The 288,358-nt window shown below is 43.3% G+C and overlaps 3 protein-coding genes across 6 annotated transcripts; all 3 read left to right on the top strand.

Annotated features, from left to right (window-relative positions):
* The first annotated feature begins 31,714 nt into the window (after positions 1-31,714).
* Atp8b1 (ATPase phospholipid transporting 8B1) lies at positions 31,715-164,950 on the top strand. Of its 2 annotated transcripts, XM_034518588.2 has the most exons (28): positions 31,715-31,929; positions 86,046-86,248; positions 108,980-109,077; positions 112,071-112,184; positions 113,696-113,794; positions 113,910-113,971; positions 117,865-117,937; positions 118,114-118,184; positions 119,462-119,544; positions 119,658-119,816; positions 120,227-120,315; positions 123,936-124,126; positions 127,654-127,862; positions 130,221-130,264; positions 131,280-131,436; positions 136,924-137,112; positions 139,087-139,199; positions 140,915-141,079; positions 142,105-142,216; positions 143,439-143,514; positions 147,373-147,505; positions 147,904-148,192; positions 152,308-152,531; positions 153,644-153,727; positions 154,755-155,000; positions 155,326-155,464; positions 160,144-160,274; positions 162,354-164,950. In XM_034518588.2, the coding sequence occupies exons 2-28, from the start codon at positions 86,068-86,070 to the stop codon at positions 162,576-162,578; spliced, it is 3,756 nt and encodes a 1,251-aa protein (XP_034374479.1). In that variant the 5' UTR covers positions 31,715-31,929; positions 86,046-86,067; the 3' UTR covers positions 162,579-164,950. The 2 variants fall into 2 exon arrangements, with proteins under 2 accessions (XP_034374479.1, XP_076768671.1); XM_076912556.1 differs by lacking the exons at positions 31,715-31,929; positions 108,980-109,077 and having other exon boundaries at positions 86,121-86,248.
* A 10,662-nt stretch (positions 164,951-175,612) lies between these two features.
* Positions 175,613-191,647, top strand: Nars1 (asparaginyl-tRNA synthetase 1). Of its 3 annotated transcripts, none has more exons than XM_034518117.2 (15): positions 175,613-175,827; positions 176,818-176,900; positions 179,889-179,954; positions 180,059-180,151; positions 180,236-180,325; positions 181,626-181,704; positions 182,842-182,912; positions 184,100-184,186; positions 186,429-186,650; positions 186,751-186,950; positions 187,490-187,625; positions 188,387-188,500; positions 190,085-190,216; positions 190,521-190,652; positions 191,198-191,647. In XM_034518117.2, exons 1-15 carry the CDS (start codon positions 175,785-175,787, stop codon positions 191,327-191,329), a joined length of 1,680 nt encoding a protein of 559 aa, XP_034374008.1. In that variant the 5' UTR covers positions 175,613-175,784; the 3' UTR covers positions 191,330-191,647. The 3 variants fall into 3 exon arrangements, with proteins under 3 accessions (XP_034374008.1, XP_034374007.1, XP_076768672.1); XM_034518116.2 differs by having other exon boundaries at positions 175,679-175,827; positions 176,821-176,900; XM_076912557.1 differs by lacking the exon at positions 175,613-175,827 and adding an exon at positions 177,391-177,441 and having other exon boundaries at positions 176,821-176,900.
* A 14,862-nt stretch (positions 191,648-206,509) lies between these two features.
* Fech (ferrochelatase) lies at positions 206,510-238,606 on the top strand. Its single transcript, XM_034518364.2, has 11 exons — positions 206,510-206,708; positions 212,038-212,161; positions 217,111-217,230; positions 220,134-220,282; positions 224,868-225,002; positions 227,977-228,083; positions 231,637-231,735; positions 233,595-233,702; positions 234,147-234,311; positions 237,106-237,165; positions 237,620-238,606. The coding sequence occupies exons 1-11, from the start codon at positions 206,642-206,644 to the stop codon at positions 237,752-237,754; spliced, it is 1,269 nt and encodes a 422-aa protein (XP_034374255.1). The 5' UTR covers positions 206,510-206,641; the 3' UTR covers positions 237,755-238,606.
* Positions 238,607-288,358: the final 49,752 nt, after the last annotated feature.

Below are 288,358 nucleotides of genomic sequence, written 5' to 3' on the forward strand. Positions count from 1 at the left end.
AAAACTAAGGACACACAGATGAGAGAAAGAAAAAAAGGGTCCCTGCGGGGCTCCTCCAGTGCGGGTAATAGTTTATCATAGAAGATGGTAGTGTGAGTGTGGGTATTTGAACGAGTGCCCATCTGCACCCCTCTCCAAATGTCTTTTGTTCTGATGCTGCAGATGGAATCCCAAGCTTACTGCCTGTCAGGCAAGGACTCCACAACTGAGCTACATCCTGAGGCTTATGCAATCTTAAGTACAATATCCTGTACCCCACCCAAAAAAAAAAAAAAAAATATATATATATATATATATATATATATATATATATATATATATCCCAAAGAATGTGAAAAATCACACCTTAAGTGGTATTACTGTTACAAGTGATCTTTTGGAATTGCTGACTGCGAAGGTTACCATTATTTGTATACTTGACGATATCTAGAATCACTGTGGGGGAGTTTGGTGGGGGGTGCAGGCCTCCGGTGGGTGTGCCTATGGGAATGGTGGGAAGACCAGCTGCTGTGGGTAACATTGGCCTCTGGCTGGGATCCTGGACTATAAACTCAGCTGGGCTTCAGCATCTCTCTCTGCTTCCTGATCGTGGACGGCAGGCTGCTTCAAGCGCCCCTCCTTCAGTCTTGATTTTTCCAGCATGGTGAACCATATATACCCTTGAACTCTGGGCTAGTCTTTGAACTATAAGCTAGTCCTTCCTCCCTCAAGTTACCTTTTGCCAGCCTATGTTACCACAGCAACAAGGAAGGAGGTTAAAATACTTACAAAGTTCATTTGACTAAGTACATCAGAAAAAAACACTTGCGGAGATGAAGGGATTAGGGGGAGGGGCATCTCAAAGTAGATGATTTTATGGCTCCCAGAGTTCAAGGGCTGCCATCAGACCTGCTGGGAAGGGCCTGGTGATTCTGTTTTTCTTCTGAGAGGTTGGCTAAGGAACATACAAAGTCAGTAGGTACCGTTTTCCTTCATCTCAAAGTCAGGTCAAGCAATCATTCTCAAGCTCTTTCTATAAGAATAGTAATTCCACCCCAAAGACAGAGCCTTCATGGGCCAACCATTCTCTAAAGGCTCCACCTCCTAACATGGTTGCAGCGAGGAGTGTGTTTCAGTGTGAATTCCAGGCTAGTCTGTGCTCTGCGATGACAAGATGCCTCAAAGACATCATTCAACACCCCCTGTCCTAAATGTGGAAGCTTGGTTGCTCAGCTCTTGCTGTCCATGTCAGAGCCCTGCCACGTGGAACACAAATCCCAACCCTGATAAAGTCTCAGGCAGGTCACATTTATTTGTAACTCAGCCCCGAAGAGAAAGATGAGGGTTGATTCATAAAGGCTGTACAACAAGGCTTACGTGCTCTGTACGGTGATTACAGACAGTTATGAAGAATCTACTCCCCAGTCATAATTCGGTAACCTGCCCTGGAGCCTGTGACGTTTACTGGCTGGGAATCCCTTAGTTGAGACTAAAGGTTACGGTTGCCACAGTCTAACCTGACAACTGGTGCCAGTGTTATAAGATGTCTATCACGTCACCTATCTGAATCTTGTTCCAGACAGTCACAAGAGACAAGAGGAAAGTGAAAGCACTGTGACTTGAAAAATGTATTTATTTATTTTTAAACTGTATACATTGTGGGTTACTAATGCCTGGTTTTGCTCATTCAAAGTTGTGTCTGTTAATCCCAGCACTTGGGAGGCAGAGGCAGGCAGACTTCTGAGTTCGAGGCCAGCCTGGTCTACAGAGTGAGTTCCAGGACAGCCAGGGCTACACAGAGAAACCCTGTCTCAAAAAACCAAAAAAAAAAAAACAAAAACAAAAACAAAAACAAAAACAAAAACAACAACAACAACAACAAAAAAAAAACAACAAAAAAAAGCAAAGTTGTGTCTGAGTGAAGCTCTGAGGGGCAAATTTGGCCTTTGTCCCTTTATTACCTTCTTTAATATTTTTTCCTCTGGGTGGAATAGTATGAATACTAGGTTTGCTGCTATGACAGAGAGAACCAATAATGCATTGGCTTTTGTAATATTGAAGCATATTTCTCTGATAGATAAAAATCCAAGCTAGTATGGCAACAGGAGACACATCAGGATAGTTTTAAGGCCTGTAGTTCTAATCTAGTCATTCTGCTTCTCCAATAGGTGTGAGATTTTCATCTTATAGTGACCCAACACTGCTGCTCATGGTCCTGACAGCTCATCTGTATCCCATCCTGCATAAAGAATTACTGGGATGCCAGGCAGTGGTGGCTCACGCCTTTAATCCCAGTACTTGGGAGGCAGAGGCAGGTGGATTTCTGAGTTTGAGGCCAGCTTGGTCTACAGAATGAGTTCCAGGACACCCAGGGCTACACAGAGAAACCCTGTCTCAACCCCCACCCCCACTCCCACCCCCCCAAAAAGAATTACTGGGACAAGAAGAGTTGTCAGCAAAATGCATCCACCACTCATGCCAGAATGCTATCATCAGCTCTACACAAAGCCATAAAGAAGGGCTGACTTAAATCGGAGAGCAGAGTTCAGCTCCAACAGAAGAGATGGAGTAATATGAAGAAAATCGTATCCACTCACTAGATTCATGCAAGGCTGTGCTGCACAGGGAATCCAGAGGACCTTCGTGAAGCAGGAAGCAGGAAGCAGGAAGCAGGAAGCAGGAAGCAGGAAGCAGGAAGCAGGAAGCAGGAAGTCACTGGCTGAGTCAGGAAGCAGTCCTCTGACTTAAACAAGACAAAGTCATAAGTGAAAGAATTAAGGAATGTCCAGGAATATTCTCTGTTCTACTGACTCCAGACTTTCCAGGCCTACCCCATGTAGCGTGTAGTTTTTGCTACCCTACTTTAAGCTCTGGGAATGGCCATACTACCAGCCCCCACCCAGATTCCCTTGGATCCATGGATGAAACACACACACACACACACACACACACACACACACACACACACACATTAATGTAATTTTCAACCTGCCTTGTGGCTCAATTGCTGGGCACCTCTAATCTTCTGAATGGCCTATGTCTGCTCAGCCTGAGATCTCACCTTTTCTGGTCACCTTTTCTCCCTCCGAAGCATGGTCAAAATCCTCTTTCTCCCCTTCGTCTGCCAGCTTGCCTCTGGGACCCAGAAGTTCCACCTCTTCCACCCAGCTCATTGGCCACTAGTATCTGAGCCAATTGGGGAACAGGATCTTAGCATTAGACTCACCCCCTACAATCCCCCCAATACAATCTTTGTATTCAAGCGAGTCTGGGAAGCCTCGGAAGTTTCCTTACCATTGAGTTCAATCATGTCATGCAGCGACTCAGGCCCCACTTGCTGAACAAAATCCAAACTTCCCATGTTGGTTGCTGAGCCAGAATCAGCTACTCTGCCCGGGCCTCTGTGTCCTATCTCTTCTGGCCCTATTCCTTCTTCACTCTCACCGAGTGGCAGCTCCAAGGATTCTAAACACAGCTACATGTTTCTGCTGAAGACTTGTACTTGCTGGGGCCCTCTGTTGAGGATGTTCTGTCTAGATTGATGCAATCTGGCTGCCTTCTTCCTTCAAGTCTCTACTTAAAGTAGTTTCAACTTCTTTCAAGAGCCAAATCCTGAACCATCCAGACACACTGGTGCTACCTAGAATGCAGACTATAGAACCTGATGTCACCACATCTGCTTTAGAGTTTCTATTGCTGTGATCAAATACCATGACCCCCCCCCCCAAAAAAAAAAACAACTTAGGGGAGCAAAGGGTTTATTTCAGTGTACAGTTCCACATCACAGTCCATCCCTGAGGGAATTCAGGGTAGGAACTCAAGGGAAGTCTAGAGAGAGAAACAGATGCAGAGGCCAGGGGAGTGCTGCTTTCTGGCTTGCTCCTCATGGCTTGTTCAGCCTGATCTCTTATATACTCCAGGACCTACCTACCCATGATCGACACCATCCACAGTGAGCCCTCCCATATCAACCACCAATTAAGGAAATGCTCGCACAGGTTTGCCTGCAGGCTAATCTGGTGGGGACATTTCTCAGTTGATGTTCTTTTTCCCCACATGACGCTAGTGCATGTTGAGTAGACATAAAAACTAGCCAATTCAGCACCCAAGGGTGCAGGCAAGTTCCATGTTGTTGATTTTCAGGTGATGAATCATGTGGCCTGTATCCTAGTCACGCATCCATGGGAGGGCCACTACTGCACTTCTATAACTTGTTACATCACCATAGCCATCATAATGTAATCTCTCAACCAAGCCTGTGACCTTGCACACAATAGGAGCAAGCAAGGGTTCCACTTCTGAGCTACAACTCGAGTACAAACTCCTTTTTAATTTCCCATGCCTGAGTGGCCCAGTGTCCGAGACCCTGGAACTGGAGTTACAGACAGTTGTGAGCTGCCATGAGGGTGCTGAGAGCCAAAGCCAGGTCTTCTGTGAGAGCAGTCAGTGCTCTAACCATTAGGCCAACCCTCTGCCCACTTTAGCTGTATTCTCTATGGCGATTAAACAAACATGACAAGTTTAATGACAAGTTTACCACTCGAATCATCCTTCGGTTCTGATCCATTGGCATCACCCGCATTCACGGGGTGTAGAGCCATCACCCCCATCCATCCCAGAGTCTTTTCCTCTTCCCTAATGAAACTCTGACCCTTAAGCCACCATTCCCAATTAATTACCCCTTCACCCAAACCTGGCAGCCACTCACTTTTGGCCTGATATTCTAGATATCTCTTAGAGGTGGAGTCACGAAGGATGTGTCATTCTGGTTTGTCTTACTCACTTAGCATAAAAGTCTCCAGGGTTCATCCATATGTCAGAATTCCTTTGTGTGTATGTGTGTGTGTGTGTGTGTGTGTTCATGCACATGTGGTGGCCAGAGGTCAACCTTGGGTGTCATTCCTCAGGAACCAGCCACCTTGTTATTTATTTATTTTTGTCCATAATTAAAACTTTGAAAATATTGACAACAAAATAGGAGGTTATTGTTATGCCAAACAAATTAAGGTAGAGGGATTTAGGCTGTTGTTGTTTTCTGAGTTTCCCTTCGCTCTGTGTGTCTGCTGCCTGTGTGTTTTTTCACCCCCAATAAATGTCTTTCTTCGTAGTATGACCTAATGTCATTAGGAGTCATTTTACTGCTGTGTCCCTTTAGGAGAATAGTACACATCGATGTCTCCATATTCAATAAGTTATGTAGGTGTTGTCTTCAGCAATAAGTATTTAGTAGCATTTGGTTTCACCCTAGGTACATGGCCTATCTAGTCTCAGGTTCTTGGCTACCTGGGCAGGGTCTGGCCTGGGGCCTGGGCTCCTTCTCCTGGAGCAGGCCTTAAGTCTCATCAGGTAGTGGCCGGTTACTCCATAACCCTCTTGTGCCAACACTGCACCAGCATATCTTGCAGGCAGGTCACCATTGTAGATACAAGGTTCTGTAGCTGGGTTGGTGTTTAGCTTTCTGCTCTGGTAGTGTGCAGAGTACATTTCAGTACCAGGAACACTAGTTGATAAGGGTGAAAGCTCTAGATAGGCACCATATCAACTTCTCCATAGTCAGTAAGTTATGTAGACGTTGTCTTCAGCAATAAGGCCTTAATCGTCAGTTTGTGTAGAGCAGCCAATAGCCCTGGCAATAGTGTGGGTTGTTTGGGAATTTCTATGGACCCATTTGGCCACTGACTTGATTAGTTATAGCCCATTCTTGAACCGGAGATTTCATTTGGTGAGGAGAGATGTGTAGTTGGGGCCTGTTGTTTGGTAATCTCATTTAGATTTCTCTTACATATGCATTTGTTTTGGGAAGCTCCTATTGTATTAGTTTTTCATCTGACACCTGAAATGCCCCTGATTTTATATGTCCATTTCCGTATTCCCTCCTTTACCCCCCTTTTCACTCCTCTCCCAGGTTAATTTTTTTCCATTCCAGCCGCCCCCCCCCCATTCATTTCATTCATAACCATCTATTCTATTTTTCCTTCCTTAGAAGATTTTTCCCTTCATCCTAATCCCTCACTATATATTTAACCTCTGTGGTTATACAGATTGTAGCTTGCATATCAAAAGTTTAACAGCTAACCTCCACACATAAACAAATGCATACCACATTTGCCTTTTGAGTCTGGGTTACCTCACTCAGGATGACTTTCTAGCTCCATCCTCCTGTGAATTAATTTCCTTTCTTTCTTTCTTTCTTTCTTTCTTTCTTTCTTTCTTTCTTTCTCTCTTTCTTAAAAAAAATAGTTGAGTAAATTGTGCCACATTTTCTTATCTAGTCTAATGTTGAGGGACATCTAGGCTGTTTCCAATATTACAACCAGAGCAGCAGTGAACATTGTTGGGCAAGTGTCTTTGTAGTGGGATGAAGCATCCTTTGGGTATGTGCCCAAGAATAGTACAGCTGGGTCTTGAGGACGATCTATTTTTAGCTTCCTGAACTGCCACGCTGATTTCCACAGTGGCTGTTCAAGTTAGCAGTCCCACCAACAGTGAAGGAATGCTCCCCTTATCCCACATCCTTGCCGGCGTGAGTTCTCACTTGTTTTATTGATCTTGGCCATTCTGACTGGCGTAAGAGTAAATCTCAGTGTAGATGTTATTTGCATTTCCCTGATAACTAAGAATGCTGAACATTTATCTCTCAGCCATTTGTGTTTCCCTGATTGAAAACTCTCTGTTTAGATCTGTACCCCATTGTTTTCTTTTTTAAATTTCTTCTTCTCTCATATATTACATCCTGGCCTCAGTTTCCTCTTCCTCCTGTCTTCCCAGTCCTTCCCCATGAGCTTCCCCTCTCCCCCAAATCCACTCCTCCTTCCTTCCCTTCAAAAAAGGGCAGCCCTCCCAGGTTTATCACCCAAACATGCCTTATCAAGTTATAGTAAGAGTATGCATAAACCCTCATATTAAGGCTGGATGAGACAATCCAGTAGAAGGGAAAAGGTCCCAGAAGCAGGCAGAAAGAGTCAGAGACAGCCCTGCTTCTACTGTTGGGGGTCTCACAAGAATACCAGTTTACCCAACCATAACATACATGCAGAGGACATAGGTTAGCCCTATTTAGGCTCCCTGATTGTCAATTCAGTCTCTATGAGCCCCAAGAAAGCCCTGGTTAGTTGGTTTTGTGGCCCCAGCTCCATCTAATGTTTGGCTACCTGTCTCTGCATCTGCTTCTATCGATTGCTAGATGAAGAAGCCTCTCTGCTTTTTTATTTTTTGCCTGCCATATATGGTTTTATCCTAGATCTCTAGGCTGTTCCTGGCCCTCCATGCAGTGTCTGGAGCTCCCACTTATGCCATGGGTCTCCAGTTGGACCAGTCATTGGTTGGCCACTCCCACAAGTTCTGCACCACCTTTACCCCAGCACATCTTGCAGACAGGATAAATTGTAGGTCAAAGTTTTTGTGACAGTGTTGGTGTCCCAGTCCCTCCACTGGAAGCCTTGACTGTCTACTCTATTTTTAATGGGTTATTTTTCTTGGTGTACAGTTTTTTGAGTTATTTGTATATTTTAGATATTAGCCTTCTATTGAATGTATAGTTGATTAAAAAAAAAAACCTTTTCCCATTCTGTAGCTTGCCACTTTGTCTGAGTAATGGCATCCTTTGCCAAACAGAAGCTCCTCTATCAGATTCAGTGTCTCTGGCTTTTTGTTGAGGTCTTTGATCCACTTGGAGTTGAGTTTTGTGCATGGTTATAAGTATGGATCTATTTGCATTCTTCTACATGCTAACATCCAGCTTGACCAGCACCCTTTGTTGAAGATGCTGTCTTTCATTGTGCATCTCTGGGAGAGGAGCCCCTTGGTCCTGTGGAGGCTCAATGACCCAGAGTAGGGGAATGCTAGGGCACTGAGGCAGGAGTGGGTGGGCAGGTGGGAGAGCACCCTCATAGAGGTAGGGGAAGGGGATAGGGGGTTTGTGGAGGGGAAACTAGGAAGGGGGATAATAATTTGAAATGTAAATAAATAGGATAACCAATAAAAATGGAAAAAAGTTAAAAAAAAAAAAAGATGCTGTCTTCCAGTGTGAATTTCTGGCATATGTATTCATACATATATATGTGTGTGTGTGTGTGCATATATATATCCTCACATATACATATGAATATGTATGTGTGCATGTATATGTATATATATGTACATAGATGTGTGCTTGTGTGTGTGCATACACTCATATATACATAGAAGTGTGTGTGTATGTGTGTGTGTGTGTGTGTGTGTGTGATCAGATATCTATCGATATGTGAACTTATATCTGGATCTTCAATTCCATTGTTCAACTTGTCTGTTTTATGCAACACTGTGCTGGATTCATTACTATAGCTCTGTAGGACAACCTGAAATTGGAGATGGTAAGACCTCCGGCAGTTCTTTGATTATTCAGAATTGTTTTAGCTATCTTGGATTTTTATTTGTTTGTTTCTATACAAACCTGAAAATTGTCCTTTTAAGTTTATTTCACTTGCTTGCTCAGAATTACCCCAAGATTATATTTTGGAGGCCATGGTGAAAGATACTGTTCCCCACCTTATTTTTTGAGACAGACTATCTCATTGGCCTAGAGATCACTGAATAAGCTAGTCTGGGTGGACACCAAGCCTTAGGATCTGCTTGTCTCTGTCTCATTAAAACTAGCATTACAAATGCAAATGCATGCTACCATGTCTAATGTTATTAGTTTTCAAGGATTGTGAATATGAAACTCACTGGGCTATTTCCTCAGCTTAGAATTTTTATCCTTTCTAAGATTTGTTTAAAAGCATTTTTAACACACACACACACACACACACACACACACACACACATGCACGTGCTCCCCTTTGGAGACCAAAGGGTGTCCATTCCCCTAGATCTGGATTTACAGGCAGTTGGGGGTAACCCACCCAACCTAGATGCTGAGAGCTGAATTCAGGCTCTCTATCCAAGCCACGTGCACTCTTAACCACTGAGCCACCTCCAAGCCCTGAATTCTCTCTTTTTTAAAAAAAAAGCTTGAATAGCTTTTTTTTTTTTTTTTTAAATGTGTGTGTGTACACCTAGGCAATCTGTTGTGCTAAGATGAAACTGAATACCTCCTTCCCGGCCTCTGGCTGTCAGAAGCTCATTGACGTGGATGACGAATGTGCATCTATGCATTCTGTGAGAAGCACGTGGCCATATAATTAGCTGCCGGTGCTTTGCAGCACCGGTTCAAATCAGTGATGAGAATGACAAATGAGGTTTTCCCACGAGGCAACACATCTTCACCCATGGCAGAGTGTGCCTGCTGTTGAGTAACAGACAAGGAGAACAGGAGAGATGGAGGGTCGGTCTGTTCACAGATGCATTGTGCATGCCAGACTGAGTGTTCTCAATGTGGTTATTTCAAGAAAGAGAGAAAGAAAAAAAAAAGACAGACAGAAGGAAGGAAGGAGGGAGGGAAGGAGGGTGGGAAGGAGGAAGGGAAGGGAAGAAGGGAAGGGAAGGGAAGAAGGGAAGGGAAGAAGGGAAGGGAAGGGAAGAAGGGAAGGGAAGGGAAGGGAAGAAGGGAAGGGAAGAAGGGAAGGGAAGGGAAGAAGGGAAGGGAAGGGAAGAAGGGAAGGGAAGGGAAGAAGGGAAGGGAAGGGAAGGGAAGAAGGGAAGGGAAGAAGGGAAGGGAAGAAGGGAAGGGAAGGGAAGAAGGGAAGGGAAGAAGGGAAGGGAAGAAGGGAAGGGAAGAAGGGAAGGGAAGAAGGGAAGGGAAGAAGGGAAGGGAAGAAGGGAAGGGAAGAAGGGAAGGGAAGGGAAGGGAAGAAGGGAAGGGAAAGGAAGGGAAGGGAAGAAGGGAAGGGAAGAAGGGAAGGGAAGGGAAGAAGGGAAGGGAAGGGAAGAAGGGAAGGGAAGAAGGGAAGGGAAGAAGGGAAGGGAAGAAGGGAAGGGAAGAAGGGAAGGGAAGGGAAGAAGGGAAGGGAAAGGAAGGGAAGGGAAGAAGGGAAGGGAAGGGAAGAAGGGAAGGGAAGAAGGGAAGGGAAAGGAAGGGAAGGGAAGGGAAGGGAAGGGAAGGGAAGGGAAGGGAAGGGAAGGGAAGGGAAGGGAAGGGAAGGGAAGGGAAGGGAAAGAAGGATTGTCAGATACTGCTGTGACTTCAGTCGGGACCTAGAATTGCTAGCAGGAGCAGAGATCTTTTCAGTCTCTCTAAAGAAGATGATGTCCACCAAGATTTTGTCAGAAAGCCCTTAAACTAAGAAAGTAAGAAGCCCAGGACCAAAGCGCCCAATATTCAATGTCTTGTCATTCCAATTGTCCTGGAACACAAACGCCAATATGTTGCTCTGAAGAAACAACACAGGAAGGAAACAAAGAAGAGGCAGCAGAATGCGATAACATTTGGCCCAGAGAGCAAAGGAAGCCGAAGAGAAATTGCCAAGAGACATCGGCTGCCTTCCTGGGAGCTACTTAAGTGTGAGTCCAGTCGAAAAATAAGACCCTAAGAGTAACAAATAATCAGACCTTGAAAACAAATAAAGGCTAGATAATATTCCATTGTGTATATAGTTTATTTCTTAATAGTAAATAGTCTCTGTAAGAAAGCAAATTTGGAGCATCTGTTTTGATTACAAGGACATATCCGACTCCATATCGAAAGGAATCTATCAAGTAGGACAAAGGTCACTCCTGGAAAGATCTGTTCTTTGTCATACCATACACAGGTGACCTACAGCCAGGGCCTATAACTAGCCATTCTTTTCCAATTTGACATTAGCTGGGAATTTCCTGGTTTGTATAATAATTATCAATGTCTTAGCTCCTTTAGCCAGTAGCCAGTCACATATTCAGTGGTGAAACTCAAAGCTGCTGGACCAGATCCGGAGGGATGAGGTCACAGATGACTGTGGCTCACGTGCTCTGGTGAACTCAAACTGACAGAAGCTTTATATGGAAACGCCTTGGTGACAGCTATGCAAAGATAGCTGGCCCTCTGGGGACAGCTCTGTGACCAGTTTTTCCTGATAGAGGTGCTGCCTTAAAAAGAAAAGGGGGGAAAAATCCCCAAAGGAAATGACCAGTAACTTGTTTGCTAGACAAAAATAGAAAGGTTGACACCCAATATAAAAACAATGTGAGAAAATTTCCAAGGAAGTCCTCTGTTCTACTTGGCAACTAGGGCGTGGCTGAAAGCAAGCCAATCAGAGCACAGCAATGACCAGGGGTTGTCCTTATGAGTTTCAATCAGAAAGACCCTCCCACCCAAGGGCACAGACTCATACACCTAAGCCATCAAGGGATGCTCTCCCAGGAGCAGACTGTTGCTTGCTTCCGGTACTCAGTGCTCAGTGCTGCTACTTGCTTCCAGAATCAGTGAATCCATAAATCCCTGTGAGAGACTATCTTGATCATGTTAACTGATATGGGAAAGGCCATGAGAAAGTGGGTAGCCCTGTTTCCTGGGCTGGACCCCAAACTGAATGACCAAGAGAGAACAAACTGACTACTGGCATTGCATACATTAAGTAATAGCTCGCTTCCATGCTCTCCCCCCACCCCCGTGTGTGGGAGTGGGGTGGGGTGGGGGTCTGTGTGTTCCTTTCTCCTTGGAGCTAAAATGTATGTGTTCCTTTCTCCTTGGAGCTGAAGTGTGTGTGTGTGTGTGTGTGTGTGTGTGTGTGTGTGTGTGTTCCTTTCTCCTTGGAGCTACAATGTGTGTGTTCCTTTCTCCTTGGAGCTAAAGTCTGTGTGTGTTCCTTTCTCCTAGGAGCTAAAGTGTGTGTGTGTGTGTGTGTGTGTGTGTGTGTGTTATGTGTGTATGAGTGTGTGTAGTTTTTGTGTGTTGTGTGCTGTGTGTGTATGTGTGTATGTGTGTGTACTGTGTGTTGTATGATTGTGTATGTGTACCGTATAGTATGTGAGTGTATGAATGTGAGTGTGTGTGTGTGTAAAATGCTATGCATCACTAAAATAGCTCAGTGGGCGTGGTTATCAAGGTGCCAAGATAGACATCTCCAGACCCAGGCTCCTCAGGGAAGGAAAGCAACACTAATCCTGATCTCTGACCCCGTCCAGAGCCCATGAGATGCCAGTGCAAGGAGAATTCCAGGAATGGAAGAGAGTGGGGCACTGATTTTTCTAACATCTGGTTGACACTTCCTTGCTCTGTGAATCTGGAATGAAGATCTGCCTTGTGGCATCAGCCACCAGGGCAACAACTGAAGGCAGAACAGAAACTCTTCCTCATCCTCCTCCATGGCTCTACTTAGATGTCACCTTCTCAAAGAAACTTTTAGAAACTTCTGGGAGGAGTGAGTCAGGCTCTACTCCCCTGTCTCCTCAAAGGCCTGCCCGGCAGCCGCTCCAGTCGGGCAGTACCTCCAGGATCCTCCATCTTGCTCCCTCTGCACTGTAACTCCTTCCAAGTGAACTCAGAAGCTGGTTCCTCTTTTGTGTCCCACCTAGCTCTGCCACAGGAGTGCAGAATGCAGAACCACAGTGGCTGGCGGGAGGGAGGTGTTATCGAGCCAGTGGCTGCCGGGGAACAGAGAACAGGAATCAGGAATCTGTGTGTGGCCGCAGCTGTGTGCCCACGGAGGCAGCAGGGTGCCCGAGGCTGACGTCATGCTTCCTTGGTGCAGGCATTGCTCAACCTTTGGGCACCTTCCTTCCTTTCTTCCAAAATGAACAGTGCACAGGGGTCACTTCCTGACCAGCCAACTCTGCAGCTTCTACTTGTGTGAGAGGAACAACAGTGCACAGGTTCTTTTTCTTTCTTGTTTTCAAACTAGAGCCATAGGTTGGTTGATGCTGGCAGCTTGAAAGATTCTAGAATCACCTAGGAGACAGACTTCTGGGCATATTTGTGGGAGAGTTTCTAGATTATCTTAACTAGGTGGGAAGATGTACCTAAATGTGAGCAGCACATTCCATGTGCTGGGGTCCTGGACTAAGTAAGAGAAAGTGAGCCTAGCACCCCGGCATTCAATCGTCTTTCTGACAATGCACTGGGACTGGTTCAACCTCACACTCCTGATGCCTTGGTACCTTCCCCGCCATGGTACCCTTACTCTCAAACTATGAGCTAAAGCAAATCCTGCTTTCCCTAAATTTTTTGTTTGGTTGATTTTTCATTTTTGTTTTTGTTTTTCAATACAGGGTTTCTCTGTGTAGCCCTGGCTGTCCTGGAATTCTCTGTAGACCAGGCTGGCCTCAACTCAGAAATCTGCCTGCCTTTGCCTCCCAAGTGCTGGGATTGAAGGCATTCGCCACCACTGCCCAGCCCCTAAATTGTTCTTGACAGGTATTTTTGTCATGGGAATGAGACAAGTGACTAATAATACAGAACATAAATTTTTAAGCGCCACCAAGAGATAACTGAGCTTCTGGAACATCCTAAACTATGTATATGTTGATATTTCTCTGCTTTTGTATGGTAACATTTAATCCATAAATTGGGCACTGTAAGAGATTAACAACAGCTAATAATAAAATAGAGTTATGTTAGTAATATACTATAATAAAAGTTATGCAAATGTGGTCTCTGTCTCTCCTGCTCTCCAAATATAATTTCTCATTGTACTGTGAGAATATACTAGGCTGCTATTGATGGGAGACAACTGACCATGGAGAGTGGAACAGTGAGTGGAGAGGACACTGTGCCTTTCTGGAAAGCAGAGCTTACAGGAATGTTTTCTTGAGTAGATTCTAATAAAATATATATTTATAGTGTGTGTGTATGTGTCTGTGTATATGTTTGTATGTATGTGCATATATGTGTATATGTATGTGTGTATATATGTATGTATGTGTGTATACATGTATATCTGTGTGTATGTGTATATATCTGTATGTATATGTATGTGTTTATGTGTGTATGTGTGATTTATATGTATGTGTATATCTGTGTGTATATGTGTATGTGTACATACATGTGTATGTATGTGTGTATCTGTGTCTGTGTGTATACCTATATGTGTATACATGTGTGTATGTGTGTACATGTGTATCTCTGTATGTGTATGTATCTGTGTATGTGTTGCGGGAGATATTTTAAAACAGCGGCACTCAATCTGTCTTGCAAATCGGGCCATCATGTTCCCAACTAGGCAAGGCCTGTGGCCACAAGCAGCTGCAGTGGCGGTGGCAGCGGCAGCAGCAGCAGCAGCAGCAGCAGTGGCGCTGGCTCAGGTGGCCAGAGACACCAGCCCTGCCACCCACAAGACGCCAGTGTGGGAGATGGCTCTGCCAATCTTCCACTCTGTCTTCACAAAGCTGGGCTGTGCCCAGACCATCCCGCCATCCACGAGGGCCCAGGAGGAAATGAGACTCTAATGCTTAAATATTAATCAAAGTCTTTATATGTTTGGTAATGCTCAATAACAGTATGCCCATACAATTAGAGGTGTTTCCCAATTAGCTAACCTAAATATAAGTTGGTACCCAGGACTGCTCTCCATACCTGCGTGGCTCTTCACCTTTCTACCTCTCTGCTCTCTTTCTCACCTCACTCCTCCTCTTCCTTTTTCTCTTCCTCTCCTTACTCCTCCCACCTTAGCTCCTCCTACATGTATGTGTATGTATGTGTATATTATGTATGCATGTATGTAAAATGCTACATCGTTCTATTTGGGAACAAGGGTGTTGTTCTGGCCTCATCTGGTTTGCTTCAAGCTTCAACTGTCCTAAACGCCCACCAGCTGTTACAGAGTTGTTTGGTGTCTTCTGTTGCTAAGCATTTACACTCGCTGGTGTTTTAAAGGGTAAAGCGCCTGTACCAAGACCACAGAAACCACCTGTTTTGCTTCACTCTGCCGATCCTTCCCCCTGCCCTCAGCATCCTGCCATGTAAACTGAATGGGTGTTGAGAGGGTAAAGGTTGTTTCCACCTCTCATAGGCCTTCATCTATGTTTATTTGCTGGCTTCTTTCTCTAAGATGTAGAAAGCTGACGGTCGCCATCTTATTAATGAAGACTCACAACCATGACAGTGAGCTGATAGTGACTTAAACACATGATTTTTTTTTCACAGAAAATAAGCAAAGCAGAAGACAGTCTGGGCTGATGGAGGGACCATGATATCTTCAGGTGTACTTGCTTATCTCTCTGGTCCACGCTCCATAGTCATTTGTTCAATGTTTAAAGTCCCTAAGATCCAAGCTCAGCAGGTGCCATGCTCACATTGCTGACATGAGAGAAGAAGGAAGAGGATGTCTTTCTTACTTTTAAAGTACTTTTGAAGTAAGTCTTCTGGAACATTCTGCCTCTACCTACTTCATTGACCAGAACTTGGTCATGTGATCCTACCCAACTAACCAGGGATTTGGATGTGGGATCCTTTAGGTAAGCATAATCCTGCTTCTGACAACACTGGAGCCCTTGACTAGGGAAGAAGTGTGGAACAGATGCCAGGGCAGACTAGGACAGTTCCACTGTGCCATTATTCCCATTGGACAGCTGTGTGGCACTGAAGGCATTTAAGTGAGTAAGGCTCCCTGTGCCCACGTTGATAGGCATGGGGGATGGAGGGAGGTGGTATCTCTTGCTTCAGAACAATAGACAGTGGCTGTTGGTGCCTCAAGGAACTCAGAAAGGACTCCAGCTTTAGGACCTGGCAGGGGCCTCCACTCTGCTCTGCTCTGCTCTGCTCTGCTCTGCTGCCTGGAGATTCATCTAAGAGTGTCGCTATCAGGTAAAACAGTAGTTTCTACTTATAACTGCAACTGCAGAAGGGGTACCACATAGGACTATAACCTGCCATTGCTTTTATCCAGTGGGAGAAGAGACAGGGCAGCATGGTGGTGGAGCACAGGAAGAACAAAATCAGGGCCCATCTCAGCCCCTGAAGTCCTCTGTGGGAACCATGGCTCCAGCAAAGCCTGAGCAGGAGACAAGATACCAGGATTCTGGGGAGAAGCGGAAGTCCACAAGTTGATGATTGTCAACTGTTGCAGGAGTGTATAGGATGGGCTGTGTGTGTGTGTGTGTGTGTGTGTGTGTGTGTGTGTGTAGGACCAAGAATTGGTTTAGACAGGGACCTTGATGTGAAGCAAATGGCTACCACATCCCAGCAGCCAGTGGAAGGTCCACATCTCAGACCTATTCTGAGCTGACTTTCAGAATCCTGTCCATATTTGTCCCACAGAGGTCAAGGGTGCCTGAAAGAAGAACAGGAGGCTCTGCAGCAAGCATGGAAATGACTTTCATGGAGCCCACGGATTACAGAAATGGGAGAGAGGGAACTCTTTCAGAAAAAGATTAATTTACAAACTTAAGAATATAAAACTAGAGGCAGGTGGATCCCTGAGTTCGAGGCCAGCCCCATCTACAAAGCAAGTTCCAGGACAGCCAGGGTGAAACAGAGAAACCCTGTCTCAAAAAAAACAAAATAGAAGACTATAAAACTAGGCTCAGGCCTTAGAAGGACTTTAAAGTTTAAGTGTCATTATGTTTATGATAAACTTACCATGGGGACCCCATTGCTGTAAACATACACATTTCTCCAACGTCTGTTTTACATGTCTCTTCTGTTGTTTTAGGCATTGAAGATTTTAAATCATCCACAAAGTTTGGATATAAGGGTGTTCTGAAAGCCAATGGTACATGCCAATGATTTCAGCACTCCAGAGACAGGAAGAATCTTAAGTTCAAAACCAGCCTGGACTAAATATGAAAAGAGAAAGAAAGGAGGGAAGGAATGAGAGAAGGAAGGAGAGAAGGAAGGAAGGAAGGAAGGAAGGAAGGAAGGAAGGAAGGAAAGAAGGGAGGGAGGGAGGGAGGGAGGGAAGAAGGAAGGAAGGAAGGAAGGAAGGAAGGAAGGAAGGAAGGAAGGAAGGAAGGGGAGGCATGCAAGCCACTGCTCCCAGGTGGCTGTTATCTGCCAACATTTGATTAACCACAGGTTTCAGAAATTAATCGATTTCAAGTCAGCCATGGGGAATAGGTCACCCCAGGACATAAGTGCTGGGCCCTGGGGAGCATGGTAAGCTGTGACTCAGAGGATAAAATCCGAGTACCTCTTGGTCAGGTGTTTCATAGGTGTGATGACTATTCCTTGTTGTCAACTTGACTCCATCTGGAATGAACTACCATCTAGAAACAGGGCACACCTGTGATCCAGATCGTGAGGCTGGAAGACACAGGCTTCTGACCTGGATCTTGACATGGGGTGACACATGCTTTTGAACCAGCTCTTGAGGGGTAGTGGTCACGAAAAGCTTAGGCCCAGGCAAGGTAGTACACACCTTTAATCCCAGGAGGCTGAGGCAAACAGATCTCTTGAGTTCAAGGCCAGACTGGGAGAGAGCAAGTTCCACATCCAGTAGGGAGGTACTCACCTTTATCTGGGACATACCTTCTGCTGGAGTCCTACATAAGAACAAAGGAAAAAGAAAAGCCTCTTCTTCCTCCTCCTCCTCTTCCTTCTTTCTTCTTCGCCTGCTTGCACTTGCTTGCCAGCACATCTGTTGGAAGCTACTTCTTCAGGATTCCAGCTTATACAGAAGATTGGCTGAAACACCCACCCTCGTGGGACTGAGAAACTACTAGATTCTTGGACTTCCCATTCACAGCTGCCCATAGTTGGGTTAGATGGATTGCAGACTGTGGGTCATTCCAATAATTTCTTCTAATGTATAGAGACATTTCATAAGTTCTGTGACTCTAGAGAACCCTGTCTAATACAATAGGTAAGTGTCATAGATTGTTTAGATTTAAATATAAGTAGATTTTAAAGTAGATTTCTAATGAAGCACGCTTTGAAGAGGAGAGAGAGAGAGAGAGAGAGAGAGAGAGAGAGAGAGAGAGAGAGAGCTGAGCTGTGGTGCTGAGACAAAGGCTGCTATGCTACCTGGATCATGCCTGAGCATGCATACATGCATTTTAAATGGTAGAACTTAAATTTTGTTCTTTTAATGGATGGGTGAAGGAATCTTAGAAAGAATATTCAATACGTGAAAATATTTAGAATATCTTGGAAATGTCTTCATCCTAGAGAAAGAAGATTAAAGCAACGATTTTGATGTCTGAGAAAATTCTTACTTAGCCAGAAGTTAAATTTATTCTAGATGCAGTATAGATCTTATTCATTAGATATCTTTTGTCTGTGTATTGTTCTTGGATTCTGAGAATGCTGTCCTGAGATTTGGATGTGACTTTTCTCTGCCAAACTTCATATTGGTTTGGGGAAGGGCGCTTGAACTTGAGAGCTTCATGCCCTCTAGAGTTCTGAGATTAAGGTCTGCACCCCCATGCCCAGCTTCATATTGAAATTTGTCAGTGCAATGCTATAAAGAGATGGTGGGGTCCTTGGGAGTGTTTGGATTGGGGAGCCTTCATCCTCATGAAATCATTAATGTGGTTTACTCAAGATGCTTGGTTACCTCCAGTATGGTTGTTATAACACCAGGCCTATTGTCCCCTCCTCTTTGACTTACGACTGCTTTGCTGATCTTACGAAGAACTGAAGAAGCACCAGTCTCTCACTATATGTCCTCTCCCAACCCAACCTCTTCAGCCTCCAGAAGAAACATGAGCCTCAATAACTTTCTGCTCCTTATAAATGGCTCAGAGGCAGATGTTCTTTAAGAGTAACAGTAAACTCTCAAGGTCAGCTGTAAGATACATAGCCCACAGGCCAGGCTCTGGGCCCTATTGGCAGATTATATAATAGAAGACAGCTTTGAGGCATTTCTTCCAAAATAATGTGTTCTTGACCTCTTGCAGACACAGGATGGATTTCTCCACTTTGAAGCTCCAGAGGGCTTGGGACAGCAGTGTCTGTCCCAAAAGTATGGAAGCTGATACAAAGCACCACATTTAGGGTCAGTTGCTGCAGAAAGAGTAAAGAAACTGGCTCCTATTGTGTGCCAGACCTGTTTGTGCTCATGAGGTGGCCTCTGGGGACTGTTTTCCCTGAGGTAGACTTGGAAGCTCTCTGAGCTATGAGCTGAGGAGCCACGGAAGCATAGGAGAGATGGTTGCCCCACAATGTAGATTCCAAGCCTGCAGTACTAGATAAGTCCTGTACCCAAAGGCAAAGACAAAGGAACATTTGAGGGTGTGGCCACTTGTGGGGTTCCCGTGTGTCTGTGAAGACCCCACTCACACTGAAGCACACGTGGGTAACAGCAACTGGACTTAGTGATTATAAAAAGAAAAATGCAAAGATACGACAAGATTGAGAGGACTGTGCACTGAGGGCACCAGAGAAGAGCTGGAAGGCCAAATGGGGGCAGCTATGGCCACACTCTGTCATATACATGAATGAAAGAAAAACGTAACCAGAAAGAAAAAGCAAATATCTCTAAGAACGTGACAGTCACGTGCTAGTCAAGAGAAAGAGCAGGGCCAAGCACTTCTTAAGAAGCAATTCCTGGTAATCAGGGTGAGCTGGGGACTGTCAAGCTGTATGACAAGCCGGATTAATCACAACACAAATACGTGTTAAACATACACCAAATTAGCTGCTGGCAGTATTTCCACAACTAAGAAAAAGAAGGTGAGTTTTTTATACGAGTCTTTTCCCCAGTGTTTCAACCAACTCTAACTGGTATTAAAGAGAAGGGTCATAAATGGACTAGGACCAGAGGGCTGAGTGGTTTAAAAAAAACAAACAAACCAAGTAGATGGAATCATCATGTACTCTCTTGTAATTCCTCTCTTGGAAGAGGTGAGTAAGTGTCCACCTGTGTGGGTGAAGGAACGCTCCTGAGGGGTTGTGGGTTGTCATTATCAGCTGCTAATTCATTCGACTAGCTGCCTGGCGTCAGAGGTAAGCAATGTCTGGTTTAACACACACACACACACACACACACACACACACACACACACACACACACACACAAACTGTGGAGGAGACAGGTTGGGGTCAGGTGCCCAGTGGGTAGGCTGTTAAGTCTAAAACTCCAGAGAACTTAGAGAATTCCAAAGGGAGGCATCCCAGAAGAGGTGTTTCTCTGCTGTCAAGGTGGCCTTGGGCTTGCTGCAATTGGACAGAAATAAATGGACCTGAGAAACACACACTTGAGAACTTTGGTATTCTTAAAAAATATTCAGTGTAAAAATAAATTGACTTTTTCATTTGAAATTTTAATACATACTTACCCCAAGGCCTATTTTAGTAAAACTTTAGAATCAAAGGAACGAACGCTTCCAGGCAGTAGAAAGATGGTCACTGAATTAGTTGCTTTTCTATTTGCTGTGAGCCGATCCCAGCGCAGCTAAGGGAGGAAGGGTATGATTCGGCTCATGGTCTGAGGAGAGACAGTCTGTTGTGGTGCAGAAGGCATCAAGGTGGGAGTATGGGGCAGCTAGTCACATTGCTTCTGCTGTCAGGAAGCAGATAGAGGTGGACTCTGTTGTCCACTGGTTCTCTCTTTTCTGTTCAGTCTAGGACCCCAGGGAATGGTGCTGCTTGTGCTTAGGATTTTGTTTCCTAGGGGATTCTAGATCCTGTCAAGTTGGCAACCACTATTAACCATCACAGCCTCATGGAAGGGGTCTAGAGTCAGAGTAGCATCAAGCATCCGTTGTAACTTCGGAATCTATCACACAGTGGAATTTTTGTCTCCAGAATTCCAAGGACAAAACACTTTCTGGTCTAGATTTCTAGATACCCAGTCAAATTTTAAAGGTAAAATGAAGACATTTGCAGCTGTGCACAGTGCACGAGCCCTCTAGGCTGCCAGTCCACCAGCCTTTTTCTTGCATGTTGACAGAGATCAGTTCCCCAGTAGATACTGAGAAGGTTTTGTGCTTGCTCTCCCAGCCTTCCAAGCTAGATGCTGCAGGCACCTGGCATGGAAAGGGGACATCGCTGTCATCATCACAAAAGTAGAGCATAGCTGTGCCCACATCAACAGCATACATTCACTCCAGACTTCCTTCTCTCAGGACTCCCTCCACTCCCCATGGGAGATGGAGGAAGAGCATGTGCACATGGTTGTCCTGAATGGGTGACATCACTCAGTTCTATAATAGAAAACCCATAGCTATCTAAGATGAAAGGAATAACATCCAAAAAGAGGCAAAATAGGCATATATTAGTGTGTGAAAATAAACGTAAGAGCCAACAGGGCTAAAAAATGATTTCCTCTGGCGAATACCATTGACCATGAGGCTTTGTGCTGAGAGGACTGTTGTTTCCCATCAGAAACCCTGTAGTACACTGTGAGTATATATACATTATATTGCCAAAATAAATAATTAAAAGATTTTTACGGCGGCATAATAAGAAAAGGTTTTTTGTTTGGTTGGTTTTTTTGAGACAGGGTTTCTCTGTGTAGCCCTGGCTGTCCTCGAACTCACTCTGTAGACCAGGCTGGCCTCGAACTCAGAAATCCACCTGCCTCTGCCTCCCAAGTGCTGGGATTAAAGGCGTGTGCCACCACTGCCCGGCTAAGAAAAGGTTTTTACCTGAACAAAGATATACATGAAAAATTAGTTTCCTTCATAAAGGTGAGTACCACCATCAACTTCCTACTTATTTTTCCAATCTCTCTCTTCATTCAGACACATACATTTAGCATTCCATATGATGTTTTGATTTGTTTAAGACAACAGTTTTAGATTTATTCTGGTATCTTAAATAATAAGTTAAATTTAATGTTTACATATTAAATATCTAAATAAAATTTTTATTTTATTATTTTCTGTATGTGAATGTTTTATCTGAGGGGCACAGGGGTACCACGTGTATGCCTAGTTCCAACAGAGGGCAGTAGATTCCCAGAATGGAGTTATAGATAGTTGTGAGCCACTGTGTGGGCGCTGAGGATCAAACCCAGGTCATCTGCAAGAACTCAAGTGCTCTTCACCACTGAGTCAGCTCTCCACCCCAAGATGACACTTTAATATATGTTACATAATACACACATTTATTTATATGAACAAAAATAACATAAACACTTAACAAATTCATTTAAATACTCTGCTGTACTTGGCATTATCTTATAACAATATATCTTAGAAATGGTACAAATATCAGTATCATTAGATCTTCCTAACAAAATGGTGATCGGCATCTCATTATATAGATGGAACCTGTGTTCAATGGGTATTGATGTCTCTGACAATGAGAAAACAACATGACCCAGCAAACACATGTCCGTTCACCTTTGCACGTGTATTCAGCTAATCCTCAGGATTCATTCTTGGAACATACATACGAATGAAATTTTGATATTTGTTTTTCTTATCTTTCTTCCAAAGAAGTTGTATAATTTGGATGCCTGTTGTGATGATGAGATTTTTGTCCACTTGACACAAATGTAGAGATATCTGGGAAGAGTGAACCTCAGTTGAGGAATTGTCTGTATCTGATTGGTCTGTGGCCATGGCTGTGGGGGCATTGTCTAATTGTTGACTGATGCAGACAGCCCGGCTAAGTGTGGGTGGTCCCACCTCTGGGAAGGTATGTCGTATAGTATTTTTCTCTTAGTTAGAGTCTTCCTTTTTGGAGAGAAGCTTGTAAAGACAAAAAAATCTTTTAAAAAGAGGTAAAACACAGAATATCTAAGGGGAGGTGAAATGTTTCATCCTTCAGGAAAGCTCATTAAACCCAGGAACTAAACAACTCAAAATAACTTCAGAAAGTCCCTGAAACTGAGCAGACTTACTAGGCCCCTCCATGCCCAAGCATATATAAATAGTAAGTATCACTGAGACAAGACTCTTGAGACAAGACAAGCTGCCTAGAAGACTCTTAAAAAAAGACAAGCTCTCTGGAATCGGTTCAATCCAACTGAGCCTCCTGGAAAAGATGCTCTATAACCTGATGAGTTACCTGCAGGTTGTGCAGTATGTTCTAGCTTTCCAGCTTTTGTCATCTGTCACCAATGCTGATGTTGGCTTTGGTGATGCAGCTTACTTATATCTGCTCCTGCATGTAACCTCTCACCCATATCCCTGTATGTAACCCCAATAAAGCTCATTGGTTCCTTAATTAGAATCAGATAGTCTCCTTAGTTTGTAACGTCATTTGTTCTCTGTCTGGGGTGAGTAGATGTTTGTTCATGTCTTCCCATGAACAGGCATGTTATGTAGTCATGGGAAGTATAAGGCACATAGCTGAATGTGAGCCTAGAGGCAAGCACTAAGTATTTCCCCCATGGTTCCTGCCTCTTCTCTTGCTTGGTTTCCTGCCTTGACCTGCCTCAATGATTGACTGTAATTAGACTGTATGAGAAGAAAGCTGCTCTCCCTTGCTGTTCCTGATTGCTGTCATTGCAGTTTGACAAGAAAGAAGTTGGAGATATCCTGAGGACAAGATTGAACTGGCGCCAAGAAACATAACATCCCTAATCAGCAGGAAGTAGTCTAAAAAGGTCTACGCCATCTTTCCCCTCTAACCTTCTTTCTCTCCTACCTAGTGTCTTGGGGGAGGGGGGATTTAGAAGGGAGATAAAAGTACAAGAATACAATAAAATAGCACAAAGAAATAGGCCTACATTGTATTTCTATATAAAATCCTATATATACATTATATATATGTATATATGATTTATGGATATTAATTTTGTTGTCACTCATGGTTTCTGGCTCTTAATTTTTTCCCCAAAGTAAACCATTAAAATTACAATTTCACTTCACCAAGTTAGGTCATAGAAACTATTTTTTTTTTTTGGTCATGTAGTTGGCTCTAAATATTTGCCTGGGGAGGCAGTAGAACGTGAAACCCCTTCCCCCACATCCCTGATGCAAACAAGAACTTGGGTCCATACCTGGGAGGAAGACATACATCACAGAGATGCCAAGAAGACTCTGGACAGGGGGGGTCTGGCTGGGCTTCCCCATCTGTGTCAGCATCAGTACCCTTTGTCTAATCACCGATCTATACAGCTGTTCAATTCTGCCTACACAGAAGTCTCCATAAGAACCCAAAGAGACCAGGAAGTGGTGGCACACACGTTTAGTAGACAGATCTCTGTGAGTTCAAATCCAGCCCTATCCACAGAGTAAGTTCTAGACAGCCAGGGCTATACAGAGAAACCTTGTGTTGAAAAACAAACAAACAAACAAACAAACAAACAAACAAACAGATGAATATAGTATTTATAGAATTTCTGTATAACAGACCCCATAGGCTCCTGGAGAGTGAGTGTCCTCAATGCTCCCCCTGAACACCTTGCCATATGTATCTCTTTCTTTACATCATTTTTATTTAAATAATATCCTTTATACCAAACTGGTAAATTTAAGTTTTTCTGCAATCTGATCAATGAAATCAATGGAGCTTGAAGAAGAAGCTGTGAGCCCCCTGATTTACTGGTGCTTGGTGAAAACACAGGTAGAACTAGAGCATGTGGAGTCATCGCAGGGACTGAACCCCCACCTGTGGTGTCCAGTGCTACCTCCAGGCACATAGTGTCAGACCGAACTGAATTAGGGGACACCTGACTAATACCTGCTAGAGAACTGATAGCTTCTTTGATATTGGGAGGAAACCCACACAGCTAGTGTCAGGTATGAGCTGGGCTAAGAAAACAAGAGGAGAAACTGAGTTCAAGTTCGCATTAGTTGTTCCTTGGCTGTCTTCAGTTTTTACTTACTTGCTACTATATTTTTTGAGGTAGGGTCTCACTGTGTAGCTCTGCCTGGCCTAGAACCTGCTGTTTACGTAAGGCTGACCTCGAATTTGCCATCCAACCAAATGCCAATGTGACAGTCGAAAGGTTGCTGCCTATTTTTTTCTAAGAGTTATTTATTTTTATGTGTATGCGTGTCTTGCCTGCATCTATGTGTGTATATCGTGTGAGTACCTAGGATGCACAGAGGCCAGAAGAAGGTGAGGGAGAGAAATCTCCTGGAACTGGAGTTACAGGTGTGAGCTACCCCATGGGTGTTAGGAACTGAACTGGAGCTCTCATCAAGAGCAGCAGTAAATACTCTTAAGTACCGAGACATCTCTCCAGCTCCCTATTCTTTTACCTTACACTTAATTTGGTTCTCTTTAGCTGGGAAAGAGAATCAGTCAACAGGCTGAGGTTAGGAATGTAAAGATGGTTGTATCCTTACACATGGCTTCTTTCAGAAGCTTTTAGATACCTTTCTCTGTAGTGTTCCAACGACAGCAGCAAGTCCTACTGGTATTCAAGTTCTAACCAAACAAAGCCAAACTGGGATAAAATTGACATTCTATTCTAGAATGAAGCAAAGAGGGGCAAACCAGTAATGAAATCACAGCAACGAAAAAGAAATAGGACCTTTAAAGTCCTTTAATAGTGGTGGGTGGAGATTAATTCCAGGGGGCAAGTGGTAAATGAATAAATATCCCAAACCAACCGACGACTAAAGAAACCTTCAGCAAGATAAAATGTTATACAACACCAACCATTCCTCCATTGGTGGAGAAACAATAATTCTATGACCACACAGAATGCCACACTGATGCTTTAGACAAGAAGAAGATCCATCTTGGAGCTCAAGGGGCCCACAAGGCAGTGGGGAGTGAGAAGGGAGGAAAAGTGTAAAGTGCCTTTGGAATGTTCCTTTAGGGGACACTTAGAGGAAGCCATCTTAGGCCTGAGCAATGAGGGATGATGGGATGTCTTTTCCAGCAGAAGGGATCATAGCACGTGCTATTCAGAGTCCAGCAATTTGGAATGGGGAGCACTGCAGTTTCAGGTTAGGCAAAATGAAGGATGAAGTTGGAAAGGTCAAGGTGTTTCCAAGTCAGTGGGAGGTGATGAAGATGGAGCAGAAAATGACACACAGTTCTCAAAATTACATGAGAGCGTGGCCACAGGGCAGGCAAGATGGCTCAGCAGGTTAAAGGTGCTTGCCACCAAGCCTGAGTTCAATCCCTAGGATCCACATAACAGAAAGGAAGAATGAACTTCTCAAAGATTGTCATCTGACCTCCTCATGCATGCCATGGCCCAAGCACAACACACACATACACACACACACACACATACACACAGACACACACACACAGACACATATACACACACACACATACACACACACACACACATACACACACACACATACACACACACACACATACACACACACACACCCCACCACCACCACCACCACCACCACCATGATTGCTACCACACAAATTAACAAATATAAGAGAACATGACAACATGTGCTAACCATGATCATAAGACAACTTGGGATGTTGCGTTTTGTTTTGTGTTAGATGTCGTCCAGAGCCTTCCATATGTTAGGCAAGTGCTCTATCACTGAGCCACACCCACCGGCTCTGAAAACTGCTACTTGGCTATGTAAGTTAATTATACTAATTAAGTTTAACTGGTGTACTGTTATCAACACTAGGCCAGTGTTATAACGTTCGTTGAGTGCCTATATAAATAGTCACTCATGATTCTTTAAAATCTCTTCCTTGTAGAAAAGAGGTCTAGCGGAATACTACCCACACCATCATGAACATGAAAGAAATGGAAGTTGGTTTTAGCTACTAATTGGTATTTTGATTTTAATTTTTAATTTAAATATAATTGGATTAACTTCTCCTTTGCCTTTCCTGTCTCCAACTCCTCCCATGTCAGCCACGCTGGCACTTCCTCTCAAACTGATGGCTTCTTTTTCTTCTGTTACTATTGTTATATATGTGTATGTGTATATACATGCACATATATACATTGGCAGCTTTCATAGCACCTTCTGGTACTATAAAATATATAACTACAACCTGATGGGTCTGTTTAGCGTTGTGTGTATCTTATGTCAGGGCTGACCACTTTGCATCAGATAGCCAATTAAGGAGTTCATCTCTGGGGCACTGGATAACCAGTTAGGGGACGCACCCTTGGAAGAGACCAGTTTTCCTTCTCTTAGCAGACATCGGTTGTTTGTGGTTGTTGGCCTACAGGTAGAATCTTGACAGATTCCCCACTCTGTATTAGCCTGCCTATTTGTCCTGTTGTTACTTATGTCTTGTTCAGGCAGCCATATTTATTTTTATGTGTCTTGTATGTAGCTTCTCTGTCATTCTGGTACTTAATTTCTTACAGTCTTTCTACCTCCTCTTCTGCAATGTTCCCTGAGCCCTAGGGGTGTACATTACATTGTAGATCCATTCATTGGGACTGAGTTCCCAGGACTCAGTTGATCTCTGCATTATGAACAATTGTGTTTTTCTGTGATGGTCTATCTGCTGCAAAGAGAGGCTTTTTGGATGAGGGGTGAGAGCTGCATGTGTCTGTGGGTATAAGGATGAGTGTAGTTGGGCACTATGCTGGACTAGTACTGTGTCCGCAGTAGGCTCTCCTCCAAGATCCATGACCCCATTAGCCCCGGGGAAGTCGGCTAGTTTCTAGAAACAGGTTTGATGTCCTTCCTATCGAGCAGGATTTATGCCCCACTAGACAGCTGTTGGTTTGCCACGAAGATATAGAAATGCTACTACTTCACCTTTGGGGATAGCTTGCTGGTTAGTGTGGTTCACGGCCACCACAGCTGAATAGGACTGTTGGATGTGTCCCTCCATTGGCAGCTTCCATAGCACCTTCTGGTACTGGGAAAGCTAGATCACAGGGAGCTTTTCAGAGGCAGATTTGAGCAGAAACTGGAAAGCCTTACTGTTGCATCTACATGGTCCCCTGGCAGCATGCACAGTGAAGGAGCTGGTTGTGGGCTGAGAGTTCTAAATGGCAGAGCACGGATGTTCAATGTTAGCAGAGCCCGAGGGGAGCTGGAAAGATAGGAGAAAGTTTTAAGTAAGTGGGAAGGGAAACGACTCCTCACTTTAGCATCTAGCTGAAGAGCCTCTTCAGAGGCTGAAATGCAAGGATCCCAGCAACCATCCCATTCAAGGCTTTCCTGCTATGAACATACAAGCTCCTAGGAAGCTCACACCAAAAAAAGTAATAATAATAATAATAATAATAATAATAATAATAAACAAAAAGCACCCTTTATGATAAAAAGAACATGTTCTACATCCTTGTTCAAACCAGTTGCTCCTGGTTTTACTTCATTAGATAATAATTCCATCATTCAAGGCACCTCCAGAGGCAGCCTATACTCTCACTTACTAAAAAGGGAGGGAAAAGTGTATTTGTGGGGGATTCATGGCAATCCTTTGAGAATTAGCTTGGCAGCCACCAAAATGGCATATGTAACCACTGCTGAGACACTTACTTGTAACTCTCACTGAGAAGCTCTACATTCCCACACTGTTAGGCATATTAGGGCATATTCCTTTTGGAGTCTCTCTCCCTTCACCCTCCTGTCCTCCCTTTCTCTCTCTCTCTCTCTCTCTCTCTCTCTCTCTCTCTCTCTCTCTCTTTCTCTCTACTCTTATGTTTAAAATTGTTAAAATATTTTTTAATTAACTGCAGTTTACTAAGAAGCCCACAGCCACATTTGATTGTGTTTATTACTTCCTCGAGTATTTTTTTTAATTCATTAAAAAAATATATTAACCTTTCTTTTATGTGTTTGGATGTCTTTCTTGGCCTGCCTATCTATGCATTATGTATGTACAGTTCCTTTAGAGGCCAGAAGAGGGCATCAGGTTCCCAAGAAGCTGTGTTATTGGACAGTTGGGAGCTACCATGTAGGTCCTGGGAATCTAACCAGGGTCCTCTGGGAAAGGTGCCAGTGCTCTTAACCACAGAGCCATCTCTCCAGCCCCTCTTTCTATTTTTAGTAAAGTTGAAGCACTTCATATTGACTCATTCTGAATTTATCTTCTGTGTTGAAGCCAAAGATGTACTTTCTTTTAAGTCAAAGTCTTTAAGAGATTAAGGGAACCCTTCAGGCTGTTGTGGGAAATAGAGTGGCGCTAGGCAGATTTCAAAATTAATCCTTATCACATGCATGAGACACTTGCAGTGATTGGCCAAATGCACTGAAATTTTTATAGCCTATCAGAGAGGATGAGGGCCAGGATTTCTAGGTGAGGACTCCTTCATCAGCAAAGTCAACTCTTTTAGATTCAGAGTCAGCTTTCTTGCAAGTCTTTTTTTCAGTTAGAATCCTTCAAAAAAGCTTATGGGTCAGTGGCGATAGAGAAGCTCAGCACTGCCACCAGTACCCTGGGAAGTTCCTCTTTAAGTGACCTTCATTCAGCTCAAATTAGGACCCTCCAAGGTCACCAAAAGCACATCTTGCTTTTGTGTTATTTGTTTTAAATTTTCTACAAGCTGATGTTAAAGGTCAGTCTACGACAGATCGCCATTGGCATCCAGTCACTTCCAGCTCATTTGCCAGGGTCAAATGGAGAGACCCTCTAATTAATACTTAGAATGGTCCTGACCCTGTTTTAATTTGGGGTCATGGCTCGGTTTATACTTTTTCCAAAAAAGAAAATGGAACCCGATGGCTGCCTGAAAGATTGGTTCATCAAATGGACTCAGATCTTGAACCTAATAATTATGATTCTGATGATGAAGATAGCTCAAAATCCTTATCAGCCAGCTGATTTAACCTGGCATGTAGTCTCCATCAGTACTTAAAGCCACCCACTATATACCTGGTGGCTAGACTTTGTGTCTGATCCCTATCAACCAACAGTTGGATTAGATACTGAAACATTTCTACTTTCAACCATATTTCCCACACTGCTTAGATAATCATGTTGTGGTTAACTTTTGAACCTGTGTCTCAAGCAGATAAGTTGCCTTCACACAAGATCACTCTCAACAAGCCCAGCCATTCATCATGGCAGTTATTCATCGTTATGAAAAATTACATTGAGTACATGTTCACGGGTCCTTTGGTCTGAATGTGGCTTTGGTCTATATGAGAAAGAGTGTGCCAATGGTGGCCGGTTAGTCAAAGACGGGTAAGAGTGTTCTTGAGCTCCTATAAACCTAAGGCAGAGACATACATCAGTATGCTATATATGTTTTTCTCGAGGACAGGTAATATAGGAGCAATATAGATGCCAACCTAAGCCTGGCACGGTCGCCCGGCCACTCTCTACCCTAGATGGGATGAAATCATGTACCCCATCCAGCTGCTGGCACTGCTCATCTTCATAAACTAAAGGGTGAACTGTGCCCTTCCCCCAGCCTTGAGCAGGCCTGAGAGACCTTGTTTACCACAACAGACCAAGTGATAGGATCTAGGTGGAGTTACCCACCTTAGCTACACGGAACTTAAAAGAACTGCCCCTGGGCTTGCCAAGAACAGATTATAGATTATCCCACCCATTTCCGGCTGATAAAAAAAAAAGTTTGGGTTGGGTCTTCCCCTTTGAGAGCTGAACATTAAAGCTTTGAGCCTTGATCAGAGAACTTTGTCTTGGCTTCATCTCTTCTCGCCTTCTCTCCCCTTTCATTCCCAGCTTTCAGGTGAACCCAGTTGATTCCACAGACGGCTACACTCTTTAAGCGACCTTCATTCAGCTCAAGCTGGGTCCTTGACAATGAGGGCATGACTCCAGCAAAGTTAGTGAGCTTAGCTTTAAGAGCTAGGATGCTGGCGCTCGCCTTTAATCCCAGCACTTGGGAGGCAGAGGCAGGCGGATTTCTGAGTTTGAGGCTAGCCTGGTCTACAGAGTGAGTTCCAGGACAGCCAGGGCTACACAGAGAAACCCTGTCTCGAAAAAGAAAAAGAAAAAGAAAAAAAAAAAAAAAAAAGAGCTAGGACGCTTGAGACAAAGGAGAAGGAAAGCAGAGAGACACGGTTGCCTTCCCTATGCTTTGTGCACGTGATTCTATGGTTGTTTTATGTTTTATTTTGTTTATCACATTGCCCAAAGGCTGTAATATACAACGAGCCTTAAAGATTTGGAGTTTTAAATTAAATAAAAACACAAGGTAGTTTATTGTTCTTACCTTACAGAATATTTTGCAAAAATAATTGTAAAGATGGTTTTATGAGGTGCATTGTTTGGATTTAAAGATGAGAGAGGAGTGCTGCGTGACTAACAGTTAAACTCAAGCAAGTGGTCTATCTTCAGCTACCTTCTAGATACTCCTACAGACCTTGGCTTGGCCCTCTTCTGACCTCAGAGTTGTTGGTAGTGTAAGCTCGGAGAGTCGAAGGGATGCAGGTGTAGGAGCAGCAGCTCACATACTGCCCCGGGAAGACACGCGATTCACACTCCAGCCACCAGCCCCGCAGCAAGCAGGTCTGAATGTGGCCACCACACCACAGTTCGCCTGCTATACACAAGCTCCTTCTGGTCCCAAGGTCCTAAAAACATGGGCGACTTTGATCTCTTCAGAAAGTGAGGTTGCTGCAATCAAGAGTTTCTCGGAGTCTTAGCGCCGGTTGTTTCTACGCCTTTGGTGACTGATCCCAAAACGTGACTTGGCCGGGAGCAAGCGCGGCTCTTCTTACCGAAGCAGTTCAGGTCCCCGGCTCTCACTAAACCCCGCCAGTTTTCCGGGCTGGCTGGCGCGGTCACCGACCCCGGCCTGCCGCCAAGCCGACAACAGTGGGTGGGAAAGTGACGCGAAGCTCGTGGGGTGGCGACTGTGAAGCGGGGAGCAGGAGCGCCCCGGGAGCCGCGTACTACCAAAAAGGCAGGGTCACCGAGTAGACAAAGATCGGTCACGGTCAGGGGTGGCCACCTGCTTCTGGGGCCCTAGATCGTAGCACTAGAGCAGGACGACGTACAACAGCCTCAGGCCTGGCGGCCCAGCCTCTTTCCACCCGGGGGAGGGATCGAGGGAGGGCGGACGGCGGGACCGCCCCCGGCCCCAGCTCCAGCCTGGTCCCCAAGCCGCGCGCGGCCACGGCCGCTGCCAGGGGGAGGCGAGAGGCTCCTCCCTGGAGCAGAGAAACCAGTTTGTCCGGTCGGGCAGAGCGGAGGGAAAAGGGCTGCCGCCTAGGAAGGGCGCACGGACGCGGGGCGGGGGGAAGGCGGGGAGACCTTGGCGAGCCACGAGAGCCGGAGGAGTCGCGGCCAACTGGACAGGCTTCCCGGGGCCCCTGGCCAGCCCCTGAGTGCCATGCAGCGCTAGCGCAGCCGCAGCGCCGGGGCCGGGCGGGAGGTGGCCAGGTGCGCACCAGCGTCGGACGAGCCTCGGAGCACCGCGCACCCCACGGATGCCCAAGCCGGGGCCCAGTGAGCACTAGGTAAGAGGGGCAAGGCACTGGTGTTCCCCGACCTCCGGGACCCAAACAGCCAGCCAGGAAGGAGTCCCTGGCTCCCTTGGGTGATCCACGGGCTAGTGGATTTCACGCATCTGCGGTGCGGTGGCAGCAGCTGTCCGCGCCCTCGGGCTCCTGAACCTGGACAGGTGGTATCCGTGGTGCCGGAAGCCTCTGCCCCCGCCATGGTCCATGGTTGGCAAAGGACAAGCTGAGCGATTCCCAGTTCTTTAGGGTTTTCACCTGTTCTAGGGAGGGATCTCCCGGGAGCTGTTTGGGTTTTTTTGTTTGTTTGTTTGTTTGTTTGTTTTGGTTTTTTGGTTCTTTTTTTTCTTCACCCTGTTGGTTTGTGACACACACGTCCAGAGTTAAGATTCCAGAGTTAAGCCAAGAACGGATTGGGGAATTTTTGAAGAGTGTTTCTGGCTGTCATGCGAGGACCACCTAGGAATCTTCCACTGACAAGTTGGGGAGAAGGCGATTCAGAGCTCCCTAAAAATGACCTTAAGGAGGAGAGTTTCTGGCCGCGGCGCACCTGCTGAGAAGGATGGAGGGGTTGAGACCCTCTGCCTCCCCCCAAGCTCCTTCGGTGCGCATCTGTGAAGGCGCGGGAGCGTAATAGGAACAAACAAACAGTTTTCCGGGTGACTGTGGGGTCGTGTTCACAAACTCAGTCGCACCGCCGCCGGCTGGCTGTCCTTAATCCCCAGTTTGATACCTGTAGCTGTCACTTGTTGAAAGAAAACGCGGCAGGCGGCGGGAGATGTGGCATGGAACAGGGCCAGTGCTTTAACCCCAATCTTGGCCAACTCTGTCAGCCTAAAGTGAAAGAAATGTCTGGCTAGCTTCTCCGAGATGTATGTCTGTACCCTTGGAGGCTCAGAATACAGATTTCTAGGCTGCTTTGTCAAGAGCACCAGGGTTCCAAGAGGATTGGGGGGGGGGGGGTGTCGAGGAATCATCACAGGGAAATGAAAAAGGCTCCCACAACTTCACTGGACCCTTTGGGCTGCAGGCACTGCCTTAGGCCATTCCCCCATCCTCCCCAAATTGCCTGCCCTTTTGGAGTGAAGAAAAGATTTACTCTCATCTTTCTAGTTTGTTGCTTTCAAAAAATTTTCTACCCCCACCCCCGCCCCAGAGAAAATCAAATCAGATAATACCAATGAAACTACTTGAAGACTCTTGGCCACCGAGGAAAGGCTAACAGCCTCGAGGAAGAAATGCTACAAAGGATGTGTGTTTCAAGGTCTCAATGGTTGGTAAACAGAGGTCCATATCAAAAAAGAGAAAGCCATGCAACAGATAAAGCCCAAGCTCTGGTTTTCATCGTCTAAGCAGCGCCTCTGTGTTAGGCCCAAAGTGCCATTCATTACACTGCCTATTGTTAAGACCTTATTAAACCCCATTATAAATGCATATACAGTGCAAAGGATGATGAGTGGTTATTAGCTGATTAATTTCTGGGGAGCAGTCACACCTGCCTACAATTACTGCTCTGAAGCGGCTAATGATTTTCTTTATGTAGACACTTCCTTGTACTTGCTATGAGAGGATCCGTAACCGCTGTGTTCATTTATCGTCTTCTAATGGTTTTACTTTGGTGATTTTCACCGGTTTTTTGTGTAAGGCTCAAGGAGGTGGGAAAGGACCTGTGTGGCTGACTTAATACTGACAGTACCTCGGACACGGGTGTCCGCTCCGGGTCCGCCACCATCCCACTCTACTGATTTTTATTTTAAGGAGGATACATACCCAAGTTTACTTGTTATTACCTAGTGCTGGGACTAGGAGGATTTTCTTTCTCTGTTTAAGACGGTGATTTAAAACAATGATTTCTTGGAGCAAGTCGTTTAGATAAAAAAAAAAAAAAGTCCTCGGATGTAAGCGACGACGTGTAAGTGGCTAGCTCTGTGTTCAGCCTCATTTCCGGTTTGGGGATCTTGATGCTGAGGGAACCCAGCTGTGGAGTGCTTCTCTCTTTCCCTTCAGTTTTAAAGTAAGGAGTAGTAAAAATACCTGGTTTTAGAGTCCAACAGGTTTCTGTTATCTTGCTAAATTGCATCAGCAGTTTACTCATCTGTTAAGGAGAAAGATACTAATGGTTTTTTATCTTTTCTTTTTCTTTTTCCTACCCACCCCCATGTCGGAGCCATCTGGAAGAGAAGGGAGAGAATGTGTGTGTCCTTTACAAATAGTAGATGTTTGAATGTTGCTTTATTTTCTTTATTAGAAAAATGTTGGCTTTATTTTTATTATCGACCGGGGTATTTACAGACAAGGTCCCCTTTGGCTATGTTGGCCTCAAGTTTGCTGTGTAACTGACAGTGACCTTGAACTCCTGATGCTCCTTCGCTTCCCAGGTGCTGAGACTATAGGTGCGTACCACCATACCTGTCTAGTTTTATTATGTAATTCTTTATTTTTGCAGAGCTGGAGGTAAGCTCCCCCTCTGCCCCCCCCCCCCCCAGCTTTTCTCCCAGCCTGTTGACATGGCTTTAAAAGGCCAGCACCAGGCACAAGCATTTGATGTTCATACCACATTATTACTTGATACTGGAGTCTGGCCATGTACACAGGAACATTGATATATTAATATTTTATTATCACTTTAATTTAGATTCTATGTTAGTTTTTCAGAAGCAATATGGACCACAGGTGATCTCTATAACTCCAGAGAGCTTTTAATTCTACCGTTGGCCTTGCTCTTCCATTCTAGCTTGTAAAAGAAACCTTTGAACTTTTGGATACAGGGGAAGTGGCTCTTTGGGGGCAAGTACAAGTTGGGCTGAGTCCATTCCGGGTTCTAACCTGGGCTCCGACCAAGACAATCTTTAAGGCTTCTTAAAAACTTGCTTTTGGAATTTTTGTCTCTGTATCTGTTCCTAGATTTATCTCCCTGGAAGGTTTGGTTTTTTTTTTTTTTTTTTTTTTGTGGGGCATCTTTCTGTTATATTTTTGTTTTTTCATTTTTCTGTTATTCCATTACATCCAGTGTTTGTTGATAGGTCTTTTTTTTTTAAAAATGCAACAATTAAGTTGCTTCTTAAAGAGACTGAATTATAACACACACACAAGTGGCCGACCTTTTCCATCCTACGGCCTGTATTATTTGAACTCCATACTGGTACCCACCTAAAAGCAATGCCAAATATAAGATCTTCTGAAGCTCTCTATGTCAGTGAGGCCCTAGTTTTATGGAGTAAGGTTATAGAAAAAAATGCATGTGTGTGTGTGTGTGTGTGTGTGTGTGTGTGTGTGTGTGTGTGTGGGTGTATAAGTGTATACGTGATTGTGGTATATATGCCTCCTTTCTCATTTTTATTCTTAGAAGCCAGGGAGCTGACCAGCTCACATTTGGATGCAGATTCGTAGCCTCCTGATACTTTTGAGCAAATTGAACTTTTAATAAAATTATCACCCGATCTACCCACAATGGGGACTATTTTGATAACAGGTCCCAGTGAACAGAGTCCGGAGCAAATGGTAAAGCAGAAACGCTGACCTCTGACCTGGGTTAGCATCTGGGCTTCACTGTTCCCCAACTGCATAACCTAGGGAAGTTTCTGCAGCGTTTTCACCTGTAGATGGTGTGAGGTGATGAGTTTCAAATGAAGCACTTGGGAAAGGAGGGTGCTTGGAGTTGCATACAAGGTGGTCGGTCATTGGCAGAGCTGCATTGCTGTTGGTGTTCTGGGTGTAGTACTTCTGCCCCGCCCATGCCGCCGCGCCACGGCCATTCTTCTGCTCTGTGGAGGATGCAAGATTCATTTTCCATGTTAGCATTTATTTGCACCAAGAAATAGAAAGAACGGTGCTCAGATTTGGAGCAAGTTTCTAATGCTTCAAATCCTTGTCATTGTTCTGGGATGCTTGGATGGCTGACCAGGAAGCTGACTGACTTCTAACCTTAAAGGGAGGATAAGTTCAGTCAGTCACAGTCGCAAGGGACTCTGGATGCTCTCAACTGGGTGCTACCACCTCCTGCCCTGCAGAGGGTCTTGGAGCATTTAGAGTGCCCATAGTGCCTTCTGTGCTCCGGTGTTTTTGTTTGCCATTCTTTTGTGTCCTCTTCTTTACTCCCAGTTTAATTCTCAGTCACACTTGAATCTCATTGTTTGTGAAGCCTGAGTATGTGCTGCTAGTGAAACTTGATGTATTCTCCCTCCCTCCTTCTCTCCCTCTTTCCCTCCCTCTCTCCCTTTCTTCCTTCACTTACATTCCATTAATTATGCCAATGGATTCCCTTCCTATTTGAGGGAAGATTGTCAGATTTCTTAAGGGTTTGGTTTTCTTCTCTGACAAGAAATCTGGTCAAGGGACTGGAGAGATGGCTTGTCAGCTAGGAGCTCTTGTTGCACTTGCAGAGGACCCAAATTTGGTTCACAGCACTGCCCTGGTGGTTCACAGGCATCTGTAACACCACTCAGATGATCTGATGCCCATTTTTGGCCACTAAGGATGCTGTATGCATGTTGTGCACAAACAGGCAAGCATGCACGCACATATACACTAACAATAAATAAATCTGAAAAAAAAAATTGTTGAACAGGTTCTTTCTCCTGCTCTGGACACTCTCTACACAGAAAGAGGATGGTCTTAGGTTCTGCTCTCTGGGCCTGGTTAATCATCAGTCTCAAGTCTAGCCTTTAAGGTGTGAGAGATGTGCTTGGACAAGATAGCAAAGGTGTCATCCTAGACCAAGGACTAGACTCCTGGGGTGAAAATTGCCCTAAGTACCTTTCAATGGTGATGGCTATTCTCTCCCTCCTACCATCGTTGACAAGCTAGCTTCTGTACTGAGTAAAGTGGAGGATGACCTTTGCCTGGTAGCCTGGCTCTTTATTTACAGGACTGTTGTTTTATGGCTTCGTTTCTTTGCTGAGTGGCTTTTGTTCCACTAGAGTTGAGGTTTGTTTGATTTAGGGTAGGCTGTGTTTGAAATCAGTTTTCTTATCTTCACCCTGACTGAGTTGAGCCAGAAAATCCCAAGCAGTGCTTCTTAGACACCAAATATTGTCCCCCACATGCTGCCTGGTGGTCTATCTTGCTCCTAGGGAGGTGTGCCCGTGCATTGGATACGTGATTTATTGCATAAAATATAGTGTGGTATATACACAATCTTGCTTTGCCCTCTTGAGACCCTGTGAGCTGAGATCCTGATGCTTCATCTACATTCTCCATGAGAAAGTAGGTATTAAGACTGCTTTCGTGACTGGAGCGCTTTAAATATTCACTCCTGAGAAGGAACTGGTACTCTCTGCCGCCTGTTGGGAAGCACTGGCCTTGTCCTTGCATTAGAGAGGGAGCTTGTGGGTCTTCTGAAGACTGAACCACTGGCAGACAATAAGCTTCTAGAACTTGACTCTACATGGAAATCACATTCGTGGCGTGCAGCTGTGCTCATCGGGCCACAGAGATTGGGGATCAGGTGAAATTCTTCGTGCTACCTTCGTCAGGTAGCAGGGTGACTTTGGGATGGCAAAGGACCTTTGTGATAATCTTCTGATGCAAGAACCGACTTCACGGACATTTTAGAAAACAGTTAAATGTACAGAGAACATTAAATCCTGCCATGCTCACCATGTTCAGTGTACGGTTTGGTTGCATCCGATACATCCTTATTATTGAGAAGCAAACACCAACGTTAGTCCAAGTCAGTTGGTGTCTCACAGAAGCCCTAGCCATGTCTCCCTATCTCTGAGCCCCTGTCTATTCCACTATCTGTCAGCATGAACCTGACTATTCTAAGGTACCTGCTGTTGAGTTTAATCATACTTACCCCTTTGCCACGGCTTATTTCTCTCAGCCTGGTGACTTTGGGGCTCATCCATGGCACGTCATGCCTCTGAAGTTTCTTCTGTATGAGGGGGAATAATATTCCATTGTCCGTGTCCACATTGTGTTTACCCACCTAGACACTGGACAAATTGGGTTTGGATGGCGGCCACCTCTCGCTCGTGAATAATACTTGTTTGCATACGTTCTTGTTTGTTCATGTGGGGTTTTGAGTGCTCACTTGGTAAAAATTTCTCTTCATAAGGCTGGAGACACAGAGTATTTAGTGACATGTCTTCCTCCAGAGCCACTGTTGGGAAAATTCTGGGGTGCAGGGGTTACAGTGGTATCAAACATGTAAGATAACAGCCACTTCCTTCTCCTTGAAACCTGCACCTGCTCATTCTGAGTGAAGGTCATTTGCTATTGTCACCTTGCTAGCCTGCTTGGAGCTGTGGTTGACTGCACTCTATGCCGTCCTGGGTGTCCAAGTTCTGTGGCTGTATGACAAGGTAGTCTCTACAGAACACAGGTGCCTGTTGGAGATGACATTCTGAATGGAGAAAAGAATCCATGCTACCTTCACCAATGATTCAATTTAAAAAAAAAAAAAAAACTTTTAATTGAGTATTTAAGTATCAGGTTGTTTTCCAGTTTGGGGTAAAATGGACAGCCTTCAACAAAAGCTCAAAGGGTCATTTGTATACTAAGCATGGCAGGGTTACCAACTGTTGTTTCCCCCTAAGGAGATGTTTAGATGGGTCAGGCAGGTCTAGAGTACCTAATCCTGACACTCAAGAGGCAGCAAGAGGAGAGTTACAAGTTTGAGGCCAGCCCAAGCTACATGGCAAGAGCCTTTCTAAGAAACAAGCAAACAAACAAAAAACCAACAACTGGGGTGTAGGTTGGTGGAAGAGTGCTTGCCTTGCACACACAACGCCCTGGGGCTCAATCCTTAGCATAAGGTGGGAGTGGGGTGGAAAGTGTATTTACTGGGGTGTGGTGCTACATGCCTGTAATCCTACTACTTGGGAGGTAGAGGCAGGAAGATTAAGTTCAAGGCTAGCTTCCACTGCATAGCCCAGGCTATATCCCAGTCTATCTCAAGAAAACCAAACCCAACTAATAAACACACAGAAAGAACACACTTCTCTGTGTGGCCACATAAAAGCTGAGTACCTTAAAAAAAAAAAGAAAGAAAGAAAGAAAAGAAAGTACCTTAGGGAAATAGTAGATGTCAGTCTGTCACACTAGAACATCTGGATTCTTTTAGAGAACAGTAATGTCTCCATATGAGCTTGTAGCCTTCTTTTTCCTCCCTGAAAATTGTCTAAACGGAAATTTTAACATTTTAAAAGTAGAATTTTATTTTAAAGTAAATGAAACAAAATAAAACAACAATGAAACTTCGACCACAAATACCACCTGAGAAGACTCCCTCTTTCCTACCTCATTGTTAATCATAGCCACAGAAAGAAAAAAGGGAGGAGAGGTGTTTAGGTCAACTTGATTCCGACCATTTATATGATTACCAGTCTTATGCTCCCTCTACTTTAGATGGAGGTGTGGGAGGCCTAGGAGGCAATGTGGGGCTCCTGGACCACTCTACAGTGATCTGTGTAGTGTCTAGCATGTCTTGGGTCTTTTAGATCATTAAGACCAAGGCCATTAAGACAGGCGACATATGGCCAGGCCTCTGAAACGTTAGAGAAAAATTAGTCCCATTTCTTGAGTTGTGGCTTTAATGGCTGATGTTCTCCTGTGATTGGGGCTTCCTGTCTCCTATGTCATCCCCTAGAGAGACTTTTGTAAAAAATTTCAAGCACCTATTGATGCCTCACCGAATCAGTGGGCAAGTCCAACACGCTGAAAGTCTGTCTGCCCAGCCTTGGCCTGTGTCAGTGAACTAACAGAGAAACGTGTCCTTTAGGAGCTCAAATCCAAGAGGCAGCAGACAGTAGGTGCTGAAGTATACATAACAAACAGGGTGATTATATATTGTACACCAAGATATGTGCTCTGAGATAATAGGAGAATGGGCCAGCAAGGACATGACTTTGCATTGAAAGTGGAATTTCCTGGAGCCTTGAGAAGGTGACCCATGAGCAAAGACTTGAGAGGAGAGGGGAGAGGAGGACCTGTAGAGTACTTGAGTCAGGGGTGAGGATATCATGCAGGGCAGAGGTCTTAAAGGGGGAATGTCTGGTTTGTCTGATAAAGAAGAAGACAGTACTGTAAGAGTGAATGAGTGAATGAGTGAGTGAGTGAGAGAGAGAGAGAGAGAGAGAGAGAGAGAGAGAAAGAGAGAAGAAAGTAGCAAACTAGATGGAGCTGTATCCACCTGTGACTTCCCATTTGGCCATATGTCTGCATTTGACTGAGGCAGGGGGACTTTGAAGCTTGTCTGCACTGTATAGCAGGAGCCTGTCTCAATAAACAAAAGTGAGAAAACAACCCAGAAGTGTGAAGATGAGGAGAGGAAGTGTGAGGAAAGGGCTAGGGGAAGACCTGCCAGGCTTTGTAAGGACTTTGGCTTTGACTTTGTATGAGATACAATGCCGGATGTCACTCATTGAAGGGGTGTGATCTGACCTGGGTCACTCTGGTTGCTATTTATAGACTAAATCGGTATAGAAGATCCTAAACCAAGAGACCAGACAAGAGGCTGTGTCTGCAAGTTATGATAAAGCCATCAGATCAGATGTCATTGAGAGATCGAGACAGTATTTATACAGATATGTGAACATGGACGTAAGTTTTCACTTGATAAACTAAAAATCAACAGGATTTCTGGGCAGGTCAGAGAGAGAGAAGGAGAGGGAGAGAGGGGAGAGAGAGAGAGAGAGAGAGAGAGAGAGAGAGAGAGAGAGAGAGAGAGAGAGAACTTCCTTGGCTGAGCCTGAGTGGCAGACTTCTGAGTTTCTAAGGCCTCCATACTCAATAAGCTCTGTTGAGGTGACTGGTTATACTCCTCCACAATATAAAATATATACATCTGGTCTTGTTCAGAAAACCTGAGCTATTTATCACCAGTGTGTGATCCCAGCTTGCTAGGGTGAGAGAGGAGTGTGTTCAGAAAAGGGACTGGGTCACAGGAAGCACAGGTAAGGAGTTGATCCACGGAGAATATACAGAGTGCTACTAGAGGAGCCATTTCTTCTAACAATCCACACTCACCCCATCCTTCCAGCCCTGTGTCAGCTACATGAACAAAGCGAGCAGGATGTTCCTTGCTGTGGAGCTCACAGGACTGTTGGGGTTGGGGACAAAACAGAATAAATGTAAACAAAATACTGAGGTGATACATACTTGTAATCCCAGCACTCTGGAGGCAGAGGCAGGCAAATTTCCCCAAGTGGAAGGTTACTCTGGCTTTCAGAGTGAGACTTTATTTCAAAACAAATTTTTGAGCAAAGGAGGTATGAAATAAGTTGATATTAGAGCTATAATCTGTAGTAACAATGACCCTTGCCTCAGGAGAAAGAAATTCTGTGTAGAAGGAAAAGCCGTTCAGATGAGAACTATACTGAGACACTTGTGCACTTTCTTGTTCAGACATTTAGATGTATATTTTACAAATATAAGTCTATAATCCAAGGCTTATGTCAATGTCAGTCAGCACCATAATATCAAGGAGTGCTACTTCCATGGGCTCTCGTGATGTGTCCTTAGAGAATCTCAAACTCGGCTGGTTTGATGCTTCCCAAAGATGTATCTCCAGCCTCAGCTTGTGACTCCACTTCAAGTGTGACCTTGGCTATGCTCTTGTGTCCCAGGAGTGCAAACTGAACTGGCCCAAAGTGAGGTTCCCAATCTCCTAAAACCCCTTGTATGCCTAAGAAACATTTGAACCATTTGAGTCAGAAGTCAGAGTCAAACAAAGTTAGAAACATCTCTTATGCCAGGCGGTGGTGGTGCACGCCTTTAATCCCAGTACTTGGGAGGCAGAGGCAGGCGGATTTCTGAGTTTGAGGCCAGCCTGGTGTACAGAGTGAGTTCCAAGACAGCCAGGACTACACAGAGAAACCCTGTCTCAAAAAACCAAAATAAAAAAAAAAAAGAAAAGAAAAAGGAAAAAAAAAAAAAAAAAGAAAAAGAAAAAGGAAACATCTCTTAGGTCCTCAAATCGACCAAAAGTCTATTTAGAAGAGACAGTTCCAAATCAAAAATCAAAAAGAAATAAAGAAATAAAGAAATAAAGAAATAAATAAATAGACAGTCCCTACCCTCTGTCTTTCACCCTACCCTGTTTCCTGGGTCCAAGCCCTTGGGAGCTCTGTCACTGACCCTGCAGGAGAATCTTCATGACCCTCTCTGTTTCCAGTCTTGTTTCATTCATTTGGTTTACTAGCCAAAGACAGAAATCAAGTGGAGTACCTCTACTTAAAAATTTGTTAATGATTCCTGTCAGGTCCTTTACAACTTGTCTTGGCCTGCTCTATCTTACATTTTTAGTTGTGAGGCTTGCCTTTAACAGCTGAGCCATCTCTCTAGCCCAGCCTGCTCTATCTATCCTTCCCAGATCTAGGCCCCCTTATCATCCACTCTTCTTGCTCTCCACAGATCCCAAACATAGCACTAAGTTCCTACCCAGCCAGGGTCTTGGCACATGCCGTTCTTGCTGACTGGAACACTCTTTCCCCTGGCCTTCACATCCTTTACATCCTTCAAGGACAGCCTCCTCCAGAAGACCCTCTTGGGCCTGCTCTCTGTGCCTTTTTTACATTGTGGTGAGAGACAGACCATAAAACTGGTTGTGCTACGTGCTTATAGTTCCAGCTGAGTATGTGGTACGTGCTTATAGTTTCAGAGGCTGAGATAAGAAGATTGCAGTGAGACTGGGCTGGCTGTGCTTAGTAAGTACTCAATTAGCTGGGGCTACATAATGAAACACAAAAGCGACCAAACAGCACTGGCAAAAACCGGTAAAAAAAAAAAAAAAAAAAAAAAAAAAAAGTGTCAGAGTTAAGACTTTGAGTGAATAGTTCAAAGGTATTGGGCTGCTCATAGAAACACATTGTCACATTTTTCCTGCTACCCATCTGCTCCAGGTAACAGAAGTAACAGAAGTAGAGGGTTTTAACAAATGTGGTCTTGCCATGTCTGGATGTAATCTCAGAGTTTCACTCAAAAAAAACAAAACCTTCCAGATGGTGGTTGTAGCATAACTGACATGAAGCAGCAAAAGATTTGCTTATTAAAATGTTTTAGTAGGGGATGGAAACATAGGTCAGTGGTTAGTGTGCTGCTCTTCCAGAGAATTCAGAGAACCCAAGTCTGATCTCTGGTACCTACTCTGTCCAGCCCAAAACAGCCTGTAACTCCAATTGCTGTGCTTTGTAAATGCCACAACATGGCTGCTTCTTCCTTCCTTTTCTCTGTTTTCAAAGTGAGTACCTATTCTAAAAAATTGGATTCTTTTGACAACTTGCTCTAGGTTATGTGTTCTCTCTAGAAATAGCACTTGGAAATTCTTAGGTCATTCTGTAATTCTGAACTATAAAACATTTGCAAGCAAGGGTAAAAACAGCTTTATTCTCTCACTGTTATGAGCGTGTTACTTTCAGAAGACACGGACAAAGATTTTTAAGATCATACAGTTATCTTGGGACTAGTTGAACACTAATGGAATGGGGCAAAGGAAAAAGTTCAGTACTTGTTCTGATTTGAGTCAACCAATTTAATGTGCTTGTCCACAAAACCAAAACATGAGAACATTGGAGTAATTTATATAACTCTTATTTTGCTGTAAATTTTTTTTTTTTTTTTTTTTTAGATTGAGGACAGGTGCTGGCTTATCAAAGATTTTTGTTATCATGTCTCCATGTCTCCAACCTAATTTGTGTCAATTTTAGCCTCAAGAAATACTGCAGGATGTTACAACTCAGGGGATGTGACTAGTCTCTCCAGAGTACTGGTAAAACATTCTGTAGTGTATGGACACTCTGTGTCCCCAACAGTGAAGTATCCTGTTCAAAATGACCAAAATGACAGTGGTGTTGGGTTGAGAATTCTTATGCTGGCCCGCATGTAGGAACTCTGTTATAGTATTGTGGTTCCTAGGACACATCACACAGTGGACCATCCTTTCTCAGTGATACCTTTCTGGAAACACCATAACATCTGTGCCCAGAGGTGTGTCTCCATGCTGCTTCTATGTCTCATCAAGGTGATAACGGTGATGAGCCATCCTACCCTACAGAGAATTGTGACAATTTTGGAAGAGAATAACTCTCTAGCTGATGTGTATGCCAGAAACCTGGACTTAGATTTTGACTTAAATTATTCTAAACTATGTCCTAATTCCCTTTGCAGCCCAATGTCCTTTGCAGCTTCTATGTATGTCCAAATGGTCCAGAGACCAGTCGATTACTTCTTTGTCTGTTGTCACCTGCTCAGTTCAAGTCAGCCTCCTTCTTCTCTGGAGTTATTCCAATAGCATCCTACTAACTGCACACACATCTCACCCCGCTCCCTCCAACTAGACTAGTCAGATCGTGGACTGTTGTATACCCAGAGGAAAACTTTTTAGCATTGTAGGACAGGGATGGCCTCCTCCTCTCCTGTGCTTGCTCAGCCTTCTCCTATCCCTTCCCTCTTCCCAGTTAGACAGCTTCAGTCTGAATCATGACAGATCACTTCCTGTACCAGGACTTTCACACTGTTGCTTTATCCCCTGAAACCCTCTTCCTCAGCATTGGCGCCTTCTCACAGACTTGTGGCCCAAGGGTCATTTCCCTATATTTTTCACTGAGTGCTCCAGTGAAAGGCATCCCCTCCTATGCTGTGCTCCACTGAAAGGAGTCCCCACCCAAACTGTGCTCCAGTGAAAGGAGTCCCCTTGCCGGGCCGTGGTGGCCCACGCACGCCTTTAATCCCAGCACTTGGGAGGCAGAGGCAGGCGGATTTCTGAGTTCGAGGCCAGCCTGGTCTACAAAGTGAGTTCCAGGACAGCCAGGGCTACACAGAGAAACCCTGTCTCAAAAAACCAAAAAAAAAAAAAAAAAAAGAGTTTCCTCCCAAGCTGTACTCTTTCCTCTTTTTCTCTGCCACTGCCACTGTCTGATGATTTTAACTACTTTGTAGTAAAGACCAAACTGACCAAAATTCTCCACGTGGACCCAGGCCAGGTAGAGGAGTCAACACACAGTTGCTCATGTATTGGCGAGACCAAAATTCACATCCTACCTCAACTAAGGAAGCCAGGAGCCCAGTCTAGCCCATTGTCCCTTGAAGTCACCTAAGAGCTTTTACAATGGAAGAGATTGGGGGCTAGTCAAATGACTGACTCAGTGGTGAAATGTTTGCTGAAGACCTGAGTTTAATCCCCAGGATACCCATGGCAGAAGAAGACATGTATCCAGGGCACAGGTACTACCCCCCCCCACACACAGAGTAAATAAATAAAAAATAATTTTAAAAGTATGTAAAATAAAATTGAAGTCACTGGGCATGATCATGTCTCATTGCTATAATCTGAGTACTTGGACGTTAGACAGAGGCAGGAGATTAAGGAATTCAAATCCAACCACATAGTTTGAAGCCAGCTACATGAAATTCTGTCTCACAAAACCAAGCTGATAGATAGATAGAAGATAGAAGATAGATAGATAGATAGGTAGATTACATGCATATATATACATATGTAGATAGCTAGATACATACATAACATAAAAATAGATACATACATGTAGATAGATACATGCACACATACATAAGTAAATAAATAAGTAAATAAATATATAAATAAGGAAGTGGGAGTTCCTATGCCCCGTGTCTTCTCTTTGTGAGGTTTCCCAGGTGACTTCAAGTAGGTGGCTGTATTCAGAAGACCTGCTTTCTGATGTTCTTGGAGATTATTCACATCTAAGTATCTGTGGTTGTGCGAATAGTCTTCAGCCCCGTCTTTTAGTCTGTAAAGAGCTGGCTGACCCCAAATCATCTTCTGGGCAGCCAGCATTGGCCAGGCCACACCCTGCAAGTGAGAAGCATTGTTAAGAGAAGGAAATTGTCATCTGTACAAATCAGGGAAGATCAGGGGTGTGACTGTTGAGACTGGACCCTTGACTAGCTGGATGTCATTTCCTAATCACTTGGGGTGAGAAGGAGCCTGGGCAGGCTGAGAAATGAAATACAGAGAGAAATCTAGAGCCAAATCTTTCCTCTGTGTGAATCCATCCATAAGATCAACAAAACTTCTCCATATTATGCACAATATTACTTCTACCAGATAATTCCTTCTGGCTAAAGCCAAGTAAGAGATTCTGAGAGCTGTGAACAGTAAATATGGAGCAATTCTCTTTCTTGGAGTGGAGACTGAATTCCCTGCAGCCGCAAGTAGAACTGGCAAACTCCAGAACCCCCCTTTGCCAAGTCATTGTGACCTCCCCTCCCTACATCTTCCCAGAAGCCAAAGTTTTTCTTCTCCCACAGGCTCTGAAGCGGAAGCCAGCCCATCACAGCTTTGATTGTTAAATTCCCGAAGCATGAATATATGTAAACACACAACAGGATATTCTTCACAGCTGTGCAGAGAGACCTGGGAGCCAGCCATACCATCTCTTTGTCCGACCCAGCCAGTCCTATAAAACCTTTGGCTGTATTTGCAGTCACTGTAAAGATACATATTTTCTGAGGACTTTTATAAAAGAACTTCAACAAGTTGAATGCATTTTAACCTTTTCAAGGACTTATACAAGATTTAAAATTATATTTACTCTGGTCTTTCCAACTCAGCTTTACAAAAATTTCTCTAGGCTCACTGATATCTACCAAAACACAGCTATTTTTACAGACAAACGTGTAAAAAGTTTTCGTTGTATTTACCTATTTGGTGTGTATGCATGGAGGCTGGGGGCTGGGGGCTGGGGTGGAGTGTAAGCATTGCACATATGCCTGAGGAAGCCAGAAGACAGCTTGCAGGAAACTTCTTTCATATGGGTCCCAGGAATGGAACTCAGGTTTGTCAGGTTTGGTGGCAAGTGCTTTAACAATTTAACATTGAGCCATCTCTCCGACACCAAACTTCACTGTGTTATAGGAATCATAAGCTCGAGGTTTAGTTAGCTCACTTATTTAGCGTCTGTTGTCAATATTTATAATAGATTTGGCTCCGGGCGGTGGTGGCACACGCCTTTAATCCCAGCACTTGGGAGGCAAAGGCAGGCGGATTTCTGAGTTAGAGGCCAGCCTGGTCTACAGAGTGAGTTCCAGGACAGCCAGGGCTACACAGAGAAACCCTGTCTCGAAAAACCAAAAAAAAAAAAAAAAAAAAAAAAAAAAAGATTTGGCTGAAAAAGAAGTTTAACATTTTACTCAAATTTTTCCTTTTATTATGCAAATTGAGGTTTATTATTAATTAGCACAACATGAAATATTAATGCCACGTCCAACATTGCTAAGATTTAAAAAGTGAACACCAGGCCCTAGCTGTCTCTAACTCAGTCTTAGCCTACCAGGCCTGTCCGTGAGTCTCTGCATCTCCAGAAACCAATTTGGGTGAAGTGATTTTTCTGTGGTTTTCTTTCTTTCTTTTTTTTTTTTTTTTTTCTGCTAGACTTCTTAGAATTGTTCCAGAAAAGCCTTCTCAGACTGCTTTTGACCATATTTGGGCCCCACTAAAGCTTCTGAGGATCCTTATGTAATTTCTCTGGGTTTTGTTTTACTACCAGACCTCTCAGGCTGCTTCCCTGAAAGCCTACTTGACCAAATTTGGATTCTGAGGAAGAGTCTGCTGGCTCATGCTTCTGTGACTTCTTGTGTTTCTGGGTAACCTTGAAATGGGTGGAGGTTAGACCTAGGTAGCCAGTCTTGTGAGGAGACTCTGGCCAGAATGGAGGGGTCACACTGTAATCTAACGTGGTCCATTTGTAGCTGGGTATATCCGAAGTCACAATTAGCACAGCTATGACATCAAAGAGTAGAGAAATATCTATTGTCTGCAACAGGCAAGAGAGAACACAGGCATTTCCAAGAAATGCTCTTTCCCAATAAAGGAAGAAAGGGATTTTACTCAGGGAGCCTATACACATCCATATAAGAGTCAGCCCATTCCCGAGATGCCCAGTTAAGGAGTATGATATGGGGCATGATCAGTTTAAGGTTCTACCTGAGAAAGATAGTAGACACATTTTGGGGCATGCTTAGCTCAAGTTCATGGAGCACAGGTATCGGGCATGCTCAGCTTGCATAATAGCCTTTTAGACAAAAATCAAAGAAGTGACATTGACATAGGAGTTCTCTCCTGACGTGTCTCTCTTATGAGTTAGTAGTTCCTCTGAAGCTACATTATGCAAAGAAACCCATTCCTCATCTCAAATCCCCCGGCATTTTCTGTCCAAGAGAAGCCAGCTGCCATATTGGATCTGCCATAGGGGGGAAGCAATGTGGTAAAGACCTGGAGTGGCCTCCAGCCAGGTGTTCATGAGGAACTGAATCCTGACAACAACCCTGAGAGTAAGTTTGTAACTGGATCCTCCCTGACTGAACCTTCACAAGACTGCAACCCAGTCAGCATCTTGACTGCAGCCTGGGCTATGCCCAGCTTCCTGCATCCCTGAAGCTGACATATGAATTTCTCCTTTAGGGGGATTTTGTTGGGTAGCAATCGATGACTAACATCAGGTCAAAGATTGACAGTAAAACTGAAGGGTCCCCTTCCTTTGGAGAGTTCACTCTGTAGCTCTAAGCTCTTCGTGTGCCAGTTAGAACTCTCAGTAAAGATGTAAAAATGTGACCCTTGTCATTCCTGAGGAAGGGTTCTAACAAAAGCAGTTTCTGACCTTCAGTTTATAATTTCATGTTGTTTTTGGTTGCTTAAATTTTACTACCATTGACCTGTCTGTTATCTATCTATCTATCTATCTATCTATCTTTATATTTATCTATGTATCTGTATATTTATCATCTATATTTATCTACCTTTATCACCTATCTATGTACCTATCCATCTATCCATCCATCCATTTATCTATCCATCTATGCTTCTGTCTGTCTGTCTGTCTGCCTGCCTGCCTGCCTGCCTGCCTGTCTGTCTGCCTGCCTGCCTGCCTGTCTTCCTGCCTGCCTGTCTGTCTATGTCTTGCTATTCAGCCAAGGCTAGCCTCAATTTGCCTTCCTGCTTCAGCCTTCTGAATGCTACAATCATAGTTACCTCATTTATTCTAACATTTAGTTTAAGCAATGCATTCAGTGGTATACCCTTCAAAGGCACAAGCTTTGTGGTGGTATCTTTATGGATATCATTATCATTGTATGTGGTATGCCACACAAGTCACCCTGGAGGAAAGAATACCTGGGTGGCCCTTGTTTTCCCAGTGTGCAAAATCATCTCTCAACTGAATTGAACCTGGAAGTCGACTTACCTGGTTTAAAATGCCAGAAAGTAAGCTCTGCCAAGCCCTTTGATTTATTGTTCAGAAAACTCTGGAAGAAAACAGCCCTGCATATAATAATAATAACTGCTGATTTTCAGTGACTCATGCTCTTTTTGATGGCATTCCAGTGCCATGTCTGTTCCTTATCCTGGCACGATTGCTAGATAGTCCCTTTGATTCAGTTACAGCAACATAGGAGTGGACAGGTCTGAAATGATTGCCTAATAATCTCTCAGCACCCAACAGACTCTCTTACTATAGATAGAACCAGTTAATGGTGTGTATTTGTTTCTATTTGTGGAGCACTCAGTTATGATCTTGTTACTATAGCACAAGAATTCCTCCTTCCCTTCCTCTTCTTCCTTTCCTCCCTCTTCCTCTTCCTCCTCCCCTTCCTTTGTACTCCCTCCCTTCCCCTTACCCCTGTACTCCTTTTCTTCCTTTCCACTCCCTTTTCAAATATTTGAGTACCCACCCTTGCTAGTCATTCCTAGGTATTCTGGGTACCGCAGCTAACATTCAGCTTCATATGGACAGATAGCAAAAACCCACTTTAGGATGTGAGCCTTAGTGGTAGTGGTAACACACACAGGGCCCTGGGTTCAATCCCCAATAAGAGGTGAGTTAAATTACCCAACTGTTCAATGAGAGACGCCATGGGGAAGTGGTGTGAAGGGTAGAAAAGAGGCGAGGACTGGTGACTTTATGCTGACTGGTAAGAGAGGCCTGGTTAATAAGGTGACCTTTCAGCTGTTGGGCAAATATTCCGATGTTTGCTGTGATTGCGTCTCCTCTTGGCCTGGGTATGTGTATGATGGACAGAGAGAAGCAAAGTCTTTCCCTCCAGAAATAGACATTCTGGTGGGTAGAGACACACCATGTAGGCACTTTCATTTCAGTAGAGGATGGGAAGTGATCGTGGAGGGAGATTTCCGGTCAGTAAATCTGAGGGGGATCTGGGTCATTAACCCCCTGTAATCCCAGTGTTAAGGAGGCAGACTCAGGAAGATCCCTGAGACTTGCCCAATCAGCGTGGCTGAATCAGTGAGCCCCAGCTTCAGTGAGAAGCCTTGCCTCATAAAATATCTTGGGAAACTATTAAGCCCCTCTTAGTTGACCTCTGACCTCTACAGCCACACATACCCCTCCCCCACCCCCACACACATACAACATACATGGGAACAGGGCGGGAGAGAATAACTTTTTTTTAAAAAAGTGGAATGTACAGAAGGAATAAGCAAGATAGGGCTACACACTTTAAAGTAATAATTAGGCAGACGTTCTTAAAAAGCATTATTTATAACCAGGCAATGGTGCCTCATGCCTTTGATCCCAGCTTTTGGGAGGCATAGGCAAGAGGATCTCTGTGAGTTCGAGGCCAGCCTGGTCTACAGAGCAAGTTTCAGGACAGCTAAGACTGTGCAGAGAAACTCTGTCTCAAAAAACCAAGAAAACAAAACAAGAGCATTATTTATAGTAATGGGATATTATTTATAGTAAAGGGATGGTGAAGGGTTGAATCTCCTTGGGGGTCACTGTGGAAAGTGGGTTTAGTGACTGGTGTTGCCCAGCCCCAAGACACCAATATGCCAGAGGCTTTTTCAACCAAGCAGGGACTTGGTGGTGGAATCTTAGGGGATATGGGTGGATGAAATGAATGAGAAAGAGCAGGTAGATTTGAGGCTGTCGTTGGGAGAAATGGAACTATGGCAGCTTTGGGCAGGGCCATATCCCATCCAGATTACCTCCTGGAAGAATCCCCTGCCTTCTGTGTTGTAGTTGGACTGCAGATGATGACAGAAGGAAGTGAGGAAAGGGCCAATGCCCGGTGAGAGAAACCTGAGCTTTACCTATGTGCAGAGCAAGATGGCGTTAGACTTAAAGTCTGGAAACACTGGAAGGCAGGGCCAATAGCTTGCTAGTGGGTAGGAGCATGGCAGGAGGGAGTTGAGTACACAGGTTACCAAGTGTTTGTCTTGAGTGTGTGGAAGGCTGGTGTTACCTCTACTAAATGGGGGAAGTGATTTTAAAGCTAGCTTCCTTTGGTAATGTGGATATAACAAGAACCCCCCTCCTCTAACAAAATGCCCTGTGTGCACAGCATGGGGACACCAAGGGCTAGCTCAGGAATGGGTAAAATCTCAGACATCACCATGGTCAGCTGGAGAGTCCTCCCTTAACATTAAAAGCAGGAATCTTCATGACTTAACTCCTGTCCTGTGGAATAATCCAAGAAAGGTGTCAGCTTGTGGAAGGTCTGCCTGCCATGTCTTGTAGGCCTCCTTCCATATCCTCCTTTCAGAGGCGAGAAGAGCTTTCTCCAGTCTTGTTTTAGCACAGATTAACACTGTCTTGTATGGAGTGGCTGGTTATGGCAATCATTTCCAAAGCACATATCTGATTAGGACCGTGCTGGTTTTGATGGTCTTGGGCTCTTTACAGAGAGAATTCCTAGCCATTCGTGTGTTCCACCTCCCTTACCTCTATGGCAGCTTTAGACCTCCACACGTGACTCACTTGTACCAGGGAATCTTCTAATATTCCCTTCCCCATGCTTCATGCCCTCCTCTTCCTGTTACTGCTCCTTCGAAGTGTAAATAAATATTTCCTTGGGGTTAGAAACAGGGCTCAGTGGTTAAGAGCTGTATACCGCTCTTGCAAGGACCTGGGTCCATTTTTGTTTCCTAGAACCTACAACCTAGTTGTGAGTTGGAAGCTCACAACTGCCTGTAACTCCAGCTCTAGGGGTATCCTACACCTTCATCTGAACTCTGAGGACACATAGGGTACATGCTTACACACACACACACACACACACACACACACATACACACACACTCATGTGTGCATGCACACTCAATGCATGCACATGTACACACAGATGCACTAAAAACATGTACATATACACATAATAAAATAGCCAGCCAGGAAGTGATGGTGCATGCCTGTAATCCTAGCACTTGGGAATCAGAGGCAGGCAGATCTCTGAGTTCGAGGCCAGCCTAATCTACAGAGTGAATTCGAGGGCAGCTAGAACTACAGAGAAAACCCTGTTTCAAAAAAAAAATTTTTTTTTTTAATGTCTTTGAGCTAGATACTGGTCTCCCTCAGTCTTAAGGATTTAGGATTTATAAAGGTAAAAGCCATGCTGCTTGCCAGAAGTTAGTACCATTGTCTAAAATGCAGGAAATGCTTGACCCAATCACAGGCAGCCTCTCATGGCTTCAAATTGCTTCAATATCCAAGTCACAAGTGCCTCCAGTTTGTAACACCTTCCTAGCCTTGGCCGGTCACTTTCCAGGCTCTTCTTCCCGCCAGCATCATTTTTATCCAACAGTTATCTACACTTCAGCCACTCTGAGGACAAATCCGTGCTCCCCAGCCTTCGCTCTCAGTGTGTCTGCTGAAACTCTCCTCTGCATTCTCTCTAGACACAGTGTGTGTTCACCACTCTTCCCACAAATACTCAAGGTTTAAGAGGGTAGGGCTCACATTCCATTTGTCTTTATATACTTATCTATAAAGACTTGTAAAATTATAAGTATGGCTACCTTAGATGTATAATTTATATATTTATGTATTTATCTTTGTGTAATTTGTTTCATACACATATCTTTATATACATATATATTATAGACTACTTATAGCTTGTCCTTCTTAGATTTCTCTTTATGTAATTATCTCTAGCCACTTTATATATTTTTATATGTTGCATAGTCTTCATGTCTTTCTATGTCTCTATTCACTTTACACATGATGCTCTGCTGATCACATCGATTTGAGGGTAGTAGAGGAACACTGGAGTTCACACCTGAGAAGCTTGTTCCTTAGAGTTCCCTTGTCAAGCATTGGCATAAGGAGATTGAGCTCTGTTTGGGAAGCTTGGCTCTGTCCTTGGATATATTTTTGGTTTTAGCATCACTTTAGGAGAGCTTAAGTACCCAGTAGGTAGGTTCTGGTAAATCAGTGTCACACTCTGTGTCGCCAAATGTCCCCTTGCTGATAATTGGATTTTTATTTATCTTTTGAGACAGGATTTCCCCACACAGCCTAGGCTGACCTCTACCTTGTGATCCTCCTGCCTCAGTGCCTTACATGCTAGAATGATAGGCATGTGCCAGAGCGCTTTGCTCCCTTGCAGTAAGAACTGGCTGAAAGCTGCCTTGCCTTGGGGATGGGCTACAACTCTCAGGCTTCCTCCTAGAGATTTCTCCTGAAGTTCTTTGCTTCAGGCTGTGCCGCCTTCCCTTACAGGTATGGGTGCTGTTGGTTTGTATTTGTCGTTCCAGCCTTACCGCCCAGCTTGTCCTTTAACAAGGAACTCGTGTATCTTGTTTACTAATATTCTTTCGTCTTTTTTATTGTTTTGTTTATGAGACTTGGCTATCCTGGGACTCACACTTGAGACTGGCCTCAAACTTAGAGAGATCTACCTGCTTCTGCCTCCTGACTGCTGGGATTAAAAGTGTGGGCTGGCAGCCCCGCTATCATTTGTTATTATCCTTATATTTGAAAATGAAATGCATTCTGAGCAGCTTGTCAGTTTGGAAAGAGCAGGGATTATGGGAAGATTTGGACCTGAGGACCCACCGTGAGCACACTGCCTCCTTATACAGACAGTGTATCACAGGCTCAGGGGAAGCTCATCATTCACCAGGAAGGAAACTGTAGTTGGATTTGAAGTACACTTGCCTAACAACAGCTCTTCTGCCTGATTTTTTGGAAGCTTGCATAAAGGAAATTTGGTTAGGTCTGGTCATTTGAGAATCATAAAGAAAAGGACCTACAAGCTGAAAGGCAGAAGGAGGGAATCAGGTGGTAATACTATGCTGCCTTACTGCTGAGTGCTTTGTGCTAGCCTGTATGGAGCTTAATAAAGCCACCAAAATGAGGTCAGGAAGGCTGGCATAACTTCCAAAGTCGGTGTCTCGTTCCCACCAGAAGTAGCTTTATTCGTTTATTTTTATCTCCATCAGAAGTAGCTACATTTTGCTGGGATCAAAGATTTCCCGTGTTAATTCTCCTGTCAGTTGCGGCTGTCACTCAGTTACTCACTCAGCCCTTCCTTGCTTCTGATAAGAAGTTGAAGTCCACGCCTCTAGTAATGACATGATGCTAACTTACCCTTCCCTCACTGTCTCTTGTGTTCTGCTTGCTGCCGTGTTCCTTATCGCTCATTGAACCTTGTATACAGCCTTGATGGGGTGGACTGATTAGAAGCTGATGTCCTGGCAAGGCAGACTCAGGAAGAGATAGGCATTGTGGAGTGAGGAATCCAGAGGCAGACAGGACACAAGGCTTTGGGGAAGTGGGATTGGAGAGGTCAGGTCTGAATCTTTTTCCTTGCTGAGCCATCCTACCTGTTAACCTGCCTAGTCCAGAGACTTTTGAATTTGGAGGCTGTTTTTGGCCTATCTGTGTAGGCTTCCCAAATCCACATGTCCTCGGCATCAGGACTGGAGGAGCACTTAGCCTATCCAGGGTAGCTTGTGCCACTTTCTGGGAATTTACCCACTGGATTCTTCAGGAGAAGTGAAGAGCAGGCTCTCCCTACTTAGAACCCTTCCTTCCTTACCTCCCTAAGGAACTTGGATGGAGAACCCGTATCTGAGTTGTTATTTGTGGGGATTATCACGCGTTTTTGCTTTATGGGCTTTGTAACCAGTCAGAGCGATAACTGCCATGGCGAGCCCAAGGGTTAACCTTTCCTCTTGGGTGTGTGTTACAGCTCAACTCATTTCTTCCTTCCATCAATACTCGTGGCCTTGGCACAGGGCTCAGTTCCAGATTGGCGTGCTACCATTTCTTGGCCTTTCTACTTAGGATTAGCTAACGTAATATCTTCAGTACTGCATTCTAACTTGGGCGAATTAAACGCACAATGGAGACAGCTTTAAAAGCTTAGCTGACATAGAAGCAGTAAATGTGACCTTTTAGAGTTTTAATCTGGACTTAGTTTTCCTCTCTCAATTTATGTGGGCAGCTATTTTTAGGATTTGGGGATAGTTTTACAGAGAAAGTGAGATTCTAGGATTCTTCATAGTGACTTGAAAAATTCTCTCTCTCTTTTTTTTTTATCAAACATGGATGGATATATTTGTAACTTGAATGTGTGTGTGTAAAATGAGGAATCTATAATTATCTAGCTTTAGACTTTATTTTTTTTCTCTTGTAAATGTAGAAGTATATGTGTTATATTAAATGATAGCTGTAGCCTGTTGCTTTCAGCTTTCATACTATACAACCAGAATGCCTGGGGAGTCTTGGCTCCAACTGCTTCCTGAACCAGTACTGTCCAGTAGGACTTGTGTGGCAAAGTGTTGTGTACATAGCCACCAGCCATATGTGGCTGCTAAACCCTTGAAATGTGCTAGTGCCACCGAGAAACTGGCTCTTAACTGAGTCTCTGCTAATTATATTAACATAATCCAAATAGCTGGTGGCTACTGTGTTGGACAACACCACAGGCCTTGTCTAAAACAGTGCACAACTCAAGCGGCAGGAGAGTTTATGAAGACCTAGAACTTATATCTAGATAATTCTAGAATCGGGTGAATATGTCACTACCATTTTCCTTAGCCTCTGAAGTACCTGTCCTGAGCTTTCCTGGAGATGTCCTAGCTCTAGTCCCTTTTGCTTTTGGCACTAGAGGCTAACTAAGGCTGGCTCCCTGTTGTCCTACTGATGAAGTCTAGTCTCCTTAAGGCCCTTCAGGACCTGCTTCACCTGTTTCTTACTTTCTTATAACTTTCCCCGTCACCCTCAAGCTCCCATGACTTATAGAAAGACCATCAGTTCTAAGAATGAGGGAGCTCGTTTGTTGAGCTTTCTCAGCACTGTGTCCCCTGTCTGAATGCCTGTCTCCACTCCCCTGGCTCGATCCCACGTTTACCTCAGTTCAGAGCTGAATCCCTAGGGCACCTCTGCTGGAATTTCTGGAGCTTTTCTAGGGTAGATGTTGTCTGGGCTAGAATACATCTCCAAATGAGTCCCTGCCACTGCTGTTAGCTCCTGCTTCCTTACCTGCATTGGCCTCACTACACAGGAACTTCTCAAAGGGTGGTCTAGAGGCCAGCAGCATCTGCATTACACAAGGGCTTGCCAGATTACACAGTGTTATTCCCAGGTTCCTTCCAAAATTTCTGAATCCAAACTACTAAGGGTAAAGGGTCCAGCAATTTACGTTTAAAAGCCTTCCAATGGATCCTGATGTACATAAAGATTTGAACCGCATTGGCATTGACCTCACCTGTCCTAAGCCCATGATAGCTGGCTGCCTATGATGTCTTGCTTGCTGCCTTGCCCCATGCCAGGCATATAGAGCCTGGACCAGACGAATGTTCAAGAACACATGTAGGCAAAAAGTCGGGGTTTTTTGTTTTGTTTTTTGGGTTTTTTATTTTTTGTTTGTTTTTTGGTTTTATTTTGCTTTTTTTTTTGCAGCTTTTCTGGTCTGGATTTTTTTTAAATGCAGAAATCAATGTTAATCTTATCTTCTTGCTCTAGAAATGGCAATCACAACTGCCTTTTAAAATCTACATATCTTTGAGTCCAAGTGGTGAAATGGGTGAGAAGAGTGCCTAATACACAGTACACTGTCACATCGAAAGAAACAATGCCAATAGTATTTATTGTGTTGATTTCATCTGATTCTAACAAAATTAAAAATGTTTATAACACAGACATAAAAATATGGATGTTCAAATGTTGCTACTTGTCCTTTCTCTAGAAATACCAAACACAACAGACTTTTAAAATGTGTGTGTGTGTGTGTGTGTGTGTGTGTGTGTGTGTGTAATTTGAGCCAGTGTAGTGATATGAGCCTGCAACCCTGGCTGAGCCTGAAAATAGTAAGTTCTAGAATAACCTGGGATCCATGTGAGACCCTGGCTCTAAAACAAGTGTCAGCCAGGTTCACATAGCAAGTTCCAGGGACACATACCAAGACTGTGTCTTAAAATGTTAATAAATAAAATAGATTTATTTTTAATTAAAAAATAAAATGTATAAATACCTACAAATGAATAATAAAATCATCATGTGGTAATATATACATAATATAAAATCAATCATTTAAAAATTTTTAAGGATTTTATTTTATGTGTATGGGTGTTTTGTGTTCATGCATGTCTATGCACCATTTACGTACAGTGCCCAAACTGGCCAGGAGAAGGATCCCTGGAACAGATGGTTGTGAGCTGTCATGTTGGTTCTGAGAATCGAACCCAGGTCCTCTAAAAGAGCAGCCAGTACTCTTCACTGCTCCGCCCTCTTTCTGACCTCCTTTATTATTTTGTTTTTTTGTTGTTGTTGTTTCTTTGTTTTTCCAGACAGGGTTTCTCTGTATAGCCCTGGCTGTCCTGGAACTCACTCTGTAGACCAGGCTGGCCTCGAACTCAGAAATTCGCCTGCCTCTGCCTCCCAAGTGCTGGGATTAAAGGCATGTGCCACCACTGCCCAGCTCTGACCCCTAAATAACTTGAAGTATGTTTCAATGATACTGGGTTCACACTGTGCCCTCACAGAACATTTTTCTTTTCTCAAATTTGAAATTGTGTATCCCTTGCAAAGCTTAATTCTGTCCTTTCCCTTGGTGGTCGACAGCTGCCTCTTTCTCTTTCTACTTTCTGTCCTAGAGTTTGACTGCTCTGGATCCTCGCGGAGGTGGAATCTGCAATATCTGCCCTTTTGTGATTGGCTTGTTTGCTTAACATAGTATCTTCAGGTTGGCCTGTTACAGCTTGCTTAGGAAACCTTTTTGAGATGGAAGAATGTTTTGTTGCACATATTCAACTTCTTATCCAGTCACGAGACAGACATTTAATTGCATCTGTTGTTTAGTTATCATGAACAATGAACATGGGGGATACATGAGTATCTGCTCTAAGCACTGCTTTAGGTTTGTGGGTAAATGCCTCCAAGTGGGGCTACTAGATGATGCCACAAATCTATGCCTATTTTTTCCCAGGAACTCTCATCTGTTTCCAAACAAAATGGCTACACCATTTTATATTCCCATCAGCCATGAGCAAGGGCTCTGATTTTTCCACATCCTCACCAGTGCGTATTTTCCATTTTTGGCAACTATATACTTGCAAGAGAAAAGTTCACTCAGGATAATGTCAGAAGAAGAAAAAGGTCTCCAGATCCTCTTAAAAACATTTCTTTGCTCAGTGAAACCCTGTCTAGTGAGTGCATACCACACAGCATACCATCATACTGAGAGAAACAAAGCCAATAGTATTTATTTTGTTGATTTTGTCTGGTTCTAACAAAGTTGAAAATGTTTATAAAATGCATACAGAAATATGGATTTTCAAACGTTGCTACTGGTCCTGATGAAACTTGTAGAAGTGGAGGTCGATCTTGGGAGAGTCATTTCTGGATAACGATGCCATTTTTAGATTGTAGGCCATGGAAAATAGCTAGGAAAGTACAGGCAGGATGTTAAGGAAGCTTCCTTCTTAAGCAGTGTCATTATATTGACCCCTGACTTCAGTGGAGCCTGGGGTGCTAGCTATCTCTCGATGATGAGTTGTAGTTTCTGGCAGCATCTGGTTTCCATCTTTTAAACTTAAAAAAAAAAAAAAACTATTTGAAGTGACAAAGCCACAGAATCTATGACTCATTGTGTTCTGGAAGAACATTATATCATCAGGGAATACTCATGGGCCTAGAAATTTAAAAGTAATAGAGCAGGGCTATTCTAGGTGTTCATAGGGAAATTTGGAATAGGGGAAAAGCATGCTCGCCCGTCTGGTATTTGGCCGAGGTACTGTTGTTAGGGGTGAGCCGTTGTGAGTTGTGCTAACTTTAGGATAAGTGGATATAAGCCTTCTCCTCACTGTCCCTGCCTTTCCTAGCTACCCCACTCCTCAGTGCATTGTGCTCTTTTAGTGGGAAGATAACAGTCTCCTCGGATTTGTCAAACTACAGAATGTATACCGTCACCAGCAAACCCCACCATTAACCATGGGCTTTAGCTAATAATCAACCCATCAGTTGTAGTAACTATGGTAACTTCTGCTGTCACTGATGGGGAACACTCAGGGAGGAGCCACAGGCTACACTGTGTGGTGGCTACTTTTATGCCAGCCTGACACAAGCTTGAGAGTTATCTGAAAGGAGAGAACCTCGATTGAGAAAATACTCCCATAAAATCCATCTGTAGGGCATTTTCTTAATTTGTGATTGATGGGGAGATCCCAGCCCATTGTGAGTGGTGTCATCCCTGGTTGGTGGTCCTGGGTTCTGTAAGAAAGCAGACTGAGCAGGCCACTAGGATCAAGCCAGTAGGAACCAACCTTCCCAGGGCCTGTGCATCAGATCCTGCCTCCAGGTTCCTGTCCTGTTTGAGTTTCTGTCCTAATTTCCCTTCAGTGATGGACTGCCATGTGGAAGTGTAAGTCAAATTAACCCTTTCCTCCCTGACTTGCTTTTGGTTGGGGTGTTTCATCACAGCAATAGAAACTCTTAAGACATGGGTGAATCCTCTGTAATTCTTCCTTAAGTTTTCTGTGAACATCAAACTACTCAAACAAACAAACCAACAAAAATTGGCCTATTGATCCTCCTCCCCCCAAGCCCTGCCTCCCAACTCTAAGACAGTGTTTCTCTGTATAGCCAGGCTGTCCTGGAACTCATTCTGTACACCAGGCTAGCCTTGACTCAGTTATCTGCCTGCCTCTGCCTCCTGTGTGTTGGAATTGAAGGCTATGCCACCACCACCTGACTCTGGCCTATTGATTCTTATAGGATAGAAAGAGGAAGAAGCTGGGCAGTGGTGGCACATGTCTTTAATCCCAGCACTTGGGAGGCAGAGGCAGGTGGATTTCTGAGTTTGAGGCCAGCCTGGTCTACAGAGTGAGTTCCAGGACAGCCAGGGCTACATAGAGAAACCCTGTCTTAAAAAAAAAAAAAATAAGAGAGGGAGGGAAAGAGGGAGGAAGAAAGGGGCCTCAGGCACCTTCTGGAAACACATAGGAACAGAACAACCCTGCTCCCCAGAGCAGGCTCAGGGAGGCCAGAACCAGGCTCTGCATTCTATTGAACTTAAGTTCTTGTGTGGTTACCCCTAAGAATCACTAGTCAAGGTCAAGAACTGTGATAACTGGAGCACAGTAGGAGTGTGTCCTGGTTCAGAAAGCTATGCCAGACTACTGCTGTTCCATCTGTTACTTTAACGATACCTTTCCTCTACCCTGCTGTGTCCAGGTTCTCTCTGTGTAGAGTTGGTGCCTCAAACTTACCAGTCTCCTGCTTCAGCCCTGGTGTTGGGTGTGTGCCATGCCTGCTTTCTAATCCTCTTTGGAATACTGCCTGGCAGTGGAGGTGACAACTTTCCTGTGACTCCTTGTAGCAAAGGTATCTAGTGATGGTGGTCCTAGTGAGTCATTTCAGTTGGACAAAGTGACCCTTTTAACTGCTTTCTCTAGAACAATTCAAATCCAAGTACAGACTTGAAGAGTGTCTTAGGGTTTCAACAAGGCCACATCTCCTAATAGTGTCACTCCCTGGGCCAAGCATATTCAAACCACCACAGAGAGGGTGAATTACTTCTACTTGTCTGGGGCATATGGTTCTTTTCTAGAAACAGTTTTTGCACTGTTTGGATTTTTTACTATAGAATGTCTTGGTGAACAAAGAAGAGGCTGTCATGTAGCTGCATTTTCTTGTTACATGTTGCACAACAAGCCCTTGGGGAGTAAAGTCCAGATGGTCACTCCTCCAGGCTGGCTTTTGTGGAAGTTACTGACTTTCCCTCAGTGGAGACCAGTGTTCCCATCAAAGGTGAAGGTAGTGATAGGCTGATCATGGGAGGGGCCTCCACGACATCACTGGAGCCAATTATCCCTGTTGCTCAGCAGGGACACAAAACAAACACTTGAGGGGACAAAATCTCTAAAGGAGGAACAATTTATTTCCATTCATTTATCTCCAATAATCTGGTCCCGAGACAAGACTACAGATCACAGAGGAAAAGTGGACAGTGGAAAACAAGTCGTTTAAGGGCAGCTGATGTCATGGTGGATGGAAGAAGGAAGGAGAAATGGAGGACCCAAATGCCCGCCAGCTGACAGCTGAGCCTTTACCACCTGCCTTTGGGGGATGTTTTAGATCCAAACCATAACTAATAATCACAGAGACAGAGCCCATTCAGACCTCTCCTCTACCCCTGCATCATTCCAGAGCGATTGTATTTATGAAAAGACTTGGTTAATTATGATATCATTATTCCTGAACTCATCTGGGCTTTCCCCCACTTATGTCTCTGGAGCTGATTAAAACCACTCTGCAACCATGTGTGGTGGCGCACACCTGCAGCTCCTGAATGAGGCATAGAGGCAGGATAGTGACAACTTTGAAGTCAGAGTGGGCTACCCAGGGAGACCCCCTATCTCATTAAATAAAAATCTCTAAGTGGGCTGGGGGGGATACATTTTTAACTGTTTATTTTCCTGTGAATTTTATGTGTGGGAGAGATTGAGAAAAACATAATGTCATAGCACTGGCCCCTTTCTTGTTGGTGTTAAGGGGTTTGAAATGTTTGCCCTTTCTTAGCGCCTTTGAACTTGGGTGCTGGCAGCTCTCCTCCATGTTGGGAAGCATGGGAGAACGGGAGCAAATGGCCTTGAACAGTGGCTGGTAGGTAAAGGGCAGGACTGGGAGTATGGGTTACCAGCAGGGCAGGTAGACCATTCTGAGTCATCCAGATCACTTTTCCTGGTCTGTTTCCTTTTATGACCACTTTATATGACTTGCCAACTATCTGTCAGGGATTAAAGGTTCACTGAATGATCTTTTTGCTATATTCCCTGTATGTGAATATTTACTTAGCTGCTATTATCACATTATATCATAGACTGTTCACCACCTTTGATAGAAATGTTTCCTGGGGAAGGGTCATGGATAGTAAACTCATAGTAATATTATATCAGCCCTGGCTGACTGGAGCCTTTAAAAGAAAGCTAGGCTTGAATGACATGGAAATGTAGGTTAGGACTTCTGTGTTGGAGAACAGAGAAGGGATAGAAGCAGAGCATGGTGGGATTTACAGAAAGTCTTTCTGAAATGGCACGGTAGTACATGGCTGTAATCTGAGCATTGTGGAGGCTGAGCCAGAGTGACTGGATATCCCAAGCTAGCCAGAGATGCATAGCAAGACTGTGTCTCAAAAGCAATTCTAAGAAAATAATGTTTACATATATATATATATACTTTTGTCTTATAAATAGTTTTTCTAGCACCGACATCTAATGATTTCCAGAAGTTAACTAGAAAAAGGGAAAACATAGAAGAGTACATATGATCTGTATTTGTGACAGATATGAGGGGGAAAAAACCCTACATTTCTGCTGATGCTCACATAAAGAAACACAGGACGGAGGAACAGAAAGCAATCAGTCTCCACAGAGTGGGTGGGAGCCAGAAGAGAGGATGAGGAGGACCACTTTTCCTGTGTTAGCTTTATCTGTTTGCACAGTTTTGGTTTTGTGGAGAGTGTTGTGGCTCCATGTTTAAAAGATGTTCTAAATCAATGGCAAGAGAAAGGGGAGACTCGACAGCTGGAGCACAAAGAGATGAGCAGAACCATTTGTATAGCTGGTGGCCCTGTTTGGCTGAAGTCATGGAACCTGTGGGCCAGTGGCCCTAGCTGCCTGCTGTAGGCTACCCAGGGACTGGCCTTGCTGTTAGAACCTGGTCCCACTTGGGCTTGAGTTCTGATTCCTGATACACCAAGATGTGATAAGCTATAGTTAAATCCCTACTGTTATCCATAGTTACTCCGGCCACCAGGCAGTCCTTGTCGTGATGGACTGTTGCCCCTAAACCAGGAGCCTGAATAAGCCTCATCCCCTTTAATTTGTTTCTGTTGGGTATTTCTCTCTCTCTAGTTGGGCTTCTTTTGCTGTGATAAATGCCACGGCCAAAGTATCTTGGGAAGGACGCAGAGGGTTTATATCATCCTACAGCCTCCAGTCTATCATGAAGAGAAATCAGGGTGGAGACTCAACAGAAACTGAACGGAAGCAGAGCTCATAGAGGAGTGCTGCCTATTGGCTTGCTCCTCGCTTGCTCAGCCTGCTTTCTTGTACAACCCAGAGGGCAGGACCACCACAGTGGGTTGGCTCTTGCTATATCAATCAACAATCATGACAGGGTCGCCACAGGCTTCCAACAGACCAATCTGATAAGGCTTTTTTTTTTTTTTTTAATTGAGATTCTCTCTTCCCAGATGACCCCAGCTTGTATGAGTAAATACCAGGACAAGTGTTTAGCCACAGCGGTGTGAAAAAAAAAAAAAAGTTAATCCAAGTGACAAAGGAGAATTACAAGGAAACCTCAGCTTTTTAGTACGTTATACAGTAATATTAGTAAAGCAACTTGAAAAAGAATAGATCTATTTTAGCACTGGACAAATGAGGATGGTTTGAGGGAGCCAAGGTTCTCATTGAATAAGACAGAAACTGGGAGCGGGGTAAGGATATTGTAGAGATCAATTGAGATTTTTGGGACAATTGTGAACTCATTTCTGCAAATATGTATCTGTAAAAGCATTTCAAATGTTATATGTGCATATGCAAACACATCTGTATATCTGCATATAGTACATAATTCTGCCCATCACAGGGTGAAGGGGCAGTGGACTGTCAGTAGCAAGAGGCACATCTTTCACTGAGAGCTTGATCTCTGTTCTCATCTTCCTTTACAATGAACCAGGTGTACCTAGAGAAAGGACAGATCACAGGGCTGGAGGTATACTGAGGCTGGACTATCCCATTAGTGTCCCAAAGAATGATGGCAACCTGTTTTAGGATGTCTCTTGAAAGAACTCCTACTGGCCAAACCTGAGTTGGTTGGAACAGCAGTGGGCATCAGGGATTATAAACTGTAAGAGAAAGTGGGAACTTGTGCATTCAGAGTGATGGACAGTCACTGAATAAATTAATGAGAAGAAGAGAGACTGCACCCAGTGTGTGGTCCAAGCTGATGGATGCAGAAGGGTATACGTGTTGGGAAGTCTTTTTTTGTGGTCTTTGCAGTAAAGATCGGCTCAGGAGAGAACCATCCGTGGATGCTACATGTAAGAGACAATTCTGGAGGTACAGAGGTGACTCAGTTGTTAAGAGCACGTTCTGTTCACGGAGAGGACCGGAGTTCGGCACTCATGTCAGGTGACTCACAACCACCTGAGACTCCAGCTCTAGGGGTCCTAATGCCCAATGCACACACCCCACCCAGATCCAGTGCCAGCTTCTGGCTTCTATGGACACCTGCATATGTGTATGTGGGCACATATACATACGAATGCATAAATAAGATTTTTTTTAATTAAGGAAAAATATAGGGCCGGAAAGATGTCTTTAGTAGATAACGATGCTTGCCACCAAGCCTGATGGCCTGAGCTTGATTTCTGCCACCTACCTGATGGAAGGAGAGAACCAACTTCTGCAAGCTTTTCTCTGACCTTCATGTGTAGACATATATAAAGAAATATAATTTAAAAACTAAAATAAAGACAGAGCATGGTTGGGGCTCAGTGGCAGTGTAGTGTTGTCTAGCATAATGAATGTGCTGGGTTTGATCCCCCAGTACAGTGAAAAAGGAAAGGAAAGAAAAGGAAAGAGGATCGAGTTACTGTATTCAAATGTATGTAAAATTAAATATTTGCATATGTTGTAAAAAAAATTACAGATGGAACCATATGGCCAACTGAGAAATAACTGATTATAAAATATCTCCTGTATACAAGAAAAATACAGTACAAATGACATTATTGGATACAGGACAACATGAACTCTTACTAATGTTATCATTAATGTTGAGTTGGCTAAAGTTGGTAAGTATACAGTGCATTTGTAAAAGAAGGTAGGAGACTGCCTGGAAGTGTCTAGGCAGAGAAGAGTGAGACTCAATTATGTAGCTTACCCTCAGATGGTCCAGGAGAGGAATATGTGAATGCATGTGCTAGAAAGATCACACAAGACGGGGCAGCTAGAATGCATGAGCATGTATGCAAAGCCAGTGGTAGCACGGAGACCGTATGAGGCAGAGACAGCATCCAGGCACCCATGCATCTCATGTACCTGCCTGTCCCAGGAAAGGCTCTGCTCCATCCTAGCTGGAGATGGGTAAAGCTAAGTCAGCACTGTTGTGACTCCATGGGGATCCTGGGAGAATGTGGGCTTGACACCTTCTGGAAGTGGTTAGCCTCCACCTCTGCCCACAATCTCTAAAGAACTAGGAGTTAAACTTCCCCCTGGGAGCTGGCCTGTGTAAACAGGTGAGGTGAGCACCTGACCAGGAAGGCTGTCTGGCCCGAGAGCAGCAGATAATGAATTAATCAATCATTAAACATGCAGATAATGAAGAATAAACTTAGGTAAGTCACGGATGTGAAGTTGCCAAAATCATGGGATATGATATCAAAGAGGTTTTTTTTTTCTCAGATGGATAAAAAAACTGGACAGTCAAGTTTCTTTATAAAAGTCTTTACTCCCCAAATGTCAACATGGTTATATAATGTATGAATTTTATTCTGTAAATGGGATGCTGGCCTAAAGATGGTTCCATAAAGCAATCCCAATAGTAGGGTACCGTATGAATATGTAAATGCACTCAGCCCTGGGTTCTTCAATTTACAATTACACATTGTTGATAAACAACTGGGAACTATTTTTGTCTGGCTGGTGTACTGTGTCTCATGCTGGCCAAGTCCACACAGTATATTGTGGCAGAGGTGTCAGATGTAAAGCCAGTTTCTAGTTCTGAAGAATAACACTTTGTCTTTTTTAAAAAAAAAAAAATCCCACGTGAGTTTATTATACAAAGATACTGAGTCTACGATGCATTGCTGGTGTTATATGTTAAGTTCTTGAGTCTGGGTTTTGTGACACATTGTAGGGACCTAAAGAAGGTAGTAATGGATCCTCAGAAGGCAGCTTTGTCCTGAGCAGCTGCTCGACTGAAATATCTAATGTCTCTGTCACGACTAGGGTGACACTTTCCTGCAGCCTGAGCACGCAGGTTACCAGTGAGGCATTCCCTTCGCTATTAATGATTGAACAAGCAAAGGGCCATTTGAGACCAGTGTGGGCTGTAGTAACTTAGCCATTCTGAAGTGTCAATTGGCAATGCGTTTGTTTCTCCCGGTGTCAACTCCTCCCGTGTAAGAACAGCAAGAGCTAATATTTACTGTCCTTTCTTCCTTCGGATCAAGCTCTGTCTCAGCTTCACGTGCAACCAGCCTTCCATCTCATTTCACACTTCTGACAGCAAGAGGCAGGCGTGTTAATGGGCGTGATGGTGAACATGCAACGTGCAATTCCTGTGCTCAGGAAACAGAGGCGGGGGCATCCACGGTTACAGGCCAGCCTGGGATAATTAGTGAGCCTGGGGGGAGTGGGAGACAGAGACAGAGACTGAAAGTGACAGAGACACACAGAGAGGGGGAAGAGAGAGGGGAAAGAGAAGACAGTATGACTTTGTTCATTTTGGAGATGGGAAATCTGGAGGATCACAATGTTAATTCTCCTGGGACCACACAGCTTTCTGGGGCCTGGTTGTTATTGTTGTTGTTGTTTTTCTCAGTGTCTATAATGCTGACCCTGGGAAATAAAAGGGCTCAGACTTGGCTCCTGAGTCAGCCTCATCACAACCCACTGTGTGACTCTGAGAAATCTATGGAGCCCCTTCTTGGCTTCAGTCGGTTCATGTTTAAATTAGGCGATTGTGATGATTTAAATCTCACATTTGGGGGGGGGAATTTAATGTGATTAAAAGCGGGAACAGTAATGTGAAGTGAGTTGCCTCAACAGAAAAATGATCACTTACAAAACTGAGGCCATGCAGAAAGTTCCGGCCTGGGAGCTGCGTGGCTGGAGTAGCCCTGGCTTGAAAGCACTGCTGCTACCTGTGATGTTTACCCTTCATGAAATGGTTGGATGTGGCTCCCTCCTAAAAAGAGAGAACCTTCTTGCTCTCTATGAACCATCGAGCTGATGTTGAACACCTGGTTTTTTGAGAGAAGTCTGTGGCTACACAAAGCATGGGGTACTTTCCGAGCTTGCATCATGGATGATACACATGCCATGTATGGCTATCTACTCTTGATAGGTTTGTGTATCCTGAGAATGGTGTGTTGCATTGCTTAAGTAGACATGAAGAATATTAATATTATCAGTGTCTGCCTTCCCTCATTCATGGCCGTGGCCCATGCTGTTCCATCTAGCATCTCTCTATCTACTTTCTCCCTCCCCCTAAGCAAGCTCTTTGTTTAATCAGGTTTCGAAATTTTGTGTGTTTCACTTTTTCATACCTTGATGCAACCGTGAGAAGTTGCCTGCTAAACAGACTTTGAGGAAAGCGAAAATCCAAGACCATAATTAGGTCACTAGCTGCCACTTTCCCCTTGGTGATTCAGGGGTGACCATGTTTTTTCTCTTTTAAGCTGGATCTTCTGAGTGCTTTCCTCTTTTGTAGTCTGGAGGTTGCTGTGTATAGGACACATACAGCGTATCGTAGATGGCCATGGCTCTCAGAAAGCTCACTCAGTGAACTCACAGCATGATGACAGGGTTTGGATTGCATCCCCTAGACCTGGTTGGTTGGTTTTCTCTATGTATCAAGAGCTCCAAGAACAGGGATACAGTGATGAATTCTGATCTCAAACATCTATTTGACAGTTTGTATTGAATGTCGTCTGTGTGTCAGATATTGCTCAAGGGAGTAGAGATATTGCAGAGAATCAAATGGAAGCCATCACTTTCCAGTGATAGCAACTGAAACCAGGGCTTTGATGAGAGGGACGACCTTCCATAAAGAGTGAAGTGTAATGTAAAGGTTACCATTTGATTTTTCTGACCCTGTTTCTGCTTGGAAGCTACAAAATATTTTAAGCTTACAATAGTTCACAATAAACTAAGGTCTACTGGAAGAGAAAATCTGCTTTGCCCTAAGTCCTGCAGGAGATTAAGTAGTGGAAGAGCAGTGGCTGTTAGTGCCTGCTCATCTCTTCATCTGTCTCCAATTAAGGAGTCTTTGCCCATTGTCTAGATTCTTCCCTACTTGGTTAATAGTGAGGTCTGTGTGGCTCTTACTCTCAGGCTATGACCATCACAGTACAAGGAAGCAGAGAATTGACCAGGCACAGAGTTGTTTGCATGTGCATGACAAGCCATTGCATGCTGGATCTGAGGAAATAAGACTCTGAAAATGAGTTGAAGAGCCTTCTTGCCCTTCGAGCATCCCTGTGGGGATGCAGAAACTTGGGTATATCCTGCAGTAGGCATGGCTGAACCAATACTGCCTCTCCAAGTTTTTATGAAGATGTGAAACTATTAGTTTTCATAATGAAGCACAGCAGAAATGGGCTATCTGCAGCTTTTAGATCATACCCAAATTTCAGACTCCCACTTGGTAGCCATTTCCTGAGAATCATTGATTCTGACTTATGTTGTATATAATTATATTTGAGCTAGACAGCAAAATTTAAACCATTCTGAATGATTCTTATGCTATTTTTCAGTAACATTCAAACTGTAAGTAGCTTTGAGACTCTTTAGATCCCCACAGTTTTTGGTGAAGCACACACATATTTGCATAGTGAGCTGCAGAGATCATCACCCCCTTGATCTCCTCTGGCAGGGCATAGTCTACAAAACCAAGCTGGGAAGTTTCCAAGACGCAGAAGGAAAAGAGCAGAGGTGGGCTCTGTCCACGGGGTGGGGTGTCAGGCAGGACTGTCCCACTACACAGGCCTATAAGGTGGTCTCCTTGGTAACCCAAATACCAGCTTTGGGTCTTGATTAGATCGACCCATTCACTGATGACTATACCCAGAAAGCAATTGTCATGACTTCAGCGTTTGAAGGGATGCCACTATGAGTTTAGGCCACAATCTATTTAAGTGCTTTTAAAACATGCTTTGACAATATTTTAATTAGCTTTATATATATGAAGTGAAGTTTAAGTCTATGTGACATTGGAAGGATTTTTTCAATGGTTTCCTTGAGTTATATAGTGTGCAGTGGATTTATTCCTAGCTCCTGTGTCCTTTTACAAAGAATAATTAAACTCTTTAATTATTCTTGAGATTCTTCAGTTTATCCTTTTTTAGTTTTTTTGAGTCGGGTCACATGTAGCCAGTCTTGTAGAATGGCTTTGAACTTGCTGTACGTAGCCAAGGCTGGCCTTGAACTCTTGATCCTCCCGAATTCACTTTTGGAGTTCTAGAAGTCTGGGTGTACACAACCACACCCAATCCTTTTCTTTGTATTCTTGGTTGGATGGTTGATTGGTTGGTTTTTCAAGACAGAGTTTTGCTGAGGAGCCTGGCTGTCCCGGAACTCACTCTGTAGACTGGCCTCGCTTGAACTCAGAGATCGCTTGCTCCTGTCACCACTGCACAGCTTTCTTTATATTCTTATACTAACTTCATTTTTTAGCTTGCTTTCAAAAAAAGACTCTACAATCTAAAGGATTAATATCAAAATATCTAGTTCAGGGCAACTAGAGTTGCTATTTGGTAAGAGTATATCCCTGGTACTGACTTGTTTTAAAAAGAATTGTTTTAAAAAAGTTGCGAGCTGCCACGCGAGTGCTGAGACTCATACCCACATCCTTAATTCCTGTGCTCTTAATCCCTGGGCCCTTCTGTCCAACTTCCAGGCATTGATTATTTTTATGGACAACTGGGAATTTACACATTAGAGTGGCGGTAGGCAGACAGTTCTTGTGTTGGCAAGAAAACACAGACCCCCGCCCCCCACAGCCCTGCCAGAGCCTGCTCCCTCCCAGCCCTACAGACAATGATAATGAGCCATTTCCTTTATTTTAAGGCTGAGTTTCCTGACTCAATCTGGATTTCTATTGTACGCCTTCACACCGAGAACAGATTCATTCAGGGAGAGAGAGTAATATATTTGAAGTCAGTTTCACATTATACAATGTTATAAAGACATTAACAGTGTTAATGATAGTAGGATCAACTTTCTGGGATCACGAGAGTGTTAGAAATGACTTTTTATTTAGTCCAATTACATTCAAGAAAGTCATCAGAGGAATGTGGAAGAATCAACAACAAAACTCAGTCTTATTATGAATGACTTACAGTTTGCTTCAGAGTTAAGAAAAAAGCCTGAATATTCTCCCTATCCTTTTGAACAGAGGCTGGGCACTGTTAAAGTTACAGCCTCATTATAGCTGCTTCTCCAAAGAAGCACACAGAAAACGGGAAGCACATATTGATTGACAGGAAGAACTACCATAGTAGAAGAAAGTTCTAGAATAAGCTTGCTTTTTTATTTTCTGTGACCATGGTTTTGTTTTTTGTTTTTTTAGCAGTGGACTAGCAAACTGATTCATTTGGCACATTCTTCGAGATCCCCAAATATTTGGAAGTCATTTTAACAAATACTGCCTGGTTTTATGAGTGTATATTTTCTCTGAACATGCATAACAGAATGTGTATCTGTGCAAGCCCTGCATTTGTGGTCTGGATTTGAGTAACCAGTCATACTAAATATTACTTTTTCTTTTATTTCTTACAAATAACATTTATAAGGAAGGGGGGCATGTTTCAGCATCCATTAATTAAAAGAGACAAGAGAAATCATCATCACATAGACTGTAGCATTAGAAGAGCTGGCAGCGTTGTCATCTGTGTACGCAGCTATGGGGGAAGTGGACTTCCGGTCCGCAGATGCAGAAGGACAAATCTTTAGCTCTAACATCCTCTGCTAGTGGGAATTGAGTAATTTTTAAAGCTTCTTAAGACTGCACACTACACACTGGAACTGTGTGGCTCTAAGAAGTAGGCAACTGAACGATGAAAGCCCAGTGTCTCAATTCTCAACGGTTGGGAAGTTGGCACACCCCTATTTCTTTTCCTTTTCACCTTGTCCATTTTAGTTTTTGTGACAAGGTCTCCCATGCTCAGCCCACGGACTCTGGTGTTCATTAAAAGATAAGTTTGCAGCTTGCTCATTTGAAGAACCTTATGCATTGTTGATGCTGAGCTGCAGCTGTAGCAGAAGTACTTTCCTGGGCATAGTGGAGAGAACTCTCCACAAGGGTATACGCACGTGTAACAAACACCTGACATCCCCAAGACATTTTTCCCTCAGTTCTCAACAGTTTATACCTTGAGGGGAGAAATGGGTATCAGGATCCCTGGGAAGCAGTTCTACCACTAACATAGATACAGTGTGTGTCTCTGGGTCATTTGTCACCCCAGCTATAAACTAGATTAATTATATTTTATTTAGCTTACACCAAAGTGGTATCATTAAGTATAATTAATCCCTCACATGTAGTGGTTAAAACCATAGGCTCTGACAAGGCGCTACATATCATCATTAACTACATGTCCTTGAGCAAAGACTTGGCCCTCCTGTAGTGTTAGTTTCTTATCTGTAAACCAGGGACATAATTTTTATCCCTTCTAAATGAAATAAAAAGATTCATGTCAATCCCGGTGTGGAGCCTTGTGCACAGACTATGTAGTCAGCCCTGTGATAATGCTTAACACTTCCATCACAGGAGAATATCGAGAGTTCCAGAAGCCCTCTCTCAGACGCATTACCAGAACTTTTCTGTCTACCAAGTGCAGAGGAGACACTTAGAAACATTCCCATTAGTTGCTCAAAGCCTGAAAGGCCAGAGAGAATCGGTACTCCTATATATATCGGACTCTGTAGCTCTTTCAAATCAAAGTATCATGAAGGGACACTCAAAGTACCACCAGCTCTGTGTTTGCAGTGTGACCGGGTACAGAAGTTCAGGTGTGAATTCTGCTGTCATGAATGCACTGGTAATCCAAGCTGAGTCAGATACAACAGATGAGATGGTGCTGCCTATCAGATGTGGCCCTCATCCCTTAGACTTCTGATCTGGAATATATGAAGGTGCTAACTTTTTAGATGAAGAGAGAAAAGAGGTTCACAGACAAGGAGCCACGGATGGCTCCCAGAGGCGTCAAGTACATACATGACTGAGTTCTGAGCTATGTGCTTCTCTGTTTTCAGTTGATGTCACAGTTTTGGATGTGAGTCACTAAAGAAAGTTGGGTGGGATCACTAAGAAAAATGGTAACTATAGTATGTGTATGTGTAAGAGAAAGAGGGGGGGTGGAAGTAAACAACTTCCGGTATTATGTCTGAGGGTTTGGGGGGACAAACAGACGTGGTTGAAACCTCTCTAAGTTTCTCACCCCACATGTATTATTCAAAAAGATAGAGTCATAAGACACAATCTTGGCCTTTACCTTTCTTCCCATTTAATACTAGAAAGCATTTCCTGTATTTCAACCGTTGTCATTTTTTTTTATTTTATTTTATTTATTTATTTTTTTTAATCTTTTTGGTTTTTCGAGATAGGGTTTCTCTGTATAGCCCTGGCTGTCCTGGAACTCACTCTGTAAACCAAGCTGGCCTCGAACTCAGAAATCCGCCTGCCTCTGCCTCCCAAGTGCTGGGATTAAAGGCGTGCGCCACCACTGCCTGGCACCTAGCCATTTTTAACAACTATATTGTAATAATAAATGTCTCTAAAAATTTGTCCTGGGTGGGGGTGTGTGTATTTTCTTCAGTGGTGTGGCCACTGGTCAGTTATAATGCTCCTATAAATAACCTGTCACCTACGGCCACATAAGCAACACTAATTAAAGAAAAGAAAAATGATGGAAAGAAGAGGGGCTGACTGGAAAGAGGAAGGGGACAAGAGAGGGTAATGATTAAAGTATGTTATATACATATATGAACAATGTCATGATGAAACTCATTATTATATCAAATTAATACATGCTAATAAAAATGCCAGGAGCTGGTGAGATGCCTCAGCAGTTAAGAGTGTGCGATGCTCCTGCAGAGGACCTGAGTTTGACTCCCAGCATAGATGCTGGGCAGCTTCCTCTTGCCTGTGATTCTAGCTCCAGAGAGATCCCATGCCGCTAGCCTCCAAGGGCAGCTGCACTCATATCCCATCTAACTTGAGGGTTAGGCTTATGTTTCTGCTCTTCCACTAACAATGGCTATTTTACAGGAGATGATTTCTTTGTTGAACTGTTAGAGAAGTCTCTGAATGATAGTCTCGGCTCAAATATATCTTCAGTGTTTTTGATAAAAGAAGGTTGCATTGTTTTACATAGGGATGCACAGATTTCTATGTGAACAGCCCAGTATGAATAGGGATGTGAGAGAGAGAGAGAGGGAGAGGGAGAGGGAGAGGGAGAGGGAGAGGGAGAGGGAGAGGGAGAGGGAGAGGGAGAGGGAGAGGGAGAGGGAGAGGGAGAGGGAGAGAGAGAGAGAGACTGAGATAGAGACAGAGATAGAGACAGAGGTGGAGGAAGGGAGAAAGAGACAGACAGACAGACAGACAGACAGACAATGAATGACTCTGTGTGTCTGTGTGTATGTGTGTGTGTGTGTGTGTCTGTGTGTGTTCATCTTTACCTGAGCCAGCACTAGACACCACTGTTAAATATTCAGCATAAAACGGTGTCTTTTAGTTCACCGGCTTGCCTTACTAGCGAGAATAATCCTTTCCCCGTCTGTTTGTTGTTCCCGTTTACACACCACGTCTGCCCTTTTATTGAAACAAGGCTGTTCCTGTTGAACCTGGACAGGGAGTGTGCATGTTCTCTGTGCAGATGGAAAGAGTTACAGCTTAGGCTCTGGCAATCCACGCCAACGATGACACACCTTTCTACGACACTCGAGAGCACTGACTTCCGAGCTTTAGCAAGCTCCACAGCTTTTCTTTCCTCTGGAGGTTTTCCTTCCCTGTAACTGCCAATTGCAACCTCCCCTGGACTTTCTATTATTGAAACATGAAGACAATTTAAGAACCTAATTTCAGTGGCAATAGTAATGCATTAAAAAAAAATGAAACCATCGTAACTAGTTAAATGAACAAAGTTAAAAATAACAAACAAACAAACAAACAAATAAATAAATAAAGTGCTTTTCTCCTGATAACTTTTATCATTTATTATAAAAGTACATTCTGGATTGAGGCTGAGTCTCTAAAATAAACCTTTGGGAGACTTTTAACACCATTGCCTTCTGGGAAGCGGGTCTGGTCTATTGTATATTTTTCCTCCTTAGTTCTCCAGACAAAGGAATGGAGGCTCCACCCTGTCTTGATTTTTAAACACATTTTTTTTTTCTAGCTGCCTCCACCCTTGCTGCCTTTTGTAACTGAGTCAGCTTCCCACCCTGAGTGCTGGAGCTGATCGCTGCTGCACAGGCAACTAGTAATAATTATCAACATCGAGACTGGTTTAAGATAAAAAAAAAAAATCTGGGACCAGTGTCCCGTGGCTTGACCTGGCTGGCTGCCTACCCCACCCTCAGCCCTAGCAGATGCTCGTCAGGGATCACATTTCTCCCCTTGGCAGACACTGTCAGTGCAACAGGCAGTCCCAGAAGGGAGGCATTACCAGGACCACACGGCTGTGGATGGTGACGCCATTCAACCTCTGAACCCACTCTGGTCCTTTCCGCTGTACTTTCCTGCCTCTGCCTTTGTGTTCTAGTTCTTCCTCATTCCTGAAAATCCTCCTGCGTCCCTCATTCCTACCCTAAGTTCCTCCTGTGACTCCCATATTGTCCACTCAAAACTACAGAGGAAGTAACCGGCAGCATAGAGCATGACATGGCTGGCCGACATCAGACACGCCTACCTGTGGGTTGGGAAGTTTGATGCATTTTTGTTAAGTTCTTCTTTGCCTTTGCCCAGGCCTTTCTTGTGCCTCGTGGCGCTCTACGTAGGTGTATAGTTTGGCTCTTGAATTTCTCTCAGGGGCCCTTGTGTGAAAGGCTTGCCCAACCTGTGGCAATATGGAAACTGGTTGAACCTTTAGGAGATGGGACCCTGCAGAGGGAGGTTAGGTCCTAGAGAGTATGTCCTGTAAGGGATATTTGGACTCCATGTTTTTCCTGTCTTGTCTGTTTCACTTCTTGGGTGCCATGAAGTAAATGAACCCCCTTATCTATGCATTGCTACCACAATGTTCTATCTCATCATGCCCCCCCCCCCCCCCCAAACAAGCTAATTTCTGTGAACCAAAGCAAATCTTTCTTCTTTTTTAAGTTGAGTGTCTCGGGTGCTTTGTCATAGTCACAGAAAGCTGACCAACAGTTGAGACTTGAAGTCCTTGAGTGATAGCAAAGTTCCAGTACTTCCTGGACAGAGCCTCAGTTGCAGAGACTTCACCCTGCTCACTGTGTCACATGTGTCACAGCCTAGAGAAGACAGAAGTCCCAATGACCCTACCACCTAGGAGCCAGGTGACCGTAGGCAAGTTACTTGGCACTGAACTTACCTCATTGGTAGAACAACAGTGCTGACACCTAGCCACGTGCCTCAGACCATTCCCACCACAACTATAGGGGTCAACTGTCAGGGGCTCCCTAAAAGGAGTCATCTGTATAAGGAGATGAAGGGGAACCAATAACAAAGCTGGACAAAGGAAGGTTCAAGTGTGCAGGGTTTCCCCAGCCCTTTCTCCCTGGGTATGACTCAGGATGAGAATGGAATCAGGAATGGAATCAGATCGGGGTGGGCTTCTGCTGCAGCACAGAGAGGCCTTTTATCTCGAGTGAGTGAGGATCAGAGCTGGATTGTCTCTGCAGTGGTGACGTAATGGTGCCTTTGTTTTATGTTAGCCTGTCTTGGCTTCTAGGTTCTTAGGCTTTGGTTTGGAGAGGAAATAAATACAGTCCTGCGTGTGCTGGGAACTGTAGCCAGATTGTTTCCCTAATGTCTATCGCAAAGTTTGACTTTAATCTCTATCTTAGATCTATTTTATTACCATTGCCTCATGTGATTCCATGTCTAATTATAGCTGTCAACAGGCTTGTCAGATTCTACCGTCAAGAATGTTAAGCATATTCCAAACAGGGCATAACATGTATCAGAGCTAACCAGGATAAAAAGAGATTTCTACTTCCCATCGCAAGATGAAGGTCCAGGATGCTTTGTTTGTTTGTTTGTTTGTTTGTTTGTATTTCTTTGGTTTTTCAAGACAGAGTTTCTCTGCTCAGCCCTGGGTATCCTGCAACTCACTCATAGACCAGGCTGGCCTCGAACTCAAGAGATCTATCTGCTGAGTTCTGGGATTAAAGGCATGAGCCACCATGCCTGGCTGATGCCTAGTTTTAAATGCCAACTTGGAGCAGCCTAGAATCACATGACTCTGGATTGTCTGGATCAAGGCCTGTGGGTATGTCTTGGGGTGGGGGGTGTTGTCCTGATTGTTAGTTAATTAATACAGATAATGCCTTTCCCTGTGAAGATGGTCTTGAGCTGTATAGGACAGGAGAGCATTACATGAAAGCAAGTAAGCAAGGACACACTAGTCTCTGTGTGTAAACATGATGCTTTAAGTTCCTGCCTTGACATCCCCGGAGTGATGGGCTCTTGATCTGGAATTGTGGGCCACATGAATCCCCTTTTCCTCTTAAGCTCCATTTGCTCAATGTAGTGGTTTCAATAGGAATGGCCCACATAGACTCGTGTGTTTGAATGCTTGGCCCACAGAGAGTGGCGCTATTAGGAGGTGTGGCCTTCTTAGAGGAAGTGTGTCACTGTGGAGGTGGGCTTTGAGGTCTCATCTGCTGAAACTACGCCCAGTGTGATACATAGTCATTTCTGCTGCCTGTGGATCAAGACGTAGAACTCTCAGCTCCTTTACTGGCACCATGTCTACCTGCATGTCGCCATGTTTTCTGCCATGATAACAGACTAAACCTCTAAACTGTAAGCCAGTTCCAATGAAAGATTGTCCTTTATAAGAGTTGCCGTGGTCATGTGTCTCTTCACAGCAATAGAAACCCTAACTAAGACAGGGTCTTTTAGCACAGTGACAGACATGAAACTAATCCAAGACTCTTCTTGGAAATTGACTTGGGAATAATGTTAACTAGTTAGGCATCCTATTGGGGAGCTGTGACTGTTGAGATGAATAGTGTGAGTATTTGTGGCTGCATGGTGCTTTACCCTCAAATGTAGGTGCTTAAGCTAACACAGGTCTACCATCTCCCAGGTTATAGACAGATGTCTGGTAGAGCTTAGCTGAATCCTCTGCTTTAGGGTGCCTCACAAGACTGCAATGGAGGTGACAGCTTGACTAGGGTCTCACTTGAAGGCAAGACTGTGGAAAGATTATGCTTTCAAGTTTGCATGGCTGTTAGCTAACTTCATTTCCTTGGAGATTCCAGTGCTTTCTGCCTGTTGTCGATGCCCACTTCATTTCTTACTCCTGAACATCTACACAAGGCAGCTGTTCCACCAAAGCCACAAAGGGGAGATCCAGTTGCCTGGCAAGAAGAAAGGCATTGATTTTTGTAACCCAATAAAAAAAAATGACTTTCCATCACTTGTTGCAGTGTTCTGTTGCTTGGATACAAGGTACCATGTCCATCTCCCAGTCATAGAGAAAGGATTATTTATACAGGTTTGGACAGCAGGAGGTGGAGTCATTGGAGATTATCTGACCTCTGCATTATAAGATGAGATCATTCCTGTATAGAACACATGACAAAGGACACAAGCATAGGACACATAAATGCAATGTGATTACTTATATCTAATGATGAGTGTTTTGTTAACACTATAAGTCAAAAGAGGAAAGCTGTATTTCAAAAATATCCTCTTTTAGGCACGGTGGCTCATGTCTGGAGCTCAGCACTTGGGAGGTTGAGGGAGAAGGACTGTGCAGGTTTGAACGCAACTTGGGCTACACCGTGGTTCCAGGGCTGTAGCATGGAATTGTCTCAACCATTCCCTGTTTTTAAAAAAAAAAGAAAGAGAGAGGGCTGGAGAGATGGCTCAGCAGTTAAGAGCACTGAGTGCTCTTTTAGAGGTCCTGAGTTCAATTCCCAGCAACCACATGGTGGCTCACAACCATCTGTAATGGGATCTGATGCTCTCTTCTGCTATGTCCAAAGACAGCTACAGTATACTCATATATATGAAATAAATAAATAATTCTAAAGGGAGAGAGAGACAGAAAGAAGAGAATAAGAAGAAAAATGCCTTTCATTTTTGAAAGCTTTATTAATCTATGAAAAAGATGAACTTGAGAGTGGGCAGAAATAAATGATCTGAGTTTCTCTGTCTGAGCTTGGGTCTCCCTGGACAGGAACCAAGCTATACAACAAAGCTGTTATTGACTGGGGTCATGGGCCTTCCCTGTGTCTGGGTTCCCGTTGCTATTATGAATGCACAGAGCCTATCTTGCCTGGTACTAGTAAAACTTTTGGTCTGTGACTATTTCTCTCCCATTTAAATCTAGAGTTCTATAACAGCATCAGAAATTCCTGTTTTTATCACGAGGGTGTTTGTGTGTGTGTGTGTGTGTGTGTGTGTGTGTGTGTGTGTGAAGGTAGGAATTCTGACATCCCCTGCCTTGGTTCCCTTTCCTCCTCCTCAGCCTGCCCTCCCCTGTTAAAGGAGGGGGGAGGTATCACTATTGCATTTATCACATCACAAGTATTAGGCAGGCAAGTGCGTACGTGCTGTTTGTTAGAGGGGTGACTACACAAATCCTATTGTTTATCCCTCCTGTCTTCTGGGCTTTGTGACCTTGATGGCTGGATAATTCACTGAGACATATGGAAAATCTGGGGCCAAAAAAAGTCCTGCTGTGGTGAAGCTTCTTTGTGCTTCCTGGTCCCTACCTGTCTGCTTGGTTTAGGCACATATTTAGTTACTTTTGTGGTGCTGTGATATGATACTGACCAAGGCAATTTATCAAAGAAAGTGTTTCATTTAGGCTTAACGTTTCAGAGGGTTAGAGTCCTTGATGACAGAGCAATGGCATGGTGTCAGAAACAGCTGAGAAGTCGTCAGGAGGGAGAAAGACACTGGCAATGGCACCTACCTACAGTCACTTGCTTCCAATGATATATGTCTTCCAACAAGGCCACACCTCTTAATTCTTCCCAAACAGCGCTACCAACTAGGGATCAAGTATTAAAACATATGACTCTATGGGAGACAATTTCATTCAAGTCACCACAACACGTCTGCAGGCAAGTTCAGAGCCTAGTTACCAGCAGGGGACATTCCGTTTGAGAGGCTGTCCTTGAGGAAGGTAGGTTTATCTTGGGGTATTTCCCACATGAAGAGGATAAGGGAAGCAGAGCCAGCCAGAGAAAGTCCTGTGCATGGAGAGTACAGGGAAACCTGTCACCGTTCCATTACGATGATGAAAAGCTTTCAGTTGGGCCAACTTATAAGGTGAACAGGCTTCTGTAGTGCAGTTGTTGAGGGTAAAAGTCACAACGGTGGGCACTCATGTGCTGTCAATGTTCTTATCTCAAACAGGAAGCCAGACCGAGGCTGGGTGGCCCAGACTCAGGCTTTTGTAACAATCCTCTTCAGAGAACTAACCTCAGTCCTTTTGGAGAGCCCAATGCTCCCACTAGACTGACACTCTTAGTGACCCCAGGCGCTCCCATACATGGACCCTTGGGGAAATAAAAACCCTATCTAAACCTAACAGTACCTGGTAGGCTTTGACACAGTGTACATACTAAGGCCCCTCTCTGAGAAAGCGGTGTGGGACTGAGAGGCTGCCCCCTCTTTGGTAGATTTAGGCTTTGTCTTGAAAGTCTTTATCCTTCAAGAACAAAGAAGAAGCAGGGAATAGAACTTAGCATTCACACACCCTGGAACTTCCACAAGTTTAGTTGTCTACATCAACGAACTCTTACCCTACCTGAAAGGCCATTTGGTTCCCTCCCCTTTTCTATGGGAAATGTGAGCTTTCAACACACTAAATTATGCACTGAAGTTACAAACTAGTGAATCTTGGAGCTGAAGTTCAAACCCAGGCCCCTGCTCCTTTCTTCCCTCCCTGCCTTTCTGTTTTCCTCCTTCCTTCCTTTCTTGAGCAGACTCTCACAGTTTAGCCCAGGCTAGCCTCAAACCTGTGTTCCATCTGCCTGGGCCTTCCAAGTTCTGTACAGGCATGTACTGCCAAGTCCAGCCCCCATTCTGGAGTGGGGTGTGAGGGCTATGGTATAAACCTGAAGACCAGTGCTTGGCCAGGAAGATTGTCATTGTGGTGTGTCCCATAGCATCTGTCTCCATTCCCTGATACCCAGCCAGTTCCTGATGGCTTACTGGAGATCCAGGACTCTCAGCTGAGCTTTGCCTTTTGAAAGTGGACTCACCACATACTCTCATTCCAGCAGAACATCCCATATCCTATAGTAACTAGGAGTTAAAAGCTCTACCACTTTTAACCATCCAGTCCCTTGAGATGGTGACTTTTTGCCACATCTCTGCCTGTTCTGCTGGTACCTAGAATGAGAATCCCAAGGAACAGGGCACTGGGGGAGAATGAGGAGGATGTAAGTAGGTTGATCTTAAGTCAAGCTGTATTACTAGTCAGGAAGATAAATTTTTCCAAGGTGTGGTGATATTAATTTTATAAAGTTACAATATCTATTCCAAGGCTGAACTCCAGCAACGTTTCCTTTCAAGGTGCACACAGTGTGCATTTTAAGCAGTGATATATTGATGTAGCAATGTGAAAGCCTGTGCCAAAAAACTATAAGCAATTTAGTGGCTCCTTGTAAGTAAGCTGACTGAGGGCAGTTTCTAAGGAGAGATGACAGAAAATCGCCTGAATGCTCTAGCTCAGTGATAAATTAAAAAACAGAGTATAAGTTATTTGTCTATTTGCTGTTCTCTCTCTCTCTCTCTCTCTCTCTCTCTCTCTCTCTCTCTCTCTCTCTCTCTGTGTGTGTGTGTGTGTGTGTGTGTGTGTGTGTGTGTGTGTTTGAGACAGGGTCCCCTGAGACAGGCTGGCCCCCACTGCTAGAGCTGAAACTGTTCTTGCATTATTGATCCTCTTGCCCTCCCCTCCCTAGCACTTAGATTACACTCACGTGCCGTCGCCCATTTACAAGGTCCCACGTTGTTAGGCAAGCACTCCATTTATATATCTTCATCCTTTTTGTTTGTTGTTTGAAACCAGGTTTCACACAGTGCAGATTAGCTGCAAGTACTATGTGGCAGCCAAAGCTGGTCTTGAACTTTGTGTGTACTGGTGTGTGTGGCAGCCAGAAGTCAGCCCTCCACCTTATTTGGGGTGACAAGGCCTCTCAGTGACTCTTCAGTTTGGCTAGACTTGCTAACCAGTGAGCCCCAGGTATCTGTTTGTGTCTACCTCCCAGCAGTAGAACTCTAGGAACTCATTGCTGTGCCAAGCTGGATTTTAACATGTGTATCTGAACTCAAGTTTTTGAGCTTGCATGACAAGTGTTTTACCAGCTGAGCGGGCTCCTTGACCTTGAATTCTTGAGCCTTCTGCCCCTACCTCCAAAATGCTGAGATTACAGGCTTGTGCCACCATATCAAGCTCTGTTGTTCCTTTTAGAACATGATTATACTATACAGGTTAAGGAGGGGACATGCCATCTCGGGGGCTGGCAAGATGGCTCAGCAGTTAAGAGTGCTTGTCAACAAAGCTGATAAGTTGAGTTCTATCCCCAGGTCCCAAATGATGGAAGGAGAAAAACGACTCCTGAAGTTGCTCTCTGTCCTCTACATGTGTGACCAAGTGTACAGACAGACAAGCAGACAGGCAGGCAGGCAGACAGACAGACAGACAGACAGACAGACACACACACACACACACACACACACACACACACACACACACACACACGCACTTGTTAATAAAAATGCCATTATATTTGGTTGTGGATGTGTAGGAAGGCTCACAACCACAGCATCCTCACAGCAAGGGGAGATGCTACTCTGTCATCCTAGTGATTGTCTGGTCAACATCTTTTCTGGTTATATACCCAAGAAAGAATGAGGGAGGTAACACCCCCAAATCAAAATGGCAACTCTTCTTATTAAGGGACATTTTTCCCTTAATGACTGCTTTACCTGGTAGCATTTTATTTCTCATCCCCCAAATGTGTTCTATTTACCCAGCTTGTTAAGAATTTTATTTGGCTTTGGACATTTTGACCAGTTCTCTTATTGATCTTATTTATTTCATTATAGTTTTAGGGTCAGCAGACTGTTTCTATAAAGGGCCAGAGAGCAAATACTTGAGGGTTTGAGTCCTCATGGTGTCCATAGTGAGACTATAGTTTGCACTGTTCCTGCAGCCATAGGCAATAATGCCTAGATGAATGAGCAAAGATGTTCCAATAGGACTTGAAGAAAGTAGGCGACGGGCCAAATAGAGCCCCTGGGCTATAATTTACCAACTACTGTCTAGACTACTCATCCTGTAAGTACAGAATAGAAATTACATCCTCTTTGGCAGATGTGGCACCTGGCCTGGGATATTGTGGTGGGCAAGAAAGGTTGGTCCTTATATGCGGTGTCTTCAGAACCTTACTAGAATACCTGCTGTGTTTCCTATGCATGCTAAGGTCTTAAACAATACTTTTTTTTTTTTTTGATGGTCTCGAAAGACCCAGCCTCTGAAAGAGCTCTATAGTGCTAGACTTCTGAACTTGTCTGTTTTGTTGGTTTGTTTTCGTCTTTACTGAGCTTCAAGTTTTGAGCCTTCATCTAATATTGTTGGAATCTGGTAATACCAGGTAGGAGGTATGAACTGGAGGTCCAGAGCAAAGAATGCTGACAGCAAACAGTTCTCTTTGCTATCTTTGTCTCCAGATCTTTGCCCTCTATGTCTCCAGATCTTCGAATACCAAATAATGTGGCTCTGGGTTTCTGTAGAGCAGCTGTTCTTATCCTTCCCAACGCTTCAACCTTTTAATACAGTTCCTCATGTTGTGGTGACCCCCCCCCCAAGCCATAAAATTATTTTTGTTGCTACTTCATAACTGTAATTTTGCTACTGTTGTGAATCATAATGTAAATATCTGTAATTTCTGATGGTCACAGGTGACCCCTGTGAATGGGTCATTTGATCCCCAAAGGGGTCACAATACACCGATTGAGAACCACTGCACTGGTGATTGTAGTCTAGTCGGGTTCCTGTGTGTTCATACCTGTGAAAATGCTAGGAAGGATACAAATAATGTTACCTTCGGAGGTGATCAGGTACTCACCTATTCCATGTGATCGACAGACAGGGACTTTGACACTGTGGTCTAAAGAATAAGAGTCACTCATGCTTAGGCTGAGGAAAGAGCCGGATCAAAGGCCCTGAGGCAGGGAAGACATGTTTGGTTAATGAACTGAGCAACTCTGTGGATATTGTTATTCCATCTTACAAAGGAGGAGATGGAATTTCAACTGCTGAGTATCAGTCAGGACCAAGCTCTCCTTCAGTGGAGTGTATGAAACACTAAGAAGTGGGAAACCACCATCTAGAAACATGTTTAGGTGGTAAGATATAACAAATGTTTCCACTTCAGCCATAGCCTGGTACAAGTTGATTAGTAACAGATAGAGGGGTGAGTAGCTCACCCAGAGCAGTTTGGAGCTTTTTTCAAAGAGAGCGTATTATGCTTATATAGTAACTAAAGCATAGCTACTACTGTATAATAAAACCAAATCAGGTTAATTAAGGCACAGGTGACATCCAGGGTTTGATAAACCCGAAGAAATATGAAAAGAAGAAATATAAACTCCACAATGAAAATCCAAACCAAAACAAAAACAAACAAGCAAACAAACTAAAAGCTCGTATGTCTACTGGGCACTGACGTGTTTACCAAAGAAGAAACAAAGCGTGCTGACTGGATGGACCTGGAGAGGAAAGGGCCATGCCCATGCTTAACTATACCAGGGAGACTCCATTTTAAAGGGAATGGTAGTCTAGGTTTTAGGCATACGTTTAGTCTATGTTTTGGAGATGGAACCATGTAAAGTCTGGATGATTCCCTCTGTTTGCTGTTGTAAATAACACTTATCTAACGATGGACACGTGGCTAACAGTGGCTACTGGCTAATGTTTACTGAGTCCTTGCTATCGGTGACCCACTAATTGGAGTACTTTGTATGCCTCATTCACTTAAAGATTCATTTTTATCTATGTATATGGGCATGGCCATAGGCTCGAGACTGCCCTCTGGCCTCCAATTCCCTGGAGCTAGAGTGACAGGTGGTTGTGAGTCACCCAGTGTAGGTTCCAGGAACCAAACTTGTATCCTCAGGAGAGAAAGCAAGTGCTCTTAGCCCCAACCCTCCCTCCAGCCCCAGTCTTTGTACTTAAAAGAATGCATGCCAGGTGCTGACATCTGCATCAGTAACTGACAACTCTGCTTCTATGGACCTACAGCTCACCTTTCCCCCACAATGCATTGTGGCATCACTCAGTGCTCTCTCTCCCAGTCATTTTCTGAATTGACCTACACTATTCCACTGAATGAGCACTGAGTCATTTGTGCAGTGGACACTCTTGCTTCTAGTTTTTACTGTTTTAAGTCATACTAGCCTTTTTAAAATATGGATTTTTTCCCCATGTAAAACTTGAAAAGTTCTTACACCCATTGGTACAAATGCTATTCTAGATGTCCGAGATGCTGGGTTTGGTGTAAAACATGCACTCATGTCAAGAGTTCCTCTGCGCCGGGCAGTGGTGGCGCATGCCTTTAATCCCAGCACTTGGGAGGCAGAGGCAGGCGGATCTCTGAGTTTGAGGCCAGCCTGGTCTACAGAATGAGTTCCAGGACAGCCGGGGCTACACAGAGAAACCCTGTCTCGAAAAAAAACAAAACAAAACAAAACAAAACAAAAAAAAAAAAAAAAAAGAGTTTCTCTGCAAGCAATTTATACCTAATTAGTGTACATAACAAGCTACAGCACAGAAGTAGAGTATAAAAGATATTTCCTAGAAAGTAATTGTTATTGTCACGAGGTTTTCAATATTCCAGAGTCTTGGTTTTCTTCTCAGGGGAGAACACACAATGTTGCCTTCCTTGGGGTGATACGAAACTTTCAAAGTTGTGGTGTTTATGAAGCCCTTAGTCCAGGGACTGGTGTATAGTTCACACTAAGTGAATGCGGGCTGCTACTGCTTCCAATACTCAGTACATAGCAGACTGACACTTGGGTAAATAATAGCAGGCTGCATGACTGTCCTCAAGTAACCCAAGGAATTTGTGTAAATATTTTCCCAATATAAATATAACTCCAGGCATCCTTGTTTCCAGTGTAGAGCTACTATGTGCAACAGCATACCCTCAAACAACTTCAGGGGCGGAGGGAGGATGGTGGTGGGAGGAGGACAGGAGACAGAAGGAGTGTTTGTTCCTTGTTGCAAACTGATTAAAGGCTTGAAACATTAGCATTCACAGGAAACAGTTCTCCTAAGGCAGCAGTGTTCCAGTTCTGTCTAAAATGGGAAATAAAATTTCACAAAACATATTAATATAATGCAAATAAATGTGTGCTTCTGGGTACTGTAAACCTTTTTTTTTTTTTAAACCAGAAAGCAGTTGTTGTTACTACATGAATCATGTTTTAATATTGTTTAATCTACTTCATTTTTATTTTAACATTGAGTGTGACCCTACTAAATTTATTACATTAGGTAGAGATGGATCGTTTGAAATATTACTCTTAAGGTTTGTGCGGTCTCCTAGAAGGAAAGAATTGAGAGAAATTGAGTCTTATAGTTACATATTTTTCTTTGTGTGTGCTATATGTGGGTATTATATACAGGTACATGTGTGTTTGCAGAGACATATACATATGAGGTACCAGAAGTGACAGTGGGTATCTTCCTCAGGTCCTCCTGCTCCTGTGTAGCACACACTTATAAACTGAGCCTCTTTTCCCCCCCTCAATTCTGATCTAACACTTAACCAATAATGTTTTTGTTCTAGTTGCATATCAAGTCAAATTTTTAGGTCACTTTTAGATCACTAGTCATGAATAATTTGCATTGTCAGTGGGTTGGTGTTCTGTAAAAGGGGTCTTAAGACAGGATGCAGCAAGATACAGTCTAACACAGGAAAGTCACGGTTCACTCCTGTTTCCCCCTTTTCTCTCCAGGTAGTTCCAATTTGCCAGCAGAATGAACACAGAAAGAGACTCTGAAACAACCTTTGATGAGGAGTCTCAGCCCAACGATGAAGTGGTTCCCTACAGTGATGATGAAACCGAAGACGAACTTGAAGACCAGGGGCCTGCAGTTGAACCAGAACAGAATCGTGTCAACAGAGAAGCCGAGAAAAAGAGAGAGACATTCCGGAAAGGTGACTGGGTGACGGGCCTGCTGAGGGTGGACTGTATGTGTGGATGCTCTATGGGTCAAGAAAAAAATGTACCAAAATTGACTGGTCCATTTCACATAGTCTAGGAGGGCATCTTCCTCCTTCGATGTCCTCCTAGGGTGGTACTGAGCAAGTACCCATCATCCCCAGCATGACAAGGGTGAGAGCGCATATCTGACAAGTTCTGTCAAGAAATCAGAAGGTTTGGTTAGTGCATTTATTTTGCAAAGGGAATGGTGATCTAAAAAGTATTGCATGCCAATCATAATAATAAATAAAATTTTGTCTAAATGATCTGCATTGCTAAATATCATAAGAACTAATAAAGATCTATTGATATCTGAGGTTGAGGAGGTAGCTCAGTGGGTAAGAGCACTTGATGCGTAAGCATGAGGACTTGAGTTCAAATCCACAGTACCCTTATAAAACAAAACTGAGTATGTCTACCCACATGCCTGTAACCCTAGTTCGGTGTTAGGCAGAGGAGTTGGGGGGCTCTTTGGCTGCTAGGTTAGCCCCAGGTTCAATAAGAAAATTTGTCTCAGGGAAATAAGGCAGAGAGTCATAGAGAAGGATACCTGACTCCTCCCTCTGGCCTCTCTCTGCACACAGGCGCAAGCACACCCGAGCATACAGTTGATCATACACCATATACTTGTGTGTCTATGAGGGTTGGCTCGTGTGCCCACAAATAGATTAACAAGAACACTACCCACACACAGACTTTACACTGTGCTGAAATAAATGCACTTTGGTGACTATTCAACTATTCACCCAATGGGTACCACACTCTGAAATGTGTCTTTACTCTGCTCATCAGACATGAAGATGTCACACACTGAGGGCTGCTTCCCAAAGAACTCTCAGAGGCAAGGACTCCTTGGAGGAGTGATATTGGAACATCTCCTGGACTCTACACTGGGATCAGGACATAGCTCTGAGTTCTTGTCCTTTCTAATGCTTCCCAGTACTTTAGGGGACCTTGGTGCCTCCCTACCTTTTGTTCAGTCACTCATGAATATAAAATGGCCCTGGCCCTCCAGAAAGAATTTTTGCTGGCTATGTTTGCATGTTTACTTTAAAAATATTTGTATTTAATTCTTTGAGAATTTTATATGATGCATTTTAATTAATTTACCCCCAATTCCTCCCTTTAATGCCTCCCAAATCTATGCCCACTTCCCTACCCCCTCAGTTTTGTTTCTCCTTTTCCTTTTAATTTAATAACCCAATAATTCCAACTCATGCCAGCCATATACTACTGGGCATGAGGCCATCCACGAGCTTGGTCAATCGATCTACCAGGAATCATACCTTTAAAGGAAACTGACTCTCCCTACCCTGGAAGCCATAACTGTTTGTAACTCCTCAGTTAAGGGCAGGAGCTTAAAACCCATTCCCACTCTACCTGAATTTTGACTGGCTTGATCCTGTACCAGCAGCCACAGTTACTGAGAGTCCTTGCGTGCCTTGGTCCTCTCATATCTAGAAGACACATTGTGCTCTCTCTGGTCCTCTCCGACTTTTACAGCCTTTCTGCCACCTCTTCCTTGATGGTCCCTGAGCTTTGGAGAAGAAGTGATTATAGATGTCTCATTTGTGGCTGGGCACACATTACTGCATTTTGAATACTTGTGAATTTATGCATTAACTACTCTCCGTCACATGAAAAATAATCTTCTCTAATGGACTGAGTCAGCTACACTAAACTATAGGTAAAGAGATACAGATTTAGGAAACAATTTCGCTACTATGTCTATTCGGCAAAATTATAATAGTAACTTCATTCCTGCGGCCCACAAACTCCTTAGCCATTGGTTCTCGGCCTGCTTTGCAGTCTCAGACACGTTTCCATCTGTGGAGTGGGGCCTTAAATTTGAGCAGAAAGTAGTTGGTTATTGGTACAATATCCATGCCAATTATACAGACGGTCATATCTTGCCCCTCTGGTCATTATTACAACTCACAGAGCTCACAGCTAAGTAAGACTATCGACAGCTCTCCCCACCCAGCAGCCTTCGGAGCGCCTTCTAGTATTAAGAGAGCTAGCCAACATGGAGGAAACTTCCTGTTCAGTCTCAACCTGGTTTCTCCATGTCCTGTAAGCTGTGTGTGTGTGTGTGTGTGTGTGTGTGTGTGTGTGTGTGTGTGTGTGTGTGTGATATCAGAAGAAATTATTTTTATGGGTCTCTATTTGCCACGAAGGGCCAGTCTGCAGCAGCCTATGCTGCTTGCCTGAGTCAGGCCAATTTCAGACATAGAGTTAAGATGAGGAGCTTTTCATCCAGAAGGTCAGACAGGAAACACTGTAGGCTTTGCAGGCCTCACAGTCCCTGCCGAAAGTGCTCCACACTACCAATAAAACGGCCACAGACAGTGGCCACTTGGGCAGCAGAACTCGGCTTACTCTCTTCCTTGTACTTTCCCTTGTGGATTTACTGGTTCCTGCTGCTTGCCCCACCCTGGCAAGCAAATGTGACCTTCTCTGTAGCTTGTCTGCTCCTGAGAAAATTGAGTCTTTTCTCTTTGGACCCCAGGCTTGTCTAAGACTCAGGTTAAGTTTTCTCACTGGCTGCCCCAGATTCTAGCAGAAGAAATAGTTTTTTTCATTGCTGAGTGTGCCTCCCTGTGACTTGCAGCCCTCCAGATGGTTTCCCCAGCTCAGCACAAGGACCAGCTGCTTTCCCTGAAGTCACACCTCCCGTTTTACCCTGCAGGGTAGGGATACCTCCCCTCCCACTCCCTGCCTGATACTTTTCTTTTTGTGGTCTGCACCTAGCTAAACCTTTTTCCTCCCCTGAACAGTTTTCACCTGTCGAGAGTGACGAGTACCAGGTGTAGTGGCACATTATCTGCCATCCCAGAACTCACGAGGATCACAAGTTTAAAGCCAGTCAGTCCCAGGTCAGCCTGGGCCACATAGCAACATCCTGTGTCAAAAGGATCAGAGAAAATATGGGCTCGAGCCTGTAATCCCACTTCTGTAGTGGTATTTCTTTCTAATTCTAGTCACGTTGGATGTTGGATCACTCTCTGTCCCCTTCTCCCTGACCCTAGTGGAGTACACTCTGTCTCTGTCTCTGTCTCTGTCTCTCTCTCTCTCGCTCACTCGCTCTGTGTTTGTGTGTGTGTGTGTATGTCTGTGTCTGTGTGTTTGTATACAAAGAGATATTATGAGGCCCCATCTCACCACAGCCTCCTATGGGTTATCTATCTGCTCTCCAGTCTCATGTCACTTAAATAAGCTGGATCTGTCGGTTCTCCCTGTTATCTTCCACTCTTGAGCACCGTGAGCTCAGTGCCCAAATTAGAAAGTATGAAACTCAAAATCTTTGATTGACACAAAGATGAAATCACATTGATCTGGACAGGAAGGCGGCCTCTTGTTCCAACCAGTCCAAACTGGTACGGGTGGAATGGGGACAAAGCTGAAGTAGCCCAACAAGTTAATAGAGAGTTCTAGCTGATTGCCTGGGGTGAGTAAAAAACCATGCCTCTTCCTCATTCCTTCCGAGGCCCAGCCTGGTAGCTTAATCTTAGAATCTCTGCAGTGTGTAGATATCTGGGGAGTTGGCCGGAGCTTTGTCTCTGTAGGGTCAAGGGCAAACCTGGCAGTTTGTGCCCGGGGCCACACAATCAGATACATGGTCCAGTGAAGGGACTGGGGTTGGATGCCCACAGAAATGTTGGAAAAGCACATCGTGGATGCAAACATCTCCTCTGTTTTTTTCCAACTCAGCCTGTACTTTGTGGTAGTTAGAGCCCTTTACCAATGGTTTACTGACAGATAATCTTATTCTTAGATTCCTTTCCTTGCTCTATGGACATTGATGGAGCTTGGTTTTCTAAAAATATGAACAGTTTTGACACCTGTGCGGGCATGTGTGTGATGTATATGCATGGCACTGCCCACGTGTGGAGGTCAGAGAACAACTGGTAGTCGGCTCTGCTGGTTTTTACCATGTAAGTCGGGAGACCTGAACTCAGTTGGTCAGGCTTGGTGGCCAGTACCTTTACTTATTGAGCTATCTCACAGGTTCATAGTCTAGTTTGTATTCCTAGGGAAATTTATTGGTTTTTCTTTTCTCTTCTCTTCTCTTCTCTTCTCTTCTCTTCTCTTCTCTTCTCTTCTCTTCTCTTCTCTTCTCTTCTCTTCTTCTCTTCTCTCTCTCTCTCTCTCTCTCTCTCTCTCTCTCTCTCTCTCTCTTTTTTGGTTTTTCGAGACAGGGTTTCTCTGTATAGCCCTGGCTGTTCTGGCACTCACTCTGTAGACCAGGCCGGCCTCGAACTCAGAAATCCACTTGCCTCTGCCTCCCAAGTGCTGGGATTAAAGGTGTGCGCTATACCACCGCCCGGCTGGTTTTTATTTTTCAAAACTTCTGTCAAATGACTTTGCCTAGGAGTTTTGATACCTGTCTGTCCTCTGTAAGCACAAACTGACCTTCAGTAGATTCCTGGTCTCTTTGATGCCATTTCTTTGCTGCCTACAGCTAGCCAGCCATCTTCCCTTCTTCCCTTCCCTGTCTCTGTCTCCCCCTCCCCCCTCACTCCTTTTTAAAGTTCTTTCTAGGTCATTGTCTCAGTCATATTAATGTAACCCTGACCTTCCATTTTGGTTGTTTTGCTGTCTTCCTTTATATTATACATTATGAGTTATTTACTACAAACTTAAGGACATGGGAGTAAACTGTGACCCAACACAATACCTACTGACCCTCAGCCCAGCCTGATTCCAAGGCACCTCAAAGTGCGGGAGCCACGGTTAATTCTTTGATGACATCATTGCCACACAGTCTGTTTTCTTGTTTTAAATCAAAAGAACGCCCTAACCAGCTAAGCTTTCTTGTTAAACCCATGTCAAACAAGAGTTTTAAGAGACCCATTGAAAAGTTCCTTTCCTTTGAAGAGCTATTCTTGTGTGCTGAAAAAAGAAAAAGAAAAAAATGGAGAACAAGTGTTAACATGCTCCTAGAATGTTCCAGGAGAGATAAGCTTGCAGTGTTCATTGAGGTAGCCTTACTCTTTCTTGTTTGCCTTGAACAAGCATAGACAAACAACCAGTGGATGCTTGCTGGTTGAATGCATGTGAACTGGCTTCCGGAGAAGTGTGTCAGACCCCAGGCTTTGGTTGCCTCCTGAGGCTGGAAACGTGGAAGTCTTCTTGGGTTCTTCCTTAGTATCAGGGGAAAACACTCTGACTTTGTGGAGCCAGAGATTTCTACCATTCCTTGGCTGCAGGATGCTGGGTTTTAGCTGATGTCCCCAGACCAGTTCTTCGGGCCATAATTCTTTGCCTTCTGCAAATGCTTCAGAGATGAAATCCTCAGGAAGTACCACCCTCTGAAGAGGTTTTCCAGGTTAATGCAAATGTAGGCTTTTCTGAGCCTAGGAGTGATGTGTGCACTGCCTCCCACCTCCTTCGCAGCTGACTTATCTGGTAACTCCTGTCTTGCCTTCCTGCACTGGCTGGCTTCTCCCTTTACACACAGCTTCGATGCCCCAGGCCACATTCTGACCTAAACTCCACCTTCTGCCTGGGATGCCTCTGTCTACAATTCTTATGAGCAAACCACTATCAACTATCACACCCTCCCATCCCCCTGGCTTCTTCCCCTCTGGGTTCCCTGCTACTACAGATAATGCTTTCTTAAATGTCACCAAGCACCCGACCACCAAGGCCTCTAAGCTTTGTATCAAGCATGGTCTTCCCATCTCTGCTTCCTCTGGTGCCAGCCTTTCTAACACTGCTCTCAGAAAACCCTGTCTCCCTCCTTCTGTCTCCCCCATTTCATATCTACAAACTATTCTGTGACAAACTCAGCCTTTAAACCCGCATCATAGGGTCAATTCAGGAAATCAAGGTATTTGCCACCAAGCCCAATGGCTTGAATTCTGATCCCTAAAACCCACTTGTTGGAAGGAGAAGATAGACTCCCTCAAGTTGTCCTCTTAGAGGACACAGTGATACACACACACACACACACACACACACACACACTAAACAAAATAAAATATTTTTTAAAATACAAATTAAAAATTCTCATGTAATAGGCCCAAGTATGTGTCCCCTGAGAAGGCCAGCATATGGTGGTTAAGAGGGAAGACCCCAGACTCAAGCTGTGTAGCCAGCCCTAAGTCCCGCCTTACTATTGTGCTAGTTAGGGTTTTACTGCTGTGAACAGACATCATGATCAAGACAAGACTTATAAAGAACAACATTTAATTGGGGCTGCCTTACAGGTTCATTATCATCAAGGAACCTGGCAGCATCTAGGCAGGCATGGTGCAGGAGGAGTTGAGAGTTTTACATCTTCATCTGAAGGCTGCTAGCTGAATACTGGCTTCCAGGCAGCTAGGAAGAGGGTCTTAAAGCCCACGGCCACAGTGACACACCTACTTCAAGGCCAAACCTCCAAATAGTGCCATTCTCTTGGCCAAATATATTCAAACCACTACAACTATTTTCTGTCTGGTCTTGAGAAAAGGGCTTTGTTTCCTGTGCTTCAGAGTCCTTATCTGTAATAGGATTGATAGAGGAGACTTTATGGTGGTTGTGAGAATTAAATCATAAAGAAATGTGAAGGACATGTTTTAGGCATGCGGTAAGTACTCAATAAATATCAGCAGCTGTCACCTCCGGCCTGGAAGTTCTTTCTTAATCTCTCTTCAAATCCAAACTACCTTTCCCGGCCCCTCAGCTCCTGCCTTAATTTTCTATAACAGATCTTCATCTTGACCCGTTCTTTTTTTCTTTGGGGCACTTGCATTCTTCTGGCCTCCCAGACTGAAGCTGTGAGGTCTGTCATTTATTAACAGAGTCCTGCTGCACAAATCCATGAGCAAGGATGGTTGGATGGATTCCAGCATTCCAGGCGATCAGTTCCTCAGATCGAGACTATTTTGTTATTTGGGGTTTTCTCGGCCTCTGCCACCCACCCCAAGGCTTGTGCTTTCACAGGGACTTCTCCGAGAAAGCCACCAGCACACACACACAATGACAAGGATATCACTGAAGCCATCCGTGAGACTAAAAGTGTCATTTACATAGTGACTTGTCTTGACAGATTGATCCATGGTAGGGACTCTGTCCCTGATGGATCCAGGAGGCTTCCTTGTGATACTGGCCCACCATCTAAAAGATGAAGGGTTGAAAGGTTGAAGATCTAAAAGATGGAGGGTTCATTGGGAGGGAAGAACACTCACATGAAGACACAGAGACTCTGGCAGGAGGGGAGGTCATGATGGTGGCACACAGAGGAACTGAAGTAGAGTCTCCGGTGCCACAGGAAAAATACATACTCACTTCCTCTCCTTTTCAGCGCCTACCCTGGGTCTATTTAGAAATTGAGATGACTGTTTGGAGATTGTCTATCTCTTAACCAATCAGGGGATGCTGTTGTGACCTGGGGTTCCATCTTTCTATTCTGAGCTAGTTGTAGCCCCTCAGGCCCTGTACTGGCATGTAAAAAGAAGGTATTTGTAAGTACATCAGACTGTATCAGCACTGGGACCAAACAGAGCTTAACCAGAGAAATGTCTATGTACCAAAGGCCTCCTGAGATGAGTTCACCTGAATGAGGCAGGTGACTGGCTCCCAGGATGCTCCAGAATGAGGCAGCGGTGTCTACTAAAGAGTGGAGGGGAGCTCAGAGGAGCTAAGCTTCCTGGTGCTGAATGGAATCCTTGGAACCTGAGTAATGAGGATGGGCGATCAGGCAGCTGTTCTTGAACAGTGTAACTCTCATCCTGAAGGCCTTGGGAGCCTCTCAGGCTACAAAGAATGGGGCAGAATAAGCAGTAGCCCCCTTTCATGTGGCCTCTCTGTGGCCACAGCCCTTTCCTCTTTCTGCTGCTCTTATCATAGAGAAATATTTTACTATACGTGGAATCCTCACTAGCCCCCTGTCCTGTTCCTTGGTGTGGTTTGGTCATCTCTTCCTCCCTGGTTGATCAGGTTACCCACAGCTAACAGCCTCATTCATTACTTTGCAACCAGCCACGTTGACTTGTTGGTTTGCTCTCTTATATTAAAAAAAATATAATAGCCCAGGCATGGTGGCAAACAACTTTAATACCAGCACTCAGGAAACAGAGGCAGGCAGATCTCTGTAAGTTCAAAGCCTGCCTATTCTACATGGTGAGTTCCAGGCCAGCCAGGCATGTACAGTGAGACCCGTCTCAAAAAGTAGCAATAGACTGTATTCCTTTCAAACTTTCTTCTGACTTGGAACTTTGTTCGGATTTCTGTTTGAGACTGAAATGGTCATTGGCAGAGAGTATTTATGATGGAGTGCTTAATCATTGGGTGGAAAGCATTTAGGATGGCATATTTAGTAGTCAATAGGGAGCAGTTTTTAAGGTGGAATGTTTACCAGTCAAGGGAAGCTTTATCTCTGTTCTTGGCAGAAATTAAAGCTGGATGTAACATTCACAAAACCAATACAGCTGGACACTTGCTGACAGAGATACCCACAGGAAGGATCTGTAGCTAAAGTGCGAGTGTAGACTACTTATTAATTTTATTTGGACCCCGAATACAGATAATGCTGCCCCATTGAAACATGGAGATCTGAAGAAACCGTGCACCAAATTAGACTCAGATAAATACATTCACGTGTGGGGAGTTCATGGCATATTTGACTTTCCTTTTCTGATCATGGGTAAACCAACATGACCAGTGACTTGTAAAATGGAGGCTGAGGGTGGAATGTCCATTCTCTGGGAAGTAAGAAATGGGGATGAGGATGTGTCTTGTTTCTCAGACATTGCTTTTTGACCCTGTAATTTACTATCTAGCCTAGGGTATGAAGCACTTATTCATAGAGACTGAATGCAGCTGATGTTTTTTCCCCCTACAAGTTTGTAGCCTCTAAAGCAGACTTCAGGCCTGGGGATCTAGCTCAGCTGGTAGAATGCTTATCTTGCATGAGGGAGGCCCTGAGTTCAACCCCCAGCTTTGCATAAACCAGGCACTTATGGTGCACCCTGTCGTCTCAGCACTTGAGAAGGGAAGACAGAAGTCATCCTTGGCTACATAGCAAGTGCAAATAGCCTGTGCCATGTGAGCCCCTCTATCAAAAACAAACAATAACAACAATAGACAAGGCTGGTCCTTGTACTAACTGGGATTCTCAAGGCTGTCTGTGTGTCACACTCATCTGTGGAGCATAGAAACTCTCTAGATGTCTAGCTCACTCCCTAGAGACATTAAGATGGAGTAAAGCTGGATTCTGCCTCAACTCAGTGGAATAGCTCAGCTCATCTCCCTGCAGACTGGTGACTGAACATGATCCAACCAGCACCACTGGAATACTAATTAGAAAGAGGGAACATCTGGCTGCTCCCTTCTCAACAATCCCAGAGGGTCTTTTAAAACCTTCAAACCTGGTTAATTGACTCTGTTGGTCTTCCTGTGGAGTTCCTATCCCCTTTGGGGCCACAATCCTTCCCCCTACTCTTCTATAAGAGTCCCCAAGCTCCATCCAATGTTTGGCTATGGGTTTCTGCATCTGTCTGAGTCAGCTGCTGGGTGGAGCCTCTCAGAGAACAGTCATGCTAGACTCCTGTCTGCAAGCATAACCGAATAGCATTAATAGTGTCAGTGATTGGTGCTTGCCCATGGGATGGGTCTCAAGTTGGGCCCGTTATTGTTTGGCCATTCCCTCAATCTCTGCTTCATCTCCTGTCCCTGCATTTCTTGTAGACAGGATAAATTTGGGGGTCAAGAAGCTTCTGGGTAGGTTGGTGTTCCTCTCACTCCATTGGGGTTCCTGCCTGGCCTCTTCAGGTTCCATATCCCCAGTGCTGTGAGTCACGGCCCCTCCCCATACCTGATACTGAACCCCCCTCCCAATCCCCTCTCCTACTCTGTTCCCTCCCTCCATTTGCCTCAACAGAGTCAACTCTCCTGGACCCTTGGGGCTCTCAGAGACTTGAACCAGCAACCAAAGAGCGTATCTGGGTTGGACCTAGGGTCTCACACATATGTAGCAAATGTGCAGCTGGGTCTTCATGTGGGTCTTTAATAACTGGAGCAGGGACTATGTCAAAAGCTGTTGCCTGTACGTGAGATATGTTCTTCTAGCTGGGCTGGCTGCCTTGTCTGGCCTCAGTGGGAGAGGATGTGCCTAGCTTCACAGAGACTTGATATGCTGGGTGGGGGGTACCTAGGGGGCACCCACCTGCTCAGAGGAGAAGGGGAGCAGGAGGGAGGGGGAAGGATTGTGGGAGGGAGTGACCTGGAGGGGGGCAGTGAATGGGATGTAAAATAATTTAAAATTAATTAATTAATTAATTTTAATTTAATTTAATTGATTTATAAGTGAGGCTGAGGTGTAAAACCTCTCACTGAAGTATGCTTCTTAGTGGGTTTGAATGGTTTTTTTTTTTTTTGGACATCTTTAAAATTAATTAATTAATTTTTTACACCTCAGCCTCACTTACAAATCAGAATCAGATTATCTGGCCTGGCCCAGATCTACTAAAGCTGCAGACCTTATGTAGAACATCAGGCCTGGAAGGACTCCTTCCTTCCTCTTGGGAACACACTGGGTATGGAGCTGTGCTCCTGGAAGTCTAGCAATATGAGGAGCCATCTGGAGACCCTCATGCTGTAAATCTGGACTCTGCCAGAGCCTGCATCCCTTACCAGGTCCCAGAGGCTGCAGTTACTCACATCTGGAGTGCCCAAGTGTGGATTGTCTGCTGCTGCTGCTGCTGCTGCTGCTGCTGCTGCTGCTGCTGCTGCTGTTCTTCCTCTTCCTCACCACCACCTCTTCCTCCTCTCCCTTCTCCTTCCTCCTTTCTCCTTCATCCCTCTCCCTCCTCCATCTTTTTTTTTCTCTAGCAGCAAAGAATAACATCTAGGGGTTTTTTTTTTCCTTCAATTTATCAATTTTGAGACTAATGAATAATAACAGTCAAATCAAGCAAATGGGCATGATCCACCCTTAAGCCCACCGTCAGGTCTTTTCTTTCCCACTTCTCAGAAGTTTTTGTAACTTTTCTCATTGCTATGAGCAAGTACTAGGCACAAATCAACGTAAGGGAGGAGTGCTTTATTATGTCAGGGGAGGCTCCTGTCGAAGTGTGTGAGGCCACACGCACCCACGATCAGAAGGGAGACAGAGAAGAGAGCTGGTCTCCGCCAGTTTTATCCTTTTCCTGCAGTCTGGGACCAGCCTATGACATGATACCTACTACATTCAGGGTGACGCGTCACACTTCCATTAACCCCACAACCAGAAATTCCCTCACAAATTCACATGTGCAGAAACCTGTCTCCTAAGAGATTCTAGGACTTACCAGACTGTCGGTCTTAGTGACCACAGCTCTTCTCTTCACAGCTCTTACTCTGAGCAATTACCTTAGTTATAAGAAAAGGAAGACCCTTCTGAAGCTTCTTTTCTAAAGGAGACAAGAACCTTCCTCTGCTGCCACTCCCAACCTCAGCAACACATCTGGGCCCCTGATTTGTGCCTGCCATCCTCAATGGACATACCCAGGTCTCATAGATATTTTCAATTCTGTACTACCTCTCAAGTGGACGCATCTCCCCACACTCTATCAGACATGTCTTTGTCTTTTTTGAAAAAATTCGTGTCTATTTGTGTGTCCATGTGTTTGTTAATGTGTGTCTTAGGTTTTTTACTGCTGTGAACAGATACCATGACCAGGGCAACTCTTATAAAAACATTTAGTTGGGGCTGGCTTACAGGTTCAGAGGTTCAGTCCCGTATCATCAAGGTGGGAGCATGGCAGCATCCAGGCAGGCATGGTGCAGGAGGAGCTGAGAGTTCTACATCTTCATCTGAAGACTGCTAGCTGAATACTGGCCTCCAGGTAGCTAGGATGAAGGTCTTAACATCCCACATCCACAGTGACACACCTACTCCAACAAGGCCACATCTAATCATGCCATTGCCTGGGCCAAGAATAAACAAACCATCACAATGTGTGTGTATAAGTCTGAGGACAACTTGTGGGAGTTGTTTTTTCCCCTTCTACCTGTGGGCTCTGGGATAAGACTCATGCCATCAGACAAAGGCCTTTACCTGTTGAGACATCTTACTGGTCCCAGACATGTCTAACCCTTTGACATTGCCACTTGACATTGTCATCTCCCATTTAAGTACTAACTAACTCTGTCTGATCCTGCTTAGCTTCTGAAATCATATAGGATTGAGCAGTGACCAGGACAGTGTGGCCATAGACAACATCAACACCAAAGGTCAGGCTCTAGAACTGCACAATCACACACACACGCACACGCACACGCACTTGCACACATGCATGCACGCATGCCCAGAGTAAACTGCATAATATAATGCTTTAATATTTAAGTGTAGAGTTTTGTGTTAGGCAACCTTTCCAAGGCTGCATGCTGGTTAGGCATGTGAATCTAATTTGCCCTTGGGTAATGTTTTTTCCCTCCTATTTTACTTTTAATTTTTTTTTCCTTCATTGCAGAAAGAACAAGATAGCTCTTGAAGCTGTTACCTCTCTAAGACCATAGCTCTGGTGGACCGTTGTTTATGCTACCTTTAATGATGGTTCTGATCCTCTGCTACTGGTCTTGTTTCTTTCAAATACATCCTTACCACATATGTGACTGATGGAAAGTTCATCTGGACCATGCCAGTTTCCCCTCTAAAGCCTTCTGATAGATGTCTTGCTGTGGGGTTCCAGGCCCCACCATCTGCTGGATTTTGTCTGGTTGCCTGCTCCTTCTGGGAGTCACTTTGCGGCCCTGCAGTACCCAGCTTTCCCTGTGTGAACCAGGCTGTTCCAGCTTAATGTCCTTGCTAACAACATCCTGTTTTTCTGAAAAACCCTAAGAGGTTTCTCCTGTTCCTTTACTGGCATAATTATGAGCTTCTAAGAATCATGGAAGCCTGGGCAGTGGCCCATGTAGTCCAGAGGCTAAGATGGAAGGATGATAAACTCAAAGTTAGCCTGGTCAATGTGGAAAAGACCCCACTTCCAAAGCCAAAAGCAAAACCAGAGACACAATAGTCCATATAAGGAATGTCTGTTTCAAACACGTTCCCACCACACCCTGGCCGGACTAGATGTCCCACGCCATCAAGTGTCCACCATTACTTAGTGCATGGCCATCTCCTTGTGTTTAGGTGTCTCTACGTTCCCTACTCTGGCCGGACAGTGAGGTTAATCAAGCTTGATCCACGGATGTTTCTCTTCGGAAGGGTTTCATATCTGTCTTACTCCGTAGCCACACATGTTGTAGTAAATATTTTAAAAAGTGGCTGCCAGTCAAGCCGACTGTCTATGCTGCAACAGCTCTGGCTAGTTCAGCTGGCATGTTCAGTGGCCAGAGGCCACGTGGGCGCTGCAGTTCTTTGTCCATCTACAATTTCAGACACTGTGGATGTAGATAGAGGTGAGCTTAATTTAGGAACAGTAGAAGCCGTGACATTTGGAGACAAGTTCCACTCCTTCCCTGAGGCTCATTCTATGAGCTAATGGGAAGATTTTGTTCCTCCCCTCGTGGCCTGTTGGCAGAGCAGACCCTATGCTAGACCCACAATGGAGTGGAAGGACCTATAGCCTAACTGGGCTGAGAGACCTGAGGTGAGCTGAAGTCTTCCTGCAGACATAGAAAGGATAGGCTGACATCTCTTAATTCCCCCATCTCCCACCCAGGGTCAGTTTGACTCCCTCCCAGGCACACATCAGAGCCCGTCAGAAGATGTGGCTGGTGGTACTGATGCAGCTTCCACGAAGGTGACTTCCATTGCCTGCACCCATTATGCTGGCTGTCAGAGCTCAGCACATCTTTCCCCCTGCCTCTACTTCCCCTTTCAGCTTACTTCTTGCCTGTCTGTTTTTCTTTCTTCCTTTTTAGTTCTGTGTCTCTTGTTTTTAGTTTGTGTTATTTTTGTTTGCCTGCTTTTTGTTTTGAGACAAGATGTTACTGTGTAGCCCTGGCTAGCCTGGAACATGCAAAAGAGATAGACCAGATTGGACTTAAACCTCTAGCCATCCCTCTGCCTCTGCCTTATGAGTGTTGGAATTACAGGTCAATGCATCTGGTGCACATCTGGCTTTGGCAGTTGTTTCCCCCCCCCCCCCCATATATTTTACCATCCTGAAAACTGCAGAGAATGCAATTACCTGGCTAAATAGTTACTTCATGAACATGTGGAGCTGTCCCCATGTCAAGCATGAACATGTGGCTCATAGCCTGGAGGACTTTCATGTCTTCCCTCCCTGTTTGCTCAGAGGAAACCACCATCCTTCTTTTCTTTAAAACATTTTTATTACATTTTTATTTATTTGGTGTATGCATGTGTGTGTCTATCTATCTGTCTATGTGTGTAAAGAGGGCATATAAGGCATGTGTTTAGTGTGTGTGTGTGTGTGTGTGTGTGTGTGTAAGGAGGGTGTGTGCATGTGTGTGCATGCATGTGTACCTTGGCTCACTAGTGGGAGTCAGAGGACAACTTGTAGGAGTCAGTTCTCTTCTTCCACCCTGTGGGCCCGGGGATCAAACTCATGTGGTCATGCTTGGCAGGAGGCATCTTTGTCCTCTGAGCCATCTTGCTAGCCCCATCCTTAATTTCATAGCCACTTCTTTTCTTTCTTGTTTTGCTATCTGAATCCATGTCTTTAGTTCTTTAGTTCTGCATGCTTTTGAAGTTTGTCTTTATATATGTAATTCTATACAATATATTGTCATTTAAATACGTTAATATGTATTTATGCTTATTTCCATGGCCATATAAATTGGAAGAAAGACTAGACTCACAAGCATATTTTTAATAATAATGTATGCAAATGAATCTGATTTGCATGGGTAGAGAGCAAAAAATAAAGTCTGCCTTCCCTAGCTCTTCCTCAGCCATGAATTTTCCTTTTCTGGAAAGAAATTTGTTCTTACTAGTTTCCCTAGATCCTCGAGAGCTATATAGTGCACATATGGATTTGCACAAACCCTTACATACCTCTTGCTCTGTGTCCCCAGGGACATGTGTGCATGCAGTCATACCATACATTGCTTCTGTGCATCCTGTAGCTGAAGTCTAGGATAATAGTCGCTGTCTGCCTTTGTCAGTTGGCCATGTGATGTAGAATATTTCCCTACCGTTCATACAAAGCCACCTCATTTGTTTTATTTTTTTTTCCTCTTTCAACTTAGGCTTTCAATACATGAATGTTTAGGCAACTGCTCCTAGTAGGCGTTTTGCTTATTCCTAATTCTTGGAAAATGTGACTGTATTCAAGAAGTTCTGCACAGCCTGCTCCCTCCTGCAGAGTAGTGCACGCATGGAGGATTACTCCTAGAAGTCAGAGTATTCAACAGTACACTGAGTATCAAATTCTGAAACATGGTCAAACTGCTCTCCACAGAGGTTATCCACAGGACCCAATTCTTCTTAACCCAGAGCATCATGAGATTCTTTATTCTTTGCCAGAATTTTAGCATTTTAAGATAAAACAAATGCTACCCCTGAACGCTGGATCTTCAGTATTTTCCCCTATGAAAGAATTGTTTGCATTTGAGTGTGTGTGTGTGCGCGCGCGCGCGCGCGCGCGTGCGGGGTGGGGGGTGGGGGGTGGGGGGAACTTACCTGCCTGTGTCCTGTACCTATCCTGTCTCTCTGGGATGATTGGTCTTCTTCTCTTAATATTATGATTCTAAGCTTTTGATTTCTCTAGCCTCCTGAGTTGATTGCAGCTTGTACCAAGTAATCCAGGCTTTTGGTTCTTGGTGGCTTTGTAAATGAGAATTCAAAACAGCACAGAGGATAGGGACAAGGCCATGCTGCTTCCTTTGCCAGATGGCACTGATCAAAGTACTTGGCACCTGTGGGAACACTCTGGACATCACGTAGCTGTGCTTAGATGTATCAGTGACAACAAGCATTTACCAGAGTGCAGTGGTACTGATCCATGTATGGCTGATGTTACATGCATCCCAGACATGTATCTGGTTGGTTTGTTGCCACAACTCTGGCTGATTATATTTCTAGCATCCAACTGCAAGACCCTATATTAAAGATGTATTTTGACACTGTTCCTGGTAAATTTATAATTTCTTCTTTTTTGCTTTGTCGATATTCCTATTCTAGAAAATAAAACATAATGCCTTCTTGGACTGCAAATTATGATTGTAGTGTAGCTGTATGTAAAATATATCCAAAAGGCAAACCCCTCCACAGGCTGCTTTGCTAGCCTTCCTAAAGGCAAACACACTAACCTAGCATTTCAAACCACAGTAATAAATGTTCTCTGATTTATTTTATCATGTATGTATGTATGTATGTGTATGTATGTGAGCTTGCATGTATGTATATATACTATGTTCATTCAGTGCATACAAAGTCAGAAGAGGTCATCAGATCACTTAGAACTGGAGTTACAGATGATTGTAAGGCAATCATCTGGGGACCAATCTCAGCCCCTTTGCAAGAGCAACAGTGCTCTTTTTTTTTTTTTTTAAGATTTATTTATTTTTTATGCGCACTGGTGTTTTGCCTGCATGTATATATGTCTGTGTGAGGGTGCCATATCCCCTGGATCTAGAATAACAGTTGTGAGCTGCCATGTAAGTACTAGGAACTGAACCTCGAGCCTCTGGAAGAGCAGCCAATGTTCTTAACTGCTAAGCCATCTCTCCAGTCCCTCAAATAGTGCTTTTAGTCTCTGAGCATATCTCGGATTATTCTTTTAAGTTCTTATGGTTACATTAATTTTGCAAAAGCTAGCATAAATAAATAAATAAATAAATAAATGTATTTATTTATTAAGGGTATTGGAAGAGAGGTAGTTCAAGTGTTTTTCTATAAGTAGATTTGACCAAAGACCACTATCTTCAACCATTTTTATGGTCTTTGATTGTAATACGCTCACATTTCCAAGGATGAAAAGACACCAATTTCCTTGTCCACACAGACCAAACAGGAGCCTTGACTATGAGCAGCTTTCGGAAGCAGAGTTGAGGGATTCTTGTGGCTAAACCTCAGATACAGACACTCTGGACACTTTCTCTAGGCACCTCAGGGTATTATCACCTATGTAAAATATAGAGACCAAAGTCATCCTGGCAGTCTTTATTGCTTCTACATGCAGTTAGAAATCACCCTTTGTTTAAGGCTTCCAAGCCAGAACAGACTGGAGGAGGTAGAAGGGATGGGACTAAGTTTCGGAACCACCTGCTAAGACCTTCATTATAGAAGAGGAAGCTGGTAGGGTTGGGGAAGGGCTGGAACTGACACACCACGGGAAGGCAGGAAAACTCATTTATGTCCAGCTCACTCACAGAGTGCCTTAGTCTTTCTTCCTTGGGTCTTTTGCTGGTTTGGTTCATTGCTGTTGGTTTGATTTGCTTGTTTTGAAGTTTTGTTTGTTTTGCTAGTTGGTTGGTTTGGTTTGGTTTGATTTGGCTTGGTTTGGCTTTTCAAGACGGGGCATTGCTGTATAGCTGGGTTTGTCCTGGAACTCGCTCTGTGGACCAGGCTGGCTTCAAACTCACAGAGATCCTGCTTCAGCCTCCTGGGTGCTGGGATTAAAGGCATGCACTACCACCACCTGGCTGCTTTTCGTTTTGCTTTTTTAACAGAGTATCACTGTATATAGCCCGGGCTAACAGGCTCATAACATTTAACTTTTTAGAATTTTTATTTATTTTATTTCATGTGTGTGCGTGTTCTGCCTGCCTGTATGTACACATAGCACATGTGTGCCCAGCGCCCACAGAAGTCAGATGGTGACTTTGGATTCCCTGGAATTAGAGTTATGGATGATTGTGAACAATTGTGTAAGTGCTGAGAACTAAACTCAAACTCAGGTCCTCTGAAAGCACAGTCAGTGTTCTTAACAGCTCAGCCATCTCCCCAGCCCCTGGCTTAACTTTTGGTCTTCCTGTCCCAGCCTTCTAGGTAACTGCTGCAACTGCCTGTGTTGTAGCACCTGTACAAAGCCCTCCTGGGTGTTTTCTAGGGCTGGGTTTCAGTCTTTCACGCTCACTTCTTCCTTCTTCTCTGGGAATCCTATCCATTTTCTTCCCTTCCTGGAAGGTAGGGCAATGTTCTCGGCAGTGTTCTGGTATACTGGTGCCTAAGACGTGTCCCATAATCGATGAGCTCAAGTAAAACATTAAAACCTTATGTCCCTGGATATGGTACACACCACTGTATGTACCCAGCACTTGAGAGGCTGAGGCCAGACAATAATGAGCTCCTGACAATAATGAGCTCTCTTACTATACAGCTTTGGGCTATATAGTAAGAACCTGTCTTAAAGAATGCAATAGTAAGGGCTGGATAGATGGCTCAGCAGTTAAGAGCATTCTGCTCTTGCGGAGAACCCCAGTTCAATCTCCAGCATGCACATGGCACTTTCCAACTGTCTGTAACTCCAATCTCAGGGTATCCCGTGGGCCCTGCTAGCCTCTATGGGCACCGGGAATACATGTGGTGCATTACACATACATGCCGGTGAACACCAATACACATAAAAATTAATACGTCTTTTAAAAATAATAAAGAAAAAATCTGATACATCGCAAACGGCCACAACGTGAAATTGATTCACGAGTGCCCTAAGAAACCCCCTAGTTTAGCTACTCTGCTTTAGCGCCCTCCTTTGCGTGGGAGAGAAGTGCTCTGACTGCAGATCTTATCACAGAGCTCAGGGGTTGTTTTGTACTTGCATTTCCATTTTCCCTCTTGATGAAATTGCTCTCGAGCTTGAGCGATGCCAGGAACATTTACACTTGTCATAACACAACACTTAACGATTCCCCGATGAGTGGCAGCCAACCACACAGGGAAACGCTCGGGAATGGTGTTGTGATTTCAAAAAATGTAATCAAGTTCATTATTTGCATTCTCTGCCAGTCTGCCCCGATCTCTTATAGTAGTATCTGTGTTTCCTAAGGAGTAGGGAGATGGAAAGCGAGTCACTTAAAAAGAGGTGTTTTCATAAGTACGACGCTAGTTTTTTATCGTCGTGGCACAATTGATCGTTTTTTTAATGATCCCTTACTCATAAGGTTTTGTTTCTCTGTTTCTCCTTCCAAAAATAGCAATGTTGTGCTCGTTGTTAATTTCATCAAATCTCAGCCCACCCACTGTGTGTCACTCAAGGGAAAGTCATCTCCCTGCAGGTTGATGAACAACTCAGATGCTGCCTGTAGCCTAACTCTTAACTGATGTCTTTCTAACTGATGGCATATGGTTTAAACTTTCTTGGCAACAATCCATTTGCCCTTCATAGTAGGAGAATAAGCATGGTGGTATGCTGCAGTAACAGAGAAAGGGTGACTCTGTTCTCATAACTGACCTTCCCAAGTCGGCTCTTGCTGGCCGAGTGGTGTGGAGGAAGGCCTAGCCAGCACAGCAAGGCGGAGGGCAGGCTACACTTGGAGCTCAGACCAACTAGATTCTAAGTCTTATGCTAATAGCCATCTTGCTGACCCTGCCAACTCAGTGTTCTGAGCTATAAAATAAAAATATTAACCACTAGGCACCATGCCTGACACATACATGGAATAGAGCATGTTATCTCCAAAACTGACATAGTATAGGTTGGTAGAAGCCTAGACGGAAGAACGAGACAAAACACTGGAGATGCAGCTTCATTGCCGAGCAAAGCCATCTCCATGTGGGGAAAATCCCTTGAGCCTACATTTCCACTGAGTGATGGGTTTCAACAATAAGGCACCAACTGGTACAGAAAGGGAGAAAGCTGAGCTACGAATTTGGCATTTCCAGTTCATTCTGAAGATACTTTTGGTGCTACCGTGTTCAGAACATACAGAGAACCTATGAAGAGTTCAAGGACAAACTTGTCATGTCCCGGGTTCTCCTGGGCAGAGAGGAGGACGTAGTACCCAGGATAAAGTGTGGATAGGACAGCAGTGATCACTGTCATCCCTCTGAATGGCTTGGCTACTGTGTAGGGTAAGTGTGAAGGAGGGAGGTCTAACTTCTGTCTGTCCTCGTGAGAATATGCTCATTCACTGTCTCCCAGTGTATGTCTGCCTTTGCTCTAGGGTGGAGTCAGCTCCATCATTTGAAGATCTATGAGTGGCTCTGCCCAAAGGGGAAGCAGACAGAAGATAGAATAAATTATGTACTTTGGGATCAGCACTGATAAAGGACAGGTCACAGAAGGCTTTAAAGGTTAAAAGCTGCCATAAAACAGGCTTTAGATTGGGGCAGCTATGCCTTACATGTAATGGCTAGTTACATTCATGCCTTCTACCTAAGAATTGTGATTTTCAAGATTCAAAGACAGAGTGGCCAAAGGACAGCTGTCAACGAACTGTGAACTGGCTTGTTCAACATGTCCAAAGGGGACACTGTCCTAAAAGAATGGCTACAGTCATGCAGCCATCAGTGTCTGAGCAATGCTGCCCATACTGGCAAAAGACCAGACATGATCAATGTACAAGTGAAACCATAAAAAGAACATGGTCTATGATAGATACTGTGCTGGAAGTCATGCTGTTGGCCTGACCCGCCACTGGCTATGTTCAGGATGACTAAGCCACTGGGAGAGGCAGCCACAAGTCTCCAACAATATCAGAATGACCTAGACTCCATGTCTTGAAGGTTATAAAAGACCTCTGGCCATGACTATGAGAAATATTAGCTATCCAAAAAGCTTGTAACTAGCTAGCTTCTTTATATCTGTGGACCCCTGCAGGCAGTTTACCCTCAGGCCACAGGGTAAAATACGGGTATGTCTTGAGGCTACCGAGAAAGACCAGATCAGAATTTAGGTCATTCCAGCTCTGGTCACCCATAGGCATGCGTGTATTTGTAGCAAAGGGATAAAGGGTTCTATAAGGACTTCTGGGAGATCAGGATAGATTTGATACCAAAAGCCTCTACCCAACACAACAAGCAGGCTTAGGAATGATATTGCCTACAGAGCAGAAAGGATGGTGTCTTACTTTTATTTCTATGGCTAGGATCAAAATACCCTAACACAAAACAACAGTCTGGGTTCCTATGTATTTTTTCTCTTTCCCTTTTAAAGATTGCACATGGCAAGTCAAAGCAAGCGATCAAAAGCTCTGCAGCCAACCTCATTTTATCAATATAAAGTTATTTGGTATTAAGGATTTCTATGTGCTCAGAATTCCAGGTTATAATCCATCATAGCTGGAAACTCAAGGTGACAGGAACTTAAAACAGCTAGGCAGATCACAGCCAAGGGCACAGAGGAATAGATGTGCTTATACTTGTTACTCAGATGCCTTTGTCCATTCATATACAGTCCAGGACTCAGATTCAAGGAATACAAACACCTACAGTGGTCAGGGTCTTCCCACATTAATTAATCTAATAAAGACAATCATCCATAAACATATCCATAGACCAAACTGATCAATCCCTCATTGAAACTCTCTTCATAGGTGAGTCTAGATTGTGTCAAGTTGACAATTAAAATTGACCACCTCAGTTAGAGATAAGGTGGGTGTGCAAAGAGATACATATACAGGCTTCATCAGAGTTGGAAATACAGTGTTAGAGAGAGAACCTGGGCCAATGGCCTCAGGGATCAACCCTAGAGATAATCCAGTTAGCCAGCACAGCATGATGGTCGTAGATAGGTTGTTTAAAGAGACATCTGTTAAAACAAGAAACTGTTCACCTTAGCAGCAGAGATACTGTGAACTTTCTAAAGTTCCCTGGAGTTCAGACATAACAACAGCGTGAAATGAACTTGGAAAGATGACAGGCTGGTCACCAAGAAAAGGCATGCCCAATGCCAATTCTAGATTATGACTCAGAAATGTGGGGTTAGTTGGCAATACCCTTCGTTGCAATTTATTCATTCACTAAATATTTAAAGCAATGTGAACATTAGAAACAAAGTAATAGGATTGAAATTTTAATATAGCTGTAAACTTTTGGGTCTTTGGCAGTTTTCTTTCATTCATGTTAGAGGTAGATTGCTCTTTTAGAACATTAATGTTGCACGAGAGGCTAGTCACATCTCAGCTTGGATATTCACTTGCTAGGGCTACAAGCTGTAATTTAAATATCTGACATGTATGCACGTGGACTCTTGCTCTGACGGGCTGGGATCAAGCTGTTGGCAGGTTTCATTCTTCCCAAGGACCATGAGGTTAGGATCTGTCTTATTTACCTTTCCTGTTGCTGAGATAAAATACCTAAACAAAGGGACCTTAAGGGAAAGAGGGACTTAGATTGACTCACAGCTCAAGGTACAGTCCATCCTGGCAGAGAAGGCCTGGCAGGAGGAGGCTGAGACAGCCATTCACATTACAGCCACACTTATTCAGGAAGTAGTCAAAGATGAACGCCCGTGTTTGATTCCCTCTCTTCTCCTTATTCATGTTAGGATCTGAGCCCATGATCTGAGCCCATGCAGTGGGCTCACAGGGAACATGGGTCTCCTACCTCGGTTAATGTCATCAAGATAATTCACATGCTAAGAGCCCTGCCACTCGTGTGATTCTCAACTTCATTGTCAACCCAAATTGACAACTGAGATTGCCCATCACAGCTTCTACCTCAGGCTCTGTGACTGTAGATTTCCATCTTCCACAGATGACTTCACACCATCCTCCTTCCTTGTTGGCATCTCAATGGCCTCTTTGAGGAGGCCATCGTGTATGTAATAGATTAGGGACCACTCTATAGACCTCTCTTTGACTCCTTCCCCAGTGACCTCTGTTGGTACTTAGAATTCTTTTCTCGTTCTCTCTTAAAGATTGCACGTGGCAAGTCAAAGCAAATGACCGAAAGTTCCACGAACAACCTCATTTTATGAACACCAAGTTCTTTTGTATTAAGGAGAGCAAATATGCGGTAAGTTAATGCTAAAAATGTTTTTATAGTAAAAATGTTTTTATAGTCCAGGTTTGCCTAGTCACTTTCATGCTTATCAACTTCAAACAGTGCCTCCCATCCAGGTAACCACTTGCCTGGATCTATTAATAACCCTCCCTTATTCTATAGACCATTTTTTTTATTAAAGTTTAACTACTCTGAAGGTTGGTAGGTATGATTGGAAACAAAATAGAATCTTGTCAGTTGGAAACTTCCCCTGTGTAGGTGCAAGGTTCTTGCTAAAATATTCTATGAAAATTATAAGATGTTGTCACTGAAGTTCTGTTTTGAAGATAATGAGTTGATGGATTTAGAAATATCAAAGATGTTTTCACCTAAAATGCTTATGTCCTTTATTTTTTTTAAGATTTATTTATTTATTTAATATATGTGAGTACACTGTCACTGTGTTTAGATGTAACGGAAGAGAGCATCAGATCCCATTACAGATGGTTGTGAGCCACCATGTGGTTGCTGGGAATTGAACTCAAGACCTCTGGAAGAGCAGTCAGTTCTCTTAACCTCTGAGCCATCTCTCCAGCCCACTTATTTCCTTTAATATATGCTAAAACATATAGACAAGTGGGATTGGAGAGATGGCTCAGTGGTTAAGGGTACTTGCTGCTCTTGCAGAGGACCATGGTTCAGTTCCCAGCACCCACAAGGGAGCTCATGACAATTATAACTCCAGTTCCTGGGAGCATGAAACCCTCTTCTGCCATCTACAAGGACCAGACATGTATGTTGTACACATACATACACACAAGCAAAACATTCATCAGTAAGCCTATTAAAAAAAAATACAGACAAGTGTTAGTTAAAAGCAGAGAAAGGAATTTATTCAGTGTGGCCACATTGAGAAGAGTAACAAATAAAGCAGTCTAGTGACCTCCCAAGACCATCTTCTAGATTGTCACATGAGGTGACTAGAATATGCATAACTAAGCTGCCCCTGTCAGTATGTTGTCAACCCGTCACTCATTGTGATGGTCTAGTTAGATCCATAAAATGATCTGACAAGCTGTTGTAACTGTGTGAAATCTCTTTCTAGGACAGAAATTCCTCCTCTGGCTGGCACCAGATTTTAGCCTTTTCCTTCTCTCAGCATGAGATTATTGGGGCAATTCCAATTTCTTGGGGACTGTTGTTTCAGTAGTTTGGTAGTCCCAGGAAAGGATGGAAATGCTTATCCTTAGAATATCTTTCCTCTGGCTCGGACCATTAGAGTATCACCATTATGTGGCTTAGAAAGCAGAATATTATTTTCTAACCGTTCAGGGAGTTGCAAGTCCAGAGTCAGGGGGTTGACAGAGTAGGGTCCTTATTGGAGAATCTCAGAATCAGATCCATGCCTATCCCAACATCTGATGCTTGCCCACAATTCTTAGCATTCTTTGGCTTGTAAACACATCACTCCAATCTCTGACCAATCCAATCTTCTGTCTTCTTCCTATGTGTCTCTGTCCACTTCCCCCCACCCCCACTTCCTACAAGGCAGTGCTAATCAACCTTTCTAATGCTGCAACTCTTTAATACAGTTCCCCACGTCATAGTGTCCTCCAACCATAAAATTATTTTCATTGCTACTTCATAACTATAATTATTTTAGTATTATAAATTCTAATGTGCAAAAGTAACTTTTATTCTCTTGAAGTCATTGTCATCTCTAAGGGTTTCTGCCCCAGTCTGCTAACCTGGGCCTTATTCTGGAAGCTTCTAACCTCCTTATAGTCTAATCTAGGCTAAGAATGTTTTCAGCCTCTGAGGGTTGCTGCTGAATAAGCTCACCCTTTCTAGCTCTTTCTAAACTCTGACTGGCTGATCAACCCAATTGTTCTGGCTCAAACTCTTCTCCAAGCTGACTGACTCAATCTGGCTTCTCTCTCAGCCTCTGACTTTTTGTTCTGCTTGGCAATCTGTTCTAATTTTCTGCCTCCTTTCTCATTCGCTAGCTTGTTCTGTCTTCCCCTGTGTCTAGCTTGTTTTCTCTTCAACCTGTCTCTGTAAAAATCTCCTGGCAAAACTGCTTCCTCTCTCTTTTTTTCTTCTTCTATTTCTGTACTACCTTAAGTAGCTTCCTTTCCTCTCTCTTCTTACGAGAGTTGGGCATATCCTATTCTGTCAAATCTTTCTCTGGTTCATCACTTTGTCTTCCACTTAATTAGACATCACTTTCAAACCTTGGTGCTGCCTTCTACAAACTAACTTTACCTTCATCATTTGGGATTAAAGGTGTAAACTAAGGATGTGTCTGTATTCCAGTCAGAGGGATTAAAGGTATGTTCTAAGGCAGAGTCACAGCTTAACTAAAACCAGTTTTTTCAACAAATAACACAATCTTGGGGTTCACAGTGTCATCAGATATCCTGCAATAGTAATGTGAATACCTGTGTTTTCTGATGGTTTTAAGCAACCCATCAGAAAGGGTTGTAACACCTGTGAAAGGGTCAGTTGACACCTCTCCCAAAGGGGTTGAGACCCACATGTTGAGAACCATGGCTATAAGGAGATCAGTCATTAGCTTAGAACTCACCCTGATCCACTGTGAAGTCATTCTTAAAGACAAGATCTTGTTAATGGCTAGTAGAGTTAGGCTTCCTTTTGGAGGACACTATCTACTTGCAAGAAACATCTTTTGCAGTGGCCTTTATCTTCCCTTAATAAAAAGGCACTTACCTGCTCTGTTCATGTTGGCATCCATCTTTGCCCCAAGTTCTAAGAGGTACAATGGATCAAAAAAAAAAGAAAAGAAAAAGAAAATGTGACAGCAGGATCCATAAGGTCACAGCCTGGTGTCTGTATCTTGTGATTTAGACTGTAAAATCATTCCAAACATGTCTAGAATTAAAAACTTAGCAACTTGAATTGTGGCCCTGGGTTTTGACAAGCTATGGGAAACAGTGATTTGTGCAGGTATATATGGCATCATTTACAATAACTCATTGTTTTGGTTTGGTTTGGCTTTCCAACAGAGTAATGCAATTAAAACATACAAGTACAATGGATTTACCTTTCTGCCCATGAATCTGTTTGAGCAGTTTAAGAGAGCAGCCAACTTCTACTTCCTGATCCTCCTGATCTTGCAGGTAATGCTCTTTGAGGCCTTGACTCCTTTGTCAGTGATGGACGCTAAAGGCATGCAGCAAGTAGATAGTCTCAGGGTTTGTTGTTGTTGTTTGTGTTTGTCCTTTATTAAAAAACAAAGTCACCTGTTTTTTCATAAGGACACTTTTTTTCATAAAGCTTCTTGGTCCTTTTTGTGAGTTGGTTTTATATTAGAAACAAAACACTTTTTTTTTTTTTTTTTAAGCCAAGGAGTCCTTATCTGGAGCGTTAGACTTTATCTGTGTAGAAACGGTTACTATAATCAAGGGGCTCTACACATTTGGGTTAGTGTTCACAATCAACCTTTAGTACCTGATGATATGTGGGTTATAAAGATAACATAGTCGGCTGGCTTTATCAAATTCTTTATCACAAGGGTTGGACTGGAAAACATCCAATCCACTGGGATTTACTAATAAAGCCTTAAAATATAGTAGCATATGTGTCTGAGAGGGGTGTAGGGCTTGTGGGGCAGAGAGTATAGAAAAGACACCAAGAAGTGGATATTCAACAGATGTGGGGAGAAGACCCAATAACTTGATCAGAAAAGGTATGTCACTGGACAAGTATAGAGGTGTACACTTCAAGTCTTACTAGTTTTGTTCTGTGGCCAGCAGGCTCCTTTCCCTTTACTTACTTCAAGAAGAAAAAAAAGACAGATTCATATGTTCATGATACAGCTGCAGCTAGCCCATTTACTTTCTCTTAAGGTCCAGCAGTCCCCATTAGAGTGGCAGTAATAGGCTAGTTGCCTGCTTATTTGCTGACTATGAGGTAAACACCAGCACCAACTTCATCTTGCAGAGTAGAGCTGAGGCGGAATGTGGTGAAGCAACTTGCCCAAACTCTGAAACCCTGAATGTGTAGAGCTGAACCATGCTGAACCTGGGAACTTAACTTCAAAGAACCAGCTATGGCCCAGTGATCGGCAAATGAATCTGAGAGATCTCTACTGGGGTTTCCAGAGGGAAACTGGGAAAGGGAATAACATTTGAAATATAAATAAATAAAATATTCAATTAAAAAAAAAGATGTATCCATTTCACCTGAGACACTGTCTTGATGAGATGGAACTTCCTTTGTTCCCTGGGCCAATAGCAAAGACCACAATGGGAGTTTTACCTCATCAGTTCCCTTCAGAGGCAGCTGGCCATATTAACATCTTTTGTCTAATTGTAGGACCACAGAAACCGCTGGCTGAAAACATCTTGCTTAGAGTCAAGGGCTGCTTCCTCCCAACCCCACCCACTTTGAAGTTGTACAAAACAATTTAGAGTAGTTATGATGCAAACCCCCTTTGATGTCTGATTAGAGACAGCAGGATGGCTCTTAAAGGTCCTTTCCTCCATGCACTACAGTATATAGACTTGTTCAATGATAGACATTAGGATAAACAAAGTTAAAATCAACTGCCTGTTGTTATCCACTGCCTGTAAGTTAGATATGCTTCCGTGGGAACGTGTGTATATGCAAGCTTTTCGGTTTCTTTCAGGCAATTCCTCAAATCTCCACCCTGGCATGGTACACCACACTTGTACCTCTGCTTCTGGTGCTGGGCATCACAGCAATCAAAGACCTGGTAGATGATGTGGTAAGGGTTTCTCAAGTCACTTTCTTCTTATCCTTCTGACCTTACTGACGTGTGTCTTTAAAGTTTTTAAATATCGAGATGATCCAAATAATACTTCCTCGTCTTCCTTCCAAAGGCTCGCCATAAAATGGACAAGGAAATCAACAATAGGACGTGTGAAGTCATTAAGGATGGCAGGTACCCATTTTTCATTTAGCTATAAAGATTCCATGTATAAATGTGTCTAGATACATATTTAAGAATAACTAATTATTAGCACCTAGAAGTCTATGGCACATTAAGTTTGTGTGTGCGTGTACGTGTACGTGTGTGTGTGTGTGTGTGTGTGTGTGTATGTGTGTGTGTGTGTTCCTGTGAGTCTGTGCACTACTGAAGGTACATGTGGGGATGAGTGTGTGTACACATGGTGCCAGAAGTCAGTGTTGGGCATCTTTTCACAGATGCTATTTACCTTTTTTTGGAAACCATGTCTCTCAAGGTTCTGGGGCTCACCGATTCAGTTAGACTAGCTGGGAAGCAAACCCAGGGGTCTGGCTAGCTCCACCTCCCTAGCATGGGATTGCAAGCATGTACTTCCTGGCATTCCTGGCTTTTCACATGGGTTCTGGGGATCGAACTCAAGTCCTCAAGATTGCATTGTAAGTACTTTACTAACTGAGCCCAATTACATTTGAATTTTAAAAGAGTCATCTCTGTTAAAGAGAGATTTACATCTCCTTCAGGGCTGTGGACTGTACCCAAATTGGAGTATATGTAGTTACTAATTGGGCTTTGGATACCAGAATATGTAGCTCTTACATAGCCTGCTTTCTCCGGTGCATTGCCTCTCCCAGATGTGTCCCCTTCATGGATTTGCTTATACAGGATGCCCCCCATACCTTTCCTAATTTGCCACCTAAAGTGATTTCTTCCTCCCCTCCACTTTCAGAAGAACATTAGTTACTCATCTTTCTATGACATGAATGGCATTAGAATTATTTGTGTAGGTGTCTCACCTCCTGGCCCATCCCACCTCACTGTGTAGGGTACATCTAACATGCAGGAAGAATTCAATAGACTCTTGTTCAAGGAACACAGGGTATAGTCAACGCTAGCCAAGCCAACCAACTGAAGGGTCATTAATGAGTTGTTTTATGAGAAAGATCCTCAAGAAAAGACTCCAAAGTCAAGTGCTAAAAAAGGAATGAAAGCCCAACTCAAAGACTGTTTAGTGTGTCCACAATTAGGAAACTTTACAGCCAAAGCCACACATCCACTGCATTTAGTTCAAAATAGATGCTGCCAAGTTGTAAATGTTGACAAAGGCTTTTTTTGTTCTATCCTTGTAAGTAAATGAATGGATTCAGGGCTAGAAGTTACCTCTGGAATAGCTTAGAGTCAATACTGTGAATGGAGGTGAGACTCTTTGCCATCCCTGGTAATGGGCAGCTCTGAAGCTACGGGGAAAGCTCAGAGTAGAGCACTTGCTTACCATGCATGCACACACACACACACACACACACACACACACACATATACAAACACATGCGTGTGCGCGCACACACACATGCACACACACCACACACACATACACACACGTACACACACACGCGCGCACACACACACACATGTGTGCAGGCACACACAGATACACCCCCACATGCACACATACATACACATACATATGCACACGCACACACGCACAAGCTCTCAACTCCACTGAGCTTAAAGCTAAGGAGCATCTCCAGCAGAGCCTTGGATCGGGCAGCTCTTAACAGCAAATCAAGCCTGCATGAACACGGGTATCAGTGAGGTAGGCCCAGAAGCCTGCACGAGCACGGGGGTCAGTGAGGTAGGCCCAGAAGCCTGCATGAGCACGGGGGTCAGTGAGGTAGGCCCAGAAGCCTGCATGAACACGGGTGTCAGTGAGGTAGGCCCAGAAGCCTTCATGAACATGGGAGTCAGTGAGGTAGGCCCAGAAGCCTCCTCCAAGAAAACTGTCACATCACTCAGCCCAACAGAATGAATGACCTCTGATGTCCCCAGGGTTGGGACAGAAGAGATACTAAGGTATCCCTTTGTAATTTGGGATTAACATGTAACATTTCTAAATCATAATTTAAGCAATATTATAATATAAAATCAAGTATAAATGTCTCTCTCCTTTCTGTCTTCGTTGTTGTTGTTCATTTGTTTGTTTGTTACTTGTATTTTTGTTTTTGTGCTGGAGCTTGAACTTGGGACCTTACACACCCCAAACCTGCACTCTGTGGCCATGCTACGTCTCCAGCCCTTAGAATACCATTTATTGAGTGAGAAGTCAATTTTTTTTTTTTTTTTTTTTTTTTTTTTTTGAAGTTCTAACACTAGGAATTTAAATTCTTACAAATTGGAGAAACTTGACACTATCCAGTACTTAAAATGTATCGTAGAATTGTCTGTTTTCTGTTGTTTGTGAACACATGGGCAGACAACATAGCAGTTAATGTCTGTGTTCAGAAAACAGCTTACTGGTTAATGTAGGGTCACCACGGCTATTACCACTGGGAATCTGAAACTTTCACCACCCAGGCCTCCGTTTTTTGCCCGAGAAATTTTTATAAAAGCTCCGGTGTATCCAATATGCATACAAATCAATCATTGATAATAAATCATTACAATTTTATTTTAGAGTAAACCTTTGATATCAATATAACTTGACCATTTATTAAGGATGAAAGTACATTTTCATCCTAATGATTGTGCCTGTTTATTTGCGTGAAGAATTAAGTCTTGGATGAACATTTGACACTGCAGGACTTAGAATAGCTTCAACACTCTTCATCTGGCCAGTATTTTGTTATTTTTGAATCTTTGTTGCTGGCAACTCTGTCCCATAAATCCACAGTGCAAATGGCAGAAGTAAGTTTAAAGCCACTGCAGAAATTGTTGGAGATTCTGTCCTCATCCCAAGCCAGAATTTATATAATGTTTTGTTTTGGTTTTGCTCTTGTTTATTGCTTGTTTGTTTGTTTGTTTGTTTACAAAACTCAAGCAACTCAAAACCAGCAAATTTTAAAATTATCTTTTGGGTTATCATAGGAAGTAATGAGCTTCATTAGGACATCTTATGTGTCATGTTTGATTTTCAATAATTCCCTTCCAGCGATTTTTAAAATCAAGCATTCTAACACAATATAGTACAAAGATGTACTGTATTTCTGAGGAATATGACGGAAAATATTAAAGTCCTTGTTTTCTGCAATTAAATGGTTATGTCTCTATAAGAGCAGAAAGCACTTGTGTGAACAATGACTGCATCACAGTCAATAGCAAGCAGTCACTGTCTTGAACCTGGACTGACGTATTCCGGCCAGGGCTCATTGGCAGAACCATAACCTCAGTGAACTTTCATGCCACAACATGAATGAACACTCCCAGAAACACCTCAGGCTCCTTAAGCATTTGCTTTTGCATTTTGAGTTTTTATATATTCATAAATCTGTTGCCAAAAGTTGTGAAACCCCCACATTCAGTTACATGACTTCATATGGAAGAAGCAAACCCAGGTTTAGAAAGCAGAGAGCTAGCACACCTTTGGTGGGTGTGAAGGAAGCCTTTGGGGCGAAGGACTATAGTTTGAAGCTTATCAAACATTGATGCATTAGAAGGGAGATATCCTGTGGAATTTAAAGAAGGAGCGAAACCCTGTGAGAGTAAAAGCCTGTGAGGATTCTTGGTGGCCTGTGGGGAATCATGCTTTCCTGTCTGGTACCAGCACCAAGCAGAGAAACAAACAAATAAACAAATAGAAAACAAGGAGGGATAGCAAGCCATGAGCACAGAGAGAAGGTGGCCACTGTTCTCCCTGCATGTTGATGTGGGTTCTTCCTTACACGAAGCAGGGTAAAAAGAACACAGCATGGTGCTACAATGCCTCCCTCTTAATAGCTTAAAGCAACTCTTGTGGCATCAGTGAGAGGGAGAACTTATAGCAAACACTCTCCTGTGATTTGTACATTTTTTAAGGAATCTTTGGCACCCAAGAAAAATGAGAATTTTCTTGGCCTAAAACTTAAAAACCTAAATTGTCCTTATTTTTTGATTCTTAGGTTCAAAAGCATCAAGTGGAAAGATATCCAGGTTGGAGATGTCATCCGTCTGAAAAAGAATGACTTTATTCCAGTAAGGAAACAGCTTCTGTCCCTGTCCTTCTCCTCATGCATACCTACCCCAACTTAACCCCCACCCTGTCCCTACCTTCACCCAGCCCCCTGCTCCCACCAGGCCTCCCCATTCCCCACACCATGTTCCTTCTACCCTGCGAACTCTGTGAAGCAGATGTCTTTTGTTTTTGACAGGCTGACATCCTGCTGTTGTCCAGCTCAGAGCCTAACAGCCTCTGCTATGTAGAAACAGCTGAGCTCGACGGGTGAGTGTGTCTCAGGTGGACCCATTCCAAAGGTGGCCTGGAAGGGAATATTCATTGCCTGTTCTGGGTAGGAAGCCCTGGGAGTTGCCATCTGCCTGGGCTGCAGTCTGACATGTCCACAGTGGACTGACTCCTTTTTCTGTAAAATGGAGCCTGTTCCCCGCCTTCCATTAAGACCACATACCCGAGTTCCTTGCAAACTGCTGCTCAGTGACCATGGATGCTATTGTAGCTTCAGAAATGAGACTAGGTTCTTTGCTAATAGAAAAATTTGAATCCTCTCATCAGTTTTAGAATAAAATGCTGATTTTTGAGCAAGTTTCAGTAGATTTATTGAGTACTTAACCACGTGAGGACATTTTAATAACTACGTAATTATTATCACACGAGGAAGATGAGGCCCAGGGAGGTCGAATAGCATGGCGAAGGTCACAGAAGAAAGGACAGTCACAGCTCTGCTCCCTGTGGCCTCTGTTTCTCATACCCCAACTACGGACCCAAGGCTTTATGGAGAGCTAGAATCACAGGAGTGGAAAGCTGGCCTTCTCTTGCCCTGTAGATCAGCTAGTTGATTGTCCAGTCTTAGAGGTGGCACAACCCTTAATTCCCAGTGCTGAGAAATTCTGAAACTTTCAAGAGACAGGAAGTCCCATCATGCCTTGTCAGAACTGAATGGTGGAGCTGGGATCACCAGTTAGCTTCCTAAGGAGTGAAGACTCCCTTGTTAGTGACTACTTCTAAAAAGGCAGCCTAGCCCTCAAGAGCGAGGTACTCACCTGCCATGATGGAGCACTCCCATGAAGCACTCCCACTTGCTTTCCTTTGGGCTGTGGTCGGTGCAGCCTAAATGTACTTACCACTTCCTTTCCTGGCTAGAGTTGCCTTTGTCAAAAGACATCCGATTGTCTGCTCTAGAAAGCATATTGACAGAAGGTGCTAAGCAGGTTGTCTGCACTGGGTCTGTTTTGTATACTGTTGTAGTATGACAGCATGCTGTAGACCAGGTCAAGAAGTGCACTTGAGAATAAGGCTGTATTTTGTCTTAACTGGTACAGTGGCATGGGGCCAAAGGGCGTGGCACATCTTAGATTTATAATCTTGCTCGAGCATCAGATTGGTCCATCTAAACTCAAAATTAGCTTGAAAATAGAACAAGCTAATGATTATGCTTTGCTCACTCCCAGATAGGCAGAAGGTTACTCTGTGGGATTTTCTTTTTGGTCTTTTGAGCTCCAAAATGTGATCCTTTAATTTTATCTTCCTCCCCTTCTCTGTAGAGAAACCAATTTGAAGTTCAAAATGGCCCTGGAAATCACAGACCAATATCTCCAAATAGAAGATAACTTGGCTACATTTGATGGTTTGTACAGAACTACCTTGCTTTGTTTTAAATTCTAGTTGTTTGACTCGGTCTCCATGGATTAAGCCAGGGGCCCTTTTGACTGATGATGTGAATTATACCTTTTGAAAAAGGTTTCATCGAATGTGAAGAACCAAATAATCGGTTAGACAAGTTCACGGGAACGCTGTTTTGGAGGAACCAAAGTTTTCCTTTGGATGCCGATAAAATCCTGTTACGGGGCTGTGTGATTAGGAACACCGATGTCTGCCATGGCTTGGTCATTTTTGCAGGTACTTCCTAAATGTGCTTCAAGTTCTTACTTGTTTTGGTTTTTTGAGACAGGGTTTCTCTGTACAGCCCTGGCTGTCCTTTAACTCACTAGGCTGGCCTCGAACTCAGAAATCTGCCTGTCCCTGCCTCCCAAGTGCTGGGATTAAAGATGTGCACCACCACACCACAGCCCAGTGAGTTCTTACAATTTAAAGAATGTATCCCCTCACTCAGGAGACTGAGGCAGGAGGACTAATATGCCAGAGACAGCTGGGACCAGATAGCCAGACCAGAAGTGCTTGTCATGAATTAGTGGTGGGAAAAGCTTTACTATTCTTTTCCCATCAAATTCACAGAAAGAGTAATTTTATTGACACGCTTACTAATTAAATTTTTCAACTACTAATCACACTGAATTTTCTGTTTTTAGGTGCTGACACAAAGATAATGAAGAATAGTGGAAAAACCAGATTTAAGAGAACTAAAATTGATTACTTGATGAACTACATGGTGTACACGGTATTTATTTTTCATTCTGTTAGATGGGAGACTTCTACTCTAATTTTGATGTGTGTTTTTCTAATGCCAGGAGATCTTACATCTTTGTATGGAGTGCAAAGAGGCCTGGATACCCCAAGTCTGACGAGATAGATGTAAAGGGGCTCCCAAGCCTTTTCTGAGAAATTTCCCACTTTGGGAAGAGAAAGTTCAGAGGCTGTTCCTGAGTATTTTCATGATTGACCATTGACTATTTAAAAACCAGGAATATGACACTGCAGCCCTTACCAGAGTTGTTAGGGTCAGAGCCTGGGCCCTGGCATTCCCAATAAGCTGGGCTTGGCTACCCAAGCTCATTAGGTCAATGAAATAGGCAAGTACTGGTTAAAGATAGAGAAAGGAGATTTCTTCAGTGTGGCCACACTGGGAAGAAAAGCAGCTTCATCAGGGTCCTGGCATGAGATTTACTCTCAACTAGAAGGAAAGAAGTGTATGAACAGAAGAAGTCCTGATTGGGTTGGGGTCCCACCCATCACTGGTTCATCATTTTCTGAGCTCCAGTTCCAATCTTCTGACTGGCACCAGGTTTCAGCCTTTCCCATCAGCCAGCATTAGTGTCCTGGGAGATTTTCAACTCTTTGGGGACCATTGTTTCAATAGACTGATAGCCAAAGGGAGGGGGTGCAAATAGTTCTCTTTAAAATACTTCCCCTCTTGCCAGGGTTGTTAAAAGTCTAGGAACTATAGAGTGGGCTTTATTGCTCTTAGCTTCCCTTGGGGGTCGTTATCATGAACGCAAGTGTATGTATATATTTTAAGGTTAGCAATAAGGTTTCTGGCGAGTTTTCGAAGCCATCCATAGGCTCAAGCTTAGGAAGACTCACTGGGTTTGGTGTTCACACCCATGTCTTGCTGCAGCAGAAGATTACAAAATAAGCAGAAGGCTCACGAGGCACGTCTAGAGGAAGATGGTTTCGTTTGGAGTCACACTAAATAGGCACTCAGTTTCAGCAACAGCAGCAATCTGTGACCCTGTCCATTCCCTGTTGTCTACAGCAGAGCTCCTTAGAGACTCTTAGTTGGGAGCCAGATGGATAGGCTTCACTTGCCTGCCATGCTCCAAATTCTAGATTTACTGTAGAAACGCATAAAAGGTGTTTTTTGCCCAAACAGGCACAATGAAGTTTTCTTCTAGGACAGTAGTTCTCAACCAGTGGGTGGAGATCCCTGTAAGGGGGTCAAACTATCCCTTTCACAGGGGTTGTCTATGAAATATTTACATTATGACTCATAATGTAAAACAGTAGGAAAATCACAGTTATAATATAGCATTGAAAATAACTTTATTGTTAGGGGTCACCATAACATGAAGAGCTGTATTAAAGGGTCACAGCATTTAGAAGGTTGAGAACTGTTACAAGAGAATGAGAAATAAGAAGCCGGGAAACTCTCCCTAAACCTAAGTTTCCATAGGCCAACCAAGGGAATCCAAGGGCCTTTCCACAGAGAGTAGACTTGGGCCATGGTATTAATTCTATTCTGCTTGCTCTGGGATCTGAGTCTAAGCAGTCCCACTTCCTAAATGAGAATTGCTTTTCAAATATTCACTTCAACCTGAATGCATAAACTCTTCCGAGTGCATAGTTACAACCTGTTCAAGTGTGTGCATACTTAGAGCCACATAAAAGTAATAAAGTAATCTGAATAACACCCTCCCCCCAATTTTATGAAAACAGTTCTTAGACTTGGAATATTTATCTCTAGAGCCATTGTAACTATCACGATGCAAGCACTCAGATCACCGCCTCTCCTCTGCTCCCTTTCATTTCAAGAAGGTACTTGAAGAGTCTGTGTTTAGAACTTTATATTTCACTGGAAATTACTACTGTGAATATATAAATATTTCTAGGAAAATTGGGGGTAGGGGGAAATTGAGACAGAGTCTTGCTATCTAGCAGCCCAGGCTGGCTTGAATTTTTTTGTCCCATAAACATATTCGTAACTCCATAACTTGATATCTATTGTACCTTAGATAATCTGATCTAGTGATTAGTTTAGTTATCTTTCTGATGCTATGATAAAATACCATGACCAAGAGCAACGTAGAAGGGAAGAGGGTGGGGGTTTTGGGCTCATGGCTCCCAGTGAATAGAATCTGTCACTTAGCCAAAGAAGCTTAAGATGGACCTGGCACCAAGAACTAGCAACGGAACGGGAAGTGGGAGCAAGCTATAAAACCTCAAGACCCACTCATAACTAAGTTCTTCCTTCAGCAAGGCTCCACCTCTTAAAAATTTCACTGCTCTCTCTCTCTCTCTCTCTCTCTCTCTCTCTCTCTCTCTCTCTCTCAAGACAGGGTTTCTCTGTATAGCTCTGGCTGTCCTGGAACTTACTCTGTAGACCAGGCTGGCCTCAAACTCAGAAATCCGCCTGCCTCTGCCTGCCAAGTGCTGGGATTAAAGGCGTGCACCACCACTGCCTGGCCACTGCCTTCTCAAACAGCACCACCAACCAGGGACCACATGTTCAAATACATGAGCCTATAGAGGATATTTTGTCATTCACACCAATGCGTTTATGATCACACACATGTCTTATAACATTGAACCTCTATAAATAATTACCCAAATATGGGTAATTTTCCCCCTGCCTTTCAAGGTGGGAAGGGGGATATGGGACCCATCCTGATATTCACAGCATTTGGCAACTAAGACAGGATTGAAAGTTCAGAGCCTGCCTGCGTTACCCAGTAAAGTCTGTCTCAGCAAACAGAACAGGACTAGCAATCTAGCCCAATCAGTAAAGAATCTGTCTATCATGAATGAACACCTTCTGCCTCATAAACAGAATGTAGTGTCTCATGCCTTTATTCCTAACACCCAGAAGGTGGAGGAAAGTCTACAGTCAGTCATCCTCTAGTATATAGGAGGTTCAAGGGCACATGGGCTACATGAGAACCTTTTTCAAAAAAGAAAGAAAGAAAGAAAAGAAGGAAGAAAAGAGAGGGAAAAGGAAAAAGAAAGGAAAAAATAGAAGAAACAAAACAACTTTCATCTAGTACTTTTTATAAAACTCTCATTTAGTATTCTTTGAAGCTGCTTTATGCTAAAGTGAAGTATCCTCACAAACAATATGTTATTGTCCAAAGTCATAATAGCTGAGGGGCTGCCCTGTCATATAAAAGACTTTAAGGATTGAATATAAGACATAAGCTCTTCCTTTAAAATATTATTTTGGGAAGAAAACCTTGCCTTATAAATGTAAAGCAATCCATCAAAGCCTCGTGGACTTTCAAAGCATCTCTACAGCCCTGTTTCCTTTTAAATCTAGTGTTTTTACAAACCATTAAAAGGTCATATGTAGGGCTAGAGAGATGGCTCATCGGTTAGGAGCACCTGGCTGCTCTTCCAGAGGTCCTGAGTTCAATTCCCAGCAACCACATGGTGGCTCACAACCATCTGTAATGGGATCCGAAGCCCATTTCTGGTGTGTCTGGAGACAGCTACAGTGTACTCATATACATAAAATAAATACATAATGCTTTTTAAAAAGGCTATATGTAATAAAGTGCTAAACAATGTTATTAGAATCTGTGAGCTGTATGGTGTTGGAAATCCTGCTGTACAATACATGTCTTCTAGATCTTTATTGTTCTCATCCTGGTTTCTGCCGGCCTTGCCATTGGTCATGCATATTGGGAAGCACAAGTTGGCAATTATTCCTGGTACCTCTATGATGGAGAAAATGCCACACCATCCTACCGGGGTTTCCTGAATTTCTGGGGCTACATCATTGTATTAAACACCATGGTTCCTATCTCTCTCTATGTCAGGTAAGTCTGGCTTCTTCTCGGCCTCTTGCTTTCAGGCAAAAATGCCATGTCTTTTCCCAGTGGGGCACCTTCGTGTTCAGCAATGATCATTTCAAAGGTAAAAAGGAAGAAGAAAATAAACTTCATTTTGGAATTGAGGGTGAAATAGGGGAAGGGCATGAACTTTGAGTATCTACCCTGTGCCAGGCACCTTCTATCCTGTCCTCTGGGTAGATAAGGCCAGTGACGTCCCATGGTCAAAGGTGACAGTCATTTGCTTGGTGAGTCCTTCTCAGTGGATTCCAAGGCATGGGGTTCAAAAGGAGTCTGAAAGAAGGTAGAGATTCAGAATGCCATGGAAAAATTCTTCCTCTTCCAGAGCCCCTCTGTGCTCTTAATAGAACCGTCTTTATTGCTGTTGCTTGGGCTTTGCTGGCCTGCCAGGCCCCTGTTTCCTGTCACTACCTCCTGGTAGGAAAGGTGTCCCCTGCATTCCTTCAGCCTCTCTAAACACTGTTTCTCTGTGCAGTGCCAACCCTAGTCTCAATAAAAGGTCAAAGTCACAGCTTTCTGTCTTATAATCCTCTTCTTTCTTCTCCTTCTTCCTCTCATATCAAAGTTCACAATTATTGACCAGTTGGATTTGGGGCTTTTAATGAAGAGACTGCATCGTAGGCATAGAGTAGCCAGTCAGTCATCACCCCAATGGACGACAGCCCAGAGGCCCCTGGGATCTCACCACTCTTGTGTCATTAGAAGCTTCTGCTTGCAGCTGGAGAGATGGCTCAGTGGTTAAGAGCACTGACTACTCTTCAGAGGTCTTGAGTTCAATTCCGGTTCCTTAATGGAATCTCATGCCCTCTTCTGGTGTGTCTAAAGAGAGTGACAACGTACTCATATATAATAAATAAATAAATAAATAAATAAATAAATAAATAAATCTTTTTAAAGAGGCGCCTTTACTTAATTTAAACTTCATTACATGTGCATTTGTTTTTATTTTGATTTTATTTGATTTTTAACATGTATGTCATTATTGATAGTCTCTGAGTGGGAAGTAAATCCCTAGACCTGCCATCCGTCCAGTAGCCACTTTCAAAGAAACCAAGATGACATGGCGGTGCTAAGGAGAAGGCTCAGTAGGCAAAGCTCTTATTGCACAAGTAAGAAGATGAGTTTGGATCCCCAGCACCCATGTGAAAGCTGGATATGCTGGTGTGCATCTGTAACCCCAGTGCTTCAGGGAGAGGAACGGAGGTAGGATACACAGAGGCAGGCAGATCCTTGGGGCTCACCAGCCAGCAAGGCTTTCCAAAATGGTAAGCATTCAGGTTCAGCCAGGGACACAATCTCAAAATACAAGATGGCGAGTAACAGAGGAAGACTCCCGGTGTTGACCCCTGGCCTTCTGATGCAGATGCACGAGCAGGCACGGCAGCATACCAGGCATTGCTCTTTACGGTCCTCTTTGAGACCAGATCTCTCACTGGCCTGCAGCTCTCACCAGCCTGGCCAGACTGACTGGTGGGTAAAGACTGGTGAGCATCCTGAGCCTACCTCCCAGTCCCGGATTACAGGCTTACATCGTTCACTGTATGGGTGCTCAATCTCACTTTACCAACTGAGTGATTTTCTCGGCTTTGTTTGTTTGTTTGTTTGTTGTAATAGAGCCTTTCTTTATACTTCTGCCTGGAACTCTTTGTCCAAAACAGGATGGCTTTGAGCTTATAGCATCCCTTCTGCCTCTGCCACCCCAGTGTGGGGACTACAGGCACATGCTACTACGTCTGACTTCAAGTACTCTTTCATTTTCTTCAGCCCTTGGCTTGGGTGTTAACTTATCCCCATGGCCTCTGTTTCCCCTGACCTAAACGGTCACTTCCCCTTCCTATTGGTCTCTATCTTCCTGCCTGCTTTCACTTTCTGCAGAGAATGTGCAGCCTCTGCGAGTTTATATTTGCTGGGTTGTTTTTGTTGGGTTTGTTGATGCTTAAGTCAGGGATTTCATCCGCTTTGTTTGCATTGAGTGTTCAGGCACCAAGTAGGACTGCCCTTTAAAAGGGAGAGACTATTTCCATCCATAGAACTTGTTGTGCAGCTATCCATCACCCACTTAGCAGTTGCTAAGTGTATAAACAGTCTTCCTATAGCTAAGTTTAAAACCATCATGATCCTCTTATGATACCTGCTTTTGGACATTCTATGACTTCTGAGAATTAAGGACGCGAATATACTTTTTTCCACAATGTGGTAGGCTACTAAGGTGCTAGTTGTTAAAAGACTCAATTGACACATAATGGTGTATCACCTGGGGGACCGTAGCTCACTTTGCACAGGTGAACTTGGCCATCCCATTTGTCCCTAGCTATGAGGGGCAATGAAAGAAGGAGGGAGGAGATTGTCCTTGTGGCTCTGTCTTAGTGTCACTGAGCCTGAGGTGTGATATGCTTTTGGTCAGGGGATCCCTGTGTGGCTTCTAAGCTGGGTGACTTCAAAACAGCACAGCCTTTACTGTTCATAGTTCAGGAGGCTGGAGAGTCAGTGATCAAGGCTGGCATTCTTGGTAAGTGGCGAGAAGCCACATATGCATCACAGATGAGGTCTTCTTGCGTTATCTCCTGGCAAAAGAAGCAAACGAGCTTCTCCGGCTTCTGTAATGCAGGCAGTAATGTCATGTGTAAGCTCTTTGTCCTTCAGACCTACCCATCACAGAAAAGCCCCACCTCTCAGTACTGTCGTAGTGATGATGAGGTTTTACTCTATGGGCTGGGGGAAGGTAATATTAGCCACTTTCCCCATTGGCATAACAGTATATCTGTTAAGGGAAGCTTGAAGAAGGACTTATTTGGGTTCATGATTTGAGGGTGCAGTCTATAATGTTGGAGAAAGCATAGGGGTGAGAGTATGAGGCAGCTGGTCACATTCTTTCTAGTCAGGAAACAGATGGATACTGAAACCCAGTTCACTTTCTCCTTTGGGTTCAGTCTGGGGACCCCAGGCCACCATATGGGGCCTTTCTACCTCAGGAAAACTTCTCTTAGAAACATTCTCATGGCCACAACAAGGGGTGTGTCTCCTAGGGAATTGAAAGATCCTGTCAAGTGAATGATCATGAATTACTGTCAGGGCTGGAGGGATGGCCTAGCAGTTAAGAGCATGTATGCTCCTGCAAAGACACTTGAGTGTGATTCCCAGCACTCAAGTTGGGTGACTCACAGTCTCCTGTAACTCAGCTCCTGGAAGATACAACATCTTTGTCCTCCAGAGCACCTGCTCTCCCATGCACATACCCAAGCAAAGACACACACACACACACACACACACACACACACACACAGAGAGAGAGAGAGAGAGAGAGAGAGAGAGAGAGAGAGAGAGAGAGAGAGAGAGAATTATTTAAAAGAACAATTGACCACCACAGGAGTGGACACTAAATTTCAATCCAAGGCAGTAGATAAGCAATTCATTCCCATGTGCACAGGGAGAGCAGAATCCATTCCCTGCCCTGTCCCCTCTCTCCTCACTATTGAAGCCTTCTTCTGCCCTAGTGTGGAAGTGATCCGTCTGGGACAGAGTCATTTCATCAACTGGGACCTGCAGATGTACTACGCTGAGAAGGACACTCCTGCCAAGGCGAGGACCACCACACTGAATGAGCAGCTAGGGCAGATTCATTACATCTTCTCTGACAAGACAGGGACACTCACACAAAATATCATGACCTTCAAAAAGTGCTGCATTAACGGGAACATCTATGGTGAGTAACGACTGTGAGGCAGGCGAGCCAGAGCACGTCATGTTCATATGTGCACTGGAAGCTTGGCTTATTGTCTTTCTGCAGAGTAACTCCAGAGAGTTACTGGGCTCAGTTATGTTTGGGGTCTGAAATAACAGGAACGGTTGGCTGTAGTATAGGGGTAGAAGCAGTGTTCCCTGGGTGCTGTCTGGAGCAGAGCCTACCTTCCCATGGTTGTTGGTGCTCTCCCTGTATGGAGTCCAACTGCCAAAGAAACATGGGCACTGTTGGGGACAGACAGACAGACAGACAGACAGACAGATACATACACACACACACACACACACACACACACACACACACACACACGGGGGAGGAGGGAGAGAGAGATCAATAATTAGAAATAAATACCCCTCAAAATAATTAAAAATTGAATTGCTGCATGGTCTAGCAATTCTGTATCTAGGAATAATTTGTGTCCAAAAGATTTGAAAACAAGGACCCAAGGATGTTAGTGCAATTTTTTTTTTAATTTAAAAAAAAAAATTTTTTTAAAGTAGACTGCAACTGTCTTCAGACACACCGGAAGAGGGCATCAGATCCCTTTACAGATGGTTGTGAGCCACCATGTGGTTGCTGGGAATTGAACTCAGGACCTCTGGAAGAGTAGTCAGTGCTCCCAACCACTGAGTCACCTCTCCAGACCCATTAGTGATTGTTTTTTATTGTAGCCTGACTAGATCAGTTGGTAGAGGGTCATGGATTCGAGCCCCACTTTGAGCACCAACTATTAGTGAAATCTTTAAAGTAATGGTTTTTTTTCTCTAGCCTGGCTAGCTCCCAAATAAATGAGACAGAGACTATAAGATTTATTTAATAAGCTTTACAGCACAGAAGCTGAACAGTTACTAATCTATTCTATTTCTCTGAGCTAACCTGGCTACCTCCCAGCCAAAATCCCCAACAAAGTTGCATTTTAGTATTGGTTTGGCCGTCTCTACCCCAGGTATGTTCTTATGGTGTCTCTTGGACCCTTTGGTCATGGCCAAATCCTCTCTTCCTCTCTCCTGGCTGGGATAGGAAGTCCAGTCCTATTCTCTCCCCTGTTTAGTCATTGGCTGGTCAGCTTTTATTGACAAATCAGAGAATAAATGGAATCAATGTTTACACATGACATTGAGACCCAGAGATTCTTAGAACAAGCATGACAATGCCCTGTCTGCTTGCAACCAGATGTGGGAGCGGAGACATCAGCATTTGAATAATACAAGGATAATCTTTACACAGTGCACAATGACATTATGCCTACACAAGGAGATACATGTTTACCCATATTCATAGCAGCATTGTTCACACTTGGCAAAGGGTAGAAACAACCCAAGTGTCTATCAGTGAGTGAAGAAATGAACAAGGTACGCTACAATATAAGTGAGCCCTCGGGGCATTGTGTTAACCGATCCGCACGCATAAAAGTAAGTGCTGTGCCATTTCATTTAGAATAATAAAAGCCACGGGGACAAAGATGAGTACTGGTTGCCAAGGTTTTGGTAGGGCAATGGGAAGTTAGTGTATAATGTTAGAGTTCAGTCACCAAGATTAAAAACAGTCTTGTGGTGATAGTTGCACAAGGTGACCACACTGAGTATAACCAAGCTGTACAGTAGAAAATGGTTACGGTAGTTTATAGTTTATTTCCATCCTGTGTTCTGAAGCATTCTTCACACACATGAACAGTATTAACGTTAATGTTGTCTTAAAATACAGATTTTTAGTGTTTTGACTTTTTTTCAAGAAATACACATGTATTTTCCCTTTTAGAAAGAATGTATAGTACATATGAGTTTTCCCATCACCAAGGAAGGTGGGACACTATGGGGTTGAGGAATTTGTCACCATGGTGATGGCAGAATAAAGCATATCAAAGGACTCCATTCTGGTCCCAGAGGAGTCTAGTGGGACAAGTACTTGTATTTGAAAACTCTGGTCAGTATTTGGCCACCTTTCTCTATGAAGAGCCAGATAGTAAATACTTTAGTCTTTGCAGGTCACATAATGATTTCCACCATGTTCCTCATTTTTAGAATTATTTATGTATTTAGTTAGTTTTTGAGACAGGATTTCACCCCAGACCCAGACTAGCGTTGATTCACAGTGATTCTATTTCAGTCTACCAAGTGCTTGGCTAATAGGAATGAGCCTTCAATGCCTAGGTCTAATATTCTTCTATTTTTTCATCTTTCCAACTCATAAAATATGATTATTTACCCCAGAACCATCCAAAACCAAGGGTAGCATCAGATACTGTGACTGTGTTTGCAAATCCAGGTGGAAGGCTCTACACACACAGACTCAACCTGTTTTGTCCTGTTTGTTTCTTAGGAGACCATCGAGATGCTTCTCAACACAGCCACAGCAAAATAGAGGTGAGGAGTCCTGGTAGAGCAACTGCTTGATTGTGTTTCTTTCCTCAGGTTACTGGAATGAACTGCCTCAGACTGGGGCATAGAGTAGCAGAATCTTCTCACAGTTCTAGAGACTGGAATCCAGATGTTGAGCTCTCCAAAAATTTTAGATGAGGCTCCTTCATGGATTCTCCCTAGCCTCTGGCAACTCCCAATGATCCTGGCTTGTAGGCACCAGGCTACCGTCCCTGCTCCTGTTGTCAAGTGGGTTCTTTCTCCTCATGTGTTTGGCTATGTCCGTATTTGCCTTTTATATGGACATCTGCCCTTCCACCCTGATTCTCGTGACCCCATCTTAACTTGATTAATTTGCAGATCAAATAAGGTCACATTCACAGGCACCAGTGGTTGAGATGCCAGTGTACCCATGAGGGAGACCCAAATCAGCTCACTTCTGTACCTTTTGTTTTAAGCAAAAGCTTCCTAAAACTTGGGCCAACAGAGATGGTTGAGCAGGTAAAAAGAATCGCTGCTCTTGTAGAGAAGCTGGATTCAGTTCCAGCGCCCACATAGCATCTCACAACCATGGGTAACTCTAACAGATCAGACACCCTCTCACCCACCTCTGGCCTCTACGGGCATCAGACACACACATGGTCCACACACAAACATGTAGTCAAAACGGTCAAGCTCAGAAAATATAAATAAAAAAAAGAATGTGCTAAAAATCCCAAGGTGATTTCTGACATAATTAAAAAAACTTGGCCACAAAGAAAAGGGAATATCGATTATCGATAGAGATTTTTTTAAACATGTATTTGTATGTATATGCATGTGCATGTGTGTGCTGCCACAATGCATGTGTGGGAGTTAGAGAGCCACTTGTAGAAGTTGATGCTCTCCTTCTATGTGGATCCCAGGAATCAGTATCGAACTCCAGCTGTCAGTCTTGGCAGCAAGTGCTTTTGCCCCATGAGCCATCTTGCTGGCCCTGATACATAGATCTTTCATTAATTTCCTTCTCCGTTTCTTTCAGCTAGTGGATTTCAGCTGGAATACATTTGCTGACGGAAAGCTTGCATTTTACGACCATTACCTTATTGAGCAAATCCAGTCAGGGAAAGAGCCAGAAATCCGACAGTTCTTCTTTTTGCTTTCGATTTGCCATACGGTCATGGTGGACAGAATTGATGGTGAGTGTTTCTCCGAAGGCCAGTCTGGGAGTTGGCAGGTGACTCATCTTATATATCTTAAGTGTAACAAATGCCACATCTGTCACAAACACTCGAGCAATGGCCAACTGTCAGTCCTGACATTAGGTATGTATGGAGTAACAAACCATGAAACAGCCAATTACTGATTCTTTTCATTATTTCATTTCATTTCATTTTGGGGTGAGACTGGGCTTCAAAGATGTTTGTGTACTAGCCAAATGCTTCTTGAAGCTCCAGAAAAACTCCTTACTTCTTAAAATTGATGACTGATTTAATGATAGCTCTGAATGTGTTATCACTGTGTAAACAAAATTCTGTTAAAAGATATGGTTGGTAGCCTGGTGAGATGGCTTGGCAGGTAAAGGTGCCCGCTGCCTGACAACCCGGGTTTGATCTCCAGGATCCACAAAGTAGGAGAGAACTGTCTCTCTCAACTTGTTCTCTGACATCTATGTGACCTCATAGGTGTGCTGTGGCCATCCACAACATACATGAACATGTGTGCACACATAATAATATACTACTACTAATTAACAATAAACTTTTTAAATGGTTTGCTATTGAATAAGATAGCCTAATTTTTTTTGTACCGTGTACAAATGTTCCTTGGGAATGTGTCATCAGGTCTTATCTATCTCATGAGTGAACTTTAAACTTAAGCATTGTTTTCTACATATTTCTTTCACATTTGTTCTTTAGATTGAAATTTTTGTAACTTGAATTAGATTACCTAAATGAAGCCTGGACCTCTTTCAGGTGACTTTCCCATTTGATGGAACAAAATTAAAGAGAATTTATCAGTGAACAGCAAAGAATTTAGGTTCTTTTGCAGAATTATTTTTTTGTTTTGTTTTATTTTTGTTTTTTTCAAGACAGGGTTTCTCTGTGTAGCCCTGGATGTCCTGGACTCACTCTGTAGACCAGGCTGGCCTGGAACTCCTGGCTGTCCTGGAACTCACTCCGTAGAACAGGCTGGCCTCGAACTCAGAAATCCACCTGCCTCTGCCTCCCAAGTGCTGGGATTAAAGGCATGCACCACCACCGCCCGGCTGCAGAATTCTTAAATGCAGTTTGTGCCAGCTTTGTCTGAGGAAATCTGTCCAGAGTCAATGAGAACTAGTTATTTCATCACACATGGACATAAACTCTCTAAGTCCCTAGATAGACAAATGCATTGTGGGAAGAGTGAAGGGGATGCTGTTGGTGTGGCCCCAGTCTGCCTACCCTTCACTTTCCAGTTCCATTCCATTCTCTCTTTACTTTACTCTCTACGAGCCTCCAATGGAGCCCCAGCATTGATGTTTCATATGTGGTGATATGAAACACTCCTGAGAAGGCATATGTGAAAAAAACAAACAAACAAACAAACAAACAAACAAACAAAAAAACGATACCTCAGCAAGTTTCAAAGAAATCCACTCCCCAAGGATGAACAAGTAGTTTTGTTAAGCAAAAAGGCACAGTTCCGTTCCAACGGGAGGTGTGGGGGAGGTGCTGTTTGTGGCTGAGTGGGGAATAACAGAAGAGAAAAATACTGCCAAAGGGAGACGTCAGAGTGTGGCTAGCCAAGCAAATCTGACTTTTATAACAAAAGTAAAGTAGGATCTTTAAGCACTCTTGTTCTCTGAGGTCTTGATTCATCCGTAGAATTCTTCTTCGAATGTGGGGTGATAATTTGGGGGTTAACTGCACCCTTAGACAAATGTATGTTAACTGTAGAGTCTGTTTTCTTTTCCTCACTGAAAGACAGAGCCTTGGGCTGTGTGCCAGTCCTGGTTTAGTCCCCATCTGGCCACCATTTTTCTCAACAGTGCTGTAAGAGGATGGGCATTCAAGGTTCCTTTAAGCACAATCTGAGGTGCAGGCTGTGTATACCAAGGGATCTTTGCCCAGCAGGTGATGAGAAGTCACTGAGAACCAGAACAAATCATATTTTGAGGTGTAGAGTGGAGTATTAGAGAGGAAACTGGGTTTTGATCCTCAAGAGACCATGGAGAGTTCTTTCAGAGGCATCTCAGGGACCGTGCAATTCTGTGTAAAACAGACTCAGATGTAGAGAGCACTCGGGGCTTCCCAAGGACATCCTGCAGGGGTCAGTTCAGTATAGTTCTTCACTGTCTCTTTGGCCACCTTCTTGTGTGTCTCTTCTTATGAGGATAATGGAGGGTAGGAAGATAACCGTGTGTGTGTGTGTGTGTGTGTGTGTGTGTGTGTGTGTGTGAGAGAGAGAGAGAGAGAGAGAGAGAGAGAGTTGAGTACTGGCTTGACATGTCTGAGGTCTTGGGTTTGATTCCTAGAACCACAGGATAATGGAGATTGATCTTTTAAAATTATTATTGTATGAAGAGGAAGGAGCGTTTTCATATGCGTGGCCCCGAACGTTCGTCTTCCTCAGCAGACATTCTGTATAGTTATACATCCATGAGTTTCCTGTTTCCCTGTAATCAATTGCTATAGCTTGGCCGCTTGAAACATCTGTTTCTTATCTCATAGTTCTTTAGCTCAGACATTTCATGTCACATGACCCGGCTTAGCATCTCGGTGTCATCTCCTTGGGGAGAGCCATGTTCTTTTGGGAGACAGGGGGGATGTTCTCATGGCTGCCTTCTGCAAAGCTCATGTGACTGGGCCCAGAATTCAGTTCTTTGTAGTTCTGAGATCCCCATTTCTCTGGGCGCTTCCAGCTAGGCTTGCTTGTTCCTCTCAGTCGTTGTGAATTGGTTCAGTTTTAAACCAGGTTGGGAAGCCCTCCTTCAATAAAACTCCAGGCTCCACTTCTCTCTCCCCACACCTAAGCATGTCCTTTCTAAGGGTTCACCTATTGAGCTGAAAAACACCTAGTTATTCTGTGTTTGGTTTGGGGGGGGGGGCGTGATTATTTGTTTGGTTTCCTTCTTTCTCCTCAAGGTGAAGGGCCAAGCCTAGCACAGGCCAGACAACACCTTTGAGCTACACACATCCCTAGAAATAATCTCTTCTTGATTATTGATCAGAGTCTACTATTAAATCTAAAATGCCCCTTTCAGGATGGAGAGATGGCTCAGCGGTTAAGACCATTGACTGCTTGCTCTTCCAGAGGTCCTGAGTTCAATTCCCAGCAACTACATGGTGGCTCACAACCATCTGAATCTGATCCATCTGAATCCATCTGGGATCTGATGCCCTCTTCTGGTGTGTCTGAAGACAGCAACAGTGTACTGGCATACATAAAATAAATAAATAAATCTTTTAAAAAATTAAAATGAAATAAATAATAAAATAAAATGTTCCTTCAAACTAACACCTAGGTTAATGCTTGATGAATGACTGGAAGACAGTGAGTGGGCATCACTGGTGTGACTCCATGGCCTTGAAGCCATGGAGTCTCTGTTCCCACAGAGTCTGCATGAAGGCTAAGTCTAAAAGGTCATGGAGCCTGTCCTACCTTATGCTATTTAATCAGTGCTCATGGAGTTTCCATAGGGAACTTTAGCAACCTCAGATGTGATCTTATGGAAACTCTGGTGTCAGTATTGGTGGAGGAGGGGTTAGACTGGGATGAGATGCTGACAAAACAATGAGAAAATCATGAATGTAGGAGGCATCCTGTAAAGACTTAGAAGTGGTGGAAGGGTGGAAGGCGTTTCTGAGGCTGGCGACTGTGGACTGTAGTACTGATATCAGTCAGAAGCAGCTAGAAAACGGGGTGAGAAATTCGAGGTGGCAATTGTGGTGTGTGTGTGTGTGTGTGTGTGTGTGTGTGTGTGTGTGTGTGTGTGTTTGATTTTTAATTGAAAGTTGTGGGGGTAGAATGTAAATGTAGTGCCCACAGTGGCCATAAGGGGCACTGGATCCTCCATAGCTGGTACGACAGTTGTGAACCACCTACCTGATCTGAACTCAGGACCACTATAAGAGCAAGAAGTGGCTGGAACCATCTCTCCAGCCCTGCATCTTAGTTTTTATTGTGACAGCATCCTAATCCGTAGGTGGGTCTGTTAAGAAAAGCTTTCAGTTTGCCTTTTGGAGTACAATTAAAGCAAAAAAAAAAATTTTTTTTTCAGAAGAATGTTTGGCCTTCCACATTTCTTCTGCAGGTAAAAAACTGAGAGTTGGATCAGGTCTCAAGTCTGTGATTCCACAACTGGAAAACTTTTCCTTTAATAATCAAACATCGAGGTTTGGGCTGCAGTTAGGATTACCTAACCCATGGAGACTTTACCATCATTTGTTATTTTGTCTCCTTTCTCTGCGTATTACGGAAGATAGCACCGGGCACACTGTCTGTACCAGCATTTGTGTCTTTGCAGAGTGCCTGCATATAGGCAAGTATTCCCGTGACTCTACACATGACTGTCTGGATGGACAAAAAGAAAAATAACCTATGATGCCATCTTTAATCATTAATGGGAAAGTAGTTAGTACTGGCACAAGCAGGGACAGTGGTATCGGTAGTTCTAGCTGTTCTAGAGGCTGAGGAGGGGGGATAACATGAGCTGAAGACCAGCTTGCAGAACATAATCACCGCCACCACCACCCCCACACACACCCCAAGATTAAAAGAAACAAAACCAGAACAAAGATGCTGACTTGATTGGAAGGGATTCTCTGAGCCAATGTGAGAAGGGAATCCAGCCACAGCTGGAACATCCTACCCTTCTAGGCAGCCTGGAGGGAAAGATGCTGCCAGCTCACCTGTGCTCTGAGTTATGGATGGAAAACTAAATGGCATTTTTTGTAAATCTTTGGCAGTGGAAATGCCTTTCCCTCTATTTTGAGGCACATTAACTGGGTGTGTGGGGGGTGAAACTCTTCACAAGATATATTTTTGTTAATCTTTTTTAAGTATAACATATGACAGATGCAGATGCATCATTGTACAGCTCAGTAAATGGGTCCTTATAACAAACGTGCAGGTTTATAAAATATACACATGTATATGTGCACACACACAAACACATGTTATTTACATACATACTCAGTAATTATTGCAATTTTATTTTTAAGAGCCAGAAATTTTGGAAATAAAGAAAATATCCACAAGAAAAGAGAATAACAGGTGTATATTCACTAAAATAATATTTATGGGTAATCTTTAAAGACATTCCAACCGGGTCAAAATATGACAGTAAGGGAAAAAATCAGATTTTAAGTATCCACCCAGTGTGGTAGGATCGGAGGCTTACTGACAGGGACTGAGGGAACTGTGAAATGTTACCAGTCTCCTCTAGATGGCGGAATTCCAAGACTCACTCCACACCCCCTTACACACATACACCCCACCCATTTTTAAAGCAGTTTTATTTGTAAATTCTGTTGCCACTTTCAATTTTGAAGGAGGTTTAAAGCTTAGGACATTTTGATTTCTGGGTAACCCTTCAGAGCCACTGACTTGCTTTCTCTGCAGTGTGCTGGGCCCTGCAGAGGCCCCTCAGCACAGGGCTCAGACATGGTTCCCTAGCATTTCTCTCCTGCTTCCCTCCTCAGGTCAGATCAACTACCAGGCGGCCTCTCCTGACGAAGGCGCCCTGGTAAACGCCGCCAGGAACTTCGGCTTTGCCTTTCTCGCCAGGACGCAGAACACCATCACCGTCAGCGAACTGGGCACAGAAAGGACCTACAGTGTGCTTGCCATTTTGGACTTCAACAGCGACCGGAAGCGGATGTCTATCATCGGTGGGTCCCTACCTCAGACTGTCTGAATCCTTCCACCCCATGTGCCTTGTCTCCATTTTATTCAGCGATGTTGAAGTAAATGAGGACATGAATGGACAACTGACCGTTGAAAGTGTCCAGATTTACTGAAAATGGTTTTTTTCCCTCTGTTCTTCACTCTGTTGCTACTCGCTACCCACGTGGACAGCACAGCCGCTGCCTTTCTGAGTCCTGCAATTCTTACTGACCTTCGATAGCCATCGAGCTGCCGAGCCCTCGGTGGCAAGGGCAGCGATGGCCCGACTTATCTTCCTTTATTTTCAAGTATCCTCCCAATACTTCTCTGCTTGAGGCCAGGAAAGAGAGGCCTAAGCAGGAAAGGCTGTGCCCACGAGTCCCAACCTCACCTCCAGTCTAGGCTCTTACAAGCCACCAGGTGGAGATGAAGGTCTCAGTCTAGATTTTAATGTCTTTTTCTGAATGGTTTGAAGCAATTTCCAACCGACAGGAAGTTACAAGTGGTGGCGGTACTTTTGTATGTTCTTTAGTATCGGTTTTTAACAGTGCCCACAGTTTCTCTGTCAGTTTGATTATAGATACAGGTGTCTATCAGATGACTACTTGAAAGTAAATTACAGGTCCAAAACTCCTTCCTTTCCCATACAAACACTACAGAGATTCCCTACCAAGAAGAACCATGGACGTATGTGAGTGGTCAGAACCAGAAACTTTCACTGATATAGCGTTGTCCCCTGAACTCTATAGTGCTGGCCTACAGGCACTTTCAGATCTTATCAGAAACCTTCCTTTTCTCTTCTGTGTCTCCTCTTCTGTGTCTCCATCTCCTTCCTTCCATTTGTTTGGGTTTTGGGCTCGGAGATCGATTAGTGATTTAGATAATCATGCTTCTGAATAAAAAGCAGTTCTTCGTTCTTTGGATCTTTCATATGTTGGCATTTCCAAAAAGCAAAGGCCAGGTTTATTGTAGAATGAATATCCCTTATTTGGGGTTTGTCTACTGTCCCTTAATGCTTATATCCTGGTCACACGTTGTTGGCATGAAGATTACTCACTGATACTGTGCCCTTCTTAAGATGTCACTCTCCAAAGACACCTGATGTTTTAATCTTGTGGATGGTGATGTTACCATTGCTTGGATAAAAATGTGTCCGTAAAATTTCCCGCTGTAATGAGTGGAGTCAGATTTTGCTCAGTGCTTTCTAGGTGTCTAACTGATCATGGTCTGGTGATCGTGGCTGCAACCTACTTCAGAGGACTGAAAATCTAGTTAGCAATGGGGCATATTCTGTGATTATATTACTGTACAGATTGAACACTGTAAGGAAGTGGTCACGGGAGCCTTGGTAAAGGCAATAGATGGCGTGAGCTCAAAGACAGTGAGACAGATTCCAATCCGTTAGTGTGGACAAAGAAAGTTCTATGGACGATATTAGCTTTCACAAAACATTGCACATAGTATGGAGTGCATAATTAATTACTTGTTAAAAGGATAAAGAAAACTGAACTGACCTGGAATGAATATTTTCATATCTGTCTCACTGCTACATTCAGTAAAGATGGCAGCTTGCCAAGTTTATTGAGAGTAGCACAACAATCCACATGACGTGTGTGTGTGTGTGTGTGTGTGTGTGTGTGTGTGTGTGTGTGTGTGTGTGGTGTGTTTAAATAAGAAACCAGGGCTGGAGAAATGGCTTAGTGGTTAAGAGCACAGACTGCTCTTCCAGAGGTCCTGAGTTCAATTCCCAGCAACCAGATGATGGCTCACAACCGTCTGTAATGGGATCTGATGCCCTCTTCTGGTGTGTCTGAAAAAAGAATTACTGTGTACTCATGTAAACAAAATAAATAAATCTTTAGAAAGAAAGAAAGAAAAGAAAAGAAAACAAAAGAAAGAAAGAAAGAAAGAAAGAAAGAAAGAAAGAAAGAAAGAGACCAAACCTAACTTTATACTGCCTCTCCTTTCCTTGCCACCAGTGAGGACCCCAGAAGGTAGTATCAGGCTGTACTGTAAAGGTGCTGACACCGTGATTTATGAACGGCTCCATCGGATGAATCCTATGAAGCAGGAAACACAGGATGCCCTGGATGTAAGTCTCACCTTCGCTGTTTCTGCTGGAGAGTCCACTCATGCCTTCTGGGACTGTCTCCTCAACCACATGAAAACTATGCTCACAGTTAGTGAACCCTTCTGTCACTTTGGTGTCATGGGCTAGAAACACCAAAGTAGGAACGTGACAGGTGGTAGTTTTGCTCTTGCTGCCAGTGTCCCAGAAAATGATGGTGACGCCCTTTCTTAGTATCTGAGTCTACAGGGCTTGTTACTCTTCCAGGGACTTTAAGCAAGAAACAGCTACCCTGAGCTGTAGACTTAATATCTCTGCTGCCAAGAGTTTTACTAAATTCTAGGTAGAGAGTGAAGGAAAGAAAGCATTTCTATTGGGCAGGGTAATGAAGCAAAGTATTAGATCACTGAGTTCCAGTACCTTTGCTGTAACCTGTATACCCCATAGCTGCAAAGCTCTGCCTTAGGGAGCTGCAGGCTTATTCCCTGTTGAGCTGCTAAAATGTATCTGAAATTTGCACTTCGGAAACATCCACTAATTCTACCTTAAGTTATATGATGATGGTGAGATCCTGAGGAGATTATCAAGGCTGCGTCCCTGTTCTGCTTTTTTTTTTTTTTTTCCTGTCTTTTTTTTTTTTTAACCGATCTTGTGCCTTTGGGATGGATACTTATTATACAAAATGAATTATCAATCTCCATGTGCGGAGTGAAGAAAAATGTTCTGCTCTGACACAAAGTTGCAAGAGAAAGCCCACTGCCTGGCTCCCTGAAGTAAAGAGGTTCTTAAGAAAAGGTTGTTTCTGTTCTTTAAGAATCCATTGAGCTTTAGGATCAGCCAAAGTCCTATCAGAGAAACATGTTATTTACCGAGTGGGGTCACACTTTCAGATTATGTGCTGATACATACAGGCAATGAATGAGTTCTCATGAGAACAAAGACAGTGTCATTGAGGTCAACACAATGAAGACCCATCCAAAAACTCCTTGGAACTCAGCCTGTGGTCGTCTCAGCTCTGCTGCCTCAGCTACAGAAGATGGGATTGTGAAGACCTTAGTGGTTCAGATAGAAGCTGTGTGAACCTGTTCACCACAGGAAACTTAGCACAAAACCTTTTCATTAATGTTTCATCTAGTTTGACAGTCACTTGCCAGTTTTAAAATTGATTTGATATCAGTGTTTGGTTGAGAGTTCATAGTTGATTGGACTTGAGACACAGTTTGAGGGAAGGAATCCTGGATTTGCCATGTCTCTGTGTACACCATGATTACATTCTTCATTATTGTCTTAGTCATTAAGAGCAATGGGTTTTGTTTATTTTTGTGACTTAATTTAAAAGAAAGACAGACATTTGCTTGCTTTATCTAATTTGGGTGCTAGAAATAGAAAGTGTGTAGGACCCCCTGGGATCCTTACAGAAACAAAACTGGCAATCCTTCATAGCTCATGGGCTCTTTTTAAATTCTCTCAATATGATACTTTAACGTAAGGTTTCACACTCATTCTATATGCAATAGATCAAGAAAGGTTCTTGAGACCCTATGGAATGGCTCTACAGGGAAAGGCACTTTCCTCCAAGTCTGATGAAACCAACACATGTACCATGGCATGCATGTATGCATGTGTGCACTCATGTACACACATGCACACACACAGTATATAAATATAGTTTTTTAAATAAATTTTTTGGAAAGTAACTATTCCTTGCATGTGTGGGTTTTGTCTTTTAACTAAAACAGATCTTTGCAAGTGAGACTCTCAGAACCCTGTGCCTGTGCTACAAGGAAATTGAAGAAAAAGAATTTGCAGAATGGAATAAGAAGTTTATGGCTGCCAGTGTGGCCTCAAGCAACCGAGATGAAGCTTTGGATAAAGTGTACGAGGAAATTGAGAGGGACCTGATTGTGAGTTCGGCCCTAGTAACTCTCTCCCTGATATTCTAAACAAATTTACATTTTTGTTTTATTGCATCTCTGATAGAAGGAATTCTCTGATATGTAAAGTTGGTGCAAGCAGCTATATCATTTGAATTTTTCTTGTTCAGCAGATAGAATAAAAACTGATATCATAAAACAGAAAACACATTTTTTTTAAAGGCAGGCTCCTTCTTATACTGCCCTGGCTGGCCTATCACTCACTTTGTGGTTCAGACTGGCCTTGAACTTATAGCAGTAAAGAAATTTCATTTGATACTTAAATGGCAACAAACTAGCATTTAGTAATTTTATTGAGAGAATTGCTAAATCAATTTAAAATATAGGAAAGTTTATAGCAAAACAAATGTTTCAAAAGTCATACATGGCTTTCTTAAATTTTTTAAGATTTTTTTATAAGTTCTTTATTTGCATGTATGCCTGCATGACAGAAGAGGGCATCAGATCCTATTATAGATGGTTGCGAGCCACCCTATGGTTGCTGGGGATTGAAGTCAGGACCTCTGGAGCAGCAGCCAGTGCTCCTAACCTTTGAGCCATCTCTCCAGCCCCCACTTTCTTGAATTTATATACAAAAGTGTAATACTGTCTTTAGCTTGAGAAACAGGCTTTCGTTCATACAGCCCCGAAACACAATGTAAGTGAATCTTTAACATCTTTTTGTGCTTGTACTTTTTTATTTGCATGTAGCCCAGGCTAGCCTCCAATTTGTGGATGAGCCTCTACTGCTGCCTCTTTAGTGCTAGATTTTCAGGGTGAGACTCCATACAGCCTGTATCTATACTTGCCTTTTCTGCCTCAGTAAATGAAATCGTTTAAGAAGCACATTTTTTGGGTGCTTTGGTTTGAGATAAGTATGCGGTGTCCCAGCTTTTGATGACAGTGCCAGCCATTGTCATCCTAGCACCAGTCAGCTTAGGAGACTTCTAAGAAGTCGGCAAATTGCATGTAAAGATACTTTTTTTACATGCTAATTTTGTAAATATCTATTCCAGCTCTTGGGAGCCACTGCTATTGAAGACAAGCTACAGGATGGAGTCCCAGAAACCATTTCAAAACTTGCAAAAGCTGACATTAAGATCTGGGTACTTACTGGAGACAAAAAGGGTAATGTATCATTTGGGGCTCACATCTGCTCAGTCACCGTATTTATAGTTGCTATTTCCTTTCCTTTGTCTAAGATGATCTTTATAGACTTCCCACCCGTGGGAATAAAGGTGCTCCCTCCCCTTAAAAATCCTCCTCCTAGTCCAGCCCACCCTGACAGCATCCTTCCCTCTCTCCAGCCAGAGGTGAGCTCCTTTCCTGGAAAGGCCACGCCCCTGTCCCTCCTATCTCTAGCACTCTGCCATCAGTTGAACACAGACTCCAAAGATACAAAATGTTGCTACAACCGATTTGGTTTTCCTGCCTATTTCTTGTGCTAGGAAATCGTTTAGCATTTTCGTTTAGCATTTAAACTTAAAGCTAAATGAGTCGTTGTTCGGTGTTGATGCCTTTTCCTCTAAGTCTTCCTCCGGAGACTGCTGCTGTCTCTTGTTCCAACCCTCTCCAAGAGAAGCACAGCCCTGGCCTTCGACAAATACCTAGTCGCTGTTAATGCAAAGAAGGGAACAGGATCCTTAGCAGCAGCCCTATGTGAGGGTCCGTGGAAACAGTCGTCCTTGCCCAACCCTTAACTGTGTGACTAAGTTACAGGATATGAATGTTTAGTATTTTAATGGACATTGACTGATTACATAAGCAACTTCTAGGCTTGATGATGTAGTGCATTCGATTATTAAGAGTATCTCAAAGTAAACTTTGACTCTGACTTATTTCATTACAGAGGAAAAACTTTGTGGTTTTCATGCACGGCTACAGAAAATAAAAACAGCATGTTTGGTTAAATGTGGTTATAATCACGAGTTGAAAATATTATCAGGAAATCCCTCAAATGCTTAATTATAACCTGAAACTCTTTTAGCCCTGACACAATGCCACCTGTCTTCATGATACACAAGTTGTGATCAAAATACACGTGGTTTATATAAAATTGCTCTCATGCTGTGTGTGTAAGGTTTGTCTGGAATACAAGTGAGTTCACATTTAGACTTGCATTCTAATTGTGTGTGTGTGTGTGTGTGTGTGTGTGCACGCACGAGAGAGAGAGAGAGAGAGAGAGAGAGAGAGAGAGAGAGAGAGAGTGTCTCGCATCATGCACACACTCACAAATACTCCAAAGACCAAAATCTCAAACACTTCTGGTCCCAAGCATTTCAGATAAGAGATACTTAACATGGCTAAGATAAGTAGAAATAACAGTTGACTTAATTTAAATCTGTTGTAGAAACTGCGGAAAACATAGGTTTTGCCTGTGAACTTCTGACAGAAGACACTACCATCTGCTATGGGGAGGACATAAAGTAAGTACCCTCTATGGAAGAATGTAAACAAAGTTCCTGCTTTGGGAGGAAGTAAGGTAGGATACCCTGATGTGAATGGATGCAAATTAAGTACCTGCTTTGGGCCACTGGTGTGAGAGGATATAGTAGCTGGGGGATGGGGAGGTGTTTGTTTGTTTGATGTTTTTTAGTATGATCAAGACTAAGTAATCGGGGCGCCTTTAATCACAGCACTTGGGAGGCAGAGGCAGGTGGATTTCTGAGTTCAAGGCCAGCCTGGTCTACAGAGTGAGTTCCAGGACAGCCAGGGCTACACAGAGAAACCCTGTCTCGAACCACCCCACCCCCCCAAAAAAAGACTAAGTGCAGAAGGCAGAAAACAGAAATTGAAGCTAGACCATGTCCTTGGGTCTTGTCCTCTTCTAGGGACTTCGTCTTTTGAAACAAAACATATGAGGGGGAAAAAAAAAGTCCCAGAATGAAAGTCTCAGTGAGTGATGTCATACAGGTAGGTAGGTCATTTACTGGTAGTCTCTAAGCGAACATGCCTGATATTTCAAGCCTTCTAATCAGTTGCAGAAGACATGGAAACGTGTAACGTAAAGAAAGGCACAGTCTTATTACGGGCTGTGAGCGTTACTGCGGTGCACTTACTGCTGGCTTAATCACTCCATTTATTTCTCAAGCTTTTTTTTTTTTTTTAAATCATGGTTTGTCTAATGGCACGAAGTGGAATTAATCTGTAACACATGTGCTATGTGTTCTAACCCAGGATGCAATGTGAGCCTTTCTAATGCAGTCAACTCTGTAAGTCATTCCAGTGTCTCAGGCAGTTTGCGAAGGTAGATCATAAGGTAGAAGCCTTATGATCCAAATCCCTTCTGTTTGAATAAAAGCACATAAACCATGCCACTTTGAACTTGGACTTTTATTTTTATTTTATTTTATTTTTTGGTAAATACCAATAACCACATTTATTTAAGTGGTTTTTGATTGCAAGCAATTTAGTCAAGTCCCATATGGCTTTATTTACTTTTTATACACAGGATGCTTAATAATTTTTCCATCTCTCTTTTGAAAGAGTCAGATTGGGCCTAAACCAAACTAAATGCCAAGTTTATGCAGACAACAAATCTTATGTTCATTCTCTCAGCCAACTTTCCAGTTATAGAGAGGCGAGCCATCTTTCTCGGTGGTTCTTTGAAATGATTGTTTCCATCAAATAGTTTGAACAGGCAACGTGGACTGGTCTGCTACAGTCTTTTAATAACTTGTAGTACTCAGTCATTTTGAACTTGAAAATGAAAATTAAATTAATGTGTAAGGAAGTTAATAAACGCCTAATCCTCTGGACAGTGCTTCTAAGTTTTTGTTTTTTATTACTATTACGATTATTATTATTATTGTGCCTGCACATATCATGGCACATATGTGGAGGTCAGAGGACAACTTTGTGAAGACAGTTCTCTCCTTCCACCTTTACATGGTTTACATGGGTTCTGGGGAAACAAACTCACTGTGCCATCTCACTGGTCCTGGAACAGTGGTTCTAACTGAGATGGATTTTCACTTTTTGAGCGTCATTGGCAGTATCTGCAGACATCTTTGGTGGGTGTATCAGGAGAAGAAGGTCCTAACCCAGTTCTGGTGGGCAGAAGCTAAGAATATGCTAAACCTTATAGAAAGGACATATTATCTACAAGGTGATGACCTTGTAGAATGGAGAATTATCTGGCTCAAGGTACCAATAGTGCCAAAGTTGAGAAACCTGCTTCTGAAGATGAAGAATAGCAGAGGTGTGTGCTGGATGGGGAAAGCCTCAGGCTGAGTGGGGAGACCTGAGTCCTTAAACCAGATTTCCAATGGACTCCCTGCAAGTAAAATCACATCCTCTCTTTCTGCCTTCATTTCCTGATTTGTGAAATGAGGAGATTGCCCTCTTCTACTCTAAAGCTCCGTGGTCCACCTTCTTATCATATAGAAGTGTTATAATAATTTATATTGATAAATTATAAGGATTTAAAGCAATGAAAAGGCTGGAGAGATGGTTCAGCAGTTAAGGGTGCATACTGCTCTTACAGAGGACATGAGTTCAGTTCCCAGTAACTATGTAGGCAGCTCAGGTACCCGCATATACATGACATATGGCCACACAGACACATACAACTATACATAACTAAAACTAAAAATAAAACTTTAAAACAAACAAACAAACAAACGAAAAAAACCCCACTAAAACTAAAAATAAAACTTTAAAACAAACAAACAAAAAACCCACTAGAGTTCCAGGACAGCCAGGGCTATACAGAGAAACCCTGTCTCAAAACAACAAAACAAAACAAAACAAAAAAACAGTAAAGAACCGATGCCAGATGGTAGTGGTACACTCCTTTAATCCTAGCACTCGGGAATCAGAGGCAGGAGGATCTCTGTGAGTTGGAGGCCAGCCTGGTCTACAGAGTGAGTTCCAGGACACCCAGGACTAGACAGAGAAACTCTGTCTCAAAAGACCAAAAATAAATAAATAAGTTTAGTTAGTTAGTTAGTTAATTTTTATCAAGCACTGAGAATTTTGCAGAGCAGATATGATTTTGAGTATGTGGGAAAAGCCTTTTTTAGGTCATACAATAGTGCGGTAAAATTCACATCAAGACTGCTACCCTTCTGCATATGGACACATTGTTTCCTGCATGGTTATTTGGTTTTTTTGACAAATGGTAAAATACCAAGATGTCCCATGCTGGAGGACTGAGTACTTAGACATTTCTCCACAGTGGCGGCACCATGGCTAAGGGGCATACAGAAGTGCTTAGCATCACAAACTGTTAGGAACATGCAACTCAGAATCAGAGAATACGGCTTATTTCCGGGTGACCAGAAAAGAAAGAAAAAAAAAACAAAATAACAAGTGCAGGTGTGGCTGTGATGATCAGGACTATGATATGTGTCTGTGGAATGAAACATGTGTGGTTGGTAAGAGTTGGTGAGGCTGGGAAGGAGTGGAACACTGGCATGCCTTGTAGGGTGAAAATGTGTGGCCATGGTATGGGCCACATTAAAAATATAATGTTCATAGTGTTTAGTATTCCTGCTCTGGGTACCTACTCGGAAGAGTTGAAAGCAAGATTTTGAAAAAATATATACACAGACACACTTATATAGCATTGTTCATGGTAGCCAAGAGGCAAAAGCAACCCACATATCCATTAAAGTTAAGAGTTTGGTAAGCAAAACTCAGCATAGCCATACAATGGAACATCACTTACTCCTCAAAGGGAAAGAAAGTTTGATATATTGTTGCATAGCTTAATGCATATATAGTGCATTAAGCACTGACGAACTTAAAGACATCAGCCACATGAGCCAATCACCAAACAAGTGAGCTTTACACGACAGACTGGCTCCTCGATGTGTGAATAGGCTCATCTCTACTGAACTACACTCAACATGTGATACATGTCAGGCTGTGTGCTTGGTAACATGATTTCTTCTTAAGTGAGGTCAGAATTAAAGTCTAAGGTCAGGAATGGTATTGTATAACGGTTATCCTAGCACTTGAGAGGCAGAGGCATGGGGATTGAGAAGTCAAGGCTAAATGGTCTACATAGTGAGTGCCAGGCCTATCAGTGATGCATGGTATATATATATATATATATATATATATATATATATATATATATATATATATGAGATGTGTATCTATGTGTGTATGTGTGCTAGAATTAAATATGCACTATCATACCTGGCCCTAGTCTTCAAAATATATATATTTATATATAAATTTAATTTCTAATATGCAATATAATATATTATATACAATTATATATATGAGCCATTTATAGTCTTGTGTTTCAAATTCTTCAATTTATTTTTCCCTAGTTCTCTTCTTCATACCAGGATGGAGAATCAGAGAAACAGAGGTGGAGTCTCTGCAAAATTTGCACCCCCTGTGTACGAACCCTTTTTTCCACCTGGAGAAAACCGTGCCTTAATCATCACTGGCTCCTGGTTGGTGTGTATCAGTAGTGATTCTTCCTTGTCACTCAAGAAAGTTCATTGGGTCCATTCTTGATGGCTTTGCATATTAACTGTCTGTCAATCTAAAAGTCTCTTAGCCTATCACAACAAATGTGACTTTTCTAAGTCTCGATGTTAGAGATTATCTAAAAGAGACTAGAACAAAATGATGAAGTTGGTTATCCAGAAATTTCCACATGTGGGTAATTCCCACTTTTCCCTGAAAGACATGCATATTTTCTATAATTTTATTGTAAGCCTTTTTATCAGTGCAGTGCAATCAGTGTTATAACCCATGACCTTTCCTTCCCAGGTCTCAAATCTTGGGAGTGGTACTCTTGGTATAAAAAAAACTAAAGTGATGGGTGGTGCTTTCTCCCTCTGGTGTCACAGAATGAAATCCTTCTAGAGAAAAAGACCAAGAGAAGTAAGATCCTGAAGCTGAAATTCCCAAGGACAGAGGAGGAGAGGCGGATGCGGAGCCAGAGTCGGAGACGGCTGGAAGAGAAGAAAGAGCAGAGGCAGAAGAACTTCGTGGACCTGGCCTGTGAGTGCAGCGCTGTCATCTGCTGCCGTGTCACCCCCAAGCAGAAGGCCATGGTGGTGGACCTGGTGAAGAGGTACAAGAAGGCCATCACGCTGGCCATCGGAGACGGGGCCAATGATGTGAACATGATCAAAAGTAAGTTGTGCACGGATGGCTTGTGATACTACCTTGCTGAACACAAGTGGTAGGAGCATGGGGGTGGGGTAGGGGGGTGTCTTTTCAGTTCCCAGGGCTGAAGGATCATAAGGCATGTGTCACTAAAAGTGTTTAGCTTTGTCCTGCCTTGACCTACCCTCAGGAAGCCTGTAGTATGCCCAGCAGGAGTGGAACTCGCTGAGCATCATGTAGGAGATGAGCTGTAGCTGGGAAACATTGTTTCCTTTATGTAGCTGGGAAACACTGTTTCCTTTATGTAGCTGGGAAACATTGTTTCCTTTATGTAGCTGGGAAACATTGTTTTCTTCACGTACAGTGTGGCTGATTTTTCTCAGTATGGTTCATTTTTAAGGGCTGAACAAAAAGCTTTCTTTCTTTCTTTCTTTCTTTCTTTCTTTCTTTCTTTCTTTCTTTCTTTAATGTATATGATTACACTGTCACTGTCTCCAGACACATCAGAAGAGAGCATCAGATCCCATTACAGATGGTTGTGAGCCATCCTGTGGTTGCTAGGAATTGAACTCAGGACCTCTGGAAGATCAGTCAGTTCTTAACCAATGAGCCATCTCTCCAGCCCCCGAGCTTAATATTTTTAACTGTTGTTTCTATCCTGATTAAAAACTTAGGTGCTCGGCAAATAAAATTGATTTTTTTCTTAATGCAATAAAAACCCTTGATATGTAATAAATTATGCAAGAGAGTTCTGGCTCAGCATGGACTGTTGTATCCTCCCCACCCCCACTTTGTTATTTATTTTGGGAATATTACTGTTTCTTACCTAAACCCTGCAGAAAACATTCTACCACAGTGTCATGGTCTCGGTCTCCCTAGCAGGCAGCCCATGGTCTTTTCTCCAGATAGAGGATGCTAGGTACTCACCATGGAATAACTGTTATACAGAGAAATGGTTACACCAGCATTAGCGTGTGTTGACCAACCTCTGGTCCTTACCTGTGTCCAATCCTGGTTCTTTGTTCTACCTTTATACTATAGGTAATGTAGGTAGATAATCTCCTAGCCAAAATACTTGGGATGAAGTGTTTCAGATTTTGGCGATATTCCATTTTGGAAAAAAATGCCTGGGTTCTACTCTTTGGGTACTGCTGAGATCTTTTCACACACTGAAGCATTTTAGATTTTGAACTATGGACTCTCAACTTCCATGATGTTATGAGAGCACCCACACCATCTTGACCTGAATATTGCTTCTCTTCTCACCACCAAACTCCCACGTCAGCTGGGGCTTCAGGTTAGGCCCATTTTCTCATCTGAAACAAGAAAATTATCCTCTCTGTTCTCTAACTCTATGATATTACCTTGTTACAGCTAAAGTGAATTATTATGTAACTATACACACAAATGGATACACCACATACACAAATGCACACAGATGTACACATATCACACACACATATACACAGACAAGCACAGAGAAACACATATACACACATAAACAGGCGCACACACACAGGCATACACACTCACATATACACTACACATATACTCACACACACTAACACACACTACACATACACAAAAACACATACACACACTACATATACACAGACACACACACACACTGACATACACCACACATACACACCGCCTGTTGTTCTGGGGAACTTGAGTGTGTCACCTATAACTAGATATTAATTCAGCCTATTTTATGACTCACAAATCTATCTCTTTCTTTCCTCAGAGTCTCCTCTCCTTTCCTCCTTGATATGTGCTAAGAGTCTCCCAGCCCTGTCCTCTTCAGCAGGAGCCATCTGTATGACGTATGTCTTCTTGCTTTTTATCAATGCACACATCTGTTGCCATTGCCAGTTTCATCCCTCTCTGCTATCTGCTCTGTGCCTGTTGCACCACACAGATGCTACTGCCTGCTCTGAATTAGATCCCTCCCTCCTCTGTGGCCAGCTCTGGATTATTGTCCTGCTATGTACCCTTATAAGACTGTACCTGTGTCAAAAGAGTAACTTAAGTATGGTTTTTATTCGGTTCTGATATAGATTTCTAGATGTCCTGGAAGGAAAGAGGCCTTACAGACTTGTCATTTTATTAAATGATGGAGCCTCCAAAGGTTTCCTTCCTGGGTTCACGGTCTGTCTTCAAAAGACGGATAAACCTCATGCAGGCCCAGTTTTCTGAAGTTGTTTTAAACTTTAACTTTAAAATTTGTATTTATTTATTTAGTGTGTGTGTGCATGTGTGTGTAAGTATGTGTGTGTAACTTAAGGAGCATCTGTTTGGGATAAAGCCATAGGAAAATGAGATCTACCTAGAAGTTGTCCAAATAATATCTATGCCTGTTTCTATTCATAAGTTTTCTGCTGTATCAAGAACAATCTACATAAAAAGACAAAAATCCCATTTTCTCTCTCATATGCAGATTCTAGCTTATAATGTTTATATGTTTGTATTAACTGGGCATGAGTATGTGCTAGCTTATGACACTAGAAAGGGAACCATAAGAGGGCTGGGGAGGAAGTGTTAGGGAAAGTGGAGGCGGGCCTTAGTACAAATGAGATATGTAAACAGAAAGGGGGCCATGGGAGAGGGCTGGCTGCTTGTGTTCTTCAGCACATTTTCTTGAAAAGACCTCACTGTCTTTGTTTACATTAATTTTTAAGGCCTGGACAGTAGTCTGGATCCTCTAACTCGAAAATGTATTTAATAACTGGTAGAAGAATGAATACAGCATTGGAAACCAGCTTTGCAGTGTGTGCTCGTGAATGTGTGTATCTTAAAGTCACAGTGTTCCTTTGAAAATTGAAGAAAACATCAGTTAAAATTATTTTGATCAGGACTATTAGAAGACAAATAAAACTGGCTTAAGAAAAAGTTTCATTAAAAAAAAAAAGATATAAGAATGTAGGTCAGTTTGTAGAGTCCTTGCCTATCATGCACAAATTCCTGCGTGACACATCCATATCACCGCATAAATGAGACATAATAGAACAGAATTCCACCAGGAAGTAGAGTCAGAGGGATGGGGAGTTCAAGGCAATCCTTAGTTACATAGTGTGTTAGAGACGGCGTGAACTATATGAAAGAAAACTTCAAAATAAAATCAATTTAGAAATAAGACAAACAAAAAACCAAAACCATGTAAAACTGTCTCACCCTAGCCAAGCTAGGCTTCAGAAAGACATTGGTTTTAGGACTTAAAATTGCTAGGGGAGCCTAATGCCTGTTGGTCTGCCTGCTTGTTTATCTTTCTTACTCTCTAAAGACCTTTGGGGGAAAAAAAAATTCATTCCACACTAAGATAGTTTACATGGTAAAATTCTAGACACTAGATGTAGTTGCTAATTCCAGGATTCCAAAAGGAGAGAATTGGTCCAGACCTAGGTTTTCTATCAGGTAGGGTTCAGAACAGAAAACAGAACCTGGTAATACAGGGTGATAGGTGCCTTCAAAGGCTTTTAACAGACTGAAGAAGTTTCTAGGCTGAGTAGCCTCTGGATAGTTTACTAGAGGAGTTTTTGCTTTTTAGGTCCTTCTAAAGAGCTTCTCAATTGAGAAGCCTTTATGTTTGCCCATCAGTATCTGGGTAGCTGGAAATGGTTATGAACTCTGCTGCAGATATGTTAGAGAGAGAAGAAAATTCTAGGCTCCAGGTCAGCTCAGTTTCCCAGTCATGAGTGGATCTAAACAAAGGACCCCAGTCACAATGAGACCAACCACAGCAGAGTCTGGGAAAGTATGTGGATTTGCTTTCCTGCCTTACTACTTACAACAAGGCGGTTGGCAGGGCTAGTTTTGCAGCATCTACCATAAGTGAGGTGCAGCTGGCTCATCTCTGGCCCATAGGGTGCCTGGGGCTCACCCTGTGGGTGGAAGGGATGACTGATGTGTTGATTAGATAATCCAAATGGAATTCACCATCCACAGGAGATCCTATCACAAGTATTTATGGAGTCCCATCTGGGCTTGGTCTAGCATACTTGTGCCCCTGAATTGAAATCAGGAGCTGGAGGCAGGGGATGGTATGCAAGAGTTTTTGTTTTGCTATAAAAAGTCTTGTGTTGCTCAATGCTTTGCCTTTAAAGTAGTGTCTGACCCGCCATTTTTTTTCCCTCTGCCCCCAGCTGCCCACATTGGTGTTGGAATAAGTGGACAAGAAGGAATGCAGGCTGTCATGTCCAGTGACTATTCTTTTGCTCAGTTCAGATATCTGCAGAGGTTGCTGCTGGTCCACGGCCGGTGGTCTTACATAAGGATGTGCAAGTTCCTACGATACTTCTTTTACAAGAACTTTGCGTTTACTTTAGTTCATTTCTGGTACTCCTTCTTCAATGGCTACTCGGCCCAGGTAATATAACATGATTCCTTTAAAACTATGGGTTTGGTTTTTTTTTTTTTTTTGAGTAGAATGTTTATGTAAATAAAATGCTAGTTCTTTTAAACATGTTATGTATTTGTTTGTTTGTTTACTGTGTGTGTATCTGTCTATGTGTATTCATGTGTGTTGGGGGAGGGGTCACAAGTGCCATAGTGTGTATGTAGAGGTCAGAGAAACAGCTTTGGGGAGTCAGTTCTCTTCCATCTTTAGCTGGACTCCAGGGATTGACCTCTGGTCACTAGGGTTGAGTGATAAGTGCCTTTGCCTGGAAAGCCACCTTGCCAGTCCTCCTGAACTAGTTTTATTTCAATATTATTTGTTGAAGGTTTGCTTTTTTGTTTTGTTTGTTTGTTTTGGTTTTGGTTTTGGAGACAGGGTTTCTCTGTGTCACCCTGGCTGTCCTGGAACTCACTCTGTAGACTAGGCTGGCCTCAAACTCAGAAATCTGCCTGCCTCTGCCTCCCAAGTGCTGGGATTAAAGGTGTGCACCACCACTGCCCGGCTAGTATGTTTCCAGTTCAGTTTCAGAATTCTAATTCATTTAACAAGGAAGTCTATTAATGATGAACACAGCTGGAGAGATGACTCAAGGTCAAGAGTACAGACTGCTCTTGCAGAGGACCTGAATTTGGTTCCCAATACCCATGTCAGGTGATTCAGACTACCTGTAATTCCCATCCTAGAGGATCCAAAGCGCCTACACTCACATGCACATACCCATCCACAGATGCACATGCACACACACACACATACACACACACACAATTTAAAAATTTAAAGTCTTTTTTAAAAAAAATAAACACTGATTTTATTTTACTAACATTATCCGTCAGAATAGAATATTTTGGCAAAACCTTATAGTATTCACACACACATTTAAGGAGACAAGTTGGGGGGATTGTTGCTATGGAAAAGCCTGTGGTACGTCTCACTGGGTAGACAAACTCTTCTTTTGTAGGGCCAGCCGAGGGCTACTTTCTCTTCAGGAGAGGTCCCCGCTTGGCAGGAGACAATCCTGCATGGTGAAAGCAGACCTGTAATCTGTCTTTGTGCATGACGCAGCCTCTGTCTTCTGTTTGCAGACGGCGTATGAGGACTGGTTTATCACCCTCTACAATGTGCTCTACTCCAGTTTGCCGGTGCTCCTCATGGGACTGCTTGATCAGGTAGGAGCCCTGGGCTGGGGTGCTCTGCAAAGACCCATCTGCTACTAGGGAGATTCCAGGAAGCACATCCATCCATGCATTCTTTTGGCTTTCCTCACCCTGATAAACCCGTGTACACCTGTCAAGCAACAATAGCTGCCTTAAACTGCCTTGTTCCAGAAAACAGTTTCTGTAGCTCGCTGAGTTTGGGCAAGGTTGCTCACATGCTACCTTCAGACATTTGTTCACCTGAGAATCCGGCATGATTTGTATCAACAACTTATTTAAAAAGTAAACTTGAGTATTTTCCAAAGTGTATGTATCTAATTCCAAAATCATGTTTCCCCTGACTAGTCATTCTTTTTTTTTTTTTTTTTTATTCTATTTGTTTCACTTTACATCTCAATCACAGCCCCCTCCCTCCTCTCTTCTTGGTCCCACCCTTACAAATCCCTCCCCCTACTAACCACACCCCCTTTTAATCAGGGAAGAGGAGCCTCCCTTGGGTACCACCCCACCCTGAGGCATCTAGTCCCAGCAGGTCTAAATATCCTCTCCTTCTGAGGCCATTTCAGGCTGTTTAAGTAGGCGGAGAGGGGATCCAATGGCAGAGAATTGAGACCGAGGCAGCCCACACTCCTCTTGTTAGGTGGACAAGTGATTCTTAAAGAGATAGTTAAAAAAAAAAAAGTAATTGAGATAATTAAGGACTAACTTACCAACTACTGTGTGAGTATTCTCCCTCTAAATTTGTACTAATACAAATACATTCTCCCAGGAGGTTAAAAACTAATCTCCACATACTGTTTGACATTACCATTGTCTTTACTAGCACAGTGATAATCCCCCATAGCCACTGTCTGTAAGCATTGAGTGATGATGGGCAAAAGCCTATGACTGACCTCTGCACACAAAAATACTGATCAGGCTTCCTGCTTGCCCTCCTAAAACACAGGGGCAAGCTGCAGCTGTTTGTGAGATCCAAGATGCTCACTGTGACCATCCCTGCATCCTTATCCTGATAGGCGACCTTTGTTTTCTCTTTAAGGACGTGAGTGACAAGCTGAGCCTCCGTTTCCCCGGGTTGTATGTTGTGGGACAGAGGGACTTGCTGTTCAACTATAAGAGATTCTTTGTCAGCTTGCTGCATGGGGTCTTAACCTCGATGGTCCTCTTCTTCATACCTCTTGGCGCTTATCTGCAAACAGTGGGACAGGATGGAGAGGCACCTTCAGACTACCAGTCCTTCGCCGTCACAGTGGCTTCGGCTCTAGTAATAACTGTCAATTTCCAGGTATGCAGCTTTCCTTGACTCTATCCTGTATCTCTTGGTACCTGTACTTCTGAACCTAGGCAAGCATGCCTAGTCCATTCTCAGAGCCATTCCTAGTCCATTCTGTCACTTTACAAAATGAGAGTGTTCTTTTCATCCTTTATCCTAGCATGCTTCCCATCTCTTGCTTGAGCCAAGGATGGTTTGGTCTCTGGGTATTTACTATTCAAACCAAACCATACCCAAACTGTCAGATTCCATTTTGAGGATTCACAGATCCTTCCTTTTTCTGCTAAATTCCCCCAAATGAGTGCTCATTCCCCACCCCCCTCTGGTTTCCCTACAGATTGGCTTGGATACTTCCTACTGGACTTTTGTGAATGCCTTTTCAATTTTCGGAAGCATCGCCCTGTACTTTGGCATCATGTTTGATTTCCACAGTGCTGGGATACATGTTCTCTTTCCGTCTGCATTTCAGTTCACAGGTTGGTGTTTCTCAGACTCCGAAAGTTAGCGTAGGTCAGTGTCATTAGATTACAATCGGACGTAATCCCCCAGTGAGTACAAAAATACAAAGAGCATATATCTTTGCTAGTAAAAATGAATATTCTAATAGGAATTGAATGGCAGTGGCTGCTTGGAAGGGTCTGAGCAAGGTAAAGTCATATTAAGACACAGCTGTGCATCTGTTAAAGAAGATAGCTTATAGGTTAAAGGGTTTGGGCGAGCAAGATGAACCAGCAGGTAAATCACTGTGCCCACCGCCCAGGCCTGACAATCCATGGGCTCATGTGGTGGAAGGAGAGAAGGGACTTCCAAAACAAGTTGTCCTCTGACCTTCATCTGCAAATTGCAAATGTGCTCACACACACTCACACATGCTCACATACACACACGCACACACACAAAGAAACATAGGAATCAATTAAGCTTTTTAAAAAGATTTAAAAGTCAGAGTTGAAGAGCTACATGACTCGTTAAGAGAACATACTGCTCTTGCAGAGGACCCAGGATCAGTAAATAACTGTGGTGAGCGCAGTTATTTACTTGCTTGGCTGCCCCAAACCTTTTAATCTTTAAGCTATCTTATTTAACAGATGCCCAGCTGTGTCTTAATGTGGCTTTAACTTGCTTAGACCCTTCCAACAGCCACTAAAACCCATATCCGGTGGCTCCCCACTGCCTGTAACTGCAGTTCCGAGGGATCCATGGCCTCTTCTGGCCTGTACAGGCAACACATAAGCACAGAGTTTTATTATGTGCTTATGTGCACATAAGACATAATTTTATGCCCAGAAGTAGACAGCCAACAGAAAATGAACTTAATGGCATTTTTGGAGGTTCTTTGTATGTACCACAGTACTTTGTCAGGGCTTTTTGTTTTTGTTTGTTTCTTATGGAACTTTTTTTGGTTTGGTTTTGGTTTTCTGGGACAGGGTTTCTCTGTGTAGCCCTGGCTGTCCTGGAACTCACTCTGTAGACCAGGCTGACCTCAAACTCAGAAATCTGCCTGCCTCTGCCTCCCAAGTGCTGGGATTAAAGGTGTGCACCACTACTGCCCAGCTCTTACGGAACCTTTGTGCATATATTATGGTTTCCAGTTTTGTGTTTTAATGAAATTTCTGTGTATGAATGTGTATCTCCACATCTATAGGTATTTATTGTGCTTTTGGGGTTTTTGTGTGTGTGTGTGTGTGTGTATGTGTGACTCTTTTTCTTTTTGTTTGTTTTGTCCTATCTATTCTGGTTTATTTGTTTTTTTTATTATATTCTATTATTATTTTTAGATGCCTGTTTGTATTCTAATGAGAGAGAGAAAAGGAAAGGATATGGGTTTGGGTGGGAGGGGAAGTAGAAAGATCTGGGATGAGTTGGGAAAGAGGAAACCTTGATCATATATGAAAAAAAATCTATTTTCAATTTAAAAATTAAAATGAAATTCAAATTATATTCAATAAAAAAATAATAAAAAGGCACAATTTAACCAAAGATTAAATTGCTAGGAACGATGGCATGTGCCTGTAATCCAAGCACATGAGGATGGACAGGAGGATTTCTCCAAGTTCTGGATTGGCCTGGTCTATAGAATGAGCTCCAGGCCAGCTGGGGTACAGCAAGGCTCTGCCTTTAAAAAAAGAAGAAGCAGCAAAAAGAGGCGGTGGGAGCAGCTAAACAAAGCCTTCCTCCACACCCACAGGATCTAATCTTGATAGTTATGACACAGTGAGTGCATATATATTGCTGAAAGAATAATCTTTCTAAAACACTATTTGAAAATATACAATGAATTATAAAACGCTTCATGTATTTTGACTAGGCATTTCTACTTTAAGGTTCTTTGTACAAAAACTGCAACACTATGACAGTTTTAATTATTTTTTTAAAGGGGGTGTGGAAATAGGTCAAAGACTTAAGAATATTAAATTAACTAATCAAATGACGAATTCCTAATACCATGGAAACTTAGAACTCAGAAGTCGGATCCATTTTTGGAAATATGTATGTTGAACAGCAGTTCAATGAATAGTTCACAAAGCCATGGGCACCTATGATTGTAACTGTGTAAAAAACACATGACTTAAGCTCTAGAGGTTGGGGCAGGAGAGATGGTTCAGCAGCTAAGAGCACTGGCTGTCCTCCTGTAGGACCTAGGTTTGATTCCCAGCATCTACATGGTGGCTCACAACCATCTATAACTCCAGCTCCAGGAAATGCAATGCCCTCTTCTGGCTTCCAAAAGCACCAGGCATTGCATATGATGCACACGCAAGATGAAAAAGTAAAAAGCAAAAACAAAGACAAAAAACAAAATGTAAGAGCCCAGAGGTCAGGGGGAGAACAGTGCCTTCTGCATCTAACAGGACTGCAGCACTCATGAACTCACAGAGCTGTGGCTGCACGCACAGGATCAAGCCAGTCAGTATTTCAGTGTGGAGGGGCAAAGGGTTCATGAGCCCTCTGCCTCTGACTTAGTGAGACAATTGATGGCTTCTGAGCAAGGGAGAGTCAGATTTCTTTAAGGGTGTCACCCCTTGCTCTAGTAAACGCCTCACTCTTCAGTATATGGGTAGCACAAAGCAGACTTGGTGGGTTATTAAAAGAAAAAAAAGAAAAGAGAAAAAGAAAGGGTAAGAAGTTGGGAGGGGTTGATCTGGGAAGTGTTAGCAGAGTGGAGTTTAATTATAATCAAAATACATCATATATAGAATCAAACTGATATAAATATCACAAATACAAAAATAAACATAAGCGGGACTTTTGTGAGATTCTCAAATAGTTTGGATTTACGATGCAATAAAAATTCTCCATAACTTTCTTTTGGAGAGAAGATTGGGACTTTACGGCCCATTATTGGGTCATAAACGCTTGTTGCTATGGTAACCCTTTTCATCTCTGGGTGGGGCTAGCTTTCATGATTTTTGGTTTTTTTTTTTTTTTTTTTTTCTTATTCTTTTAATGCTTACTTAGAACATTCCGATATGAAGTGCAGTTCTTTTAATCTAATTTATATTTAGTAGTTTAAAAACAAAGGCGTGTGTGTGTGTGTGTGTGTGTGTGGGTGGGTGGGTGTGGGTGGGTGTGCGCGCGCTCGTGAATATAAGTTATAAAAACTAGAAAGGAGAATAAGAGAGGGTAAAAAATAGATGGTGAGGGAAGATGGAAGATGAACAAAGGATGCCCAGGATACTGAAGAGCAGAAGACACCAAGTGGGGAAGAGGTTCTGCAGGGGATTAAGAACAGCAGTAGGACAGGAAGCAGGAGGGAGGAGATTAAAACCACTCTGAAAAACCCGATGAACCAATGATAAAAAAAACAAACAAAACCAAAACAAACAAACAAACAAAAAAAAACCCCGATAAAACCACTCTGAAATCCGATACCTTGTGTGCTAATTTTAAAAAAAATAAATAAACGTTTTTACACACACACACACACATATATGAGATCACCTGCTCATATTATAAAATCAAATTGCCACTTGTGATATAAAGCCTAGAGATTCTGGCCAAAACTATTTTAAAAAAATGGTGTACAGAGCTAAACAGGGAATTCTCAACAGAGGAATCTTGAATGGCCGAGAAGCACTTAAAAATATGTTCCACATCCTTAGTCATCAGGGAAAGGCAAATTAGTAAGACCCTGAGATTCCACCTTCCACCAGTCAGAATGGCTAAAATCAAAAACTCAGGTGACAGCACATGCTGGTGAGGATGTGGAGAAAGAGGAACACTCCTCCATTGCTGGTGGGACTACAAACTTGTACAACCACTCTGGAAGTCAACCTGGCAGTTCCTCAGAAAATTGGAAATAGTTCTACCTGAACACCCAGCTACACCACTACTGGGCATATACTTGAAAGGTGCTCCACCATATCACAAGGACGCACGTTCCACTATGTTTGTAGCAGCTTTATTCAAAACTGCTTTGGTTTTAACATTTTTCTGGAACTCTCTACTCCAAGGGACTAGTGCTCTCAAAGCACATGCTCTACCTGTGAGCTCCACCCCTGCTCTGATTTCCCATTGTTAGTGCAGCATTAAGGAAAGCATCCTCCCTTCTCTCATTCAGGTTTATCTGCTTGTAGTAGACAATTGACCTTCTATGGCTTTGCCAGGTCTTGGCTTTTAAAATATGCATTCCTGCCAGTGGTGGTAGCATGTGCCTTTAATCCCAGGCAGGCAGCTCTCTGTGAGTTCAAGGGCAGCCTGGTCTATAGATCAAGGTCCTGGAAAGCCAGGGATACACAGAGAAATTTTGTCCTTGACAAACAAAACACTTGGGAGGCAGAGGCAAGAGGATTTCTGAGTTCCAGGCCAGCCTGGTCTACAGAGAGAGTTCCAGGACAGCCAGGGCTACACAGAGAAACCCTGTCTCGAAAAACCAAAAAGAAAAAAGAAAAACAAAACAACAACAACAGCAATGAGTTGCTGGCAGGGCATGGTGGATCCTATCTGTAATACCCACGCTCTGATGAAGGCTTCAAGGCGAGACCCTGTCTCAAAAGCAAAATCTGAAAACAGAAAAAGATGTCCATTCTGGAACAGGGTGGGGAGGTCATAAAACATTATAAAATGTTACCTAAGATGTGTGCTGAGCAAATGGAAGACCAGCTATGTCCATAAGATAGACGCACCTGAGTGAGTCCTTGTTGTATTGTTCCAGGTACGGCGTCCAACGCCCTGAGACAGCCATATATCTGGCTGACCATCATCCTGACAGTTGCCGTGTGCTTACTACCTGTCGTTGCCATCCGTTTCCTGTCAATGACCATTTGGCCATCAGAAAGTGATAAGGTACACAGAGATACAAACCTACCCGCCTCCTACTGGAAAGTCCCTTCCTTCCCGGACCCAAGGCACTTCCCATCACTACCTTTCCTGCTGAAAGTCGTGGAAAGGCTGATAACAATTTTGTTGCTTTTCACTATTTCTCTTTAATTCTATCCTGAGGGATCATGAACCTTCAGACATTTGTTCATACAGTGAAGCATGTCCCTTCGGTTTTACAATTATGTTAACATTTTGCCATGCTAATGGTTTGGGCTTCTTCCCCCACCTCCCCCAACCTTATTTTTTTAATTAATTATTTTATTTATTTACATTTCAGACATTGCCGCCTCTCCTGGTCCCTGCTCCCACAGTTCTTTATCTAATCCTTTGAGAGTGCTCCCTCTCTTTCCCCCACCCCACCCCCTTACTTAAAGCAAAATATCATATCTGATAATACAAACAATGTCTCAAAAATAATGTGTCATCTCCCCTTGCGTAATGATTAGCAGACTTCAGACCCTGTTGTTGAGCAATTTAACATTGCTTTTCCCGTCATGCTCCTGAGGGGAGTGTCTTCTTTATTAGTTTCATTGCGTGCAGTAAGGTGGCCACAGCAGTTCCTAGCATTACATTGATAAATGGGGACAAGACTTCCGTTCTTTCCCTCAGGATCCTGGGAACTTTCAGTGTGCACATTTCTCAGATGTCATTTCCAGAATTAGACTGCATGGTGAACTAATAGCTAACAGGATAAAAACACTCCCTGTCTTATGAAGAATGTCACTATAGAAAGGAGGGGTACTTACCTTTATGAATTGGCATCCTGCAGAAAGCCAAGGGTGGATGCAAGGTAAGCAAGTGTCCAGGAGAACACTGTGATCGTCGCCAGTGTTTGTTAAACAAGAGAAGAGATAGGACCTCAGTTCTCAAAGTGCAAGAATGAAGATTTGAGTCTGGGTTCCAGCACACACACAAACAACTTCACCTGGCACTCTGCACCTGCGGAGGTGGGGACAGGATTCCTGGGGCTTGCTGGCCAGCCAGAGTTGCTGAATCTGTGAGCTCCAGAATTGGTTCTGTGACAAATCCTATCTCAAAAATTAAGGTGAAGGGGATTGAGGGAGACACCAGACATCCATCTCTAGCTTCCATAACCATGTATGCACACATGCACAAGCACCTGCACATGTGAACTGGTGTGCAGGTGCGCACGCGCGCGCGCACACACACACACACACAGACAGACAGAGAGAGAGGAAACAAGAGACAGACAGAGAGAGAGAGAAGGGGGGGCAACAAGAAAGTGACAGGCAGACAGACTATGCTGTAACATGCCTTTGAGATTGGTCAACACGTACCAGTCTGCCCTGGGACTCATAAAGGATGTTAGTGGCCTAGTTTTCTTTCTATTGCATGACCAAACCCAACGTGGGGAAGCAAAGGTGTATTTCATCATATGACTCCCAGGTCACAAGCTAACACTGAGGGAAGCCAAGGCAGAAGGTCAGGCAGGACCCTGGAGTCAAAAAATTAAGGAAAGAACTGGACAGCTGCTGCCCACTGGCTTTTTCTCTGTGGCTTCCTCAGCCTGCTTTCTTACACTCACTACTCAGAACTGTCTGCTCAGGGGTGGAACCCTCACACTGGACTGGGCCTTCCCATACCAACCATTAATTAAGAAAATGCCCTATAGACTTGCCTACAGGTCAACCTGATGGAAGCATCTTCTTAATTACCATCTCTTCTCAAATGACTCTAGTTTTTGTCAAGTTGACAGGAAATAACCACTACACTTAGGAAAAGTGTGAGGCTTGATATTCCTGGAACCCAAAATACAGCCAGGCTGACCTCCAAGATGCCTCCACCTTTTGAATACTGGGATTAAATACCTGGCAATAGTTTTCCAAAATCTACCTGCAGGATGGTAGAAATAGTACCCAACCTCCCTGGTTCTCCATGTCTCATTAGTCTAGAAAGGGGGGGGGGGGAATTTTGTGTGTGCATAGAGGTGTAAAGCCTCTCGGCGGACTAGCTTCTGCCCAGCTTCTGTTGGCTAGGTGACCTGTGCATCTCAGTTGTCTCTCCATGGTTTTCTTTATCCAGATCCAGAAGCATCGAAAGCGATTGAAGGCTGAAGAGCAGTGGAAACGGCGGCAGAATGTGTTCCGGAGGGGAGCATCTTCCAGGCGCTCAGCCTACGCCTTCTCGCACCAGAGGGGCTATGCAGACCTCATCTCCTCTGGCCGCAGCATCCGCAAGAAGCGCTCGCCCCTGGATGCCATCATCGCGGATGGCACAGCTGAGTACCGACGCACAGTGGAGAGCTGAGTGGCACTGCCCTGCTGAGAGACCAGAGCTCTGGGAAAATGTCTTTTTTTTTTCTTTAATGAACGACTCAGGACCTTTTAAAACAAACAAACAAAAAAACCAAAAAACTGAAGTTGTCACAGTGATACTGATGACAATAATCTTTTTAATAAACTTCTAGGATTGTGCTGTTAAGCAATCGCAAGGCCAAGAGACCACCTGTTATTCAGCCGATTGTGTCTGCTGAGATTCAAAGGGAACTTTTTTTTTTTTTAAATCCAGGCCTAATGGAAGACGGCAGAATTTAGAAAAGCCTCCATTTCAGCTCGAAGGACACTACTACTACACTACAAAGTTACACTACAAAGTTACAATTACGCCCTTCTATCTGTGGTCTCAAGCGTGGATTTCTCAGATGCACTCCCCCCACACCCCCCACCCCCACGCTTGTCACCTTTAAAAAAAAAAAACAGAAAAAGAAAGTCTGTTTTAAATGTATGGCTGCAGTAACAAAGGGTTCCTAATGTTTATCACCTGACACCGAGTGGTTTAATGACTTTTTCAAACTTGGTGATCAGGCTCCCTGTTTCTCCCAACTATTGAAATTTGAAACACGTTTCCTTGATTGAATGATTAAGTGCAATGTTTCATTCTGGTTTTGATTTACTACCAGGTTAAATAATATATTCTATATTTTTGCTATTTGGTATTTCCCTGTACTACGAAGTGGTTTGACTTCCTACTTTAATTTTTCCAAAAAATGATTTTTAAAAGTTGAGGACATTATCAACTAGTCTTAAGTTCCATTTAGATATGAGAAATAAATTGTGGCACTTGTTGCACCGTAAAGGACTATAGATAATGATAATGGAATGTATATTTCAGAAGTGCTAGGCAAAAGGGATTTGAATGTTTTCAACACAAAGTGATAACTGAGAAATGAACAAACTGTGACGTCAACATTATACAATATACACGGGTCGCAAGGAGCACCCTATGGCGGGCTACCTTGTGGCTTAGTAGCAGAGTTGGGGGTCTTAGTCCCATAGCAGTACAAAAAGAAACATCACACGATGACCCATAAATATGCACAATTATGAATAACTTAAAATTGACTAGAAAAGGACAGGACAATGCCTACTGAAAGTTTCCTTTGGAAGACAACACTAGTTAGCTCTTCCAAGCCACTGGATGGGCTGGGGTGGTAGGGAAGGAGGAGGGACAAGAGTCTTGACTCTTAAGTGATAGGAACATTGTTACTACTACCCACAACAGAGGACAATGATACATACAAAGGTGTATTCAAACTGCTGCCTGTGGCCACATTCACCCAAGGAGAACTATGAATGTAGCCCACTACAAAAAACGATAAAGTTACTTAAAACACTATGAGATTGTGTGTGTGTGTGCATGTGTGCATGCACATGTACAATTCCATTGCTTGGTTCTTGAGTATGAACTTTGCAGGTTGTTTGTCCCAATTGTCAGGAGCTTGGACGTACGTACCTAGTACGAGAGTCTGTGGAGAACTTTCCCCTGTATTTCCTGGAATCAAAAGAGAGGTCTCCTGTTCAGAACAGAAAATTTTAAACAAACTAAAAAGCCCAGAGGGCATCAGCCATACATTTGGGAATATTTTGCAGAGTTGTCTGTTGAAAAGAAACTGTTTGTGTCCCCCTTTCTAGAAAGTATTTTATACCAGTCTTTTGGAGCCTTGCTCTGGCATCTGTCTTATGTCTAAGACAAAAAGACAAAAAAAAAAAAAAAAAAGTATTTTTTTTATTTTGAAAAAAACATTAGGCAATTAAGGAAAATATCCTTAAAAAGGTAACTTATTCACCCCCCGCCCGGGGGACTTTTCTCATTTTATTTTATTTTTTTCACAAAACAGTTTCCCTGCTCTAGTGAAGGCATCCGTGGGTTACATAGGTAACTTTTTTCCCTTGCAAATGTTCATGGCAGTCTATGAATTCCCAAGAGGAAACCATGTGTAGTTCATCTTCTATACACAGGACAGGAAAAATTAAATTGTAATTTCATAATGCATTGTCTACGTGTGATGAAAGAATGTATGCCTATCTTCTGGAGGTAAATTTCTGAAAGTTTACAACTTTACCATGTAAATAAAAAAGAATTGTATGTTTTTCTTTTTTTTTCTTTTTTTTCTTTTTTTTTTTACAGAAAATTTAGCTTGTGTAATTTGTCAGTTCCAGGTTTCACTTTCATTTTTTTTGAATGGCGGGAAGGGTTTGCAATGCAAATGTGTCAAAGACTTACACCGTTGGGTGCAATATTAATAATTTAAAATGCAAATCATAAATTATTTCTATACGCTGTAAATCTGAGATTTAATGTATATTTTTGTTTAAAAAAATAAATGCTTTAGTAAAGTATTTGGAACGTATAATTTTATATGTGCATATTTGTGTACGTATTTTGCGGTTATTTACTTGCAGTGCTGGGGATTTAACCCAGAGCCTCATGTACACTAGGCAAATGCACTCTACTGAGCTGCACTTTCCAGTTGTAACTTATTTTTCTAAGTTGAGTTGTTGTTGTTGGGGTGTGTGTGTGTGTGTGTGCCTTGTGTGTACCACTGCCTGCGAAAGCCAGGTAAAAGATATTAGATCCTCTGAAGCTGGATTTACAGATGGTTGTGAGTTACCAGCTGTGGGTACTGGAAGTTTTCAGCACCTCTGGAAGAACAGTAAAGATGGCTTGGCTAAGGTATCTCTTTTTCTCATTAAGTTTTCATTTTTATTGCCTTTGTAAGAGTGGCACTCATATGTCCTAGGCTTGTTTGAACTCCTCCTATAGTCAAGGATAACCTTGCACTTCTGAGCCTCCTGTGGCCACCTCCCAGTGCTGATGTTAACAGTACATGCCATCATAGCTGCTTTTATTCAGTGTTGGGATTTGAGTCTCCCTGGATACCAGCAAAGCACCCTGGTGAGTGCGCCGGGTTTTCGTTTGTTTGTTTGTTTTGTTTTGTTTTGTTTTTGGTTTGGGCCTTCTTGCTGCTGTTTGTTTGTTGTTTTTTGTTTGTTTGGGGGGGTTGTTTGTTTGTTTGGGAGGGGTGCTTTTAAGTGTGGAGTACATAACAGAAGAATCTAATCCTGTGATGGTTCCTGAAAAATATAGGGCTCCCTCTGGCCGGCCGTGAGAAATAATGTTAGAGATCGTACAAAATATAAGAGATATGGCTGAGGAAGGTGATCAGACTTGCAAGGAAGAGGGAATGGCTTTCATGGTGAGACAAAGTCTACAACTCCATATCTCTTTCCCTCAGTTCCTTGGAAGGAGAGTAAGAGAAAGAAAGAAGATGTGGGCTGTTCTGGAAATCCGTGCGGAATACCTGCCAGGAACGTGGGCAAATGGGAATGAGGAGGAAGCTCACGGGGAGGAGGAGCAGGAGTCTATGTCTGAGCTGCTGTGAGAATCAAGTGTGAAGACCCCAGTGTAGCACAGGACCCTAGAAGCAAGGTACGATGGGCCTCACCAGCAAAAGGTGGTTATGCCATCCGGAAGGAGGTTCTCTGGTGAGGACCTCTTTGGGAGTTATAATTAGCAGTGGGTGTGTGGAGTGAGAGGAGAGAGGACAATTCTAGCTTTCTCACTAGACAAAGTGTAAGAAACCGAATGAAGGCCAACAAAGCACAATGTTAAAATTGGTTCAGGGATATTTTCAACTCAACAGCACCACCTAGAGGATCCTAGTCACATCCTACGACAGATGCTGCTGGGGACTGGCATCTGAGGGAGAAGAAATGTGACAACAAAACTGTAGCCTAATGGAATCCAAGTGGGTTTCAAGAGGCGCTGCCTCCCTGTGATGCTTAGGAAAACTGCAAAATGGCTTCTACAACTCCTGTCAGAAGCTGCTAGCAAATGACGGCTGCAATAAAAGTTGGTGCAGTTATAAAACAAAAGTGCCTGTCAAGATATTGAAGTAAATATCTTGGGGAGATGGAAGTTGGGATGCACTGAAGAAATAATTTTCTAGAGAGCTAGAGTGATGGCTCAGTGGTTAAGAGCACCACCCGGGTTTGATTCCCAGCACCCACATGGCAGCTTACAACCTGAAGCTCACCTCTGGCTTTCACAGGCACCAGGCATGCAAGTGGTCCATAGACGTGGGTTAAATAAATTTTTTAAATATAAATAGGCAATTAATCTGGCAACTGTATTTCTTTACCTTTAATAGTTTTCCAATAAGAGAGACTAGGATTTATTAAAATTCCCTTGAGCCAAACACTAAGCAATTACTACTCCATTCTAAACCTCCAAGCTAGTAAGGCTTCCTCCAGGACAATATCCCCATGTTACTTTCATTTTTTTTTTCTGTCTGTTCTTGATCCAGCTCTCCTGATACTCCTTCCACCTATTCCTTGTGGTCCCCCCCTCCACTTCCGGTCTCCATTTCCACCCCTCCTGGGATCAGAAGTCCCATCTTATTCTCGCTAAAGTTCTGTGTTGGCTCATTGGCTTTAATATATATATATATATATATATATATATATATATATATATATATATATATATATACACAGGATGCCTGCACATCAGAAGAGGCCACCAGATCTCATCATAGATAATTGTGAACCTCCTCTGGAGGAGCAACCAGTGCTCTTAACCTCTAAGCCTCCAGGCCCCTGGCTCATTGGGTGTTATTGGCAGAGAATGAGTGAGGAGCAACGTTTATATAAACTTGAGACAGGAGCTTCTAAGAATAAGCATTGAAACAAGATATGAGGGCAGAGAAATCAGCATTTGAATGGCATAAGGGTAACCATTATACAGCGCACAAACACAGGCAAAGCACCCATCCACATAAAAATGCTTGCTGAAGAAAACAAAAATCATTTTCTAGAGCTATCTCTCCAAATATCCTCTATAAGTGGTTGATAAGTACCTGGAAAGATGCTCAAGGTCTTTGGCCACCGGGAAGGTGAAAATCAAAGTGGGAAGCCAGGCGTGACTCTGCAGGAGCTGAAGGCAGGCAGCTCGTTGTCAACGTCATGGTGAACCTGAGGACAACATGAACTAGGGAGATCCTATCGCAAATAAATAAATAAATAAGCGCAATCCCACTTCACACTCAATATCATAGTCACGATACTAAGAGAAAGTGTAGAAACTTGAATCCCCATCCTTCTGGGGACATGGAGAGGAGTATAATCACTGGGGAGGACCGTTTGGCTTTGGCTTGGCAAGTCTACTCTGAGATACATACTTGACAGTAATAGAAACAGGAACTTAAACAACACTTACAAACTAGGGTTCACAGCAGCCCAAAGGTAGAAACAACCCAGACACTGCATCAGCAGGTGGATGAATCAACAGATACAGATGTATACAATTGGAATACAATTTGGCCACAAAAAGAATGTGATACTGATCCATGCTACAACATGTGTGAAACTTGATATAACTTAAATGGAGGAAGCCCCTGTCAGGCCAGGAGTGGAGAACAGAAAACAAGTGTGTATGCCAGAGAGGGTCAGCATAGGTTGCTTTTTTTTTTTTTCAAATACTATCTTTGTTTTTTAAAAATATCTGTGTATGTATACAATGTATTTTGATTATATCCATCCATCAGCCACCCTTCAACTCCCCCTAGTGCCTCCACCCCATCTCCCTCCCAACTTCCTGTCTTTTTGTTATTGTTGTTATCAATAACTACCTAAGTGTAATCAGTGCTGCCCATATACCACATAGTACATGGGAATGTGGCTATCTACTGGGGCATGACCAATCTGCTGCCAGTCAAATCCCAAAGAAGAGTGACTCGACTCTCCTGCCTGCAACAGCCATCATGTACCAATAGCTCCTCCAATAGGGGCAGCGTCTTGGAGGCCTTACCAACCATGCTGAAAGTTTGTCTAGCTTGATTGTGTGCAGTTAACTACAGCTGCAGTGAGTTGGTGTGTGCCATAGCCACATCCTAGAAAACAACATGTGTTGTGGTAAGTCTCCAACCCAAATAAGCCTGGGCAAAGAAAACACAACTCAATCAATATGAATACAAGCTGCATGCCTAGACTGGGTAGATCTACCACTGCACTACCATCTTCCCCGTGTATAAGATCCCTTATAACTTGTGGTTTCTCCAGGCCACATGCTTCTGCTCCATTTTCCTTCCACCTCCTCCTTCTTTCCCAAACTTTCAGCTCCACCTTCCCTTCTTCTACCCAATCATTGGCTCTATCTAGGCTTTATTTTACAGATTAAGGTAGGCACGGTTAAAGCTGTGTGCAAAACCTACCTTCTGTTTTATTCTTGATAGAACTATAAACTGATGAAACTCTAATATGAGCAGTTTAGAAATAGCCACTAAAATCTCAAAGCTATTACCCTGAAACGTGGTCATCATACTTCTCAGTTTCATTGTGCAGATGTATCTGCTTCCAAGGGAAACCACATGTATGACTACAGTGCTACCAAAGGATTTATAACAACAAAAAAATGTTGTCAAAGCTAGAAATCAATGAGATGGGGCTGGCTAAATATAGTTTGATATCTTTTGATGACACTAGAATAGAAACCAAGGGAAACTAAGAACGGTCTACACAATTCATTGTGAATACAGAGGGCCAGGCCTAGGACTGTGCCTGACGGCTGGCTTCCTTTCATGTGAAAAGGGTGGGATGGACGCACAGAAGCAGCGCAATCCCAACCAAAGTCCCATAGATTTTTCTAAGTTCAAGTGAATTCTAAATCTCATCTGGGAATACAAAGACTTAGAAGGATTTATAAAACAACAGAGAAACAAAATTAAAGATGGAAGGTGTTGTAGGTAGGATCTGAAATGTCTCTAAATCCCATGTGTTAAAGGCTTGGTCCCCAGCCTGTGGCACTCTTGTGATGGGGTGCAATCCTTAGGAGGTGGAAGCCAATGGAAGGATGTTACATTATTGAGGAAATGGCCTTAAAGGAGATGTGGGAGCCCACATTCCTCTCATTTGTAATCCCCGGTCACTACAAATGGGTCTGTTCCACCACACATTCCCACCGCGATTATGCATCTGCAGGCCCAAAGCAATAGAGCTAAGGGATTATGCTCTGAAACTAGGAGCCAAAGTAAATCTGTCCTCCTTATAAATCAACTCCCTCAGGTAAGCTGGGTGTGATGGTACATTCCTGCAACCCTAAAAGACAGTCAGGAGGCTGAGGCAGAAGGATCATGAGTTCAAAGCTAGTTGGGCTACATAGAAAGTTAAGACCAACCCAAAATACATAGCAAGACCCTGCCTTGGCGAACCAAATGAAACCCAATCAAAAAAATTCAGGTATCCGTCAGTTGAGCAACACAGATGACCCAATCGCCATGAAGATTCAAGTATAATAAAGCTACAGCTATCAAAAAGGAATAGTACTGGCCTGCAGATTGACAGAACATGAAAGAGCCCAGAAATCAGTCCACACATATATGGACAACTGGGTTTTAACAAGAGAACAACGGCAATTAAATGGGGCTAGAACAGTCTTTTCTACAAATAATATTGAATATCCACAAGTAAAATAATGAGCATGAATCCCCACTTTGTAGCATAGCTCTTCCTTAAGAAGTTTGAATAGACACTTGAACACAGACATATACACCTGAAAGATCTCCGAGAGAGGAGTCTCTTACTCAAGTCTCGGGATGTCACGGCCACCCAATAATTCACAAGACACTGATCTAGATGCAATCAGCAAGAGATATATTTCGGGATCAACTGTCTGATGGTCAATTCATAACCCATGCAGGAGCAGAGGAATTGACAATTCAGCCTGGTGAGAGGAGATCTTATATAGAGGAAAACCACAAGCCAAAGGGGGATGAGGGGGTAACTAAGGAAACATAACATAAAAATAGTGAAAAGTCCCAAAAAAAAGTCTCAACCCGTAATTTAGTCAGAGTCATGTGGAAACATCTTGTACACTCATCTTTCGCAAGGATGTAACCTTGTCCAACTATCTGTGCTTTGGGCCTTCTCCACCCGCAGGTGGGTTCTCTTCCCTGAGGTCTGAGGAATGGTAATCAACCTCTCCCTTCCTCTCCTGAATCTTAATCCAGCAAGTGTCCTCTGACTCAGGGATAATGTACCCCTCCCAGAATGTAGAATGCATCCCGGGGCAGTGAAGACCTAAAAATCTCACATTTAGTTCTGTCTTCTTGGTGGAACTAGTGAACCAGCTGGCCTGTATTCTTTTGCTCAGGTCTAGGGGTCATAATAACTTTCTATATTTTTCATAAGTTTTCTATACTTTTCACACACATGGACATACACACACAGAGAGAGAGAGAGAGAGAGAGAGAGAGAGAGAGAGAGAGAGAGAGAGAGAGACTACTCAATAGCATTGGCCAATCGGGAAACAAGAGGAAGGAATGCAATACAAAACTTGCAGGGTATCTGATCACACTGTGAGCCCCAAGATTATGTTATTTACTGGAAAAACCTGTTTTTAGTTGTGGTGTGGCTCAGCCTGAGTACATACCATTAATCCAAGAGCTTTCTGCTTAGGATTAAATAAAGTCAACCATATGTCAAGCAACTTATTGACAGTAAGTTATCATAAGATTATTAAAAATAATTATTAAGAGTAAGAAGGAGTCAGGAGGATGGATAAAAATAAAATGCACAGGAAGTAGAAGGGAAGGACATTCGGTTTGAAGGGAGCTTTTTTGAGATGACCTAAAAGAGGGGCATTTGTTCTGGAACACTGGCTGAGGAGGAAGGTTAGCTGGGTGCTTTCTCTGCCTCTGGCCTTGCAGGCTTTCAACTGTGACAGACACCATGACCAAGGCAACTTTTTTTTTTAAATGTATTTTATGTATATGAGTACACTGTAGCCGGACAGTGGTGGCACACGCCTTTAACCCCAGCACTTGGGAGGCAGAGGCAGGTGGATTTCTGAGTTCGAGGCCAGCCTAGTCTACAGAGTGAGTTCCAGGACAGCCAGGGCTACACAGAGAAACCCTGTCTCTAAAAAAAAAAAAAAAAAAAAAAAAAAGAAAAGAAAAAAAAAGATGATGTAGGGCATGGAAAGATAGTTCAGTTAGTGCTAATGCTTCTTGAGGACCTGCTTTGAATCCCAGCACCTATGAGTGACAGAGGGGGGGTGGAGAGACAGAGAGAGAGAGAGAGACACAGAGAGAGAGAGAGACAGAGAGACAGAGAGAGACAGAGACAGAGAGACACAAACAGACAGAGACACACAGAGAGAGACAGAGACAGAGAGAGATGAAGGGGTGGAGAGGAGACAAGATCCTTGGAGATCTCCAGCATAGCTCCAAGTTCACTGAGAGACCCAGACTCAAAGGAAGAAGACAGGCGGTAACACCAAACACCTGATATACTTCTCTAGCCCCTACACTTGTATACACACACACTCTTTTAAAGGTATTTGATAGGATGGAGGGATGGCTGTTGGTAAAATGCTTTCTGTATAAGAAAGAGGAGCTGAATTTCTTTCCTAGAACTCACATAAAGGCTGGTTATGACCGCACACACCAAACCTCCCACTACTGGGGAAGTAGACACAGGAAGTTCCCTGGGGCTGGCCAGAGCCTTGTTACTTAGCTAGTCCAACTCTATCAGCAGATTCCAGGTTTAGCAAGAGACACTGTCTCAAAAGATAAGACGCAGAGCTATGACAGAAGGTATTTGATGAGGAGTGAGACTTTTAAAATGGAAGAATCTTTTCATACTTTTAAAAGTAAAACGTGAACTGTGCATATATAATATATTCCATAATTGTAATATGAAATAAAACATTGTGTCTTCCTGTTGCTGTGTGTGGTAAAACACCATGACCATATGTTATGGAAGAAAGAGTGTATTTTGGCTTATGGGTTAAGGGTTAGCATCTACAATGGCAGCACAGAGGGGAAAGATATGGAAGCAGGAACAGGAAGCTGAGCACTTAATTCCTTGAGCCACAAACACAAAGTAGAGAGAAAGGGAAGAGGTACAAGTCTTTAAACTCTCAAAGCCCACCCCCTAGTGACATACTTCCTCTAACAGGGCTATGTCCCCTAAACCTCCTCAGACAGCGCCACCAACTGGGGACCAAGTGTTCAAACATCTGAACCTGTGGGGAGTATTCTCATTCAAACCACTACACACTTTTAAGCCAAAGGGGGTCTTTTGAGCTCAGATTTTCCTGTGCAAGTCACAGATGCTTCTCAATTGCCCCGTGCCTTGCCCTTCTGGATGAGCAAGGTTCGCAGTGATAGATAGCACTGCCTTTCCTTCAATGGTTTTGTGAACGTTCATTTCCTTTGCCCCCAGAAGAATCCAGATGAACTCTTTAGAACACAGGAAGTAAGTAAAGAGCCCCCTTGAGAATGGGAAAGCATGTTACAGAGTCAATCAGTAGGTCTCTGTGCTGACCAATCAATTATCAGTCAAGATGGCTGTGATAGTTGACTGTCAACTTGATTAGAGTGTATCTTTGAGGGTTTCCACAGATGACTAGACTCTAGGGCTCTGACCTAATGAGCTCATTAATGAATTCATAATAAGAAGCCTTATAGAGAGGTGATGAAAAGCATAAAGTTGGCCATATAGGGGAAATCCATTACTTGGGATATGTCCTCTGAAGCTCTCTTTCCCTGGCACGTTTACTTCTGTAGTCCCTTCTTTGTCTGTTTCTTGGCTGTCACAGTGTAAACCATTCTGCTTTATCACACCCTTCCCCCATGCTGGGCTGACCCCTTTGAAGCCATGAGCTAAATTTCTCCTACATTACCTTATGTCACAGATTAAGTCACAACAATGTAGAGACAGATGCAATGACTTCAATAATAGGACACACAGAAAGAGGAAACGCTCATAGTTTTAAAACTGTCAGAAATTTCAGCTCGGGATCTGATGTCATGATACTGGCTCAGTTGGTAAAGCATATACCTTGCTAACAGAAAGACAGGAGTTTGATTCACCAGAATCAACATTTGAAAAAGCTAGATGTGATGAGGCATGCCTCTGTGAGAGCCTAACAGGCTGCCAAGGTCCTCACTGATAGGTGGCCATTGAAGGGGACACCGGAGAAGCTGGGCAGTGCAGAGGGTCTGTCTGTTTAATTCAGAATCCAGTACTGTGATGCCTTCTACTTGCTCAGTAGTCTTCTCAGGAGTGCTTTGGCTATTCTGAGGTTTGTTGTTGTTGTTGCTGTTGTTTTGTTTTTGTTTTTTGGTTGGTTCACATGAATTCTAGGGATTCCACTGTTTTGTTTGTTTTTGTTTTGTTTCTTTGTTTTTAGGATTTATTTATTTTATGTAGGATCCTATTACAGGAGGTTGTGAGCCACCATGTGATTGCCTGGAATTGAACTCACGGCCTCTGGAAGAGCAGTTGGTCCTCTTAACCTCTGAGCCACCTCTCCAGCCCCTTTTTCTTTTGTTTTGTTTTTAACATAAAGCCTGATGTAGTCCAGCCTGGTCTTATTGGTAGGTTTTTGTTTATCTGCTGCCTGTTTTAAATTTCCCATAAAATTGAAGGAAAAAAAAAAAACTACAGTAACTGTGTTATTTTCCAGTATATCTAGTATCAGAGTCCTAATTGCTCAAATTCATCCTCCTTAGTGGGATATTAGTTTTTAAATGATTTTATTTCATATTAAATGATTTTATTTCATATCCTGGGTGCTTACAGACAAACATAAAACGGCTTGGGGAATCACTGAAGAAAAGGTTCTCCAGGGATAAACGCTTGTGCTTAAATTTAACTCTCCAAGGCAAGAGGGAAGTTGAATCTTCAGTGCCTTAAAATAAGTCTCATAGTGATATCTTCACCGTTGTCTGCAGTACAGATACACACTACTTACATCTTTCACACACTAAACCCCTTCCCAGGCTGGGGTGGAGTAAGAAGATCTCACACTGATTTTTGCCTTTTCTCTCTTCAAAAAATTGTTTTGTGGAGCAAAACACTGAATGGATGAATGGATACCAAAGCTCTTGGAAGGCGTTTGTGAATTTGACAAGACCCAGGAGAAGAGCCAGGGAAACTGCCAGGCGTCAATATGGTAACGCTGGATTCGTACACCCTGAACTTAGGCAGGTAACTATGGTGAAAGCTAAATAGAGACATACTCTTACAGTGCGCGACAAACTAAATGGGCTGAGAGACCAGAACAATTCGGAGTACGCAGTGCGGGAACACGGTGACCACAAGAACAGAGCGCCCCTAGAATGACCATAGCTTGAACAATGCCATTAATTAAACACAATTCAGTCCGAGAGTCAATAAAGGGCACTGGCAATTTCTAGCCAATTTCTGATTGTGACTTTCTCAGCTACGCAGCAAGGAAACGTCAGCTCCTGGAGGGAGATCGGATTAAATGAGACTGTTGCCTAGAAGAGTTAGCCAAGCGCTTCCTGAACTCCACGCTGTGTTGAGAACACCACACCGATCCTAGCCAGACACGTTACCCATAATCTGACTGGTGACATAGAAGATCTACCGCCAGAGACAGGGAGTGAGGCCAACCCTCGCCATCAGGGAGATTGTTAACAGGACCTTTGCAAATAATGAAACAACGGACGCCTTATACCAAATAGCATAGCGTCTGCATCGAACCTATACAAATCTTCTCGCATATTTTAAATCATCTGAGGATTAGTACAGCAACTAACGCGATTAAATGTTTACTTAATGTTACTTAAACTGGCTCATCACAATTTCTTTTTTAAAGTATATTTTCGGGGGCTCAGCGATTAAAAGCACTTGCTGATCTTCCGAAGGTCCTGGGTTCTCTTCTCAGCTCACAATTATGCAGAACTCAGGTCTCTAGAGATCCGATGTTCTTTCTTTTACAAGGCACGCATCAGGTGCATGTAGCGGCAAGCCACTCATACATATAAATCATAAAATAAATAATAAATCTACCCCCCCCCCCCCCGTGGTGGTTGAATTCGTGAAATGCGTTCAGCTACACGCAGAGCTGGGAGCCAAGGGAGACTGATTTCTTCAGCTGCGCATTCCAACCCGGGAACCTGCTGTTCGGTCTCCTGAGTCCAGAGGCTGCACCCCGCCCTGTGTCTTCGAACCGGAAGTGTTGTCTTCCCTGACTAAAAATGGCGGCCGCTGAGTCACTCGCCCACCTCCTATAGCCAATAGCTGCCCGACGTTCCGCTGACTCATATCCGCGACCGCTGCTCTAGGTGATCTGATGCAACGCCTCAGTTAAGGAAGCCTTCAGTGCACGTTGGGGTGAGCAGGCTGCGGTGGTGCAGTGTCCATGTCCTCAGAGGTGATCAGGGGGACTGCGGAGATGGTACTAGGTGAGTGAGGTTCGGCGTGTGGCACGGCACAGAAAGGTTCCGGCCGAATTCCAGAACTTCTCTTAGTGCTCGGCGGGGCGTGGGCGCTCTCCGAAATATTCGTGGGGCCCTGGTCCCTCGCCCCAGATCCACAGACCTGGGCACCCGACTCGGTGGCCCAGGTCTGGTTCTGCTCCAGCCCTGTGGGTCCCTCGGCCACCGCCTCCCTGGCCCAGCCCCCCCTCGAAAGGCTCGTGATTCCGAGGGCGCTGCAAGGGTCCTAGTGAAGCCCCAGATGTGCAGTTCTTCAGTCGTTCTTCTGAAAACGATTTAAAGCTTTTAATTAATTTTCGCACAACCTCACTTTTTCCGTGAGATCCGCAGCGGTGAAAATAAAAAAGATTTAAGAAACGGAGGCGATGTCACAGTTGTAAGGCCCTCTGCGGCTTACCCCCAGAGTTTGGATTTGTTTCGAAAAGCACAGGGAACTGGCGTTTTCGTTTGCTCTCTGTGCATTACTGGGATGCCTGATTCACATCTTGTTCTGTGTTATTCTCATTACATCCCTGTACGTTGTCTATATTATCTTCCTGATTTTATAGATGAAGTTCAGAAAGGTTAAATAAATTCACTCCCAGGTCACTCTGACTTTTAAGGTACGGCATCTAATAAAGTTAGGATGAATTTTAAAATTCTGCCTTTAATGTTGTGCAGCCACATAGAGAGAAGTTCAAATAGGTTAAAATAATGAAAAAAAATTCATATAGGAAATTCAGATTTGCGGTTCATTGTGTTAGGAGGTGGATGTTAGGAGGAAAGTCTTAAACGGAGGTTGGAAAAATAATGTGCTGACTTCTTTTGGTCTGTGGTAGTTTTTTTTTTTTTACAAGTCAGACGATTTTTCAGTTTACAAAGATAGAAAATTATAAAGCAGTTGCATTAAGTGATGAGGGACGAGTAACTTTTCTTTCTTTCTTTCTTTTTTTAACAAAAAAACAAAAAACAAAACAGCAGAGCTCTATGTCTCTGACCGAGAAGGAAATGACGCAACAGGGGATGGAACCAAGGAGAAACCATTTAAAACAGGCCTAAAGGTAATCTCAGTAGGATTTTATTTTATTTTATTTTTATTTTAGCAGTGAGTGTCGACATTGAATGACTTGTCGAGAATTTTATTTCATTCTTTCTTTGAAAAGAAAATACAGCGTCTGGTCACGGGGAGGAGGGAAGGAGGGCAGTATTTGTGTGCCTCTGCCACAGGTATGGAAGTCAGGGGACAACTTGTACCGTTTGTTCTGTTGTCCGCCATGTGAGCTGAGCACCAAATGCAAACTCAGCCCGTCATGCTTTGAGGCAGTCACCTTTACCCACACAGCCATCTCCCCAATAATTTTATTTCAAATGTTAGATTTCGAAAAGGAACCCCGAAAAGGGAAGATATAGGGGATGTACACACATGTAGATTTAAGAGTGGTAGATCAAAGCTCCAACTTACATACATATCAGGTTTTTCCTTTTCTCCTTTATTACAAGGGGTTTATCTCTGCGCTTTTTTTCCCCTCTGTCAGATTGTTTGTTTTTCAGGTCTTGTAACAGTAGGAGTCCCCTCTGGATCACACTGACCCCATTCCCCGGGTGAGTCTGAAGAGGTCTCTTGATGGCTTTATCATAGTACAGATACCATCTTGACCTTGAGACCCAAAGACTTGACATGCCAGCAATCCATCAACGGACAAGCTCTTTAAAGCAGACTCATGAATCTGAATGCTGAAGACAAAAATGCCACTTAATTAATGTACTGTTATTTCGGGGACCTAGGAACATCATCTGAGGTTAGCCCATTCTAAGTGGACTGTTACACATGTCCCAGGAATCCTTTGATTCAGAATTAATTGCTTCAGGTTACGGTGTCCCCACTGTAGTATTTATTCATTGGCTTGTTGAGCGGAATGCTGGAGTCCTCTGACTATAGTTACTCCACCAGGGGGGTGGTTAAATGCCCCCTCTTTGGAAGAGCAAGACCCTGTCACTCCTTTCTCTGTGCATCTATATTTTTATTTTTATAGATGCTTGACAGTATCAGTCATCAAATCCTCCTAACCTTGAAGTGTTTTCTACTAAGGTCAGGTCACGTGGTCATGCTTTAATATGTTTTAACTCTTCAGAGAGATGTCTTTCTCAGTTGGTATGTCTCCTGTGACTTTCCAAAGCCAATGGTGACCCTTGGAAGAGGAATGTTGTTGTCTGAAGGTGTGCCCTTCAACTGTAAAGAATGTTAGTTAGGCTCTTCCCGTCTCTGACATTAAAGATGAGTATCGTGTACTGTTGGAGGAAGGAAATGGATTCCAAGATCTCTGCAGATGAGCTGTGTTGATGGGAGGTAGAGCGACCATACAAAGAATGTAGGTGGTCACAGTGAGCCTGCGCACTGATCATCTGATGGGGCCAGAGCTGGACGTGCAGTCCATCATCGACTGAAGTGTGCTCACAGAGGTGCAAGACTATGAGCCTGTGTTCACTTACTGTTAAGAATTCTCTTGGTGTTAAGATTCACATTTGCTCTACAGTGTGTAACAAAGTGGACTAAGCCACACTAAAAGGTCAGGGTTTCTGTTGCCTTGGGTTTTGGAACAGTGAAGAAAAAACAGGTGAAGAATAGTAGAAGGGATGGGGGGAATAAACTTGCAAAGCAGCTTCTCCAGCCTTGGGGATTGGAAGACTCAGAATGTGAGGGAGGAGGATGGAGTCATCCCTGAGGGATGTACATGTTTTCTCTGGGAATGGGTGGAGATTTTTCAGGAATTTGGGCATTCCTTTTTTCTTTTTATGACTGCTATATGTGTGTGGTCATTTTGTATTCGGGAGAGGAGGGCTTAACTAATCTTAAATAAATGTTAATGTTTCCTCATAAGCCTAACTGTTTAACTCCCAAGTTAGTGACTGTCTTTTGTAACTTTATAGCCTCTGGCCTTTAGCTGAGGAATGAAACCAGATAGGTCAGGATGCATGGCTCATAGAAAAGCTGAAGCACAGGACAGCTCAGTAGCCCTTGAGGGGCTCAAACAGGCAGAGACTAGATGGTACGCTCTCAAAGGTCAGGCTTTATAAACTTCACATTTTATTGCCAGAGAAAATAAGGTACTTCTTTTCCTGTTTGATGTAATAACTCTAGAGAAATTTTCAGACAGTGCTTGAAGGTTAGTTACTAGGATATTCATCTTTGCCTTTGACCTGTAATTCCAGTACCTGGAAGGTAAAGAAAGGTCCAGGAGTTCAAGGTTATCCTCAGCTACATAGCAAGGTCAAGACTGCTTTGAGTTAGAGACCCTATTTTAAAAATTGGCCTTTAGGGGCCAGTAAGATGGCTCATTGAGTAAAGGTGATTGCTGCCAGTCTTGACAATCTGAGTTCAGACCCATGTGGTAGGAAGAGAAAGTTGAATTTCCTAGTTGTCCTCTGACCACACACACCCTCAATAAAAACCTAAGCATTTTAAAATTTTTTATATTCACTAACTTAAACCATACAAGCTATAAACTACTAAATGATATACAATACAGTAATGCCTAATATACCAACCAATATTGATGAGAAAAATAGTCTCGAAAAATTTTCAACTTAAAAGGAGATTAGCCTTCTGTGTAACTTGGCTTTTACTATGTTGAAAGAGTTTCTGACCTGCCTATCTTAGGTTCTGCCTTTGTTATTTTACAAGTCTCTAACTTTTCAGATAGCATTTGCAAAGTGTTTTTGCTTTCTGCTGCCTCTCTTCTGTTGGCATAGCTGTGCTGGTCCCTGTGACCATTTGACTCTCCTCTCTGATGGGTGGAGGTAGGGGCTGTTTACTGTGAGGCTGAACTGGTTGGGGTTTTCAGTAGCATGGTCTGGGGTGTTCTTAGAGCAAACTCGTCCTGTAGGAGGCCCAGTGAGTCGTCCTGCTGCCATGGTTTCCACCTCCTGGCTCCTGATGCTTTCTTTCTTCCAGGCTCTCGGTAATGTTGAGGTTCATGATCCAGGTGTGATTTGGGTTACTAAGCATTGCATAATATTGAAGAAATGTTTTCTCTCTCTCCCTCCCCAAGGCTTTGATGACAGTTGGAAAGGAGCCGTTTCCCACCATTTATGTGGATTCACAAAAGGAAAATGAGGTAGGGTGCCCCCAAGCCTTTTCAAGATTGTGCTTTGTGAAAAATTAGTTTTCTGGCACATAGAGGTGTGGAAGCCACTGCATATCTTTGTGCTCTCTCTGTAGAGGTGGGATGTGATTTCTAAGTCACAGATGAAGAACATTAAAAAGATGTGGCACAGAGAACAGATGAAGAGTGATTCTCGGGAGAAGAAAGAGGTGACTAACGAATTTGCCACTACACATTTTTATAGTTACAACACCCAGAACTATATTTACCAAATGCATTATTTTTAAAATTAGGCAGAAGATAACTTACGAAGAGAAAAGAACTTGGAGGAAGCAAAAAAAATTATCATTAAAAATGACCCGAGCCTGCCCGAGCCGGCATGTGTAAGTGCCTGTCCTTTCTGGTGTTATGGGTTTAGCTGTATCTGCACTTCTGGGTTTGCAGTGCACACATGCTTTGTTACTTCTGGGTTTGCAGTGCACACATCCTTTGTTACTTCTGGGTTTGCAGTGCACACATCCTTTGTTCTACTGTTCTGTCTTTTTAGGAGGGATTGGCAGGCAGTGTTCTGAGTACTGAGGGGTTGGCTTTTTTTTTTTTTTTTTTTTTTCCCCTTAGTTTTTTGAGACAGGGTTTCTCTGTGTAGCCCTGGCTGTCCTGGAACTCACTCTGTAGACCAGGCTGGCCTTGAACTCAGAAATCCGCCTGCCTCTGCCTCCCAAGCGCTGGGATTAAAAGCGTGCGCTACCACCGCCCGGTGAGAGGTTGGCTTTTAGAGGTTCAGTTTGGTCCTTAAGTTTAGACATTCTGTGATGAGCAGATTCTGCTCCGACTGACCAGCAGCAGATGTGGCTACTGTCTGGCTGTGCTGGGTAGTTTGAGGCATAGTTTTTTCACCCAAAAGTCAAAAGCTAGGTTTTCACAAGTGGTACAAATACTTCAGAAGCATTTGTGATTCTTTGAAAGGAGGATTGCTCTTGTGTTTTTTTCCTGGAACCCAAACAGACTGCTGGCCCAGCAGTGAGTTAGGCCTGAGCTTCAGTAATGTTCTGCTGGCGAAGTGTTTGTCAGCCTCAGCTGCTTCCCACTTCCTCTTCTCAGCATTTTCCTGTCTTAGGTTTCCGGTGTCTGGGTATTTAGACCTGTGAGGCTGGGATTGTTGCTAGTGTGGGTGACAAGCACATCTCTTGTGACAACCTGAATTCACTTATTAACTGAATTTCTCTAACAGTACCTGAAACAGTTTTAGGTGTCTCTCATTGCCAATTTTGTATTAATAGAAAAGGACTTTTTCTTCTTCTTCTTCTTCTTCTTCTTCTTCTTCTTCTTCTTCTTCTTCTTCTTCTCTCTCTCTCTCTCTCTCTCTCTCTCTCTCTCTCTCTCTGTAACTGATTATTGTGGGGTTTGGCTTGGTTTGGTTTTTGTGGGGTTTGGCTTGGTTTGGTTTTTGTTGTTCCTAGTTGTTTGGTTGTTGTTTGAGACTAATGTATCCCTGACTGGCCTAGAATTCATAGACCTCTTCCTGGCTTTGCCTTACAAGTGCTGGCATTGAGTGTGTGTGGCATACACCCAGCAGTGATTGTTTCTGACAGGTGACATTTTACTACAATCTATGGAATATTGGTGAAAATGTTGGTTTGTAATAATGACATGTTTCACGTAGTTTTCATTTATATTTGACAGGTAAAGATTAGAGCATTAGAAGGATACAGAGGCCAGAGAGTGAAGGTGTTTGGCTGGGTCCACAGGTTACGCAGGCAAGGTGAGTGGGTAGGTTTTCTTTTCCTCTTTTCAATTTTAGATAATCCTGGTTTTAGGTGAAGGAGAGCATAGAAACTTGTCTTTGGGGTTGTTTAGGTTCTTGGTGTACTGTCTTTTTAAAGGCTGTGATAATTTATAGCCTGCATTTGTTCCTATGCCACATGACTCTGAAAGTTTGAAACTTATATATTACTCCACCTATTAGAAACCACAGTGGTCAGAAGGTATAATAAGTACATCATCCTCAAACTGAATTTTAATTATTTAATGAGAAACAGGGACATGTATTATAAGAGCAGATCCTCATCTAGAATATGATCACAGAATTTTTTTGTGTGCTTATTTTTTATCTTATTTTTTTACGTTAGCATCCTAGTTGGTCCCCTGCCCTCCCATGTATGATGTGTGAGAATGCATGTTTGAATGTATGTGGTCAGATATGTGGAGACATATGCACATGGAGGCCCGAGACTGATGTCTGAAATTACCCAGGATTTATCTTCCACTGTATCTGTTTGAGGCAGGGTCTCTCACTTGAACCCAGAGCTCCTTGATATGGCTGATCTAGCTAACCAGCTTGCTCGGGACAGCTCTTCTAAGGCTGGAATTACAGGGGCCACCATACCCACCTTGCCTGCTTTTTTGCATGGGTTCTGGGAATCTGAAATCTGCTCCTCATGCCTGCATGGCAAGCACTTTAACCACAAGCTGTCTCCCCATCCCCGGCACCTTAGTTTTGATTTTTATACTCCCTTCACCCTGGCATTTTTCTCCTTTTTATTAGTTTGTTACTTTACTATAAGTGATTATCAAATCATTCATAAAAACGAGTGGTATATAAGTGAGTGTGTATCTTCACATCTTCCTGCCCCTCCTGGTGCTCAGCACTGTTGTTCACGTTTTCGGGGATTTGGAAGTAAACATGACAGTGCCTCAGTTCAGGACTGACTGACTGTGGGTCATGTGGGTGGCAAAGGCTGTGTCCAATTAGAATATACAGTACATAAACAATAGGCTTGGGGCACTTCAGATGCAGAGGTCTGAACTTCTGATGCTTACCCTTGGAGCTGCTTATGTAGGGTGGGGTATGGACTCAGGAGTCCCTTGAGACTGGCTGAATTTTGTTTCTCATTTCTAGGAAAGAATTTGATGTTTTTGGTGTTGCGAGATGGTACGGGTTATCTTCAGTGTGTCTTGTCAGATGACTTGGTAGGTATTTTGTCTTAAATATGTCTGAAAGATTGTATTTAATAGGGCCCATAACTGTAAATTTTGAGAATTTAGGGTCTGTACATATTTTAAATTTTTACTATGTTAACTGGATACCTGTATCAAAACCATTGTATATCACACAAGTAAAAAGTTCTGATTATCCCTTAGAAAAGCTAGAGGGAAAGCTTTTGTTAAGGAAATTTTCTGAAACAGAATCTTAGAACAGTATAGAGAGCCAGTTTATGGTGGGTCCTGGCTTGTTTCCCTGGATGTCATCTTCGTAGGAGACTGGATGTCTCCTTGCTGTCCTCTCTCCTCCTGCTCCGCAGCTGCTCTGTGGGAGGGTCTCACACTGAGATTGGTCCATCCTGCCTTGTGTCACTCAGCGCGCTTCTGCTTGCACTGCTTACAAATGGACGTTGTGTCTGACAATATTGGATTTTTATTTCCTTCACACAACTACAAATGAACCTCTGTTCCTCTGGTTATGTCAAGAGGCACATGGTGCCCACTTGGGTTTCTGTAGTTAGTAGCTGGAAGTGTAAGCAGCCCTATCCCACCATTGTCAAATGCTCATCTCTTTTCTTGTAATGACTTTAGCATGTACTGGTCATCATGCTGTAGAGAAGCTCTGTCCACTTAAGTCAAAGATAGACTGTGGGGGTCTGTAATGGGGCTAGTGTCCTTTATCTTATGTGTTCATGTAGAGGGGACAGATATGTTTTTATACAGCCATATGTTTTGAATGGTAGCACCACCGTCCATCGAGTACATTCGTATCTCATTGAGCAACTACTAGGGTGTACTACACTAGCTGTCATATCAACAGGTCATATAAATGCGCTCCATTGCTAAGAGAAGTACTGTGTGCTGCATGGCTACACTGATTTAATGCCTTCTCCAAAAATAGCTTTCGTGCTCACTCGTGCATGCACCCCACCCCACCCCCATTTCAGTGGTGAACCAGGGGTGGTAGCACAGCCTATAATCAATCCCAACTCTTTCTCTTAGAAGCAGGAATGTCAGAAGTTTAAGATCAGAAGTTCAAGATTGGCAGGGCTATATGAGACCCTATCGTTAATAGAAAACCAAACCAAAATTAACTTGTAAATAATTCCTTTACCTTTATTAGAATATTTTAAATCAACATCAGTAGGCTAATACGAGCTTTGGTCTTTTTACAGTGTCAGTGTTACAATGGAGTGGTCTTGTCCACCGAGAGTAGTGTGGCAGTATACGGAACACTAAAGCTAACTCCAAAGGGCAAACAGGTAAGTGAGCCGAACTCATGGAGTAAAGCCATAGGTGTTTAGTCGTTTGTTCCCCAGTGTCTGCAGTGCCACGTTTGGTGTTGTCATATAAATTCACAAATGTCGAATACTATAAAGTCAATATACTATGTCCAGTAAAATATGTACACTGTATGTTTTTATCTTAGTCTGCCTTAGCTATAACAGCGTCTCATGGACTAGGAAATTCATGATGAAAAGACTTTTCTTGTAGTTCTGGAGGTTGGGAAGTTGAAGATAGAGAGGCTACTTTGAGTGATGGCTTTCTTGCTGTGACATACCATGACACAACTAACACATCCAAGTGAAAGAAATGCATTCAGTAGATTTGAATGGGGCTCAGCTAGCTTCTGTGACAAACCCAGTTGTGTGACATTATCTGCTAACTCACTGTCTTACTTAAGATTTCATTGCTGTGGAGAGACACCATGACCAAGGCAACTCTTATAAAGGAAGTATTTACTTGGGGCTGGATTACAGTTTCAAAGGTCCAGTCCATTACCATTACAGGAGGAACCATGACAGCATGCAGGCAGACATGGTTCTGGAGGAACCGAGAGTTCTACATCTTGATCCACAGGCAACAGAAAGGGACTGAATTCCATAGGCAGCCATTCCACACTGGGCAGAGCTTGAGCCTAGAGTCCTCACAGCCCACCCCCACAGTCACACACAAGGCCACACCTCCTTACAGTGCCACTTGCCAGGAGCCAAGGATTCAAACACGAGTCTGTGGAGGCTAAACCTATTTAAACTCTAAGGATTTTAGAAAACATTAGTTTAAACTGAAAGCTTTGAACAGGAATTGGTAGTTTCTTAGGAAAGAAAGAAAGTGTGTGTGGGCGGGGGGGTGGGGGTGGGGGGGGAGGTGACCGAACATAAGAATATATTTTTGCTTTAGTCAGGAGCAGGTAACATATTGTAATAACATTTACCTGTTGCTAATTACAGTTCAAATAGCTACTGTGCTTGTAACTGTTGCCTAGGAAAAACCCTACAAGTGTAGCTTATTAACCACAAGAGGGAGCAAATACTCCTGGTACCAGAGTTCGTGTAAAAGCCTGCCCTGTAATAAAAATGAGTGTCTGAGTGAAGTTCATTGAGTTTTCCTTGAAGTACTGTGATTACAGATGGAGTGGTTGTCATGGTGTTACTTGCTGTCCCACTGGCAACAAGATAATTACATGCTCTGTGAATGAGAGGCTTTTAGAATAAATTACTTCCCATAGAGTCAATAGGGAAAATTCTGATTATCGTTTTCTAAATAGATAACTGCTTTTAGGAAAAAAATTATTCCATTTAAATGTAAGACTTTATTTTTTATTACTTCAATTATGTATATGTGTGTTGATATGTGTTATGTGCACACAAGTACAGTTGCCCTCAGAAACCAGAGGCATCAGATGCCGTGGAGCTGCTTTTAAAGGTAATTGTAAGCCACCCTGTGAGTGCTGGAAACTGCACTCAAGTCCTTTGGACGGGAAGTATGCACTCTCACTGCTGAACTAGCTTTTAAGCTCCATATTTAAGTTACATATGGAGAAGTATGTTAACTAACTGTTTAGACAAATGCTAAAGAAAACAAACCATCATGCTGACAGTTGTTAGTAGTTACTCCAGTCGTGGAATTAGAGTTGGTGTAATTCTTAGTATATGCCTTTGTCTTAGTCTGTGAAGAAACACCATGACCAAGGCAACTCTTATAAAAGACAACAGTTAATTGAGGCTGGCTTACAGTTTTAGAGGTTCAGTCCATTACCTTCATGGCAGGAAGCAGCAGCATGCAGGCAGACATGGTGCTGGAGAAGCTGAGAGTTCTACACCTTGGTTTGCAAGCAGCAGAAGAGGACTCTTTCACAGGCAGCCAGGAGGACGGGCACTAGGTGGAGTTTGAGCATAGGACCTCAGAGCCCACCCCTACAGGGACACACTTCTCCAATAAGGCCACACCTCCTACTAGTGCCACTTCCCATGGGCTAAACATACTCAAACTACCACAGCCTTTTAAATTTACAAAATGCATGTGTGTTTACATGGAAAGAAGTATTAAATGTAAAATTATAGCACTGAGTTATTAGGTCTCTAATTCTGGAGTCTAAAGCTACTAATAATGTTCTTAAAATAACACCTTTCTGAAAACTTGGCTCTAACATCTTCAGTGCTGTTAATTTTTAGTGTCTGTCTCACTCCTTCTGCTTTTCTCTTCTGCCTTTTACACATAAAGGCTCCAGGAGGCCATGAGCTGAGCTGTGACTTCTGGGAACTGGTGGGGCTGGCCCCAGCTGGAGGGGCTGATAACCTGATCAACGAGGAGTCTGATGTGGACGTCCAGCTCAACAACAGGCACATGATGATCCGGGGAGAAAACATGTCCAAAATCCTGAAAGCACGGTCCATGATCACCAGGTGTTTTAGGGACCACTTCTTCGACAGGGGGTACTATGAAGTAAGTGCCTGTTACACAGGTCATCTTTTGCAAGTGGTACCCGGTGCCATTTGGAAGTGGTGGCCGCAGCAGACTTGTTTGCTCCTTCTCACCTTAACAGGTTACCACTCCGACACTGGTGCAGACGCAGGTGGAAGGTGGGGCCACACTCTTCAAGCTTGACTATTTCGGAGAAGAAGCATTTTTGACCCAGTCCTCACAGTTGTACCTGGAGACCTGCCTGCCAGCCCTGGGAGATGTTTTTTGTATAGCTCAGTCATACAGGGCCGAACAGTCCAGGACACGAAGGCACCTGGCTGAGTATGCAATTGATTACCTCAGCGGCTCCTAGGGCTGTGGGAGAGCTCAGCTGGTAGATTGCATGCTCAGCATATACAGGGTTAAGTCTCCAGTATCACATAGCTGTGAACCTGGTGGCAGGTGCTGCTAATCTCACTTGGGAGGTAGAGGCAGGAGGATTAGATGTTCAGGGCCAGGCTGGCCTATAAGATCCTGCCAAAGAAGAAAGAAAAGACAGTTCCTTAGGCCACAGCCAAAGTCTATTCTCTGATTTTCCTGTGAGCTTTCAGTGAGGCTTCTGAGATACCCACAGTTCACTCTGGACACTTCCCCAAGGTTCAAATTTTTGCTTGAGCAGGGCGGTGGCGGGCGGTGGTGGCGCATGCCTTTAATCCCAGCACTTGGGGGGTTGGGAGGAAGAGGCAGGCGGATTTCTGAGTCCGAGGCCAGCCAGGGCTACACAGAGAAACCCTGTCTCAAACAAACAAACAAACAAACCTTTGCTTGAGAGAAACGTCTGTGTAAAATAAGAGCAGCGCTCAGCTGTGTCTGTTCTTCAGGTTCACTCATGTGGAAGCTGAGTGTCCTTTCCTGACCTTTGAGGACCTCCTGAACCGTTTAGAGGACCTAGTGTGCGATGTGGTGGCCAGAGTCTTGAAGTCTCCAGTGGCAGGCATAGTGTATGACCTCAATCCGGTAGGTGTAGTGTTCTCTCCAGATGAAAGAATTCCAGTCTTTGTAGAAGACAGAAACACTCTGTTCTTGTAGGTTTAGTGAACTGAAATAAGTAAATAATGTTCTGAAAATTTAAAACTGGTAAATTGCCAATGACTGTATTTTAGTTTATAAAAGAGGCAGTCATAAGTATTTCTTCATCTGAAACACTGTTTCCTAATAATGATCTGCAGAACTATTTTCTATGTTAAAGAGTTTATTGTTACTGTATGTGTAATGGTGCAGATGGAAGGCAGAGAACAACTTGTGGAGTTGGTTCTCTTCCCCCTCCCCACCCACCTTGGTCCATGGATCAGGCCCTGGGTATCTGGCTTTCATGGCAAGGGCTTTACCTGCTCCGCCATCTCTCCAGGGTCTATTTCCATACCCTGCTTGTGTTTTTATTTTACATATTAAAAATACATATATATATATATATATATATATATATATAAAAGCAGAGCACACACATACATATGAGTGTTTTGCCTGCGTGTATGTCTATACCATATGCGTGCATTGTCTCTGAAATTGAGAAGGTGCTGGATCCCCTGGAACTAGAACAGCTGGTTATAAGCTGCCATGTCGGGGCTGGCGATCGATCCTGGGGCCTCAGGAAAAGCAGCCCATACTCAACCACTGAGCCATTTCTCTAGCCCCCACCCCTTTTTTGTTTCTTAACAGGCATTCCTAGGCTGGATGCTTTCTTTCTATCCAGTTTTCCTCTTTTCTCTTTACTCTAGAACTTTAAGCCCCCCAAACGGCCGTTCCGCCGGATGAACTATGCAGATGCCATTGAGTGGCTGAAGGAGCACGATGTAAAGAAAGAGGACGGGACGTTCTATGAATTTGGAGACGTACGTGTCCCTTTCTCATTGCTTCAGAGGGGCTTGTATGTTTGAGCAAGTTTCTGGTTGTGGCTGCCTCCTGATGCTGGATGTCTCTCCTTGCCTTCAAGTCAATAATAGTAACAGAAACTACTTCGCAGATTATCTGGATTCCTGATAGCGTGCACTTTAGAACAGGGTCTTTCTTGTGGAGTTCCAGAATGTTTGAGTTCCTTCTTTGACACAGCATCCTTTTCTCTTACTGCTCATGAGTGTGCCTCAGCCAGCTCATTCTTCAGCCTCCCTGGCTAGGAGCCCAACATGCAAATATTCAGATATGTACTTGACCATTCCTGCTTCACTGTTGGCATGTGCATTCACAGGTGAACCATGAGTGGCTGCTGCTCTGCAGAGCTTTGCTTTGTCTTCAGAAGTGATTTACATAGAGAACAAATGATGTCTCCGGTCTCCACACATTGCCCTTGCTGTCTTGTAAATTCAGTTTATGATGTATAGCATAACTCCGAACTGAAGTGTTAAAGTACCTTATTATATCTAGTACCTAGTGTTATTGAGTGGAACAGTCCCCAGCTATAGAGCTAATGTCTCAGTGCCCTACATGGGCTTCTCTCTCAGCCTGCTATGTAACTGAAGGCTAGTGACCCAACTGTCCTCACGTCTACTGTGAAGTGACACCCTCTCCTACCAGATAAGGTGGTCAGGGCTGGTGGCACAGGAAGCTCTCAGTGCATGCTGGTGTGTATTGTGCATTTCTCGATTCTGTAGCACAAGGCCCTAGAGCTAGTGAATAGTCTGCAGGCTTTTCCAGGTATACCTTTATCTCCTACAGAACCCCAGTGTAGGAGACAGATACAACCTAAGAGACCAGAGTGTTCCCCATTTCATCCTTGTCTCCAAACCTTCAGAGAGCAGAGCCAGTGACTTCCCACTTCTGCTTCAGCCCTTACACAGATCAGTGAGTCCTGTCCAGTTCTCTGCCAGCTCTGACTGCCATAGGAGTTTTGAGTTCCGTTTCAATACAGTTTCTGGAGGAATGTTTTGAAAGAGACTAATTTAGCTTGGTTTATCATTTTTCCTGGTTATAGTTGCAGGTGTGATAACACAAACTCGATGTTGGTTATTTATGACTGTTTCTACCATCGAATAAGTGATTGACTTTAACAGGGAAGGAGTACAGGTGACCGTTTAAAGATGAATATCATCGGAACTTTGCAGATGGGTCACGTTCTGGAGCATACACTGACTGTCTTCTGCTCTGGAGACTAAGTGGGCCGTATTTGCTTGAGAGCATGAGTCTGGCTGACCAAGAGTCAGAGCAGTATCTGGGCCTAACTTAGGTGTCGGGGCAGCAGGGTCACTCCATAGCAGCACTCAGCACACTGCCTAGGCTGTGGTAAAAGCTGATCCTGCCACAGCTCATTTGATAGCCACAAGTAGGCTTTATTTCTTTTTTAAATAAATTATTCCTATATACATGGGCATAGGTTATAGGTCCACATGCATTCTCTAGTGTATTTTAGGAACTGACTGAAGACTAAAAAGCTGCTTTCTTTTTGCAATTTGAAGTATTAATGAAATCTGGTTTAACCTCAGGATATACCCGAAGCGCCTGAGAGACTGATGACAGACACCATTAATGAACCAATCCTGCTGTGTCGCTTTCCTGTGGAGATCAAGTCCTTCTATATGCAGCGCTGTCCTGAGGATCCTCGGCTCACTGAATCTGTCAGTCCGTGGTTCCATGAGTATTAGAGAATTTGCTTTTTAAGGGTGTGGGAACTGTCATTTGAGATAAGATGTAGCTCATGGCAAGAATTTCATAAATCTAGAATGACAGTGATTAAAGTAAAAATCACTTCCCTGGTAACACTTGACATGTTCTGTTAAAGAGTTTGAATAATACTTGAATTTTGTGTAGTCGTGGGGCTTTCTTTCAAGTTAGCAGCTTGATATGTAATTTCCCTAAAGCCTCGCATCCGTGTCTGGTAGAGTGGTGGTAACTGTGGGATTTTCGACTTACTATTTTAAGGTGGATGTGCTGATGCCTAATGTCGGTGAGATTGTGGGAGGCTCGATGCGCTCCTGGGACAGTGAGGAGATTCTAGAAGGCTATAAGAGGGAAGGGATCGACCCCACTCCCTATTACTGGTATACAGATCAGGTAAAAGCAATTGTTTAAACTTCTTTACAGTTTTTCACTGTAATACTTTTTGCATACATTGTTAGGAGTTCAGAATCCCATGTATTCAGATGAGCTGTGTGTGCTTCATGTAGCAGTGGGATATTGCCATTTTTGTCTTTAGCCCAGTTATACATCAGTTTCATTTGTAAAGTTCTACTGCGGTTTGTTCTTGGTTTTGTTTTGATGTGAATGGGTATTTGGCCTGCATGTTTGTTTCACATGCAATGCCTTCAGAGGCCAGAAGAGGGCTTAAGATCTCCTGGATCCTACCAGCATCTAATACTGTTCCTCACTTTCCTCTGATCTATCAAGGCAATTAGTTTGGAAGGTGAAATCTCTTACTTTCAGATGGTTCAGTGAACTATTCCTCTCTGCATGGTTTATGAAGGCGAATGGATTTGGGTTGAATTATTACTATGATGAGCTAACTGTTACATTGTGGAAGTTAGTTCATCGTAGTAATAATTTTAATGTGATTAGGTACAGTTTTAAAATAAGCATTCTTTCTCTCATTTATTTAACAGAGAAAATATGGTACATGTCCTCACGGAGGGTATGGCTTGGGCTTGGAACGATTTCTCAGCTGGCTTCTGAACAGGCATCACATCCGAGATGTGTGCTTGTACCCTCGATTTCTCCAGCGCTGCACGCCATAACCACGTGGCCCCGAAGCACGAAGGAAATGAAAAGTTAAGACTGCCTCTACAAAAGAACAAACGCCCAAATTGTCCCTTGACTTCCTGTTGGGAGTAGTAGCTTTTTCCTGTCTTTATGTTCTTTCTTCCCATTATCTTAAAAAACAGTAGGTATTACTTGAACATCAGGTGACGTTGATGCTCCTTTAATAAAAATACTCACTACAACATTTTAAGGAAATATACGTCATGTCGCTCTTTAGTTATGGAGATACCTTATTGTACTGTAGGTTACAATCATTGTACTAAATAAACCATACATGATTATCCAGTTTTTAATTGTGGTCTGACATTCCAGTACCTCCACCTTTTTGTCCTTTTAAGTGTCACTGGAATTCTTTATCATACACATCTGTTACAGCAAGCATCTAAAAGAGACATTGGCTGTTTGACATAAAAGAAACTAGCGTCAAATACACAGCCCTTTCCATTCACTATTGATCTTTTGTAAATTCATACAGTGTTCACAATTCTGAGTGGTATGAGTTGACAGGGAAAAATTAATGAAGGTGGATTATAATTTGCAATGAACATGATTTGGATGGTGGGTTATTCAAATGATTCTAACCCTCTAAGCCTTTAGTTTAAGAACAGGGACTTCCCTCACAGGTGTAATTCCTGAGTAACAAAAAGTAAATCTGTTTCCAAAGACTTTGCACCTGGAATCTTAGCCACCATAGACAGCTAAGTTGTCCCTGACTCGTCCTTGGCTACCATCTGCACTGCCTTGCAGACTCAGCAAGTTTACCAATGGCTGCAGTGCACAGTTGCTCTCCCCCAAATGCATGCCGGGTATTCTGATGGGGTGTATCCCACGAACCAATAAATGAGCAGTTGTTAAAAAACAAAGCATTTTGCTGACTTATTTTCTCAATGTTGACCATCTCTGACTCACATTTCAAATCTTAAGCATTTATATTTATTATTAGATTCTGACGTTAGTATTATTAGAGTTACATGACGGTGACAGAATGAGTTTTTAAAATTTGATGGATGCTTGGATCCTAGTTACAACTTTTTTACTTTCAGTTGTTAGTTTTAAAAACATTAAATTCCCTGGTTAGTTTTAAAAACATTAAATTCCCTGGTGTTTTCAAGTCAGTAAATGACTGATGGAAATGGGCCATTGTGACCTAGTACCTGGAGGAAGGTCAGTAAGCTGTGCCCAGTCAGTTTAGCAATAGTGTCACCAGAATTTAAAGGATGGACGAGGTTAAGCTCAGTACCTTGAATTTTGTATAAATTGTATAAATAGGTTGATAGTTAAGATATGAAAAGAGAGCAAGGATTGGGTAAGAAAAGGGATCAGACTATGGGACCAAGGCCCCATCCATGAGTGCTTTGTCTTACTGTGTGATTCTTGCTCTGCTCTTAGGATTAAAGATGCCATCTCTCATTCCTTTCAAGGAGCAGCTTGCAGACAGCCCAGATTCTAGTTTCCACTTTCCTCATTAGGTCATCTCCTAGCTCTTTCCTCTACCAAAAACTCTTCACTTGGCCTTCTGCAGTAGACCTCAAAGAAGTGAGAAGCCAATCTAGGAATTCACATGGCAAATGTTGCCCAACTTAGGATATGTCAGCTGTAGCTTTTGGCTTTAGTCAGTGATACGAAGGATTGGCCCATAAAGCATTTTGCCTTTCATCTTTAGTAGTCAACCAATTACAGATGTTAAATACATTATAGAATATGCCATATGGTAGAGGGTTTGCTCACTGTTACCTCGGTGCTCTGAGTATGTTATAGAGATGGGCTGGGCCACACTATGATTTTATATAAGGTGTAGTAAGTACATTTCTACCTATGATACTTTGAGTTTATGCTGTGGTTACGGAGGAGTAACCTCACTGTATGCCAAGAAGAATCTCGTCATACTATTCATTTTTGTTAGAAGTCCTTCAACCATTTTCAGCAATTCAAATTTCTCCTTTGTTTATCTCCTTCCCACCTTGCTATGTGTAATAATCCCTAAAAATATCTTCTTAAGTATACAGAATAGTTCCACACTCAGTACATATTATAATGATTTTATAAATTATAGTGCCTGGATTTGACTGGATTAGCTGAATCTGGATTTATGAATGAGGCCAAAATACAAGTAAAACGGGTAGGATGATGTTAACTGTTACTAAAATGAACTTCCAGGCTCTTAATATTTAAGTCCTCAAATATTGCTGCTCATCTCTAGTTGAAGTGTGTCTTAGGGTTTCCATTGCTGTGAAGAGACACCATGACCAAGGCAACTCTCAGAAGGGACAGCATTTAATTGGGGCTAACTTACAGGTTCAGAGGGTCAGTCCATTATCAACAAGGCAGGAAGCATGGCAGCATCCAGGTGGCATGGGGCTGGAGATGGAGCTGAGAGTTCTACATCTTGATCTGAAGGCCATTAGAAGACTGATTCTTCCACAATGGGTGGAGCTTTAAAGCCCACCCTCACAGTACTGTACTTTGTCCAAAAAAGGCCACACCTCAAAATAGTGCCACTTCCCATGGGCCAAAAGTATTCACACCACCACAAAATGAGAATACTAGGGAAAGGTTGGATTATTTAAACTGTCTTAGCATCGTGTGTGTCTTCTAGGAATAAAGGTGCCATGAGGTCCAGGTTCTCTGTAATTCATACCATCAGGAAATCACTCAAGGTAGTGAGTGACTCGTGCTCAAAGTTTCTTATTTCTCGGACTGTTAGCCAGACATCAGCTTGATTAGAATTAAATGATGTCACGAGTATGAACACTGAGTTCACACTCAGAGTGGATATCTAGCTCGTATCTGATGTAGCATACTAGCTTGGAGGCATGGATGTTTGTCAGACTTTAGCTTCATTTAAAATTGAGCTCCATGCTGCAGGAGCACATGCATTTCCTCCGTGATGCTCCATCACAGAAGCGTCCTGTGGAAGACAAGAACTGTAGCTTTCCCATCTGTACTGTTCATGCTCACATCTCCATCTTTCCAACTTCCTTCAGTTGTCATTTCTTTTGGAGACCTGGTAAATTGGAATTGCTTTTCCTTCTGTGCCTTCTCATTTTCCTTAGATTAGTAGTAGCAGACGTACTACTTCAGTTCAGATGTACTGGGTAATCTCTCTGTTACATTCTTCCTTTAAAAGTTTCCTGGGCTATCTACCTGCCTTTACCTAGACTCTTCCACAGCTTATCCGGGAGCACGGTCTTCAGTTCAGGATAGGGGAACTGTGCCCCACTGCAGAGTGTGACCTGGACATCTGACAGCTGCTTTGACAGACTTTCAATCCATCTCATAGCTTGTCCTCATCTCCACTTCCAAAAGCACCTGTTGCCACCAAGCCCAGCCACTATGGATCCTGTTGCCTAAATCTAAATAGTTCTCACTTTAGAATGGCTTACAATTCACTTTTTCTCCGGCTGGCTGAACCATGAAATAATTGATTCATCTACCCTCTAGCTTCTAAAAGTCTGTTGCTGTAATAATCTCCCCCCCCCCTTTTTTTTTTGTCCTTGGAAACAAAAAGCACCCACCATCATCATTCTAAGACTTCTGTTGAGATTTCAGTGGGATTTTAGCCAAAGTGAAGCTAACTCTGTGTGTCCAAGCCCCCTCTGGTCCAGAGGTCATTACTCCATTTTTGAATACAAGTCAAAATGAAGAAAGTACAAGAGAAAGAAAATACAGTCATTGGCTGTTGGGAAAGACAGGCTGGCAAGCAGCGAAGACACGAACAAACATATGAAACTATAGAAAGGCCGTGTGTGACCTTTAAGTGGGTCTTGGGAATCTGAGAGCCATTATCCTTGGACTTGGTTGAATTTTTTTGGAGCATGTTCCGCTATGTGTAAACTCACAAGTTCTCAGCTCTGCTCAACAGCTGTAATAAAACGCAAGACACTGGCAGTGAACTCCACAAGGGCCATCTGGGCCCTGTCACTCACTGGTAACATTTTTCTTTTGAGTTGTATTTTGAAAGAAAGGAACAACTTTCACTGTGACACACCTAGTTTCGAATATCAGCCCTGCCTCAGGCTAACGGCTCAGGAGCTCTCTGGCAATGTGGTTTCCTAACCTGTAGAATAGGGTAGAATCACCTTTCAGGCGTAGTTTTGGTGAGTGGAGTCAGAGATCAACAGGGTCTAAGCACTCTTTGGAAACCCCTTTTGTAAAAGTCGGTATTTCCTTTTTTCCTTGTGGCTAAATGTGGGTGTGAGCCAAGAACTAGGCTAACTTTTTTTTTATTCGATATTTTAATTATTTTCATTTCAGATGCCATCCTCCTTCCCCATTCCCCCCACCCATTAATCCCCTATCCCATACCTCCTCCTCCTTTTTTTGCCTTTATACTGTTTAAATTACATGCAAGTATTAAGGTCAGTTCTAGGTTAAGGAACTAGCAATACAATAGATGTAAATAGTCCAGGAACAAGGAAGACAATAAACCCAGATAATCAGAGAACATGCATGGCAATAAACAGAGTTTCACTCCTGTGATCACTATTTCTAAGGGCTTATCAGGATGATCAAAATATCTGAGCATACTTCCCTGTCCTAGTCCAAAGTCATTTTCATGCCTGAAGCCTACTTCTTTGTTCTAGCTTAAGATTTAGATTTCTGCCTATAATTACTTCTTTGTTCTAGCCTAAAATTTAGCTTCCTGCCTGAAATTTCTGCTTTGTTCTAGCCTAGGATTTAGATTTCTGCCTGAAATTACTTCTTTGTTTCAGCCCAATGTCAGATTTCTGCCTACAGTCCATTTCCTTGTACTTGGCCTATGTCAGATTCCTTCCAAGCAGCCCATTTCCTTGTCCTTGGCCAATGACAGATTCCTGCTAGGCAGCCCCAAAAGCTCTCCACATCGCCCCCTTTTTATTACATAAACCAGACTGAGCCTGTCTTAGGTCATTCTGACAAGAAAGCCTTCCTTTGGAATATGTATTATCATAAGCAATGCACTTCTGTCTTAGGTTGGTAAGGCTCTGTGCAGAATCTTACCCATCCTTGGCTTGCCAGCCTGTTAAATTAATAACTCTGTCTTTGGGGGGTGGGGGGTCTATTATCAGTTCCAAGTCATGTACTTTGGCTGCCAGCCTGTTGATATAATTAGAGACAAGCTTTAACACGATGGGTAGGAATAAAAGTATTCCCAGGACAAAAAGGGCTAGCCTGATCAAGCTATATATGCCATTCCTTAATCCAATATTGGAAATAACAGTCTACACTTGGAAGGCTGGATCTGGACATTTTCAGAGACATATCTGGAAGTTAGCTGTAGTTCACTATGATGTTATGATAGCAAGAGGTAAAGTAGGGATTTGGATTTCAAGCAAGGGTTAGTGCATGTTTTAAGGCTCTTTTAATTGTCAAGCTAAAATTGGTTTTGTCTCTTCTACAGTATTTATTGTAAGTTGCATTGACTATATAATTTCCAATTGTGTTAGTGTGTTGAAACCTAGCATATCTGTTGCGGGGGATCTATCAACCAGGTTTTGTCTTACTGCCGTGAGTATTAGAAAACCTTGATTCTCTGAAAAAAGTTTGAAAGTGCTGGAAGAAGTGAGTTAGGCTTTAAGCAGAAGCAAGAGAGTAGCAGGCTTGATTATTGCTGGTATAACAGCTTTAATTTCATTAATTGCTAGCACCACTGCTTCTACAATAGCATTGACACAAGGAGTTAAGACAACTATTTTTGTTAACCATCTAGCAAAAAAAATGTTACTAATGTACTGAGTATACAAAAGGATTTATATAGGTATCTGGAACAACAGATGATACTCTATATCCTATTCAAATTATCTGAAGGAGGTTCAGGATTCAGGAGTTAGGAGCCATCCCAAGTGTCATGACAAATATCATTGGAGTAGTATTACTTCTAAAATTTACATTGTCATTATAATTAGAAAAAGTTTACAGACACCTGTAGAATGTTTGGCATAATCCTAACACCTCTCTGTGTCTGTTAACTTTGCATAGTGAGGTTATGAATTTTAAAAATGCTGCTCTGTTGAGCTTTGATGCTGCAGATAATACCAATAAAATTATCCATGGCCTGAGGTCAGTATTTCTATTTTAGGCTAACTTTCTTTACAGTTGCGGTTAGGAGCCTGCTGGGGACAGCATACAATAACAAGGACTGCCTGTAGTAGGCCAGGATGGAGACATCTCAGTAGCCCGGGGCAGCTCTTTGCAAAGAGGATGGTGTCTGGGACCCTGAGAAGCAGGAGTCACATCCCTCCAGGAGACCCACCATCTGAAATAAGGAACTATCTGTAGTAGGCCAGGATGGAGACATCTTAGTAGCCCCATGGAAGCTCTTTGCAAAAACCAGTTGTTCCCATTTCTCCTAACCTTAGCCCAGGACAACGGCTGTATAGATCTCATTTGGGCGTGACTGTTTTTCAGTTGGCCTTGGTGTGAATAATTATTCTATTGTATCTGACTTTCTTACTTCTTTTTCTTTCTGCTCTGGTGAATTCTGTGATACTAGATTTTCCTTGATGTAATTATTTTTGAACAATTAAAAATTGAGGCACGGGGCACAACACAACCAAGTCCTAATGGCCCAGGTGCATGCTGTGTGTTCTCATCTTGGAGACAATGCAATAACCACACAATGGTAGTTCCAGATTAATGCTTGACTTGTAAAGAAAGTTTGAAGAGATTACTAGAAAATAAAATAGAGTCAACACTGGGACTCCAAGAAAGGAAAAATCTACTTAAGTTATGAGATAAGCTTTGCATAACATTTAAGAGTGGTTCCTAGATAAGGAAGTATAGAATACATAAAATCTTATACTAGTAAAACTAAGTCAGAACACTGGAACTCTTAGGAGAGTCATTGTGTGCAATGCACAGAAGTAGAAAGCTAGTGGAACTATTGGGTTGAGGGTTTAATTTGATTCTTTCTGGCCACTGCCTGGCAGCTTAGCCCATGTCATTTTCATTAGCGTTTCACAGGAAAACACAAGTAGCTGACCTCGGAGCTCTGAGCTCTGAAGTATAGTAAGTTAAAAGTTAAAGTTTAAATAATGATAAGTTTGCAATTATTATTATTTTGGCTACAGGCCTGGGAATAGGGAAGCTTGAAACTTTGGGGAACAACTGTAATTCTTGATTCTTTGTGGGACGTGGTTATTTTTTTGAATTTGATTTGGCAATGATTATACGATGTCTTTTTTTTTTTTCTACCTGATTTTGGAGTAGCAATAAAAAGACTGGGGCAAGAGAAAGGTGAAGAGGTATGTGAGGTGAATGTGGTGAGAGAGAGAGAGAAAGAGAAAGAGAGAGTGAGAGAGCAAATGCGAGGGTGAGTGAAAGAGCATGTGAGATGAATGCAGAGAGCATGAGGAGAGAATGTGGAGAGTAAGTGAAGAAAGAATGCGGAGAGTGAAGAGAGAATGTAAGGTGTGTATGGAGGGTACATGTGTGAGTGAAAGGAGAGTGCATGTGGTGTGTGTGTGTGTGATGTATGTGAGATGTATGTGAAGAGTATGTGTGAGAGTGAGAGGGGAACGCACAGAGGTGTGTAGGAGTGTGGGAGTTCAAGAAAAGAAAAGCGCACAGGAGAAAAGCAGAGTGCGCAGGAGAATGCAGAGTGTGTGCAGCCTCCAGCTGAGAGCGAATGAGAGAGAGAAAGAAAGCAGAGAGTGAGAGAGAAGAGAGAGAGAAACTTTAAGCCTTGAAAAATTGTCTGTCAGCTTGTACCCAAAAAGTAGTCCGAGTATATTTATTCTGCGCCTTCCAGATATCCCTGCTTCCAGTTGAGAACTCCGATCCTGTGTCGAGGCTGGACCCCGGCAGGAGCCCACATCTGTTGACTTGGGAAGGAAATGGACTCATTGGGGAAGCCAGCAAACTCATGAGTCCTGAAGACTGCCTCTGTCAGTGTGGCTCCAGCTCCGTTTATCTTTAGACAGGGATGAAGTTCAGGCCCAGGTGAGGTCGTGCCTGCCCCAGTGACTGCTGAATGCTGTGTCTCTCCAGTAGTCAGAATGGAATGTTGGATCTTGTGCAGTCACGGGTCCTCATACCTGGTAAATCTGGAGAACATCTTTTGTTACCTTTGCTTTGGAGTCAAGGTTTTAGAATGGGGTAGGGGTGTGGGGTAAATAGACCTCTGGACTGTTAGTTTTGGACAGCCTTTAAATGATTGCCAAGGGCTGTGCCTCATTGAGACGGGTGTTTCTAGGAGAGGCCCTCAGAGGAAGCCTTACACAAGACAGGTCTCCCCCTTTTCCTTTGTGTTTCCTGCCTGTCCCAGTGTCTCCTCGGCCTCAGCTTGTTCCAGTTTTCCCTTGTAAAATCATATCTGTGGTTTGTGTTTTGAGACATCACTGCCTCAGTTTCCTAAGTGCTACCATGCCGACAGTTCCTCTTGTAAATTCTAATACCGCTTTGGTGAGTGTTTCGTCGCCCTCTGACCCTGACTGAAGCCGCTTCAACTTCTGCTCACCCCTTTGTCCCCCACAGTAAATACGTTCATTAATGCTTTCTATCTTAGCTGAATGAAAAGAACAGCTCTAGAAATCAAAACCAGAGGGAGGGAGGAGGTAGAGATAGTATCAAAGCCAGAGCTGTCAGCTGCTAGGTTAGTGTCTTAGGTTTTACTGCTGTGAACAGACGCCATGACCAAGGCAACTCTTATAACGTCAACATTTCATTGGGCTGGCTTACAGGTTCAGAGGTTCAGTCCATTATCAAAGCAAGAGAATGGCAGCATCCAGGCAGGTATGGTGCAGGAGAAGCTGAGAGTTCTTTTTTTTTTTTTTTTTTTTTTTTTGGTTTTTTGAGACAGGGTTTCTCTGTGTAGCCCTGGCTGTCCTGGAACTCACTCTGTAGACCAGGCTGGCCTCGAACTCAGAAATCTGCCTGCCTCTGCCTCCCAAGTGCTGGGATTAAAGGCATGTGCTACCACCGCCCGGCAAGAGTTCAGCATCTTTATCTGAAGGCTGCTAGCAGAGTACTGGCTTCTAGGCATCTAGGATGAGGGTCTTAAGCCCTTGCCCACAGTGAAACACCTTCTCTAACAGGGCCACACCTTCTAATAGTGCCACTCCCTGGGCCAAGCATATATAAACCATCACAGTTAGAGTCCAGACTCGGTGAGAATTGAGCACAGCCAAAGTGTTGAGAGACTTTAAGCAGAGCATTCATACACATACGTGCTGCTCTGAACGTTCACATGTGAACGCAGCTTCTAGGATATCCACATGAAAGCAGAATGATGGACCTAGAGCCAGAGCCCATGCAAAGGGGGCTCAGAGGCCTGACTCTTTTGTAGAGAAATCGGAAAGCTGACTCTCTAGCCCATAGCAAAAGAAGATTGTGGTGTGCATAGTTTCTAGAAGGAATAAAAGCCCCCTGGGAAGAGTGGATTGCAAATGTACACACCTTAAAAGAGCAAGACCTTAGAGCCAAGAAGATAACATCAGGTTTCCTGAGAGGACACCCCGGGATGCTGGACAGACTCTGTGGGGACCCTCTTATCATCCTGGAAGTTGGAACAAAAGAGTTCTTACATATATAAGCTCAGAAAAAAAGTTACAAGCCATGGGAAGAAATAGTGTGTGAATTCGTATAATGTGTGTCTTAATGTTAGTCCAGACACCCCCATTTTGTGCATGCTTCTGAACCTTTAGAAACTCAAGTGTGCATTGCAGTGCTACAGGGACAGCACTCAGAGGGACATGTGACTAGATCTGACTCATTGGCCCTCCCTACCTCCACCATTTAAACTCTAGAATTATAGATGTAGACCACCGTACCTGGCTTCAGAAACACAGCTCTTGCTGGGCATAGTGGCACATGTCTTTAATCCCAGTACTCAGAGGCAGCACTCAGAGACAGAGACAGGAAGATCTCTGAGTTTTAGGCCAGTCTAGTCTACACAGTGAGTTCCAGGGTGATAGATTCTGTCTCAAGAAACCAAAACCAAGCAGAAAACATGTTTTTAACCCAGAAGTTATAAACTCTGGATACAGAGTTATAGAACAAATACTTCAGATGAAACTATGGGGTTAGTTGGTTTCAGTATAACCAGGTATTCAAAGCCTTACCAGTCACTACCAGAAGACAGGGAATGGGCAGGATGGGTTCTTCCATACAAACTTCAGGGGACATTTTAATGTAAGGTTTCTAATTTTCAGAGTCTGAAAAGTAGCAAACTGTTGAGACCTTGTCACGGTGACACTGGGAAACTAATACAGGTGGCAAAAGGGTCCCCACCTTTGCAGGTCCCTTTCTCTGGCAAACTCCTCCGGGAGCCCCGCTCAGGTTTCACATTTGTAGAGTTCAAGTCTGACTTCTATACAGAAACTAGCAGGTCCGGTCCGGCCTCTCTGCATTCTTCTGCCTGGGTTTTCCTCCCTGGCCCCTAGCCACAGCAGACATTATGTTGTGTATCTTGTCTTTGTCATAGACAGCTGCCTAAGTGATCCTCTAAAATGTTAGTTCCACGTGGGTATGGATTATTGTCCAGTGCTGTACACTAGGTGACTGACAGCGGGCTTTGCCTTCATACTTCTCTCCTAAGTGAATGAGCTGCTTTTGAGACAAGTTCCTTTAGAACTTTTCCACAATTTATCCTCCCCGTCGCATGGGGCAGCGCTCTTCTCACTGTAGACACACTCAGTGAGCGTGAGCACTAGCCTTCTTCAAACTCCTTGTGGTTAAAGAAGGTTTCATCCAAGCACGCAGTGTTTGGGTCTGGATCTGGTGGCTTTGGTGTTAATTGTGAGGACAAAGGCTCAGATTTCCCGGAGTGATTATTCTAAGCTCACCATTTGTCACATGCAGCCATGGTTTCTCTTGCTCCGAATCCCTTCCCCCCAGCCCCTTTCTGATTAAGGAGACAAAGTCGAGTGATCTAAATTTAGTTCGTGTAGCTCAGAGGTGCCAATCACTGCAAATAATGAATTAGGGGAGTCTCCCCTTCCCTGGAGCACTGAGCTGAAACCAACAAATTCATTTTATTTAGAACTCCAGGCTGAACTCCAGAGTGTTGTCTGTGACAGACAAGTGCTTTATTCACTAATTAAGTCGCCCGGGCTCAGACAAATCTTCTCCCTGGTGGCAATGCTGCTTATCTTGGTCAACACAAAGGCTGTGTCTTTCAGCCTCTGTTTGCTAATAGAATTGGTATAGAATTTTGTTTAAAAAGTATAAGCTGGGGGGGCAGTGGGGGAAAGAGGAAGCATATGTATACATACATACATACATACATACATACATACATACGTAAATCTCATATTTATTTAGTCTTTTAAGGGCTTTCAAAATTTTCTGTAACCCAGCATCCAGAACTCACAACTTCTGGACTAAGAACACATGGGTTTTTTTTGTTTTTGTTTTTTTGTTTTTTTTTTTGTTTGTTTGTTTTTTTGTTTTGTTTTTTTTTTTTTTTTTTTAGTTTGTTTGTTCCTGAGACAGGAACTCTCTGTGTAGCCCTGGCTTTCCTGGAACTTCCTGTGTAGACCACACTGGCCTCAGACTCAGAGATCTGCCTGCCTCTGCCTTAGTGCTGGGATTAATGGCATGGGCCATTACGCCCAGCAGGAAGTATATTTTTGAAACCATGTATGGTGGGATATGCCTATAATCCAGTGCTTATGATGGAGGCAAGGAGACCAGTGAGCTCAGGATTATCTCCGCTGCATAGTAAATCCAAGGCCCACCTGGGCTGCAGGTGTCCCAGTCTCAAGAAAATAAAGCAGCAAAATACACCTATGCTTTTTTATCAGCTTTAAATAGAATCCATACAAAGTACGTTTTACCTGCTTTTATTTCATAAAAAAAAAACAAAACAAAACTATTCACTGGGAAGCTGTTGGATTTGAAGTAAGCGCAGCCTCAAATAATATCATTTTTGTTATCAGAGTCAAAAATTAGCAAAAGGGCTTAACCTGGTGGCTCAGGCCTGTAATTCCAGTGGCAGGGGATGCTGAGGCAGGAGGATGATAGGTTAAAGGGATGTCTAGACACAGATTAGAAAAATATCTCAAAATTGCAACATTTTCCTTTGCTTGTTTTCTATTTTGAGTGTGTGTGTATGTGTGTGTTCACACTCATGAGTGGTGTGTGTGTGTGTGTGTGTCAGACAGAGAACAGTTTGCTGAGTCAGTGCTGTCCTTCCATCATGGACTCCTGGAATTGGAGGTGGCCAGGCGTGTACAGCAAACACATTCCCTGTTGAGCTAGCTTCTTACCAGCCCAATCCAGTGGCAGGGGATGCTGAGGCAGGAGGATGATAGGTTAAAGGGATGTCTAGACACAGATTAGAAAAATATCTCAAAATTGCAACATTTTCCTTTGCTTGTTTTCTATTTTGAGTGTGTGTGTATGTGTGTGTTCACACTCATGAGTGGTGTGTGTGTGTGTGTGTGTGTGTGTGTGTGTCAGACAGAGAACAGTTTGCTGAGTCAGTGCTGTCCTTCCATCATGGACTCCTGGAATTGGAGGTGGCCAGGCGTGTACAGCAAACACATTCCCTGTTGAGCTAGCTTCTTACCAGCCCAAGTTTTGTTTTCTTTTTACAACCCATGAATCCACTGGATGTACATCAAGAAGAGATGTACATACATACAGTATGTCAAAAGACTCTGACACAGAGTCTTTTGAGTGAGTTTTTCAAAGTCGATAAAAAAATGTAAGTAAAAGGAAAGAAATGCCCATTAATATTTTTAAAGACTGTGAATTGGATTAATGTCTGGAATAAAGCATTATGGTCAGTGCTTTCTTGGTTTCTGGTCACATGTAAATTTAACCTGTCTCAGCTGCAGATTTTGTGAGAATTGGCCACGTTTTTTGCCTCGTCACTAATCATTAACATGTCCCTGGGAGGGACCAAGAAACTCTTGTTATCTCTGCTTAGCAGGAGTGCCCAGCACCTAGGATGGCAGGCAGAGTGACTCCTTCAGGGCCTCCCAGAGGCCACAGACCAGACATCTTAGAGCTGTGGCCTCAGCTCTACATCATGTAGTGTTTCTATATGTGGTGTGGAACCTCTGTAGTTCATTTTCTAAATGAACTTTAGAATAGTTCCAGCCTTAGATGGGCAGCCCTGTCTATAAAGGTCGTCTTGTAATGAGTATTCTGGTGTTAACGGAGTTGATTCCATGTGATAGGCGAGGGACTGACTCTAGCATTTGATAAGACTTCTGGGTCCTCCCAGCTCTGTTGCCATTTTGTCCAGATGTTTGTTCCTGAACAGGTCTTTCCCCGAATCTCCACCTATCTCAAGAGAAAGGCAGCAGCCCCCTCAGGAAGCCAGTCTCTGCCTTCTTTCTTTGCTTGTATCTCCTGACTTTCCCTCAGTTTCTCTTTAGGTCAATCTCAATACCATTCTGATTTTGAGAGTCAAGAACTGGCAAACAACTTGGCCTGGTGGCTCTCAGTATTGCAATCCCAGCTACTGGGGGAGGCTGAGGCAGGAGGATGGCAAGTTCAAGGCCTGCCTCAAAATAAAATGTAAAAAGAGTCGTGCTGGGGCTGAGGCAGTGACAGAACACTTGCCTAGTGTGTCTAAGGGTCTGGGCTCAGTCCTCAGTAGACTTCTCAGGGAATAGCATACTTAAGTTTGAAAATCCTGTCATTACGTACATTAGAGTTCACATTGGTCTTATAAACACAATAAACCAGTAAAGCCAAGTGCTCAGATTTTAGCCACAGAAAGCTAATGTTCAGGTTGATCTGGACTCCATCTTTTCTCAGCTAAACTACCTCCCTCCCTCCCATCCTTTCCCCAAGTCCCCATGAGGACTTCTATCAGTCTTACCCCATGGTTCTCTCTTCCTAGAGCACTCTGAATCTTTCAAAATACCATTCTTCTGGTCTGCTAAGTCTCTCCACAGCCTTTTTAAAAAATATTTTTTCATTTATTTATTCACTTTACATCCCATTATCAGTCCCACCCCATCCCAGTCCTCCCCTCTCACAATTTCTCCCCTCATCTCCCCATCCCCCCTCTTCTCCTCTGTAAAGGGGGAGCCCCTCCCCTTGGTATCCCCCCACACACACATACACACAGATTAGTCACTGCAGGACTAGGCTCATCCTCTCTCACTGAGGCCAGACAAGACAGTTAGGAGAACAGGATCCACAGGGGGCAACAATTCCAGGGACAGCCCCTCTCTCCTGTTGTTGGGGGACCCACAACATATGCTACATATAGGGGGGCGAGCTAGGTCCAGTCCATGTTTGCTTTTTGGTTGGTGGTTCAGTCTCTGGGAGCTCCCAGTGGTCCAGGTTAGTTGATTCTTTTGGTCTTCCTGTGGAGACCCTATCCTCTTGGGGACACTCAAATCCTTCCCCCACCTCTTCCACAAGATTCCTGAGCTCCATCTAACATTTGGCTGTGGGGCTCTGCATCTGTTTTGGTCAGCGTTGGGTGGAGCCTCTCAGAGGACAGTTATGCTAGGCTCCTGTCTGCAAGCATAACAGAGTATCATTAATAGTGTCAGGGATTGGTTCTTGCCCATGAGATGGGCCTCAATTGGGGTCAGTCATCTGTTGGCCATTCCCTCTTCTCTGCTCTTTGGGTGACTCTAGCTGAGACTCATAACAGTGGGGGTGGGGGCATATGGATCTGGAAGTGGCCAGTTTCTGTAGCTAGTCAGGACTCCCAGTGGAGGGATAAGGACAGCAGCCCACTCAAAAAACCTTCAACTTAAAAATGTGTTGCTTACAAGATTTCTTAATCCTGTCTGCATCGGAGCTACACACACACACACACACACACACACACACACACACACACAGAGGCACGCGTGCCAAAAACCCAACAAAACCCCCACCCTTTTTTCTTCTCTGGAGACAAGGAGAAAGGATCTGCACTTTGTGGTGCAGCAGCAAAACAACCAAACTGGAGAAGGGAGGCAAAAACATGAGCACGTCTAAGGACAGTTATGGAAACGTCTAGAAAGTCTTCCGCTGAGTAGTGGCTGTCGTTCCAGTTTCGATCAGGTTGGCAGAACCGACCGGAAGGTCCTCCGGCGCCGCAGACCTAGCGGGATTCAGGCGCGCTGACCCGTGGCGGCAGGAGCCGGTCTCCAAGACACTGTCCTTATCTCGGCCTGCCGCAGCTTCCAACTAGAAAGGCTCCTGGCTGGCCCCCGGCCTACAAGCCCCGCCCTCGTGGCCACGCCTCCTCCGAGGGCGGGCCTCCTTCTGGCCCCGCCCTTGTCGGCGAATGCGCTGGACGCCGGGCTCCGTGACAAGGCGCTGTGGCGCGGCTGCGGAACGTTGCCAGGTCGGCTTCCCGGGCCTTGCCGGAGCGCCGCCGCAGAGGATCCCTGGCCGTCCCGGAAATGCTTTCGGCTAGCGCCAACATGGCTGCGGCCCTGCGGGCTGCGGGCGCTCTGCTCCGCGAGCCGCGTAAGTTGGGTTGGGTTGCGTCCGCGTTAGCGAGCGTGTGGAACGTCCTCCGGGAGGCTGCGAGTTCAAGTCGCAAGGGCCAGCCGGGGAGCTCGAGCAGTATAGCTGATGTAAAGATTAACTGGAAGGACCTAACACCTGAACCGTAACGTAGGCGTCCTTGTCACTATCACTGTTAGCATCTGCCTTGCAGTTCGCTCTCTGCTGATGGCTATCACGGTGCCTACTGCTGCTCTGCCCAAGGCAATGCCACGACTTCTGGGTAGCTGGACCCACGGTGGGGAGGCCTAGACTTGATTTTTTTTATTTTTTTTATTTTTTTTTTATTTTTGCGGGATATCTGGAGAACAAATGAGACCTCAAGTGTTCTGGTACAGTTCGTGAATGTAGGGTGCGCCCACTAGGTGAGCTGGGACCCTGGGTGGAACACACTTAGTTGGCACAGAATTGAGCAAGGATACTTTGAACCAGGGTCCCAACTTATTTGCTATGAAGATTGGGATGCAGGTAAAGTATGGAGCATAGAGCCCCTCAGTTACTGATGTAAAAGACTGCCACAAACGAGCCCACTTAATGAATTTGAATGGTAACTAGACCTGACCTATTTCAAAGGAGTTTCCCAATATGTCAATTTGACACCTCCTTCCGGTGGAGAAAATCTACTCTGAACATCCACACTTTGTTGCTGGTGCCTTTGTTATAAGACTAATACAGTACAATGAAGATCAGCTCCCTAAGGACACTGGGAAACAAAGGGTATTATCTTTCAGATAGGGACAGTGCCAGTGAAGGAAGTACCGAATTAATCTTTTCCTTCACCATCCTTTCCAGTGGCAAATAAAGTCCAACAGGCCTGAGTTTGGAGGTCATGAAACAATACGAGAAGTGAAATTATTTTCCGTGTAAGTCAGAACTAAGTGAAAAGATTTAAAAAAAAAAAATAAAAACCCACAGTATATCTCAATTCCAACTGTGTTACAGGCCCTAGTGCTTTAAAACAATTTTTTTTTATTCCTTGAGGATTTCATATATGCATAAAATGTATTTTGGTCATATTCACCTCCAATTCTTTCTCCTATCTTCAAGATTCATGCCCACTCCCCACCCCATTTACTGTCTCTCTCCCCCTCTTCCCTCCTTTTCTCCTCCCCCCTCTTTTTAACTGGTAAATCCAGTTTATGCTATTCATACACCCATGGGCGTGGAGCCACCCACTAGAGAAGAGTCAATTTATGGGGGAGGGGCACACCTTTAAAAAGAGCCTGACTGCCCCTTCTCCAGAAACTATCAATTGACAGTAGCTCCTTAGACAGGTTTGGGGGCTCAGGAGCCTCTTGCCACATCATGATGGTACATTAACTGGTTTGATCTTGTGCAAGTCTTGTGCAGCAGCCACAGCTCCAATGAGGTCATGGTGCAGCTGTCTTGTCATGTCCAGTGGACGGTGTTTGGCCCTGGCTCTCCACGGTTTTCCTACTCCCTTTCCTGCCGTGTTCCCAGAGCTTTGTGTGGGCAGCCGGTACAATATGGCCATTGCAGGTGGAACTCTTTCGTTCTTTGAGGTTTAACTAGTTGCAAATTTCTGAGCTAACTCCTCATGCTCCAGTTTTTAAGGTTGCCACCTTAAAAATACCACCTTATCATAGTTTTATCATTTTGGTTGACAGGAAAAGATTAATATTAGCTAAGAGAAAATTTAAAGTAATTTCTGTAACTGAATTCTGGAAGCAAAACTGGAGAAAAACCAGTTTTATCTTCTATATTTTTATCATTTAGAATTAATAAGATGCTTCCTCCAGTGGTTATAACACACACACACACACACACACACACATACACACACACACACACAGAGTTCTGTATTTTCCTAGTCAAGAACTCTGTAGATCTATGCACATTTTTAAAACTATCTTTCATGTTTCACCTTTTATTTTACCTTACATATTTTGAAATATACAAAATTATAGTTTATTATGTATTCCATGGTTTAATTATGCTCATTACCATCTACTTAAAGTTTATTTTTGCCAGGCGGTGGTGATGCATGCCTTTAATCCCAGCACTTGGGAGGCAGAGGCAGGCGGATTTCTGAGTTCGAGGCCAGCCTGGTCTACAGAATGAATTCCAGGACAGCCAGGGCTACACAGAGAAACCCTGTCTCGAAAAAAACAAAAACAAAAACAAACAAAAAAAGTTTATTTTTATTTTAAATTATGTGTCTCTCTTTAAGTATGTGCATATGACTACAGATTCCTACAGAGGCCAGAGGGGTCAGATCCCCTTGGAGCTGGAGTACAGGTCTTTGTGGGCTGTTCAGTGTGAGTGCTAGAAACCAAAATTGGATCCTATACAAATGCATCAAGTGCTATCACCTATTGAACCAACTCTCTATCTTTGGTTTTTTTTTTTTTTTTTTTTTTTTTTTTTTTTTTTTAATGCTTAAGTGACATATACACATCCATGTCTTCTGCTTCATTTATGTGATATCTGTCAAAGTAGAATGTCATCAATATGATACATGGAGATTTTTTTTCACGATATGCTCAAAGTAAAATTTCTATTCTTTTTGAAGATTTCTTTTAAATTGTGTGTGTATGTGAGGGGGGACTCGTGCATGTGAGTGCAGTTACTCCAGGCATGGAATCTGGAACTGGGGTACAGGTGTTTGTAAGCTACCAGATATGGATGCTGGAAGCTGAACTCGGGTCCTCTGTAAGAACAGCAGATACTCTTAACCCCTGAGCTCTCCAGTCCCGATATATTTTAATTTTTAGAAGGTTTAGAAATCACATTGGTTTTTGAAAGTTCTCCTAACATGGATTTACAGTACAGTGTTGGGTGAGGAACAGTGACAGTCCTTTTCCTGTTCATTGTTACAACAACAAGATCAGAATAACTGGCCAGATCTGGGGAGTGAGCCCCCCTTACCCCTGCAGTCCCTGCTTCTGAGAAAGTGTAGGGTCTTATTTCATTTTAGTGCGTCTATGTACATTGTACAGTTTGTATGGATTTTTCTGTGACATTTTTATACAAGCATATGACACTTTGAGCCTACTCACCTCTTCTGTTATCTTCTCTGACCACCTGCTCCTCATTCCCTTCCATATCTATAATAGCCCAGTAGTTGGAGAGGGATGCTTTAGAGATGTTCTTGAGGGGGATGTTAATCCTGAGTCACAGGAGGAAGGATCCCTTATCAGTACCCAAATTTGGTCAGCCATAGATGAGAAGTTTGTAGTCAGGGGCACGGTGATAGTAAGTTTGGAAACTGTACTAGGAAGCCCTAATGTACTAGCTGGGGAGTAGTCTGGCCCTACTCGCCCTACCCCCCTCCAAAAGGAGCTGCTGCTCCTTTTGTTAGGTTCACAGAAATTTATTCATGACCATCAGTCAGGATTCTAGTATCATAGCCCAGAGAATCTGATGGAATCTCATTTGTATAGGGACTTGGAGACATTGTGCATGATTGAATACCTGGTTAGATTACATCATGTAGTTCATATTTAGACATCTGAAACAAGGGGATGTGTGTTGTTTGAGACTTCATTTGAGTGGAATTGAACTTCTTTACATTGGTCTTTTCACCCTGTCTTGATTTAGTAAGGCTTCCCCGGCATAAGCACATATAGTGGGCTCTGGTTTGGAGTGTGCATGAGGTAATTTTATTATTTATTGGTTTTGAGGCAGAGTCTGGCTTAAACCCTGGCTGGCCTCAAATTAAAGATCCCCCTGCCTCAGCTTGCTGATGCTGTAATCTCAGGCATGTACCACCACGTAAACATGTATGTACATCATAGGCATGTACATGCACATCCCAGGCACGTCCCACCATGTGAACATTTACAATCTGGATAAAAATAAATCTAGGCTAGCTGGAGATACCAGTTTCCCCTGTTTTGTTCCATTTGGGTGATTTAAAAAAGTTGGAGCAGGTGTGGTTGCTAGTCTCTAGAAGCTTCCACATGAAACTATTATATTATACTAGCCCCTGTCATGTGACAGATACTACAGAGCACTCCTCTTGTTTTGTTTTGTTTTGTTTTGTTTTTTTCCTTGAATCTTCAGCGTTTCCCGCAGTAAGGACTCATCTTGTTATGGAGTGGGAATTAAGGTTCTATGAGATTGTAGTCTGACCCAGGACACACTGCTGTGAACTTACTCAGACCTATTTGATCCAGCCTGAACTTCACCCTCATCAGGGCTCTTAGAGGAGAGTAAAGGCAGAAGATGACTGATCCCAGACTAGTTTGTAACCTGGTATAATGAGAGTGGAAAAGGAGGTGGCGTGCACATCGTGGGTTGCAGTAGCTACCACTGTCCCTTATTATTTTTCTTAGTACTAATTTATGGTTTCAGTCTAACTTTATAGTCTGTTTAAGGACCAACACTCCCTGCTACGATTCATCATGGCACAAGGATTCCTTGGTTCAGTTTTTTCCTGGCCCATCCCCTAATCTTGTGGAGCCCAGGTCAAGAGTATAGAAAGGGGCATGCGTGTCTCACATAGAATAGCAAGACCTATCCCTCAGCCTTAACCAGTAGACCTTTATAACAGCCCAGAAGCAGTCTTGAACTCTCCTAAACCCCTGTGGAGAAGAGGCCTTAAGAATGTTGACCTGCTAGCTTTCTCATCTCTCTTCCTATTACCAGCTCTTTCCTACTACCCCTTGGCTACCCTGAATGGTACATATGGATGGTCACATCTGTCCTCCAGAGGATAGGTGTGGGGGGAAGAAGCCTGTAGAGACTCTGGAATTGGTGGAGGAGCTTAGGGGAGAGGGAATTCTTGAGCTCTGCGTCTGGGGAGCTTGGTCTGTCATGTAGAGTATTGGGCTCTGGGAGCTCTCCACCTCATGGGGCTCCCATGACGATGAGAAGAGAGTGCTCCCCCTTCTCATCGTCAAAGCACAGGGCAGTTTTGAAGTTCCCATCATGGATGCTTTACCCAGAAGGCTTGAAGACAGAAATGGGATCCACACTTGGGAACTGGCCTGGTTTCTACTCTAAATGACCTCACAGTGCCCCTTGTCTCTCCTCAGAGGTTCTAGGAATGAGATCTGAGCAACCGTTGCAGCCAGGGCATAGTGAGAAGGTGTGGTTAGCTTCTAAAAAAAAAAAAAATCAAGCCACTCCAGAGAAGGGAACTTACACCCAGCCCACTGGAGAAAGAGGCCTTCAGTACATTTACCTGCCTGCAGAGATGCTGGGAAAATCACCTCTGCCGTAGCACCATTTTAGAATTTAAAGCCAGGAATTATGCCCTAAGGGCCTCTTGAGAAGAAATTACTTTCCAACTAGGTTTCATGCTATCACTTTAATTTTGTCACAGTGGTTCATGGCAACTCGAGGGCCTGTCAACCATGGAGGTACCAGTCGGGTGCTGCGGTAGCAGCCACTACAGAGAAAGTGCACCATGCCAAAACCTCGAAGCCCCAAGCTCAACCGGAAAGGAGGTAACTTTTGTCTCAAATAAGGTTTTCTTTGTTTTTCTTTTCTGTTGTGACAAACATGAGTGGGTTTGAGTAACCTAGGGGGAGAGGTATTGGAAAATCTAATGTATTTATTAGCAATGGTATTTCCTTGGTTTCCTTTTTAACATCTGTTAAGTAATAGGTTTTAAGGACTAACAAAGGACATGTAGTTACACATAGTCTTCAGTCATATGAGAGTGTGGCCTTGGTATATGTCAGTATATAAAATCAATTATGTGTATACCAGAACTTTCTGTATGAACTGAACATATTTATGCCTATAAAACAAATGCTTTGTATAAGATAAAAAGTAGTTAACCTCCCAAGAACTTCTCCAGGAGATTCTACCGTTATTACTTTTAGCTTTTAACATAATGAACATGATTAGCAATGCCATGCTATGGCTTATAGTTTATTAAGGAAACAGAGTGTACTTCTCTCCTGGAATTTTTGGATGGAGGCAGTAACCATGGCATGTGTTTTCTTCAGCAGCAGAAGCCACAGATGCCCACAGGCCCTCTCCTCTGTGATATAGAAAAGCAAGTTTTATACAGGGGAAATTGTTCAGATCTAAGAAGGGATTAGCTGAGTCATAGTGACATCATTATCTTCCTGCCAAACATGACGTCATCCTAGAGTTGTACAGAATATCGGTTACTTCTCCATTGCTGTGATAAACCACAACTTACAGGAGAGTTTATCTGGGCTTCTAGCTCCAGAGGGTTTCAAAGGCATAGCAGCTGGAGTTCCATCAGAGAGCTCCCCTCTTGAACCACAGCGGGAAGTAGGGAGAGCAAATTGGGGATGGTGCGAGTCTTTGAAACCTGGAAACCCAACCTCAGTGACTTACTTCCTCCAGCAAGGCCAGACCTCTTAAACGCATCCAAACTGTACCACCAGTTAGGGATCAAGTATTCAGATGCCCTAGATTACGGAGAACATTCTCATTCAAACCGCCATGAACAGTCATGTAAGTGAAATGTTTTCATTTTGTGATGGTTATTTTTCGTTGTATTATGGGCTTATAGATTGAAGGCTACAAAACTGAGGTTGATTTAGGATATGGAATTAGGGATAGGTCCCAAATCCCTTCCCCTCAACTCTGTCTTCCTAGAACACGGAGTTGAGGGTAAGGTCGGAAACATAAGCATCTTGAGGTGGTGGCATGCCTAGCAGGACACTGGCCTTCTGTCTCAATGGTCCCTTAAGACTTGAGTAAAGTATTAGTGTGAGCTGAAGAACTGGTTTGATGATGAGCCTGGAAGAAAAATGATTTCCTTGCTATATTTTGTAGTGACACAGGTCAATAATAAAAATGACCTTTTATTATATTAATTGGTAAAAGTAAATAAAATTAGGTTCTATTAAGTGACTATATAATATTATAAAAAATAGAAAACTTGGGTGGAAAGAAAGGATTTAAAAGTCATAGTAATCTTACCATCTAGTATTTTATTATGCAGTTATATATCCTTCCTAACATGCAAACAATGGAATATGTGTTATTTTATAATTATCTACTGTCACCATGGATCTACACATACTTTCTATGTTGTTTTAGTTATTTTTCTTGTTGCAGTGATATACTTTATAAAGTTAACATAAAGAAAGTTTTCTTCTTGCTCACAGTTTAAGGGTACAGTCCATCGTGGTTGCAGAGTGTGAGGTGGCTGGTCACAGTTTATGTGTGCACGCAGGAAGAGTGTGAGGTGGCTGGTCACAGTGTGCACGCAGGAAGAGTGTGAGGCGGCTGGTCACAGTGTGCACACAGGAAGAGTGTGAGGCGGCTGGTCACAGTGTGCACGCAGGAAGAGAGAGGCGGCTGGTCACAGTTTACGTGTGCATGCAGGAAGAGTGTGAGGCGGCTGGTCACAGTGTACACGCAGGAAGAGTGTAAGGCGGCTGGTCACAGTGTGCACGCAGGCAGCAGAGAGAGGAATGCTGGTGCTTAGCTCCCCTCCTCTCTTCATTCATCCCCGGCTGCATGGAATGACTGCCCATGGTCACGTTACATCTTCCCGCCCCACTTAACTCAGCCTAAAAGTCCCCTTGCAGGCACACTAAAGGCTTATCTCCTAGGTGGCTCTATCTACTGTCAAGTTGACAGTCAGTCTTAACCATCTCTAGTAGTTTAAGAGTATTTTCAGTAAGTCACAGTTTATCTAGGCCCACATTCCAGGCATTGGTTACATCTAGTTTTGAGTTTTTGAGATGCTAAAGTAAGGAGTGTGCTTGGGGACCATTCTGATGCCAAGGGTCTGGAAGACCCCGTGTTGTTTAGTGCTTGGCTTGAGCTAAACTACAGTGCTAGACCAGCTGCTGAACTAGTCCACAGGCTTTCAGAGGGGATGTGGTTGTTTATTTATTTATTAGATTTTATAGGCCACACCGTCCCTTTTGTTGCTCTTTACCTTTGATGGGACAATGTCAAAGCAGCCTTAGATAAACAAACACAAGGGTGGGCCTTTGTTCTAACTCCATGTGCTCACTCTCTCTGTCTGTCTCTGTGTGTGTGTCTCTCTGTGTGTGAGGCTGGGGGCCGTGAGCGTGCACATGTGTAAATCTGGTGTGGATTCGGTTGTTTCTATTCTAGAAATAGCATAGCTCCTTGGGTCACTGATGTGCTGTGGTTTAGAACTGGGACTTTACTGCTCTTCATCGGTGCTGTCTAGATACCGTAGAATGAAATGACTGTTTGCTAACGGAAGAGCTTTGCTTCCTATTATGCACATTTCATGGTTCAAAGGAAAAGCTTTGTGCTTTCAAAGCCCCAGAATATAACAAATGCAAAGCATTTAAACTTCCCGAAGTAAGTTTTAAAATACAAGTTGCTGTGCATACTTTTATGTCCAAACAAAGAGAGCCATAGCCAGGCAGACCTTGGTCTCAGGTGTGGTTTGTCTGGAGGAAAAAGGAGACAGAGACCCTTGATTAAAGCTTTGCACTTCATACTCCAAAACAGAGCGGAGTCACACTAATGCAGCACTCACCATGCACAACACAGTTTTGAATTAAGTGTTCCATGAGTTGGGGCGTCTTCAAATCATATGCACCTCTTTCATGTTTAAAATCAACACGGGTTTGCAAAACGTGAGCAGGGCAGAGCAACATCTGCTTTAAAGCCACTCTTGTTCTGAGCTCAGGTGTTATGGATGGAAAGCACAGTTCTAAATCCCGTTTGCACTTTGATACCCTCTGTGGCTTAGGTAAGTCTTTCAGCCTGGGCTTTCTTAACCAGTAAGCCGTTAACTGGCAGCAATCCATAGGAAAAGGCACTTAATTTATTAGGAGTCACAGATTTCGACAGTGAAAAGACAAGAACTCAGGGGAAAGATGGATGGTCTCAGTAGGAAGATTAGGGAGACTGTAGTCTCATCAGGTGATGATGCATCTGGCATGTTTAGGAGCAAGAAAACTCAACAGCCCTGTCTAGCTGTAGCCATTTTTGTGTGAAAAAAAGTTTTGTAGGGGCTAGGGAGATGGTTCTGGGTTAAAGGTCTGCTGATCGGTGTAGGCTGAGGTCCGTCTACCCACATAAAATTTGGGCACAGTGTGTCATAATCCCAAGCGTGGGGAGTTGGGCAGGGTCAGGACGATCCTAGGGGTTCACTATTCAGCCAGTTTAGTTGAATTGGTAAGCTCCAGGTCAGTGAGAGACCTTAAAAATAAAGTAGAAAACAATAAAGGAAGACAGCAGACATTAAGCCCCTGGCATCTGCGTGTGCCCTGATGGATATGTGTGCCCTCCATACATGTGCACGTACACAGGTGCCACATATCCACACACAAAGTTTTGTAATATCTTAAGTGTAATTGCTTGGTATAACCCTCTTAGTGAAAAGAGGATTAGACCTTCTTTCTCTAAGGCCTGGAGACAGTTTTGCTTGTCACAGCTGAGGTGAGAAAGTATCCTGGTTTCCTTTCTATTGCTATAACAAAGCGTCAGCCAAAACCAACTTGGGGAGGAAAGGGTTTATGTGGTTTGCAGGCTACAGACAGGCATGGAGGGAAGCCAAGGCAGGAACTGAGGCAGAGAGCACAGAGGAATGATGCTTACTGGCCTCCTCCCCAGGGTTTGCTCACCTTGCTTATGCAACCTGGGACCACCTGCACACTGGTTTCACTACGGCACATCAACTCAAGAAAATGTCTGACTGACATGTGCATAGACCGCTGTGAGGGAGGCAAGTTTCCTTCTAAGCTTCCCTCTTCCCGGGTGACTCTGGTTTGTTTTCAAGTTGACAGAAATTAACCAAATCATGTTAGCACGTAAGTGTACTCTTACATGGTATGTAATACTGCCAGCCAGAATGTGGGGGCTAAGGATGCTACTAAACACCCATAGGAGAGCCTCTGCAGCGAAGGGAAAGCAGGCAGAGTAGTAAGGGACTATTTAGCTTAGGAATAATTTCCTCTATGAGCGAAGGGGCAGGATCAGATGAAAGAGCAGGCAATAGACTGAGGTGTTCAACACTACTCTGTGTAGCAGAACTCATTCTGTGGTGGATTATGTTGAGTATGTGCTTAACACACTGAGTTCTCCAAATAATGTTGAGGGTAAAATGTTGGACTTTAACTTTAGCATACAAAGCAACTCTAACCTTTGGAAAGCCAGACCTGTGTACTTACGAAGCACTTAAAGGTCCTTTGGCCTCTGAACAGTTTCTGATTTCTAAAACTGTCTGTCTGTAAAGAATTGGATCTTTGTTCAAGACTGACAGGAAGACAGAGAAATTGAGTTCAGTTAATGCCAGCATAGGGCTGGACCTAGAGATGGGTTTGAGTTGGGTCAATGAGGAGGTGGAGGCCCTCTGTATCTCTGAGGAGACAGCCCTGAGATGGCAGCACAGGCCTGTGGGTTCTTATCAGCTGAAGTCATTTCTGCCCTGAAGCAAATGAAGTGTGGCAATGAACTGTTTTATCTTGTGTAGGAAGCCCAAAACTGGCATATTAATGTTAAACATGGGAGGCCCCGAAACCCTTGGAGAAGTTCAAGACTTCCTTCAGAGGCTCTTCCTGGACCGAGACCTCATGACACTTCCCATTCAAAAGTAAGATATGCTGTGTGTGTGGTGTATTTGTCATCTGTGCAGCTCTGGCGGTGGCCACGTGGTCATGGCATCGCTTTTGTTTTCAGTAGGGAAGCAGAGCCCCACAGCAGGAGAACTCATGCATATAACTAGAATTCAAATAATATATTTACACTAAAAAGCAAATGTCCCTTTCACCTCGAATCCCAGCACCCGTTAATCACAAGTAAGTCCTGCTCTATTTGAAACAATGAGAAGCATGTATATACCTGTCTGCATTCTCCCCGCTTCTTTATACACATGTGAATACCTGCCTGCCTATGCATCACTTCTGTGTTTTTTGTTAAAGTATTTGTTTTATAACAGATTATATAGATCTGTCAGATTTTCTTGTGACTGTTTTGATTATCTCCTTATTTAGCTTGCACCTCACTGGTAGACAGTTGTTTCCAGTGTGGCTGTAGACCGCGTTTTTGTACCTCACTGCCCACATATGCAGCCTTACAGGATTAACATTCATTTTGTTAAATTAATAGCAAGCTGACCAGCCAGCCTAGCTCAATTAATGAGTTCCAGGGAGAAGCCCTGGCTTTTTTGGCCTTTTTTTTTTTTTTTTTTTTTTTTTTTTTTTTTTTTGTGATTGTGCAGAGAAAAATGCTCAAGGTTTTTTTCTGGTCTCTATAGACACACAAGTAAGCACACACCCAAATACACAGGTGCCTCCCTACACACATAGACATAATTTGTTTTTGTTTTTTGTGTATTGTTTGTTTCTCTCTCTCTCTCTCTCTCTCTCTCTCTCTCTCTCATTGTTTTTTGTTTTTCAAGACAAAGTTTCTTTGTGTAGCTTTGGCAGTCCTAGAACTCCCTCTATAGACCAGGCTGGCCTAGAACTTACAGAGAGCCACCTGCCTCTGCCTCCTGAGTGCTGGGATTAAAGGCATGCACCATCACGGCCCAGCCCCAGACATCTGTATTAAGAGCAGTGTCTGACACTGAGAGTGTAGCCGTGGTAAAGAATAGGTTCTTCTGAAAGTGATTTCAGCTTCAGAGTTGTAGGTTTGTTTTGGTTTTTTGGCTTGTTAGTCAGGTCACATGAATCTCTTTCCTTTGTCCTAATTCTCTTGTCTTAATTATTAACTCAGTTGCCAGACAGGATCTGTATTGTCCACTTTGCTTACTGTTTGGTGATGTGCCAGAATGTTCCTGATGCTGGTGAGCTGACTTGGTGTCCAGGAAGGCAGAATGTGTGGTGTTTGCACCTTTGTGGAGTTCTTCCAAATCATCCCAACTGTAGTGTCACCGTTGCCTCTGTCTTGGGTTAAATAGAGCAAATGACAGGTTACAGTGTTCTAAAGGCGCTTTGAGAGTTAGGAAGGCAGTCTTTGGTACGATTATAGATAAACTTGCCTTGGCCTTAGCCCAGACTGTGCTTGGATGTTCATATAAAGAAATACATTGCTTTGTGCAATAGGAACTTTTTTTTTTTTTTGCTTTTTGTTTGTTGTTGTTTTTAGATTTTATTTTAAGTCTGGTGGTAGTATCTTACACTTTTTAAAAATCCCAGTAGGAGGATCTCTGTGAGTTTGAGACTAACATGGTCTACAGAACAAGTTCCAGGAACTTCTACACAGAGAAACCAACCCTGTCTCAAAAAAAGGTTTTCTTGTAAGTTGTGGGTGCACACGTGTAGATACAGGAGCTGAGGAGTCTAGAGGAGAGTGTCAGATCCCTTGGAATGGAAGATGCAGGTGACTGTGAGCTGCCCAACATGGGTGCTGTGAGCGGAGCTAGAGTCCTCTGCCAGAACAGCACATGCTCTCAACTGCTAAGCCATCTTTCCAGTCCCAAAGTGAGGTTTTGATGCCCAAGAATTTTGATATTTTAATCACTGAGGCTTCTGTTCTATATAGTGTTTTCTAATCTCTTAACTCCAGTTCTGTCACTGTTGAGAGATTGTTTTTGTAATGTACAATAGCAGTTATACTTGTTTTAGAAAAGGAAATATGGTAAGGGCTACTTATTATTTTCTAGAGAACTTTCTTAATATTCTACTCAATATTTATAGGTGCATCAGAAACTCTTGGCTGAAACTTAAGCTTTATATTGCTCCACCAAAACCTGTTTTGTAACCCCAAGGGATAAATTTCTTTTTACATTTTATTTCTTTAGTGTGTGTGTATGCATATCATGGAGGGAGTCACGTGGTAGAAAGAGAGAACCAACTCAGCTCATGCAAATTGTCCTTTGTCCACCACATTTGTATCAGAGTGTATATACACATGTGCATGGGCACACACCTGTGTGCCCATACACACACGCATGCACACACACACACTAAATAGTAAGGGTAACAAAATGTCTCAAAAGAGGCCTGTGAAAGTTAGGCTTGGTGAAGCAAGAGGCTGAGGAAATAGTCCCCAGGGCCAGCCTGAGCAGCATTGTAGTTCAAGGGCAGTCCAAGTAACATGGTGAGATTCTGTCTCAAAATTAAAAACAAATGATACCAGTCCTGGAACTTCAGCTCAGTGGCAAGGTCCTTGACTAGCACTATGAGGGCCCAGATTCAGGCTCTGGTGTCACAGAACCAAACACCACCAACAAAACCAGTGTATGTTTCCTGTGCTTTCTCCCCTGATTCTCGTTAGGTGCAGATTCAGCTTGTAGGATGGTAGCTAGCAGCATCCTGGTCAGGGGTGTGAGGTATCCAGAGTGTGCAGGATAGAGCGAATGCTTGTGGAGTGCAGGAGTGAGCTGTCAGATCATGCTGAATTGTCAGGGGCCTCACGGCCACATTCCTAACCACTTGTCTTGTTTGACTCTCCTTAAGAAGTTTTACTCATCTCTTCTTTAGTGAGTAGAAAATGTATCTGAAATTGCAAAAGTGGAATAAAATCCACTCACTTACATGTCTAATGATTTAGTAAGCTGGCACCATTCATCGCTAAACGCCGAACCCCCAAAATTCAAGAGCAGTATCGCAGAATCGGAGGTGGATCCCCCATCAAGATGTGGACTTCCAAACAAGGAGAAGGCATGGTGAAGCTGCTGGATGAGCTGTCCCCTGACACAGGTGTGCTGTTCTCGGTAATGCAGTGCTAGGCTCGTTAACGTAGAATTCAGAGTCATTTGGGAGGGCGGGGGGGGGGGGAACTCCTGTAATTCCAGAACTCAAGAGGCAAAGGCAAGAAGATTCTCTGCACCAGCTGTGTGTGTGTGTGTGTGTGTGTGTGTGTGTGTGTGTAAGAGAGAGGGAGAGAGAATGTGTGTATGTGTGTATGTAAGAGAGGATGTGAGAGTGTGTGTGCATAAGAGACAGTATGTATGTGTGTGTGTAAGAAGATGAGACAATGTGTGTATGTGTAAGAGAGAGGGAGAATGTGTGTGTGTAAGAGAGGATGAGAGGATGTGTATATGTAAGAGAGAGGGAGAGAGAATGTGTGTGTACGTGTAAGACAGGATGAAAGGATGTGTGAATGTTTGTATAAGAGAGTGTGTGTAAGAGAGGGAGAGAGAATATGTGAGTGTGTGTGTATGTGTGTAAAAGAGAGAATGTGTGTGTAAGAGAGGGAGAGAATGTGTGTGTAAGAGAGGGAGAGAGAATGTGTGTGTATGTAAGAGAGGATGAGAGAATATGTGAGTATGGGTGGAGTAGTGTGTGAGAGTACGTGTGTGTGACTGTTATGTATGCATTGCATGTTTGCAGCAGTGGGAGCACATGTGTGTGGAGTGCATACTTGTGTGGATGGGTGTGGGTGCATGTGGAGGCCCAAAGTTAATGTTGGGTGTCTTCCTCCATTCCTCCACTTCATACACTGAGGCCAGTCTTTCAGTGTAACTCGGAGCTCACCAGTCTATTCAGTCTACGCTAGCCAGCTTGCCTTGGGATCTCATACCTCCGCGTTCTGTGTGCTGGGATTACAGGTGGCCACTCACCTGCCCAGCTTTTATGTGTTACAGGATCTGAATTCGAGGGATCACATGTGTACTGCAAGCACTTTATCCACTGATCCCTGTTCTTGGTCCTGGTACTAGCGACTATTGATTTGTGAGTTTCTGTAATACATAATTCATGGCCACCTGACTGAGTTCTCAAGGCATTATCCTCTGACTGTAGAACTTTCAAAAATGACTTCCAGTGTTACAAGTAAACAAACTGAAATGTCAGAAAGTATTTCAAAAGGAAGTTTAAAGTTAAGTTGAACTAGATTGTAAAGAAGAAGCAGTGTTCCACGCACAGAAGGTAAGACTATCGCTGTGGCCTTTTCTTCTAGTTGGATGGTAGTTAGATGAGTATTTAGAGAAGTAGCTAGCTCAGGTAACTGGGCAGCCTTCAGTCAAGCTTTCAGCCAATAGCACCTCCACTGTGAGGCAGCGAGTTGCTACACTGGCCTGGCTTTAACGGCACACATACATCTGGTAACCTGTGATAACCTCTACATAGACTGAGACATTAAATGCAAGAGTGAGCTACAGATGCTACATTTATCCCCATCCAAGGCACACTTGACCGTAGGACACGGCTCCATATAATACCAAAGCAAGAGCTACTATGTGTGTCCTGGTTTGCTTTCTGTCACTGTGATACTGTCCTGACCTGAAGCAACTTAGGGAAAAAGAAGTTCATTTCATTTTACATTTCAGTGTAACAATTCATCACTGAGGGAAGCTAGGGGAAAAATCCAGGCAGGAACTAAATCAGAGACCATGGAGGACCACTGCTTCTTTGCTGGTTCCTCGTGGCTATCTCAGCCTGCTTTCTTATACCATCCAGGACCTCATGCCCAGGCGTGGCACTGCCGATAATGAGCTTGCCTTCTCCCATATCAACCATCAGTCAAGAAGATGCCCCACAGACATTCCCACAAACCAATCTGATGTAGCAATTCCTTAAGTGGTGGTCCCTCTTGTCCAGTGACTCTAGTTTGTGTCAACCTGACAAAGCCAACCAACATGATGAGAAATGTTAAAACTGAAAAAAGTTCCAGTTAGGGCATATATTCATTGTAAATGCATTCTACAGCTTTGGATTCAGGACAAGAGCTGATGATCCTAGGACCCTCAAAAAGAACAGCCTGTTAGGCAGCACTCTGAGAAAGTATCACTGAACATCAGCTTGAAATGTTTCAGCAAGAATGCCAGTCCCATTGCACCAAGGCACCCAGTTCTCTCCTCCCTCGGCAGACCATCTCACTTAGCTGCACTTCTGACAGTCAGGTTTGCAGCTTGACATTTCTGTGGCTCAAGGGCCTTTCATGCACAATTCCTCTACACAGGCCACAATGCATCTCATTAAATATGGCAGAAAAACTTAGCTGTCTCTACCCACCCCTGCTTGGTAGAGAACAAACTCTGATTGTTGCCAGTTTATCATGGTAGTGAATTTGATGTGCGGGTTTTTTTTTTTTTTTAATGGAAAGAAGTGTTAAGAAGGTGCCAGTGTTTTTGGTTTATATGTTACTATAGCATCCCCCCCCCCCCATGAAGAGCTCTATCAGATGTCAGATTTGAGAAAGAAAAGCCAAGAGTGGTGGCCTACCCCTATAATCCCAGAATTTGGGAGCTAAGGCAGGCAAATCTCTGCAAGTTCAAGACCAGCCTGGTCTACTTAGTGAATTCCAGGAAATCTAGGACTACATAGAGACCTTGTCTCAAAACAAACAAACAAACAAACAAACAAACAAAACAAAACAAAGAACAACAAACCAGGCAGGACTGCCTCCTTCCCACCTTTTCACCTTTTTTTCTGGTCATTATGAGGAAGCTGTTGCATGTGCAGACTTTCTGTGGCTTCAGGCTCCCAGGTTGGCCAAACAGAGTCCCAGGGCACCTTCCCACCTTCTGTCAAAAGTGGTTTCCCACTTACTCTCTGGTCATTTTATTGTAAGGCCATGTAATGCAAAGCCAGGAATTTACACGTGGGCACGTCCTCTGCTGTGTAAGCCATCAAAGGATCATAGTACTCATTTTGTACTTGAAGTTGCTGGGAAGGTGGCTGTTTAATCTAGTGATTGAGCATTCTGTCTCTAGAGATTCATTTTTAGAATATGCAGGACTCACTGCAACTTTGGGGCTCAGCTCAGTGGCTTGCCTGACAAGTCATTAAGTCACCCAATGTGGCATAAAATTGTCTTTTCTCCTCTGTTTGGTCTGTCCATTTGCCTGTATATTTACCTACGCTTCTGCCCATTGATTCCTATACCTCTGTCATCCATCCATCCATCCATCCATCCATCCATCCATCCATCCTCCAGGTCTGTGTGTGCACTGGGCATGTGTCAGCTACATGCAGGAAGAATATGAGCACATTGCATTTACCCTCCACGGAGCCTGCTTGCCTGACCACAGTCACTCAGGCAGCAGAGTCGCCTCCCTTGGGAGCTACTTTTTGTTTCTCTGGACCTTGAAGGCTCTCCTTGGGTTCCTAGCCCTTAGTGGCCTAGGTACTCATGACCCTTTGGCAAGTCACTGTCCCCTTGGGTGACACTACTTCTGGGGAGTCATGAACAAGCATCTTCTCCCCCAGATAGGAAACAGATGATAGATCAAAACAAGGATAAGCTGATGAACCATCGAGTTTTATTGAGCTTATTTACAGGAATTCGGTAAGAGTTACTTACAGGAACAGTATTGCCTCAGACACAGCTGCATCACCAAAGCCCACCACAGCATGGGTGACAACTCACTGCAGTTGGGAACCTGGAGCCCACTGCACAGCCAGCAGGCGTCTCCACAGGCTGGACATCTTTTGCAGTTGGCCTGAGCCTCTAGCAGGCAGCTCAGCCATGTCTGCTGCTCCCTGCTTCCTCCAGGCCACAGGGCTTATCTGAAAGCCATGCTCAGAAGGCTTTTTCGTTTTCTTTCTTTGCTCATTCTATACTCTGTACTGGCCTTGAATGTGCTCCGGATCACACTGACTTCGGACTCAGTTGTCCTGCCTGAGGCACCCGTGTACTGATATCAGAGTCCTGTTCTACAAAGCCCCAGCAGCCCTCTTTGTTTGGTCTTTGTTTTGAGATATGTTCTAGATATGTAACTCAGGCTGGCCTTGAACTTGCCTTGTAGCCCCAGCTGGCCTTAACTTGGCCATCTGTTCTTGCTTCTAGAGTGTTGGAGGTTACAGACATATGCCACTTTGCTCAATAAAGACAGTACATATCAAGAATGAGTACTAAATTTAAAAAAAAAAAAAAAAAGAAACGAAATCTCACTATGTAGCCCTGGCTGGCATGGAACTCACTATATAGAGCAGGTTGGCCTCACATTCACAGAGATCCTTCTCCTGAGGCTGGGATTAAAAGCTGTGCCACCATGCCCAGCTAGGCATACTAGTTTTAGGGTTCTTCTCCCCTCGCTTTTCTTCAGTCTCTTTATGCCTGATGAGAACAGAGAATTAACGAAAGCTTGCATTTTAAAGATGGCTGTGTTAACAAAAGGTAGGCAGGTAAGGACTGCCGATTTCAGAGAATGACCAAGTGTCCCTGTACCTGCTAAATGATAGACAAGATGCCAGGAAGATCCTAACTTGCTCACCATATCAGCATTGTAGAAAATTAGGTTAGTCGTTTATTGTCCTGGCCATTACACTATGTTTGGTGACTCTGAGGAATCTATATAAAGATTAATCCCTTCTCCTTTCTGCCTGTGCTTTCTAATAGCACCTCACAAATACTATATTGGATTCCGGTACGTCCATCCCTTGACAGAAGAGGCAATTGAAGAGATGGAGAGAGATGGGCTAGAAAGGGCCATTGCTTTCACACAGTATCCACAGTATAGCTGCTCCACCACAGGTAAGGACGCCTCCAAGGTGGCTGTACCCCTGGCAGAGTTAGCCCAGGAGTCTGAGTGCTGATGGGATTTGCAATTTGAATGGCAAATCTGGCCTGTCTTCTGTACACATAAGAGGCCAGGCCAGTTGCTTTGAAACTGCATGCTTCGTGGGCTTCTGGAATTATCGACCAGTCAGCTGAGAACTACAAACAGTGGGTGGCAGCTGTGTGTGGTTACTACGTTAATAGTTAACAGATCACTTTCTAGGTTTTATCATAAATTTATTTTTATGCCTACCCTGAAGTTTTATTAAGGGAGTAAAGGGAATGGCTGTTTCTATTTTGAATGCAGAATGGTCCGTGTGATATGGAAAATGCTGCTATTTTTATTTTTGTATCTGTCTCTCCTTCACTTATGGGTTAGTTACTGGTTAACTTAAAAACCCATCCTAGCCAGGTGTGGTGGCTCACACCTCTAACCCCAGGCAGAGGCAGGCTGATTTCTGTAAGTTTGAGACCAGCCTGATCAACACAGTGAGTTCGAGGACAGCCAAGGCTGCATAGTAAGACCCCTTCTTAAAAACCAATAAGCTCAACAACAAACAAAACCAGCAACAACAACAAAAGCAATGTGAGGCCTTGAATTAACATCCTGCAGACTTCTGTGTTCTTGGTTTTGGAATGCATTACTCCTTGCTGTCCTCGCACATTTGACTAAGGATAAAAAAGAAGCTTGGGAAACTGTATTCATGTTTGTTTTTTGCTTTTTGAGCTGGGGTCTCACTGTGTAGACTATGCTGGCCTCGAACTCACAGAGATCCACCCGCCTTTGCCTTCTGAGTGCTGAGATCAAAGGCATGTGCCACCACTTCCGGTTATTCTTAATTATAGGTAAAGCTTCTGTTGTTAGCCACAAATATAATTGTGTTTTCTCAAGGATTTAGGTCAGTGCATTTGTATTCCCAGTTTCTTTGAATATTAATGTTATTATATCTATAAGGAGAAGTAAAGATCTATAGAGGAAGCATTCCAAGTGTTGTGTGCCTTAAATACTGAGGCGTACAGATGTGTGTGTGTGTGTGTGTGTGTGTGTGTGTGTGTGTGTGGAGAGAGAGAGAGAGAGAGAGAGAGAGAGAGAGAGAGAGAGAGAGAGAGAGAACACCGTCTGTTAAAATGTGCCCTGTCTTTCACGTGCATCCAGAAGTTTGAATTGTGATTTACTTTGGAAATCTATGATTGTAAAGTAACTGGTAATATAGTATTGGAGAATGAGTCAGATCTTAGTATTTTCAAGGTTTATTTTATCTTGCTTCGCAAAATGTCTCTTAATGTGCAGATGTCTGCTTTCAAAAGTATGCAAGTTAAAAGTGGTTATTTGTGTGGCAACAGACGCATGCCTTAGCTCACCGGTGGTTCTTCCTGTGTGGTCAGAGCTCAGGGCGCACTGCTCTCCTCTAGGACATCATGTGTAAGTCCGAGCAGCGGGACTTCTGGGCTATGGACGTTCTGTGAACCACATTTCTTCTTTGAGGCCAGTGGTCTCCTTTGCCACTTTGTCTTTTAAATAGGCTCTGTGTATTTCTCATAGCGTCTTCCTCATTTAGGTTTCCTCTTCTTAACTACTTCTGTAATATGTTGACTATTGTCCACTGACACATGGGAGCTACCAGAAGCCCTTCTGTCCATCTGAAAACCACGCCCATGTGTGCAGTGAGATCTGCTATGTGAGGATGATGGGATGCTTTGATTTCTAGTGGGGATTATTTTTGACCCCCAAGCTTGGATTTTCTTATTTCATTACATCCCACTCATTGAAATTGAACCCATTGATCATATATATATATATATATATATATATATATATATATATATATGCATACATATATGCATATATATGTATATATGTATGTATGTATATATATGTGTGTGTGTACACATACATATATATATACAAGTTGAATCTTAGCCTGACCAAACTGTTTGAGCTAATAATCTGTGTCCCAAGTCAGCTTTTTAAACTGGCAACTTAACTGTGATTCCTATGGCAAGAAACCCAAGAAACTGGTAATGGGCAGCACAGACATGTTGGAACTTGATTTGTGGAGGACTGAGTAAGAGGGCCCTGTCAGGATTGGGTTCATAGGTCTTAGGATTGACCCCAGTGCCAGCTTCCCCGGGCCAGGGAAAAGCTACAGCTTTATTCTGCCGACCCACTTCTGGACTTTGGGTTTTCACCTTTCATTTAGGAACACAGCTTTTGTTAGGTTACTTGTTAGAGTATAGTGTTTGCTTACTTTATTCCAGGGAATGATACATTTTGTAAAAGTTGATTAAATACAGGGCCTTTAGATCTCTCAATAGGCCGCTTGTCTTGTGATGACATCTTTAGAAAGACTGGTTGGAAAGCTTTCATTTGAACATGAGGAATATTTAACTTGCAATATTGAGTGAAAATGTTCCAAAATGTTCCAGATATAGAATAATGCATGTTCTAACACAGAAACTTGGTGAAGTAAAACAGCTGTAAAGGAAAATACCAGAAAGCAGCTCCACCAGAATAAAACAATGCAGCATCAGCATGCTGGGATAACAGCCCACTTCTCTCTGTCTTCCTCGCCCCCTACACTGCGTGTAATGAGGCCGATTCTGGCCATAATAGGACTGCTTTTCTTCACATGCTCTCAGTTGTAAGACTTGGTCCATGCAGGTTCACAACAGCTTATATCCTATAAGCTCACAGCCCCCACATTTCTTAGTGGAAATGGCCTCAGTAATCTTTGAAGGTCTGTTGAGATTGATTGCTCCTTAGTCATCTTCATTTGCAGGGCTGTTAAATCTATATGCATTTTAGAGTATTGAAAAGATTGTAATTAGACTGGGTTTCTGTATAGATGCAGCTGCCCACTTTTGAACTCACAATTATTCCCTTTACTAGTCTGCGTTGTCTCTTCACCACAGTCAAGTGCATCTACTAAATGGCTCCCTTGTATTTTAGGCAGCAGCTTAAATGCCATTTACAGATACTATAACGAGGTGGGAAGGAAGCCCACCATGAAGTGGAGCACAATCGACAGGTGGCCCACACATCCCCTCCTCATCCAGGTATGTATGCCCACACAGCCACTGTCCTCACTGCGCCTAGTGCCACTCAGTCTGGCTCTGTCAGAGATGCTCACTGAGCCTGTGTTCTCCTGCTTAAACTGCATGCTGGGAATTAAAGCCACACCATTAGACTTCTCACCTATGGTGAAAAATGACAATAAATTTAAAGGTTAAAATGATCGGACTCTTTCCTTTCCTCAGATTATACTGTAGACCACAGTTAGATTTTGAGTTTTGTATTTTTCAGCAGCTAGAAGAACATTAAGGATTATATCAATTTCTACTAACTTATATGTCTATATTGAAGGACCAACAAATTACTTAAATCCTATATTTTTAAAATCTTTTAAAATATCAAAGGATTAAAACAGTGACGATAGTATATAGGGACATATTTGGAGACATGACAGTAAATAACATTATAGTGGGGAAGTTTTATAGAGCAAAAGGAAATCTTCATTTCTCCTGTACACTTACCTTTGTAAGAATATTCTCTCAGTGTGTACTTTATTTTAGAAGAATCAGTTAAAATATGTCAATGTGTACTTTTATTTTAGAAAAATCCGTTGAAATTACAATTCTAAAACCATTAGCTTTAAATTGGTGTTACCTTATTAAAAAAACAAAAACATGAGAGTGAAATTGGTTTTAAAAATGAATCCAGATTCACTCTGATAGGGTTTTGAGTATGTATGAGTTTTTGTTTTTTGAGTTATTTTAGGTCGAGATATATGAAGTGGTTTGGATTTACTTTATATTTTATAATACTTTGTTCATTCTGTGGTCTTTGGCAAATACCTGCAAAGATTGGCAGCACTTAAAACCTGTGACCACTAGATGGCGGTAGATGGCATTAAAATCAGGCTGGCTTCCCCAAAGTGGTGTCCTGTGGGCAGGAAAGGGTTAACACTGGGGTAGGAGTAAAAGAGGTCCCCTAGGGCTGGGTGTCGCTGCGTGCGTGTGTCCAGCGTTCATCGTTCTCCTGGGTCCAGCCAGGGGTAGCTGGAGTGCCTAAGGCCCGGAATGCTGCTATTGAAACAGTGGCTGGGAAGGGGGGTATTGCAGGTCTGAGCTGACATGTGGCACAGGAACGAGGGATCTGCACAGCATCTGCCTGCCCTGATCGCGGGAGTAATTAGATTTGCATTAAAATTCAGCCCTTTGAAAGGGGGGAAGCAGAAAGATGGAAAGGTCTCTTAACCGAGGAAGTCTCTGTTCATAAAATGAAAGGGAATTTTAGAGGCATTTATCTGCCCTCCTGGCTGGTGTGATTGAAGGCTCTGAGAGGCCTTGCTGCTTTCATTTTGCACAGGGGCTGCGCACAGAAAATCCTGCAGATGGGTCTTAGGTGATTTAAGTAGCACTTCTGTTTGCCCATGCCGCTTGAGTTTTGAAGATGGCTTAGTGACTCTCCCAAGCCCTGAGGAATTGTGTTCTTACTTGCAATTTTACAAGCTGAGGAAAAGGAAAGGAAGGGGGGCAATACCCTAAAACTCTTACATAGACTCAACTAAAAAAATAGGGCCTTAAATCTCATATTCCTGCATGTTATCAGTACTAGTTACTCAGTTGTCCTATTCTCATCTTTCTTACATTTTTGGTTGTGAGCCTAGCCTTTAACGGCTGAGCCATCTCTCCAGCCCTCTCACCTTTCTCTAACACCACTATTTATCTAGCTTCTGGAGAAGTTGCCGTAAATGTGTATTCCAGGTTTCCATGTGAACTTTACAGGGGCTTCTTTATGTAGGCTGCTCTCTAAAAATAATCCTTTCTGAGCAGTCTTGCTTCCTAAACATTATGAACACTATAAAAATATAGCTTTTGTTGGTATCAAATGTTATCACACAACATGGAGATGAGGAAGGAAGGGAGAGGGAGGAAGAGAACGGCAGATGCCTTCTCTAAGTTCCGTTTTCTTCATTAGGGCATTTACTTGACAAAGCTTGTGAGTTCTAGAATGATAGATATTTTAGTATTCTTAGGGACTAGTTTGGAGCTTACAGTATTGATTGAACACTGATATGCATCAAAACTGCATCAACTACAAGCTTGTATGATTCTGTTGAGTTCTTTACATTTTATTTGGAAATTATTTCTGACATGCAAAATAGCTACAAGATTAGTTAAAAGGATAATGTGTCCAGAGAGCTGGCTCATTGGTTAAGAACACATACCACTACTCTAGTTGAGTTCCCAGCAATACACATATGCGTGTGTGCCTGCACACACACACACACACACACACACACACACGCACACACACACACATAATCAAAAATAAAGCTGCACAGATGGCTCAGTGGTTTAAAGTACTGGTTGCTCTTACAGAAATCTCACACTTTGATTTCTAACACCCAAATGGCAGCTCACAACCACCATTAATGGGCTCTGGCTTCTGTGTGCACCAAGTATATACATGGTGCACAGACATACATGCAGACAAAACACCCATACACACAAAATAAGTAAAATCTTTAAAACTGGTGCAGTGAACTATCATCTATTCTTTACCTGTATCCATGCGTTATTTGTCTCATTTGACCTGTCATTTACATGTTCTCTGTGTACAGCTCTCTATTTTTTTTTCTGAACTACTCAAGAACACACACATACACACAGTCTTAAGGTCAGTGGTGTGCTCTTAACATAACTATAATACAAAATTCTGCAGAAGTGTATTTTACACTGATATCAACTTCTGTCTGACTCCTGGCCACATGCCTGTTTTATCAGTTGGCCTGTTTCTGTCCTTGGCCACGTTTTCCTTATAAGCCCTGTGACAAGGAATGATTCAAGTGTAAGATGAAAGAAAGTCTCTTCAGATCTGGTGTTTCAGCACCTACCCGTGAGAATCAGCAAGTGCCAACTAGAAGAGAGGGAGCTGGTCTGGCGGGCAGAGGTTGGGAGGCAGCAGGACCTGGATTCTAGTCCACATTCACACATATGGCCAGCTAGCCCTCACATCAACCACAGCCTTTCCCCACTGTGTGTTTAATGGGGGCTGCAGAGCCCATCATCTGTCATTAAGAAGCTCGTGACGAAGAGTGCTTTGGTACAGATCCTGGACTCGTAAGAAAGATGTCATAAAAATAGAAGAGTATTTTCTTATTTCTCTCCTATTTCTGGCTAATGTATTTTAATGTGATAGGCCTGAAAGCCAAAGTCAGGGAGATTTAGAAAGACCCTGTAAGCTGTTTTCCTGCTAACAGAGCAAATGTGAGGTCTTAAAACAACCTCTCCTTCCCATCTGTGTTTCCTTTCCATCTGGAAGTGTGCCCTGCTCTTCCCGAGGGGAAGCAGCTCCTCCGAGTTCATTTGCAGAGAGCCATTAGTGAGCTTTAGAAGTTTCCCATCAAATTCCCTAGGCCCCTGAAACCATTGCGAGCCATTTCAAAGCTGAACCAAAGCAAAGAGACTGTGATGCTTGCATTTTTTAAAAAATGAGATGGGGTTCCAGATTTTGAAGGCTGCACTAAGGTTTTTGGTGTGGCTCTCATCTCTCAGATCTTTCTTCTATTCTTTGTTCTCTTCCCCATTCTTGGGGTTCCCACAGTGCTTTGCAGACCACATTCTGAAAGAACTGAACCATTTTCCAGAGGAGAAGAGAAGCGAGGTGGTCATTCTGTTTTCTGCCCACTCCCTGCCGATGTCTGTAAGTAAGAACATTTTGTTAGTGGTAGAGGGCTGGGTCGTTTCACTTTCTGAAGGTGTAAAGTGGATCTGGCTCCATTCTGTGCTCAGCTCAGTGCAAGCATGAATTCTAAACTCCTAGCCTTAGCTTGCTCATAGACTCACTTTCTAAAACCTCCTAACAATTAATTCAGTGCACAATATCACAAATAGATCTCTTATTAATAGCCTTCTTTAAAACGATAACTGGAGGATTGATTCAGATATTAGAGTTTCTAACGAGTGCATCAGATAAAAGAAGCATGCTTTTGCCTGCTGTGTGAGAGAGATACAATGTGTAGCTTCCCTGTACTGAGCCGTGCAGCCAGATTTGCTCACACTAAGCCCTAACTCTGTCTTCACACTTAGCAGAAGCCTGTGCCTTCTAGGGACCCAGTATGGTTTCTAATTCCCCAAAACTAGGGACCACAGCTTGGCCAGAGAATATACAGCATACAGTGTGTGATTCTTAGTTCATTGTGTTATACCAGCTTGTCCATAAAATGTCACATCCTTCATGCGGGTCCTCCTACAACTGGAGCAGGGGCTGTCTCTGAGCCTGTTGCCTGGCTGCCTGTGGATCCCAAGTCCCTAACTGGACTGCCTTATCTGGCCTCAGTGGGAGAGGATGTGCCTAGTCCTGAAGTGAGTTGATGTGTGGGGTCGGTATGTGTGGGGTGACACTTGAGCGGGGGCTTCCTTTCTTCAAAAGAGAAGGGGAAGGTGAAATGGTGGAAGACTTGTGTGAGGGTGTCCTGGGAGGAGAGGAAGGGCTGATTTGGGGTTGTTAAGTGAATAAACAAATAAATTTTAAAAACAGAAATTGAAAATTTAGGCCACACATGTGGGGAAATAGTCATATAGATCTGACAAAAGCTTGTATCCAGAATACATTGTTAAAATTACTTCTACATGTAAATTACAGAATGACAAACAAATCAATGAGAACATGAAAAAAAAGTCACCTCCTGAGTCACAATGGTTATATTTCACGAAACATGGAAATATCAGGTTTGTGTGCTGTATGATATTTGAAAGGTCTTGGGCACAGTCCCCAGTTCCGTCTACTCAGAACTAGCATCCCGTCCTGAGAACGCGGTCTTCCTAGTACAGAGGTGGAAGATTCCATTTTCATAGCTGTGATTGGTCCGAAACACATGATTAATGGAGCCAGCCAGCCTCAGATGGAGGTGCCACCCTTGGTGGTCACCAGAGTCACGCCCTGTGCAGCTCCCCTGGAATGCAGCCACCACATTAGTAGATGACATCAGGGAGAGAGAGAGTCTTCCCATTGGGAGCCAGCCTGCTTTGTTTCAGTGGGATCATGCCTCCTTTCTGAGGGTCCATTCTGGGTGTGATGAGACTGAGGTACCAGAGGGAAGCTCCAGAGAGGGTGGGTGAATATTTACACTGGAACATCCCAGAGCTGTCATGGCGGCTCCTACCTGTAGTAGTTACTGTTATACTATGTCAGAGGCAACCTTGTATTTCTTTCATCTCTTCTACAATTATTCTTCTAATGACTATTTGCTACTAGTAATGTCATCAGATATTGTCTTAGTATTTCATGTCCCCAGTGCAGTATTTATTGGGTGCCTGTTGTACACCTCAGACGTGGAGCTGGAGTAAACAGATGAAGCCTTTGTCCCTGAACAATAACAGGGAAAGATAATGAAAGTCTGGAGCCGAGGAACTTCTCTGCCATGCTCAGATCCAACTGTCATTAGTTGGAAGGAGAGCAAGGGAGGGGTCTGGCCCACATCCATCTTGTCCCTGTGTAGCCAGTGGTGCTTGACATCTTCACAGTGTTGGTGACTGTGTCTTATTTTGTCTCCATTGCAGGTTGTCAACAGAGGGGACCCCTATCCCCAAGAGGTAGGAGCCACTGTCCACAAAGTCATGGAAGAGCTGGGTTACCCCAACCCCTACCGACTGGTTTGGCAATCCAAGGTAGGGAACTTGCATATATTTTTCAGGCTAGCATCTCTGGAGAAAATCTGTTTGATCCCTTATCTATAAATGGGTATTTGGGCTAGTCCATACCAGCACGCTTTTCTGTAAGTTGACTGCTCACTGTGGGCAGAAAGAACTCTGCAGAGAGCAAGCAGACAGAAGGGAAATCAGACAACTGGAAGAGTTGTGTCGGTTACTATTTGGCTTTTAGCTTTAATGAAAGAAAGTGTTTATTTGTATCATCAGGTCAGGCCAGCCTCTAGAAAGATTCAAGCCTCAATATAAAAATATTCAAACCTATTTAAGGAGGTGTAAGAGTGGCTCTCACCAAGATGGGCAGATGTGGGTATGCTTCTAGCGTGTGCTGGGGCCTGATAATAATATGTTGTTGCTGTGTCAGGAGAAATGTGCCATTTTCATAGTGGGTCTTCTTTCTCATAGGTTGGTCCTGTGCCCTGGTTGGGCCCTCAAACGGATGAGGCTATCAAAGGGCTTTGTGAGCGGGGGAGGAAGAACATCCTCTTGGTTCCGATAGCATTTACCAGTGATCACATTGAGACACTCTATGAACTGGATATTGAATACTCTCAAGTGTTAGCTCAGAAGGTAAGTGTACCTATACAGCTTCTTAGTTCCAACGTGGTTTGTTTTATGAGGAGGTTTTGGTTTTTTGGTTTTTTTTGTTGTTGTTCTACAACTGCCAAACTATGCCATTGAAAAAAAAAATGACTGTTTATGGGGCTGGGTGTAGTGGCACATTCCCTTAATCCCAGCACTGGAAGGCAGAAGTAAGCAGATGTTAGGGAATTCAAGGCCAGCCTAATCTACTTAGTGAGTTTCAGGTTAGCCAGGGCTACATAGAGAGACCCTGTCTCAGAAAAAGCTAACAAAAGGAGCAAAGGGAAGGGGCAGGGGAGGTAGACAGATTTTTAGTGTGTTTGTATGTATTGTGTATTCATCATTTTGAATAATACTTTACAAATTCATTCTACAACAGCAATAGAGAGGACATTTATGTCTTTATTAAACCGTGTTGGCCAGTATCACTGGAACTAATCCTTTGTTCAGTGTGAGTTACTGTACCATCTGAAGGTGAAGTCTTTAGTGAAAAGGACTTGTCTGTCTCACCTATTCTGAGGGAACTGTTTATCATTCTCTCCACTTGATACAGTTCTTGGGCTCTTACGCTGTTTCTGGTTGGGCTTGCTGCATGGGTGTCTTTGACATTTCAGAGGAGCATAGAGCAAACAGAAGGCAGTGTGTGTTGTAATTCTGTTGACCTCTTCTGTGCACTCACTTAATTAGCTGTTTGCTAACAAGTTGTGATCAATTTGACGATTGAAATAACAAATACCACTGTTGGCATAAGATGGATGTGACTTGTCACTCAGGGTGGAGAAAAACTGTTGCTTACCTGTCTTGTAGCTTCTGAGGGCTAGCCTGAAACCTTCACTGGCCTCTTGCTCTGTTTCTGTGGGAAGTTTGGAAGCATTGGGACTCAGGAAGTCCTTTCCTCCTTTTGTCTAATCTTGGGTGAGAACTCATGGCCTTCTCATAGGTGACTGGTGGAAGTCTGGTTCCATAGAAATCTATTCCCTTTCTGGGACTGGGTAGCGGTGAGGGGCGGAGTGGAGCGTGGGTAGGGTCAGAACTGGAGCCAGTTGTCAGGTATTAGCGTGTCTCCTGTTACTAGTGTCTATGCCAGTCACCAGTCCAACATTAGTAAGTTAAGGGGAGCCCATGATTTCTAACCACTAGGAATTAAGTTGTAACTGACAAAGATGAGGTGTCATTGTTTTCATGGGGTTTATTTACAGATGCCTCTGTTTGCCCACCGTGACTTTGGCTAATTTTAAACTTGCTAGAGAGACTTCAGTAATAATAATAAGACCTAATTAGTATAGGGGGTTTGAAAATGAGGTTTTTTCTCAATGTTGAATGATAGTTTCCATCCCTTTGTATTATAAATGGAGGCTTGTTAGTAACCAAGAGGATTAGTAGTGATTAGTAAATGAATCCCTATAGGGAACAAAGAAAACCATCTAACTATCATTGTTTTGATATGAAAATACAGCATTCTTAAAACAACTAACTTTAAAAGTTTAAACAATGTTTTACTTCAAAGTAGAAACAATTTTTTTGCCTTTTGCTGATAAAAATAATAAACTTCTCAGATGGAACTGAAGGGTCCACGTCAGGAGTGGGTTATGCGCCTACTCTGACCCTCAGAGAGGGCGTCTGTTAAGGTTTTCATAAAACACCTTCCTCTTCCCTGAATGTGTCTGTTTCAATACGGATAGGCTTCTGTGCAGGTAACAAAATAACAGCCACGCTTTTTTGTGAACCCCATTTTCCATCCTTAAATACATTATCTTGGTAAATATACTTGAGTAAACATAATCAGATGCCTTAGCTGTTTTTAGTAAATCCTTGATTAATAGTCACTTGGATTTTTAAATTCTTTACTATATTATGCTGTGTGACTGTAAATGCTTTTATTTTTCCAGTAATGTTCCATGGACAGATTTGTGGCCCTCGCATCTTCCTAGCCCACCCGCCTCTTTCTGATTACTAATTTGATTCTGTTGCCATGGACACTTTGTGATTTTTTTTTTTTTAAAGTAGAACCTCCATGTTGAGGTCTAGGTGTTTCCTGAACACCAATGGGTTCCCCTGTGGACTCTTCCTGTAAATGTCAGTCTAGAAGATACAGCAACTGACTCTGTGTGTCTCAGTGTGGATGGGAAAGAGATGGTCCTAGGCACAGAGCAAATCATACATAATAGTTCTCTGTTATCTGGGAATAATTAACTGGGTTGTTTTTTTAAAACAGGGGTAAAGAATAATGCTGAACATACTCAGGTTTTTTTTTTCTCTATAAAAGTTTATTTTAAAATCCAATTCTACATTGGATCCAATTTTAAAACAATATGTTTTAGAGTCCATAAATTAATTTCTTTCATTTTAGCACTTACTTGGGATTAAAGTAAATAGGAAATTTTACTTAATTGCATCAACATTTACTTAGATGAGTCTGCAAGGCCTCCATTAAAGACAGGAGAAAGGGCAGAGGGATGCCAGCTTGGATGGATCGCTACTGAGACCCATCCAGCATGGTCTGCATGCACAGCACTGTGGGAAGGACAGGGCCGGGGCAACACGGAAACACAAGAGCAGCTTCTGGTAGCCTGGTCAGTCTGTCTGCCCATCCACCACATGACCACATCATTCAGGAGCTGTCTGTGACCATTCATAGTCAGGCTGTTGTTTTTGTGTTTGTGTGTGTGTGAGTGTTTCTGTGCATTTATTCTTTTGTAGCACTTAGTGTCTTTAAAAAAAAAAGGAAAGGAAAGAAAAATAAAATGTGTCTGTGTTTTCTTCCCATTCTCATTTGATTCAGTGTGGAGCTGAAAACATCAGAAGAGCGGAGTCTCTTAATGGAAATCCATTGTTCTCCAAGGTACCACAGTGTTACAACCATTTTAGTAGAACACAGCGCAGACTAGTCCTCTGAGAAACTCCTGCAGAATATTGGTTTTCTCACATATTAGTACATTTGGAGTTCCAATTAATTACAAAACTAAGAGTGAATTCCTTCTCTGCTCCCCCTTTCTCCTGCAGGTAGCCCCACTCTCCTTAGTTTGCCCACCTACAGCTGCCTAATTTGAAGTCTGCTTCTCAGTGAGCAGCTGCAGTGGGTGGGGTAAGAGGATCCATTTCCCAAAGTCTCCATTTTAACTTTGCCTAAGCTAACAATATCCAGAGCGGGCAATGTTTTACACTTCTGTTCAGCTCAGTTTAAAAGAAACCCCCATATGAAACAATCTTCCCCAGGATAAGCTGAGGGTATGCACCCAGGGAGGGCTCCCGCAGACTTCTCGCCTCAGGTGGCTCTGTTCTCTTGTGTCTTGCAGGCCCTTGCTGATCTAGTACACTCCCACATCCAGTCAAAGAAGCTGTGCTCCACGCAGTTGAGTCTGAGCTGTCCACTCTGTGTAAATCCTGTCTGCAGGAAGACTAAATCCTTCTTCACCAGCCAACAGCTGTGACCCTGTCTGAGGACCCGTGGGATTCGCAGATGTACAGCCTCCAGACACCTCTGATGGGGACGATGGGGATGGAAGCCACATTTGGGCACAGTCTACGATTTCTCTCTTGCCTATGTTTTATTTTGTTTTACTTTATTTTAGTTCTTACTTCTCTATGTAGGCCAAACTGGCCTCCAGTGTGCCTCCTGCTCCCATTTCCCAACTGCTAGCTAGCATCACAGACAGACAAAATTGTGTTCCTTGGAGAATGGGCTCAAAATTCTTACTGAGATTTCTATTTTCATATACACGTGCAGTGAACACTTACAACCCTTTCTGGGGTCAATTTATGAGTGTAGAATATCTATCTACTGGGACATCCTAGGAATGAGATTTACGTTTTTATCTTATGAGATACACACAGATTCTGCACTTATTACCCAAAACAACTCCCTAAAATAGTATGGTGTGTTTCCTCTATGTGCTACCAGTGGTGACTGAGATGTTTATAGTCTTATGGATATAGCTATAACTTAAGTGACTATGGTAAACTTATGAAATATAATTTGTAAAAGAATTAGTCTGAGTGCTTAGCTTCAGATTGTGTGCTTGCCCTGTAAGGCTCCTACTTTGATAGCCAGCACTAAACACAAATATGTTACCTGCTCTTTCCCTAAGTCCATGGGTCCAGGAATACGAGTGAGTGGGAGTGGTCCCCTGTCACTGCTTCTGTTGGCAGTGCAGCCGCCATCCACTGGGCACTGTGGCTTCTGTGGCAGAGTCTCATCTTCCTCCCTGGAAACTGAGACAAGTGCGTGTTTCAAGAGCGCTGAGATCCCCAGGCGTATGCCCTAATAAACGTGTGGAAGTTCAGTCCTTGCTGTGTCTGCCTTAATTTGAGTCCATGGTACCTCAGGGAAGGGGGCTCTGTCTTCTTCCTGTCTCCAAGGACAGTACCATCAGGAAATGTTACTGATGGATTTGGGCTCGTCTCCCCTGGGCCAAGGAACCTTCCAGCACCATCCTGATCTTGGCTGAGTGCTTATTTTATAAAGTTGACTGTGTCTGATAGCCTTGAATTTTCTTCGTGAATAAGTTCTTATTATAAAAATTATATGGTCATAAACTAGGCCATTTGTAAAACACAGAAATAGCTACTCTAATGTAATATTATCATTTTATTCTAATCTTTCCCTGCATGTGTGTGTAGTATATATATGTATGTATACATACATACATATACACATACATATATACACATACATACATATATGTAGACAAGCATACACACATATATATACATATATACACATATACACATATATAGACATGCATATATATATACATACATATATACACACATACATATATACACATACATATACACACATATATACATATATACACACATAGACATGCATACATATATACATATGCATATATACACATATATACACATATATATACATATACATACATATATACACATATACACATAGACATATAGACATGCATACGTATATATACATATACATATATATATACACATATATAACATATATATACATACATACATATGTATACACACACATATATACACGCATATATATACACATATACATGTATACACACTCATATATACACATATGTATCGCCTTCAACATATTTCATCATATTAGCCTCCTTTCCCTTCATAACTAATTCTTGCCTGAATTTGTAATGAAAAGTTATTCTAAAAATATAAAAACTATGTCAAAGAATCTGATCTTCTATATTTGGATTTAAATGGATTTGAAAGTCTTTGGGATCCTTGAAGGATTTGTAATAATCACTTTCTCTTAAACTTTGTTCTTCAAACAGAACATTTCTTTGAGTTTTTTTTTTTTCCTGATAGAAAAATAGCTCATAAAATAAAAGCAATTAGTAGGATGCATAGATATTCTGTACTCTATATTAATAGACGGTAAGCTGTTGCCTGTTTGATTTGTACAGGCTCCTGAAGTTCATCTGAAATGACTGGACACAGGGAGTTTACTTTGTAATCCAGCGAAGCCTGCTTTCTGCTTTAAGCAAGAGTTTCTTATGCTGATAGCAGCTTTCTAATTTGAACAGAATCTACTTTCTGTGTGTAAATTGGCTTTATCTTACGAAGTAAGCGGTTTGTAGAGAAAGAACTAAGGTCTGGGCACTTCGGAATGTCCCTGCATCCATTCCATCACCTTTGGGGATTAGGTTTAGAGTGGATCGTGAGTGACTGTCCCACAGTGAATGGACTAGTGGCCCCTGTTGGCAGGCAGTTATGCTCACAGCCATTATCTCTCCCCCTCCCCTTTCAGGGAACTTGCTTGTCATCAATCTTGGCTCTTCAGCCGCTTTTTGGATGAAAACACACGGGGTATTTCGGGAATTGTCAGCTCAGGAGTCCCTGCTGGAGTATACGAAGCCCCGATATGCCAAGCAAACACTGAGTGAGATGTCTGGAACTCTGTTGCTGGCACTGAAGTGGGCGCAGACTGCCCTTTGAGAGGCACTTACGGGAAGCACTGCCTGTGGCATCTTCAGCTCCTAAAGATGTGACTCCTTTGACCGCTAACCATAGATAGGGAAGGGTAACATACCAGGGTAGTGTTTGGAAGGACAGGGATCTTTTTAGAACTGATGAGCCTTTGAGAGTTGTTATCCTGTTTGTCAACTTCGAAGTACAAATGTTTGCCTTTGTAATTAGCAATGAACGGCAGGTGCTGTCTTGAGCTGCTGTGTGTGTACAGACCTGGATTTTTTTTTTTTTAACTGATTCAGAAGATCAGTGGGTGCTGGGAAGGTTCAGCCCACTGCCGTCATAGCTGGAGCTCGGGAGAATGTAAGCCCAGTGGAAGGGGCTCTCCCACAGACCTGTACGAAGGACATGGACCTCAGAAGTGAACTCACTGTTGATTTCAGCCACGTCAGCAGTGAGTAAATGTTGATGATAGAAACCCATGCTTTTAGATCTGATGCTTCCTCAAAGTGTGTGTGCTTACTTACTTAATTTAGCGACACTGAATGAGTCTTACTATTTTCATCATGTCTGGAGTTAGTTAACAACTATCATCTATGAAGATGTGGGTTTTTCCATCTCAAGGTGCCCAAACTAAGCCTGTCATCAGTCCTAAGGTAATATTAACGCTTTTAGATTTTCAGATGATCTTGAAAACAGATTTCCTTCTCTTCCTCTTGCAGCGGTAGAATAAAGTCGCCTCACTTGCCTTCCTCCGCTACTCTGCTCTCACACTCTGGCATTTAATTCAAGAAACCACAGTTGAAGGCACACATTTGCGTAGTGTGAGTAGATTTGTCTAAACTGTTATCACACCACAAGGCAAGGGGACATACTGTCCCAAATGCCCAGCAGGGCCACCAAAAAGACCCACAGCCTGCTAGGGGTGAAGATGGCTGTGTAGTACCCACAGTTGTAGGCTGTACTGTTTGCTCCCTTGTTGTAGGGAGTGACCATGTGTGCTGCTTCATCTGGAGGGTCAAACATGAGCTGGTAGCCATTAAAAAGACTACAAGCAAGGACATGTTCTCTTTGCTCTCCAGCACAGCTGCGATTGCTGCTTTGGCTCCCGCTCAATAATGTCCTATGACCTGGAATTGAAAGCCAAATAAACCCTTTCTCCCCACAGTTGCCTTTTGTGACACCCACAGAACTGAGACTAAGACAAGCATGCAGCTGTCTCTGGCCTCATTGCCAGGTCTGTCCAAATCCTCAGGACAACATGGACTGGTGCATCCCTGTTGTGGCCCGAGCTGCCTCACATTTGGGGGCCAAAATGTCTTGGACCGTTCTGTCAATGTTGGGACCTGCACTGCCAAAGGCCTTGGGGGCTAAACTGTTAGAGCCTGCACTGCCCCAAGCTGCTCCAGTCCGAGGGTCGGGGTTCAGCAAGAGAGAGAGTGAGGACGGACTCGAAGAATGGAGACCAGATAGAGTGTGATTCAGTCCCCTTTATTCTTCAGTCTCTCTTCTTCTCTCCAAGTCCCAAGTCTTGAGTTCCTAGTCCCTAGTTCCTAGTCCCTAGTGCCTCCAAGTTCCAAGTTACTTCTTCCAAGTGCTAAGTGCCTAATGTCTAATTCCAAGTTCTTCCTCCAAGTGCCTAATACCTAATAATGATTCTTTTGAGTTCTCTAGTTCAAGTGTCTTCTTCCTCAATGCCTAATTCCTACTCCAAGTTGTACTCTCTAACCTAATTCCTAGTTCCAAGTTGTACTGAACTCCTCTGTCTGCCTCTTGCCTTTTATATATCTCACTTCTAAGCCACGCCTCTAAGTCACACCTTTAAGTCATGCCCTTTGGCCTTGTCTCTAAATCTGATCTCTAAGTCACCCCCTTAAGTCTCGGCTCTAAATCACAGCTTTAAGTCTCACACACCCAAGGGAAGATCCTGGGTATCTAAAGCAAGATGTTATCAGAGTGTGCTCAGCTGTTGTAGGCTATTGTAATCAAATCTCTTATCAGGGTATATGGCTCAAGATTGCTGTAAGGATGATAGCCGCCTTCTGTCGGCTCCCCACACATCCCCATCTTGTGGGAAGAAGAAACTCATCAAGAAGACAGAATTGACACCACAGTGGTGCCGGAGCTCACAGTCCTTCCGGTTTTCAGTTGTACTAGCAAGAGAAAGGAGCGTTTCTCAGAGTCAGACATAAACATGGTTTTCACATTTCTAAGTTTCTATCTCCAAGAAACCTTATGAATATTATTCATACTCTTTTTCCAACTGCCCCATCATTGAGATTCTCTGGTGAGGGGTCCCTTCCCCCTTGGTAATTCCTCCCAGTCCCAAAGGTTTTTACTGATATTCACATCACACGTATAGAGATTAGTGTCACAAAATTTCTGAGTACATACCCAAGTGGATTAAACAGATTTTGATTTGGCTCAAGAAGTGAAACACTTCCAGTTAAAATATTTAATGAGTCACCCCAATTACGTTGTGGTTTCCTGCACCTACTTTGTAGCATGCCTGTGGCTAACTCAGACCATAGCATCTGGAAACACCTGACACTTTGCCAGGCTCCCTCCAGCTGCTAACCTGCCTTGGCCTTCACCTGTGCTTCTTTTCTAAGTGCATTCCTTTGGAACAGTAGAAAGTGTGCAGAGTTACATATAGCGCTGGGCCGAGGGCTGGGTGCCCTCGGGAAGCACCAGTTGCTCTGCTGCCACTTGCTGTGTATCTTGTACAGAGGGATACCAGGAGTCATTTGCCTCTTGAGAACACAGGTGTAACATTTTAGGGTTCCAGGAGAGGAAGGAATGCTCTTGCTTTTTACCTGGAAGTCTCTCTACATGTAAAAGGTGAAGAAAATGATTGTATGGTCAGATAATTGGTTTTGTACAATTTTCTAGTGGCGCTAGATGTGTCTAAGGACAACCCTGGACTCCATCCCCAAGCTTGAAAAAAAATGCACAAGAGAGATTTTAATAGACTTCATCCTGATGATTCATGATATGTCATGTATCTTTCTCTCTTTATGCATGTGAAAGCACACATGTGTAAGAAATGAAAGTGACTGCACACGCCGGCTCACAGGCGTTCTCTGTCTGCAGCAGTGATGCTATAGTAAACGACCATTAAATTACAGTAAACGAAAGGTAGCATTCAGATCCCATCACTTACTTATTTAATACATCATTGCTTTGCTCTTTATCTGGACTCAGGGATGCGATGGGGAAAATGCTAACACCGTGTAAAGTTAGTCTTGTAGCCACCACATCGATCCTTACAGACAGATGAAGGAATGCTCTCCAGTCATCTCTAGCTGTTTGAGAAGTGTTATCCAGTTTATCCAACTGGCATTTTGACATATCAATAACTTATCTTACATTTGAAGCACACATTAATGAGATCAAAAACACCAACATTAGGGCTGGAGAGATGGCTAGTGTGTAAGAGCATTGGTTGCCCTTCCTGATAAACAGGGTTCTATCCCCAGTATCTACCTGGTGGCTCACACCTGTCAGTAACTCCAGTCTCCGGGGACCTAATGCCTTCTAGCCTCCTTGGGCACCAGACACGTACATAATATACTGACATGCAAGCAAAACACTATACACAAAATAATTTAAAAAAAAAAAAATAACCAGAACACCAGCACTTGTGTCAGAGCTATACCTATTGGTCAGTTGCAGATCAGCTGGCTACAGAAACAATTTTTTTGTTATAATTTGTTTGTTTGTTTTTTAAGACAGTGTTTCTCTGTGTAGCCATGGCTGTCCTGGAACTTACTCTAGATCAGGCAGCTGGCCTCAAACTCAGAGATCTAACCTGCGTCTGCCTCCCAAGCACTGGGATTAAAGGCATGCACCACCACTGTCTGGCACAAAATCTTGAGAAAAATGAGCAACAGTGGGCTGGAGAGATGGCTCAGTTGATGCTTGCTGCCAAGCTGGAGAACTGGAGTTTGATCCTAGGACACTATCTTTGTTAGGGTTTTACTGCTGTGAATATATCTATTCACAGCATGAATACCATGACCAAAGCAACTCATAAAAAGAACACTTAATTGGGGCTGGCTTACAGGTTCAGAGGTTCAGTCAATTATCAAGGCAGGAGCATGGCAGCACCCAAGCAGGCATGGTGCAGGAAGAGCTGAGAATTCTACTTCATCTGGAGGCTGCTAGCAGAATACTGGCTCCCAGGCAGCTAGAATCTTATAACCCACCTCCACCATGACACACTTCCTCTAACAAGGAGACACCTTCTAATGTTCCACTCCCTGAGCCAAGCATATACAAACCATCACAGACCCCAAAGAAGGTGGAGGGAGAGAACCAACTTCACAAAGTTGCCCTCTGGCCAGCCTTCACCATGACACTCACCTGCCAAGTCACACTGTGCACAACAACAACCAATAAAAAGGACTTCTGTTTAATGAACGAAAGAATGCTTATAGACGAGTTACACTTAGGATAAAGTAAACTCAGATTCATGCTCAGACTGTTGTGTTGTCTCCCTGCCCCCCTGCACCCAGATTTCTAGGGATGACTATTTTCCAGCATCCTATACTGTGACCCGATAGGGTGTTTTTCTAGGATGCCCGAAATGACATAGACTTCCTGTTCCCTTACGCTCTCCAGCTTTCATTTTCTAGAGAGGCAGCTCTCCCTGTTACTGCCTCTTTGGAATGAAAGCTGCTCTAGGTGACTGCTGTCTGATATTTTTAATGTGATTCCCTTGGTTTCCAATACATGCCCATGAGCCTGTTAGGGAATGCCTAGACAGTGGATCTCAGGAATACTTTGAGCCCTGGGGCTGTGAAGGAGAGCTTTCACACATAGGAAGGTCTGCCTGAGCAGCAGACTTTGTCGTACTTTCCTTGTCACTTGGCCTGTAAAACTGTCATGGGGAATACACACAACAGTTGGACCTTGTCCAGCGGAGCACGAACTGCTCCTTAAGATGAAACCCTGACTCTATCCTGCTTTTGTTCCTCAAGACCCATCCTTCATGTCCCTTCCTCTGAAGGACCAAACCTTGCTCCGCCTCTCTCAGCTAACATAAAGTTGAGGGACTATTGAGGCCAGGGCTGCAGAATTCTAGCAGGCTCATGAAGATAGCCCAGTTGTCCTCTGGGTCCAGGTACATCTCTCGATAATTTTACTATCATGCCCAAGGGCCACTGGTTCCACAGTTCTTGATTTTTTCCTGAAGCAAAGCCATTCTTTCTCATAGCTAGCCTCTGCAGACAGGTTTTTTTTTTTCCACCTCTGTCTTTCTTGTGACATGACAGAGGAGAAAGAGCTGTATCACACATACTGGGGATGTGGCTTAGGCGGTACACCATTTGCCTGGCATGTGTGAATCCCTGGGTTCAGTTGCCAGTTCATGGAGGGTATAAGCGGCCTGCTCCTGTCCCTCATAACTCGACCAAATTAACGAGCTGTCTGTGCCTTTTCACACTCTATCTCAGTCTCTTCACACTTGGTCTCAGCCTCCCTGCAGGAGCTGAACCTCCTTCTTTTCTGAGATGCTTTCTTTTGTTTCCTGAAACATTATCCTTCACTGCAATCCCTTGATCCTCTGGAGCTAGGAATATCTCTAGGGTTTTACTCCTGATCCCTTCCATATCCCAAAGGCCAAGTGCCAAGCTTGAGCCATTATGGTAGCCAGTAGAAAAGTACTAGCCTGTTATTACCCACCGGAAAGACGGAATGGCTCTTCAAGAGCCTGATCAGACATTTCACAGCAACTGCAGAGCATGAGGTACAATCCCTTTTTGAAATGCTTCAATGGGTTGCCCCAGACTAAGGACACACACAGCAAATGCTTCTGCCTGTGTTTTCATCCACGCTGTCATCATCTGAACCAAATCGTCTCTCCATCCTGTTGAACTCTCAGGCTGTGTCATCCCCAAATCTAGAAAATCTAGAGATGTTTGTCCAGGAGGGAAGTCTCCCAGGACAGGGCACCTGCAGGATGAGAGCAACCAAACCTCCAAAGTCTTCACCTGAGCAGTCTCACGTAGGCACAAGACTGGAGTTCGTCTGACACACATGTGGATGCCTGTCTCTGGCTAAAACTCAATTCTCTTAGTAAGTGGTGCCGCGGAGCCATCAAGCTTGGACATAGAGTAGGTGCACTTGACAATCTAGGACTCTGCAGAGGTACCCATTTTCTAAGTGAGGTGTCACCAGTTTTAACTCATGTTCCCAGTTGGCTTTGTCCTACTGACATCAGGAGTCTGTGTGCTGGCCTTCATTTCAGTGCATAGGTTTTCTTTTCTGAGAGTCTCCAGGGAGGTGCCAGCAAATGTTTAACAGCTCACTCTTCCTGGGGGAAAAAGAACTCTGCTCTGTAGTGTATGAAGATAGTCCCACTACAGTTATTCTAGGTCCCTGATCAGAGCCAGGATGAGATGCCAACTGTTGGCTTTATGAGCCAGCACAAGCTAACTTCCACACCACTGCTGATTCTTTTCCTTATGGGAGAGGTCCTTCTTTATATGTGTTCTGGAATCAGCATCTCATTCCCTTGCTTTCCTAAACAGAGCAGAATCCTTGAGACCTCACAGATTAAAGGGGGTGGGGGGAGGTGATCTAGAGGAATAAGGCAAGTTGCTTTCAGAAAGATTCAAGTTGTATCCCTTTCTTGTGACAGAGCTTAGGGAGGTCTTCCTGTGGTTAGTGACCCAGGGCAGCCCTCAGAGAGGCCTGGGTGCTGGTTGTTATGTGCCATGGAAAGGTCCTGAGTTCTATGTTCTATTCTCTTCAACTTCTGTGTATGTTTGAAATTCCTTCGAATTATCAAAGGGGTCTGCCTTCCCCCTGAAAGTGCTGGTGTAAAAATCATCTAAGACAATGTGTGAAACCACAGCTCAGACTAGAACCGGCCACTTCGTGTGTGCAATGGGACAGTTATCAAGTTCACTGCACCCATGAGTATTTGAATATGTTTAAAAATATGTGAATGTAATTGGTATATTTTACACATGATTTAAACTTACAAAAATGCTCACACTGGTCTTGTCCTTGTGAAGCCTAGATTGCTCACTGAAACCTGAACATAACTTCCTTGCCACTGGATATTATTTTATAATACATTTTTCAATGGTTGCAGCAATGTTACAAGAGTATGACTCAGTTACTGGACTGTTTGTTATTTTCATTTTTAATGTATTACCAAGCAGTGGTTTGGTAAACGCCCTTATAGACAAAATCTTTAGGCATGGACTCAATGATTTCAGAGAAAAGATCCTTAAGGTGAGTTTTCTTCATCAAAGGATAAACTTGCAGATTTTTTTTTTTTTTTTTTTGCAGAAGGATGAACTGTACCATGTTTGAAATGTGTGTCTGTGTCTGTGTGTGCATGTGTGTCTTTTTGTACATGTGTGCATGTGTGTATGCAGTAATGACCCAATTACAAAACAGGCCCAAAGACCTCTTTTATTTATTTGGTTAATAGACCGCTGTAGTTTCCAGTGATCACTATTCTAGAAGGTGGAATTTTCTAGTTTTTAAGAACAGTTATGAAAAGCATGGAGTCAGGATACTGTAAGTTGAGTGCACAGCCAGAGCATCCAGCTACATAGAGACCAACTCTTTTGTCTCACTCTTTCTGTTCCTTATCGATACAAACTTTGCTCACTTGCCCTGACAGGCTCCTGGGCAGAGATAAAAGACTCTAACCCAGCCGGTCTCTACTCACCAGTAAATTTGTAGAGATTTTGAATGGCAGGAGAAATTGGAAATTCAGGTTGGAAAATTTGAGGGGATTATGTGTTGATTTCACTTGCCCTTTGCAGATCTGCAGGTCCCCAAGTATTGCCCGTGTGTGTCCCTAATGCCCTCCTGCCCCTGTGGGGCTCTGAGCCGTCCGTCACAGCCAGGCATGCCTTGGCTCAGGTAACCACTGTATTAAAACAATTGTCCCCTTACAGAAGGTCAGCAGGGAACATGTTCCTTCCTGTTTGTGCCCTCCTGAAGGTTTTCATGTCCATGCTAATCCACAGCGGGCCTGGGCCAAGGCCAAGATGCGCATCAATATTTTAAAGCAGTGGTGTTATAAAATTTATGGAAGACGCACAAAGGACAAATCCCTGAAGAGATGAGCCCGCTGAGAAGGGATATTGGCTAAAAGGAGATTTCCCACTTTGAAACAGTGTGAGATCAAGTACCATGCTGAAGAGGCCCTTTATATGTGTGGAGCTCAGAGCTTGGTGCGGAGCCTGACCTGGTTTCCAATCCCACCTACAACTGTTAATTTATTTGGTTATCTATTAACAGTCTCCTGGCAGCTTACTTTTATGTTTAAAATTAAGTGCTTGATTGATTATTTTCTAGAACCATGATGGGCTGTTGTTCTATACTTAAGCCAATCCATTAGTGGGCTCCCTCATTACTGATCTCTCTTCCCTTCCTAGGTTCACTGGGCTTGTGTGTGTGTGTGTGTGTGTGTGTGTGAATGTGTGTGTACCCTTTTGGTGGAGCTAGGATGGAGTGCAGAATAAAGATACCTTCATTCTGAAAATAGAGGAAAGGATACCTTTCCTTTAAACATCCTAATGGAGTTTTCTGTAATCAAGGAATCATGTTTATAAGAAGATCGGTGTGCCAGAAAATTTTATAGTATCATTATCCTATATATCAAAATTCTTAGCATAAGCTTCTATTCTTGGTGCCTCTCTCTTTTGTGTGTGTATAGTTTTGTTATACAGCCAAAGATAGCCTCACACTTGTGATTCTCCTGCCTCAGCCTCATGAATGCTGAGACTACAGGTGTGCGTCATCTCTGGTTGTTCATTTTTATGTTTAAAACCTCTATTGTCTCTTGTCAGCACTGGAGGCAGTTGATGTGTTTCTGTCTTTCTGGGTTTTGCTCCAATGACTGAAGGTTTATTACATTTTTTTTTTCAAATTTGGGGCTTACTAGATATCAAATAGATAGAAGAAAAGCCCTTAACATCAGGCAGATGTTAAGTCAGAGCTCCTGACTCTGCGCTTGAGTAAAATTCCCAGTAACTTGAGAGTGTCTTTGTTGCCTTCAGCCCTTGGAACTGTGAAGGGTGGCATAATATTACCCAAGATCCAAGCTGGGTCATCTCTGGCCACTCAAAACAACAACATCACAATGTAGGATCTAACTCACATTCTTCCTGGAGAAGTCTGGGAACACTGGAATACTGTGTAAAGGGTAGTTTTCTTTTTTCTTTTTTCCTTTTTCTTTCTTTCTTTTTTTGTTTGTTTGTTTGTTTGTTTTTGTTTTTCAAGACAGGGTTTCTATGTGTAGTCCTGGCTGTCCTGGAACTCACTCTGTAGACCAGGCTAGCCTTGAACTCAGAAATCCTCCTGTCTCTGCCTCCCAAGTGCTGGGATTAAAGGCGTGCGCCACCACCGCCCAAGCGTAGTTTTCAAGTATCTGTTTCCCCTGTTTACAGCTACTGAGGGATGCCAATGTCACTTTTAGGAATAAGTGCTCTTCTGAAGTGTGTTGCCCAATAACATGTCATCATGACTCTTCTGTACAAGGAAGCTATGAGTAGACACCACCATCCACACTGTTAGGCTGGGATTTAAATATCAAATGAACTAGGGAACCATAATTCAGTTTATCAGTGTGAAGCACAGAAATATTCTCACCTCCCATCTGCGTGCTGAGAATTCATTCTTGGAGCCAGCAGGTCTCTTTGAGGAAGTTCTCCTTTGTCTCAAAGTCTAAGGGTTCATCAGGAGCTAGCATGTACCTTTGTCAAAGTGCACTCCTAAAAATGTTCATTTAAATGGAAGGAAATGGAAGCTTTATCACTCTTATTACGTGGGACTTAGGGTTAGGAGGTGGGCGGGCTTAAAAAAATAAACCCTACTAAAGTAGAGAATCTTTCTCTAGTCTGGGAAGATAGTTCAGTTAGTAAGTTGATATTTAAGCATAAGGACCTCTGTATGCCAAGAACCCATTTGACAAGCTAGATGTGGTGCTGTTCACCTGTAAGCCCAGTGCTAAGGAAGCAGGGGGAGGTAGATTCCTGGAGTTTGTTGGCCTGCCACCCTAGGCCAGGTCCCAGTGAGAGACCTTGCTTCAATAACCAAGGAGGAGCAGCACCTAGGGTTGACTTCAGACACACACACACACACACATACACAGAGAGAGAGAGAAATGCACAGACATCCACATGTATGCATACACATGCACACATGCATAGTACACATGTACACACGCACACAAACACACATACACACCTACACAGATGTGCAAATGCACAGACACACGAAGGGCCTTTCTCCAACACACTCTTGACTTAGCAAGTTTGCTCATTTAGATTTTAGACTCTCGCCAGAGTGTCATAGAACACTTGCCAAGCTCATGCGCACTGCATGACTTTATTTCTATGTCAGGTACCTAGGAGAATCAGCTTTCAAGAGGGGGCATTTATTTCAGTTCACAGTTGCAGAGGGGCTGACTCCAACACCATGAGTTTGAGACAAAGCAAACTGTCATGGTGGGAGAAGGAGCTGTCTACCTCATGGTGGTCAGATGTCAGAGGAGAGGGGCTGGAGGAGGGTGAGCAGAATTTACCTTCTAGCTTTCAGGACCTCTTCAACGACACTGAGTCATCAGTACAAGAGGCTACGGGGGGGGGGGGAACACTCAACACTAACACTGCCGTAAATCCTAACGCTGACAGGAATTGGGGTCCATGAGACAAGGCAATTCTAGACCCAGAAGCTCTATTAATGCTTAGGAACATGGGAAAGATGAGCTCTGTCAGGAGTAAGAGGCCTTTCTGTTCCTGTCACTGGGTGGGCCAGAAGCTAAGGAAACTATCTCCTCCTACCTGTCGGACATAGCTACAATAATGCTATCGATGGGATGGACTGTATCCAGACCCACAGCGAGGCCCACAGCTAAATATGCACTCGAGCATTCTGCAGGCAAACCCACTTCCCACCCTATCTTTGTTTCCTGGAGCAACTAACTGATAAAGAACCACAAAGCCTGTGCTTCAAGCCAGCTTATGTTTGCTCTATGCAGTTTTGGAGGCTGAAAATCCAAATTGAAGGGGTCAACAGGGCCGTGTTCTTCTTCAAGGCTCTAGACAGGAACACTATTAGTTACTTTCTGGGTGCTGTGGTAAAAGACCATGACCAAGGTAACTGATAGAAAAGGGGATTTGTTTGTACTTAGGGGTTCAGAGGGATAGATCTATTCTGGTCAAAAAGTATCACAGCAAGCCGCAGGCTGGAGCTGGATACTGAGGGCTCACATCTGGCATTGCAAGCTGGAAGTAGAGACAGCAAACTAGAAATGGCGTGTGCCTGTGGACTCCTAGAAGTATGTCCAGTGACATACTTCCTCCAGCAATGCCGCACCTCCTAAACCTACCTAAATAGTGCCACCTACTGGGGACCAAATATTCACACATCTGAGCCTATGGTGGACACACTCACTTAAACTATCCTTGGTTCCTACAACTCTGTGGTTCCAGGTATTCCTGGCCTTGTAATGACATCACTCTGGCTTCTCCCTTCATGGCCATCTCTGATCTGTGTCATCCCCCTATTACAATCCTATAAATTCCTGCTGGTGTCTAGACTTGGGGACCACCTATGTAATCTAGTATGACTTTGTAGAGAGGAAATCTGACAGGTCTCAGCCACGAGTTCTGGGCTGTATGGTGTGGATAGATGTCATTCTGCATAGTTCAGAGATAGAAAGTCAGAGTCCTGAAAGCCATGGTGACTTGCTCTAGTTACAGCTGAAGGGGGAGGAGGAGTTGGGCTTGGCTTCTGGGTTCTGTAGAATGCAGGCCTCTGCTGGTTACCACCAATCTTTGTCCCGAGACCCATTTCTACACACTAAACATACCATGGCTCCTTTTGGGCAAGGGATAGGAACCTTCCAGAATCTGAGGAAAGTGTGGGGATAGTCCTGGGGAAAGACAGGGGGGCTTGGTTATATTTGTGCAGTGGATTTAATGGAGTTGCCTGGGTTGGGGAAGGAGGAGTCTGGACTTTGGTCCTGATGGATGGATCTTACCCTCATGCCTCTTACTGCCCCCCGCCCCCCGCCCCCCTTCCCCTCCCCCCCCCCCCCCCCCCCCCCCCGTCTTCCTCACCTAAATTGTTCTTACTAAGACTGAGCAACTGTGGAATGTGTGGAAGCAGCAGTTGGGCAGAGCATTCTCTCTGCCTTCCAGCCACGGTGCCCTGTGCCTTTACCAGGCAGAGCCTCTTCCTTTGCATCCAGCAACAACACAGTTCATATGTATTCCTGAGACCAGGCTTCTTCCAGGAGACTGTGGTTCTCTCTCTAAGGAGAGAGAGAGAAAATGGAGTCCCCGAGTGAGCAAACAAAAGTAGAGAAGGAACCATTTAATCCATTCTCCTGTATCTAAACACTGTGTTCCCAAACCACAGAAGTGGCAGACTACTAAGTCTTATAGGAAGGAGTAGACCCTGCAGTCTGTATAGCACCTGTACAGAGCCCCCCAACTTCCACAAAAACAAAAACAAAGAACAAAATAACAACAAAAACAAGTGCAAAGAAATGTACAAACGAAGGCAGGAAATTTCAGAGAGATGAAGTGATTTTTCCAAGGTCACACAGACCTAAGTTTTGGATGCTAAAGATTCTTTAAGACTTTCATTTCTTTTGATACTGTGCTGGTGCCCCCAATATAACAAGGCACCTTTAAAAATAATGTTATTTTATGTATATGAGAATATAACCACTGTTTCAGTGACATAAAATGGGGCAAAGTTGGAAGGATGAGGCTGGAGGAGACAGAGCAATAAGGTATTTTTTCCAATGTAACACCTACAATGAAGGTTAGGTGTCAGACATATTGTTCACCACAGGCAAAGGCAGGTATCTGCTCACATACAGGAGTAGTCTCCATGAAGACCTTTTCCTCACACAGACCATTTGACAAAATTCTCAAGATCAATTTCCTGTCATCAGCATCTTACCTAGGCAAGGGAGCTAGATACACACACTAAAGTATTTCTTTTAAGAAACAAACAAACAAACAAACAAACAGATTAACATCATCGTGAAAAATAAAGAGTTTGCCCTGTTCAGCTCTCTAGCGATTCCGGTAGTATGGCTCATCAATTCAGAAGTTAGGCTGACCTTTGCCCTGGGAGCATGTGTGCTAGGTATTAAGGACAATTGAGGGATAATCTGTGTAGTACGGGAAGGGACATCTGTTCAGCAGAGTGAGACTTGTACACCCACCCCCGTCCCTTCCACATGTACCCCAAGCGGTCATCTTCCTCCTCTGCCGCTTCTCTCGAGACTCGCGTACCTAAGGCTGGCTTCAAACTCCATGCAGCTGCGATGACCTTGACGTTCTGATCATCCTGCCTCCACCTCCCACGTGCTGAGATTACAGGCATGCTCCAACACGCCCAACAATCAAAGTCACAGCTAGATGGGCACTCTACCAACTGAGCTACACCCCAAATCTTCATTTTTCTATGGCTTGCTTGAGCCTCCGATTTTCTGCCTGGCGGCCGAGGGAAAACACATGTAACCGTCGAAAAGCCTCCTTCCTATGCCTGTCCATAGCAAGCTTAGCCACCAGGCAAACCTTTGGATGCGTTTGATTTCCTGCTGGTGGTGAGACGGCACTGTGTGTGTGTACACACATGTGTTAGTGTGTTAGTGTGTACATGGGGGCAAAGAAGGGGGAGGCAAACAGCTTATAAATCACTTCCTGCAAATCCTCACATCCAGAGCCCGTTGCTAACTAATTTCTCTGCTTTTCTCAAGCTTTGATTTATGTATTGGGCTCCTGGGGTTTGTGTCCCATCTTCTGGCTGTAGCTTTGGATTTAGCTGGGTGCTCCATAAAAACGTGAGGTGATTTGCATGCTCTGTGCTGATTGAGCCTCGTTCTTTATAGGATCATTTTTAGATGGATTGTCTCCGCGGGCCTCTGGTCTTTTGTTTGCCCGGGTTCAGGGGTTACATCAAAAGCCTCCAGGCCTGCTGCCTGATGTGACCTTTGAACTCCAAAGGGCACAAGATCAGGAGGCTATAAAACAAGGCACAAACACTAAAGGTGTCATTCTGATGGTCCTCAAAGGACAGGAGTTTAAGGCTTGGTCACATGATTCCAAATAGGGGCAGAATAAGAAAGCAAGGAGCCAGGATCAGCACATCTTAACCTCAATTTATATCCAGGGAGATGTAGAGGACCCTCTGGGACTAGACCCTGAGTGAATTGCTAAATCTGTTGACTGTGTCTTTTGTACAGCTGTGTTTGATTGATATCTCTCTATCTCTCTACCTATCTCTGTATGTATGTAAGTATGTATCTATGTATCTATCTATCCACCTATCTATTTAATTAAAAATCCAGTAAAGCTCAGACTACAAACCTGCAGTCTGTAAAGTGTTGTTTTCACTGTGCCATAAGCAGGTTTATTTTTTTCTATCTACTGCAGTGAGCAGCACCAAGACAGGAGAGGTTAGAAGGAGGGTCTGTGTGTGGCCACCTTAGGGTTCAGGCTCACAGGAAGGACAATGGGGCAAAGCTGAAACCTGAGAACCGTGGTGACGGTGGCTTGGAAGAGTTCTATATTTGATGCTTTTTTTTCTTTCTTTCTTTCTTTTTTTTTTTTTTTTTTTTATAAGGGGTTAGAAGTGCTGGCTGTGAGTCAAACCTCCAAAGAGCATGTCTTTAGAAAGGGAAGATCTATTTTGAATAATGATAAAAGTCTCCTTGTGCCTGGCTAGCACTACAGAGCAAAACAAGCAAAACAAGCAAAACAAGGGTGCAGAGGTAATGCAAGGACTGGGGTAGAACAGTGAAGGCATAGACTTAGGATCCTTCACACCAAATAAGCAATCCAGAATATTCCCAGACCATAAACGAACTTCTACTGATTTATGCAGAGGTTTCCAAGGTCTTTCAAAAATGCACCGTGAGGACATTTGTTTTCCCTGGAGGCACAGAAAATGGTCCGAGGCAGCAGGAAGGAGCAAAGCCAAGGCAGGCTGAAAGCCTTCAGCTACAAATACCCTGTTGGGTAGGAGAAAAAAGCCCATACACCGGACCTGACATGGGGGAGGGGTAGCCTTGGAGAGAAGTCAGTGTTCACTCTGGATTGCACCATAGTCCCACATAGGTTGACTCAGACACATCTAACTCCAGATGCTACTCTCATGCCCTATCCAAGTGGAAGGAAAAGACATTTTTAAGCTATATTTTTATTAGTGTGTGTGTGTGTGTGTGTGTGTGTGTGTGTGTGTGTGTGTGAGAGAGAGAGAGAGAGAGAGAGAGAGAGAGAGAGAGAGAGAGAGAGAGAGAGAGAGAGATGTTTGCCAGGCCCACAGAGGCCAGAAGAGGGTGGGGGGGGTCCCCTGCAGCTGGAATTATAGGTGGCTAATGAGCCACTGGACATGGGCACTGAGAATCAAGCTCAGGTCCTCTGAAAGAGTAAGGAGTAAGGGTTCTTGGCTGCTGAGCTATCTCTGCAGCTCCAGGAAAGGACACAGTCTAAAAGTGAGGCACAAACACAGAGATCTGAGCTTCCCCGAGGAAAACGGATCTTCTTCACTGGAGACTTAGACCGGAGGCTGTGGTTTGAAAGCCCTATCAAAGCCCAGAAGAGGGTTGTGGAGTTTAGGTAAAACACTTGAAGTTCCACTGCAACTGGAAAATAAGGCAGTCTGGATAGGGATGGAAGAAGGAATGGAGGGGAGGGGAAAGGAGAGGAGGGATGCAGACTTAGAAGAAGGTGGCTGGTACTTTTGGGGCAGCGGGGAGGTTGTTGCAAATATAGGCTAGAACAAAGGAAGGACTCTTACTTCTGGATGACTGGGTCTTACATAGTGTGGGTCCTTAGCATTCAGAACCAGGTCCTGAGAAGGTCTGAACTCGTGTGCTAAAGTTGTTGCCTGTTTTAAAGGAGGGATCTGATGTGTGGGTTGCCTGAGGGTTTCCAGTGTTTGGTGTACCTGTTGTGAGATAGTGGCAACGCTGCAGAGACGCATTCAAGCCTCCTGACATCCTTATTCACTTTCCTGTCTTGTGCCAAGCAGTCCAGGGACCATATCTGAGTTTTAAGTTGGTTTGAATTTGAGCTGGTGGTCATATAGACCCTTGGCTCTCTCATCTTCATAATGAGAAAGGAAGTCACCTTGTGGGTTGAGTCCCAAGACAGGGTCTTTCCACATGAGAAAGCCTTTTGATGGGTCTGGCTGTCAGCACCCCAGTGCCTTGTGGGAGAGAAATTAACAAAGACCATTTACATGTTTGTGGTGTGGTGGGGGGTGAGGGGTTGGGGGTGGAGTAGGATGGGGGGGGCAGAGTTCCTAGAGGAGTTTTATTCAGCAGGGTAGAGATTCTCTTCTCCCTCACGAATCTAAAGAGCTGGATTGTCTGCTCAAGGGTCTGTAATATCCTACCTGCATTCTCTGCTCACGTGAACTCACTTAGCCTTGAAAGACCAGGTTAATCCTGCCATCTTCAGAAAGTCCTCCTGGACCAGTCTTGTCCAGAAGGGCCTTTTGTTTGGATCCTGTAGAGTGCCAGTCATCTGGCATAGCTTGTTTGACTTCTTCCTGATACCCAGACAGTATGCATGGTGCGTACACATTTATATACTGAGATATCTACAACCACCTCCAAACCCCCTCTCCAGCTAAATTAGAAACTGTCCTTCCTCCCATTCATCTCCTTCACTAAAAATATTTCTTGCTTAATCGATGTATTGACCTCTTGGGCACATTGCTCATCTTCTTTTGATGGACATTCATTTTATTAGAAGTTTAGTTGGAGGATGTTGATTAAAAATGCCCCTTAACCCCCACAACGCCAAGTTCCGTGAGTCTGTGAGTGTATAGACTATCTATAACAATTTCATCACTGCCCCTTGTACGCATCAAACTAAGACAGTTCAGAGGCTGTGCTGGGAGAAGGGGAGATGGTATTAGCCCAAGAAATTTAGTTTTGAGGAGTGAGACAGTTGAGGCAGTCTGAACAGTTTTTAGGTCACGAGCAGAGACTCAAATGAAAGTTGTCTGAACTGGAACCCTGACATGTGTTCCTTAAAACCTCCAAAGTGGCTGGACGGTTGAGCTAGCTTTGGGGCCATAGGTCTGCATGGGAAAAGCAGGCTGACACCTGACTTTTGTGGTCTCTAGATCTCACTCCCTAATTAACTGAATAGGAAATGTGATTGGCTAAGCTGGGTACCAGGTGTCCACCTTGGGGTAGTAGAAACACAAATGACAAACCTAACTATTGAACAGCCTATCCCTCTGTATTTGTGAGGTATCTCTCAAGAGTAAGATGATTGTGTGTTTGGCAGACACTCCCTAAGGTGACTGGAATAATTCCTTGTGTCATTATGATATCAAATCTTATTACAATTGTTTTGAGTTCTGTGAACTCTTTAAGAGCAGAGATCACCCTTTTTCTGAAATACTATGTATTAATCTAGTCATGTGTTTTCTACAGTTGATGACGCTTTGACATATTGGGGCCTTGTGGAAGGAAAGCCTCGGCCAGGCTTAACACATACTAGCGATGCCAAGCAATTTATCTGCAAGAAAGCCTTTGATATGAAAACTAGCCAAAGTCAAGTTTCCACTCTCATCCACCACCGTTTCCTCAAGTCCAGGAAGCTCTGACAACATCCTCCTGCCCCAAACCACCTAGGGAAGATGGTGCTAGGAACCAGACCACGCCCTTAAGCCAAAGTTCTTCAAACGACCTATTCCTAAGCAGGCTGCTCAGGGACAGCACTGCCTCGTACATCCCTTCCCATGAGTCCCCACAGCAAAAGCTTCTGCTCTACTTTTTCCTTCTTCCTCCTACCCCAGAATCACTCAGTACTTCCTAGTGTGGCTCAGTGGAGCTCCTTCTTAAGAGAACTAGAAACAATAAACTAGTACTCTCTCTCTCTCTCTCTCTCTCTCTCTCTCTCTCTCTCTCTCTTTCTTCTTTCTTGACATGGCTTCATGGATGTCAGGCTGACCTTGGATTTTCTGTATAGCCGAGGATGACCTTGAAGTTCTGATCCTCCAGTTTCTACCTGGACATGTCCTAGTTTTTTTGTTTTGGCCTCCCTTTTTCTGAATGCAAGCAGAATTTCAGGTTTATTTAAAAACAAAAAACCAACACCTGGCACAGAACCTGCCATATAGAAGGTAAGTGATAAATATTGGCTGAATTAAGTAAGTGATGATAGAGATGAATGGATGATTGGATACATGGATGGATGGATGGACAAATCTTTGAGAATTTAGTAGGGAAAGGGTGTGATGTCATATACTCGCCCCAACCCTGGCCATCATATGCCCGTGCCTCATCCCACACGTCTTCCTCTGCTATAAAAAGAACCATAGACAATTCTAGTAGAATAATAGAAAGGGGGAACCATATGAGTCCCTGAAAAATAACAATCAGATTGAATACCCAAGACAGAAGAAACAGTGAAAGTTCGACATCCCTGCTTTTGTGAAAACCCTTTATAGTCTTTGTAAATAGAAATGATGAATGGATGTGCTCTGACATTTCTGTTGCCACACCAGGACTTCCCCTCCTCTTCTCTACACATTCACACTGTCTCTCTAGTGTGGAAAGGCTGAGCAACAAAGAACTGTCCCTTCTAGTCAAAACTAGGGGAAATTGACAGACTCAATACTGGCTCATTAGACCCGCAGATGAATTATGGGACGTGGAGGGAAATCGTGCTTGGCACACACATAATGAACCCAGGATCTCCAGTGATGGATGGATAGATGGAGGTGAACATTAATCTACTCTCACTGGCTCGATGATGTCATTTTTAACCAACGGGCAAACTTCACCCAGAAGCCAGTCTGGAGACAGAGCAGCAGCACTGGGGAGTGAGGTTGCCAAGGGAAGAATGTGGGGCCAGAGCCAGAATCCTGATAGTCAGTGCTGTTATGAGTTCATTTAAATGCTCTGTTTAGCTCTTTCTTGAATTAAAACAAGACAGGGCTAAGACTTTAATCAATCCAGTTCAGCTGCCACACTCAGTCACGGGCAGGGAATAGAATGAAGGTCACAAGAGAAGTCCAGGAGAGAGAGGTTGACAGTCTGTGCAGATGAATGGGGTTCTGCCAAATGGCCTTGGAGATGAAAAGGAGGCTGGAGCCCTAGTTCATTTAGAACTCCAATGGCCATCTGTCTATGGCTGGTGCCAGATTCCTGATCCCCGTGTTTCCTGGGGGTCGGGAGTAAAGTGAGATGTGTGTGTGTGTGTGTGTGTGTGTGTGTGTGTGTGTGTGTGTGTGTGTGATCACCTTCCAGAGTGCAAAGAAAACAGGTAAGAAGCTGCCACAAAGGAAAACCTCTTGTATGTTCATCAGTTAGAGATTATTTGGGTTAGTTCACGACCGATGTCTACAAAGACTTCATTTAAAATAAGTGTGCATGTCACTTTTCACGATAGGTACTTTGGTCTCAATTCTTGAGCTCCAGGAATGGGTAGGAGTTAAGCCTAGCTCACACCCCAGTGAACTTAAGTTGCGGCGAGGGAAGAGACATGGGAGAAGGTTTTATAGGTGTGGATCTTAGTCCAGAGAGCACCCACTGGGGTTCCCAGAGGTCTCACATGGATGGCGATAGGACAGAAACAGTCTATTAAGGAAAAAGGAACACCCAAGAACAGAGTGGGCTAGAGAGCTGGTGCAGGTCCAAGGCTCAAGAGCCCCATGACTTTCTTAGGTCACCTACCTAACACTGCTTTCTAGTGTTTGGAAACCAGGGGATTTTTTTTTTTTTTTTTTTTTTTTTGTCCATCCTGTGTTTTGTTATATGTAGCCTATAACTGGGGTGTAAAGGGTGTTTCTGTCTTACTCTGGCATTAATTTCTTTTATGTGTTAGTCTCAATGCCTTGTCTCTTCCTCTTATACTACAATTCTGACCCCAAAAGAGTGCAGGGGTCCAGAGATCAGCTTCTCCCCTGAGATTTTCTTTGCATCCTGTAGATAACCTCCTTGGAATCTAGAGAAGGTAACTGTGTACCATGTGCTCTGTTCTCAGAGGTCAGCAGAGAAAAGAGAGCTAGCGAACCACAGAGACCTGGGGACATATAAGGTATGTCCCTGTGGAATCATCTCTGACCTCTCCCTAAGTGGACACCCTATGTTCATTGCCTTGGCGCCTCAGAGTCCAGAGGGCCTTAGCTTAAAAAAAACAAAACAAAACAAAAAACAACAAACAAACAAACAAACAAAAACACAGAAAGGGCTTGAGAGATGGCTCAGCGGTTAAGAGCACTGACTGTTCTTCCAGAGGTCCCGAGTTCAACTCCCAGCAACCACATGGTGGCTCACAACCATCTGTAATGGGACCCGATGCCTTCTTCTGGCGTGTCTGAAGTCAACTACAGTGTACTTATATAAATAAAATAAGATCTTAAAAAAAGTCCTACAGAAAGATCAGCATTAGTTATGCCTGCCTCTATCCTTTCTGCCCAGACAGCCAGCTCCTCATTCCCTTCTTCCCCGTCTCCTCTCTCCTTCCCAAAGGTGTTGTCACACTGGACCCCTTACGGATCTTGTATACCAAGCCACCATATAGATCTTATAGAAAGCTATTCTCCTTTGTGCTTGGCGTTGTTCCTGGCTCCCTCCCCCACTTCACTTTTCAGTGTCTGGAGAGGCCATCCCTTCTCTTATTTAAAGAAACACTGCTGTCCCTCATTTGTACGATTTAATTTGTCTTCTGAGCACTTTGCCACCACTGACGGTGTATGTGTCTGTATGAATGAGTGTGTGTGTGTGTTCATACAATGTAAATGTGTTACAATACCTGTTATACCACTTAGATAATAATGACAATTATCCTGTATAGACTCATCTAAAGCACACAATGTTTCGATTTCCCCATCTGTTGGTTTTTATAGGTATGGAGCGTCCAAGTGGCCTTTAGTTGCAGTGAGGGGCCAAACACGGGGGAAGGTATTATAGGCAAAGGTCTGGGTCCAGAGCTATCCCACTGGGATTCAAAGAGCTGACTACATGTCTGTGCACATGAGTGTGCATGTGTGCGTCTGTGCATGCATATGTGTGTGTGTGTGTGTGTGTGTGTGTGTGTGTCTTACTGTTTTCCCATCACAATGCTGCTCCACGAGAGCCCCACCTAGGTCTTTTCTAATTACTGCTGTATCCAGAGTGCTCAGCACATAGTTCGGCCTTAGAATCTTCTGAAGATAGACAGACACTCACGGCCTTCTTAGGGTCATGTGAGAGGATAGGGAACCTGGCTTCTGTCTGCCCTCCTGGGCTCCTATTGCATCCTTGCTTTAGAGCCCTTTATTTCCTTCTCTGATTCTCCATTGCCTCCATCCAAGGCAACTTTATCTAGCCTGAGGCAGAGCGGCCTGACTCAGACCGATCTCGTATTCTTCCAAATCTATTATTAATGCCTAAGCCGTTCGCCCTGAGTCCTTCAGCCCCGAGGCTTCTTATGCTCAAATGCTAGGCTATGAAGCAGCAAGACCTTCTCCTCTTAACACTGTGGTCCCTGCTGGGTTTCCAGACCCTGTTTGTAATGTAGAAGAGAAAGCTTGATTCCTTTTTATTGCGTTTTGCGATGTCATCACTTCCTTAAAGCAGGAAGTATGAACATCCCCGCAGCTGCCTAAGGGTGAATGGGGGAGGGGTTGGTGGGTCAAAAATACTATCCGTTATGCACTTTGTAGTGACGGAGCTCCCACCAAGCACTGCAGTGTGAATGCCCTTAGTGATATCTCTTTAAAAGCATTTCTAATGGGTGCTGCAGCATTAACAAGTTAAAAAGAACGAGCTCCGTGTGTCTGGGGATGGAGACACTGCTGAGGTCATAGTCATACTCCCAGTGTTCCTAGAGAGCAGTCTGCCCACAGGGAAACCAGAAGTATGAAATAGTCCATCCTCCCCCATAATACTTTGGTAATCTCCTCCTGGTAATTATCCATGGGGAGCGTGCTCTGGGAGCACAAGCCAGAGGAGCAGATGAAAGCATGTAACTAACTCAGTGATAATTACGGAATTATTCAGAGACAACAGACCATTCAAGATAGGAGACTTGTCATTAAGCAGAGGATGATCTGATGGTGGTTTAAGGCTTTGGTCTCCATGGAGCGTAACTGTTTCAACAGCCTCAGACTTGGGTGGCATCATTGGATGGTTTATTCCTTGCCCACATCAAAAGCCAGTGTGGGTCCTCAGGGAAAGGGATTTATTTCCTCCCCCTTGTCACTCAGGGATCCACGTTTCTGCATCCAGAGACTCCATCCTTCCCCTTCTGCATCTGACAGTGAATGCCGAGAGAGAGGGAGGACAGGGAGATTGCAAGGATGTTTTTCCAGAACCAGAACTGCAAAATCTGGAAACACTGGTACTTCCATCTACATTGTCAGAGCAAGAAGCCAGTCACTGGTCACACCTGACTGCAAAGGAGCCTGGGACATTAGTTTCACTATAGGTTTAGGTTGAAGAGGGAGCAGTCTGGATTATAGCAATGATAGACTGACACATCACTAACATGATATACATGTTGGTTATATTGACACACAGGGATTTAAATATTAAATACACTAAACAGATAAACAGAAAGGGCAGAACAGAGAGCACTAACTGTATATATATGTATATGTATATGCATATGTATATGTATGTATATATATATACATATATATATATGTATATATATATAATCAATTCAGAAGGTATTTTAGGTTATTTCAGATTTTGTAATTATTTGGGTTATTTTTTGGTTTTCCTCCTGTGAGAAGAAAATGCATGAGGGTGGGGGAGGCCATTTGTAAAATCACTGAGACTAATTCCACGTAAATTTACTTTTTTGAGATTTTGTTTTCATTAACAGTATGAATGCTTATTTGTAACCCAGTGGATGAACCTGAAGGATGTTATGCTCCATGAAATAAATCGGACAACTTACATACAATCATACATACATACAGTCATACAGTCAACACTGTCTGATTCCACTGTCATGTAATATCTGTGAACATCAAACTCTCATCAGCAGAGTTGAGCAGTGGCTGTAGGGGCCGGGAGGAACTGAGAGATGTCACTTGAAAAGACTCATACTTCTCAGCTCTAAAATTACTAAGTCTTGGGATTCTAGGATGGTACTGATAGATATATCAATTGCTTTGATTGTGATAATCATTATGCAATGTATACATAAATGTCACATTGTACATATTCAATATATTAATCTTTACTGTCAATGAAATCTATTTTTAAGCATTTATTATTTATTTTTATTTATTTATTGGGTGTGTATGAATGTGGGGGAGGGATATCCTGCAGCGTGTTTGTGGAGGACAGAGGTCAACTCTTGAGAGCCCTTTTCTCTTCTGCCACCTTGTGGGACCTGGGATCAAATTTAGGTTATCAAACCTGCCCACAAAGGCCTCTATCTGCTGAGCCATCTACGCAGCCCCATCAATTAAACATTTAAAATTAAAAAAAATGAAAATAAATATGATGTTAATGTAAAAAAAAAACCCAGATTTTTCTGGAACTCTTTCTTATTCTAAAATAATGCATCTTGTAGAAAAATTAGACATAAAAGCACATTGCATTGATGTCCACTCACTTTGCCAATGTTTTCCCTAAGCATATACTCATCCATTTGAGATCTTATACTATATACTGTTTTGCAGGCTACACGTTTCATTGAACACTGTCCCAAAAGGTGTTTCTCCTTGCCACTAAAGCTATTTTACGATATTCTTGGCGATATTCTGTGTTAGTGATCCAGGACAGTTCAAACCGCTCTCTTGGTCAACCTTGTCTCCATATTCTGTTAGTCTAACCTGCTCTCTGAGATCTCTTACAAACGCCTCAAACTGCCTTTCTGATTGTCTTTTAGGATAAAGACCTTAACAAAGAATGATCACACCAGGAGGCAGGGGCTTTCCAAGACTACGCAGTACAGCCAGCCTACTGCAGGGACGGCTCATTTTATACATCTCCTCTCTCTTCACTGCCAGTGGTGTCTGCTGCTGTCAATATTTTTCTTTTTCTTTTTTTATTAACTTGATAAGCAGGGAGCTGTATCTGGTGGCTTTACATTTAATTTCCCTGATTATTTCTTGTGACTAAAGGCTTTCCTACATGTGCTTCTCACGCATGTATATTTTCTGTTTTGTAAATTATCCATTTATGGCCCTAACCCATTTTTTTTTTTTTTTTTTTTTTTTTTTTTTTTTTTTTTTTTTTTTTTTTTTGTATTTCTGTCACGTATTGATTTGCAGAGGTGCCTCACATAGTAAGAATATTAACCTTCTGCCTGTCAGGTGAGTGGCTAAGATTTTTTTCAGTCTATTGTTTGCTTTTACCTTTTTTTTTTTTTTTTTAAATCTAGACATTTAAAACAGTTGCATAATCTGTCCGTCTACTCAGTGCCTACCTATGTTATTTTATGCTTTTAATGCATGGATCTGATAAATATTTATCTGCATTTTGTGATAGTTTTCTTCTTTTCAAGATATTATAATTTCGATATGCTTGGAGTTGATTTCATCTTAGGATACAAGATGAGGACTTAGGTGTTTCGCACCTCCAGGAGATGCACAGTCTCTCCTCTCCACTGACAGATGAAGTGTCCTTCATGACCGATGGATGCTTACCCATGCAGAATTCAGAATCTAAAAGATGGAAATAACCACCTCTTGCTGACTACCTTGAGTTCTCACTGAAATAGACTGTGATAGACCCCACATCAGCACGAAGCTGTGCCACCCAAGTCTAAAACACCCAACAAGAGCGGTGGTGGCTAAGGAGAAGGAAGAGACAATGAATGCCACAGTGGTTATCACTTTCTTTAAGAAAATACCAGTTGGATTCAGTCAGTACTGACCACCTTGGTTCTGAACTAATGGGGGGTCTTTCTGTTTACCTTGTCCTGTTTACTAATTGTGTCTCTGCTCACACTCACGTCACAGGCTGCCCCTCCCCCGAAGTCTTAGAAACAGGGGAAAGAAATTGGTCTCTTTTTCCATGATCCAGTGTATGTGTAGGTTAAATGCCAACAGAAACAATAAACAGGGATTAACATGGAACATTGTCTAGAAGCTTCAGTCCCTATCTTCAGGCCTGGTCTCCCCATCTCCAGATGAGAGACAGCACTGGTGCAACCATGAAGGACCTGGACGATGGTTTTCTAAGGTTCTGCTTCAAGGGTGACTCACACAAGGAAGACTGTCTCATGAGGAAGCCCTGAGCTAGGGCAACAGAAGCCAAGGACCATGGTGGGGAACAACGAAGACCCAGGGCTCCAGGAGAGGGGAAAGCAAAGACAAAATGATGAATTCATGTGAACTTTCTGAGAAAGGGAATGACTTAGAAAGGAAGCTGAAGAAATAAATGACTGTACTACGCAGGCTCAGATTAACAGCCAAGATGGCCGGAGATCAGGGCTTTCACTGTCTTTAGGATCTGGACCGAATGCTTCCCTGGAGTGATCCTCACCCCAGGGCTCAGGTGGAAAGCCATGGCAAGCCCGAGACTCGTGGGGAGTACATAACTGACCAATGAGTTTACTAGTTCTTGGCAATCTATTTCTCAGGAGCCAAAACTCATGTATGGAAATGGCCTTGAGATGAGAAAGTGGAGATTGTCAGGGGTGACCGTGGACATCCAGATGGACATTCTGGCTGCGCTGTATTTCCTTAAACAGACATGGCTAATTGTGTCTCTGACTAACCTTGTTCTGAGCCCTATCTGGGATTTTGCTTTACCTGAATGGGAACATATTTTCTTTCTCTTTGCCCATGGCTCTTACTATGTCTGAAGATGTAATGTAAATCCCAGGGTTCTTGTGTGTATGGTCTTTCTAGTGTCCTGGCTTCCCCCCACCTTCTGTTTTAAAACAAAATGGTGATATCATTCGGTATTCAGAAGGCTATGTGTTTAGACAGGAGATTATTGAGTGGGCTTTTTCCTCCCCAGTGGTGAAAGGGTTAAGACCCATTCCATATAACCCTGAGTGATTTTTTTTCCTGTCATCTTTAAGGATGATGCGCAATGTGTGAATATGGCCCACAATTGAGGCTAATTATGACTCTCCAGTGATCATGCTGTGTTTGAGGAAGTCTTAAACGAGCACTTAAGCAGTAATGCCTCTGAGCACACTGCCGTGGATCTGACAGAGCTTTGATTCCTGAGCCAGGAGCAGCCTCCTCCCATGATGCTCCCACAAGCACTTTTATCACCAAGTTATTAGACCATTATGGTCAGCAATTGTCTTTTGCCGCCTTTGATTTTTCTCCCCCTGTTGTCACACATGAGGAAAGTGATGTGTAATGTGATCCAAAATGCCGTTGTTTGTTTTAATCCGCCATCTTAATATATTACGGCTTCCTGCCACTCTCCTCTGGCTGGACCCTAGGGCCCTTGGAGACAGCTTGAGCCTGGAGTGTGCTGGGCACTTTGGGGCTTTAGTGTGATGCAGGAGCATGTATGCTCTTGGCAGGTGGGAACTCAGACCCAGAAGCTGTGGTAGTCTGGAATAACAGAGTAGCCTAGGGACTGAACACATGGGTATGGCCTTCCAAGAACTCCTTCTAAGTCCCGAGTTGCAGGAAGCACTTGTGTGGGAGTGCAGTCCAAGACCATCTTCTGTTGCTATAACTGAACACCATAGATGGGGTGTCTTATAAAGAAGAGGCTGAACCGCCCAGTGTCTGGGGGCTGCATGTGATGAGACCTTTTCTTATTGGTTTAGTCTCTTGGAGTTCCAGAGTGACACGGGCATCCTAGAGTGTGAAAGAGCGAGCTTGTGTTTAACAAATACACACCCCAGAATCAGCTAGATGAATGAAAACTTTGGAGAGGGAAGAGAGAGATGGCTCAGTAGTCCTCTGGAAGACTACTGTGGGTGATTCCCAGCACCCACACGGCAGCTCACCATCATCTGTCACTCCAATTCAGGGGCTCCCATTCTTCCTCTGACCCTCATAGGCACCAGGTACCCATGTGGTGCACAGATGTGCATGCAAGCAAAACACCTGTACACATGAAACAACAAAACCTTTAAATCACCCTTTAAAAGTCCTTACTGACCCCACCCTTTAATTCATCATGATGCAGATTAATTTTTAAATCTTTACTTGTGTGCGTGCACATGTATGCACGCGTGTGTGCGTGCGTGCATGTGTGTGTGTGTGTGTGTGTGTGAGAGAGAGAGAGAGAGAGAGAGAGAGAGAGAGAGAGAGAGAGAGGTTCTACCTGGTAGAATACACGTTATAAATAGAAACAGAGGAGGGCAACTCTAGTGTAACTTTCCTCGTTTCAGTTTTAGGAGTTAGTTCTTGCCTTCTGCCACATGTATTCCTAGGAGGGGATTGAACTGGGGCTTTCAGGCTTGGTGGCAGGGTCCTCGATTGTTGAGCCATCCATCTGGCCTTCGTTTCGCTTTCAGATGAGAGAACAGACAGTGTGCAAAAATGATGGAATCAAAATAAAAAGTTGGGTATATGTAATTTAAAGAGTTATAAAGATGTGTATTTTGCCTGAAAGGATAGTGACAACTACTCAAAAAGTATTAAGCATAATTAATAAATTAGCAAAGCTTAGGACAGGCGGAGGTAAGTAAGCAAATTAAAAAGAGGTTGCAAAAGCGAAGCAAATTAAATTTTGTCGGGGAGTCCAGCAGTTACTTGATGCTATCTATTGAGTGGAGGAGTTGGGATGTCGACATATTGTTCATAGTTATGGTGGTAGCCTAGCATAGTGATGTATGCTAGTTATCTGAGGCAGGGGGATCCCAAGCTATAGGCCAGCCTGGGCTACAGACCCAATCTAAGCAAAAAAATTATGGTGGTGACCTCACAGAATAATTAAAATCTGAAAATTATGAGGACATTCTCTGGCGTGTGGGATTAGGTGGGGACAGCTCCTGTCACCACAGTCTGCACTGTTTGGATTCCTTAGCTTTGTGCTTATTTCACGTCATATATACATTTTTGGAAATATATTTGTGAAATTTTGGCGTTAACACTAGGTATGAAGAAAGGGCTAATTAAAGAAGCGGTCTTTTCTGCTGGTGACATCTGCGAGCTTGAGTCTTTAGCTAATGATGTATCTACTCATCCTTTGGGGATCCCTTCTCTGCGTCTGAGTTCCTGTTCTTCTCATGACACAATCCATCATTCTAAATCAGCCTGTGCACTTAACCGTGCTATTTAAGCCTTAATAAATATTGTATCAACATTCACAGGGGATGCTATGGAGAGAGACAGGAGCTGATATAAAAGAGTGACTCTTCTTGTTAGGGTGTGTGTGTATGTGCATATGTGTGCGTGTGATAGTGAGAGCGTGTGTGTGTGGGGGGGGGCACACATATGTATGTCAAAGAGACACTAAAAGGACACTAATGGACACTAAGAGGAAGCAAATTTTCACTGATACATTTAAAACCTTGGTGGAGAAACTCACAGTACCTCTTCTCATTTCCTCAGGAGTAGAAAAAGAAAGTAGGGCTTGTCCAGGCTGCCCAGGGCTTGTACCTCTGGCCCTACAGTTTTGCTTCAGTCTGTTTTTCATTTGATGTGTGACCTCTCTAATCTCAGAGGCATGTTACAGAGAGGACCTAGGGTCTAGGTGCTCCTTAGAGCATTCCCTTGAGAAGTGAAGCCCTTGTCCCTGACGCCTGGTGTTGCTGGTGGTTGGGACCTGGCCCAGGTGTTTTCAGCTTCTTGACCTCTTATGTACACAGATCTTTGAACCATCAAGATAGTGTTATTTAGAGCAAAGTGATAGTAGCATACACTGCCAAGGGTGACAATGAACCACCTGGGTGAGAATACTCAAAGGCCCCCAGAACATGGGCTCCTTTTACGGGACCTAAAGGAAGAAGGACTGTTTGCTCTGGAGCATCGTTTCTGTGGCTCTCTAGTTGGTCTGATAGAAAAGGTTATATATATATTTTTTTGTGTAGGATTCATGAGAATTGGCTTGTGTACATCCAGTGATAAGCAGAGTTGGTAAGAGCCCTGGAGACTGAAGGTCAGAGACCTTGGAACTGCTGTCTAAAGGCTGGGGAAGGATGTGCCAGCTCCAGGAAAGACAATACCCTTTTTCTTAGCCTTTTGTTCTTCCCAGGCCTCTAACTAATTAGATGGTCTCCACCTGCACTGTGGATGGATCGTCCCCAGTGAGTCTGTTGACTCAAATGCCGAGCCCTCCCAGAAACCCTCACTGATGTACCTAGAAATAGCACTTTACTAGTTATGGGCACAGCTTTGATCCAGTCAAGTTGACATATAAATCTGTCTGTGTGTTCTTCTCTTTTTCCTTCCCTTTTTAATTTAAATAATATTTTTGGTTTTGAGACTATAATATATCATTTTCCCCCTTCTCTTTCCTTGCATGTATCCCCTCTCTTGCTCTCTCTCAAACTCGTGGTCTCTTTTCATATATTTATTTATTTCTGTGTGCATTTCCTTTCCTACAATGCACACAATGTTTTTAATCATTCACATGGCCAGGTATGCATAGACATAAAGGAATAAATTGGGGATTCTCCCTAAAAGGTTACTATAGGACACACTTTTGCCTTTCTGTACGTACATCTTAAACCAGTTCAGGGCAGATTGTTCTTTCTCTTCTTCATACCTGGATACAGAACAGAATCTGTCTAGATGCGAATGACATCCAAAGATTGGGAAACACACAATTGTTCAGAGATGAGAGTATGTGTAGTCCAGTGCACACAGGAGTTTGAGGGATTCTGAGGTTGCTAGATGCATTGTTTGGAGAGGGGTGTGTGTACATAGTAGGTGCTAGGCTGTGAAATACATTATTACAAGAGGTGAGTATTAGGTAACCCAAGCCAGATGCATATCCCAGAGGCCTAAGCTGTCTCTCTTATGCTTGCTTCAATACTGACACCAGGATTTGCCCTGGGTATGGAAAAGTGTGCTCCAGTGGTAGCCAGTTCTCCACAGCTCCAGCTGGAGGTGCAGGGCCCTCTTCTCAACATCAGGCTCTTGCCTTCTGCAAGTCTTTGCTCAAACATGTGTGCGCATGTGTATAAACATGTGCACACACATGCACGTGGGCACATGCACACACATTATAGTAGACATCTAAATAGAGCATGAGCACACAGTGGGAGAAGATGAATTGTTGAGGAGACATCTGAGCATCTCTTTAAAGACAGTCAGTTCGATTTTGTGCCTCAACTTCTCTTCTCCCTTCCGCTGTCTTCAAGCCTACTTGAGTTGGCTGCTGTTATCATCCATGTTTCCACCTTTTGGTTTTAAGGTCTACATTCTTTTTAATTCAAGAGAGGTGTCCCTAGATATCCACCACTCACCCTTGGGTTGTCAAAGTTTAATACTGATTTCTGGATCCTGGAAAGCTTACCTGTCTCTTTGGTTATATGTAGGTCATTGTATTTAAACAACTGCTTATATAAATATATATGACCTCACATGGTATTAGCTTCCTCCAGGGTTGTTAGCTTGTTTGCTTGTTTCTGCTCTATGCCTTGAAAATGCTTATATTTTGGGTAAACAACCTTAAAGCAAATGCAGGGCTTAACATCTTGTTTTAACATTTGAGGACCCGTTTACTTTCAGCGCTCTGACTGATTGAGCTGTAGTCCTTAGCTTTTCATTGGTTGGTGGGTTCCACATTTCTGTTTTTTGTCCTCTCAGCTTTTGAAAGATTTCCAGAAGCACAGAGCAGCAACCTAACACCTCTTCTTTATCAGCAAATGTTCCAGGGCAGAAGCTGTAGCAAACAACATGCCTCCTGCTGCTGGGTTTAGGTGATTATTCTTCACCACCATATCAGGTCTTTGATGCGTTTAGTATGCGGTTCTTATGTTTCATCCATGTGTCTAACTGTTTTCTAAGGAAGGATTCATCTGAACTGATTGCTCTGCCTTTTCTGTGGACCTGACTTAGAGAGTGGGTTCTGGAGGATGTTCCAGGCAGTGGACAAATGGGGAATGTGGTGGTTAGTCTGGATTGTGATCTTAGATTTAAAAAATGCTTAGAAAATTACTAAGGCAGATGGAGGCAGAAACGATTAGATCGTAAGGGCACTGACATGAGGAATGGTTTAATTCTCTAATTCACTAGTGGATTTTAAATTTGAATAGGCTACTGGGATGCTGTGGAACTCTGAAAGTGGGGCCTAGTTGGGAAAAGTTGATCCGTCATTGGAGGCTGTTTGTCTTGCCCGTTCCTTCCCTACTGCATCCTGTCCACCATGAATTAAATAGCCTCCTCATCTCCACATGCTTCTACCCCATAGTCATGATGTTCAGTCTCAGGCTGGGCCTAGAAAAATGCTGCTGGCCGTCATAGGCAAAGCCCTGCAACTGTGGGCTCCGAGAAACCCTTTCTCCCTTAGGTTGTCAGGGGTTTTGTCTTGGTGGCAACCAAAGCAATGAACACAATGAGCAAATACATACAATGGAGAAGGTTCACAGAGGTGTCTGCAGGACTGAGGGTGTGTTCAGCTCAACATTCAGCCTAGCATGCACAAGGCTATGGGTTTAGTTCTCCAGCACTAAAAAAGCATTAAAAAACAGGGAAGGCCAGATGGGAATTAAAAGGGCCAGCCTCTCTGTCTTCATCAGGAACTCTTAATCTCTAGATTTCACAAAGAGAACTGACTTCCTAAAGTCACCCTCTGATCTCCACGTGCACACCAGAGTATGTGCTCGCATACACACACCCCCCACACACATGTGCGCACACACACTCATGTGCACACATACAAACATACATGTACACACACACCAGCATGTGCACATGCACAATACAATAATAATCACAAAAAATTAAAAATAAATTACATAAAACATTATATACACATAATAAATAAATAAAATATATAATAAAAACAATAAATGAAAATTATAACAATATAAATTAAAATACAAATAAAATGATTTTAAATTAACACATAAAACAACAACAACAAAAAAAATACGCCATGAGAGTATTCGGGGGAAATGGTGCCTTGAACACCAGGTTCAAGATTCAAGAAATAAAACAGAAATGAAACGAAAACACAAAAATTCTGGAAAGCAGGAAAGGGTCACCGTCAAGAGCTTCAGGTAATAGTTTACAGCCTTGTGACTCAATTGTAAAATTGTCTTAGGGAGAAGATGAGAAACCTGTTGGGAGACTACTCCCTAGTGTTTGCTCATAAGCAAGGGAAAGAAATGGGGGCAGTGCGCAGAGGCAGGAAAAATCTTAGAGGCAGAAACAGGCTTCCAGAAAATTCCCTGCTGAGCAGCTCTGTGAGTGTGAGGTTGCTGTTGAGTCCTGACACCTGTGTAAGAGCAACAGGGTGTGTTTATAGAATTCCCTATAATCAAATCACTCTGGAAGCTTGAATAGGCAGGAAATTAGCTCACTCTAGCTCTAGGCCTGTAAAAATGAAAGTACCCAGAAAAGAGGGAGACAGCAAGGACGCCCACTGTCTTGGGAGAGTATAGGGGTTTCTGTCATTGTGACAAAAATTTTTTTTTCTCCTTTTTAATTTGGAAGTAGGATTCCCCCACCCCCCACCCCCCTTGGGTAGTGAAGCCTGAGAAAAGCGAATTTAGTGTTCTGTGATGGAAGTAATTTCCAAGCTCAGATAGGAAAAAGCAAAAAATCAATCGGAAACTTAGTTGTCATGAACTGGGGCTTAGAACTGGGGCTGACTCCCCTTGACCTTAGAAAGAATTACCCTGATCGAATTCCCAGCTTTCCTTGCGTTTGCTCCTCTCAAATCTAGGTCCTTAGAGATGTCATTCAGCAAAATAATTTTAGATGATACCTACAGTGCTCTTCAGGGCTGTTTGGACTGGGTGACAAGAGCTGCAAGCAGTGTGACATCATCTGTAACCAATAATTTCACAATGGGAGCAAATCTCTGTTGGGAGCTCTCTTGGAATAGTCTTTCTAATGACTGCAGCCCCTTGGGGCTTTGGGCAGGTTAGCAGAGCTCCTTGGGGCCATCTGTAAGATGGGGGATAACAATAACTTCTCCTTTGTAGTTTTTTTGGTAATAATTAAACTCCACTTAAAGCGTTTAGGGTACAGCCTGACACATAGTAAACTCGCTGTACGTACTGGCTATTATTTTCCTTTAAATGTCTTTAGCATCATACAATCTTCTATTTATTCAACGAGTATCTTTTAAGTGTTAACCATATATTAGAAAACATACTCGTTTTTGGAGACTAAAAAGGAGTACAAAATAGCACTTGCTTCTAAGCAGCTCCTGGTGGAGGAAGGAAGCTAGCAAGAAGCTTTTAGGCAGGAAGAATGGGCATGTAAGAGACTTCCAGTCCAGTGAGTCACGAAGAAATTCCAGACACAAGAAAGGCTATCTATGAAGGGCTATAAGCAGAAGACTAGGTGGAGTCCATAATGCTTCTTCCATTCTGGTTGGAAGGTTGGTGAAAAGAGAGGCTGGGGAGTTAAGCAGGTCCTTGATGAAGGGAAGCCTTGTGTGACATGATAGACTTCAGGCATTATCCTAAAAACACCGAAGAACCAACGGCCTCATCAAGTAAAGAAACGACAGAATCTGACTAGTGATTTAGAAGAAGTGAGCCAGCTACCATGTGAGTGATGGGCTGGAGACTTCTAGACAGTTCTAAAGGTCAAATCAGTTGGGAGCCCTTTCTTCTCTCCCTGTCCTTCCTCTGCCCACTTCAAAATTTGCAACTGCAGAGACCATAACATGCAGAGTAAGTAATGTCCACTTTCAATTTTGCCTTCAGTGGAAGCAAGGTGCTTCCTCCTCACACAAGTCATCTCTTTGGACCGTAAGATGTCAACTCAGGCTGGACAGGTGGCTCAGTGGTTAAAGAGCAGTGACTGCTCTTCCAGGGGTCCTGAGTTCAATTCCCGGCAACCACATGGTGGTTCATAACCATCTGTAATGGTATCTGATGCCCTCTTTTGGTATATGTCTGAAGACCTCTACAGTGTTCTCATATACATCAATAAATAATTCTTAAAAAATATGTCAACTCACCTGTGTGTTGTACTAGAAAGCTCAGTTGAGACCCCTTTAAAGATTCTGTACTGAAACACCCAGAGAGAGAGCTCAGCAGTTAAAACACTTGCTGCCCTATTATGAGAACTGAAATTCAGATACCAGCTCCCATGTGAGGCAGCTCACAAACAACTGTAATGCCAGGAGATCTGGTTTGTCTTCTGGCCTCTATGGGCAGATACACATGCACATATAGATACATATACATAAGCAAAAAAATATGTTTATTGAAAGATATAAAATTAGAAATGGCTTTGTTTTAAAAATTCAAAAATGAAATGATAGATATAAAGCCTTAAGTCAGATTGGAGATGGTGGGAGAGAACAAGAAGAAGATTGGAGACATATTATGTAAGTGAAATTTTTATCAATCAGTAATGAGATTAAAAAAAAGTCAAGGATGAGTCCCAGACAAGTGGGGTGCTACAGTTTTGCCTCCACCATTTGGAAGTTGGAGCTGAAGGATCAGAAGTTCAAAACCATTATTGGAATCAGGTTGAGTTTGGGGCCAGCCTGATCTGTGTGAGGGCCACCTTACCAAAACAAAGGAAAATACAAAACCTGAAAATAAAACAATGAAAGAAAATGTACAACTCCATGTTTGTAGTTTGTGAATTAGATGGTCCTGTGTCCTAATGCTATTCATTATGAAGAAGGTAAGAGCCACATTTGGAGAAAGGGAGAAGTTGAATTTTAAGTGAGTTTAGGAAGACATAGGCATATGTACGTACATATGCATGTATTTATATGAATCCCAGAGGAAATAAAGATAAACAAATTATTAATACGAGGGTAGGGTCAGTTAGGAAGATCTTACGGTTGAGATGGAGCATGGGAGGCCCCCTATGGCTGTTCCCAGAAAGATCAGTACCTGGAAAAGACAGCAATGATCAGAGATATGGGGAGTCATGGGAAAGGATGATGTTTCAGAAAGGAAGGACCAATAGAATTTCTGGGGCTATTCCGAGAAGGCTGCTCCTGATGGACTGAAGAGTGCTGTGAGGAAGAGGAAGGATGAGGGGCGAGGTAGTGATGGTGTGTGAGCATGCTGTTGCTTCAAATACCCTTATACACACAACACAGAGAAAAAAAATACTCTACTGTGCTGATGCCAGCGGAGATCTGGGAGAAGGAGAATAGGAGCAGATGTGTAAGACAAAGGAGGAGACAGTACTGAGTGAGAATGGAGTCGTAAACATAACCCAGGCTTGCACAGTTAAAATGAAATCTTTAAAAAGAAGCAGAGCCGGGGAGAGGTAGTTCACTTGGCAGAGTACTTACTCAGCAAGCATAAAGCCATGGATTTGACCTCAAGCATCCCATAAACCAGGCATAGTGGGGCAGGCCTGTAATTTAGATAGTTGGGAGGTAGAGGCAGGAGGATCATAGTGAGTTTGAGGCCATCTTGGAAGGACTCCATTGAAGCCTGTCAAATAGTGGGGAGGAAGATCTTAAAGCATAGGGTAGAGCAGAGGGGGAGGGGGAGGGTAGACATGGTACGGGGATAAATGTCCAAGGACAGTAAGCCTGTGTGGTAAACCAGGAGGTGGCTCTGACAACAGGCAGACAATCATGCCTGTGCTACGTTTTGCATGTGAGATGCCTCTCAAAGGTTTATGTATACGAACACTTGGTCTTCAGCTGGTGGCGCTGTTTGCAGAATCTTTGGGACCTTTAGGAAGCAGGATGTATCTGGAAGAAGTGAGTCTCTGAGTGACAGGCTGTAGTGACTGTCCTGGCCTGTGGAAATATGAACAAGTGACTCATACGCCCACCACAGACTCCGGATGTTATAGAGCCACCCGCTACCACACTTTCCCTGCCACAATGGACTATCTCACCTAAAACTGGGAGCCAAATAAAACCTTCCTCTCTTTAGTCGCTTTTTTTTTTGGTTGTTGTTGAGTATTTCTTCACAGCAACGCGTGTGTAACTAGTTACTAATACGCTGTGCCCCTGTGCAGAGTGTTGATCCGAGAGCCCCCGAATCAGTGTTAGTACAAACTACTGAAACCCAGGCTGGAGGTGTGAGGGGTGTGAACAGAAGGTAGCAGAAGCAGGGGGTTGGAGATCTTAGCAAGCACATCTCCAGAAAGGTAGTGAGTGCTCTAGGTTGGATAGAAATCAAGATGGCCAGAGGCTGGCAAGTGAGGAAAACAGAGGAAAGATGCAATAGATAAGAAGCATTTTGATTCCAGTTTAAGATTGTTTCCAGTCAAAGCTGAAGATGGTGGGGTATTAAAAAAGCCGCAACATTCAAAAACCACCACAAAGCCAAACTAGGGCGTGCAAATAGAAGCTCTTTTCCACCGTGACTATTGGCCAGCACAGAAGTTAGTCTGAAGAACCATCAGCAACTTGCAGAAGACTTGGAAATTCTGGAGAATTTGTTTAAGATAGTCACATTACTTTAAAAACTTTTAAAATACAATTTTTAAACCAAAATATAATTACATCATTTCTTCCCTTTCCTTTTCTCCCCCAACCCTTCCCATGTGCTCTCCTCCTTTTTTTTTTTTTTTTGAATAGGAAATTATAAAAGATTTATTTGTTTATTCAGTTTATATGGATACACTGTAGCTATCTTCAGACACACCAGAAGAGGGCATCAGGCCCTCCCAATAGATGGTTGTGAGCCACCATGTGGTTGCTGGGAATTGAACTCTGAGAGAACAGTCAGTGCTCTTACCCGCTGAGCCACCTCTCCAGCCCTGTGTTTTCCTTCTTGATCTCTCTCAAATTCATGGTCTCAATTTTTTAAATCATTGTTATACACACACATAATGTGTCAGTCTTCCCAGTCTGTATAATGCTATTTGATGTATACAATTTCACAGCTGACCATTTGGTATTGAGTCACCAGTTTAGTGGCTTTTCCCTAGGGAAGACTCTCTCTCCCACTCTTGGCATTCTTTTGTTTCCTGTAGTTCTGTGTCTGAGGTTGAGGACCTGTAAAACCCAAATGAAAAGGACCTCACCAATCCGTGGAGAACTGCAGACGCACCCCAAATCACTCACGAGAAACACAACTTGATGCAAATTGCAAGAGGTTTACTGGCTAGCCAGGGCTGTCTTTCCTTCAAGCCCGCGCAGGGGCAGCGGAATTCAGCAGCAGAACAAAAGAAGTTTACAGCTTTTAAGGGGGCATCTACAAACCAGGTGGGGGTGGAGTTAGGGAAGAGGGAAGGCTGAGAGTGGAGTTAGGGAAGGGGGAAGGAGGGAGAACAGGTCACTAGGTCATGGATACATTTGATCTCAAATTCCTAAGATGCATGGTGTGTCACTTTATAATTGGCTATTTCGAAGTAGTTTCACACTATATATCATGAGCTCCAGTTCAAGGGGGTCAGGCTTATCTCAAACTTTTAGCATCCTGGCACCAACTGTCTCAGGGCTGTTAGTTCAAAGCCCGGCCAAGCTAATCTCGGGCCCATAGCATCCTGACACCATGAATCTTAAGATTTGTTTAGTTAGGGCCATCTGTTCAAATGGTCAGCTAATTTCCTGGGACTGAGGCAACACAGTGTTTGACTTACAGGTTTTTATGTCTTTGCTTTAAAAGTAGGGTTCAGGGGATCAACTTATGATTTTTCTATCTTTCATTCCCCAATTTTTTTTCTTTTATGTAAGTTTCTAATCTTAGAATCTTAATTCGTAGTATCACTAGATTCATCTGCAAGCCCCGGTGACGTATAGACTGATATTGTTGTCTGAGTATCAATATTTGTACTGTGTTCACCCTTTCTCTGAGAAAAGCTACAGATTGATCTAGGAAGCAGGGTCCTAGAGGGAGTAATAGGAGGAGAACAAGGAGGGGCCCCATCTGGGAGGATACCAGTGGGGATTGGCAATGTCAGCTTTTAAATCCTTAGCAATCATCATTTTCTTAGCCCAAACCACTTTCTGGAGCAAGAGGGCAATAAAACATTTGTTAGGCTCAAGTTGCTAATTTTTTCTCAGGCAGGGTAGCTGATAAGGTCCTTTTAACTCAGGCTGACATTAGTTCTCAGGAAGAAGGAAGTCTTGGCTCCCAGCATCTCTTTTTTAAACAATTTTAAGGAGACTGGTCTGAGAAAGCAGACATTTGTAAATCTCATTGATACATGAGCGGGCATTAACCAGAGGGGGGAAGATTGACCTGATCCTCCCATTATCATTAGAAATAGTGTCTTTTGGAGGAGGAGAGGGTTAAATGTCTCATGGGCTTCATAGGATATTGAGGGTCCTAGTCAGCAGCTTTGAGACACAAGAAATTAACACCAACCTCTATGCAATCAGGTTTGCTTCACGGGGGACTCAGATGTGGACAATTTGGGTCCTCCCCCTGCAGTACTTCGTCACACACCCCTTGCAGGTACCCACGCTGTGTTTATGTCATGTGAACCAGCGTGCATAGATCTGAGTTCTATGCAGTTCTTAAAGGAGATAGGTCAACGCAAGTCTCAGCCAAGTCTCTATCAGCCAGATCAAGTCTATAATAATATACTTGTAGAGGTTTAGATGCCAAGGAGTCAATTTGTTGTTTTACAAGGCCAGTGAGTCTGTTACAGGCCCAAGGGCTGAAAGTCAAAAGGAGAAGGAGACGACTACAGAGCCCAGGATGGAAGGGAGAAGGCTGGTAAGCCAAGGAGAGGCGGAGAACCAGTTTTTAAAGCCACCCTCCCACTCATTCTCACTATTTCTTTTGTCATTTTGATCTCTCTCTGATCTTAGCTATATTATCTCTAACTACCCCAGTATGGTCAGTATAAAAACAGCAATCCTCCTTGAGGACAGAACATAGTCCCTTGCTGAAGGAAGGCCAGATCTAGCCCTCTGTGTGTGTGTGGGGGGAACCACTTCAGACAGCAAAACAAAGCATTTTTTCAGATTAGTGATGTCAATCTCTAGCTGCTCGATGTCCTTGTCAATGGCCCCTCGAAGTTCTGAGTGGTAGAAGTCCTGAAGCTGGCATCAGAATTAGAACTTCCAACAGCAGATATCACGGGTGGCCTTATTTTATCTGGAAAGGAAAAAGAAGGGAATTCTCAGGGAGATCTCTCTTCCCTGGATGTCAATTGTTATTTATCTTATCTATAGTTAGGTCTGGCTTTGTGGAAGTATCTATTTGTTTCACTAATTTTTCTGGCAGCCATCTATAGTTGTGCTTCTTTGGTATCAAACAGACATATCAATCCTCAGTCCCATATGAGAACTGGGTCTGAGTCATTCCATTTAAAGGTAAGAAGGTCCTTCCACATAACTGTTACATAGTTTTTATTGGTCTCGGGGTGCCAAAGGCATTCAGCAGCAGATTTGCCATGTGCAACCAGATTTGGAAAATTGAGAACACACAAGGCATGATAAAGAATATCCCTAGGGAACCCCTTCAGGGTGTATAACTACTCCTCTTTTGGTTTTTCAAAAGTTGATGTTTCAGTGTTCCTTGTAAGAACCAGGGCAAAAGCACTAGTAGCCGCTCCTCCCACTCTCAGATAGTTATGAAGGTATTATTTTAAAGTTCCATAGTATCTGTTTCACAATACCTTGTATTTGAGGATTATAAGGAATTCCAGTAATATGGGTAATATTAGATTGTCAACAAAACATCTCAAATGTCTGACTATAATAGCCAGTTTCCATCTATCTTAATCTGATATGGAACACCAAGCATAGAAAGATAATGTAGGCAATAACTAATTACATTTTTAGTTGTTTTTCCTGTTAAAGCAGTTGTAACTAGAAAGCCTGAAAAGGTGTCAAGTCACATGTACATATTAATTTTCTAAAATCAGAAATGAGTAACATCCACTTGTCATAATTGATTAGGCATAGGTTCTCAAGTATTAACACCATTATGAAAAAAAAAAAAAATTGAGGTCACTGAGAACAAGTTTTTGTAATTTGACTTATATACTCTCTAGAAATATCAAATTACTGTCTCAAGCCATTATAATTAAACATGTGTAACAATAACCAAGCAACAGCACCTTTGGAGCAGATCTCTGCAGATCCATGAAGATATAATATCTTGTGGTGATGCTATATAGACAAATAGATGGCTTCTTAGTTCTAATGATGATCCTATAAGAATTTCTAAAATTATATCAATGATGATTAAGCTCTTCTGTAACTGGACTGTTATTAGGCAATGGATGTCCAGCCAGACAATCACTCCCAATGGACGTGCATGTAAACATTCTCTGTTGCAAACTTCCACCTCATCCCATGATTTGACCCAAGGTGTGAGCCTGTGATGAACCCTGTCACGTGTGATTATGTATTCTGAAAGATATACAAGCACTGAGGACAAAGAGATGACAGGCAGATACAATGGAGAGATAGGATAGAATTTTTCACCTATCTCCACTTACGGTATATGTTTTCCTTTTCTCCACTTAGGATCTTTCCACTTCTCTCCCTAAACAGCTTTCCTAGGAAACTTTTCACACTTAGTAATAAACTCTACAACAACTTCTTCTAAATGTCTTTTCTTTCTGCAACCTGAGACTAGCAGGCATAGTTAGAACCCAGCAGTTCCTGATGAGATAGAACAAAGGCTGTTTATTTAATCCTTGGCTGTTTTCAGGATGTGTTAAATTGAAGAAATTGCACTTTCTGGCTTCAGAGGATCAGAGAAAGCAGGCCAGCCACAGTGGTATAGTAACTTAGACAAGTAAACTTTTTTATTTAGCAACTTTAAATATCTCCTAAAACAAGGTCCTAACCCCTGCCAAGGCTCTTCCCCCTCCACTGTCTCAAGAAGAACTAACAAGTAGAAGGAAGAATGTCTATAATCTGCCTAGTATATAAATCTGTTGTGACATTTTCCTGGGATCCAGGCAATCCAGCATGAGCTTTCAAATGTCTTATAAAATTAAGGAAAAGTACATGTTTCTTAAATTAAACTGTATTTGTAAAATTTGAGAATTAGCAATATCTAAATACGGAACAATTTCAAGCAATTATAAACCATGAGCTATATTACTGGCTACGAGTATAGGAATTGAAAGCTTCATTCCTCAGCATTTCAAACAGTGGCTACAGCACGTAACTTAATTATTTGTGCTGAAGCAGGGGGAAACTGAAGAGGATCCAATTACATATACTGTCTTCCCATTAGATGAGCCGTTTGTAAATAGAGTATATACACTATAGGCTGCATGTGTAAATTTATAAGAAATATAAAAGCATGTATAGAAAAATTGTAACAACTTGTCTTTTGGATAATGATTACAAAATTTGTCTAGAAAGTTGGTCATATGATAGGCCAAATATCAGTATTCTTTAATAACCAATTTAATTGCTCTTTGGAATAAGGAACAGTTCATTAAGTTCTTCTCAAAATACTTTTGTAACCCTGACCTACAAGTCTGTATTAACACAGCAACAGCTTTAAAACAGGGTGTTAAAACTTTCTTTGGAGATAAAGAAATATGAATCTATATTAATGGTCCCTTTTCCCAAAGAACTGCTGTGAAACAGCCAACAATTGACCAGTCTGTATAATGTATCTATTGATAACTAACAGCTTCCTCTACTTTCTGCAAAGCTATTTCTCCTTCATCAGTTAATTGTCAAGGGGAATTAAGATTTGCATCTCCCTTGAGAACATCAAACAGAGGCTTAAGTCCTCCTCTGGTGAGCCTAAGGTGAGCTGTTATCTAATTAGCATCTCCTAGAAGCTTCTGAAATCATTTAAAGTAAGTAAACTATCTTTTCTTTTTTTTTGAATTTTCTGTGCCACAATTCGTTTAGGAATATAACTGGTGTCTCAAGTATTGAAAAGATATTGCTTTTGAATGTTTTCTGGAGCAACAAGCACTCCCCAAAATTTTAAAGCTCGTTTTATGAGAACAAAGACTTGCATTGAAACTCCTTTCAGAGAGCTATTAACCATTTCTTGAGGCAAAACTTTCTAATAATATCTCCTTTTCAATCTTGGTGAGGCTAAATTTGCCTCCGTCACTGTATCAAATAAAGTTGGCAGCAGGCCTGTACTGTGCCACAGCTGTTTTTATTTCTTATTACTTTTGCAATCATCTCCACCTGTTCGATCCTCTTCTCAACCATAAACATGGGTGAGTCAAAAATTCAATGGAATACTGGCAATTTATATTTTTAAGTTTCTTTTGCAATATTAGAGTATAACCATAACTTTGGGAAACAAAACCAATTTTTAACAATGTAAACAATCTTTTTTTTTTTTTTTTAATTAACAGCAAGTACATTACTTTTATCTTACATAGTTCGGCTGCCAGTTTTTATATCTGAATGTATGATAGTGCAGCTTTTAATATCTCACTAAAGAGACATTGTTTTTAAATCTTATCTTTATATATCTGATCTCTGAATGACTCTAACCCTGAGTTACCAATTTTAATCTAGCTTTTTGTTACCAAAAGTTGTAATTTTTAATCATATCTAATAACTAACTTATAGGTTAATAACATATAACCAAGACACATAGAACATTTAGTACTTTAAAACCAGTCAGAAACAAAAGTGAAGTAGATGTACATTTTATATATTTCATCCAAACAAATCTTTCTTACTTTTTCTAGCTGTAATTTCAAAAGAAAGCACCTTGTCATTTGTTGAGCCTAATAAGCTAATAAACACGGTCACAAAAAATTTTCCTAGGAAAACAGCCATCAATTTTTTTACCATAGAAGTAAAAAACTTGTTGGCCCCCTCCAAGAGCAGCTTATGCAAATAATCATACCTGCCAGGGTTCTTTCTGGTGTGCCTTATTTCCAGCCCCAGAGCAAGGTAATTTATTTATCAGCTTCTATTGTGTAAATTAAGATTATCCTTTAAGAGAGTTTTAAGTTAAATCAAGCCAGAAGTTTTAACCTTTTTGTTTTAAAACATGAAACATAGAACATTTATTCATTCCGACGAAACAAAGACAGACACGTGGACAGATTTGGCGCGCCAAGGACACACAGTAGATAGAGAAAGCATAACTAAGAATTCTCTTCAGTAGGAGCCAGAGAGAAACCTCCTAATTTGCTCCTGCTCCCAGAAGGGCTCTGAAATAGCCTTTTCTTTTGTTAACACGCCTGAGAGCACACTGTTTTAGCTCTCTCTCTCTCTCTCTCTCTCTCTCTCTCTCTCTCTCTCTCTCACTCACTTTCTGTTCCTTTCACCAAATATTGCAGAGTAAAGCCCTGCAGCCCCTCAAGTCTCTCTAACTTCTTCCAGCAGTCAAGAGTCTCCTCATCACGTGCACAACAAGGACAAAACACAAAAACAGCAAGCAGAAACCAAACAACCTGAAACACACTGGCTACACCGAGTGCTCCCCAACCACACAACCGACTCAGATGGAAGGGGGTTGCAAGACTCCCCTCTCAGAAGGAGACCGCAATCCTCTTTCCTCAGATAGGAGGCTTTCACCAGACACCTCTGGCCCTCCTTAACCCCCCCGGACGTCTCCAGGGTTGGCAGCTTGTAGCCATCCAAGCACGTCTGCCGACTACAGCTTCCCAGTCATTACGACCAGTGAAGCAGCTGCAAAACCAAAAAGCGCTTTCCCAAATACAGAATACAGGTACAGATACAGAATCAGACCCGACAACTGACTTGCCGGTGCTTTACAGAATACTCCAAACCGAGTACAGATTATTTCGGACCGAATACAGATTATTTTAAACACACCTCAAACAGACAATGGACTCGCCGGCCGGCTCATGCACTCACTCACTCACACTGGGGATCCCCTTACCTCCAAGGTTGTTTCTGGGAGTGTGGGGGTGGCTGCTGTTTCCCGGTCAGGGAACCAAAATGTAAAACCCAAATGAAAAGGACCTCACCAATCCGTGGAGAACTGCAGACGCACCCCAAATCACTCACGAGAAACACAACTTGATGCAAATTGCAAGAGGTTTACTGGCTAGCCAGGGCTGTCTTTCCTTCAAGCCCGCGCAGGGGCAGCGGAATTCAGCAGCAGAACAAAAGAAGTTTACAGCTTTTAAGGGGGCATCTACAAACCAGGTGGGGGTGGAGTTAGGGAAGAGGGAAGGCTGAGAGTGGAGTTAGGGAAGGGGGAAGGAGGGAGAACAGGTCACTAGGTCATGGATACATTTGATCTCAAATTCCTAAGATGCATGGTGTGTCACTTTATAATTGGCTATTTCGAAGTAGTTTCACACTATATATCATGAGCTCCAGTTCAAGGGGGTCAGGCTTATCTCAAACTTTTAGCATCCTGGCACCAACTGTCTCAGGGCTGTTAGTTCAAAGCCCGGCCAAGCTAATCTCGGGCCCATAGCATCCTGACACCATGAATCTTAAGATTTGTTTAGTTAGGGCCATCTGTTCAAATGGTCAGCTAATTTCCTGGGACTGAGGCAACACAGTGTTTGACTTACAGGTTTTTATGTCTTTGCTTTAAAAGTAGGGTTCAGGGGATCAACTTATGATTTTTCTATCTTTCAGACCCACGAGATTGTCCCCTTTCATGTTAGCATGTCCATTATGGTTGTCCTTGTTCAGATCTTATTTGGACAGCCATATTAATGAGACCTTGTGGGTGTCGCTTCTCTGTCATTTTAAGGAGACAAAAATCTCACAGCAAAAACTCTGATCCTCTGACTGCTATGATTTTTCTGCCCCATCTTTTGCTATGATTCTTGAGGAGTTGTTTTGTAAACATTTCAACTGGTGCTAGGTTCAACATGGTCACCTCGTTTGTTCTCTGAATTTTGATGGAGTGTATTTTTCTGTAATGGTTTCTTTCTGTTGTAAGGAGACATTTCTTTTATGAGGGGTGAGACCTGAACTTATCTGTGGGTCTCAGGAGAAATATTTAAAATGTAGTTAGGAATTATGTTAGTTTAGGCAAGCAATACTTATTAGTTCTTCTCCAAGACCCATGTCGCTAACCCTGAGTAGTTGGCTACGTTTCCAGCATCAAACATGGTTGCCCACTTGTCGAATGGAACTTAATTTCGATGAGAGAGCTGTTGGTTACTGCCAAGTTGTGCATGCCACTACTACAACCTTAGAGTGCCGTGCTGGGCATTGTGTTTTATAGGCTTCATAGCTGGGCATGATTACTTTGCTGTTTGGCTTAACCACAATGCATGTTTTCTCAAGTCCTAGTTGGATTATCAACTTCTGAAAGATGGTAGAGTCTCTTAAATATGTGTGTTTGTGTATGTGTGTAAGTGTTTGTGTTGGATTCATGTGTGCAGGTATACTCACCAGTGTGGAAGCCAGAGGTTTATATCAGTATATATTACTCAGTTGTTTTTTCACCGTATCTTTGTGAGACGTGGTCTTTCTGTGACCGTGTAGCATTTCGGCTAGACTGGCTGGCCAGCAAGGCCCCTGTCTCCAGCCTCAGTGCCGCAGTTTCAATGTTCACTACAATTCTCAGCTTGCATGTTACCTGGAGAGTCTTTTACCAGCCTCCCGACACAGTTTGCCCGTGTTCAGCTGCTAACATAGATGATGCTGGAGCCAAATGAGAGTCCTTATGATTATTTGTGAAACGAAAAAGGAGTCTGTGGGTGTCTTGAGAATAAGTAGACAGTAAGGGCTGCACAGTCTGGGCTTCTACGAAGAAGCTAGCTCTGGGAGCGGGCATTTCCGACACTCTTGACTGCAATCATCGAATGAATCCTTGAAATTCAACCTCGAACGAGTCATTGAAATTCAACCGCAGTTCCAGCACGTTTGAAAGAGGTCTGATGAAAATGCAAAGTCTCTGCCGTCTCTGGTGACTTCTGCTAAGTAAAATAAGCCTAGAGGGGAAAATAAACTGCTTTCTAAAACTTCACACAGGGAGAAAGCAAAAACTTCCAGGAGTCACAAGCAATGAGTAGTATTTCCAAAATGGAGTTTGATTAGGATGTGAGAAGCCAGAGGTGGTTATGAAAACCAATGGGGCAAAGGGGAGGTGTCGGGTACTGTAGTCAGCCCTGGAGAGGGAGCCATAGAAATGCAAATCTAAAGCTGCTCCTGGGTCCCCTGGCTAAGTGCAAACACCTAGAGGCAGAATCAATTTCTAGCTGTTCGATGATAGCTGCCTTTTCTATAGGGTGAAGGCAGAGGGGTAGGAAGCTGTCAAAGTTCTCAGGAAGTAACAGGTAAGGAGATGATGAGCGATCACTGCTGCTGCCCACTTGCACTCCCTTGCAAAAGAGCAACCTCTGGAGAGGGGTTGGTCTCCACACTTCCTGTCTTGGTCACAGTTGGCTACCCCAGCTACTAATTAGCTCTGATTGTTCCCATGCTCAGGAGGGAGGGAAGGAAAATAGTGGATACTGAACAAGGGGTGGGCACTTCAGCATTGGTCGGGGACTACAAGGGAAAGTCTGAAGAGGCAAATGGGTATTATGGGTTTTGTTGGGTTTTTTGGCTTTTTTTTTTTTAACTGACAATTCTGCCTATTTGAGTGTTTTGTTGAGAACTTGCTCTAGATCACACAGTGTGTGTGTGTGCATGTGTGTGTATGTATGTGTGTATGTGCGAATACATGTGTGTACATGTGTGTATGTATGTGTGTATGTGCATGTACATGTGTGTGTGCATGTGTGTATGCATGTGTATGTGCGTGTGTGTACATGTGTGCATGTGTGTGTGTGTGCGCGCGTGTGTGTGTGTGTGTGTGTGAGCATACTGATGACTATGCTTTTTCTCCTTTAGTTGAGGATGAGAGCATATTTAGGGATGTGGACTCCATTGTAAGAGAAGAGGAATAGAGGTAGCTAGTTCATTTTCCCCACAAGGTAGAGAGAGGGCCTTGTTCCCTTGGCCAAGCCTAAAAAGGCCTAAAGGCCAGAAAGAAGCAGGGCATCTCTTGGCCACTGGCTTTCTGTCTCAGGGTGAAACTACAGTGATGTGAAGATCTGACCATCGGAGCTAGAGATCTGAAAACGCAGGGAATGTGGGACAAAAGGGGGAAGGAGGAGTGCCACTCGTAGAGCCGTCTATGCTGAAAGCATCTTCAGGAAGGGCAGAAACTGAGAAGTTCATCAGGCGACCAAGGGCAGCCGCAACAGCCACAGGTTGTGTGGATTGTGTGATACCCTCCAGGACGGCAGGAACAGGTTTGTCTTCTCTACCAATTAAAGAATTAAAGGGTGGGACAAGTTTGAAAGTCAAGCAAAGCCACTATTTACTCGAAGAGAACACTCGTCCTGGTTTAAAAGAGGAACCCCAGTGGCATGTCCTGGGTCTCAGACTTGACTAGGGCAGAGACGGAATGAAGAAAAGAATAACATAGATGGACAGATAGACAGATGGACAGGAAGCTGGGGCTAGATGGCCTGTGCACTTTGCTGGAGAAACCACAGCACCCTGGAAGGCCGGTGTGTATATTACATAGAGTTGGACAAAATATATAACTGAACCAAAAGCAACATTTTTGGTTTGGAATAAGAGATTGTTTATTTTGGAGCCATTATTAGTGCCCATGACCTCGGGAACACAGGTTCAGGTTATTCCCAAACTTCATGGCCCACCATGAAAGGTGTTTCATGGGGATTTTATATTGTTACGGAACAAGGAAATTCACAAATCAAGGCAAGTTTGAAATACATAGGTGGGTACACCAGATAGGCTGATACATTGAGATGGGGAAGCTTTTCTATAGGCTCAAGATGCTCTCTGATGGCATTCTCGGCCCTTGGATTGACAGAAGCTATTGTTCTGTTAGTTAATATTTTCTAAGAGTTTTTTTTTTTTAAGTCTATTATCACAAGATGTCACGTCTAAAGTAATTGCTTCTGGTGGTTTTTATTTATTACCACAGGTGTTAGTTCAGATGCAGAGTGTAACAAGGAAGATGACTACCTCTGTCTGAAGCCACATTCCAATCTCCGTACAAACTTTAATTCCAATCAGTCTGTCAGTTCTGCAGACACAGAAACTCCTTCCAGGAGCTGTTTTGTTTCACAGCCACACATAGTTCCTATTCAGGAATTTTTCTTCATATATGTAAAAACTAGATCATATCATACATAAAAATTAACTTTAAACTACAGATATGAATGAAATAAAACTCTCAGAAGAAAACTTTCATGGTTTGAATATGAAAGGCTCTGCGCAGGCTCAGCTGTTGAGCGCTTCCACTGGTGTAATTTTTTTTAATTTTTGTAATTAATTATTTTATTTATTGCATTCCAAATGCTGTCCC

Source organism: Arvicanthis niloticus, chromosome 14 (assembly GCF_011762505.2).
Source record: "Arvicanthis niloticus isolate mArvNil1 chromosome 14, mArvNil1.pat.X, whole genome shotgun sequence".
Taxonomy (NCBI): domain Eukaryota; kingdom Metazoa; phylum Chordata; class Mammalia; order Rodentia; family Muridae; genus Arvicanthis; species Arvicanthis niloticus.

Bases quoted from the DNA above. Each gene is read 5' to 3' on its own strand.
- Nars1 (XM_034518117.2), top strand. From the start codon at position 175,785: ATGTCCTCAGAGGTGATCAGGGGGACTGCGGAGATGGTACTAG. The intron at 180,152-180,235 runs GTGACTAACGAA...TTTTAAAATTAG, and splicing joins ATTCTCGGGAGAAGAAAGAG to GCAGAAGATAACTTACGAAG. The intron at 186,951-187,489 runs GTATGCAATTGA...TCTGTTCTTCAG, and splicing joins ACACGAAGGCACCTGGCTGA to GTTCACTCATGTGGAAGCTG.
- Atp8b1 (XM_034518588.2), top strand. From the start codon at position 86,068: ATGAACACAGAAAGAGACTCTGAAACAACCTTTGATGAGGAGTCTCAG. The intron at 130,265-131,279 runs GTGAGGAGTCCT...CGTTTCTTTCAG, and splicing joins ACAGCCACAGCAAAATAGAG to CTAGTGGATTTCAGCTGGAA. The intron at 131,437-136,923 runs GTGAGTGTTTCT...TTCCCTCCTCAG, and splicing joins CATGGTGGACAGAATTGATG to GTCAGATCAACTACCAGGCG.
- Fech (XM_034518364.2), top strand. From the start codon at position 206,642: ATGCTTTCGGCTAGCGCCAACATGGCTGCGGCCCTGCGGGCTGCGGGC. The intron at 206,709-212,037 runs GTAAGTTGGGTT...ATTTTGTCACAG, and splicing joins CGCTCTGCTCCGCGAGCCGC to TGGTTCATGGCAACTCGAGG. The intron at 217,231-220,133 runs GTAAGATATGCT...CTAATGATTTAG, and splicing joins ATGACACTTCCCATTCAAAA to TAAGCTGGCACCATTCATCG.